Source organism: Antennarius striatus, chromosome 13, assembly GCF_040054535.1.
Source record: "Antennarius striatus isolate MH-2024 chromosome 13, ASM4005453v1, whole genome shotgun sequence".
Classification (NCBI taxonomy): Eukaryota; Metazoa; Chordata; class Actinopteri; order Lophiiformes; family Antennariidae; genus Antennarius; species Antennarius striatus.
The window spans coordinates 10,539,043-10,767,755 of NC_090788.1; the positions used below are offsets into that span (position 1 = coordinate 10,539,043).

General features: G+C 41.2%; 4 protein-coding genes across 10 annotated transcripts; 2 read left to right on the forward strand and 2 right to left on the reverse strand.

Moving 5' to 3' along the window:
- Positions 1-21,459: 21,459 nt before the first annotated feature.
- On the reverse strand, positions 21,460-48,026 carry LOC137606222 (GDNF family receptor alpha-4-like). 2 transcript variants are annotated; one of them, XM_068331370.1, is made up of 8 exons: positions 47,558-48,026; positions 36,464-36,730; positions 36,154-36,246; positions 35,700-36,069; positions 34,723-34,832; positions 33,943-34,077; positions 29,132-29,268; positions 21,460-23,894 (listed from the first exon to the last, which is right to left on the reverse strand). In XM_068331370.1, exons 1-8 carry the CDS (start codon positions 47,610-47,612, stop codon positions 23,706-23,708), a joined length of 1,356 nt encoding a protein of 451 aa, XP_068187471.1. In that variant the 5' UTR covers positions 47,613-48,026; the 3' UTR covers positions 21,460-23,705. The 2 variants fall into 2 exon arrangements, with proteins under 2 accessions (XP_068187471.1, XP_068187472.1); XM_068331371.1 differs by lacking the exon at positions 36,154-36,246.
- Positions 48,027-78,694: 30,668 nt separating this feature from the next.
- On the forward strand, positions 78,695-81,027 carry si:dkey-251i10.1 (uncharacterized protein LOC100038774 homolog). Its single transcript, XM_068331192.1, has 4 exons — positions 78,695-78,910; positions 79,709-80,195; positions 80,272-80,412; positions 80,577-81,027. The coding sequence occupies exons 1-4, from the start codon at positions 78,797-78,799 to the stop codon at positions 80,732-80,734; spliced, it is 900 nt and encodes a 299-aa protein (XP_068187293.1). The 5' UTR covers positions 78,695-78,796; the 3' UTR covers positions 80,735-81,027.
- Positions 81,028-86,561: 5,534 nt separating this feature from the next.
- zbtb20 (zinc finger and BTB domain containing 20) lies at positions 86,562-119,082 on the reverse strand. Its single transcript, XM_068330527.1, has 4 exons — positions 118,901-119,082; positions 103,631-103,775; positions 100,908-102,443; positions 86,562-98,568 (listed from the first exon to the last, which is right to left on the reverse strand). The coding sequence occupies exons 3-4, from the start codon at positions 102,421-102,423 to the stop codon at positions 98,033-98,035; spliced, it is 2,052 nt and encodes a 683-aa protein (XP_068186628.1). The 5' UTR covers positions 102,424-102,443; positions 103,631-103,775; positions 118,901-119,082; the 3' UTR covers positions 86,562-98,032.
- Positions 119,083-133,720: 14,638 nt separating this feature from the next.
- On the forward strand, positions 133,721-216,784 carry LOC137605967 (disks large homolog 4-like). 6 transcript variants are annotated; one of them, XM_068330951.1, is made up of 23 exons: positions 133,769-133,794; positions 176,803-176,856; positions 181,350-181,511; positions 190,178-190,234; positions 199,650-199,703; positions 200,281-200,331; positions 200,487-200,611; positions 202,488-202,657; positions 202,806-202,942; positions 203,824-203,968; positions 204,668-204,803; positions 204,979-205,135; positions 205,227-205,329; positions 206,497-206,611; positions 209,706-209,894; positions 210,009-210,051; positions 210,128-210,158; positions 210,817-210,864; positions 210,961-211,062; positions 211,587-211,759; positions 212,146-212,258; positions 212,385-212,476; positions 213,326-216,784. In XM_068330951.1, the coding sequence occupies exons 2-23, from the start codon at positions 176,809-176,811 to the stop codon at positions 213,430-213,432; spliced, it is 2,358 nt and encodes a 785-aa protein (XP_068187052.1). In that variant the 5' UTR covers positions 133,769-133,794; positions 176,803-176,808; the 3' UTR covers positions 213,433-216,784. The 6 variants fall into 6 exon arrangements, with proteins under 6 accessions (XP_068187055.1, XP_068187057.1, XP_068187052.1 ...); XM_068330953.1 differs by having other exon boundaries at positions 209,706-209,882; XM_068330954.1 differs by lacking the exon at positions 176,803-176,856 and having other exon boundaries at positions 133,721-133,794.
- Positions 216,785-228,713: the final 11,929 nt, after the last annotated feature.

A 228,713-nucleotide genomic window follows, 5' to 3' on the forward strand; every position in this document is an offset into this window, starting at 1 on the left:
CGATAAAAATGATATTAAGATATTAAGATGTGATAGTCAGTTTTTGCATGATTTGAATGAGGCAAAATAACATGCTTTTGCTCTCGAATATATTGTTATAATCATTTGTTTCAGATGTACTCTAATTATTTTCTGTATAAAAATTAATTTGGTGTTCAAAAAGTCTTTTTTCAAACTTAGTCTTGAAAAAGAGGGGGTCGTCTTATAATCAGGGTCGTCTTATATTCGGGCCAATACAGTATTCATTTCTCAGAGCTGTTGAAAATGGTATTTAGCACAACTGGATTAGCAGGAGAAATGAAGAGACATACTGTATTATCTCCCCACCTATATATAAGCTCACCTGAAAACCTCACACTGTCACTCTTCTGGCATCTACCCAGATTTTTGGGCCACTAGTCGAGTTAGCTCCGGTCTTCACATTTGTCCATGTCTCTCACTTGCGGAGCCGTTTTGGCTTTGTCAAACATAGCGCTTTATATTCTTTGTTTGTGATGGACCTCACATTGTCATGTGGAGAACCCAAATGATTTATTCACCAGGACTGAACTCACAAAGCTGGCGTCTACCCGGATGGTCTGGCCGTAAAGCCAAAGCAGCCTTCGTCCTTGCGTTTGTCCGTCCCACACACACGGAGGCGTTACGGCTTCGTCGGACACAGTGGTTTGCTTTCTTGTGACGGCGAAGAAAAAAAAGAAAACAAACGAAGTCTGATATTATTGTTTTTTCGTGGAATTTCCACAGGTTCCCGCTAGTTGTTATTATATTTTCCCTACATAGGCAATAGTTTAAACATGCATCTTCAGTTAGTCATCTTCAGATCACCATCGCTATATTCGCTGCAGCGGGTCACGGGGAGCCGGAGCCTATCTCGGCGGCATAGGGCGTGAGGCGGGGACTCGAACCCGGGTCCACCGTGTTGTGAGTCCTCTAAAATATATACATTTGCTCCCATTTTAATTCATTGAACAATGAAACATGGTTTCAAAAATGTTAAATTTAAAAGTGATATTAGTTTTAGCATTTTTAAATGAAATTTTCAACATACTGTCATCCTGAAACAATTTCACACTCTCGGTTTACTATCACTTTTTTCAACTTAGTTGTATAGACCATCATCTGGTCTCTGGTGCTGAAGACCTCATCATCAAAACACTGATGTCATTAGAGGATGGGTTAATTAGCATGAAATGACGTTAGTTTCTGTCTTCATTGTTAATTAAGCACCATTACCGGTGAAATTTTGCTTGAATGACTCATAAGTATGCACAGACATATAAAAGTTTAGCGCATTTTTAGGCTGACTTCCTTTGATAATCTCCTGTTATAGTAACAGCCAACCAAATAGTGCACACTTGGGTAATTATTTAGGTTTAAACATTTTTGGAAACATTTAGTATAAGTGCACAAATAAAAGCACTACGTCACAAAGTTGTTGTTGTTGAGGTTTGTTTAATAAAGAAACGTCACATGTTCAATTGTCAAATCACTTGCTGGTCTGATTTGTATTATACAGAGCCCCTTAGTGTCACGGTTTGGCGTGGCAGTTCTGGTGTGTGGCAGGGAGAGGCCAGGCTGGTGGGTGGAGCCATGGCTCCACACCTGAGACTCATCCACACCCCCCTTTGACTGTTCACACCTGAACTTCACTGGGTAATCAAGAGGTGGCTTTTTAAGCCTAGCTCAATGAGCACTACGTGCTGGTTCGTTTCTCTTGTTTAGTTCCTGGAAGTCTGTTATGTTTCTTGCCTGTCTGGAGAATTCTTTCAGTTTTGAATAAACCATGGATGGAAGATTTGCTTTTGGTGTCCTGCACTTGGGTCCATATTCCGCCTCTCGTGACACTTAGGGGACATGGAGAGAATAAAAAATAAAGGTCCATCCTTGTGAGAAAAAGTTTCCTGCAAAAACTTTTGCGAGATCTCGCAATAACTTTTGAGGGATCTCGCAAAGCTACAGGTATATATACAGTACTTCCAGGCATTTTTGCTTTATTGAGAAAAAACAATGGAGGACACCCATCCCCTTGCAGTGAGAATTCTTTTCAAATGTCTCTGGCTGACTCAAATTGTGCCACCCACTAAGTATTGAATGTCTTATACTTGAATGTCATGAATGTACTTGAATGTCCTTATATTTTAGACTGATTTAAAAATAAAACATAATAAAACGCTCATATGGGTGGGTGTCCTCCATTGTTTTTCTCCATAAAGCCAAAACAACCCGGAAGTGTATATATCTGTAGCTTTGCGAGATTCCGCAAAAAGTTATTGTGAAATCTCGCAAAACTTTAGCAACATTTTGCATAGACCTTTTTTTTTCTCTGTCACCTGAGGGGCTCTGTACCTAAGGGGCTCCGTAGTATGACAATTTGTAGCCTGTTGGTTAAGTTGATTTTTTTAATTCCCAGGAAGACTAACAAAAAGCTAATTGGAATACAACTCAAGAATGAACGATAAAATCACAATATGAACAAAGGGGAAAGAAATGATGGGTTATCCTGATGAAGTGGAAACTTTCTGTTCAAAATTGGATCAGCGGTATTTGATATATTATGATGACAGAAAATTGAACATTTAGTCTGAATCTCATTACAGTACATTTTTTTCAGTACTATGGGCTATGGCTTAAAATGTGCTACTATTGATAAGGTAATCAATATTATTGTACTGGATAGCAGTGGTAATGTATGATGTGCCTCTATAGCATAAAAATAACCATGAGGCTATTCTACTCTGTTTAAATAATTCTGCATTGCTATAATTGTGCATGTGTATGTATATTATGTCCCTTGGGATCAAGATAATATGCACATGGAGATAACTTCTAATTCAAAGTCAATTAATGCAATTGAATGTGAGGTTGATGACAGGCTCACTCAGTATAAAAATATTTCTTTCTTAGTAAACCTAAACATACAGTATTCAGCTTCATAATATTTGGCTTTTTTTTTATACAGAAGCCCTGCAAGTTTTTAAGAAGAAAATAAAATGCAACATAAAATAAAGTGGATTTCTTTCTTTTTCTTCTTCTTTCTTTCTTTCTTTCTTTCTTTCCTCATCCACCTGGCTAGCAGAACAGCCACGTTCAGATTACAGTTCATCCAGCGGTTTCTGACTGGACCAGCAGATCTGACGTGGAGAGAGGTGGCCAGCTGCGTATTCAAACGTGTGAGCAACTTGGACCTGGGTGCTGCACTGTTCTTAATGGACTCCAAGTTTCTAAGATTAAATGGTTTGCCTCCGTTTTATCATGGTGTTTTTAAGTCATGGGCCCTATTTAAAAGCAGCCCAGGAAAAAGCTCTGACTCTCTGTTCTGGTTACTGAAGGAACCACTAGTGCATGGAGCCAGGCTGGATGTCTGCAGTGGAGCCACACCTGGGCTGTCTGCAGCGCTTTGCAGAACCAGGACCATGACCCTCCAGCAGCTGGTGGACAATGCCAGGCCTGCGCTGGCTGATGCCCAGGCTGTGAGCTCCCTGCTGAACATCCAGTCCACCAGGGTGGCTCAGAGGGTGCTACAACTGTGGAGGCAAAGACTTTCCGGGAAGGAGAGAAACTTCCTCCTGGACTATAGTACAGGGACTGTGCCAGACAGCAAAGATCCTTTCCCTGAGGTCCACATCAGTGCCCTGTTTGGAGAACTGGAGGGTCCTCTCCTCGGAGATGAACGACAGATCAGCCTGCACAAGGCCAACAAAAAAATACTGTACAAACAATGTGTAAAAGTGATCAACAAGAAAAACCTGTGTAACAGAGCATCTACTACCTGGGCCAACAGGATGACGGGAAACGGACCTGACCCACAGTGGAGACTTCTGTACAAACCTCCCCTCAAGAAAAAAACAGCCGACCTCCAGTGGAGGATTTTACATGGTGCCATCGGTTCCAATGCTTTTATCTCTGTTTTTAACCCTGCGGTGTCCAGCCAGTGTCCCTTCTGTCCCCTTCGTGAAACAGTCTTTCATGCTTTCAGTGAGTGTGGGAGACTTGCAGTGCTCTTCACTCTTCTAACTAATGTTTTTAATTTGTTCAGTGAAAATTTTACTATCAGGAAATTCATCTACGGTGCTGGGTACAACAGATCGAATCAGAGAAAGTGGCAGATTTTAAATTTTATTTCTGGGGAGGCAAAACTTGCAATTTATGTGACCAGGAAGAGGAGAATTGAAAACAATACTGTTCAAGAAGCAGCCACTGTTTTTTGCTGTAACATCAGATGTCGCTTAAAACTAGAATTTGGTTTCTATAAATTGACAAAAGACCTGAATAACTTTAGGAACATCTGGTGTTACAGAAATGTCCTATGCACTTTAGTTGATGACCACCTCACTTTTGCAAACTTCCTGTTATAATGCACTAATTTTTATATTGTATTTCCCTTTGTTTCTTGGTGTTTAATGTTTTTGAGTGTTTAGTGTTTTTGAAATTTCATCTAATGAAAAATTGTAAAATGTTCTAAATGTTCTAAATGTTCTAAATGTTAAATGTGATTGAAGTTTTTTTTTTGTGCAAAAGATCTTCTTCTGAGGCACTTTAGTGCTTTCATCTAATGTAAAATTGCAAAATGTTTGAATGAGATTAAAGTGTTTTTTTGCAAATCTTAAAAAAATTTTTAAAAAAAAATCTTCTTCTGTTGTTAAGTCCTCTACTTTGAATATGAATGGAGCATATTCAATATGGAGACAAGAACCTCTGTTTTTAGTTTGATAAATATTAGTTTTCTTCATTCAGAAATGTTTTTGATGTGAATTTCTTTTTGTGTGAATCTCTTTTGGATTTTGTGTCAACATGATTATCTTGTAATTTGGCTTTTATGAATAAATGTACTTTAAAAAAAAAAATCTTTCTTTCTTTCTAACAGTTGTATGAAGATCTAAATGTATAATAAAACTACCTACACTAGAGTCTGAAGATTTCTTGCTGGAGCTGCAACCTTTTTCCCCAGGATGTGCATTAAATTCAGAAATGATGGGATTTTTCGGGGCAGGTGCAACATGGGCCATAGCAACACCAGGGAAAAGAAATAGTTATGGAACAAATACAAGAGGAGGAATCGAGACTGGCTTTCCAAAGCAAGGCAGGGTCAAGGACTGAACTGTGAGGACAAGACTTTAACTCTGGAAGGAGTTCAACACTTAATTGAACGCATCTGTTTATAATCGGCTCACATGTAAAGACTTTTGATTGAATTTTTTTCCTGTATAGATTTATATAAACATCCTTGAACCATTGAAAAGATCTTCCTCGCACAGCTTCCAACTTGATGCTATCGTCACTAGAAACTATCCAGTACACCACACATTCAATGACCCATGTCATTGTGCCTACACCCTATGTGGTCAATAAAATCTGATTGGCCCTTAGCTTATGGATATACTTTCATCACAAACTCCAATTTATGGTATCATAAGATAATTTTCCATGGCGGATGAACACAATGTTCGTGTAAATTTGTCTCCACAAAATAAAATTTGCATTTCAGAGTCCTCAGGAAAACTCATTTCACAAAATGTGTTTTTTTTAAGAGCAGTTGAAGCCTTGCAGCAATGTCATATTGGGTGTGTAGCATTGGCTGTGTATTACTATAGGGCAATGAATATATGCAGTGTCAATACAATAAGGGTTACAACTTTCCATATGGACAAAACTGTAAATTGTCACTTTTTTCAAGTATTAAGGCTATCAGTAGAAGTGTTTCCATATGTTTTTGATAGCAGAGAACCACTAGATTTTATGATTGCAAATGAGATCATTTACTTTCAAATTAAAAAATCTCAGTCTCACACAAATTAAAAGTTTGAGCATTCAGATAATGCATCGGCATTCATTTTCAAATAAACACGTGGATTAAATGTTGTATGTTTGCAAAGTAAACAAAATAATCTGCAAGTAGAATGTTGTGGTTTCACCGAAGCAAAGACCCTTGGCCGGCCCAAGAAATAATCCACTCCATAAACATCCACAAAATCCTTCACACTTAAGAGTTTCTATAGATTAAACAAAGAAGATAAAAAATATTAATTACTGACCTTAAATTCTCACCAATCAGGTTTCTGTTACACAACACTTCTCATGCCTGACCCTTCACTCATGTTTCTGCCTATTTCCCAACAGGTGTGTCTGATCAGCACTGAGTGTACAGTAATACGTCGACTTACGAATGTCTCTACTTACAAAATTTTCTACTTACGAAATTTCTCAGGAGGAAAATATTACCTCTACTTAGGAAAGAAATTTCGACTTACGTAATGTAAAAGCACAGTATCAACTGATACTTGAATAAAAACACAGTATCGGCTGATCCTTGAATCTCCCACAGGTTCCTGAATGCAACATTCTCATAGTTGCTCTGCCATTGGCTATTACCTATTATGTGTCTTCCTGGCATCCCATTGGCTAAGAGGGATGCCACTCCACCTCTGTGTGGAGCTAGAACGGTGCTTATGAAGTGTCTCGGCATTCAGCACTCGACCCATGAGGTGTTCTGATAGTTTTGCGTAAATACAATAACTTTTTGAGTACGTATTCGCTACGGACCCCAGGAAAGTGATGGAGAAAAGAGGAAAAGAAAAGACGAAGAAAAGAGTTTTTTTGTCCATACAACAAAGCCAGAGATCATAGAGAAGCATGAAAAAGGAATGCGTTTGGTTGATCTCGCCAAAGAATATGGCCGTAATGCATCTACAATCGCCACATTATGAAAACAGAAGGAGGTCTAAGGAGTTTAAGGCATCGCGTGGGTGGTTGGGGAAGTTCAAAAGGAGGACTGGAATTCACTCTGTTGTTCGGCATGGTGAGATAGGAGGGCATGAACCAAAGAGGGCAAAAAACAATGAGGACAGCAGTTAAAAGGTAAATGACCGTCATTATTATTCTTTACTCTATTCTTTGTTTGCACAACTCTCATTTATTGTGTCATAATGTAATCGTAACATGTATTTGTTACATGTTTTGATACATTTTTAATTTTATACTGTTTATATTTTAATTTTATACTGTTTATATTTTAATTCAATACTGTTATATATATTTTTTATTTCATACAGTTTACATTTTAATTTTATAGTGTTTATATTTGAGTTATAGTTTAGTATAAAAGTCCTGTTAGTGCTGCATGTGTCTGTTAGTGTAGTGTATGTCTTTCAGTATGTCCTGTGATGTCAGTGTTTCTTTTTCTCCTGGTGTTTATCCAGTATTTATTCGTTATGTAATGCCTGAGCGGTGGATATGTAAACTTTCCTCCGGGATTAATAAAGTATCTATCTATCTATCTATCTATCTATCTATCTATCTATCTATCTATCTATCTATCTATCTATCTATCTATCTATCTATCTATCTATCTATCTATCTATCTATCTATCTATCTATCTATCTATATGCTTGAATTTTTGGGGGCTTGGAACGGATTAGGGCATTTGCATGAAAAACGCGTCTCTATTTACGTAATTTTCTACTTACGTAATTTCTTCTGGAACCAATTAATTTCGAAAGTAGAGGTACCACTGTACAGTCAACCCTCGGTTTTCAAACATAATCCGTTCCAGAAGGCTGTTCGAAATCCGAAACTATTTTTCCCATTATAATTCTTTTTCTTCTTTTCCTTTCGGCTTTTCCCTTCAGGGGTTGCCACAGCGAATCAATTGCCTCCATCTAGCCCTGTCCTTTGAATCCTCTTCTCTCACACCAACTACCTTCATGTCTTCCCTCATTACATCCATAAAGCTCCTCTTTGGTCTTCCTCTAGGCCTCCTGCCTGGCAGTTCAAAACTCAGCATCCTTCTACCAATATATTCACTATCTCTCCTGTGGACATGTCCAAACCATCTCAGTCTGGCCTCTCTGACTTTATCTCCAAAACCTCTAATATGTGCTGTCCCTCTGATGTACTCATTCCTGATCCTATCCTTCCTGGTCACTCCCAGAGAGAACCTCAGCATCTTCATCTCTGCTACCTCCAGCTCTGTCTCCTGTCTTTTCCTCAGTGACACTGTCTCTAGACCAAACAACATCGCTGGTCTCACCACAATTTTGTACACCTTTCCTTTCATTTTAGCTGAAACTCTTCTATCACACATCACACCTGACACTTTCCTCCACCCGTTCCATCCTGCCTGTACACGCTTCTTCACCTCTTTTCCGCAATCTCCATTGCTCTGGACTGTTGACCCTAAGTACTTAAAATCCTCCACCTTCTTGATCTCTTCTCCCTGTAACTTCACTCTTCCACTTGGGTCCCTCTCATTCACACACATGTACTCTGTCTTACTGCGGCTAACCTTCATTCCTCTCCTTTCCAGGACAAACCTCCACCTCTCTAGCTTCTCCTCCACCTGTTCCCTGCTCTCACTACAGATCACAATGTCATCTGCAAACATCATAGTCCATGGACATTCCTGTCTAACCTCGTCTGTCAGCCTGTCCATCACCATAGCGAACAAGAAGGGGCTCAGAGCTGATCCCTGATGCAGTCCCACCTCCACCTTGAACTCCTCTGTCACACCTACAGCACATCTCACCACTGTCTTACAGTCCTCATACATGTCCTGCACTGCTCTAACATACTTCTCTGCCACTCCAGACTTCCTCATACAATACCACAGTTCCTCTCTGGGCACCCTGTCATAAGCTTTCTCCAGATCTACAAAAACACAATGCAGCTCCCTCTGGCCTTCTCTGTACTTCTCTATCAACATCCTCAAAGCAAATACTGCATCTGTAGTACTCTTTTTTGGCATGAAACCATACTGCTGCTCACAAATGTTCACTTCTGCCCTTAGTCTAGCTTCCACTACTCTCTCCCATAACTTCATTGTATGGCTCATCAGCTTTATTCCTCTGCAGTTGCCACAACTCTGCACATCTCCCTTGTTCTTAAAAATGGGCACCAGCACACTTCTCCTCCATTCTTCAGGCATCTTCTCACTATCTAAGATCCTGTTGAACAGCCCAGTCAGAAACTCTACTGCCACCTCTCCTAGACACTTCCATACCTCTACAGGTATATCATCAGGGCCGACTGCCTTTCCACTCTTCATCCTCTTCAATGCCCTCCTCACTTCATCCTGACTAATCTTTGCTACATCCTGGTTCTAGTCTTTGTTCTCTCTCATTTTCCACATTCATCAACTCTTCAAAGTACTCTGTCCATCTTCCCATCACACTACTGGCACCTGTCAATAGACTTCCATCCCTATCCTTAATCACCCTAACCTGCTGCACGTCCTTCCCATCTGTCTCTCTGTCTTGCCAACCGGTATAGATCAGTCTCTCCCTCCTTACTGTCCAACCTAGCATACAAGTCATCATAAGCTTCTTGTTTGGCCTTTGCTACCTCTACCTTCACCTTATGCTGCATCTCCCTGTACTCCTGTCTACTCTCCTCAGTCCTCTCAGTGTCCCACTTCCTCTTGGCTAACCTCTTTCTCTGTATACACTCCTGTACCTCCTCATTCCACCACCAAGTCTCCTTATCTACTTTCCTTCCAGATGACACACCAAGTAGTCTCTTACCTGTCTCCTTGATCACATTAGCTGTAGTTGTCCAGTCATCTGGAAGCACCTCCTGACCACCCAGAGCCTGTCTTAACTCCTTCCTAAAAGTCATGCAACACTCTTCCTTTTTCAGCTTCCACCATTTCGTCTTCTGCTCTTCCTTGGCCCTCTTGATCTTCCTCACCACCAGAGTAATCCTACACACCAACATCCTATGCTGTTTGGCTACACTCTCACCTACCACTACTTTGCAGTCACTGATCTCTTTCAGGTTACACCGTCTACACAAGATGTAGTCTACCTGTGTGCTCCTACCGCCACTCTTATAGGTCACTCTATGTTCCTGCCTCTTCTGGAAGAAAGTATTCACTACAGCCATTTCCATCCTTTTTGCAAAGTCAACTACCATCTGTCCTTCTGCGTTCCTCTCCTGGATACCAAACCTGCCCATCACCTCCTCATCACCTCTGTTTCCTGCACCAACATGTCCATTGAAGTCTGCTCCAATGACAACTCTCTCACTTCTAGGCATGCTCTGCATCACTTCATCAAAGTCCGACCAGAATTTCTCCTTCTCCTCCAGCTCACATCCTACCTGTGGAGCATACCCACTAACAACATTGAACATCACACCTTCTATTTCTAGCTTCAGACTCATCACTCTATCCAACACTCTTTTTACCTCCAGGACATTCCTAACAAACTCCTCCTTCAAGATAACTCCTACTCCATTTCTCTTCCCATCTATACCATGATAGAACAACTTGAACCCTGCTCCTAAACTTCTAGCCTTGCTACCTTTGCACCTGGTCTCCTGTACACACAGTATGTCTACCTTCCTCCTCTGCATCATGTCAACCAACTCTCTACCTTTTCCTGTCATAGTTCCAACATTCAACGTCCCTACTCTTAGTCCTGTACTCTTGGTGTTCCTCTTCTCTTTCTTCGAGCGAACGCACTTTCCTCCTCTCCTTCTTCGACCAACAGTAATCCAATTTCCACCGGCGCCCTGTAGGTCAACAGCACCGATGGCGGTCGTTGTTAACCCGGGCCTCGACCGATCTGGTATGGAAGTCATAGGTTTGATTCGCATCTTTGATTTGGCAAAAGTTTTACGCCGGATGCCCTTCCTGACACAACCCTCTGTATTTATCCGGGCTTGGGACCGGCACAATAAGACACTGGCTTGTGTCCTCTTGCGGCTACATTTTTCTCATTATAATAAATGTAAATAATTTTAATCGGTTCAAAGTCTAAAAAAACAAATTTTTCTAAGTTTTGTTTCTACTATTTTACACCATAAATTGCACTGTATACTGTTTACCATAAATAAAAAAGGGTAGAAATAGACACTGTGTTTTATTTTAATAAAAGATTTCCTATCAAACTTTGAACACAAATGCGTTACGGAGGACGCATCCTGGGCATTCGAGTTCGCTCGGCTCCCAAGTGAGTCGCGTTCAGGTACGCTCGGCTTCTTTCGGTTTACACCATAAACTGCACTGTATACTGTTTACCATAAATAAAAAAGGGTAGAAATAGACGCTGTGTTTCATTTTAATAAAAGATATCCTATCGAACTTTGAACATGAGTGCGCTACGGCAGAAGCATCCTGGGCAGTTCGCTCGGCTCCTGAGTGAGTCGCGTTCAGGTACGCTCGGCTTCTTTCGGTTTACACCATAAACTGCACTGTATACTGTTTACCATGAATAATAAAGGGTAGAAATAAACACTGTGTTTTATTTTAATAAAAGATATCCTATCGAACTTTGAACACGAATGTGCTACGGAGGAAGCATCCTGGGCATTCAAGTTCCCTCGGCTCCCGAGTGAGTCGCATTCAGGTACGCTTGGCTTCTTTCGGTTTGGTCGAGAGCCGAATTTTGGTCAAGTTCAGAGACGTGAAATTCTCTGATTTTCTGGTCGAAAACCAATTTGGTCGAGAACAGAAGCGTTCAAAAACTGAGGTTTGACTGTACCTGTAAAGAGGGGGAGGGACGGCTGATTGCTCTCACCTCTCCTCTGGTCTGCAGTCATGTAGACCTTGATGACAGTCATGTAGCACCTCATGGGTTTTTTTTGTTTCCTGTTCCTTTTTTAGTCTGGTGGGTTCAGTGGTCCAGTTTTAATTACTTTTCTTCAGTTGTTTAGAGCTAAATTGGTTAGAGTAGCGGGAAGAACCCCATTCCAACAGACTATGTGGGCTGGATAGTGGTGCCTCCCTTGTTCATTTTTGGCTGGGTCACTGTCATTTAATTAGGTCTGGAGGAGGTATGCCTAGCAGGATATTCTTAGACTCTCTAGACTTCAAGTTGGTTCCTTATGTGATTCAATAAATGAGTGTGTCTTTTGGCTATTTTAGTTTGTCTTGATTATGTTTGATCTCGGGTGTCCCGTGGGTGGGTAGCGATGTCGCCGCACAGCAAGGCAGTTCCAGGTTTGCGTCCCGCTCTGCTTGGAGTTTGCATGTTCTCCTTGTGTCTGTGTGGGTTCTCTCTGGCTTCTCCGGCTTCTTCCTACATCCAAAAACATGTGCTTCAGGTTAATTGGACGGTCCCAAATTGGCCATTGGTATGAGTGTGTGTTTGCGTGTTTGTGTGTCTGTGTGTAGCTCTGCAGTGCACTGGCATTGTGCCCGGAGTTCTCCCGCCTCACGCCCTAAGACAAGCTGGGATAGGCTCCAGCTCCCCTTGACTTGCGCAAGCGGATGAAGCGGGTTGAGAAAATGAATGAATGAATGTTTTATCTCTCTGGTCCACAAAAAAGTCACAGTGTCCTCAGCCTCAGCAGGAGTCTCTTTTGAATATTCCTGGGTTTGAAACAGTTTATGTTCAGTTGATATAATCCCTACTTCTCAGAGACAGACAATTAAATGATTGGTTCTAAATCAAACAATTGAATATACTGACATGGACCAGGTCCAGAGTCCTTCCGATAGGTTTGTATTCTGATGCCTGAAAGAGCAAAATATATTAGAGATACATTTGAAATACTGCAAACAGGTCCTGGGTGACAGGCCAGACGAAGGGCAGCACAAAAACCCCTACGATGAGTACAAAATCAAGGACCGTGACGTCGCCCGGTATGGTGCAACCGGGGCCCCACCCTGAAGCCAGGCCCGAGGTTGGGGCTCGTATGCGAATGCCTGGTGGCCGGGCCTCTGCCCACGGGACCTGGCCAGGCTCAGCCCGAAAGGAGGACGTAGGCCCAACTTCTGGTGGATTCGCACCCGCCGAGGAAGCCGTAGGGGACGGGTGCAGTGTGGATTGGGTGGCAGTCGTCAGCATGGGGCTCGATGACCCAATCCCCAGAGTCTAGCTCTAGGGACATGGAATATCACCTCGCTGGGGGGATAGGAGCCAGAGCTTGTCAGGGAGGTTGAGAGGTACCGACTAGATACAGTCTGGCTCACCTCCACTCAAAGCTTGGGCTCTGGAACCCAAATCCTTGAGAGGGGCTGGACTCTCTGCTTTTCGGGTGTTGTCCAAGCTGGGGGCGGCGGGCTGGTGTGGGCTAGCTTGTGGCCCCACAGCTCAGCCGTCATATGTTGGAGTTCACCCCGGTGAACGAGAGGGTCGCGTCCCTGCGCCTTCGAGTTGGGGACAGGTGTCTCACTGTCGTTTCTGCCTGCCAAATGGCAGTGCGGAATACCCGGCCTTCTTGGAGTCCCTGGGAGAAGTACTGAATAATGCTCCGACTGGGGACTCCATTGCTCTCCTTGGGGACTTCAACGCTCACATGGGCAATGTTATTCGACTTTTGTGCTAGTCGCAGTTTGTCCTTAACGAACACCTTGTTCAGCCACAGGGATGTCCATAAGTGCACATGGCATCAGGACACCCTAGGCCGGAGGTCGATGATTGACTTTGTTGTTGTATCATCAGACCTCCGTGTTGGACACTCGGGTGAAGAGAGGGGCAGAGCTGTCAACCGTTCACCACCTGGTGGTGAGTTGAATCCGCTGGCCGAGCAGGAGGTCAGACAGATTGGCAGGCCCAAACGTGTTTTGAGAGTCTGCTGGGAATGTCTGGCAGAACCCTCTGTCAGTGAGGTCTTCAACTCCCACCTCCGGGAGAGCTTCTCCAAGATCCCGCAGGAGGCTGAGGACAGAGTGGACCATGTTCTCTGCCTCCATTGTCGAAGCGGCTGCTCGGAGCTGTGGTTGCAAGGTCTCTGATGCCTGTCGCAGCGGTATCCCCCAAACCTGGTGGTGGACACTGGAAGTAAGGGATGCCGTCAAGCTGAAGAAGGAGTCCTATCAAGTCTTGTTGAATTGTAGGACTCCGGAGGCAGCTGACAGGTACAGGCAGGCCAGGCGTACTGCTGCTTGAGTAGTCGCGAAGGCAAAAACTCAGGTCTGGAAGGAGTTCGGAGAGGCCATGGAGGAAGACTATCAGTTAGCCTCGAAGAAATTCTGACAAACCAATTTGGCGCCTCAGGAGGGGAAAGCGGTGCACAGCCAACACTGTTTACAGTAGAGGCAGAGAGCTCCTGACCTCGACTGAGGATATTGTTGGGCGGTGGAATGAATACTTCGAGGATCTCCTCAATCCCGCTGCCATGTCTTACACAGAGGAAACAGAGGCTAAGGTCTTAGAGGTGGACTCGTCCATCACCCAAGCGGAAGTCACCGAGGTGGTTGCCAAACTCCTCGGTGGCAAAGCACCGGGGGTGGATGAGATTCGCCCTGAGTACCTCAAGTCTCTGGATGTGCAGGGACTGTCATGGTTGACACGTCTTTGTAACATTGCATGGCAGTCAGGGACAGTACCTCTGGATTGGCAGACCGGGGCGGTGGTTGCTCTTTTCAAAAAGGGTGTGTACCAACTATAGGGGAATCACACTTCTCAGCCTCCCGGAGAAAGTCTATTCCAGGGTACTGGAGAGGAGGATTAGACCGATAGTCGAACCGCGGATTCAGGAGGAACAATGTGGTTTTCGTCCTGGTCGTGGAACACTGGACTAGCTCTACACTCTCCATCAAGTGCTCGAGGGTTCATGGGAGTTTGCCCAACCAGTCCACATGTGTTTTGTGGACCTGGAGAAGGCAATTGATCGTGTCACTCCTGGTATTTTGTGGGGAGTGCTTTGGGAGTATGGGATCCGGGGCCCTTTACTAAGGGCTGTCTGGTCCCTGTATGACCGAAGCCAGAGGTTGGTTCGCATTGCCAGCAGTAAGTCAGACCTGTTCCAGGTGCATGTTGGACTCCATCAGGGCTGCCCTCTATCACCGGTTCTGTTCATAATCTTTCTATGGACAGAATTTCCCGTGCCTTTGGAGAAGAAATAATCCATTGATGGAATAACCTGGTCATTCAGTATATTCAGGTAATAAGCTGATCTCATTCTTTGAACACACACTGTTGCTGAACCTAGACCTGACCTGAATGGGCATATTCCAAGATGACAATATCAGGATTTATTGGGCTAAAATTGTGAGGGAGGGGTTCAGGGAGGATGAGACATCATTTTCATACATGGATTGGCCACCACAGAGTCCAGACCTTAAACTCGTTGAGATTCTTTGAAAGAAGAATCTCAATGAGTGCTGGAGATGGCTTTACATAGCGGTCAGACCCCATCATCATAAATGCAAGATCTTGATGAAAAATATAGAAAAATATCACATCACTGGATGGAAATAACTCTTGTGATATTGCATTAACTTATCAAATCAATAACCCAGTTAATGCATGCTGTAATCAAAGCTAAATGCAGTCCCACAAAATATGAGAGGGTGTGACTTTTTTGGTTGGCGACTTTTTTTGGCCAGTTATTGTATTTCATCATCATAGTTTCTTGGTACTGACTCTTCCATCCTGTTGACAGATGATAAATTATTTACTTCTCAGCTAACACTGTCACACCACATCCATATTTAAATCAGGAGATCATTTAAAAGTGTGTGTTGTTATCACCTTTGTTAGTGTGACAGAAATCAGCTATTAGAAGGTAACATACAGTTGAAGTGATTCTTTTCATTTATGTCTGCAGATTGATAGCAAACACAATATTTTAAAGGAATATGCATGAAACAATCTATGAAAAAATGGCTAATGGAAGACATGGAAGGTTAGTAATGGACAGGTGAAACCAACAGGGACAATCACACAGGCTGAGGACAGAAACAGGAGGTATAAAGCAAAACATGACAAGAAAGATGTAGGAACATCCCCTTTTGCTTCTTGTAATGTTATTTTATTTACAGTATTTATTTGTTTTCATTTATTTTTTGGTTAGAATGGTTAAACTTACCTGGTTTGCTGGGTTCTCCAGGACCATGTTTGTGTTTTTGTTTACTCTTTCCACACTCAGCTCTTGCTTTCAGTTATTTCACTTAGCCTAATACTGTGTTGTACCTCTGGGCTTGCAATAGCAGCTAGTATGACTAAGCCACTGTGGCTCAGTGTAAAAGAATTGAGTAAGCCACAAAAAGCCACACTCTGTGTCCAGGACAGTGGCGCAGCGTGGACAACCAACGCTCGTCGCAGGGCGGCGTGGGGGGGTCTGGGGGGCCTCCCCCGGGAAATGTTTTAGAAAACGGGTTGTTTTCCTGCATTCTGAGGGCAAAATCTTCTGTTCAGCTTACCTACAAAAATACACTAAAGTCAACAGTTCAAGCTGAACTATCTTAATTTCTGTCCTACTTTATGCAGGTATGAATGTGAGATTCAACCATTGAAAACTTCCATTCACTATGTGAAGATACAGTCATACAAAATATTACTCAACTTTGACCACCACCAACACCATTGGTATGCCATAGTTTTTTGTTTTTTTTAAATTCAATAACATGATTGTTCATTTCAATTTAAAAAGGCATAAAAAATAGCAAGCGAGGTGAGTACATATTTACATGCATCGCTGGTTATTCCTGCTGGTCATAGGGAACAAAAGTTTAAAAAAAAATAAAAAAATAAAAAAAGTCTAAGACTAAAAACAAGTATTGATAATATCTTTCATTTACCTTCTGATCGGTCAGTCTCCACTTCTACCCCCTCTCAGCATTCACCATTTGTTTATTAATGAGGACTTTAACACAAACTCTTATCATAAAACACTGGATTCTTTTGATCGATCGTCCTCACCTTGTCTTACACCAATTCGCAGGTTCAGCTTGTAAAAAACAATATTTTTGTTCTTCATTGGACGAGAGGAGGTCATGACCTGAGTGCATATTTAATGATTGGGAGCGTTCGGGTCACTTTGGCTATGTCGGCATGCTTCGGCTAAATTCCGTCGGCATGCGGAAATAACGGCGCTATTTTCACTAGCACCACTCACTAGCGGAAGTAGCGAGCGCCGCCAACGAGCGAAAAAGTTGTAAGTTTTAGCCTTTTTTTCCGTAAAAATAAGAACACCACTGTGGCTACACAGTCTAAAAACCTTGTAGCCAATCTGGAATTGACTTCGCCTATGGCGAAGTGGTGAATGGCTAGCGCAAGCCCAGTACCTTTTTCATCTTTTGTTAACTAAACTTGTGTTTGCCTGTCAGCATTAGCATTTATTGATCATTCCCTTCTCCCCTACCAGCTCAGGTTGAAACAAATTCTTCTCCAATTTCTTGTTTGGACTTGAGTGTGTGTCAATTTTGCCAGGCTGGTACTAAATTTTCCCATTCCACTGAATATACTTATAATGATAATTATTTTTTCACCTATCTCTCAAAAAAACAGTTCCCAGAATGTTTGACCTTTTCCTGTAAACAACCTACGTATGCAAGAAAAAACATGAAACAAACAATTACCATCACAGCATGCATCTCAGTGAAAACGAATGCAGTGGCCCTTCGTTCTCAGTCTGAAGTCTGTTTACAGCACATGATGACAGAAAGCATCCGACATGTACACAAAGGAACATCCAAAACTTCAGAATAAACTTCACAAAACATCCCAGAAATATTAATTTGATTTATTCAAGCTTTGCATAATGAGCAAAGTCTTTCAGCAGCCAATCCAGAACTACCTTTATGGGTTATTTATTACTCTTTTTATTTGGTGTTGTACTACTTTCTATGTGCTGGTGCTTTCTGTGTGCTTTTTCTGTGTTTTGTGTACTTACTGTGCTGTGTGTGACGGAGAAATAAATTTTCCTGATGGAACCTCCTTAAGGGATAAATAAAGTTATACTCTACTCTTTCGCTGAATGATTATCCTCTCAGGTTCAAGGTGTACTTGTCAGTGAAGTTATGCACAGTCGAAATCCAGATGGAGTTCAATATTTGTTTTTCTTGATGAAAAAATGTCTGAGGGTATTATCATGTATTTAATTTCGTCTTCACGTTTTTCAAACAATTTTTTCTATGTGGTTGGAAGCTGAAAGGAAGAATCTCTTGTTACTTTGCAGTAATACTCTCCAAACCAGGTGAGATGAACAATATTTTATAAGAACCCTGCAGCAGAAGTGATATTTTCAGCATCAGAGTTTTCAGTAAATCCATACAGTATACTGTATCAGTACAGCATCTCCAAGTGTTCAAGTTGTTTGCAATAGCATCAAACTCAAAATTAATCAATGTAAAAAGTTGCTGGACCCTTCTGGTTTGCTGACACTATTACTATGTCAATAGGAGTAGCCTGGTGAAGGCAGAGTGCTCCCATTAAGGTCATGGTTAGAGTAAAAAGTGATTGAGTATTTGCAACTGTTTATATTTTTGTCAGCAGGAAGTTGTCTTTGAAATTTGTGCCACTGTTGGTGTGGATAAGCCTCACAGGAGGATGGCTTGGTAATGGCAGTAAGCATTTACGAAGCTTGAAGTTTTCAAGCGATCAACAAGCTCTATATCCTAACTGCATCACCAGTTCACCGCCTCACCTTACATGACCCAGTCTCTGGTTGGTAGCTGCACTCCACAGGTCCTGGTAGAGGAGATCTAGTCCTCTTGCTATATCCTAATCTTTAAGTCCTTTCAATACAATCATAGCAAAGAAATTAAAATTATTAGGTTGAAGCAGAAAATTTATCATTCCTGTTTTTATTAGCTTTTAAAAGAAATTCTGTTTACAGTCACTCATTGTTGAAAAACTGCATGTCTCCGTGTAGTCAGAAAAACAAGGAAGGTGCAGAATCTGAAAAAACTGGAGGGAAACTTATTGGCTCATCTGATTAGACTGCAGAGCTCCTTGTTGCAAAAATTATCATAAGAAATCCTAATTTCCTCAGTGCATTAATATTCTGAGTTCATTCCTGAGTTAATTGTAATACATTCAGTGCAATATGTCAAAATTTCTATATGTTGACATAGGATTATCTGCAAATGAATGCACTGATTTACTTAATTAATAACCACATTAACATAATTGCTTATCTCATGTATACTACGAATATGGTGCTGGGGTATTAGGCAGCTTAAATGCCTCCAGGGGCAGCACAGTGACTCAGTTAAGATTACTGTCACCTCACAAAATGAGGATCGTGTTTGAACCCAAATGGAGCTGTATTCTGAGTGGGGGTGTTCTCTCCTGTGCTTCTTGGTCCTCACACAACAAGACAAAAAGGTTGGTCCAGAAACATGCTACTGCAGACAAATTTCCAACTGTGTGCAGTTTCCAGTTGTTTCTTTTCGCTGTTCCAAGCAGCTGTTGGTTTCCGTTTCTTTCAACGGTGCTAAATTCCCTTGAGACACTCATGAAAAGGCATCAATTGACTCATTATAGTGAAAAATTGCCAGAAATAATGAGTGTCGTAGTGTTGATGGAGAGATTTGTTTTTAACTGTCCAGCTGTATTTTGGTCTAAAGTTTGAAAGTGACAAGCTGAGTTTAGCATACTGGCTAATAATATAAATGAATAAACTTAATACTAAATAAGTTAATATAAATACAGAGAAACTGCATTTCCTGCTCCAGTATACACTTTTGCCAGAGGGAAGATGTTTAGATGTAGGGTCAGACTTCATTTCCTGCTTATTAAGATGAAATGCCCAGCAGTCATTTTCCTCTGAGGACAGACTGTTTTCCACAAAGCAATGTTAAGCCAGTAAATTTTTCATGTGCTGCATCAGCCTGCCCTTCCTTCCAGAAGGTGTCATCAAGAACTCAGCAAATCAGACAGTAACATCAACCCCAGGCTGCACCCCATACACCCTATACCTATCACTTTAACCATTTCAGTGCATGTGCATGTTTCTAATTGATGTCCTACTCTGACACAAAGAGAATTATGTAAATAAAAGCTGTAAACGTGAGCAGTGTGATCACAAATGGGTTACTATTTTAATGTGCAGATGTTAAACACGCAGGTTAATGTCCATTTATCCCATTTATATATGCAATTGTAGTACTGACGTTAATTGTTGTTCTCCATAAATTATACCATGCGCTGGACTTGCTTTGACCTGCAGAAGAACTGCGCTATTGATGATTGTTTTATCTACACTGAGTGAACAAAAACAATCAATAAATGTTATATGTACTGTTTTAGTTTTGTTTTAGTTACTGTTAGTACTGCTCTCGGTGAGTACACTGATCATTATTATGTTGTAGGAATGGAAATCGTGTGATAACATTGTACACAGTTTATGTACATAATAACATACAAATGTATTTGATTATATTTGTTTTGCTTTTGCAGCCACACAGGTTTTGGGTTCATTTGAAACTTAATTTCAACTTAAACCCCTGCTGATGTGAAGCCAATGGTTCACCATCTAAAATATAGCATCATGCATCTCATTCATAAATCCTGTTTTTTTCTTATTATGACAAGTCAACATGTCTGCTGTGAAAAGAATCTGTTTTTTTCGGTGTTATACTACTTTACTTCAATACTGTAACTTCAGCAAAATTGACTATATTTTCATTGTGTTGGACTGTACATGTCAAGAATGTTTTATGTTTAAGTTTTGTTCAGAGTAAAAAAAGTATGATTTAACGTAAATCAGTCTAAAAATCTACAATACTCCTTTTGGTCCTCAGACCTTGGACGTTTGGCGTTTGTGCACTGCTCCTGCTTCCATTTATGATGAAGATAATTTATACTCAGGGGGTTTAATGAAGCGTAACATAACTCTGTAGACATATGGCTGAATTTTGACGTAGAAAAACAAAGGGCTATGCCCTTGTTCTCTACTTTTTATAATTAAAGTGCAGGCAGAGCCAGTTTACAGCATTTTTTGTCACAAAGTCATTCCCCAGTAGCTTTCTTCTACCACAGTGGTGTCATATTGGATGTAGAAGCCTCAAGACCATGTAATCGCCTCCATCAATCAGACGTTAAATTATAAAAACATGAGTCTCAGCTCAGCGGGTCCAACGTTGCTGTGAGCTAGAGAAAAAAAGTACTTATCATTTATTTACATTTTTGAAACATTCTATTCTTAATTAAAACAGTTACAGTATTAAAACTGTATATATCAGCATTTATCAAAAAAATTAACTAATGTGATTAACTACACAATCAGATCATTAACGTAACACAGGGGCGTCAGTTGCTCAGCAGTAGAGCAAACGTCTTGAAGATCAGACATCGCCCAGCCATCGGCAGTTTGATTCCCGCTCCCGCCAAGACACCCTTCGGAGTGTGAGCTGACAGTGGGAGGTGTTGGCTACCTCCCAGCCATTGCCGAGGCGCCCTTGAGCTAGGTGCCGTCCCCCCAACAAGCTGCTCATTTGGGGCGCAATTCCTCACGCGACCCGTCACTACGACTCCCCTGTACCTCTATATTAATTGCATGCCTACAGGCCCCTACTGTGTTGCGCCTGCTTCAAAGGCCTGTATATAACCTTGTGCTGTGATTAACATATACACTGTATATGTACGTACATGTGTGAGTGAAAGAGAATTTCCGCATTTGAGTGATCAATAAAGTGAATTTAATCTTTAAACTTTAAACTCGTCAAAACCACTCAGAATGAGTTTATATTTTAATGGAGCTCTTCTAAAAGCGATCGGAAGAACAATAATGGTAAGAGATCATATTTTTCAGGTCATTCAGTAAGTATGCTACCTCTGCTAGATGTACACATTTCCAAACCTTTATTTTTCTTTTAACAAATGGGTACACTGTTTCGCTATGTGACAAAATTACACTTTTATTACACGTTACAGTCAGAATTATCTGGCAAGTTTGTCATGTCTTTGAAAGAAGATTCACATGTGAAACATAGTAATGTGCATCATCCTTTGACAAAATTCTGAAGATATGATCTATTAACTAATTTAGGGAAATACTAACATTTTCTTTTTTGATTTATGAATGAAGAATAGTTGTTTTTTTCATTGATATGCCTTAACACATCAAAAATTCAGGCTATGTTAAATGTAAATGTTAGATTTACATATTTTAGAAATATAAACAAACCCACTGAAAAGTGAAAATGAAATGTAAACTCACAAAATCATTAAGGCCAGAACCCACTGAACAAAGTAATTGACACATTACTAGATGCTGTTCATTTAACGGTTGATGAATAATAATTTCATCAATCTACATCACCGGTTCTCCACTTTCGTATCTTCTGAGCTTGTTAACGTAACACACTTTAGAGATTTATTAACTGGTCTTTTCCTAGCCCAATTCTTAGCTTTCCATAACCAAACTCTTGACAAGAAAATGGCCAACACCTGCATGATGTCATTTTGCCTTAAGGAGAGTAACCGTCTCTGCAAGTCTACTAACGTTTCAAAGTCCATTCTAACTTTGACTTCTAAAAATCAAACCCAAGTTTGAAGTGCTGATGGATTTTTTTTTTGCTGAAGGATAGCTCATATGCACCAGTGAAAAAGACGAGGGACTACACTGCCTCTTCAAATGTTCTTAAAATGTAAAGTATAGTTGTTTTGTGATATTTCATCTAGAAATTTTCAGTTCTGATCTGTCTGTCTGCAAACTGCTGTCTGAAGTCATCCAGCATTGTATCACAGCAATTAATACATCACATACATTTTTAGCATAAAGGGAACTCACTGTATAATAATAATAATAATAATGATAATAATAATAACAACACAATATCCTTGCAGAGCCTTAACAAGTATTTTTTGCAAACTACCTCATCACATACCGAAAAGTCAACTCATTTACTGTTTTTACCTACATTCCTTCCACTGTGTAATTTACCAAAACATGTGTGAAAGAGAAATAATCATCAACACCAGCAAAAGCTATTTGAGGCGGAGAGAATGGCTCAATGTGTTGCTCAATGATCAGAGCAGCTCCTGTCTGTCCTTATATCCACATCTCTCCCATCAGCACATGATGGGGAAGGAGTAATAAAAACACGCCTCTTAAGGGTAAAAAAGTGAGAGGGTATGGCAGCAGTAAATTGGCTATTTCCTCCCCCGAGGCTTACTCCAGGCTTTCCCTAAATGTTGAGCGGTTTGATTTGTGTTATAATTGCTTGTGTTTCTTTTTTCTGCTTGTCATACCAACAATGAATTTGATCTCATTACTTTTGCTCATGGTTGAATTCTCACCCATTCACCCTGTAATATAACTAGAGAGAGTATTACTAAGAGTTGTGTTGACAAAAGAAGTGGAGCAGAGTGACTTGTGCTCTGCTTTACGGTGCTCAATCTGAGAAGAAACAAAGATTGAAAAAGCTCAAGATCTCTCACACATTATACAACAACTTATTGGTTTCGGTCTTATCACTTCTTCAATGAGGCAGTTTCAAAATGTTTTTTTTTTCTCAATGTGATAAGGCAGTTTAGTGTGGTTAAGTTTCTTTTTAGCCTGCTGTAAAGTGGATTATTTTACTCAACCATGGTATGAAGAACGAAGAGGAAGAGCCAAAGGGGCAACACAGAAACGGATGAGACATGAGTCATGAAATAGAAATCAAAAGCTGTGCTTAGGCCAGGTTGCAGTGGAGGAGACTAGTTATGGTTTTGCGAGTGTGTATAGTAGATGTGGCCTTGGGCAATGTGCTTCTTGTTAAAAGAGGGGATGTACTTTGACTGTGTAGCAGGCTCTAGATAGAGTATTTGCCCAGACAGCATTTCTAAATTCACCCATGCACTCATATATCTGCTCATGGTGTTCACTGTTTTATGGGATAGGACTCCTGCAAAGACACGGCAGACCTTGAAAAACTACTGATATTGTTTAACTCTTGAGGAGGCAGCAATAGCAAAAAGTGTCTCATGAAATAAATCTGTATTACATATGTATAGAAAAAGAAATTAAAAAAAAGGTCTTCCTCATGTGCTGTAAAGAATTTGACAGCGGCGGTGTACAATGGGATGGAGCTTCATTAACTCCATCGCTACCAGTTCAAGAGGAGCAGAGGGAGCATCAGCAGCGATAACATGGGTACTGCTTGGCTAGTCACACCCCTGTTACTCCCTCTAGCCCTCGATTCAATGTCAGAGTCCTTCTCAGAATACGGTGGGATCATGTTGAATTCTTTGCTTTCTTCCTCCTCCTGCTCCTCCTCTTGCTCACTGTCCTCCATCTGTAAAAGCAGGGAAAGAGCGATTCCTCCAATTAACAGAAGTGGTGAAGTGTGGAGTGAAGTTAAGGATGTAAACTTGAAGAAGTGCAGAATTTAAAACCACCCATGAATATATTCAGATTTTGCATCTGCATCACGCTAATTATGGGCAGTAGTGCACATTTGACATTTCCTCAGAAGTCCTTTTTGGACAAAACTAGTTCTCCTGAAGCGTGAAACTGTTCATAATGGTAATAAAATGATACTATCAGTGAAAGTTCCGCGAGATGATGCCTTATGCTTTTCCTATACATATCATTACAGAGTCAGCTGGACTCTGAGGGGTGAGAAAATGAGAAAATAGGAAAATAATAACCATATAATACTAATTTTACGGGCCGAAATGACAAGTTCACATCTATTTTATAAGTTCTCGGCTCAGATGCAATTTGTCCACAAAGGGCTTGAAGTTTGCTGCTGACAAAAATATCAAGAATATATAAAGACATTTCCAGTGTGCGTCATCACTGGAAAAGCTTTGGTGGGAAGACTAAACCCACTAACTCAACTTCTTCCCTGTAGTCTCTGTGCTCTATGTCCTCACAGGTTTTTCCCAGGTTCACCCCTCATCCACCCATCCACTATGGACCTGCTCTTCTCATCCCACCAATATCACCCCTAACCTAATCATCGGCTGGGGTCCGGCTTCCTTTTTTTCCTCCGCGCCACCATACTGATCCACCCCTCATCCACCCATCCGCTGTGGACCATCTGCTGTGGACCGTCACCTCCCATCCACCACTATCACCTCTCACCTAACCATCGGCTGGGGTCCTGCCGCCTCTCTTCCTTGGTGTCATCATACTGTTCCACCCCTCATCCGCCCATCCGCTGTGGACCTGCACCTCCAAGCCCACCAGTATCACCCCCATCTATCCATGTGCTGTGGACCTTCTCTTTCAAGCCCACCAGTAACACCCGTTATCTATCCATCAGCTGGGGTCCTGCTTCCTTTCTTCCTCCATGCTGCCATACAGTCATCCACGCAGCTGTAATTGTGACTTGACTTTAGCAATGGGAAACATAACCTTAACCACATTGACACTGACTATCTGGTCTATCTGCCACTCTCTCTCTGTCTCTCTTTCTCTTTCCCTGTTCTTATCTTCCTTTGATTTCTTTTCCACCCAACCGGTCAAGGCTAATGGCCACCCAAAAGAGTCTGGGTCCTGCCCGGAGTTTCTTCCTCATCGAGGGAGTTTTTCCCCGCCACTGTCACTTATGCTTGCTCTGGAGGGTTCAGTTGGGTTTCTCTGTTAAAGTGGTTTGAAATGTCTGTTGCCATGATTAAGCACTATATAAATAAAGTTTGATTGATTGATTGATAAACCATCTACGAAGAAGTAAAAACACTTTCTGCACTTGATGATGCAAACATTTTTAGATGATAAAATGATGACAGTGAGAAATGAACTACAAACACGTGTGACAATCTAACTCCCCATGTAGTTTTAGCCATTATGACCAAAACATCTAGCACAGGGGTCCGGGAGCCGCAAAAAATTAAAAGCTTTATATGAAGGCAACACAAGTTCTAAGTGTCTATATTAGCTATATTAGCCTACTATCAAATTGATTAACTAGTCTTAGTTAATGCATAATGAGATTCATTATTTTCCATGCAGTGCATCCTGGAATTACGCACCATGTGACTACTCTGTTGTACCATATTTGGTGCTTTACCTTCCATTACTATATTACTGTATTATGTTTTGTTGCATTGATGAACTTGTTAAATCTGCTCCCAAATGCAGCTCACATATCAACAATCGCTCCTAAATACAGTAATCCTTGTTCAGTGTGTGATGGTGATGAACGTCTCTGGACTCTTTCAGCGAGGGGGGGCGGAAGCCTCGCTGTTCATCCCTGATGAATAGTCAGCTGGAGCTCCAATGACAAACAGTGTTTCCGCTCCTGGAGACTTTTATTGAGCATGTTTAGGTACATGTTCTAAACAAGCAGTGCTATTAGCTATCATTTCTTTTTGCGGCTCGTTGGAGTTTACATACCTACCAACAGCGCTGTCTGTTTAATATCGATCATATCACACGACTCATCACGTTTAATTAATAATGCTGGAGTTGAATTAATGTCCTAGATTTGCTGACTGGTGATTTTGCGTCTTCTTTCCTTCACTGTCTTTGCAGAGAGAGGCATGTATAACTTTCTGTATTGTTTTGTTTTCATTATTTTAATAAGTCCTTCATGTAATCACCACCTATTGGACATATCATCGGGGGGACTGTTTGTGTTTTGGAACAACCTTATCCACAGTGGTAACTCCGGTCAGAGAGCAGGCACCACACAGGGAACAATTGATTTCTGGCAACTGGCTAGCACAATTAGCGTGGCTAGCGTGACTTTCAATTCCCGTCTAATCTGTATTAACTCATATATATGCACATGTATCTGTACCGAAAAGCAGCGGACCTCCTCCACCCACCACTGAATGGCCGAAGCGCTGCTGTCCTTTATTAAATAGAATGTGGAATCCTTGTAACTCTCTCTCTCTCAACCTGACGCGGTCCAGCAGTCCTCCAGGACAGAGGGGTAGTGCCGCAGCTGACGGCAAGGAGTAGGCCCGGGTAGACCCACCCTCAGGTGGCCAGAGATACCGGGAATCTCACCGGACTGGTCAGGACTCCTGTCACATCACTCACCGCCCACTGTGCTCCTAACCAATCACCACTGCTTTCTAAAGCCAGGGCAACAACTGCCTAGGACCCCAGAGTGCATCTGAGCTGTCCTAAAAGGAGCCTGAATAAATTTTTAAACAACACGATAACGATGATAACGTAATAAAGCAAAGGAAATTTATAACAATAAGTTTTGTTTTTTAAATATTTTTAGCTATAAGTAGAATATCTTTCTGTTTTTTCCTGATCCACCCCTCATCCACCCATCCGTCTTATTTTTTATTTTGTGATTAATCTCCAGGGAGCCCCAAGGGAGGCACTAAAGAGCATGCGGCTCCGGAGCCGCAGGTTGCAGACCCCTGGAGATATGCTAGATTCTAGCATATCCATACAAAGATATCAGTGAGCGGTAGCTCAGTGGTAGAGCGGGTAGTCCAATGTTTTAAGATCGGCGGTTCAATTCCCTCCCCCACCCAAAAAATACCTGGAGATGAGCTGACAGTGGGAGATGTCAGCTCACCTCCGGAGCACTGCCAAGGCGCCCTTGAGCGAGGCGCCCCCTTACAAGCTGCTCATTTGGGCGCACCACAAAGGAGCTGCCCACCACTCTACCTCCCCTGCATGCGTACTGGCCCCCTGTGTGTGTGTGTTTGTGTGTTCAAGGCCTGTATGTACACACATATATATGCATGATTTCTAATAACTAGAGTGTGCCACTAATTTTCCTGCGAGGATTTAAATCAGTATATAAAATGAAAAAAAACAACAACTTACAAATATCAAGAATTTAGTTATATTTTCACATAACTTGTCCGATAAATCTCTTTAATATCTATACATACACTTACTTACACTGACTTTTCATGTCTGGCTGCATTTACATGTAAAGGCAACACAATTCCTGATATTAAAAAAAAATATTTTGCAAATATAACCAACACAATCCAAACACTCACTCAGGTCTATGGTATAACATTATAATAATTCACCAAGCAAGTCAGAATCAGGTGGGATTAATGATTCCATCAGATTAGTTTACTGGCAGAAGAGCTATGTATACAGTATGCTGACTGCCCTTGTCTTTGACTTACAGCAAATCTTGCCTCTCAGGTTGCTGTGGTTTTTGGACGGATGCAGAATACTAAAGATTGTGATTGTTGCTGTGTCGAAATAGCGTCTGTATTATTTGTTAAATACAATAATTAGAATTCTGACAACTAAACCTACCCCTCAATAAAGATGTTGCCTGACCAGTAGTCAGTCAGGAGACCATTATTGAGCGCACCATCCAAAAACAGCAACCACAACCACACAAATTGATCCATATCCTGCTACGCCTGAAGATGAAAGGCAATTCCTTGTACATTTTGTCACATCCTGCATGGTTCACAACAACTAAATGACAGGAACTGCCTTTCACCTTTAGATATAGCAGGATATTGATTCCTTCCTTGTGTGTGAGTGTGCATATATATGTAAAATAAGAATGTATTAAGGAGTAAGGTATGAACACAGGGTTACCCTCTGACACATTAAGTAAAAAGTCAAACCATTCCTGCTCTAAATCAAAGCTGAGAGTTCACACACAGCAGCAACGTACACCTGCAAGTTGGCTGACCGCCAGCTTAGTTTTCCACTAATTTGAAACAGGAATAGTTTTAATTGTGTGGCTCTTCAGTGTTTTCCAAATGTTATGGGACCAAATGTGTCAAAGTCAAGACAATTTTTCCGGGTAAAAATATTTTCTGATTGGCAAATAATTCTCCCAAAATGCAAGCCAACTGGACCTTACAATTAATTCAGATCAGGTAACAATACGTTGTATGACAGTACTGTGTCCTCCAATTACAAAAAACAATTTCCAACTGTGGTAAAATAATTTTCCACATATGTTTTACTCACACACTCTCACAAGTAGTGTGTATCTGCTCTGTGTGAAGGTGATGAGGTGCAAAACTTTTCATTGGATATGTGCAAATAATTAGTACAGATCTGTAGGGTCTCAGCAAGTATCTGTATATATTTAATAATTTCACAATTATGAATGAGGAAACTTGACTTTTTGAATTTTTTTCTTTGAATAAAAGCTTGGGGTGTGAAAGAGGAAAAGAAATAGTTCATTGGAGATGTTGCTGGTATAAAAATATACCTGTTTTTCCAAGAAGGTAAAAAGCATTTTCTTTACATTAACTCTACATTTAGAAGCCCAATATGCCCCATGCCAGTGGGTTTTAGTCAATATGGAATTATGAACCTGGTTGGGAGGAAATGCAGAATATGAGGATTAAAAGGGTGAGAAAATGTGAAATGCAGAGCAGATGGACGTGCATACATGAATATTAACAGAAAGGGTTGAATCTATTGCTGCGAACACTTACAGCTAATCCTCAGCCACAATGAGATTTAGAGGTAAGAGATGGAGCTGCTAGGACAAACTCACTGCTACAGTCCCTGGTGACACCCAAGAGTTATCACTCGATACACAGTCGATCCCCGCTTTAATTTAGACTGTAGCCACTGCTTAGCACTACTATATGGTGAGACAGTAAGTAGACTACTTACACTGTTGAACTGAGGAAGAGTGTTAATGCTGACGTGGACTCTCTCCTGGTGTGTGTATGGGGAAGGATGAGAGGCTGGCAAGGGAGTGTTTTCCACCAGAGGAGGTGCTGAGTTTCCCATGGAGCTGATGGCATTGCCTGAAAAGAAGCAGCAGGAGACGTCTTCATTAAATCTACAGCGTTATTCAACCTTGAAGTATTTGCAAATTAGATTTACAGTCATTTGCTATATTACATATTTCACTTTAAGAGCTGTGCACACTTGTTTCTTGTACAAAAAACTTGGTTCTTTTGTTAAATTTTTTGCATGCAGTACATCCATATCCTGTATCACAGTAGTATTAACAGTGTTGATATGGTGACTTTTACTTTTTATGTTGTGCCTAGTCTGGCATGGTAAAACTAATTTGCACATAGGTTTTGAATCATAACATAATGATTTTTCATTTCAAAGTGATTATCAATGGATGTAGACCAAAACTCTCATGATGCAACTGAAATTACAAACACAAACAACAACATTACAAAGATGTAAAGTAATGCATCCAGAAATATGATGGGTCTACTCATCATGGCTTTTTAGTTTTACGGGGAAATACGAAACTGACAAAAAAGGTCATTTTGTTTTACAGGCAGTCTTTTTCTAATGGATGTGAATGGAATAAATGTTTTTAGGTCAGTCTGAATCATGTGACGATCCCAGAAGATGATGTATGCCGTGTGGCCATGATCATGTCACAGACCAGCGCAGCTCGTAGTGACTTGTTATGACTGTTTTAGCATGCTGATGTGGGCATAAAGTACTGCGGCAGCCTTTAACTCTTTGATTTGAGATACCCAAACATAACATAACTGCACTGCCATACAGTGTATCTGCATGAAAATAAATAAAGATTTGAAACTCATTCAAACTTGATCCATTGTAGTTGTTGCTCATGTAACATTAGGCAAATTAGCAAGGCCAGTTTATGATCCGTCTCTCTTAAGTTCAATTTGAATTGCAGTTTTAAATTAATTTCAGTCCATTACATTTGACCCTATGTTTGGACAACAAGAAGTGTAATGCATTAGTGAGGCACATGAAAAGATAAGTTATATTAAACAACATAATTGGCCTCTGAGCCTTGTTGTTGTCCTTGAAGTATCACAGAGTATAGAGTGTACCATAAGTACACTTTAAGATACATTTTTAGAATTAAACGCTGCTGCCTGAGTAGTTTCCTTTGGTGGTTTTTCGAACCCCGATGTGTCACATTCACATTTGGCCGCCAACCGGATGCAAGAGAAAACATCTGCTGACATTTGTTTATTTATAAGAAATTATTACATTTCAATCGTTTGCCCTCTAAATCATCAATTCTGACCAAGCTCATCTGAATTCTGTTTGATGCACTTTATAGAAAGGCCAGCTAGATGATAAATCTGAGATTTGACAGCTAAAAAGCTAATACCGTATTGGCCCGAATATAAGACAACCCTGATTATAAGATGACCCCCTCTTTTTCAAGACTCGAGTTTGAAAAAAGACTTTTTGAACACCAAATTAAATTTTTATACAGAAAATGATTCCAGTACATCTGAAACAAATGATTATAACAATATATTCAAGAGAAAAAGCATGTTATTTTGCCTCATTCAAATCATGCAAAACCTGTCTATCACATCTTAATATTCATTCATTCATTCATTTTCCAACCCGCTTAATCCGCTAACGCGGGTCGCGGGGTAGCCAGTGCCTATCCTGGCAGTCTCAGGGCGTGAGGCGGGGGACACTCCGGGCACGACGCCAGTGTACCGCGGAGCCACATAGAAACAAACAAGCATTCTCACACACACTCACTCCTATGGTCAATTTGGGACCGGCCAATCAACCTGAAGTGCATGCTTTTGGAGGTGGGAGGAAGCCGGAGAACCCGGAGAGAACCCACGCAGACAAGGGGAGAGCATGCGAACGCCGCACAGAGCGGGACTCGAACCCGGGTCCGCCGTGTTGTGAGGCAGCAGCGCTAACCACTGCGCCACCGTGCCGCCTCACATCTTAATATCTGTACATTTAAATATGTAATCACAGTGCAATCACATTTGTAAATGAGTGGCTTCTGGTTTTTGAACTGTAAATAACATTTTGTTGCTACGTTTCTCCATTTTCTGTTATCACACCTTTTATTTTCTTCTCTTTTCTTTCTTACCGCTATTTTTTATTTTTCTTCTTCGTGCTACCATTTTTATTTTTCTTCTTCGTGACAGGGGTTTGCTTTGGCCTTGGGGGTTAAGTTCAGCATTCGCTTTAAAGATATCTGGCGTTATCTAGCGTTGTGAATGGGTATAACGTCTAGACCCCGAATGTAAGACGACCCCCACTTTTTCAGTCTTATTTCAATGCAAAAAACACCGTCTTATATTCGGGCCAATACGGTATTTCTACTGTTATTATCTTGACACAGGGAGAAGTGACAGCTATTATAAATGAGTGACTTAAAGGGGTTCTATTATGAAAATCACAGTTTTTCAGGTCTCTACAAATACATAGTGGTCCTCCCTAACCCGACCAACTCCTAAAGTCTAGTAAACAAACGCCTCCTGCATCAATAGATATTTGGAGTTTTGGGAGTTCATGGCCCGGATGGAATCAAAACGATCGGATTTTGCTAGAATGGCCATTTGTGACGTAAATTACATCACAAATGGTGCTCTGTAACTGGACAGAGTGATTGACAATATTGATTGGTTGACATGCCCAAGGGCGTGGTCATCCCCGAGGGGGAGTTCGTTCAGGCTACGGTAGTATCGTGCGGTAATGTCCTAGCTCAGAGCTACACACTGAAAGTTCCTCGCAGGCTGTTGAACTCTGTTAGCATTTGGCTAACTAGTAGGTTCACTTCAGTAGTGTGTGCGTGTGTGTGTGTTTGTGTACGTGCATGTGTGTGTGTGGTTCGTGATCAGGCTACGGTTCCAGTGTGAAGTAACGACCTGGATCAGAGCTACACGCTGAAAGTTCCTCACAAGCTGTTGAATTCAACTAGCATTTGGCTAATTGGTGTCCGCTTCACTAGTTAGCAGTCAGGTGTATATGTGTGTGTGTGTGTGTGTGTGTCTGTGTGCGTGTGTGTGTGTCTGTGTGCGTGTGTGTGTGTGTGTGCGTGCGTCCGCCCAAGGCTATCCCCAGCATCACAGCGAACACATAACCAGTTGCACATTAATCACTAATTCAGAACAATTGTCTGTTTTTTGGTGAATGAAAGCAGCTTTTCTAAGTGATCGGAGAGCTTTGTGTATCCACAAACACACACACACACACACACACACACACACACACACACACACACACACACGCCCACGCGAGAAAACAACAGAAAAACTTGGTCTTATCGGTAAAATCCCATGTTTCATTAATTTGCGTTAGCTTAGTTCCCGTGTTATCCGCAATCCTTCGTTTTCAATGACGATGCTCAGAAAAAACAGCTTTATCACAGCGGACTGATTATGTTTACACAATGAGCCATGAGTCTTTGTTTAGCAAAGACTCGTATTCCCTTGTCTTTGTTTAGCAAAGACTGGGGAACATGAGGAAGCAGGTCTACGCTTAGCGCCGAAAAATCAACCATTATATCATGAAAAACAAGAGTGGAAAACATGAGAATTAGAGCGAAATACGTACCAGCGAAGTTACTGAAAGTTAAAAAAGTTTCTGTCGATAGATCGACGTGTAGGCGTTCAAGTGGCACAAGTAAACAAACGCACGTGAACACACAGGGGAGGGAGGGGTTGATCAAGGCAGCTCAGAGGGGGGAGGAGAAGGGGAGCTGAGAGCTACGCCCCATCAAACAGAGCTTTTGAGAGCGGAGGAGAATTTATCGATATTCAATCAAAGATATTGTGGACCACGGATTACTTTGGGGCAAGATATTTCAAATACAGTGTATTTGGACATCTGGCAGCTGAATGACATGAATTTAAAAAAGCATAATACGGGACCTCTAAGAACAGAATGAACAGTGTCTGAAGTTTGGAAACATTTGTCATGTAAATTACTGGACTGAGTTGTAAGATTACTTTTTATGTTTATGAAGCTGTTAAGAACTTTAAGAACCTATAAATTAAGTATTAATATCCTCTGTTATTTATTATTGTGTGTGGAATAATAGACAACCAGACAGTGCCTGTCAATAGGGAAAAACTAGATGAAAAACCTTTAAGCAAGGAGAATTTTAAATAATCTTTCATTTTAAAAATTACATTAACTTATGTGTGCTGCATGGTGGTGCAGTGGGTAGCGCTGTTGCTGCACAGGAAAGGTGGTTCGCGGTTCGAGTCCCTGTGAGAAACGTATTCTTCCCGTGTCTGCGTGGGTTCTGTCCGGGTTGTCCAGCTTCTTCCTACCTCCAAAAACATTCACTTTGGGTGAATTGGCCGTTTCAAATTGCCCGTAGGTATGAGTGTGTGGTGAGTGATTGTTTGTCTACATGTGACTCGACAGTGTACTGGCATCACGCCCAGAGTGTACCCTGCTTCACGCTGGGATAGGCTCCAGCAACTCTGCGACGGTGGACAACACAGGTATAGAAAATAAATGAATGAATATATGATGTGTTATTATTTTTGTTATCTATTGATGTTGATCAGGTTTGCCAGGCTAAACAAGTGGGTATAAACAGATTTTCTATCTGACATCTTTTCTTCTTAATTACAATCATTTGTGTTTGAGTTCATTTGACTGTAAATCAAAAATTAATGATCAACATCATGTTGTTAAAACACAACAGTAACTTACTGTTCTTGTTGTAGTTGTGTTATTATTAGCATTTTACTTACGCAGACATATGTTGCTGCTGAACATATGGAGGATGCGCTGACAGCCCTGCCATTCATTCCCACTGCCGTCACATGTGCACCACTGGGAAACTTCTGTGCTGCTGTTGCTCACATAGTTGGGAGTCATGATTGTGCCTGATTATTGAAAGACGATAAAAATAGTTAAACTGCACATATATTTACGTCTGGTAGAGCTGTCCGTCATCTGGGTCATGGAAGATCTGTGTGCTGATTACAGTCAACTGGACTTGAATGGAAAGCTTTGCATACAGAGCACATACCGGCATTGAAGAAGAGGTGAAACGTCTTAAAACTTCTCCTACAAGTCCAGTTTACTTTTGTTTATTCAACACAGATATTGACTTCTACAGAATATAAGACCATCCATCCATAAAAAAGTCCCCAGAGGCTCCAGCATCACCAGTCTTCCATCTATTGATCCTTGATAATTGCAGTTCTAGAAAATTACATTTTGAAAAATACATCAAGCGAAAGAAAAACAAATACTATTATCTGGATCATTTGTATAGCTGATTGAAATAGCATTTCTAAATCAAGTTTCTTTTTTAACATGATGCTCACTAAATGCCCAGAGCGCCAGCTTTGATAGCCGACAATTTATGAACCCTAAACTGTCTGGTGCAACAAGATTAAACTAATATAAATTATATATCACTAAACATTCTATTATTAAGTCCACTTCAGCTCCCTCTGTTTCTTTCTGAACTACCCCCTCTTTCAACCTTCTCTGCCTCTTTAATTTTCTTCCTTCCATCTCACCTATGAGTCCAGCATAGGCCTTCAGGCACATGGCTCTGCTCTCTCGTATACAGCCGGAGCCAGACAGAGGGGAGGGCTGGCAGTTGTGCTGGAAATCAGCAAGCCTTGATCTGAAAAGACACACAAATACATACACACACACGCACACACACAGAGACACACACAGAAATACACTTACATTTATGTATTAATGTTGGGAAATCAATTTCTATTACAGCAGAGGGGGATATTGCATTAACGTCTCAGTTTCAAATAACTATTTTCTTTTATCGCTAATATCCTCTGTAACATTTACTTGTAGATGAGACCGGCATTAATGCAGGGAATTTCTCTACATTTATGAACAATACGCAGAGAATACAGACTAAGATGAGTCCCACAAATCCATCATCGTCATGGTGATGAGCAGGGATGAGGCTATGAATAATGGACCACTAGACATAAACTCCTCTAAGACTCCCATTTCTGTTTCCTTCTGAAAACCAGTAATCCTGAGCTGACGCTGTTCCAGAAAACATGTCACCTGTTTATTTTACTCTATTGTCAGTAAGCGCAGGATACATTAACAACAAAACATGCCTTTTAGGACCAACTAAATACAAGTTGTAAACTAATGCATGACCAGATGTCCTCCACTGAGCCTGCTATTTTCAGGTTGCCCTGGATTGTGTCACTCGCTAATCTTTATCTTAAAGAACATTCTGGCACCTCTGATTTATTGATATTCTCCTGCTTACATTCTTTATAACTTCTGGTATTCTGTTTCACAGATATTATCATTTGCTGCTGCCCGAACATGATCAGTGTAATAGTATGTGTTATTCAGTTTGCAGCTTGTACTAATGTACATTCATAGTAAGCTGGAGTGCTACTAACAGTCCTTGCATGCTAACACTAACTTGTGTATGCATTAGTTGATTAATCATTGATTCATTGTATAACAGAAAACATTTCATATCATTCTCAAACTGTCTTACCGACAGAGCTCATCTCTGGAGCAGTAGTTCTGCAGGCTGACGCAGTTGGGTTTGCCAACGCGTTCCTCTCCTCTCCCATTCTCCTCATAGGAACACGACGGGACAATGGTTTTCCTTCGGCGCTCCCCACATAGAGTGTCAGAGCAGGGACAGAAGAGGAGAGCAAAGCTGTACTCCTCTGGCACGCGCTCCAGGAAGCGCCGCAGGGCTTTGTGGCACTTTTGACGGTTACAGCTGTTGTCAGAGACTGTGGCTCTCTTGGTGCACGCCACGACATACTCTGATCGCAGGGAGCCACATTTCTCATACAGGCCACAGTCCTGGGCCGCCTTCAGACATTGGTTTTGGCCATCGACAGACAGAGATGATGCTGGAAAAGGGGCAATCAGCAATTGGGTGACAAAAATCATGACAACGTGATTCAGGTGTCAAACTTTTGAATATTGAGCAGTACCTGCCATAATGGAGGCCATTCGCGACATCTCAATGTTTCTCACCAAATTCAACTTCAGCTCTTCATATGGAGACACTTTGTATTCATCATACGCTAAAATGACAATGAAAGGTTTCTTCCCACTGATCATAAAAGTGAAAATGTAAGCAGTGCTCCCCTCCCTTCCCCTCATGGGAACTCACAAACACACACCCACACAAACCCACGCACGTACGCACACACACACACACACACACACACACACACACACACACACACACACACACACACACACATCTGTACACTTACAAATGCCAGTGCTTACACCTACCTGCGAATCTCACAGTCCAGTAGACCCTTAGGCAGTGTTCCTCCTTTCGAGAGCCACGCTGACATTTGCAAACTTGAAGGGGCCGGTAGTGCTGCAAGGAGTTCTGGGCCTCCAGGCACTCCAAGCGTGCATCTGGGCCAAGAGGTGACACAGCTTCTTCGGCTGCACAGTATTCCAGCAATCGATAGAGCACCGTGCAGGACTGCTCCTGGATGCAGCCCTGCTCTGCCACCAGACAGTCTAAGGATGCAGATACTGACACACCACCTGGAGGAAAGGTTGATACTGTCAGTGCCAGAATTAGCCCTGAAGCTACATAAGCCAACATTACAGGAATAGAGGAAGGTGAGTGCACCCCGGAGGATTTCCACTGTAATACTTTAAGTTCCAAATTGGGAGATTAAACTGATAACGCAATAGAAAGGCAACTTGTAGGTAAGTTTTAGGTTCAACGTGGGAACACAGGGCTGTCTTGGACAATTTAACAGTAATGTAGGGTTATTTTATGGCTGTATCTGATTTGGTTTTGTTTCTTCATTTTCTCATGGGGACTCAGTGGTTGACTTCAGTCCTTCATGTGTACTTTCTCCCATAATGCATTAAATGAAGATACATATTTAGCTTCATGGAATGTTCCGGCTGTCAATCTGGTACCATAAGTTAACACATGATACTATGCATTCAGACACTGTGTCAGTCAGTGGTGCCATCCTGTTAATTTTTAAAGCAGGTTGTCAACCAGGCTTCAACTCCTCCTTACTGCTTCTATTTCTTCCTGCATTCTGTCATATGAGGTGACAAAAATGGAAGGATTTCCTTCAAGAAATTCTAAGAAATATAGGCATCCAATATTTGAAGGTTAGATGCCAAACTGCAATGCATTTCAAAATTGGCCTGAAAGTAAAAAGATGACCAAACTGGTAAACAGAATTTGTCAATTCACTGCATCAAACAGGATGCTGTATGCCAGCTGGCTCTGAAACCTCGGATGTCTCTTGGATATTCCTGCAAGTACCTGAACCACTAACAAGGGGGCATTTCAGAACCTGTACCTTATGTGTCAATAACAGCATCTGGCTGAAAAATTAAAGAGTGCAAGATGTTCACTGCGAGGAGTAACCCAACTGAATAGTCTTTAAGTTGCAAACACGCATCCACTATTCTTCAACACGACAAATATTTTGACATTTTTTTAGAGAAATTAAACATGCAGTATAAAATATACTTAAAGACATAAGAACACCAGTGCAGGGCTTGATCACCTTTTATACTCTGTGATATATTTAGAATCTTCAGACACTTGTCAGTTTGTACAAAAACACTGCTGTTGTTTTTTTGAAGTGCATTGTGAACAGCTGGGGGAAAAAGCTTCAGCAGCAGGAGCCATTCCATTTGTAAGAAACTTTTCACCAATGTCAGATGCTGTCGCCATGTATAATGCCAGAGACAAAACCAATTTATTCTGCATAGTTCATTTCCCACCAATGCAATACACTTTCACTTTCAATGTTACTTTCAGACAGAAACTCAACTGGGGTATCATGTTGAGACAAAAGCTCATATCAAATGTCCGCTATGAGGATGTTTTCCTGTGTGAAGCAAACACATTTCTTCTGACAGATGCTTCAGCACATCTCACACCTACGGAATAGGCTTGGTGGAAGATATTACTGTTGAACTAGATCAGACAGACAGGTAATAATGCATCCCATTATATAACCAGGTAGGTACAAATGCACTTCTTCAAAGACAGCACTGGTAGTAGTAGTGGAAGTGTTATTAGTTGTATTAAATCATGTTGGTACACATGATTTATTATATTATACACACTCTGCTGCTTTACCAGCAGATACAGATTTAAAAAGCTTTGGGGATTACATGATATCACCCACAAGTCTATTACCTCTTTTCAATGTACTGTTGTCTTCCTGTCAGGATTATTTGAATAGTTACACACTGGTTTTGATTTATTTTTTGGAGAGGTATTGTACAGCCATAAGAGTCTAACACATTTTAGTGGGGATCCGGATCAACATCTGCGTCCATTAATTCTTTTAAACAGAGGCCAGAGACAGGACAAACTTTTCATGGATGATGCCTACATCACACACACAAAAAATTGTAGGATGACATCCCCATAAATTCAACCTCATATTCTGATCTACATGTATTCCACATTATAGGTCCCACAGAAAATTAATTACTGTGAAATGATATCTAATAATGGTACAGACTGTGCATTAATGAAATTGTGCTGATTCAGTTAGACATCAAACTTGTTGTAACCGCAAACTCACTAACCTGGATCCTGATGATCATAAAAAATGATGTGAAATACTTTTTTTTCTATCAAACTAATAACAGTACCAATGTGACTCTAAATTCTAGTGGTGACTTGTCATGGTCAATAAGTCATATTATAAGGGACATAAAATCATGTGACTCGTGCTTATTGAAGCAATGACATAATGGGCAAACTGAGCTGCTTCTGTCAAGGTCTACACCGCTGTTAATGTCTTGTTTCCATTGTGAGATTGACTCATAGCTCTTTGACCGTTCATTGTCGAGAATGACTAAGTAAAAAGCTACTAAACAATCCACAATAATAAAAAGCACAATGCAGAAGGCCTGAGGGATGTGAGAAGAAAAGAAAAGACCTCTTCATAAAATTGCATTCTGATGGAGCATTTCAGGCATTAATTTTCTCAAATGTGACACATAATTGTCTCCATAAATTACATTTTATACACAGCGAGTCCCAAGGAGAAACTAACTTGGGTCGGCATTATTCTTACCCTATTTATGCTTCATTTTGTTAATTTGCTGGTTACTTTACAACTGCAGAAAAAAGTTGACTGGACAATAGTTAAAAATACATGAAATAAAAGTTCACAGCTGCTAACAAATTTCTTTGCTTAATGTCATGCATTAATTTCAGCACACAATCATATACATCATACATGCTCATACGCAACGACACACAGCATTGTGATGCACTGGTCACACTTCGATTAAGCTCCTGCTGACTGCCAGCACAAAGCATGGCTGCAATTCAATTCTGCTGCTGCATGTTTTGCAATCTCAGGCACCACATGAGGTCCACGTTTTACTTTGGCATAAGACAAATCATAAACACAGGCTCCGCTTCAGCACCACTGCTACAAGCTGCCAAGGCTACTGCAGTGAATCCACAGGGAGAGGTGGGGGGAAAAAACATAGTAACACACAAGGGCAAGGCAATGAGTCATACTCACAGTCACAGCTCCCTGTGGTACGATAAGGTTATGATTTCCTGCTTATCTACATATCATTATACCTTGATGCTTATAATAAAGAGTATTCTGCTATGTTTAGCTGCAATTTAAATAGTCTACATGCAATCTCCTATTTGGGGAGTGAACAGTTTCTTCATTATTCCTCTGCAGTGTTTGCTCCCTCAAGCTTACCATTGATAAAGAGACTATCAGCAATTTCCAAGAACTACACACACACACACACACACACACACACATACACACACACACACACACACACACACACACACCTACACACACACGCACATGCACGCACACACGCACACTCACACAGACACGCAAAGGTAGATAAGGAGATCCTATATAAAGTACAGAGGAGTTCTCTTTAATCTTGACCAGTAGACAGGTCATAATTAGTTTAATAACTTGAACATTATTTAACTTCATGATGATAAAGAAGCTCTGTTCTCACATTATGCCGTTCGAAATGCAACAAACCAAAGTTCAGGGAGTTGCTGGACTGAGCATGCTGTATGTGTTGAATGAAATAGGGAGAAAAATGAATTGGAGATGAATTACTGTGACATGCAAGCCGTCATACACCCTATCGATTTCTCACTGAGGTAATTAGTCAAATTTGTGAGGCAAAGCTGAGGAAGGTTTGGCCACAGCAGATGAAAAACCACAAACCACATACAGACATTCATGGGGAGTGAGTGGCTTTGCCAAAATTCATCTTCCAATACTTTCACACATGTAGGAGATCATCCACATTGGTGGGTTGTAATTCAACTTGAGAGGAAAGCATGACAAGATAGTGTCACTCTCATGTGAAATTTCTTGTGGAATCGTGACAGAAGGCGCTTCATGGAAGGAACTCACAAGCTCAAGGAGGATATGGCAGCTGGGTGACAAAATGGAGCAAAAACCAGGCTGCATGGAGATAAACGTGCCCGACTCCCACATGTTGTTTTTCGTCGTTTATCTCACTTGGAATCAAGCAAACAGAACTTGAATAGCCTGTGTTTACATGCATAGTAATGTTCCACTTAAATATGCATGTAAATTATTTAAAATTATTAGAAACTTTTCAAGAAATTAATGATAATAACAGTAAGAATAATTTGATTAAGATTAATATTCTACTATTAGTAGTTACTCATGCCATTTTATTTAAATGACTCGTCAACACAACTAACTGCTAACCATTAGCATTATGGAGTTTATATGTTTAACTTTTACCCTGATAAATGTAAATATAATATTGTACACACCATGCTCACTAAACACATAAACATCACCAGTAAAATGAGAAGGTTAATTGAATATTATCATGAGAATAAATTCTGTGATGACTGGACTAGTAAATGGGAGCAAGCAAGCTGCAGGACAATAGAGAAACTGCTTGTATGTCAAAATGATGTTTTTCCTGCCAAATCGCTTTTTTAAATTTGATTCAAGCGAACACTTTCAAAATACATTTATCATTAGTAATTGGACACAGCAGATGGCATATGCAAGGGACGTCTTCATTAGTATTAGTAATTTAGAGATTAGGGCCAAGCCTAAAAATAAACAAAAGTAGTTGACCCCATCTCATTCCAAAAAATATGATGCTATTACTTCACAAAGTAAAGTTTGATTAAAAATGTGTGCCGTTGTTAAGGATCCCAGAATTGATTGACTGAGAAAAACTTTTCAATTCCTGCCTATTTTTTCCAAATAATTCTGATTGTTATTAAATCATAAAACGTATTTGAACAAACTTCCTACTTAATAGTCTTTTCTCTCTTGCCAGTGGTGGGAGGTTTCTTCAGGAAGAACACCGCTTGTTAATTAGCACTGCTTAATGCGTGTTTAAGGCTCTTATCTGCTGAGCTCTAATTTTCCACATTCCACCCATCGGCTCACCGCTCACAGCTTTCTATTAACATCAAAAATATGTTCAAAACTTTGTATAGGTTGTCTTTGTTAGGTGAAAAATTGGAAGGAGCATCTTGAACATTTTCAATCATGGAGTTAATTTTAAAGAAGAAGAAGAAGATATACTTTATTGATCCCCTCGGGGAAATTACATTTGTCACTCAGGTGTACATTTCGTTACATTTTTGTGTTAGTTTTTCACAGTATGTACAGGCCCCTGAAACAACCACAGCACACGAGGGGGCCTGTAAGCATGCAGTTAGTACACACAATACACAACATCAAGCTGTACATCAGTAGGCAGAGTGACGGGCAGCAGCTTCCTGGAGTGCGCCCCAATAAAGCAGCTCGTAGGGGGGACGGTGCCTTGCTCAAGGGCGCCTCACTCAAGGGCGCCTCGGCAGTGGCTGGGAGGTGAGCTGACGCCTCCTACCGTCAGCTCACACTCCGGAGATGTTCTGGCGGGAGCGGGAATCCTGGGCTTGCGCCAGCCATTCGCCACTTCGCCATAGGCGAAGTAAATTCCAGATTGGCTACAAGGTTTTTAGACTGTGTAGCCACAGTGGCGTTCTTATTTTTACGGATAAAAGGCTAAAACTTATTACTTTTTCACTCGCTAGCGGCGCTCGCTATTTCTGCTAGGCTATTTCCGCTAGCGAGTGGGCTAGCGCCGCTATTTCCTTTAGCGAGTGGCGCTAGCGCCGTTCGCTAGCGAAAATAGCGGTGCTATTTCCGCATGCCGACGGAATTTAGCCGAAGCACGCCGACGGAAATAGCCGAAGTGACCCGACGCTCCCGATCATTAAATATGCACTCGGGTCATGACTCCCCTCGTTCAATGAAAAACAAAAATATTGTTTTTTACAAACTGAACCCACGAATTTGTGTACGACAAGGTGAGGACGATCGATTAAAAGAATCCAGTGTTTTATAGTACAGTTTGTGTTAAAGTCCTCATTAATAAACAAATGGTAAATGCTGAGAGGGGGTAGGAGTGGTGACAGACCGATCAGAAGGTAAATGAAAGATATTATCAATACTTGTTTGTAGTCTTAGACTTTTGTTCTCTATGACCGGCAGGAATAACCAGCGATGCATATAAATGTGTATTCACCTCGCTTGCTATTGTTCATCCCTTTTTAAATTGAAATGAAAAATCATGCTATTGAATTAAAATTAATAAAATACACTATGGCATACCAATGGTGTTGGTGGTGGTCAAAGTTAAAATGTCTTCTAGTCTAAGTAAAATTTACAAGTAAACATTGAGTAATATTTTGTATGACTGTATCTTCACATAGTGAATGGAAGCTTTCAATGGTTGAATCTCACACTCATACCTGCATAAAGTAGGACAGAAATAAAGATAGTTCAGCTTGAACTGTTGACTTTAGTGTATTTTTGTAGGTAAACTGAACAGAAGATTTTGCCGTCAGAATGGAGGAAAATAATCCCATTTTCTAAAAAAATTCCCTCCCCCGGACCCCCCACATCCCCCACGACGAGCGTTGGTCATCCGCGCGCTGCGCCACTGTCTTGGACACAGAGTGTGGCTTTTTATGGCTTACTCAATTCTTTTACACTGAGCCACAGTGGCTTCGTCATACTAGCTCCTAGTGCAAGCCCAGGAATCGATCCACCGATGGCTGGGCGATCTGTCTTCAAGACATCTGCTCTACCGCTGAGCCACTGCCGCCTCAATTGGGACAAGTTACATTTAATTTATTAAACAGGACAAATTTGTGAAATTATTGTCACAGCATGATGTACCACCGAGTTTTCCCATCTTTACATACTATTTAAAGGCACGTAATATTTTCGTATGTTCTTTTTTTTCTGTGTCAGGCACTGTCGATCTCGAAATCCCCACATTAACAGAAAACCTAGGCACAGCTTTTGAATGGCTCAGCTTGAAGAGCAGTACACGCTTCAACTGTCTATTCCTTTCTTCAGTTGTCCTCTCTTGGTCCATCAAGACCTCTCTGAAATCACATCTAAACAACACATAATGACATATAATTCAAAAGTTGGAACATTGACATTTCAATTTCTTTGCAAAGTCCACTCCAAACACCTTATTTTGCTCTTTGAACAAACCATGCTGGCTGGTATTTAATTTCATCATACAGTACCTACTGAGACACAGTTTCACATTGAAACCAAGGCCTGAAACTTTTTGTGCGCACACATGGCAAAATTACACCTTCATTTGCTGCTCACTTTGTGGTAGCATGACTGACTCTCTGTGAGACTGGAGCACTGAACGGTGACAAACGCTTAAATCATTTTTTATGAGCACAAACCACAGAGATGAGTCCAGCACCAGTTATGTGAATTTCTCTACAAGATGCCCACTTGAGGTGTAGAGTATATGCCTTAAGGTCTGATCATGTTTACGATGACAGAAAGTAGAGGGTGTTTGTGACAAGGTCTGCAGACGCTAAAAACAGTGATAAAATTACATAATTAATGATATTCAGCATGAGTTACACGATATGGCACCCTGTTCTGAGTATCCAGAGGTTACAGCTCTACTCTCCACTTACATCTATTCATTTTCTGAATGAACTGTTGCCCATTGTATCCAACACTAGATTAATGATCCATGCTTCTGGATTGTACAGCCACATAATGCAGGCAAAGTCCTCCAAGATCTCCAGGTTTAATACAGACCTGCAGAAGGTGCTGCACCAGGCAGTCAGGATGTGTGTGTGTCTGTGTGATATTTCAAGCTTCTGCTTTGTGCTGCCCCGTGCAGTCTTGAAAAATTATTTCTTGGCCTGACTGTGACACATGGATTGTTTCCATCGTCATGACGGCTTTTGTTGGTGACATCAAATGTATGTGACAATCAAGACTCAGAGCACATACGTACACACAAAATAAGTGGGTAATAACAAGACAATGACACAATGATACTAATTAGCACTTAAAGAATTTTCTCTTGTAGAAATCAGGTGTCACTCAGGAGCCCACACTCTGATGTTAAAGTTAGAGCGTTTTAATTAAAATGATTTCTTTAAAGTACAACATGAAATACATGAAATTATTGCATATTCAGAAATTGTTTTTTATGCGTTTATCTACACGTCCAATTGGCAGCTTGCCAAGTTAATCTTTGTGTGCTGTCGTCCTAAACGATACTGAATTACATAAAGACAATGCCTCAGCAGAAAGGAGAAAAGTCTGCAGCACAGTGGGGAAGATAAAGGAGCCAAGGATTGACTCACTTCTTGCACAAAAGGTGAAAGAACTCTAACCCCAGAACAAAGCGTCGATCAAATAATCAAACCATTACTGAAGCAGCTTGAGCAAGACCTGTGAGGCTTTAGACAGGCTAAAAATGAACTCTAATAAATGTACGATGACAGAGTTATGGCTTAATCACTTCCGCAAAATGACACACAGAAATAGTAACGCTCAATCCCAGTTGCTGTCTGTTTGACAGCAAAGGTTCAGAGTCAGGTCTAAAGTCAGGTAATGATGTCAGTCAGTCAGTCATCTTCAGATTACCACCGCTATATCCGCCGCAGCGGCATAGGCGTGAGGCGGGGGACACTCCGGGCATGACGGCACACACAAAGACATGCAACCATGCACACACACACACTCATTCCTACGGGCAATTTGGAATGGCCAATCAACCTGAAGCGCATGCTTTTGGAGATGGGAGGAAGCCGGAGAACCCGGAGAGAACCCACGCAACCCACGAGAGCATGCGAACTCCGCACAGAGCAGGACTCGAACCCCCGGTCCGCCGTGTTGTGAGGCAGCAGCGCTAACCACTGCGCCACCGTGCCGCCCCAGGTAATGATGTCATCTATTAAAAGAAAACGTGAATACATTTGAAAAGGAAATAGATGAATGCAACAAACAAAAACATGAAGGTTCAATGGTTAGGGGGCATGCTCTTTCACTTGGTTCAGGCTAAAGAAAACACATTAAAAATGGTTGTGGTTGCTCCTGAGGTACATTAGAGGTGAATGACATTTTTGGAAGATAGTTATGTGCCTCTAAATTTGCCATCATTATTTCAGTCCCACGATTGTATTAAGCACGACACGTTAAAGGGTAAAAATAAATCCCATGACACACATGTAGCACATTTCAGAGGGTATATTTATATAATAGCCATAAATGTCCGTCAGGCTGATGCATGACAGTTTACAATAAGGCTGGAAGCTTTACAAGAGTTTCCAGGAGAATTTACATTCCTCTAATAATACCATTTAACCACTTAATAAAAATTCAAATCAATTTTCTTATTTAGCAATTAGCAATAATGCAATAGTTTGTCTAATTTGCATCTAATGCTCTGTCTATTAAATAGCACTTGAAAATAACTGCTTTTCTTGAAGTGATTCCACCTAAGTGCCTGGCAGGTGGGCTTGACACGTTGGATAATACACTGAGTCCCTTAAAGGTTTGACATTCACTGGAAACCTTCATCAATTTAGAAACTAATCTGTCAAGAAACTGTCTCCTCTGATATTATCCAAATACATCGGATACAGCGAAACCTGCTTCCCCGTAAAATCGAAATTCTGTCAACAAAGTATTTGAGATGACATATGCATTAAAAGAGCAGGGAGGGAATCGGGAGGGGGCATATGAGGATTATTTTATGTGGTCTGTGGTAGACCAGGATGCGAAGCCTGGAGACCCCCCCCCACACACACACACACACACAATGACAAAGAACTTGAAAGAATCCTATTTTAAAAGCTCTGCAAGCTACCAGATGAATCATATTACATTTCCAGCAAAGCTTCCTTATGAAGAAATCTATTCTGATTTACTATAATTTTTTCATTAGCATTTCCTAAAAACATTTCTCTCCTTTTATGACCAAATATAGTTTGATTATTGCGAATAGAAAAAGTAAAAAATAAAAAAAGAGCAAGTAAAACAATTGGTATCTACAAATATCAATGTAGTAAAACCAGCAAAATCTCTGAAGTACCTCTCATCCTAAAGCTTGAGGGCTGATGAACATTAGAATCAAAAATTTCATGATATATATAAGAAGTCTAAGATCAGCAATAAGGTATAAGGATCACGAAATTGGAGAAGTGTGAGTGGAGAAGTGTGAGTGGAGAAGTGTGAGTGAAAACAGGAATCCAATTTAACAGCACAGGCAGATATTTCTTGGAATGATGATGACAGAAAAGAACTGGTCCATTAGTAAAGTTATAAATTTTGATGTCATGTTAAATCTTATATCAATTTCTAATGCACAACATTCAATGTCGATGGATTACTAAAGTTGATGCCAGAAGTCAAAGAAGAAAATTATTTAGTTTGATGATTCTGGTGTGATTTTCCACAATCAGTCAGGGTGTAATCAATATTTAGGAGATGAGCCGCTCTCTTACGAATGATCCCAAGACACGGATGACAGACATGAATCCATGATGTCATCCCGATGTAAAATGCAAAAGACCTGTTCTAATGAGACAGAAACCGGTTTTATGGACGTCTTAATTTCATTTTTTTTTTTTTTAGAATGGTCTCAAAAGTTACATTCAACCGAGGTAGTGGGAACAATAGTGTAACAGAACATTATTATATTAAACCCTCTCCCTTTGATCCATTTTTCTTTATAAATGATAAGCCGGCTGTGGTTTAGAACACTGGTTACACTGGTGGACAACACTATGCTCACATGGATCATTTACTAGAACTTGTCACTTTATCATTTAGTTAAGCAGATTCTGATTATCCGGGACATTATTGTCAGCAAGGTCAACTGAGTATCTTCTCATGCGTAAGAGGAATGAAGGCTGCGTTTCAGTCTGTAGTTGTTGGACATTACGTGAATTCATGTTTGAGTTTTCGGTACACGAGGAAAATACACATTTTAAAAAAACAAACAGAACATCAACAACATATTAGAAAAGAGGACCCCGCCTCTTACCATAAGAGAAGACGTTGAACAGAAGTGCGACGATCATCATCCTATCCGATGCCATCAGAGTTGTTGACTGGGAAACTCGTACCCGGCTCGCTTCAGGTCAGGGACCCGTCTCCGGCTACATCCAGGCTCCACTCCGCTGCTGCTGCCGCCGCACGGTCCGATGCAGGTCGTATGGGCTAGCGTGCAAAGTTGGGAAAACTGAACTGTGCACACAACAGAACCGATTCAAGTTCTCGCGATTTCTGTTGTGCCATCTATTTTCGGACTTAGTTGTACTAATGTCAAATATCAGTCGGTAGATTTCCAAAACATTGATCCAAAAAGTTTCTGCGCAAATGATCACCCGACAGTTCTATTCAGCGCAGCCTCGACTTGTGTCGCATTTGGACCCTCGTGTCGCAGCTCCACAATTGTCCAGCCGGAGTTGAGATCGCAAGGCGCATCTTTGTTCAAGGCGCACTGTGATTGGCCCCTCAAACGTTTGGCTGCGTCCGTCAGATGTCGAAGCATGTCCTAAATGAGACGAGCTGCCCTGTTACAACGGAGTTCACCTTGTTGATGGATAATTCCAGGTATATTAGTGACAGCATTAAACATGTATTAAACGTTTAGCATACTCACTAATCCACCGAAGAAGCGTCTGGGATGACGTCTTCAAACTTTTCCTCCAAGGCCAGCTAACTTCATTCAATACCAATCCCCTGCATTATTTAATTCGCTGTATTTTGTGGGGTTTAAACGCTTTTAAAAGCAAATCTCAACTGAATGAACATTTATGGCTTTGACACTGTATTCATTGTAGTGGATTTTGTGGGCGTAGCATAATGTCCTTTGAAAATGAAGGAACAGAGAGGGGAACATTTGTCTGTTTTATTTTGTGTGACTAAACCCTTTTTTACTAATAAATGTGTTGCTCCTTATAAAAGCCAGATGATGTGAGTCTATCTTGACATCAGACCACAGCCCATGCTCTTCTCTATTCCTGTCATCTTACAGCAGGACTGGGACAGAAAAATCTATTCTTCCCCATGGATAGAAAGAACTTGATACATGTAGGGAAAATTAACAAAGGCGTTCACCTTCAACTCGTTTTTTTTTGTCTATCTAAGCCACCAGTTTCGCAGTTTGTGTGCAGTTTGTGTCTATGCGTGTTCACATAGTGGCTAAAACAGCAAATTATCAGAAGTTATTTGATTACCTCTTTATGTTATTTTTTCACTTGATTGATATTTGTTTGAAACATTTCCCAGAGGTGCATTTAATTACTCACTTCACTCTAAAAATATAGCAATATAAATCTGATTCACTCAATCTGCTATTGCATCTCACTAGAACCAGACAAATAGAATTTAAATTTGTCAAGGCATGAGTGTTGACCTGTTATCATTGGAGTAATTAACAGAAAGCAGAGGGATTAAAGGATTAATTCACACCTTCATCTTCAATTTGATCCCCAAGTGGCAGCATTAAACATGAGTGGATTGCCCCTGTCATTAAAATGCACATACAGTGCGCAAATCACCGCAATAACACCGCAGTAACCATGGCTGCACAGGCAGACCTTTCACTGCACTCAACAGTCTTCTGTTGTATTTACTGTAAAAAAAAAAAAAACAACTCAAAAAATTTCTGAATGAATGAGTGTCCACCATTGTGTTCACATGTGAGTCAGGTTCTAGTCCTGTTATGTTCGCGTCTCCCTGCTGCAGCCTGTTTAAATTGTTATGTGACATCACAGCAGCTTCTCCCTTTGGTAAAGTTGAGCAGACAGGCTCAGGTTAAGGTTCTTCATGCGCCTATGATGACAGTGATCACCGTGACATAGAGGTGTTTACCGCACAGCAGTGTTTTAAAGCCGATCATCAGTGTTTTGTGTTGCCAAACTAAATATAGTTTTGCATAATAATCATTCAGCTGCGCCCTGGAGATGTTAAACAGATGTCATTATCCTAATGATATATTTTGCCTCTAGTTCTATTGTTTGATGAGCCTTGAAATAAAACATTAAGTAGATTCATAAACTGTCAAAGGAACATGTGATGGACTAGAACATATTGTCCCAACGTTGGAGTGTTGATGACGACAAGAAATCAACAGTGTGTCACATACGCCACTTGGAACATGGACGTAAAGTCAAGCGCGACACATACAGCAATGAACAGAAAAACCTCTAGTGATTGTACAAATATAGACAGGCCAGGCATGGCAGGCAGTTAATATAAGAAATGGATGATATTTATTAATCTGGAACATGCAAAAACAAACAAACAAGAATATAAAATGAAAGCAATACTCACAAATAACAGAATTCAATTATATATTGGAAAAGCGGGTGGAAGAGGTGTTTACCCGTTTATCAATTTTACATTGTGCTCAAATCAATTCATGTAATGTAGCCGTAATGTAGCACAGGCCAGTGTCTTATTCTGCCGGTCCCAAGCACAGATAAATACAGAGGGTTGTGTCAGGAAGGGCATCGGACGTAAAACTTTTGCCAAATTAAACATGCAAATCAAATCTATGACTTCCATACAGGATCGGTCGAGGTTAACAATGACCACCATTGGTACTGTTCACCTACAGGGTGCTGGTGAACTACTGTTAGTCGAATTAGGAGAGGAGGAAAGTGTGTTCATAGGAAGAAAGAGAAGAGGAACACCAAGACTATAGGTCTGAGAGTGGGGACGTTGAATGTTGGAACTATGACAGGAAAAGGTAGAGAGTTGGTTGACATGATGCAGAGGTAAGGAGACTTGGTGGTGGAATGAGGAGGTACAGGAGTGTACACAGAGAAAGAGGTTAGCTAAGAAGAAGTGGGACACTGAGAGGACTGAGGAGAGTAGACAGGAGTACAGGGAGATGCAGTGTAAGGTGAAAGTAGAGGTAGCAAAGGCCAAACAAGGGGCTTATGACTTGTATGCTAGGTTGGACAGGAAGGAGGGAAACACTGATCTATACAGGTTGTTAAGACAGAGAAACAGATGGGAAGGACAGGCAGCAGGTTAGGGTGATTAAGGATAGGGATGGAAGTGTATTAACAGGTGCCAGTGGTATGATGGGAAGAAAGAAGGAGTACTTTGAAGAGTTGATGAATGAGGAAAATGAGAGAGAGCAAAGGCTAGAAGAGGTGGCTGTTGTGGACCAAGAAGAAGCAAAGATTAGTCAGGATGAAGTGAGGAGGGCAGTGAAGAGGATGAAGAGTGGAAAGGCATGCGGTCCTGATGATATACCTATGGAGTTATGGAAGTGTCTAGGAGAGGTGGCAGCAGAGTTTCTGACTGGGTTGTTCAACAGGATCTTATATAGTGCGAAGATGCCTGAGGAATGGAGAAGTGTGCTGGTGTCCATTTTTAAGAACAAGGGAGATGTGCAGAGTTGTGGCAACTACAGAGGAATAAAGCTGATGAGCCATGCAACGAAATTATGGGAAAGAGTAGTTGAAGCTAGACTAAAAGCAGAAGTTATCATTTGTGAGCAGCAGTATGGTTTCGTGCCAAAAAGGGGTTTCATGTCACTACAGATGAAGTATGGCTACCTCTGGCCTTCTAACTCAGAGAAGGCCAGATAGAGCTGCATGGTGTTTTTGTAGATCTGGAGAAAGCTTACAACATAGTGCCCAGAGAGGAACTGTGGTATTGTATGAGGAAGTCTGGAGTGGCAAAGGAGGTGGGACTGCATCAGGGATCAGCTCTGAGCCCCTTCTTGTTCGCTATGATGATGACAAACAAGAATAGACAGGAATCTCCATGGATTATGATGTTTGCAGATGACATTGTGATCTGTATTGAGAGCAGGAGACAGGTGCAGGAGGAGCTAGAGAGGTGGAGGTTTGTCATGGAAAGGAGAGGAATGAAGGTTAGCCACAGTAAGACAGAGTACATGTGTGTGAATGAGAGGGACCCAAGTGGAAGAGTGAGGTAACAGAGAGAAGAGATTAAGAAGGTGAAGGATTTTAATTGCATAGGGTCAACAGCCCAGAGCAATGGAGAGTGTGGAAAAGAGGTGAAGAAGCGTGTACAGGTAGGATGGAACGGGTGGAGAAAAGTGTCAGGTGTGATGTGTGATAGAAGAGTTTCAGCTAAAATGAAAGGAAAGGTGTACAAAACTGTGGTGAGACCAGCGATGTTGTTTGGTCTAGAGACAGTGTCACTGAGGAAAAGACAGGAGACAGAGCTGGAGGTAACAGAGATGAAAATGCTGAGGTTCTCTTTGGGAATGACCAGGATGGATAGGATCAGGAATGAGTACATCAGAGGGACCGCACATGTTAGAGGTTTTGGAGATAAAGTCAGAGAGGCCAGACTGAGATGGTTTGGGCATGTCCAGAGGAGAGATAGAGAATATATTGGTAGAAGGATGCTGAATTTTGAACTGCCAGGCAGGAGGCCTACAGGAAGTCCAAAGAGGAGGATGTAGTGAAAGAGGACATGAAGGTAGTTGGTGTGAGAGAAGAGGATGCAGAAGACAGGGTTAGATGGAGTCCACTGATTCGCTGTGGCGACCCCTGAAGGGAAAAGCCGAAAGTAAAAGAAGACTCAAATCAATTCATGTACAGTAATTATTTGGTATCAGTGTGATACCAAATGGGATATTTCAAAATAAACAAATTTACTGTTAGTCATGTAAGTACTTTATTTCATCTGTGGCTGAAATGGTCCCACAAAACATGTAGATACAATTCTTAGTAAATTCATGTCTTGTATTTACAGGTCGATGTACTTCGTGTTCAGTTTGTCACCCACGTAAAGGCTCTTGTGGCCCTCTAGTGGTCACCTGTGATCAAGGCCAGTCCCTGGGTTGAATGAAATCTTCAAGGTTTTGGCTTTGATCAGCTGCCTCGTCTCAATATAAAATACGCAGCAGGACAATACCAGCGTTTTCCACAATCCTGCGTGTCGTTGCTGTAGGTGGCCTCATTAACATTCTCTGATCTAGTGTGGTCCTGCAGGGGCTTCAGTATCTGGTGCCATGGCGTCTTGTCCTGTCACTTTATTCATTTATTTATTTTTGTTTGTTTGCTTGTTTGTGTGTCTGTTGTTTCTTTCTTCTTATTTTTGGTGTCACTCCAAATTGGTCTTGTAACTAGAGTGATGCTGTATTTGCATTATGGGAAGGATTGTTTTTAACTTTTGATGCAACTTGGATGCCAATGAGAATCTAATATTTGGCATATTTGATGTGTTATGATCGCAGCAGTGGTGGGATCCCTCCAAATTTCATGTGTGTGCATATGTGTGTGTGTGTGTGTGTGTGTGTGTGTGTGTGTGTGTGTGTGTGTGTGTGTGTGTGTGTGTGTGTGTGTGTGTGTGTGTGTGTGTGTGTGTGTGTGTGTGCTGTGGAAACCACATCCCAACCGGAACCAGAAACAACATTCCAGCACCCACGGAGAAGGAGGGGCAGCTGAACACTCGTCACAATCTATTTGGACCAGAATTCATCATATCATCTCATGCAAATTTCTTATCTGAATTGTATAAAAAACACTGGGCAGAAAGAGATAGTGCTCTTCTCAGCTGCGCTGTTGCAAGACCCGTATACTGCAGGCATTCAGGGAACTGGTTGGAGCCCGGATATCTGTATTACACTTGTCAGGAATGAACTTTTTAAACTTTTGACGATCGGCTTAGTCTCTTGCTTTACCTCAATAACAAGAACCCACGGAATAATGAAGTTTTAAGACTACTCGGCTTCAGTTTTTGGTGCCCAATGTGGTGAGAGGGGGAGACGAAGGATTCAATCAAGTTCAATCAAGTTATATTTATATAGCGCTTAATCATGGCAGCAGACATTTCAAAGCGCTTTAACAGACAGAGAAACCCAACTGAACCCTCCAGAGCAAGCATAAGCAACAGTGGCAGGGAAAAGCTCCCTCGATGAGGAAGAAACTCCGGGCAGGACCCAGACTCTTTTGGGCGGCCATCCGCCTCGACCGGTTGGGTGGGAAAGAAATCATAGGAAGATAAGAACAGCATCAGAGAGAGAGACAGAGAGAGAGTGACAGATAGGCCAGATAGAGACAGTATCAATATGGTTAAGGTTGCTAAAGTCAAGGCACAATTACAGCTGCGTGGATGACTGTATGGCGGCACGGAGGAAGAAAGGAAGCAGGACCCCAGCCGATGGATAGTTGGGGGGTGGTACTGGTGGGCTTGGAGGAGAAGGTCCACAGCACATGGAGAGATGGGGGTGATACTGGTGGGCTCGCAGGTCCACAGAGGAAGGTCCACGGCGGTGGTGGATGGAAGGATTGTCAACTCCGTGACGGCATCGGCCATAAACAGCAACGACGACCTAGGACGATCCAGTCAGAAACATTGTTCTTCATCTCCCAGTGGCCACAATTAACAAAGGTAAGCAGAAAAACTGTTGTAATAACCAGATTTCTGCAATTGAGCTGACTAAATTAAGGGAGATGAGTGATAATGTTATAAGATCAGTTCAGTAAGATAGAAAAAATTGTACGTTGGAGTCCTTCCAGAAATATTCCGGTAAAGTACCATTGTAGGTTGGAGGCCTTCCGGAAATATTCCGGTAAAGTACCATTCTAGGTTGGAGGCCTTCCGTAAATATTCCATTAAAGTACCATGTAGGTTGGAGTCCTTCTCGTAAAATACCATTGTCAGTTTGGAGTCTCTCCGACGGTCGAGTCGGTAAAGAACCATTGTAGGTGGGGGATGGGGCCTCCCACGGACTCATGAATAAGGATAATAGTTTTACTAAAGATAGGGAGGCATTTTATTTTGAAAACAATGGTACATTCCATTCAAGGACAGGCTAATTCAAAGTAGGGAGGAACAGCACGATCAAGATCGAGTCCACGATCGAGAAATATTAAAGCAGACACAAAATAAGCTATCAACCACAAATGTCGCAGCTAGTCCAGCTAATCAAGAAGCTCTGTGGCATATAAAAGGAGTGTTAAAAACTGAAGAGGACGGACAAACAGACGATGCACGTCAAACTCTATTTGAATTAAAAACGGCAATAATAGCGAGAGAGAGGGAAAGACAGAGAAGAGATAGAGAGAGTGGAGCATGAGATGTAGAGACTGAGAAAGGAACTAGAAGAAGTAAGACAATGAAGGAAGTGGAAGTTGTAAGTGAGAGGGAGGGAATATCAGCAATCCCTGTTAGAAGGTCACAAAGGCATTTGAAAGTTGATAAGGAAGATAGTGGAGGATGTTGAAGAAAGAGCAAAGTCAAGTAGGGAAAGAGAGAGAGAGAGACGTTGCCACTTCTATGACAAATACCAAAAGAAATTTAGTGATTTAGAAACTGACTTATTAAAAATACAGCTGCAATTCGCTCAAGCTCAACTGCAAACTAACAAGACTAAAACCAAGACACAAATGATTCCTTGTCCCAAATTGGGCAGGAAGATGTGCACTTGTGTGACTCATTTCTCCCATACAGATTTACAATGTGTCTGAGACTGAGGTGAGGACATGGTCACACCTTGGCCCATAGACCACGATGCTGGAGGACAGTCCAGTCTACACAGATACTATTGGCATCTCACATGGAGTTCCAGATGAGTATTGAAGAGGAGTCCGACCTACCAGCTCCGCAGCGCGTTCGTTAAGGTGATCAGGGCATACAGATGACTCTTGAGACGATGGTTGGAAGTTCACGGTACTTTACGTACAGACTTCCGGGTCGTTCTCCAATACTACAGAACACTGGTGAATGCGGTACGAGAAGGACAAATTCTTATCTCAAGAGAGTGGCATTTATACTGTTGAAAACAGGCATGATGTCACATAACTCTTTTACAGGGATACAATTAAATTCAAAAGGGACAGTCTGAGGCCCCGTCCACACGATGTCGGAACTTTTTGAAAACGCAACGTTTTTGTTGCGTTTTCGCCTTCCGTCCACACGACAACTCAGATATCCGGAACTAAAACGCAACTTTTTGAAAACGCTGGCCTTTAAAACGCTGGGTCTGCATTGTCGTGTGAACGGTGTATCTGCAGCTTATTAAAAACGCTGATGTCTTGCCTGCGACGAAAACCGCTGTGACGTCATATTTATGGGCCCGTGTGTACAAACATGATGGATTTATGAACTTTGTTGATGGCAGCATTCTTGCAGGCGTTTTGTGACAACAAAACTCGGAGGATTCCTATTGGATCAGTGTTTCCGATGCAATTAAACTGAGCAATAAACCGGAACAACAACCTTGGAGAACAAACCTAAGGGTGAGAAGATGATCAAAGGATTTAAATGCTTTTCCCATGTAAAGACCGGAACAATGAAATTAAAATTTCCTTCAGTATAAATTGCCAAATCACATTGCAGGTGAGAATGAACAGCATAACCGGCAAAGTTTTCAAACAAATCTCAAACTTTTTGATGTTACAAAGGAGCTAACAAAGAGACTGTAAACTAATTACAGATTTAATCCAAATGCTGGGCAAACATTAGACAAACTGTTCACTGGTGTTGTTATCTGTGCCGCCATATATCTGCTTTTATATGTAGTTATATAATATGTGGTTGACATATGTTTTGAATAATTTAGTCTAGTAAGACTACATTCAATTATTTAATTATTTATTTATTTTATTCAGTTCATTTTTCTTCTTTCCAGACATGTTATTACAACATATTTCACTTTCATCAGTGTTGAAACATCATCAGCAACATCCGAAAAGAAAAAAAAGGGTTAACGGGTAGAAGCCATTGGCTTGTAAAATTCCCGTCCCCTAAATTATCAACAAAACATCTCTCTCATTAAAATATGTAATTAACAAACTCAGACATTAAAAGTCTTCAACCGGCTCATACATTGAATTTTGACAGATGTTCATACCCATATCCACTTCCAGATATTAACCTTTTACCTTGGAGTATAACCATGTTTACATTCTTCCTAGGAACACAAGGTTTGTTAACATCATGGATAGTCAAAACAAGAAGTTGACCTTGCCAGTGTTCTCCACAAGAATATAATGATCATATTCACCTCTTTCAGCAATGTAGCCGCAAGAGGACACAAGCCAGTGTCTTATTGTGCCGGTCCCAAGCCCGGATAAATACAGAGGGTTGCGTCAGGAAGGGCATCCGGCGTAAAACTTTTGCCAAATCAAAGATGCGAATCAAACCTATGACTTCCATACCGGATCGGTCGAGGCCCGGGTTAACAACGACCGCCATCGGCGCTGTTGACCTACAGGGCGCCGGTGGAAATTGGATTACTGTTGGTCGAAGAAGGAGAGGAGGAAAGTGCGTTCGCACGAAGAAAGAGAAGAGGAACACCAAGAGTATAGGACTGAGAGTAGGGACGTTGAATGTTGGAACTATGACAGGAAAAGGTAGAGAGTTGGTTGACATGATGCAGAGGAGGAAGGTAGACATACTGTGTGTCCAGGAGACCAGGTGGAAAGGTAGCAAGGCTAGAAGTTTAGGAGCAGGGTTCAAGTTGTTCTATCATGGTGTAGATGGGAAGAGAAATGGAGTAGGAGTTATCTTGAAGGAGGAGTTTGTTAGGAATGTCCTGGAGGTAAAAAGAGTGTCAGATAGAGTGATGAGTCTGAAGCTAGAAATCGAAGGTGTGATGTTCAATGTTGTTAGCGGGTATGCTCCACAGGTAGGATGTGAGCTGGAGGAGAAGGAGAAATTCTGGTCGGACCTTGATGAAGTGATGCAGAGCATGCCTAGAAGTGAGAGAGTTGTCATTGGAGCAGACTTCAATGGACATGTTGGTGCAGGAAACAGAGGTGATGAGGAGGTGATGGGCAGGTTTGGTATCCAGGAGAGGAACGCAGAAGGACAGATGGTAGTTGACTTTGCAAAAAGGATGGAAATGGCTGTAGTGAATACTTTCTTCCAGAAGAGGCAGGAACATAGAGTGACCTATAAGAGTGGCGGTAGGAGCACACAGGTAGACTACATCTTGTGTAGACGGTGTAACCTGAAAGAGATCAGTGACTGCAAAGTAGTGGTAGGTGAGAGTGTAGCCAAACAGCATAGGATGGTGGTGTGTAGGATGACTCTGGTGGTGAGGAAGATGAAGAGGGCAAAGGCAGAGCAGAAGACAAAATGGTGGAAGCTGAAAAAGGAAGAGTGTTGCATGACTTTTAGGAAGGAGTTAAGACAGGCTCTGGGTGGTCAGGAGGTGCTTCCAGATGACTGGACAACTACAGCTAATGTGATCAGGGAGACAGGTAGGAGAGTACTTGGTGTGTCATCTGGAAGGAAAGTAGATAAAGAGACTTGGTGGTGGAATGAGGAGGTACAGGAGTGTATACAGAGAAAGAGGTTAGCTAAGAGGAAGTGGGACACTGAGAGGACTGAGGAGAGTAGACAGGAGTACAGGGAGATGCAGCGTAAGGTGAAGGTAGAGGTAGCAAAGGCCAAACAAGAAGCTTATGATGACTTGTATGCTAGGTTGGACAGTAAGGAGGGAGAGACTGATCTATACCGGTTGGCAAGACAGAGAGATAGAGATGGGAAGGACGTGCAGCAGGTTAGGGTGATTAAGGATAGGGATGGACATCTATTGACAGGTGCCAGTAGTGTGATGGGAAGATGGAAAGAGTACTTTGAAGAGTTGATGAACGTGGAAAATGAGAGGGAACAAAGACTAGAACAGGTGACTGTTGTGGACCAGGATGTAGCAAAGATTAGTCAGGATGAAGTGAGGAGGGCATTGAAGAGGATGAAGAGTGGAAAGGCAGTCGGTCCTGATGATATACCTGTAGAGGTATGGAAGTGTCTAGGAGAGGTGGCGGTAGAGTTTCTGACTGGGTTGTTCAACAGGATCTTAGATAGTGAGAAGATGCCTGAGGAATGGAGGAGAAGTGTGCTGGTGCCCATTTTTAAGAACAAGGGAGATGTGCAGAGTTGTGGCAACTACAGAGGAATAAAGCTGATGAGCCATACAATGAAGTTATGGGAGAGAGTAGTGGAAGCTAGACTAAGGGCAGAAGTGAACATTTGTGAGCAGCAGTATGGTTTCATGCCAAAAAAGAGTACCACAGATGCAGTATTTGCTTTGAGGATGTTGATAGAGAAGTACAGAGAAGGCCAGAGGGAGCTGCATTGTGTTTTTGTAGATCTGGAGAAAGCTTATGACAGGGTGCCCAGAGAGGAACTGTGGTATTGTATGAGGAAGTCTGGAGTGGCAGAGAAGTATGTTAGAACGGTGCAGGACATGTATGAAGACTGTAAGACAGTGGTGAGGTGTGCTGTAGGTGTGACAGAGGAGTTCAAGGTGGAGGTGGGACTGCATCAGGGATCAGCTCTGAGCCCCTTCTTGTTTGCCATGGTGATGGACAGGCTGACAGACGAGGTTAGACAGGAATCTCCATGGACTATGATGTTTGCAGATGACATTGTGATCTGTAGTGAGAGCAGGGTACAGGTGGAGGAGAAGCTAGAGAGGTGGAGGTTTGTCCTGGAAATGAGAGGAATGAAGGTTAGCCGCAGTAAGACAGAGTACATGTGTGTGAATGAGAGGGAGCCAAGTGGAATAGTGAGGTTAGAGGGAGAAGAGATCAAGAAGGTGGAGGATTTTAAGTACTTAGGCTCAACAGTCCAGAGCAATGGAGAGTGTGGAAAAGAGGTGAAGAAGCGTGTCCAGGCAGGATGGAACGGGTGGAGGAAAGTGTCAGGTGTGATGTGTGATAGAAGAGTTTCAGCTAAAATGAAGGGAAAGGTGTACAAAACTGTGGTGAGACCAGCGATGTTGTTTGGTCTAGAGACAGTGTCACTGAAGAAAAGACAGGAGACAGAGCTAGAGGTAGCAGAGATGAAGATGCTGAGGTTCTCTCTGGGAGTGACCAGGAAGGATAGGATCAGGAATGAGTACATCAGAGGGACAGCACATGTTAGAGGTCTTGGAGATAAAGTCAGAGAGGCCAGACTGAGATGGTTTGGACATGTCCAGAGGAGAGATAGTGAATATATTGGTAGAAGGATGCTGAGTTTTGAACTGCCAGGCAGGAGGCCTAGAGGAAGACCAAAGAGGAGGTTTATGGATGTAATGAGGGAAGACATGAAGGTAGTTGGTGTGAGAGAAGAGGATTCAAAGGACAGGGCTAGATGGAGGAAATTGATTCGCTGTGGCGACCCCTGAAGGGAAAAGCCGAAAGGAAAAGAAGAAGAAGATTCACCTCTTTCAGCAGACAGTGTTTCTACAAGAATTAACCAGTTTGTTGCAGATACTTTAACAGTTTCACATGGTATTATATTTCAAAAGATATCAGCATGCATTTAAAGTCTCAAAGTTAATGTTATCCCATGTTATCACAAATACATGTTTGTTTGTTTGTTTGTTTGTTTTTTGTTTATTAGTCCATGTTTCTGACATCAATGATGTTGATTTTTTTCAACTGTTCCATGAAATACTTGACGTGTCCAAAATTGTAGAGCTCCCAATATTGAAGTGACTCTGTTGTACTGATCTTTGGTGTAGTAACAATTCTTGTCCGTCTTTATTGCTCATATTTAACCAACTCCTCTGCACTCCTGATAACCGTTATTTTCATCTGGTCTGGAGAAAACCCCTTTGTTTTGATGACGATCCTGCAGTTGTTCGTCCAGGTGTTGTCGATCAGCCCATTCTTCTTCAGTTGTTGAGTTTTTTTAGCGATATCAGCATTCTTTTTAGTGAGATTCTCATTAATGTAGACATTTTTTCCTTTCAATTTGAAGCCTTGTTTCAGAAGAGCTATCTTGTGTTTAGATTGTTGAATTTTATCAGCACTGCAGGTGGTCTCCTACCTCCAGATGGTAATGGGTAACATGTCTCAATCTGGGCCAGATCTATAGTTATCTCCAGATCCCTCAGTTGAGAACTCACTTGTTGCTCCAGAGATTCGATGTCAGTGCTAGCCATAGCATTTCTGTAATTCCTCAGCTTGATTTTGATTCCAGTGATGATCACATAATTTATAGGAATGCTTTGTTCCAAATCATCCATTTTTTGTTGTCCCTGTTCCAAGACAACAATTTTTTGGTCTTTTTCATCCATGTCTTTCTGCATTTTCTTCATTTTGTCCTTCATTTCTTCCAAGGTGTCTAGCACCGGTTTTAGCTTTTCTTCCAACTTTTTATCAAAGTCACTCCCTAACTTATCAAAGTTGCTCTTTAACTCACTCATTAATTCTTTCATAGAGACCATCTGATTTTTAGTATCCTCCGATTTTCCTTTTGATTTTGTCATTTTTCAGATAATAAGTGAGAGTCAGTCTGGGTAGAGAGATAGCGACAACAGGAGACAGAAGAAAGACGTCTGCTCCTGTTGAGAGCCGGAAGTAACATTGACATCTTGTTAAGAATTAGGAAGCCAGTAGAGCCAGATGGAGACAAAACAGTTAAAATATGTACAATGCGCCCTCGTTCCTCATGGTTAATACCACACGCAATTAACGAATTCTGCGATAGAGCAACAAACTATTTATCTAATTTTTTACAGTAATTTAAAAATGTATAAACCCTCCCCATACTGATAGTAAACCACCTTTGATCTGTATTACCTTTTTTCTTATCGACTGTTTATAGCACTTTTGTGTCTCACTTATGTCCCAGAGTCATGGAACGTAAGCACACTTCTGGATGCCATCAGCCAATAGAATGTACATATGGTATCACTTGCCTGCCGACAAAAAATCTGCGATGATGTGAAGTCACGAGCGGTGATGTACGAATGTGTGAGGGGCGCACTGTATTGCGAAATACAAGTTTTGATATACAACTTTTCAAGTATGATGACACTTTTGATGACAGAATAGAAGGAATTTCAGCTCATAGCTGAAAGCTGTGATGGGATTTTAATCAAATCTAGAGGGCCTGAGAGACTCTTAAAGGATGGAGTGAATGTGACATAGTGGGGACATTGAGGCTCAACCAGAGGACGACACACAGGATGGCAATCAGGAGCAGAGGAGGAAGAAGATCAAAGAAAACAACTCAGATACAGAATCAAGCAAAGGAAGAAAACAAAGAAACACAAGAAAAGTAGAACAAACTTATCAGTAGCCTGGTGAACACTTTATCAGCGTGAAGGGAAACTTGAAGATGAAAGTGACTTTCTCCATGCTGTTAATACATGTTCAACATGTACTGTATAAAATTATGTCTTTCAGCCAAAACATGGCAGCTAAATGAAAGTCCAAGAGAGACACACAGTGGAAATGTTTAGTCGGTGCAAGAGGAATCTCTGTCATGATCCAACTTGGGTTTCGCTTCGTTACAATAAAATATCAATGCTGAGTGTCAGAGATTTGCTCTGAACATCTGTGGCGGATGATACCTGGACAGGACAGACCCAAAGCATTGATGATATGTTCTGTTGATATTGATATGAGTTACAATGAGACACTGCAGGTTTTGTGTGAACAACGTAGTACTTTTTTGTCTTTAAAATAATAGACTTATTTTTATAGGTCTATTGTCAACTTCACTCATACATATTTTGCAACAGGTAATCCTGTACAGAGTCATGATAGGGCTGGAGCCTATCACTGCTAGTGTCACGGTTCAGTGTGGCAGTGCTGGTGTGTGGCAGGGGGATGGGCCAGGCTTGTGGGTGGAGTCACGGCTCCACACCTGATACTCATTCCACACACCAGTGACTGAGTTTCACATCTGACCATCGTTGGTGTTAAGTTTGGTACCTGTAAGTGTGTTCTGTTTTTCTGCCTTGGTCTGCGTGAGTTTTGGTTTGCAATCTTGCCCATGTAGTTTTTAGTTTTTGATTAAAGCTATGGACAAAAGTGGTGTCTTCAGTGTTCTGCATTTGGGTCCAAACCCTACCTCCGTGACAGCTAGTTCTAAAAGTGGGATACACAAGTGACCAAGTTCATTGTAGAAATACAAAGACCCATTAAAATCTATGGCAGAGTTGCGACCCTGGGGGTGACCCACACAGATAGTAGGGGCTGTCAGGGACATAATTCAGAATAAATGCTTTCACAAACACTACTGAAATGTTATACTCTCACAAACACAACTGAAAAGCTCTCACACAACTGAAATGCTTTCATACACACTTCTTAACATTTCAGTAGTGTGTGTGCGGACATTTCAGTAGTGTGTGTGTACTGACATTTCAGTAGTGTGCGGACTTTTCAGTAGCACGTGTGCAGACTTTTCAGTAGTGTATGTGTGGGCATTGCAGTAGTTTGTGTCTGTACATTTCAGTAGTGTTTGCACACACTACTGAAATGTCCGCACACTACTGAAATTGAAATGTTCGCACACACGCTACTGAAATGTGCTCACACACACTATTCAAATGTTCAGTAGTGTGTATGAGAGCATTTCAGTTGTGTGTGTGAGAGCTTTTCAGTTGTGTTTGTGAGAGTATAACATTTCGGTAGTGTTTGTGAAAGCATTTATTCTGAGTTATGTCCCTGACGGCCCCTCATACACAGACATGGGGAGAACATTCAAACTCCACACAGAAAGGTTCCTGGTGGATTGCATGTGTGTGAGGCAATAATTTACTGTGTGCACTGTTCATGTACTACTATGCCAGGGAAAAATGTGTCTACATCAAGGCATATTACACAAGCACACTAGAATTAACAATGTTGCATACTTGTGGGACTACCCTGAGAGAGACCAAATGCAGATAGGGGGAAATGTAATTTGCAATTATTTTTTATTTTGTTGTTGTTATGAATAATAAGCATATCAATTAAGTTCAACAGTTGTCAGCTTTATTTAAAAAAATCAAGTTAATTCATAGTACCGGTGATACACTTCACTGATAAACAGCCTTAAAGTTTGATTGTACATCATAACCCTGCTGACCCTCCCCAGGCAGATCTGAACAAGAACTGATTCTGTTTACACCTTAGTATGTCTCCCTTGTTCAGCAGTAACCTGCTTCCCTAACATGCTCTGGATCACCAGGGACCAGAAGGAACTGCTGAATAAAAAAGGAACCATCAGATCTGAGGGCAGAGACCAGTTGAGTAGCATTCAGAACCTGAAGGCCACAACCCAGCAGAACAAGATGAGGGACATGTGGATTGGAATGAAGAAAGAAAGAAGAAATCGCAGGGCTAACGGTGAAAGACAGGAAATCAGTAGGGAGCCTAGGGAGACAATGAGCTAAACTGTTTATTCAGCAGCCTTAGTCCTCAAGACGATGCTGTTTCTCTCCTCATCGTCACACCTCCCTTTTACCCCCATCTTCTCCACCTCTGACTTCTAATATAACAGATCGGGATTCAAAAGTTTTTTTTGATGACTGTGATGGTTCATTGCATTAGAGATGGATGGGAGGAGCACAGAGGAGAGGTTGACACCTACTGCTGAATGTGGTTAAAGGAATCCTATTATGAAAATTACACTTTTTCAGGTCTCTACATATACATAGTGGTCCTCCCTAACCCGACCAACTCCTATAATCTGGTAAACAAACGCTTCCTGCATCAATAGATATTTAGAGTTTTAGGAATTCATTGACCTGACCAAATCAAAACGTTCGGACCTCTGTTAAAATGGCCATTTGTGATGTAATTTACGTCACAAATGGCCATTCTAGCGATTGGACAGGGTCTTCCTCTTCCTTTCGGCTTTTCCCTTCAGGGGTTGCCACAGTGAATCAGTTGACTCCATCTAACCCTGTCTTCTGCATCCTTTTCTCTCACACCAACTACCTTCATGTCTTCTTTCATTACATCCATAAACCTCCTCTTTGGTCTTCCTCTAGGCCTTCTGCCTGGCAGTTCAAAACTCAGCATCCTTCTACCAGTATATTCACTATTTCTCCTCTGGACGTGTCCAAACCATCTCAGTCTGGCCTCTCTGACTTTATCTCCAAAACCTCTAACATGTGCTGTCCCTCTGATGTACTCATTCCTGATCCTATCCTTCCTGGTCGCTCCCAAAGAGAACCTCAGCATCTTCATCTCTGTTACCTCCAGCTCTGTCTCCTGTCTTTTCCTCAGTGACACTGTCTCTAGACCAAACAACATCGCTGGTCTCACCACAGTTTTGTACACCTTTCCTTTCATTTTAGCTGAAACTCTTCTATCACACATCACACCTGACACTTTCCTCCACCTCTACCATCCTACCTGTACACGCTTCTTCACCTCTTTTCCACACTCTCCATTGCTCTGGACTGTTGACCCTAAGTACTTAAAATCCTCCACCTTCTTGATCTCTTCTCCCTGTAACCTCACTCTTCCACTTGGGTCCCTCTCATTCACACACATGTACTCTGTCTTACTGCGGCTAACCTTCATTCCTCTCCTTTCAAGGACAAACCTCCACCTCTCTAGCTTCTCCGCCACCTGTTCGCTGCTTTCACCACAGATCACAATGTCATCTGCAGACATCATAGTCCATGGAGATTCCTGTCTAACCTCGTCTGTCAGCCTGTCCATCGCCATAGCAAACAAGAAGGGGCTCAAGGCTGATCCCTGATGCAGTCCCACTTCCACCTTGAACTCCTCTGTCACACCCAGGTTGGACAGGGTGATTGACAATATTGATTGGTTGACATGCCCAAGGGCTTGGCCATCCCCAAAGGGGAGTTTGTTTAGACTACAGTAGCATTGCGCGGTAATGTCCTAGCTCAGAGGTACACACTGAAAGTTCCTCACAAACTGCTGAACTCGGTTAGCATTTGGCTTCAGTCAGGTGTGTGTGTGTGTGTGTGTGTGTGTGTGTGTGTGTGTGTGTGTGTGTGTGTGTGTGTGTGTGTGTGTGTGTGTGTGTGTGTGTGAGTGTGTGTGAGTGTGTGTGTGTGTGTGTGTGTGTGTGTGTGTGTGTGTGTGTGTGTGTGTGTGTGTGTGTGTGTGTGTGTGTGTGTGTGTGTGTGTGTGTGTGTGTGTGTCCGCCTGAGGCTGTCTCCAGCATCACAGCGAACACATAACCAGTTGCACATTAATTACTAATTCAGAGCCATTTTCTTTTTTTTGGTGAATGAAGCCATCTTTAGCTCTTCTAAGTGATCGGAGAGCTGTGTGTATCCACACATGCACGCACGCACACACACACACACACACACACACACACACACACACACACACACACAAGAATATCGTGTTATCCACGATCTGTCATTGTCCACGATTTTCGGAAAAACTAGCTTTAACTATCAAAATAAATCGCTTTGAAGCTGGATGTAATTATCTCACCGGTCGGTCTGATATGTGTTTACACAATGAGCCACGAGTCTTTGTTCAGCAAAGACTGAGGAAGCGGGTCCACGCTTAGCGCCGAAAAATCAACCGTTATATTATGAAAAACAAGAGTGGAAAACACAAGAAGAATCAGAGCGAAATACGTAGCAGCAAAGTTACAGAAAGTTACTTGATTGGTCAACTGAGAGGGGAGGTGGAGATGGGGAAGACTCAGAGGGGGGAGGGATTGAGAGAGGAGCTAAGAGCTGCGCCCCATTTAAACAGAGCATTAGAGAGCGGAAATGGATTTATCAATATTCAGTCAAAGATATTGAGGACCAGGGATCACTTTGGGGCAAGAAATTTCAAATACAGTAAAGTTGGACATCTGGCAGCTGGCAGAATGACATGAATTTAAAAAAAGCATAATATGGGACCTTTAAGACCAGCGAGACAGTGACTGTTTTTTACATTTCTACCTCTGCCGAATGAATTTTGTCCTTGGGGATGTAGAGGTTATGCCATCTTTAAGCCACTGAGGTATTCCACCATACATGAATGATGCGCTGATGTACTTCCTGGTAATCAAGTTTGACACGCCACTTTTTGCTTGATTCATTTAAAAAAAAATTTTTTTACTCTGCTTTATTTCCATTAAGTGTCTTGGTTAACTCAATCTGCTTTATTTCCATTAAGTGTCTTGGTTAACTCAATCACAAATATTTTGCAAAACATTTTATCAGAGGTAAAAAAAAACTTTCAATGCTTCCAGCTAACACTGCTCCCTACTTATACCTGAGCACCAATTATGCCCAAGGACAGCGGTCCCCAACCTTTTTTGCGCCACGGACCGGTTTCATCTAAGACAATATTTTCACGGACCGGTCTTCATTTGCTCGATAATCGTTAATGACACCAGGACAGCTGTAGTCTAATAATAAATCATCCGCAGTGGTTTTATGTAAAATGAAGACATCAACAGACAATAAAAAACTTTTTTTTATAAATTGATAATCAACATCTCTATTTCGTCTCTGTAAATGAAATAATTATAAGAAATAATTACATTAAAAACTCGATTCAAGTGACTGCACTGATGAGGTTTATTTTGAAATTTCGCGACTTACAATCAGTGCATTCAACACAGGAGAAATATTGATCATTTCCAATAGAAAGGTGAACAAGTCTATCAAATAATAGTAATTACAATAACGAGAATTAGTGGATGGGAACCGCTTATCTAGGGGTAACGGGAGACAATGACACCTGAAGTGTGTACCATATGTCTGGTCTACTCCGCAGTTTGGTTTGGTTTTCGGTCACAGCAGAAAATCGCTTCACAAAGACAGGAGGTTGGAAATGGAAGCAGGGTTTTCGATACTCTTTGGGCGATCTCAGGATAATCTGCTTTGATTTTAATCCAGAGCACTGGTGCGTTTATGGGCGCTTCATTGTGTGTGTGTTGATAACCTGTCACGTGACCGAGACCCGTCAAGCGGGACAGATGCATGAATTTGTCAGTGCGTCATTCCATACAGACGTCACTTTTCAAATTTAACGTCTTTCAGACTCCGAAATAAATAAAACGGAAGTAATGTAAATAAGTTCTTCTTTCTGAGCGGCCCGGTACCAAATGACCCACGGACCGGTACCGGTCCGCGGCCCGGGGGTTGGGGACCACTGCCCAAGGAAACCCACTAAATAATTTGACCCCAACAGGGGGCCAACCGAATCAGTACTCAAAAAATATGAAATAATAGGTAGGTTGTGCCAGTTTTCTTACTGGAAGCCTATAGTCTACAGTGCTACCATTAACTTTCAACCTGACCCAAATTGTCTGCAGTCTTGTCGCATGCAAACGTCCTTATGCACATTGAAGAGGTTTAAACATTATATACATACTATTTGCTATTTTGCTAGCTTCACAGTATTCAATTTTAATCACACACTCAGTACTTTTCCATCACCCTGTATCAGTAAATTTACACACACACACACACACACACACACACACACACACACACACACACACACACACACACACACACACACACACAGAGTTACAATAACAATTCCATTTATAGGACATAGGCGGCGGTCTCAGTTACTTATTCACAGGATGAACCGGAACCGGAAACCACATTCCAACGCCCACGGAGGAGGGGCAGTCAAACACTCGTCACAATCTAATTGGACCAGAAGACATCATATCATCTCATGCAAATTTCTTATCTCTATTGTATAAAAAACACTGGGCAGAGAAAGATAGTACTTTTCTTCAGCTACACCGTTGCAAGACCTGTTTACTACAGGCATCCAGAGACACTGAGAAAAGCCAGGATATCCGTATTCGACTTGTTGTCAGGAATACACTTTTTAAACTTATAACGATTGAGGTAAAGTCTCCTATTTTACCTCAATAACAAGAACCCACAGAATAACGAAGTTTTAAGACTACTCTGCTTCAACATAAATAGATTGAAATTCACAGAGATGTGGATGAAAGAAAGACTGAACACTGCAGATGAGGCACTAACAGGAATGCGGAAAAGGCCACATGAAGTATGACATCAGAGAAAACTGTTCACTTAGGCCCCGTCCACACGATGACGGATTTTTTTCAAAACGCAACTTTTTAAAAACTCATCGAAAACGATTTGCGTCCACACAACAGCGTTTTCAAAAAAATCTCCGTCCACACGTAAGCCAGGGCTTTGAACCGGTTCATGGAACGAAAACGAAAACTGGAAACTTTTGGTAGTTTGGCAGGAACGAAAACGAATCCAAAAACTTTATATTTTTTAATGTTCCGGAACAGAATCGGAACAGAAAATAATTGTAAACCGGGTAATACCGCTTTTTTTTCGTTCTTGAAAAAAACATTTGACCTCCTGTTTCACTTCCTGTCATTCAATGGACACGGGATGAGAACAGAGAGAAGTAGCGGCTATCAGCAGCAGTTAGGAAAAGGGCAGTCTCCCAGTCACAATTTAATCATAACAGGTAAACACTGCAGTATGTCAATCTTAAAAATGTATAATTTAGACATTAACTCATTGGCTGCAGCCATTTTCATAGCAGTGTGTTCCCGTACTGCCAACGCTTTGTAGCAATACTGAGCTATGGGAGAAGCACAATGAAGATCTGTTGTTCAGCAATAAATGACATGGCGGAAGTTATTCTTGTCTAATTTCATGTGGTGTCTAAGTAGGAGGCATAAGCCTTAACTACAGTGATATAACTTTCATAAAGCAGTGGTGTAGTGCTGTGGTACTGTTTACTGTGGGGTTAGGGATATATCTATAATTATAGTATATAAACTAATTGCTTTAGTTGCCAATTTAAAAGCCCTTAAGTTATTGTATTTTGCGCACTATTAGGCTCATTGTATAAAGAGGTGCAGTCTAAATTACGGAGTTTATTTCTGTACATGAACCGGACACACGGTACACCTTATTGTCCGGTTCATGCTTGCTAATGGAAGCAAAAAGCTGGCTGTGGTTGAAATGTGTTGTACTACGTATTTAAATTTCAAAAAATACACCGACATTATTTTTTAAATATGTTTTTATTTCTTTATTTTTTGATAAATCTGTGCTAAATCCTTTGTAGTCCTCATCTTCGGTCTGCATTGAATAGCTCGGTAATTTCACTATCGCTGACCGTCTGGTTTCCGGGTGTCTGTCCAGTAATGATGCCGGCTTTAGCAAAACATCGGACAAAAGTCGAAGCTGATACGTTAGTCCAGGATCCATAATCCACCACATATTGTGGGGGTGTAACTCGCTCGGCACTGCCTCCAGTCCTGGTAAACGTGTGTTCACGTCTCTCATCCATCGCTCCACGACGCACGCAGCTTAACTTTAAAGGCTCTGTTTACACCGATGTCCAGCGGTTGGAGTTCTTTCGTTAATGCTGGCAAGCTCCGAATTCAGCCGCTTGACGTGGTTTTTGACAGAAACGGTGGTGTGGGCATGCATGGAGTGACAGATCAAGAGAGATGGCGAAGCGTGAAAATAGCCCCCCGGTCTCTTTACGTGAACTGGAACAACCGGAACTGATAGCCTGGAGTTTACACGTTGCGTCGTAAGCGTGTCTCTTCACTGACGTCATTGTCGGGGGTCTTTAGCCAAACAAATGTGGTAAACAGCATACCTGCGGTACAGTACCGGCATATCCCCTATACCGGTACCTACTGGAGGTGTGCCGGACGTAGCCTCGCGTCATGTTCTGTAATTGGTCTATCGCTTCCGGCGTATGTAGTGACATAATAATACGTCCTATGTCAGCGGACAATGGTCGATCTGGCGGATCGCTGACTTAAGTCACATAAAAATATTTTTACAGATTTTGGAACTCAGTGTACACATAAGACGCTTAATGTTAAAAGGCGCAGCGTTGATTTTTGAGAAATTTTAAGGCTTTTATGTGCGTCTTATGGTGCGCAAAATACGGCACCTACATATTTATATTTACAAGGAACGTTATTAACCGGTTCAGGAACTTTATTTTTTCATTCTTACCGGTTCAGGAACGTCAGTTTATGGGTGGAACTCAAAACTGGAAACGTTATAATTCTGTTTCTGTTCGGAACGAACCGATCGGCAAAAAATTCCGGTTCAAAGCCCTGACGTAAATGCATCAGTGCATTTTCGAAGACGGCTATAAGCATGCCAAACCATGTGGTGGCAGTATTGAGTCAAGTTTCATCCAATAGGAATCCTCCGTGTTTTGTTGTCACAACACACAGGCCCATAAATATGACGTCACAGAGGTTTTCGTCGCAGGCAAGACGTCAACGTTTTTAAAAAGTTGCGGATACACCATCCACACGACAAGGCAGACCCAGTGTTTTAAAAAAAATCCACCTAGGCCAGCGTTTTCAAAAAGTTGCGTTTTCGTTTCGGATATCTGCGTTGTCGTGTGAACGGAAGGCGTAAACGCAACAAAAAAGTTGAGTTTTCAAAAAGTTCCAGCATTGTGTGGACAGGGCCTTAGTCTGACATTTGCTGAGTTATTTTACAAGAAAGTCTTAACCTATGGGGTGTTAATGTTACATTTTACAGAATGTTCATTCACATTCATTGTGACCAACAGATGTCTTTTTAAGTTTGTATTAAAGTTTGTATTAAATACAAATGTCAAACTGGTCATAATTTAGGCTCATAGGGCTTATTGATTGCTTACTGATTGCTTGTTTTTTGACAAATTGCACCTGATTACAGGTATACTTAAGCGTACACGTTGTTGAATATAGTACTTTTCAATATGTATCGCCAGTGGTGTCGCTGTTGCACTGATGCTCTCTGTGCCACCTGTGTTTTCTAATGCTGTAGCACTTCTGGTTCGGGTGTGTGTGAGATTGTTGTTATTGATGCTGTGTGTAGCTCCTGCTACAAGCTAATAAAAGCTCTGCTAAATAACAATAGGTTATGGGCCCAGATTGTCGCTAAAAAAGCTGTTGTACACGGTTGTGTGGGATAAACAGTGTTGTGGAAATTCACAATGGAGGATAAGCTGTTTATTGACCGGCTGAACGGACCAGAGAACTGGGCAACATGGAAGTTTCAAATGGAACACTTGCTAAAGGCTAAAGGACTATGGGGTATGTTAATGGAGACAGAAACGCTAGCTCAAGATGCTAACGCAGCAGCACAAGCTGAGTTCGCTAGACGGAGAGAGAAAGCATTCTCTATGTTGGTGCTGAACATAAGTACACCCCAGTTGTACCTGATAACAAGCTGCCAGACTCCCAAAGAGGCGTGGACCACGCTGAAAGCCCATTTTGAGAGAGACACCTTGGCAAATAAACTGTTTCTAAAGAAAAGATATTTCCGATGTGAAATGATGGAAGGAGATGCCTTAACTGATCATTTGAAACAGATGAAGGAGCTAACTGATCAGCTAGCAGCAATTGGATCTGTAATTGAAGAGGAAGATCAAATTGTAACACTGTTGGGCAGTTTACCACCAAGCTATGCTACAATTGTCACTGCACTAGAAACAAAGATTGACAACCTGACACTGAAGTTTGTTCAGCAAGCATTAAAAAATGAAGAGCAAAAGCGGGTGAATGCTAATGGTTCAAGTGGTGCTATGCCAGGTGCATGTCATGTCATCACAATTTCAAGGAAATGTGCGGGATAGCTCCAAGTCAGTGGGAGCGGTAGACAAAAGCACGTGGAGATGCTATAAATGTGGGAAAGAAGGCCACATAAAGCGTGACTGTCCAAGCTTAAAAAATAAGAGAAAAAGGAAAATTCACAAGGCTAAAAACATGACATGTGAAGATGAGGAAGATTCCTCTGAAAGTACTTTTGTAGTCAGAGAGGCTAGCACTGACAGACCACGACAGGTTGAATGGATAATTGATTCTGGAGCATCAAAACACATGACCTGTGATAAAGACATTCACCAAGGATACCAGCAATTCTCAAAAGCACAGTCTGTGAAACTAGGTGACGGCAGGGTTGTTGATGGCCTAGGAATTGGAAATGTCAACATGAAAATGACTTTCAAATTAAGTCATGTAAAAAATGCCACAATGCACGATGTACTGTATGTTCCAAAGCTGTCTGGGAATTTATTTTCAGTGGGAGCAGCTACCAAAAAAGGGAATATAGTGCAGTTCAGAAAGTCTCGCTGCTACATACGTGGAAAAGATAGAAAATTAAAAGCAAAGAGTTGATGGATTGTACCAGCTAGACATTGAAGGAAGCGAATCTGTCTGTCACAGTGCATCAGTGGCTGCCAGCCTGTGGCATCAGCGCCTAGGTCACACCACAAAACTGAAGGAGTTAAAAGATCTGGTAAATGGAGTAGACTTCTCCACAGAGAAAGAAATTCCCTTCTGTGAAGGATGCGTGGAAGGCAAATTAGCTAAAAAGCCATTCAAGTCGATTGGAGGAATCCGTTCCAAACGCAAAATGCAACTGATTCATAGTGATGTCTGTGGTCCCATGCAGACTGAGTCAATGAGTGGAGCAAAATACTTTGTTACTTTCATTGATGACTATTCAAGATGCTGCAAGGTATACTTCATGAAACAGAAGAATGAGGTGCTAAACAAGTTCAAGGAATTTGAGAGAACATTTTCAAATGAGTGTGGCTTGAACGTTGCAAGGCTAAGAACTGACAATGGCGGGGAGTACACCTCAAAGGAGTTTCAAGAATATTTGAAGACTCAAGGTATCCACCATGAAATGACTGTACCTCACTCACCACAGCAAAATGGTGTTGCGGAAAGAAAAAATAGGACATTAGTTGAAGCAGCTAGAAGCATGCTGTCACATGCAAAGTTGTCGAAGATGTTCTGGGCTGAGGCCGTAGCCACCGCAGCGTACATACAGAACAGGCTGCCGACAGCTGTTCTAAAGGAAGAGACGCCATATGAGAGATGGTTTGGAAAGAAACCTAACATGAGTCACATTAAGGTTTTTGGCTGTATTGCTTATGCACATGTCCCAGATGAGGAGAGAAGGAAACTGGACAAAAAGGCTGTAAAGCTTCGTTTTGTAGGTTATGCAAACAATGCCAAAGGCTATCGCCTGTATGATGAAAAGAAGAGAAGGTTTCTAATTCGTCATGATGTCATCTTTGATGAATCAAACTTCGACTGGAAACAGGAAGTGAAAGTACCCTTTTCAGAGAACGAGATAAGCATGAAAACAGATGAGAGTGAAACACAAGATGATGAAGTCACTGCTGATACCAGCCCTGTTAAAGGAAGCAGTAGAATCAGAAATGCGCCAAAGAGATATGGATATGATGAGTTTGGTGATTTAATGACTGTTGATCATCATGCCAATATGTGTCGTGTGACAGAGCCAATCACACTAAAAGAAGCATTGGAGAGTCCTAATGCAAAAGAATGGCAGGAGGCGGCTGACCTGGAATATGAGTCTCTGCTGGAAAATGAGACTTGGGACTTGGTGAATTTACCAGAGAAAGAAAAACAATAGGATCGAGATGGGTGTTCAGAGTCAAGCATCACAGTGATGGAAGAGTGGAACGATACAAGTGTAGGCTCGTTGCCAAGGGCTACTCACAGTTGTATGGTGCTGACTATTATGAAACCTTTTCACCAGTTGTACGTTTCAGCTCTATTCGTACATTACTGTCCTTTGCTATTCAAAACAATCTACATGTACACCAGATGGATGTTGTAACTGCATTCCTTAATGGATACTTGGAAGAGGAAATCTACATGCAGCAACCAGAGGGCTACATAAAACCAGGGCAGGAACACCTGGTGTGTAAGCTAAAAAAATCAATCTATGGACTGAAGCAGTCTCCTCGCTGCTGGAGCAAGGCTTTCACAGAGTTCATGATGGAAATTGGATTCAAACAAAGCACATCAGACCCCTGATATGCTCAAGAGCTTGAGATACTAGCAGTCTACGTGGATGATCTCATTCTGATAACAGAGTCAATTGAAAGCATGAACAAGCTCAAAGTGGATCTCAAGGAGCGCTACAAGATGAAGGACATGGGTGAGCTGTCCTATATACTGGGCATCTCTGTGATTCAAGATAAAGAAAAGAACTGTGTCATTCTTCATCAGAAGCATTACATTGAAGCCATACTTCAGAAATATGGAATGGATAATGCAAATCCTGTAGCAACTCCTGCTGATGCCAACGTCAAGTTGAAGAAGAATGATGGTGTTAGTAAGCCAGTGGACCAACATACTTATCAGTCAATGGTAGGAAGTCTGCTGTATGCTGCAATGGCAACAAGACCAGACATAGCTCAAGCAGTGAGTGCTGTGTCAAAGTTCAACGCAAATCCAAATGCTTCACATCTGACTGCTGTGAAGAGGATACTACGTTACTTGAAAGGGACAGTGAATCTTGCTCTCAAGTATGAGCAGTCAGCCTCTGGAGCTTTGACTGGATTCTCTGACGCAGACTGGGCTGGAGATCAGGATGATCGTCGCTCAACTACAGGCAACATTTTTCTACTGAATGGAGGAGCAATGAGCTGGCTCAGCAAGAAACAACCAACAGTTGCACTTTCAACAGCAGAAGCCGAGTACATCGCACTCAGTCAAGCCGCTCAAGAAGGAATCTGGCTGAGACGATTACTGAGTGATCTCAAAGTGGAGTCTATGTCCACAGTGATCCTGGAAGACAACCAAGGAGCCATCGCAATCGCGAAGAATCCTTTGAACCACTCTAGGACCAAGCACATACACATTCGCTATCACTACATTCGTGAATGTGTGCAGAATGGACAAATAGAACTGCAATATTGTACAACAAATGACATGAAAGCAGATATATTGACCAAGCCACTGACCAAACAAAGGTTTGAATATCTCAGGGGAGAGATTGGACTTTTCCCTGTTCAATTAGAATAGTTGTTTGTGCTTGACAGGTGTACGCCGAACGCTGCCTGATCAATACAGGTTTGAGAAATGTGAAAAAGAGTTCCAGAACATAAATTTTTTTTAAAAAAAGGGGAAAACAAAGAGCATTGTGAAAAAGAGTTCCAGATAAAAGCAATGTAAACAACAGTATTTGAGAAAGGAAAAATGAAAGTTTTTGTTGTTGTTTAGAATGTTGTTTATTGACAGTTTTGTGAAGGAGAGCACACTCTGTGATATTATTTAAAGGAGCTTAAGACTAATTGAAAAGGTAAGTGGGAGTGTTGAATATAGTACTTTTCAATATGTATCGCCAGTGGTGTCGCTGTTGCACTGATGCTCTCTGTGCCACCTGTGTTTTCTAATGCCGTAGCACTTCCGGTTCGGGTGTGTGTGAGATAGTTGTTATTGATGCTGTGTGTGTAGCTCCTGCTACAAGCTAATAAAAGCTCTGCTAAATAACAATACACGTCCACAACAGGCTCAACTGAAAGATCAACACTGTTTTCAGGAAGGAGATGAGTCGATTTGATTTCCTGGGAGGCAGATATCCTTCAGTGCGCGCAGCAACATTTTCAGTTGTGTTTGTAGAACATGTTGGGGGGGGGGGCGGCTCAGTGGTAGAGAGGGCGGTAGAACGGGTCGTCCAATGTTTCAAGATCGTTGATTTGATTCCCGCTCCCGCCCAGAAACACCTGGAGTGTGAGCTAACAGTGGGAGGTGTCAGCTCATCTCCGGAGCACTGCCAAGGTGCCCTTGAGCAAGGTCCACCTCATACAAGCTGCTCATTGGGTGCTCCACAAAAGGGCCTCCCCTTGCATGCGTACACACTAATATATTTGCATGTGTACTAACTACAGTGTGCCACTAATTTCCCTGCAGAGATTAATACAGTATATGATATTTGGCCAGTGCACGCTTATTTGCTGGTGGAGCACCATCAAAGCTAGTGATATCAAAAGATTTAATAATGAACTGCAGGCTGGCTCAGTTATAGGCTGCCAATTGGACACCTTAGAGGGTGTGGTGGAGGGGAGGACTTTATGTAAACTGTTGTCCATGGACAATCCGAGTAGAGCTCCATTTCCAAAAGATTCAAATCATTCATACATTGCCAATATTGAGCATTGAGCAAAATACATTTTGCTCAATGGAAGTCAAGGCTGTCCTGAACATGAAGAAGCGGACGTTCAGGAGCAGGAACGAGGAGGAGATGAAGAAGGCCCAGCAGGAAGTGAGACTCTGCCTGAGGGAGGCCAAGGAGGTGTACAGGAGGAAGCTGGAGAAGCAGCTTGGGTGCAACCTGGCCCGGGAGGTCTGGAATGGGATGAGAACCATCACCAGACCCGGGAAAGGGCACAACACTGTGAAGGAGAATAGTGAACGAGCAAATGAACAGCTTTTTCAATCAGTTCAGCTCCCTCACCACGGTTGGGGTCAAGGTTGGGGTTGACAATGCTGTCTTGTACCTCCTCCACTGTGTGCTCTCCTACCTGGATGCCGGGGGCTGTGCCGTCAGGGTGCTCTTCTTTGACTTTTCGAGCGCCTTCAACATCATCCAGTCGCGGCTCCTGCTGGATAAGCTGACCTCCATAGCTGTGGACTCCTACCTCGTGAGCTGGATCACGGTCTACCTAACGGACAGACCTCAGTATGTCCGTATGGGGGACTTTTTGTCTTCTATGGTGACCAACAGCGCGGAGGGCGCCACAGGGGACCGTGCTGTCCCCCATTCTCTTCACCCTCTACACATCGGACTTCAAGCACAACTCGGATACATGCCACATACAGAAGTACTCAGGTGACACTGCGATTGTGGCATGTATCCTGGAGGGTGATGAAGGAGAGTACAGGGCATTGGTGGCTGACTTTATGGAGTGGTGCCAACAGAACCAGCTCCAGCTCAACGTCTCCAAGACGAAGGAGATGGTGGTAGATTTCTGGCGGGAACCCCCCTCTCCACAGCCAGTTATCATCAAAGGCAGTGAGGTTGAGGTGGTAGGTAACTATAAGTACCTAGGACTGCAGCTAGACAGCAGACTGGACTGGTCACTCAACTCGGACTGCGTGTACAAACAGGGGCAGAGCAGGATGTACTTTCTTAGGAGGCTGGCCACCTTCAACATCTGTCCTAAGCTCCTTCTCATGTTCTATCAGTCCGTAGGCTCCAGTGTGCTGTCATACGCCATTGTGTGTTGGGGTGGCGGGACCAGGAAAAGAAATATGGACCGTCTGAACAGACTCACCCGCAGAGCGGGTTCAGTGGTCGAGCTGAGCCTGGACTCTGTGGAGAAGCTTTTGGAGAGCAGGACCATGTCCAAAGTCAGGGCTATCATGAACAACACCAGCCACCCCCTGCACACCACCTTCTCCCAACAGAGAAGCACCTTCAGCGGCAGACTGCTGTCACACAGCGCCTCCACAGAGAGGCTGAGGTCCTCCTTCTTGTGCCGTGCCATCAGGGGGTACAATGACTCTCTCAGGAGGAGCGGGGGGAAGGTGGCGAGGTCAGCACATGGTTGAATGAAGGGGAGGAGATGGGGTATCAGCCTGTGTGCAGTGTAGTGTGGCCAAGGTGTTTTGAAAATGTTGTGATATTAGATAGTAACACGCCTTACATGTTGTTATATTAGATAGTGACATGCCTTACATTGTATGAAGGGTGTACATTACCCACCATTTGGGCCTCCTGCTATTTTCACTTTCACTTTTTTAATGTTATTTTATATAATTTTATACTGTTTATTTTTTAGTTTTAGTTTAGTATATGTCCTGTTAGTGCTGCATGTGTCTGTTAGTGTGTTGTATGTCTTGTGGTATGCCCTTTAGTGTCAGTGTTTGTTTTTCTCCTGGTTTTTCTCCAGTATTTATTCATTATGTGATGCTTGCGCAGTGGATATGTGCAATTTCCTCTATCTATCTATCTATCTATCTATCTATCTATCTATCTATCTATCTATCTATCTATCTATCTATCTATCTATCTATCTATCTATCTAATAAGACCTTTTAAATAGCTCACTCTAATTAAAAAATTATCCAGATATTTGCACGTAACTTTTTTATCAAACTACTTTAATCTACCTCAGGCACATTGCACGTGGTCTGACACTCCAGTCTGTTGCTGACAATTAAATTTGTAAAAAAAAAAAAAAAAGTCTTGTTGTAAAAACGTCTGCTGCTGTCAGTTTAGTCTCTATTTGTTCACTTTTTTTGTCTGTGTATAATTGATTTCATATTCAATATTTCACTCGTGTGTGTTAATTCCAAATGAGTCTAGTCCAGTGTTAAAGCGTTACTATGTTCACTAATAATAATTGTATTTGCCAAAGACTGATTAATATTGGTTAAAGGTGGTGACCACATGGCCCCTGTGAAGGCTATTTGCAAAACGAGACGACCCCGTGACATTCCACGAGTGTCACGTGTGACCACGCACAACCGTGATTTGTCTTCAGTTGTCTTCGTAGTCCATGAACATGTGTCCACCCACCAACTTTATTACTGTCCTGTATAGTAGGTCTGATTACTATGGGTACAGAGAGGACGCAATGACGTCACCAAGCATTGAATTAAATTGACGGAGTGTCGTGTGACGTTGAGGGATTGGCTAGGACCCTGAAACCGTAGTTCCCGTGTTGTATCGCGATCGATTGTTTTCTATATATGCCCGGCTCAGCCTTACAATCGGCCATTTCGTCGGTGCAGGCCAGCAGACGTAGAGGGGAAGTAGGAAGTATCGCTTGTACTGGTTATTTGAAAGGCACACTAAGAACATTTAATGATGAATGAGACAGCCATTTCATTCGCCAAGGATTTCCTGGCCGGAGGTATTTCAGCTGCTATCTCCAAAACAGCCGTCGCTCCAATCGAGAGAGTGAAGCTTCTCCTTCAGGTAAAACTCTTCTTCCGGATAATTCAGTTAGCCGGCTAAGTGATGCTAGCGGCTATTTGACTAAGTTAAGCAGTTATCTTCACTGGTTGTCGTCACTTAACCACAGGTTCCAGTCACAGTTGCAATATTTAATGTACAATTGACAAAAGCCTTAATAAATGCTGTTCTCGAGTAAGGTCACCACGTGAAGGGATATGACCTACACGGGCCGGTAGCTAACGCTAGCTTCCCACGTTAACCTTAGCCGGCCTAGCTAACAAAGGACAAACGCTGGTAACGATATTAGGATATTGTGTACCGATTCATGGTAGCTCCCCCATTTAAGTGTGGCCTCAATAAATTTGTTTGCTTTCAAAGGAGAAGAACACGTAGACCGTTTCAACCAAATTCGTAGATTACACCGTAACGCCGGCAAAGTTAGCTCACCGTAAACTGTAAGGTTGTTCAAAGCCCGGGAGATTCATTCATTGTCGGGTCAACAGTTTTTATGTCCGCTTGTGTCTTTCCCCATCAAACGGTACTGTTAAAATATGCTTCTTTACCAACCTTATACCCCTCTTAATATTTTCTTTAAAAATTTTTAAAATGTGATATGATGATGACTAGTCACTCATAGTTCAAAGCTCAAAATGGCAGCTATGATTACTGTATTGGCTATGTTAGTAAACACACTTTATAGTAAAATTCTCTTGGATCAACTTGTACCAAGGTCACTACAAGGCCTTGTGATCGGTATGTTGGTCAAGAGTTTTCTTCCCTATTTTTAGACTGATTTCTTCTTTCTTTTCTTTATTATAGGTCCAGCATGCCAGCAAGCAGATTACAGCAGATAAGCAGTACAAAGGTATTATAGACTGTGTCGTCCGTATCCCCAAGGAGCAGGGATTCCTTTCCTTCTGGAGAGGCAACCTTGCCAATGTCATCAGATATTTCCCCACCCAAGCCCTCAACTTTGCCTTCAAAGACAAGTACAAGAAGGTCTTCCTTGATGGTGTTGACAAGCGCACCCAGTTCTGGAGGTACTTCGCTGGTAACTTGGCCTCTGGTGGTGCCGCTGGAGCCACATCTCTCTGCTTTGTGTACCCCCTTGACTTTGCCCGTACCCGTCTTGCCGCTGATGTGGGAAAGGCTGGAGCTGAAAGGGAGTTCTCTGGTCTCGGAAACTGCCTAGTAAAAATCTTCAGGTCTGATGGTCTGCGAGGCCTCTACCAGGGCTTCAATGTGTCTGTACAGGGCATCATCATCTACAGGGCAGCTTATTTTGGCGTCTATGATACAGCAAAGGGTATGTTGATTTTTACACTGATTACATTTAGTCCTTTGAGATGAGCACATACTGGATGTTTTTTTTTTCTCTACAGGTATGCTTCCAGACCCCAAGAACACACACATATTGGTGAGCTGGATGATTGCTCAGACCGTCACAGCTGTTGCTGGCCTGACTTCATACCCCTTCGACACTGTCCGTAGACGCATGATGATGCAGTCCGGACGCAAAGGAGGTGAGTTTTTTGTAATGGAAGCATTTGGAGTGAGTCTATACTGCTAAATAGACAGATATTGTAGTTTGATGCGTTGGTGGTTGACTAAATGCAGATTAGTAATTTATTTGATTTCTATGCATTTTGTTTTTGCCTTTATGATGTGATTGGGACTCTTTCCTCAGCTGACATCATGTACAGTGGGACCCTTGACTGCTGGCGTAAAATTGCACGCGATGAGGGTGGCAAGGCTTTCTTCAAGGGAGCCTGGTCCAATGTGCTCAGAGGAATGGGCGGCGCCTTCGTGTTGGTGTTGTATGATGAGCTGAAGAAGGTCATGTAATTCTTAACGTCACATCACTGCCCAATTTGGCTAAATGTTATAACTTTCCATTTTTATGGACTCAGCGTTCTGCCTTATTTATGGGAACAAAATTGTCTCACCCATAGTTGTGGGTGATGGCTGTACGTTGTGCATCGTTATTGATTTTAAGCGTTCCACACCCTCTTTACCAATGTCTGTGAAGGTTCAGTTCACCAATGTCATTCCTGTTAAAAATAATCCGAGACCTCCTATTCACTAGGTTTGTATGGTCCCAAACTGAAGAAATAAATCTATTCTGGGGAACAAACATACCACTGATGTCAACTGTCTTCTGTACTGTCAGTGTGTTAGATGAGTACTCACTGGATAATGAAATGCGTGAAGTGGATTACACCCAACTGCTATATTTACTCATGCTTATCTCTTCCTGAGCCCTTCTGGTTTGAACATACTCACTGTATGGATTGTAGAGTAGAACACCTGAGTATTGGCTCCTTTGAAAAAGATATGGTAGGAAATTGATATAGTTGGTAAAGAAAGATGGTAAGTCATGAAGTTACTCAGGCCATTACACAAGGTTTATGTCAATTTGTTTATAAATGACTGAATGACACTTTGCAAAATATTTTTGGATTAATAATCCTATGCAATGTTCCTAAAAATGTAGGAAAACTTAATATAGTTAGTATGAGATTTTATTGCACCAGGCATTACAATGCAGAAATAAAAAGTCAATGTAAGTCACTACTACTGCAGTGACTGAGTATTTCCTGAGTCAACTTCTAGTGGCACAAATTTCAAGGTGTGGTTGGATAAATAATCCGCTCCATTCACAGCCAGGAAGCCAACCATTCAGATCAAAACAGGTTCTGAATCTTTGCTGCCAGTCAACAATTATCATAAACGTGTAAATACAGTTATTCAATGGTACACTTATCAATGTACTAGTTTTCTAGAAATGTGCGGTTCTGTTCGAAGGAGATCTTCAGACGATTACTTCTGTAGAGCAGAAAATTAGCCAATCGTAATTGACCTACTTGACGTCACGTGACCATTCTTAGCCAATCAAAGACGCTTCCATTCAGACTTGAAAGATGGCAGTGCCCGGTGTGAAGGATGGTTTTCGGCTAATAAAATTTCGGCCTCATTAAAATCTGTAATGAGTTCTGTGACTGGAGTCATTAGATCAATTTAACTTAAATTTGAGGATGAACGTTTTACCAGAGCGCTTTGTCGAGGTGGGGACGACTATAAAAGTACACTCATTTCATTTCTGCCCTCGCCATAGCAACAGAAATGTAGATGTTCGACATATGTCAGCTTAAAAACTACGTGTGCGTGTCTTTTCACAGCATTCACGTTATAAACCTTTTTAAATTCTGTTTTGTATGTAATTTCCTCTTGCGGGGATCAATAAAGTATACTTCTTGTAGGTGTACAGTCAACGTAAAAAATACTCCAGATAAAAGACAGTTGATTAAATTGATCAAATCACATTATTGTAGCAAAATTTTGACGTCCAGTGATCCAGTTGAATATAATTTACAGATCTAAAACAAGGCAGTCACAGACTGCAACCTCCTGTGACACTCCTGAATTAAAAATTTTACTCTGACCTACTTCCATAGGTCAAAAGCTAGTGTTCTGACCTACTGTCACTGACCAAAGTATTAGCTTTGATCTACAGTCTTACTCACACTGGCCCTCTCCCTCATCTTTCTATCTTATCTGGTTCCTGACAGGACTAAAGTTTAAATTTGATCTTGACCTAGCTTTCTCAAGGTTATCTCATTTTCATCCCCTTTGCTTCCCGAGTAATATGCTTTTTGTTTCGTCTTTCTATCTGCGACGGTTGCGAAAATATTTGGTGGACTAACAAACGGACGGACGAACACTGAAAATTACAATACATCACCGCTTTGAAGCAGGATGTAAAAAATAAGAATACAGCAATCCCTCAATCGCAATTAAGTGTTCCAGGACCACCAGCAAAAAACAAAATTCCGTGATATAACGACAAACTATTTTTTATTATTTACAGTATTTTAACTTTATGAACCCTACCCATAATGATATTATACCAACTTATATATGTATTATCTTTTCTCACACTCTAGACTGTTTAAAGCACTTTGTATTAAAAGCTCTGCATTCTGTGAGTCTTGAAATACAGCGCACACACGGATTATGTCAGCCAATAGCATGCGCGTAAAGTATCACATGACTACCTACTAAAAATCTGATGTAGTGAAGCCGCGTGCCTTGAAGCGCGAATAAACGGTTTAAAGGTTCAGGTTTCCCTAAATCTTTAAATCATCAAAAAGTTCAATATTTTTGACACTCATTTCAGAAAGTGAAAACCATACATTTATATCACTATGAAATATGTCAAGCCTTGACTTAAAAAAATGGTGATTTGGGCTTACAAATAATAAAAACCCAAAATTCAGCATCTCAGAAAATTAGAATATGTGAAAAACTTCAATATTGGAAAATCATGGTCAGTCAGTAGGGCTCTTGCGATGGGGGGGGCCCTGTGTGTTGAGCCAACCAGATGAGTCCGTTTTTTCCAACGCTGGCAGTCTTGTGCCATCTGCATCCACAGCGACTCCCTGTTGTCGTAGGTCACCCGCATTGACGTCAAGCCATCAGGTGCGGGGCTTGCCTCGAGGTTGTTTCCAGCCTGAGGTTTTAGGGTCAAACTGGAGAATTAAAATCATGGTGTCACACCCTAATCAGCTAAATAACTCAAAACCTCCAAAAGGTTTCCTGACCCTTTAAAATTCAGTTTTGGTCAGTGGACTACACAATCATGGTGAAGACCGCTGACTTGACAGATGTCCAGAAGTCACTGACTCCCTCTACAAGGAGAGGAAGCCACGAAAGGTCATCGCTAAGAAGCAGTTTGTCCAGAGTGCTGTATCATTAAAGAGGACTTAAGGAGATAGTGTTGCAGGAAAAGATTCACCAGCAAAAGGGATAACAGCAACCTTGAGAAGAGCAAAATCCATCCAAGACTTTGGGGGAGCTTCACAATGAGTGCCTGAGGCTGGAGTCAGAACATGACGAACCACAAGGCACAGACTGATCCTGCATGGACTCCAATTGTCGCATTCCTCGTGTCAAGCCTTTCCTGAACCACAGACAGCTTTGGAAGTGTATCACCTGGGCTGTAGAGAAAAAGAACTTGACTATGGTTCAGCGGTTCAAAGTCCTGTTTTCACATGACCATACATTATTCTTTTAGAAATGAAGGTCCAGTCTGGAGGAGAGAAGCACAGAATCCATGTGGCTTGAAGTCCACTGTTTCCTCAGTCAGTGATGATTTGCGTTTCCATGTCATGACAAAAATACTGAACTTTTTCACGATATTCTACTCTTTGTAAACCATAATCTGCAATATTTCAAAAAATAAAGGCTTGGAATATTTCACTCTATGTAATGCATATATATAATGTATGGGTTTCACTTTCTGAAACCAGTGACAACAAATATTGTGTTTTTTTTAATCTTCAACTGTTTGAGATGTGCTCTACATAAGTCAGACTACGCTTGCGCCGTTTTTTGTTTGTTTGTTTTAGTAGAAAGTAATGTTTAGAAGTGATTGCTTATTAGATTTAGTTACAAAAACATAATAGGTCCAACATTATATCTTGGATCATTTTAACCGGTCATTGGAGATAAGTAATCCTCTCAGTGAAGAGAATGCGTTCACTGAACGAAATGCGTCCCTGGAGATTCCCCTGTGACACGGAGGTTGTTTATTCACACTAGTACTGTGTGTTTTTGGATGGATGACGCCTAATATAATAAAGTCAACGGGGTGTCATTGGGGTGACCCTTCAAAGACGCGGAGGTTTCCTTCCTTGATGTTTCCTTCCTTTCCTTCCTTCCTGGTCTAAACATGACGTACTGCAATCCGACAGCAGGGGGCACCCACGCCAAACAAATTTTACGCTACATGCCGTAACTTCTGCGCATGCTCGAGTTTCTGAACGAATCGCCTCAACCTGTTATTTGACACTATCAGGATATTGTTTGCAAAATGAACAAAGGTAGACGAAGTATATCATCATAAATAATTAAGTACGCAAAATATTAATGACTATCTCAATCATAATTTTTGATAATGTTTGAGTGTACAGTATGGTATAATCTTGTATTGTAATATAATTTTATTGTAATGTGATCTATCAGCATAACATAATCAATGATTATATGTGGAAATAAATAAATACATAAATTATGTGATATTATCTTATGTGCATTTACCTTGAACATGTCTGAATTGTTTCTTGCATTAGTCAAAGAGCATATGGATATCCTCTATTTATGTTCAGGTGTAAAATCATGTTTAACATACAAGGAAAAATAACTTTGGATAATGAGACTATCCCTAAACGTTTTGAATATAATTCAACTGTGTTTCTTCCAGTACATGAACCTGAAATTAAAGAACCATGTAACAAACAGGCTATAGTGACATTATAACCAAAACGCCAAGGCAACTTGAAGCAAACATTTTTTTTCAAACACTTATTAGGATTTTTTCTACCAAATGTGTTTTTGAACAAAGTATTTCAATAAGGTGATTCAGAGTTTGAATACAATTTATTCCCTTTTGTTCGTTAGTGTGTTTACGGCATTACAACCACAGAATGTGAAGCTACTTAATAAAAAAATCTAATTAAAATTGAGTGATAAATGCTCGGCCTCGCTCAAAGATGGATATTAATTTATCTGGCAATATTAAAGGTGATTGTAAATCAGAAATTACATTTGCTTCGGCTCATTTACATTCAGTATTTCTACGGACATGTATTCAAATTCTGTGTAATTTTTTTAGGGTGATGATGAAGTTTTATTTGTATGATTGAACTCAAAAAATTCACATTTATAATTGGTTAAAATTGCTGCACTCAATCTCAACATTCATTCATTCATTGTCATATACCGCCGCTGTATCCACCATAGCGGGTCACGGGGAAATAGAGCCTATCCCAGCTGGCATAGGGTGCGAGGTGGGGGACACTCCGGGTACGACACCAGTGCACCGCGGAGCCACATACAAAGACACACAAACACGCACACACACACTCACTCACTCCTACGGGCAATTTGGGACCGGCCAATCAACCTGAAGCACATGCTTTTGGAGGTGGGAGGAAGCCGGAGAACCCGGAGAGAACCCACGTGAACACGAGGAGAGCATGCGAACTCCGCACAGAGCGGGACTCGAACCCGGACCCGCCGTGTTGTGAGGCGAAAGCGCCAACCACCGCGCCACCGTGCCGCCCCAATCTCAACATGTGTATCAAAAAAAGCTTACACTTACGCCAGCCTGGTAGATTTGACAAATGTAGCAGGCGATCAGGGTGAGAATAAATTAGGAACGTTAAATTAAGGCTGAGAAGCTCTGCAGCTCAGAGTGTAATAGAAACAGCTCACAGATGGAATAACCCAGGATTAAGTTCCTACAGTTTACCTGATGGCTGCACCAGCTTCTTGACTTCAGGGTTGGGCTCTTTGCAATTGTGTGTGACCTTTAGACCTTAAATGAGCAGCTTGTTTAGGGTGTTAATTGCCTTTTCCAATAAAACACAGTCTGATTAGGATTTAGTCATTTCCAATTCAGCTTAATTTTATCCATAGACTTGATTCTAACTAATACTGCTCATGTAATTCATTATTTTTACTTCAGGAAATATTAGTTTATAATTATTGGCAGTGAACAGTAAAGCGCAGAAGGTTTTTTGCACAAACATTGCTATTTTTAAGACCTTGCATGTATATTAAAAGAAAAATCAAAAAGCGAAAGTGGAGGAAAATAAAACTGCAACAAGACTTTCTGTGAAGTACAGGAAAGTACTAGTTTTTATTCCTTCATAATCAAACTTCACAAACAGCTTGAACTTGTACAATACCTCAGAGAGTGAAAATTACAAAAAAAGTGCTGGTAACATTTACAAAAATCATCCTTACTTAGCAACAATCAGTTTATTCTTCCACACTTTTTTTAGTCTTTTGTATTAAGGCTTAATACTTCTGTATAAAGTATATGCAAGATAAGTCTTCACAGTTTTTCGAAAAAAGTCACAATATTATGTAACATAATGAAGCTTTTACGGCTATTTTCTTTATAATAACAAATACACATCACTGGTAAATATATGTGAAATACAGGGCTTATTGTAAAATGGCAAGTAATGATACTGTTTGCTGAGATAAATTGATTCCACACACTTATAGGAAAATTTTGACATACCATTGCTATAACTGAAGGAAGAGGAAAAGAAAATGATAAGTATAAACACTTGGGAGATCGCCTCCAAACTTTGGCACATCCCATGAAACAATTTCACAAAGTATGACATTTATTTTTGAAATCATACAAATGGAAGAATAGCTAAACTGACATAAAGTGAAAACATGCTGTGTAGTAAGGTGCTAAATCAGAGATAATACATTGCCAGCCTCTTTTTTTCCCCCATGTGGACTGACTTGAATAAGGTGCATTATAAGACTCAACGCATGTAGGTCTTTCTTGGATGTTAACGAAATATGTAGCAACTACATTTTCAAAATAACCTAAATTAATTTGACCAATAGTCTTGAGGCGACCTCATATACTCATGCATTCCCATGGATTCAGAGACTTCAATATCTCTCCTGCAGGTGTGTAACTCTAACTGTGGCATGTGAAAGTCAAAGCTGTGTTGTATTCATGGTATGTGTTATTTGCATTTTTCCTATTTTTATTTTTTTTAAAAATCTTTTTGAACTTGTGACAAACTTGATGAGTAAGGAGATGGAATAGAGAACTGAATGTGAAACTAAGCCAAGATATATTCACAAGATCCTCTAAGCTGCACTGGTTTACTGGTCAACAGATGAGAGCTCTAGCCCTAGACTTACCAATTTCACCCTCATGCATACTGTACGATTAAAGTGACGCAACAAGCTTGCTTAAATAGTCTACATCACAAAAGCAATTTGGTTTTAGTGCAAACACAATTGGCTGGCTTCAGCTTCTCAATAATAACAAGCTCACCAAGGAGATTACAAGAAGGCACATACTTATGCTTCCTCTAACACGCAACATATTTAGACAAACCGCAACATCTTTCAATAACACCACAAAGCGGTGAAAACAGGAAAGCTACTACATCCAGATAAAATGAAGTGTTGTTGTTTGTGAATTATTTAAAAAATTACACTTATCCATCAACAAAATAACATTAAGATCAATAATTACGACTTCTGTGAATGACTTCATTGAAAAAGGATGAAGTACAATTTTGGTGGACACGGATTAAACAAGTGGCCAATGATGCTGTGTTTGTACAAAAAAGGTGCATTTGGAATTTTTTTCTTTCTCTATTTTGTTACTATTTCACTTTAAAGCATTTTTTGTGTGGTCCCAGTGAAAAGGACTCAAAGTGACCAACGATGCAGAGAAGACAAGTGTTTTTAAGGGGAGGGGTGTGTACGACGGCAGACGGTCGGGTTGTCTTTTGGTATCTGTGTTTATCTTTAATAATAATGTTGGCTGTGTGATGAAGACAAACGGTACTTTTACTTATGTGAAATGATTTCATCTCTTGTACATCCTGTCTCCTTCTTCCAATCTGTGTAAGAACTGTTTGATTTGTCTGAAAACAACAGGAGGAAGCAGCAGGATTAATGCCCCTCTGAGCTGGACACTAATCATCGGGGTACTCGGATAAAACAAACAAAAACAAATAGAAAAAAAAAACATGCGGGTAAAAAGTGATCAATTCTGTACCATTACATCAAAACGTGTCAGATATCACCATTTACTCAGCATTGCCTCTGCAGGCGACAATTGTCATGCACTGTGGTTTGAGAAGTGAATTATATTGCTTTTGATAGAAGAAGACCAAAATAAGTCTAGTGCAAATCTCTTTTCTGGTATTGGGTGGTTGGTGCGATGAGACTCAAATGTGGTGTCTGCTCTTCCATAGCAAGAACATGTCAGATGATGGTGAAGATGATGATTTAGATAACTGCTAGCTTCGTGTGGTATATCTGTGATTTTTCTGAACATTTCTGAGAGCCTTCTTGCTTTGTCACGAAAAAATAAGTTGATGTTTTGTAAGAATTTATGAGGAAAATCCTTGTAAATATTTCCTATAATGTATAACCCACCACCATATTCAATAACCCAACACAAAGGAAACACCTTAACTTCTTACGTCTACATTACTCCTATTTTGAGCAGGAGGATGACGGCCTTGTCAGTCACCCTCCTCTGTACAGCTTGGAGGATGTGCTTTGTCTGTGCTAATGGGTGTTGTCTGTGCAGTTATGTCTGTCAAATACATCTCTTAAGTTGGAAATGTTGGAAATTCACTCCAGTCCAGTGTTTGACAAATCATATTAGAGAAATGTCCTCGCACATACAATAAAAAAAAGAAAATGTATCCCCTATTTCATAACAGCAGTCAAAACATCTCAAACAAGCTTGTTTCATAACAATAATAATAATAAAATACAAACCAACTTGGAGCATAAATTATCCAAAACAATCTGAAAACACATTACTGCAGCATATATTTCAGGGTTGCTTAGTTGTGATGTTAACTACCTTTACTACAACAGCTCCACTTCTGCCATGTTCATAACTATAGAGGAGAAGTATTTTTAGGGAAATAATAAAATATCAAGCTAACATAGGCCAAAAAAAGCCTAACAAAATATACACATATTTATACGCACATCTCATATTTCGCCTCAAGTGCATGTTTACAAAAGCATCTTACAAGATATGACAGCAAAAAGCCTGAAAGCCAAAACAAAAATTAAAACAAACAACCTCCCAAAAACAAACAAACAAACAAACAAACAAACAAAAAAACCCATCTAACTTGCTTTGATAAGGACAAGTATTTTCAGATTTTTCTCTTTAAATATTTGAGATATTCTGTTTTTACATCAGTTACAAAACATTGTTCCAATTACAGTAATTCATGTTGCTTTTTGAACACACTGGAGGAGAAATGTACAGCAGATTCACCTAGTTAACCTTACAGTAATAAAATATTGTCAAATGTTTGCCAAATGGTTTACATTCTGCTACCAAATGATGTGTGTTGTTTTTTGTTTTCTTTTTTTACAAAAATATATCCTATAGTAATCACTTTAATAAATATTTGGACCACGTAGTGATATTTTGAAATTCATGTAACATTTTGGTTTGGATGAATCTTCATCATGTAGTGATGGTTGGCTTTTATTTCTTAACATGAATGAGTGACATATTTGCTAAATGTCAGCTAGGTATTGACTTGCTGAGACTGCGAGTTGTGTATCATTCTTCCATTCCTTTTCCTTTTTTCCTCTTTTTTGGTTTCATATACAACCAACAATATGTGCAAACTTAACATCTTGGTCCATCTCAAGTATAAATGGCTAAATGTTCTCTAAGTCACCACACCAGATTAGTATTTCAGGGACAGCCTTAAGATATTAGATGTGCCAATAGTTGAGAATTGCTATTGCCAAAATATTTCCATGTAATCAAATCTGAAGGTGAACAGATCTAAGCTGATTTGCTAAATGTGTGTGTAGAAGACATAACTGATGATTATCGAGCATTACATTTTGCCAAAGGAACAATGCAACAATACCTTGTTTTAACATGCGACTGTTTACATCACAGCTACGGAGTCAGATTCATTTCTATTTTTGTTGCATTTCTTCTAAAAAAATCTATTTTGGTCTACGACAGGCAAATAAACACAACTACAAAACTATATAAACAACTGATCAAGGTGACACACATGGACGCCTGTTCACAGGCGCTCCGTAATGAGAAGAAAGACAAAGAGAAATAAATTGTAGCAATCAAGCCCAAAAGTAGGAACCCCAGTCACATAGAAAAGAAGTATTATTTTCTCCATAAAACTTAAATTATCTCAAACCTTCTTTGGTTCGTGAAAACAAACATTGTCTAGTACAGTTTACGCCCCCGTTTGATCTCTTATGATAAGCATGGGCCCATTTTGCATGTTGCCTCCAGCAGCCCCTTCAGGAACATTACAGTGTCAAACTTTTTCATGAAAGTCTACATGTCCCCCCATGGCAGACTACTGAGTCGGTGACTGGCATCATGGCTAAAACGAGTTTCTCTTTCTACTGTTTTTCTTTTATTTATCATCTCTGTACTATAAAAAAGAGAGACCTGTGTAGATGAACAGAGCGGCAGCATAGTGCATGTTGTCTACAGAGCTGGTCCAGGCATAAGCTGAGCTCAAAAGCTTATGAGGTTCGAGATCTTGCAGTGAAATTTCTAATACATAGCAGGATGACATTAAATAACTGATCTACTCGAGGGAAAGATGCATTTTTGCTCAACTTTAAAGTCATGGGAAATGTTTGCAACTATATAATCAAATATCTAACAGATTTGTAAAACAATTAAGAGCTGGAAAATGGGTGCCAGACTAGGAGTTGGAATGTTCTGGACTTGAACAGGAATGCATGTTTCCAGTTAGGCCGCTGAAACGCTTTTAATCCAATCGTCTCATCAAGCTGGACGAAGCCAAAAAAGACTACAGTGAGTGTGAACACAAAGACGCTCAGTGTTTAGTCCTCCGAGGCTAAATCAGGCCCAGATTTCCTCACCATTGTAAAAAAAAAAAGAAAACAAGATACGGAAAGCCTTTTATCGAGGGGCACCAAAAATATTGTCTGTGCTCCATCAAAAACAAAATACCCACTGTTGTGAAAGTCTGTATAGAGACTGCATGCTTCAGCTGGACTGATCGATGGGTATCACCTGATAATGAGGTTTCATTAAAACCTCATCAGAATAGTGTGATGACTGCATGTTCGGAGAAAGTAAAATATAATCTAGATGTTGTTATAGCTTAGTTTAGCTGTGTGATACTTATAAATCTGAACAGCTTCTTCTGTGCGTAAGGCTCAAAACTCAAAAACAGAATCTGAATGTTTGACTGAAATCTGAACAGACGCTCTGTTTGTGTCATAGTGAGACAGTTGGATTACAGGGACTAGATTTATCACATTGCCTATATAATTAATGCTTTATTTGAACATTAAATGTATATGAAACTAAGCCTTCAAAATGTATTTGGTAATCATAGCTGTTTTCTCCTATTTACTTGAACACCATATGTATCATGGAGGATTTAAAGATTTAAATAAAAGCAATCACTTGTGTCTGTTTGATCTGTAATGTTCAAGCCATAAGTTTTTCTGCTTGGTTCTCACAACTAATTTAATAGTAGCATAATTAAAGAGTCATTTTCTCCCAAATTTGGCACACTACCTCGACTGCAGAGGGCTAGAGAGAAAACGGTGGTAATTAGTCCACAGGGGACTGAATAATAAGCCATGCCCAAAAACCTTTAATCTCACAGCAACTCTATCCTCAAACTTGATTTAGGGTTTTTTTTTAAAAAATTCGTTGTTGTTAAAGCTCTTAAAGACTTTGAATGCTGTGAGTTCTCATTGTTGTTGTTTTTTCATCTGAGTGTAAAGGAGAGAGGTCTGTACACTGTTAGGTTCTAAGAAATATATATTTAAAAAAAATACCTTTGTCTAATAGATAAAACCTTGTTTTTGTCTTAAGAGAGATTAAAAATTATTTCCGGGAGCCTAACTGTGCAGACCTGTTTTATTGTTGGATTTGATCTCACCAGCCTCCACTTCAAAACTTTCAGATCTGGAATGAAATTTTGCCTTCAAGAAATTGTTATAAATATTGAAGTATATCTATTAAGGATAGGCTTTCCTTACTATTTGCCACTTTTCATTTCAAGCTGTACGTACACAATAAATGTTCCAGATAAGACAGTAACATAAACTCTTCCAATCGTTATGGGGAAAATAGGCAGTAGCTCTCACAAGGGAGGATGTGTCATCAAGGTCAAAGGACACGTGGTGGACTCAAAATATTATTAGAGCTGCTGCCACTTTCTTTTCCCTGCCAAAACATTTCTTAATGATTCTAGATGGTTTTATAATTTGAAGAATAGCAATGTTTAGCAAAAACAAGATAAAAACAATACACACTAATGTTGATTTTCAATCTTGGTGGCAGGCCGTGTGTTCACTAGAACTGCTGCAGCTGACGTGTGTTTCCCTCTGCTGTTCACAAAGCGCAACTGCATATCCCTCAAACGGAACGGCGAATGTACAGCTTGTAGGAAAATGACAAAATTTGAAAAATCAAAATAAAATAAAGCGACAAGAGAGAGCTCGAGCAACCTGACAAAAATAGTAATTAAATTTATAGATTTTACTTTTTTTCCAGTGCTTTCTGGAAAGAATACAATTACTTCATTTAGACACTGATATGTCAAGAATGTGATTGCATTTTTATATCTTTGAATCCTTCAAACTGTATAAATGTATGATAAAAATAAAACTAGCAGATGTAGTCTTTACTGTATCTGTATAGAACATTTCAGCTATTTTAAAGGGTTCTCTTTGGATGCACTGACATCCACCAGGTCTTAGCAGAAGTAGTATAAATAGTATATTTTAATAGACCAATGTGTAAATACTGTATCTGTGCAATATAGGAGAGAAAAACTATGAATATTCTGTATAGCTGCTGTATGTACTGATAGGCACTTGATAGGCATATTCCCTATATCCCACAAAGTACTGTATACTCTAGCTGCAATTATGTCTTTACAAAAAAAATCTGGAAAAGAAAAATGGAAATACTTATTTATATATAGTATATTTGTAAGAAGTTTTTTTCACTCTTATGTGTATTGTAGAAGGCCAGAAATGTGGTTATGCATTATCTGAATGGTTTTATGTTTTCTGTATTCTACTCTTTGTGACTTTATTCAAGCTTAAATGAAAAAAGAAATCTGACTTAAAATGTGTGGGGACAGACTGAAGACAAACAGGAAGACGGAGACATGCTTACTAGACTAAAATGAACCTGTTCCTTACTTAGCACGACCCTCACAATCACTATCTTCAGTTTTCTTGTTTTCATCTCAACGCAAAGCATATAAGGATATAGTATATTACAATGTGAAATATGACTCAATAACTGACTACCCCTTATCCAGCTGTGTGAAACTATGTATAAACAACACCACTATGATCACCATAAAAAGCGGAGGAAGATTGAAATAAAGAAGTCTAACAATGAAATAAACATACTGCAAGAGGACAACAATGTACTGTAGACCTTGTGTCTCTACACTAAGATAAACAAAACATGAACAGTAATATATCTGAAACACAATACAAACAGCTGCGGGCTCAAGGCTATTACGTACTTTTCATATGTTTTGTTCTGGAAAATATGCATACACTTTGCGAACATAAAGTTTAGATTCTTTTTTTTTAACTAACAACTAGAAAAAGCACAATTGAGATAAGTATTCATTTTATGGAAAACGCTGCAGCTTCTCAACAATTTTCAGCCAACCTTTTGCAACACTGAGAAAGAGAATTAAGCATCACCACGAGTAGCTAAAGCAATATACGGAATATATAACTATGGACAGTGAAGAGCATGTGATGCTGATGCAACCAGGGCAGGGCGGTTTAAAAGCCCGGGGTTATGCTAAAGCATGTTATGACACACCGGAGAGAAGCTTGTTCTCCTTCTCCAAACCTGGTCTGCAATCAAACACTTTATGATACAGAGAGTCAGCTGACGACAGGATGAGTTATTAGCCCTCATCCTGATTAGGTTGTGATTGGCTACTTTTGTTATTTCCAGAAAGAGATAAAGAATCGACAGACTAATTATGAAATGAAATATTTTATAAAACCAACATCGAGCTACTTAACCTACTATTTAGACCAATGATACCACAAAGCTGGTTGTACTCATCTAGCTACAGTCAATAGTGCATTTGATATACTGTATGTGTTTACACAAAATATGTAAAATTTGGGTGGCATGAAGGAATGCTAGATCACTGAATACACATATCACACAGAAACAATTTGATTCATGTCTGCCTTTGATTTCAAAAAAGTGATGATGTTAGTTTGGCAGTGTTTAACTTGGTACTGAACGGACAACAGATAGCAACATCATGAGCTGTGTGCTATACATGTGGCAGTACTGAAAGAGATCTCGGCAGTTGCTTACATATCTATTTAGTGCATTGTCTGTTAAGGCATGAGATTACCCTCCACGTGCTGTGTAGAGACAAATATAGCACTAGCATGCAGCAATATTGCCATTCTGGCAATGACAGCTACAAACAGGAACCACAGTTTAGGCTTATATGAACACCATAGGAGACAGGCCCAATCAAATGTTAAATAACGTGCTACTTTTACTGTGGACTAGCCTCAGGGGTTTTCAGCATTTCTCACGTAGGTCTGTATATTCTTTTTTTTTTTTTAAATAGAGCTGATGAGACATCAGGATGCAGGTCTCGCATGTTTGACTTCACTTCAGCTGACTCCACAGGAAATCTAGTAGCAACTGGAAAGAGCCCATCCGAACGAGCACAAGAATGCCAACGGACTCCACTATCAGAACCAACATCATGGGTGCCATATTTGACCAAAAAAAGGTTTAGGGAGCTGCTTCTCATAGTACCTGTGTTGCATATTGCTAAGGAAGCCCTACAGTTCAGATATTCCACTTATCAACAGTTTGATTAGGCTAGATACCACAGACACTCACAGACATACAAACACTAAGGAAGGGACACAACTGTGTACAGCTGACACACAGATATCACAGAAGCTGCATTCCATCACCTCCCTACACCTTTAAACCCACAAAAAGTTGATCTAGGACACATATATCATTATGTTACACACATTATAAAGGTATTATTATTAATAACGTAATAATAGTAATTATTAACTCCACCAATGGAGCTGTGTTTATTATTACTGTTACTGTCTCAGTGTTACTGCTGTTTGGCTTGGATATTCTTAGTTTATAAAGAAATACAATTGAATAACTGTTATATGGAGCTAACTCCATAAAATAATTCAAGGGTCCAAACACAGATGAGCACACATAATGGTACATATTTAAGTCAAAAGAAATGCTTGCGTTAACACGATTATATACTGTAGGTAACCACAAGCAATAAAATTTTTTTAAAAAAAGCCAAGAACTGCTGAATTACTTAATGAAGGAACTTTAACAAAACTATTCCATTACATGTGAACTTTACAACCAAATGTTAGATTTTTAAAAAAAATCCTCTTTTCTAAAACTATAATATCTCTGTTAACAGTAGTGCACTTATTGGTTTAGCAGTGCAACATATATGCAAGAAAATAATGCAGTCCACTTATCAAGATTTTAAAAAATGTTGTTTTTTTTCCTTTGAAATTGAATAAAAGAAAACTCATAGAAATTCATTGAAGGAAAATGATTAAATATTAAGCACAGGCGTTTTAAGAAAAATGTGCAAAGTAGCACTTTGTTTTCTTGAATCTACATGTGGCCTTTTCAAGACCACCGTATGCAGTTATTCTCTTAACAACTACGAAAGTGTTTGCTCATATCAACAAGCAAATCCTTCAGATTGCAGTTGCAGGCAGTTTTGTGTGTGTGTGTGTGTGTGTGTGTGTGTTTGTGTGTGTGTGTGTTTGTGTGTGTGTGTGTGTGTGTGTGTGTGTGTGCCGTGTGTCCTATATTGAATTTTAAAAAATTACACAATGATTCAAATATCAGAAATGAATGTAAGTGATGTGGTGCATGGATGACAATGTGTGCACACTAGCTTCCAAATCTATTCTGTACATGCTGTGTCTAGATGTTTAGAAAAATCCGGAATGTATGCTATTGTCTAGAACGTCCATCAAACTTGTGGCTTATCATGAAAAGATGTGATGTTTTGATGGCGCTACTTGCTTAGCTTCAAGACCTTATTTCCTTTCAAAACGTTTTGTGCAATTTTGAGCCTTTGGGGAGAGCCAATATATAAAGAGTAATGAATTTAGCCCACTCTTGCTAAAATAGCTTAGCAGTGGCTTTGAAGTGGTTATAGAGGGGGGTTATAGGATGAGGATTGTATTTATCTCCAAATTCATATACACTTCAAATTAAATCTCTCCCTCCCTCTACACTGTTCCAATCAACAAGTAGCCTAGCCCCCTATAATTTCCTCATCAAATGAAAATGGTGTAGGCTGCTTAATAACAACAATAGTTCAAGTGACAAATAATCTTTTAATCTACATCCCATAACAGTCAGATGCAAGTTGGGGAGCAGCAATTGTGAAGGAGAGCGTTAAGTTGAATATGCCAGCCTGCCATTACTGTGATTGTGATCGGCTGAGAGGATTCATCAGCAGACGGATTTTTCTTCTTTCTTGCGTTTTGAAATGGAAGAGGTCTACAAGCCTTAACAGTCTTTTAAGATATTAGTGGCAGTATATGCAAAACTTAACGTCCAAACATCAGAAACAAAGAAAAATATTTTTATCTGAAACACACTCCTAATTTAGTAAACGTAAGGTTAACCATCAAAATGCATGGACAGCAATTACAAAACTTAAAAAAAGAATATCTGTCACTGTCGCCACTGACAGGACGTTACATTTCAGCAAAATGACTGAAACTGGTACCTTGACAACAGCTGCAATATAATCCTTTAGTATTATAGGAATAAATAAAACCCACTGTCAAATTAATTAACGCTCGTTTTTTTTTAATTTACAGAAGAAGGCAATCTTGTGACCATCAGTATTTTTAGAGGGAATATGTTGCCCCACCCCAGATGATTTGTTGTTATTGTTGTAAATTATACCACAGTAAGCTTGGACATCTATAGTTTCCAAACTGGTCAATATGGGTTCACAACTGCCATGAATAATGTTTCATGGCAATGCACACACACACACACACACACACACACACACACACACACAAACACACACAAACACACACACACACACTCCCACACACACACACACACACACACACACACACAGACTAACGTACAGACATGAACAAGAAAACACATATGGACAAGTATATTCATCCAGAATGTCTACGCTAAAGGTGTGTTTATGTGTATGTGTTTCTTTCGTAGGCCTTTCGGTAGTGTTCAACACATAAATCAGTATTTTAGGAAAGCATACATTTAGAGGCCTGTAGTTAGGATCCATCCAGTAGATCAGTATCAAACTACTAAGCCTTAAGGCCACCATCTTTTTTTTTCTTTTAGAATAACAAAAAAAAATTTTTTTTTGGGAAACTTAATGTGCCAGTGTCTACACTCATTACTCTTCATACCTCAAAACAAAGAAAAGGAAAATCTAGTGCCATTTTATTTGTCATTCTTTTTGAAAGAAGTTTATCTATTAGTACTTATCCATCGGGGACATGCATTCGCATGTGGTCATTGAAGTGCTCCATTTGGTCGAACTTGGCAGGGCAGACAGAGCACACGTAGGTGGTCCCTTCTTGGCAGCTCGCCTCTGCGGCTACACCCACTCCTGTTCCAACCCCAGCCCCTACTCCTGCACCGCCACTCACTGGCATGGCGAGAGCCACCACTCCAGCTCCAGGCTCGGGTACAGTCATGGGGATGGGGATAGAGACAGGGCCAGGGGTGCCAGCGCCCCCCGACAGGCCCGTGATGCCGCTGCCTGTGCTGTGCAGGGCCATGTGTCTCTCCAGCAAGGTCTTGTGTGAGAACTTCTTCTTACAGATGTAGCATTCGTAGGACTTCTCTCCACGGTGCAGCCGCATATGGACGTTGAGAGAGCTCTTCTGGGTGAAGCGCTTGTTGCAGATGCTGCACTGGTAGGCTCGCACACCTGTGTGTGTCACCATGTGTTTGATTAAGTAATCCTTCAGGGAGAAAGAGCGCCAGCAGATGCTGCACTGGTGAGGCTTCTCACCTGGATATACATGCAAGACAAAAGAGTCGACAGGAGAGAAGACCAATTTTGAGCATGGTGGAGCACATCGAAGTCAGAGCTGTCTTCTTCTAGCACAAGAAAAATACTCTCCATTATTCAAGCCACATTAATTTCAACAGGTATTATTTCAATAGGCTACAGGTCTATGAAGAAAGTATTTCCGATAGTGAGCTGTAAATGCAGAACTGTGACTTAGGGAACCTAATAAAAATCCATAATTGCTGTGATGAATATAAAGACTCATTTAAGTGGAGCTTCAAGGGAAAATATATATAAAAAACAAAACTAAAGTATGAATTCATGTACGAATACAAACAGAACAAGTGGATGCATTTTTGTACTTTTCATTTGGAGACGTAAACAAAGCTCATTTCCTAATGTCTCTGCTAACATCGCAGGCTGTAGAATTGATAATCATGTTCATCTCGTTTTAACGAACAGAGAGACTGACAACAACAATTAATGCAGCTCGGTGAACCTTCTGCGCTGAATGAATTAATGTGCAGCTACCTGTGAATGATTTAATAAAGTCAATATACACACACACACACATATGAATATATATATATATATATATACAGTATACACACACACACACACACACACACACACACACACACACACACACACACACACACACACATATATATGCTTTTTTAACTGTTTTCTGTCATCCCCAGGGCATTGGGTTTGCATTTGATGTTGGACGGGACGGCAGCCATGGACCCATTAACTTTGCTGAACAATTGTGTTGTGGTTCATGTCTGTGTGTTGGTTAGCTTTAGTTATGTTGGCTGTATATTGTGTGTACTTTTCTAATGACTGTTAAGGGTGGAGTTCTTCTCACCCTCATCCCACATTAAAATGCGACATATCTCATCTTCCAAATTATCTCTGTATTACTTTTATAACAGAACAAAAACAATTAATGTCACATATGCATCTTCTTGCAGGGACAGCGAGGCAACGTCACTCTAAATCATAGTGACACACTGTTCGTTTTTGAGTAATATTTTTACAAGGTTGGGTAAATATAATCTGTCAATAGCTGCCGTGGGATGCTCAAACTCCCTCCATCTGACTGATCAATCGGTGACGTTCCTTTTCCCTCTCAATATGTCATCTCCCTGGTCCATGAAATTCGCCTTGAAACCCCATCCACTGGTGGTCGTAGCAGAGAAATGGGATGTAATGAATAATAATGGCTCTGTGAGTTGGCAGTTTTTATGAGATCATCTAATTAAGACGTATCTAATTATTTCTTTCTGTAATGATGATTTTTATGGGTGATGATTGATAAGGCTGTCAGTGGAAGAACAAAGCAGAGCACAGAGTAATAAGTCAGACTCGAATGATAAAAAGTTGCTAGGCAACAGTGACCTATAACGTGTGTGTGCTATACATGACGGTATACGTTCGATCCAAAGCGATCATTGTGTAAAGTTTCAGGCTTTGATCACCAATTCATGACGTGGGCACTTGTCCTCTACATCTAAACTACTGATAATTACAATTTACAAAGACTAAAATGTTGTTTGTTTTCAAGGTCAGCCCTGAATTCATCCATTCACCTCTATGTCACCAACACCATACACTAACTCCACCATCTGCGTGACGCGGTTCCTTACTATAATGGTAGGACTGCTGTTCTAACTAGGCAGTCAGAGACTGCAACATCCTGCGACAAACCTAAATTTAAAATTTTACCCTGACCTACTTGCATAGGTCAAAGATCAAAGCTGGTGCTCTGACCTACTAGCTTTGATCTACGGTCTTACTCACACTGACCCTCTCCCTCGTCTTTCTATCTTATCCAGTTCCTGAGTTTACAAAGTTTGAAATTTGACCTTGACATAGTTTTCTCAAGGTAAAGGTCATCATCTCATTTTCATCCTCTTTGCCGCCCAAGTAATGTGCTTTTTGTTTCATCTTTCTATCTGCAACAGTTGCAAAGATTTTTGGTGGACTAACGAATGGACGAAGGGACAGACACAGACAAACACACGAACACTGACAATTGCCATACATCACCGCTTAATATTAATGAAACTCATTTGTCTCACAATGCTTTTGCATCATGAAGAAGAATCAACTATTTATTCATAAGTTGCATGTATTAATATTAAAACTTTGCAAAGTTTTTCATACCATAAAAGGAGAAAAGACATTTATTTTTAACTAACAACTGTTTCTAAAGGGATGTGTTCTAACGCCAACATGGCAACCGCCGCCGTACTTTAACTGCAGACCCTGTGATAATGTAAGTGATGGTATTACATGTTAACAGTACATACAGTGAAGGAGATGTTGTGACTTACCAGTGTGGACAAACATGTGTTTGACGTAGTTTTGTTTAGCAGTAAAGGTTTTACAGCAGAGAGTGCATGCATAGGGCTTCTTCTCTGCCGAACCAACCCCGCCTACAGCCTGTTGCTGCTGAGCTGGCGCTTGCTGTACCGATATGGGGTTTGGAAACGATGGCATCGTAGGGGGTGGCACTGCCACAAACTGTGGCTGCTGTGGGCCAGAAAGGTAAAGTAAATGCTTGTTGTCTCTAGCCGGCTGTGTGGGAAATAGTGTGGGCAGGAAGGTGCTTCCAGCAGTGCCCATCACTTGAGAATTGCTGGTCACGGTGAGTGGCATCCTTAGATGATTGCTGGTGTATGATTCTGCCTGGCGCATGTAGTGCGGGGCACTTGGCAAGGACTGGGACATGACTGAGTTTGATTGGGGTTGCATCATGCTACCATCACTAGTGCTGTGGGACGTGTCCCCATCTTCTGTCTCCTGCATTTGCTCTGGAGACGAATCATTGACCTCTATATGCACTGGACCGCCTTCGCTCTGCTGGCTGTCCCCACCCATGTCTCGTCCGAAGCCCAGGTACGGCTGCTGCTCCCCAGCATCTGGCTCGGTGCTGATGGAGGAGCTCACCCCTGAGTCAAAACTTTCAATCTTTGATTCGCTTTCGACGCCCTCGGTGTGGTCGTTGTCATCTTGGCAGTCGGCTAGATTATCGTAGCAGGTGAACTCGTCTTCGGCTTCCTGCTTTATGTGCATTCCTTCTGTTTGTATGCGTACCGGTCGGGGTTGCTTGCGGCAGTGGGTGGACTCTGCTGTGGAGATGAAGCGATCCACCTGCTGCGATCTCTCCTGGATGCGATTCATCCAGGGCGGATCTTGAGACTGTTGGTCCTTCTGAGTGTTGAGAGCGGTGTCGTACTTTGATGGCATAGGGTTGATGAACAGGGGGTGCTCACGGGTGCCATTCTGCAGAGAGAGGCCAGGGTAGGAGTACAGTGGCGTGAACGCGCGGTCCATGTTCTGCTGTGATGTCGCTTGCATATAACCCGACTCTGCATCGCTGCTTGGCCCGGAGGTTCCTGACTCTGGTGTTCCACGAGGTGTTTCCTGACCAGAGTCTCCTGGTATAACGGGGAACCCCCCCGGCCCAGCCAGGCCCACATTCTGGGACACGATGCGGGTACACTCATCGATTACGGTCTTGATCTGAAGGATGCTGGCGGCAGTGAGGATCTGCAGGGCCTCTGACTGAGACACCCGCAGGATCCCACTGTACATAAAGTCAATCAGCTTTTGGATGGATTGCACCGAGACCACAGAAGGTATCTCAATGTCGCTGTAGCCCAAGAGCAGCTTGTCCTGAAAGAAGGGGCTTCCAGCGGCCAGCACGCACCGGTGAGCTCGCAGCATACTTCCATGGATCCGAACAGTCACGTCACAGAAGTGCCCACGGTTGCGCTGCTCATTGAGGGTCTCAAGTACAGAATTGCTGAAGTTGTGGAGGTTGATGTTATGAATGCGCTCGGTCATCCCCTTGCAACTGATGTCACCTGCAAAGCAGGGAGCAACACACCTGATTTGGTTACAAACACATTAACAGGCACACAACACAACCGGATTAATCACACCAGTAAGCACAAAATGAAGAATCCTTCATTATCCTCACGTATAGCAACGTTATATATTTGTAATATCTGCTTAAAAAATAAAAAATCAGTTAGGAGTAATAAAACAGCGTAAATGAATGATTAAATTTAACATAATTGTTATCGCTAAATGCACCATGAAAAAAGCTCACAAGAAAAAAGATTTCACTTTATGTTACACAACCCAACTCTCTCTCCCTGCCACAATAAATACACATATAGGATGAGTTACATCGATTATAATCAGACAAACGGTTGACTGGGGGACTCCAAATATTTCTTTTTTTGGGTAGCCTGTTCGTTCATGGTGTATGCCTGAAGTTTCTACAACCACCATTAGGTGGTGCAATGGGCTCAGAGGACAAGAGGCCTCTTTTGTTAGCCATGTGTTCACTTTGATGGCGCTTCCTAACTATCCTTGGAATACTGTACACCAAATGTGACCCAGCCGAACAGTCTGTGAGATAACTTCAGATGCAATTCCTTACAAAATTGGCGTTAAAAGAAAGAAAATTCCTCACCACCATGACACAGGTGGGAAGAGTGGGAATTATGCAAATTGTTGGGTTTCACTATTTTCTGAAAAATTCATTTATTTTGCTTAGAAACTTGCTTGAATATAATTCGAGCAAAGCACTTGACCTCACTTGCATAATTTTTGAATAAAATACTCTCAAGTGTAACAGTGCTAATTTTGATTGTGAGAACTGCAAAAAATGTTGCTGAAAATTTGACAAATAATTCCTTTACACTTCTCTGACAAGGGAATACAAATATGTATATGACCCACATGAAATTATTGAATCACACATAACTACTTTAAATGTGAAAAACCTTGAATGAGTGGAGAAATGCTTTATGATTTGAAAAGCGGTTATATTCTGAAAAGAAATTAAAATTTACAGTGTTAGCAGCAATAAAACGTCTGACAGCAAACAGACTCAAACAGATCCAAATGAGGAAGAATTCAGCTAGAATGTTTCACATCAGCAGCACAACGGTGTTACTACTAAAGATTATTATTCATTTCCAGCTAAGTTATTTCCAACATGCAACATTAGCAACAAGAAAGAATAAAAACTAGCACTCACAGTTAGATGACGTTTTGTTCAGAAGAAGCTTGTGTGGCTGGTGATGAAATGCGGGTCAAGCTTCAGTTTGCTGGTGGAGATGGCTGATCAGAGGCCGGGTGCTAGGCAAGCCTGTCACTCCTCTCTATCTAACTCATGTGTTGCTCTGCCACAGTGTTTGGAGAGGGAGAGAAAAGACAAAGACAAATCTTAATGCCTCATAGTGCCTCCTCAATACTGCCACTCCCTTAATGAACCCGGAGACACAGTAACACAATTATCAACCACCAACAAGCTGCAACAGATGTGTGAAGAGTTTCAAAAGAAAAGACTACAACGACGGGACGAAAAGACACTCCTGTGTGCGTGAGGCAATCAATGACAAAACAATGCTGAAAATAATTTTGTTATAAGAGCCTGCTCTTATCTCACTTATCTGTGCCGATGGGGGACAAAACCACACCCTTAAATTCCTCATAAATACATGCAGATTAAATATTTTACAAAATGTCTCAGTCACGCTTGTACAAAGTGCATGTTTTTTGAAGGGAATGTGTGTGTAGACATAATATATTTTCAAATCAACAAATTGAATAATACAGTACCCATCTAGAAGGAGCGCCAGCCGTTTCAATAATAGTAAAGGGAAATATTAGACACACAACGCATTCATTGAAAACACAAGGCAGTCAAAAACATTAAAACATGTGATGAGTGCAGCTCGGAAATCTTTACACAATTGCTTTCATACTGCAGACACTTATTCACAAGTTTTACCTCAAAGCTTGACAGAAAATTGCATAAAACAAACTACACTCATGGGATCATTTAAGGTCAGGCAGGCATGAAAAAAAAAGTAAAAATGTCTCCCTTACTAGTCCCACACTGGTCACAGCACCGTCATGCATTTCAACCAATGACGCTTTGAAAGAATTTGGAAATGAGTTTTGTGTTCGGATGTGCATATTCATCATTAACCGGAGTTTTACCAGTCTTCTCGCATACTATTTCTTTTTTTTTGTTTTCTTTTTTTTTTTGGAAACACAATAAAACAAATGTTTAATGGCTGTCATGCTGGATGCAACACGAACATCAAGTGCTCTCTGCAACATGCCAACAGCTCCAGTCTGCTGCTGAACAAATAGGACAGTCCCTTGAATCTGACCAGACCTGCACGCTTCTGTTGACATATTCTTTTACAAACGTCAGGTACTTTTAATGAACATATCTCCTGCTTTGGAAGACTGACGTAAAGTTTACAAAAACCAAACAAAACCAAACAAAAAAAAAAAAAAAGAAAACACCCTGACAAAGAATTTGCCTCCTAAAGGGTCAAGTTATGTTATATTAAGTGGTGAAACTGAATCTCTGGGAGAAAACCAGAGTCAAGGGGTTAAAGTCTACAAACCACAAGAGGTTCCTCTCCACAAGACCCGACTTGATAAACAAGAAACGTGCTTCTTTTCTTATTTCCATTTCAAATAATATATTTGATAATTAAATACAGACATGAAGAGTGATCACTACATACTAAAAACTGTCACTCTCTGGCACAAAAAAAAAACCACATTTGTGTTGGTCAAGGCATAAAACATAATTTACAGCTAAATCTTCGACCTTAATCTGAAAGAAATTTCTTTTCTGTCTTCCTTTACTCAAACATTAGCAATAAATGCTACTAAAACAGTACCCTACAGTGGATTGGGGCCAAAATAACGCTTTAAAAATAGGAGACAAAAGAATATTGAATAAAATTGAAACCCAATACATTAAACCTACTGCAGGTGCAACTTTGGCCCTCACCAAACCAAGATCATAGATCAGAGTTGACTTATTCAAAGTAAAAACCAATAAAACCATCAACGTTTTTATAGTTATCTCAATGCACACGTGCCAAATTCCTTGAAACCATTTACAGTGGCAAATATAATATCGCTTCTTTTCTTTTCCTTGCAGGAATTAGCTTGAGATCTAACCGTATTCTGATGCCACGGGCTGTTTCTTTCGTGGCTACTGTTAGACAATGCAAACACAAATATGTTCTGCCTCTGGCTTCCGTGGGCTACCCATGCACGTAAATCCACCTGCCAAAGGGGGTAAAGTGAGGTGAATGCTGGCAACAAAGGAACAGGCCAAGGGAAGCAGTTTTCAGCTGCCCAGACAGCCACTCACAACAGTGATTCCATTTTAGCCGTGACACAGTGGGTGAGCAGCAGCCAGTGCCTACCTGCAGTGAATTCTAATCAGCCCAGGGGTCTGTCTCCCTCCCTCCCTCCTGTACCCTGCCTTGGACTAAAGGGGCTGATGATCCTTCAAAATTAATTAGATCCTTGTAGGAGGCGGCCATTTTATTTCATTTCCTAGCACTCCACTAAAAAAAATAATTTTTGAACAAACTATAATTTGGGGCGTGTATTTTTCCCACCTCACATTAATCTCTTTCTCCCCGCATCTCTACCTGTTTCCTGTTTAATCACGCTTAAACTCTCTCCGTCCTTCCTTACATATCCGTCTCCCTCTCTCTGTCTGTAGACCCCTCCTCTTCCTCCCTCCCCACAAACCTTCCCCTGCACCCTCCGCCCCCCTCCGACTGCCTCCATACTCGCAGCTCTGCGTCTGCCTCTGTGGAGTTTGCTGTCAATAAATCCCCAGAGGTCAGTTTGTCTGCTGGAAATCAGACACAATGCTTCAGACCGTCAATGCAATGCATGCTCTGCTGCTGCCGCCACAACAAAGACTGGGGAGGGAGGGGAGGAAGAGGCGTGTGTGTGTGTGTGTGTGTGTGTGTGTGTGTGTGTGTGTGTGTGTGTGTGTGTGTGTGTGTGTGTGTGTGTGTGTGTGTGTGTGCGTATGTGTGTGTGTGTGTGTGTGTGTGCGTGCGTGTGTGTGTGTGTGTGCGTATGTGTGTGTGTGTGCATGTGCGTGTGTGTCTGCTAGTGGGGTGGGGGGGGTGTGAATAAAAAAATTAAAACAGGGAAATGAGGTTTGCAACATCACCAGCCAGTCTCCAGGTTCTTCAGCTGTCTGTATTCGTTGAAAAACTGATGAAATATTCTGCATCAAATTGAACATTAGTTAATCAAGGGTGGGGGTGGGGTAGGTGGGGATTCAGACATAAGAGGCCTGCTTATGAAAAGAACAGCATCAGCCATGTGAATAATATACATCTTGAATATGCAAATACTGCGTACAACACACACAATACAAGCATATATTGAAGGCCCTTGGTACATTTAAATCTGGAGACAAAGGGGCTACAGGACACTGAGAAAAGCTCATGTCTGTGCATGTGCACAGCGAGGTTTCACCAATCTGATGCAAAATTTTGTGTTAATTCATGTTAATTTAGATTAGTAGTTAAAAACCTACTGTCCAATCTTGTAATTATTAATTTCGATCACCCTTACGGCCCCAGCTGCATTAGCAGGAAAGCTCTGAGACGCCCTGTTTTAACAGTCTTGTTCAGAGATGTGATCTAATGTAATTCACAACACAACATGATGTTGGGGCTTGCAAAATCCAGTGACAAAGTGTCAATCTGTTGTGTGATAATTGAGGAACGTGTTCATTTCCACCCAGGTGACAAAACAGCACCCAGTTGTAATTGGACAACGCTTAAAACTTTTCCAGCAAAGAAAGGGAAAATTAAATTTAAGCCACCGTTAATGCGGAGGTGCCACAGCTCCCTGAGATGAGCGCAATTAAAACCGGATATTCACCTCTGCTCAACAACACTGCGTCGGCTGATAGAGTAATTTGGAGCGCCGTGCATCCTTTTACATTGGAGTGTTCGTCTTTGACACTGTGAAGCATTAACAGGTGAGGTAACTAACACGCTGAAATCACAAGCACTTCAGGCGAGTCAGCAGAAAATGCCTCAATATCTCGAGATTTAATTGATTTGTGTTAATGGCAGTCACTGAAAATAGTCGACAGGCAGATGTAAGCTGTCGTCAAGTTGGGCAAATATTTTTTTTTAAATTTCCCTCCTCGGAATGAAGTGGAATATTGCAATAGATCCGGTTAAATATTTCTAAAAAACTGATAATCGTTGCTTTACAACATGACATGTTTAAAGCAAGCTTCTTCTCAACAGTCACCAAAATGGAACACCCCCTTCAAATTTCAACTTCACAGACATAGAAGGGCAATTCTTCCTCTCACAACAGTTCCCATTTCAAAGTCCCCATCAGGGATGGTTTAAAAATGTGCAAAGAGTGTAAAACATCATTTGCTTAATTCACAACAGTATTGGGTTTTTTATTTCCCCTTCTTGTGAATGCTTTCTTCTTCGGTCGTAGCATCGTGAAGTAATTACAGAATACCACTGTAATGTTATGGCCACTGCTCAATTTAAATTGCTTGCGTAACCGTACGACGTTGCGTGTCTTTGTACACATCACAAACTGGTTGAAACTGCTGCTAACTTTATGGTTGTCTAAATTTAATTTCACTACTCATCTTTAGTTCTGCTGCCACTAAAACGTCTCAAATAGCTCAGCAGATCAATGCAATTTGACGCGAAGTATGACAGAATGTTTTAAAATAAATCCCAAAAGCAAATAACAATTAACAAAAACACACTACAATGCCATCACACAAGTCGAGGAGTATTAAAGTATTTTTGGACAGGACAGCTTGTTCAACTTTTTTATTTTTTTTATTTTTTTTAAAAGCACACCCACCACCACCCGTTACCCATAGCAGATCCATTGTCCTTCTACAGATGGGATGATAATCTATTTCTAACGTGATTTGTTTCAGTCAGCACAGACATTCATGAATGAGTGTTATCAGTAAACATTCCACACTGCATTTTATGAAGCATCTTAAAAGAGCATAGCGGACAAAAAAAAAAGCCACTGCTGGCTTACTGCCCTCAGAAAAATGAAGACAATATCTGCCTGTGGTGACGGAGGGAGGGGAGCCTTTAAAGAGAAATTTCTCAGAAATAAATGGCAAATAAATGGTCTTTTTACTAATGAACATTTGACCAAAAATAACCATGTGACTACTCATATGATCTCTCCAAAACACCTCCAACCCCTTAGGCAGATAATGCTAAATTCAAGAGTTATCATGCAGGCACAAGTGTCCAATGCTGTTGCCTCTCTATAGCTACTAGACACATCAAGGACATTCTGACTCTCCGGTAAAAAAAGGCCAATAATAGATCTGCATATACGTGCAGAGGTGCTCACATGGGGGTTCTGTCTGTTCCTGATGTAGCAGGACAAGGAGGGGTTAAGATTCTGAAAGATGGAGTGGACTGTGGAGAAGGGAGGGAGGCTTTGGCACCTTTTGTACCTCCTGAGTTTACGTCTTTGGAAGGTACAATCGGAATAAAGATTCTTTGTGCCAACTTACGAGAAGTTCTTGCAGTGTGGGGAACGCCGCAGCCTCCAGTCATGTTTAAAGTGAATGTACAGTCTGTTGGTGATAACAGGGACTCAAATGTACAGTATTTAGATAGAGAACTGGAAATATCATCAAACACAAGACAAAGATTTTTTTCTTCTAATCCAAGAGGCCGACTTTTTGTTACCCATATTTGTGATGCAAGTAAACGCATCACAGATCTCTTTTACACCAAAGTAAACACTTTTTAGTTTTTCCCAGAATGTCTACCCCCAATAACCTCTGCAGATTTCTTTTGTTTGTCAGAGGCAATTCAAAATACAACAGTCCTTTTCTTTTCTTTAATTTACATCCAACTGCCGGTAATAACCTTTAGCTTAACACAATACAATTACGCTTCATCTGCGTTAGAAACAAATTCAAATTTAATCAAACCATTCCAAAACTTGCTCAATTTTCTCTTTTCTACAGCAAATCAGTCGTATCAATTCTGCCTGACGGTTTAGACGCTACCTTTGTCCTGAGGAACGCCCCGAGAGAAATCAGGCTGAAGTCGGCTAAGCTTCCATAACAGGTGATGGCGATGTTCGAGTTTTTTTTACAAACCTTATGTGTTCACAACCAGAACCCAGAAAATACACAGTTTCTTTCAGGATCCCGTTGAACACAGGTTAAAAAAAAAAAGAGAGAGAGTTTTTTTTTTTTTAATTATTTTTTCTGCTTCTCTCGCTGTTAGGGATTCTGTTTAGTGATGCCAATTTGTGCCAAAAATCTTGTGAGCTGGAGCTGAGAGTCCTCGGGAGATGAATCATGTCTTAAGCAAAAGTATTTACTTCAGCTTTGTGCATCAAGCGGAATTAAAGTTGAGCAATACATGTGTCAACAAGTAAACACTGTAATACCATTCTCAAATTTAAAACACACTTTCTACCCCTCCAGAAAAAGCATATAGGACATCTACTGTATGTAACTGCATAAAGGACAAAACCTACACGTATGCTTGAATACACAACTTACCTGCCTCATGTTGTTGATCTCAGTAAATTCTTAAAACAGGCGTCTTCTCCATTTCATAGTCTTTACGGTGCTACAGTTCTCTACTCTGTATCAATTTTGGACCAATCAGGGGCCTTGATGTGAGCTGGACACACTTGAGATAACATGAACACAATAGCAGCCTGAGAATGAGCTGACATGTAGTCATTTCTACAAAACACACAATAACTAAATGAGAACAGACATTATGAAGCTAAACTTAATCAAAGGGAATTCCTTCAAGGTTACAGTGAGGATGTTCTTACACACATAGATGTAGGTACACACACACACACACACACACACACACACACACACACACACACACACACACTTAGTCTACGAAGCAAACTTCTAATCTCTGAGCCTCTGATTCGACCACCAGCAGCACATTAAGTTAATTATTTTATCATTTGAATGTGACCTCCGAAGTTCTGCACCACGTGTTCCGACAGCAGCTGCCGGAGAACAGCGCTGATGTGATCCGCACAGCCGCGCTCTTCACGCTAGCTGTTCAGTTTCTTTTTTGAGGGTTTTGCCAACATGCCGCCTGTTACCAACACAAACAAAATGGAAATGGTAAAAATGAACTTGGGAAAAAAGGTCTCATGACGTAACTCGTTCCTTTAACGTCACCTACACACGTCAGGATGAGTCGTTTCTCAGGTAGACAAATGATATCTACAGTATTCTGACCTTTACAGATATTCTGTGTTTATTTTAAGCCTTATATGGTGGCTCTTTTTTTTGCGTATTTATAGTTTGGCAAACTGTTGTGTTGTAGAAACAGATTAAACATGTCCCATCAGCCCATTTGACACATGACCCATCTAAAAATGTCATGCTGACACATTGAAACACAGTCAACCACGTATACACACTTTCGCCAAGTGCCAGCAACACTGGTCCACAGGTCAGCAGCCTAGTCGAGCAACACCAGTTAAATATAATGACTTAAACATACACCAGTTTTAAATTAGCCAAAGTTGGCACAAAGGAAGGATTTCTGTTAATCCAACAGGGAGGAGGTGCAATCGAGCCACACAAGGAAACTTTATCCACACAACACTGTGGAGCAAGATAGGCTTCTTATGAAAGGCAACTAAAAGATTTCACAAGAAACGACAGGAATCTCACCAGTTCTCCCCTTCTTGTATCAATTATATTCTTGGAGAGAGGAATTTTTAGATGCCTGGAAACAAACATAAGGCTAGGAATAGAAAGTATCAGGTAACATAAGGGAAAGTAAAGTTACATAGTGAACGTACCGATGGCCAAAGTTTACAGACCGACACAAACAGAAAACTATCAGCTTTGCCATCTCATCGACACCAGCCTAAAAGACTGGATCATGGTGTTAATGTGCACAACAATACCGTCACAAGGTTCATGCTGTACCAAAAAGAGGAAAATAGTACAGCAAGTATGCCTAAACTCTACAAAAAATTTAAATATACTCCAGTATTAGTATATTTTATTATTATTATTATTATTATTATTATTATTATAAGTATTATCATCAGTATTAGTATTAATCCTGTCAAAAGCTGCTTTGTGTTTCCCTGTATATAAAACTTACTCTGAATTAATTTTGTGGCTGTTTGCTCAGTCTTATTTTATGACCCACCAAACTCAGGAGTGACTTTTTCCAGAAACTGTTCCTGCCATCAGTTAGAGTGGTTCTACTGGTTCTATAGCATATTACAAATTGCCAACACATAACTTACCGTACCGGACTTTTAAAGTCTAAGGGAAAGTGTATTCAGCATTATTTTGAATACACTTTATTTTATGGTTTTATCACAAAGTGTTGCTGAACACTGCTTTACTTTCTCCTGTGTTCTCTGATCTGAGCCATGTGCAGAGAGCAGAGTCCATTCTGCACGGTCACCCATCAGCTCTGTTTATGGCGTTCGTCCGTCTTCATGGCGTTACTAGTGCACATGACGTATTGGTCAATGTGACGTGTTATAATGTGATACGATTATTACCTTTGTTGAAACAATCCATAGCTTGCAGGCCCGTCAGCTCTTTCTGGTGACATTACCAGAAGAACCCACTTCACCTGGCTATTTTCAGCAGCTCCTTTCATAAATGTGCTTCTTCTAAATCATTTGTAGTGCCGTGATACAAGGAATAAAGAACTGGAGGTGGTTTGCATGTTATTATTTTTCAATTATCTTTATGCATCAGTGTTTTATTAGTGTACCGTCAACGTCTTTGGTTACCTCTGTGAGCATGTTTCTCTGTTTATCTGTTTGTTAGCTCAGGAACCTGCCCAGGGTGTTGGCCTACCTTACTCTAAATGCATGTTGGGATACACTGAACTGACCCTGAGCAGACGTAAGAATAAAGACCGTTTGGGTGAATGAACCAATGTTGTGATACCAGCCAGCAGCATTCTGCAACGGTCAAAATCCATGAAAGACACTTAGTCTGAAATCTATTCACATCAGTTCACCTATTCATATAAATCATAAAAGAAAACTAAGGTACATGTTAGCTAACATAGCAGCTGCTGGAAGGCACTTTCTTAAAATTGAAAAACAAGCCCAGCAACTTTGATAAAAGAGAATTTTTTTTTACCACATTTGTTTGCCGTTGAACAGGTTCAGTGTCGTTTACCTTTCTCATGTGGACAAACCGTCATAAATCAGTCAAAGAAATTAATTTAAAAATTCATTTCTTTCTTTAAAACAATAGGATGTGAAGCAGAAATAGGAACAATTTGCAGCATCTTGAAAAATCTATTTTGACGTCAGCCTTTATCAAGTTGTTTTCAGGGACCTACATTGTAGAGAATGTTGGAACAGACCTTGCTTTCATTTTCATAAAAATATTAAAATTCTTTTTAGAAAGAGTTCTTTCCAAAGAAGCATTGTCTGAAGGTTATTTCCTGCAATTGTATTTCAATAACCTAATGACTGATGAAATACACGTTTCAGATTCATTGGACATTATTAAAGGTTCCAAAGATCTTCATTTTCTTAATAAAAATCAATAAAAATACGACTGGGTAGATAATTCCCCCTAAGTCGAATCCTTTGCGATCGCATGCCAATGTACCTCGAGTAAGACTGTACACAGCCTTAACATTTGGTAGCTGCGAGTGCTGTTTACTGGCATGAGGCTTCTTAAAAAGTCTTTCCGAAGCCAAAAAAGAAGCAGAGACACAGCTCCCATTCTCTCTAAAATAGTTTCAAAAGTTGCTGAAGACCCTGCTGCATTTCTTATTTCCTTAAATTCTCCTTGGATACGATTCTGTTCGACTAGGCCGTGATCTAACCATGACTTGTAGAAAACCATATGGGTAGCAGGGTGAACTGAGGACACACACACGCACACACACACACACACCTTGGCAAACATACAACTTCGCTATTAGAATCCAGGATACATTTTTCTCATCAGTTGAATGTCTGGGCCTGCTGTGCGAGTTAAAGAAGACAGAATACATATTAATTTTAGGAACTTGCTTTTGTCATGAGAAAATAAAAGTGTGTATACAATTCCAGAATGCTTTCTTGAAGCAAACAATGACTATGATTAATTTTTGTGCTCTTTCAGAGCGATGTCGGTTGTACAGTATTTACTTCATTAGATGATGTGTGTGTGTTTTACAGCTGTTGGCTTTTAATGTGAAGTATTAAAAGAGCAGTGCAAATATAAAGAAGCAAGGATCGAGTCTGTTAGCAATTTGAGCAAGGATAATGGAAACACATGATGGCACACACAACTGGATTGTGTTTGCACTGTCTTTATGTGTACTAAAAATTATAGTATGAGCACATAGATTATAAACTAAGTTAAGGTTTAAAGCAATCTTTACTTTATAAGATGAAATGGCATCTTATAATATATAATTAAGTATAATTAAAGCATTTAAAATTTTTAAATAACAAAAGTCAAGATTCTATTAATTCCGCAGATATAAAGCATTAACAAGAGTATGAAAGTGTCTTGTGTGAGAAACTTACATTTATATGAAAAATATTCAATACCCAAATCTAAAACAATGTTAAATATAGCAATATGAGCATTGAGGATAGCTGTGCCTCATTAACATTTACAGGTTTGTCACCAAACAAAAGCTTCCTGACAAAAGTACATTCGCAAATACTTAATCTGTCTGCTTCTAGTACACATTCCTGTGATACTTGCAGGGGGGCAGACTCCTAACCAAAAGTAGTTTTTTAAAAAGAAAATCATGCCTTAAAGTTTTCAGTTTGTCAGTTTTCAAAATGCTGTTAGCTTCAAATGTCTTTGGCTTTATGGCGGAGTTGTGCAAAAATCCTTTTTATGACCAACTTTCAGATTCTGACTGCCAGTTCTCTGTTTAAGGGGGATTGTTTTCAAAATTCCTGCTGTTTAAACTGTCAAATTGAGTCGGGTTGCACGAATATCAAAAAAATAATACTTATGTAATACTATGTTATTTCCCATTGTTTCCTTGGAGATGAAAGGAAATCACCACTTCTTACAGTAAGAGAGCTATCTGTGCTGTTTGAGGGAGTTGTAGGGAAAATTTTCTCATTAATTACCATAAAAACAAAAAAACCTGTGAGATTTCTCAATTGGTCTTGCATTTGTGTGGTATTTTCAAGAATAAAAAAAAAATCAAGGAAAGAGGAGCACGTTATGTGTGAAAAAGGTGCTTTGTGGGAAGAAGATCCAAGCCAGCTAGTCAAGGAGCAGCTCATCTGCCAACATATTCCTGTATGCAAGTTCCAGGCACCACCAAAGGTAGAGTTAGTGTGAAGGTATTCATCGGGACCACCAGAAAGAGATATATATATATATATATATATATATAAAATCAAATACCACAAGAGTGACGTTTTGGGGATATCGGAGTTTTCTATGGTAACTAACTAGGTGCTAAAGCTAAAAATGCTGCAAAACACTTGCAATGAACATCAGCTGAGAAACTTTATACTTCATTCACAGTCAAAATCAAATATTTAATCTGAAAGTATAATAAAAGCTGAAAGGCACATCTGTGTTTAATTATAGGACCAAGTATTAACTTTAAGGTGTGCACCTGAATTCAGTCTCAGTTGGCAATAACATCAAAGACGAGCCCTAGTCCATGAGGGAATATTTTTCTAATGACTATCATTCAGAAACAAAAAAGAGAAAAGAAAAAATATGTCTGAGGCCAATGAAAGCCAAGTGATTCACAAGCAGTGTGACTTTCTGCATACAATCCACAAAGTGGCTCCTAATTTCAATGGAACTCTACTGTATTCCCAAAATGGCTGCCAAAGATGCTTAACTGGGGTAGACAAAGTACCAGAAGAAGCAGGTACATATTTTCTAAAGCTTTTGTCAAAATGAAGACAAAAAAACCCAAAACCCTCCTTGGAATGTTAAAATTCTAAACTATTTTAGTTTATCTTTAAAATAATACTGTATTATTTCCCTTGCTTAGATTTTCAACCACAATGATACCCTCTAAATTGAAGTTATATATTAAAATAACACCAATAACAATGATAACACACAAGATGAGAATAAACAACCCTGCATGAACCAGCGGACCAAAGTGAATTCTGCTCAATATTACATGTTATCTCCAACCTCTTCCATTCTATTTTCAGTCCTGTCCAATAAACCAACAAAAGATCTTTTCAAGAGGGTTGCACTGAAACAAAAGAATGAATGCGTACACATTTAATTATGTGGGTTATGGGTCACTAGGATTACCTGATCAAATGGTGCAGATGGCTGGAGAATGTGGGAATAAAAGCAACCGAAATTGTGGCATTGTAAAACCTTCAAAGAGATATCTGATTTATTTGGGCAGCAGTGTCTTTGCTGCACTTAAATTTTTTTTTTTGAATACTGACCTGCCATCTGTGTGCATGTAGAGTACAAGATGATTGTTTTTTTTAACTTCCCTTCCAAAGAAGCACTAATTACATTAGTGCAACATGCTATGCTTACACGTTTACACTTGAATAAATTGGAATAATCAGAAGGGAAGAACCCCCCCAAGTGACTGAATAACAAAATGGTCCTGAACTTGTTTCAAAATAGAATTCTGTGGACACCTGATGTCAGTCTGTTGGTCAGTAGTGGATTGGATGTGGAAGGAGGGTGACAAACGTGGCAAGGATGATGGTAAAGGATGATGAAGCAAAACTAAAAATTGGATTGATTGTTGAGTGTGGATTAACTGAAACCCAACCACCAGCACCAGCACCACCTCTCATCTGGGAAGGTCTGCTGTTTATCTGCTGTGTCTCCTTCATATAATAATGAGTTTCCTTGGTCGGCAGACATGCTCTTAAATATTCATCAGTCATGGGTGGGTTTAAGCCGTGACACAGAAAGCAGGACGGACATGGCTGAAACACAGTGAATATTAATGTACATGTGGAATATATACATCTAAATACTTATTACTGTCCTCACTGATGAAACTGGGCACCACATAGTCTGTATTACAAACACTTCCAATGCACATAATAGCTGCCTCTCTTCCAGCAGCTATTGTATACCTCTGCTCTGATGAAACGAGTTTTTAACGTGAAGCCTTGGTGAGAGCTCACTTCCAAAGACGAGTACCCTCCAATTCATCAAACAATAAAATGTCCGAATGTACAGTTATTAGCTTTAAGTGGAGTTTCTTTTCAGATGAAGGGTATCCCATGCAGTACCCTCTTTGTGACAACACAATTCTCACTTTACTCACCCACATGCAGCCTGTCAATCAGTATGCTCCAATTCATGGGACTGATCTACTGTCTAACTGTGTCCAGCTGAAATCTTCCATCAAAGTCAAATACTGCTTCACGTTCAGCTCACTGTTTTCCAAATGTGTCCATTCAGAAAACAAATCATGGGCAGCCAGCAATTACATAACCGAGCCTATAGGATTGCAGCCGTATTTACACTGTGGAAACATTGTGAATGAAGGCAGAAGAGATTAAGCGATCACAGCAAGATTGGAAAGGAACGAGCGCACAATTATGTGTTTAGAAAGACTACACACACACACACACACACACACACACACACACACACACACACACACACACACACACACACACACACACACACACACACAGGTGCCCATCGACAGATCACGTCTGCGCTAGAGAAACCTGGACCCAGCGACGCGCTCTCCTGCCCCCCACCCCCACCCCCACCCGGGAACCGGCCTTCTTGTTTTGTGTGGACTTGGCGTCTTCTGTAAAAACGTGTTAACACGCTTTACACCTGCACACAACTTACCGGCGACTCTTTGGCCGTTAATGTAACAGAACGAGCGCTTGAGCAGAAACCGTGTGTGTGTGTGTGTGTGTGTGTGTGTACGTGTACAAGTACGTGATGCGTTATTACTGCCTTCATCTGACAAAGCCAAGCGATTTGGGACAGCGTTCATTCGCGACACATACACTCACGCGTACACACACACACACACACACACAGAAGCGCGCACGCACGCACTCACACACACACACACACGCTTGCACGCGCTCTCTGCCCTCTTTCCTAGTCTCCCTCATGGACGCGCTCGACAGCGCTGGGATAGATGGAGCCGTAAAGGAAGAGACTGACATATTGCTACTGCCCGTTGCCCTTTGGGTGAATTTAGGGGGAGGGGAAAGAGGGGAGGGGGGATTTCTCGTTTTATTTTATTATTACGTCAACGCAGAATATATCCACGTATTTTTAAGTTTATTCAAGAGGTGAGATACCATCTCTAGCTGCCATATATGAGCAATACGAAATATATCATGAGTTGCTCATGAATATTTTGCAATAAAATGTCTCAAACGGCGCGCAGGAAGCGTCTCTTGCAACTTTAATTACACCACAGCGTGAACTCATATCTAGGCCATCCTTTACCTAAAACATCCTCACGCTTTACCATACTGAGGGCTGTCAGTTCAAGCGGAATGCGACAATTAAAGTGTCCTTTCATTTTAAAGAAATATGGCATCAAAGTCCAATCCAGAGTCCCGCTGGATTTAGTTCTAATTTATCAGAAACCGAACCTTCAGAATTGTTTTACCTTCAGACGCAATGTGAAGCAGCCTTTCTGCGCCTGTTTAGCATATCTTAATGTTACCCCGTCTCATATGTGCCACGCCGGGTAGATATTAATTCATAAAATATAGGCTAGACATCTGTCTGAGTACGAGTGCGGTGAGCTGCTGATGTTTGGCCCATCGAACCCATTTTTCCGGCAAGTTCAACAAAACTGAAACATATATAAGAAACGGGTTTCTGGTGAGGCGACGATTTCGTAATATCACTATAAAACGATGAAGGAAGCGTGTTTCCTCCGATTCAAACATTTGACCTAAAAGCCAAGATGCGCACGTCGGATGCCACAGTTGTTCCGGGCTCACAGTGTGGAAAAACGTGAACAAAACAGCCCGCGAGCATCGCTGAAGCTGTAGCTTCAGGAACCGGACCCGTGGACGCAGTTTGGCCAGTATTGTTCTCAAGTGTCTACCCGGGTCAAATCCGAAAGTAAAGCGCCAAAGGTAAAGGGGGCATGTTTGAGAATAATGACAGATGGGTAACTTGCGTCATGCCCGGGCAGCCGATTTGAAATGGACAACAAAACCTCTGGCAGCTAAAACGGAGCGCCCCTAACATGAGGGACTCGTTTCACTTCATCTCGTAAGCTGCCGTCATTTGTATTGAATGTCTGAGATCCGCTACAGAATGAAGTTTCCGTTTATGTAAAGCTTCATATTTGGTTGGTAAAGGCAGCTCCAACTACATGGAAGTCAGAGGCATTTTACGCGCATCACCACAGAGTCAACGAGTATGTTTAAACATCTTATTTGATAAATTCCTCTTATTTCTCACCTGTGACAATATGGTTACAGATATTACACTGACCCATCCCTTTTCCTACTTTTCTCTATTTCTTACCTGCACTTCGAAGCTCGTTCAAAAAGTGGCAACAGCGTTTCCACGGATCCCTTGATTCCCCCCGACGAAGCGCGTTCTTTAATATGTTCCTTTACTTTGTTTCATTTCTCACTTCCATCTTCTTTTCATCTCATCAATAAACACACGCTGCAGCCTACCTTCATAGAGCAGCTCGGTTCAAGTGTGCCCTCCCATTTTTTAACTATACATCGAGTACTTTGAGGGGTGGTGGTGGTGGTGGTGGTGATGGGGGGTTGGAGAGGGGGGGGTGGGAGCAAGCAGGCACGCCTTTTTACTTAAAGCTGCCATTGGAAGAACAGTACACTGTCTTGGTTTGGATCAGAAACCAGTCCACATTATGGCGCCCTATTCGCAGGGAGCTGTGTGGGACGGGGAAACCGGCTCCATTATGGTTCCGTGGAAGTAGTGGGTTATAGTAGCCTAATAGTAGTTGTAGTAGCAGCGTTCCTCCTTCTCGATGTGTCTAAGTTTCCTCCTGTCTCATCAGTAAACGCAGCTATTTCATAAATGGAAGTTATGGCGTGTCACAAAACCTGTTAAGCACAGGGATCCAAGCCGTCTCGAGGCGGTCACACCTTAACATTAACTATACAGAGAGAAATTTATTCAGAACTACGCGTTATATTGTGTGGGCATCACGATCCGGTGTTCAAATACCAGCATTCACAATTGTGAATGAAACGTATCCCCAGTCTGGATGAAAAGAACAGGGGAATTGCCAGTTAAACGTCCATCAGCCGTCTGAACTTTACATTGGACGCCGCCTCTGCCAGTACCGTCATCCAGCTGCTCCGCGGCTTCTGATTGGACATCGGAGGTGTCAGTCACCCCCGGTACCAACAAGCTAGATTGTCTGCCCTGTCTTCTACTTTCTACGCATTTCTATTTTCTCATTTATTTATTTTTTAACGTCCCGAGCTGACCTCGAGGTAACGAGCAGGGAAAAAAACCGTGTTGGTCCAGCCGGCCAATCAGATTTAGTAGAGCGATTGCTTTTTGTTCATATTGTTGTTGATTTTTTTGTCATTATTTAGCGCCTTGAGACATATCCTGGCTGGCATAGAATAGAGCAGTAGTGGGTCATGCGAGACCCCCACCCACCCACAGCCTTAATGCCCCCTCCCTGTCTAGACAGTGACAGGTGTGCGTGTGTACGCACACGCGTGTGTGTAGTTTAGATCAGAATAATGAACCAGGCTGAAGTTTGTGTCTCGCGTTTTTCCGTGTGTAGTTTACTGGTGAGACTGCTCAGCCCAACCCTTACTAAAATACGCTTTTACTGACAAAAGAGGTCAACTGAGGTTACACTCATGCAGCCCGTTTGATACTAATCCACCGAGCCGGCTTCCGAGTTGCCGCGCACAGGTGTGAAAGACTATTTTTTCTTTAAGCTTAACTCTTGAACTTTGATTTCTCGGCCCTCCAGCAGCTGTATAAGAGAGGCAGATGTGTTCCTTCAGATAATCGCCATCTCTTTGAAGGACTCATGTGTCTAGTTGTGCGCGTACCGTGGTGAATACCCAGGACACTCGGTTGGCTGTGCGCGCCATCTGCAGGACTGCGACGTGGATTAATACCGCGGGTTCAACGGAGGACACCCTTCCGTCACTGCTTTGACCTACATTAACCAGGAACACCGTAGGAACTGCATAATCGGCATTAACACGTTGCTTTTGCCCGACAGTGCAATGCTGCAAGTTTCCAAAATGATTTGATAAAAGTTGGAATTGTAATATTTTATAAACAGAACGTTCAGACGCGTTATAACAATGTGGCGCATGCCTTCCGGGAACTGTACTTTAGATTCGCTTCATTATCGTGGCCCAAGCAGCAGCACGTGTGGGGAGGATTGAACGGAGAGAACATTTTGTTTTACCGCAGGAACGAGAGCTTAGCGTATTTGACCGGACGCATTGTCTCCACCATAAGACGCAAATCTAAAATATGCTATTTTATTTGAACATATACTTTTTTTCCCCAGAGCTTGTTGGTTACTATGTGCTTCCAATTTAGCAATTCAGCGCAATGAAATGAAGCATTTAAAATTTAAAACAATTTACGCTGCAATACATCCTTTTTCTTACTTGTGCCACATCTATATCAAATTAAATCAAACATGGAAAAATACAGCAGGGAAAGCAGAGCAGAAATATAAAGTCTCCATAAATATAGCTGACATGTTTATTACTAAAATTTTTGAGGTTTTAAGCTGCGAATAGAAAATGAGGGATTATAATAAATAAAAATTAGGGTTGTATAATAAGAGGGAAATCGTCACTGGGGATTGTGAACATCCTGGAGCTGTGTCACGATATAAAACAGTTAAAATATGATTAAAACACAATTAAAATAAATGAATAATTTAACTTAAAATATTTAGTGGCAAAATTGGTACGCGTTTGCTCGTAGTGTTAGTGGAAGCATTTCAGATCACGAGAATACTGTCTTGAAAAAGAGGTAAAGGACCAACAAAACAATGCAACAATTAGTATAGTATTTTTTTTATCTAATGTTTAATCGTATTAAAGAAAAACAAATTATCTTTCACAAAAAATGATGTTGGAGCTGTGAAGGATATTAGAAGATTGATTATTTTTAAATCCAGCAAGAGTTTTTGTGGACATCGATTTGGAACAAGATGTTCCCACTCAAACTGAGAACACAGGCTGGGTGATTGTTGGATTTGAACACCTTTGACTGACAGGCTGAAATAAGTTCAAGTGCAGCGCTCCTATTCATTACTGATAAATCCCTCATTAATTTTCCTGCTGATAAATACAAAAGTAAAACTTCTTATAACAAAGAACAGTTTAGTTTAAAAACATTTAAACAAAAAATAACAATCAAATTTGAATTTAATTTGTTTAGACATGACTGTTGCATTTGGAACTAACATTGCTTGTAAAAGAGAAGCACTTCTGTAATTAATATTTTATGATAAAACTCACTTCCTGCCACAATTAAAATATTCTCATGGGTGCCTTTCAGGAATAAACTATAATTTCACACTGGCAGGCCTAGTCTTGTCACACACAGCCTAAAATGTAACCAACAGAGGGCAGCAATTTGACTTGTCCTAACACATTTATTTGTTTAATCTCATTTATTGTGTTTCTGTACTGTTTACATGCAGGGCTTTTTTATTTCCAATGACCTCTAAAAGTCTGCAGGGGTGAAGGATTTCATCACTTCTATAAGAATTTTAGAGTAAACATTGTTTTTTTGGTGAAATCTAACAATGTACTGTGTTGGAATGAACAATCTGTATGTTATCGTACAGTTACATTTACCAAAATATATCAGTATAGTTTCTGTTCTAGCTAACATTTTAATATTCAAATCCATTCATTTGTGTTTTTTCTAAACTGCAGTGTTCTAATTCATGCAAAGTGACTTCCCTACAGGCTATTTGTTACAGACAGTCTAGACAAGTCATTGCAGGTCAGATAGTAACTTGTGCAAACTGATTTAGGACAGGTAGAAATAGTTCTCGTTTAATTTGCTGTGTAATTAAAATGTTATATCATTACAAAATGTGCTGTCTCATGCCAGTTTTTTTAATCTTGTTTTAATATATATGAAGAAACAAGTCTTGTCACTGCACTGCTCTGTTTATTATTTCTCATTGTTTAAATTTTCATCTTTTCTCTCAGTGTTTCAGTTGGAAACGTTTAAAAGTTTCATTTAAAGTTTCTGCCCCAGGTAGCAGTTTGACATCATATTTAGTTCCTCTTAGCTATAGATATTAGCTTAAGGCATTCAGAAACATTGTCTTAGAATTAGAGTCAATGTACAAAAAGTAGAAGGAAATTTTAAAAAATGATAGAACACTTTGGCATCCTGGGAATACTACAGCCATATACAGTGTGTCGCCTGCTGTATGCAACGCAGGAGTTCACTGGAGTGAATCTATATTTGGTCCCATGTTGGAGTGTCGAATATTTACCGTGACCATATTTGTGTATGGAAAACTCTTTTACAAGACTAATAAAAATGTCAGCCTTCCACACATGCAGCAGTGTGGTGTGGTTTTGTGTTCCTGTTCGTTGTCACACACAGTCTGCATAAACAGGCTTGTAAACCTGCTGAACCTACCAGCTTGGAAACACCACATTTCATTGTCACCATCGAATATTAATTTAGTTCATCTCAAGGATGTTTGGGATTAGAGTTGTTTTTGTTCTTGCTTGACAACATTGTGTTGCATCTTAACTGGTTGTATAGTCCATGAAAATTTCATTTTGGTGTTCATAGATGCCAAAAAGTAAGATACTGTACTCATTGCTGCTCTATCAGACTCAACCACAAAAATTTCAATAGAACTTAAGTTGTGTCACACCTTAAAACTAAAGTATGTTCCATAGCATTTGTTTTCATTATAACCTGATTGAAGCTTCCTGGCATCCTTTTACAGGTGTGTTCAGTGACCTCAGTCACATTCTGTAAAAGTTGCACACATAATGGTTTGGAGCATATAACAAGGAAAATTACTGTGTGTGTGTGTGTGTGTGTGTGTGTGTGTGTGTGCGTGCGTGCGTGCGTGCGTGTGTGTGTGTGTGTGTGATGTTTTGGATGCCGCCCAGCACCAACAACCACGCCGTTTTCTACTTCATCATACTTCACATAGTTTCAGTTATAAAGAAACAACAGGAAAGAAAACAGCTTTGTCTTGTCCTTTTGATTTCTCATGTTCTGGGAAGATAACATGAATGGTCATTCAAAGAAAAATCATGAACAAACCACTAACAGCCTTTTGTAATGCATAGTAAGTTTGCAGCAAAGCTCGCTTCTCAGTTTCAAAACTGGCTGCAGGTAGACACTTGACAGTACAGACAAAATCACTGCTTTCTTAGATATGCTTCTTTTTTTCAGTCATTTGCTCTTTGGTCTTAATTTGTCAATTATTGAGCTTAAAATAACTTTTTTTGTTGCTGTGCAGTATGTCAGTGACAACATTAGTACTACATGTTTCACTGAAACTCCCATGAAGTGATCACAGACAAATCAGATGTGAAAGAAAACTTTTTTTTTTACTTCTGTCTAGGTGTTATTAGACTGTAAAGAAACTACAGACTTGTACTTATTCAGGAGACCTTACATATTTCAGATGTGGGACATACTAATATGAACTAATAAATACACAGGTACATGTATTGATGGCTACATTTATGTACAAATATCAGATTATTATGTGCAGTATATAGTAAATGACTTGAACTCACAGTATTCTGTCACAGGGATGACAACAGGAGTAAGACCAAAGCCCTGCCTTGTACTTACCTTTTTTAGGAACACTAGGTGAGATAAATGAGTTATGATAATTCTGTCTTATCATGAACACAGTCCAAGGGGTATAAGTGATTAAAGGGCTTCTTTCAGCTCACCAGGGGCCCCGTCTGTCAGCCTCGTCGCTGCAATACAACTGTAACGAGATTTCCCAAAAAAATTCTTCCTCAACTCTATATTATGAGACTTCAACCTTACCTTTATTTTGCCAAAAGCATCAAAATACTGCATGGTAATTATGACTGGGTGGTGATGGCAAGTGTTATGCAGATGTCAGCTGTTAATGCTGTGTTATGTAAATCAGAGTTTTAATGGACAGCTTGCCACGGGGTTAAAAATCAAAAGAGCTCAAATTAAAGGTAAAAAAAATGTTACTTTATGTAAAGGATTTTCACAGTGAGCTCCAGGTGTTTGTATGCTGCACCCAGGGAGTTACTGGCATTTACCACCCATTGATTGCCTTACCTGAAACTTTGCCAAGACGTTCATTGTTGATTGTCTGAATAGGTGACTGAAACTCGGTGACTGAGTTTGGGCATTAACAGTTGGTACGAGGCATGTGAACAATGTCACATCAATGCAAGGCATGGAGTATGGCATCCTCCCTTTTGTCGTGCTGTTGACTAATAGTCACCTTATTCATCTTCCTCCCACCACCAAGGTTTATCACCAAACTCTACTGTAACTGATTCTTATGGCTGGGAATAGAAGCTGAACCTCTGTTGAGTGTCATTGTGATGGTACTTGGATGAAGTAAGAAGTATAAACTTTTGTACTCTACAACACATTGCCACATCCTCCATCTGCAGAGTATTTTTGACTTGGTATTTACATAATTATCATCAGTGGCAGTTATGCTTTTGCCTTGAAGCCTTTGAGGCTTGTGGTTTTGGCTAGTTAATATTATGGTATGGTATGTGAAGAGTGGAACCACTTATTAATGTTAAACAAGTATTTGACAAGTCATAAATTATCAGCACAAATAAAAACCTTAAAAACCCTAAATGTTCCTTTTAATGAACAAATGATGAATAACAACAACATTTTTGGGTGTGGCTTGTTATATTTAGCCTTTTATTTATATGCCTATTTGCACGATTGGCATTCCCCATTGGAACATTAAATATTCCTTAATTTGGAAAAAGAATTCAAATACTCGTCTGTATGAATTTGCTTCAAGGGGTGGATAATTTATTTAGATTCTGAGGAATGCAGTTAGGTGCTCTTTTTTCATCTTGATTCTCACGTCAACTTCGATTAGAAAATCTTCCCAGCATTTACACAAAGTTTTCTCTCTCATGAATGAAAATGTTTGCCATATCATCACTTAAGAAAAGGATGACTTAGGCCATTGCAGCCAGCAGACTCAAATCAGGAGAAGCATCTATCCTGACTTGTTGAATTAGTTTTCTTGTTTTATGTCCTATTGTGACAGAAAAGGATATAAAGTACTGTAGGTTAAGATCCATTAAATATGAATAATGCCAATATTATCATTCCCTCCAGGAAAAACACTTCCCTGCAATGCCCTGGTATCGCTCTACTGAAAGACATCTGGAAAACATTGCTTGGATTTTTGTTTTGTCTTTAATCTACTTTCCAAAAGTGTCTAATCTTGTTACCAAGTAGAATATTGTCTGACAGGCTGATTATGACAAAGGTTTATATCCTTCCTGTTGTCCTTACCAGACCACTTCTGCTTCCTTGAAATGCTGGTTAGCAGAATTTCAGCTGCATCACATTCAGACATGTTGTGGTAGTTGTTGCTCTACAATATTTACATGTTATTAACAAACACAAACTCTAAAATTGACGTTATTGTGCTATAGGTAGCTCATAAACACATTATTTTACAGCTTCCCATGTTGGTTAAAGGTTTCCAGAGTCAGCCAAACAAGCAATACAGTGACATGAGCTTTACCTGAAGCAGCTCCTGGAATTACAGTCATCAATCATTCTAATGTTTCTACCTGTGCCCAACTGTGACGTGTCAATATGTTTTCTGTGTGGACTGCCCTTATTTGATCAGATTAACCACAACATGACCACAGGGGAATGCACAGTGAGTACTGCTTTCCATTTAATAATATTGTTTTGTCACCATGAACAACATTAAAAGCCCATGTTATAAAGTAAAGTCAGACATTGAGTTTACAGTATGTTAAATATAAACCGATGTAATGTACTACTGAATATGACCAGGAGGTGGCGCTCAGGTCCATATAAATGACGACTCGTTCAAATCAACCAGACACAATGACCGCACTTGTCTGTCTGTCTATCTGTCAATCCGTCCGTCAATCCATCCATCTATCCATCCATACACCCATCCATTGATTAATCGATTGAATATATTTACACTTCTGGACTCCCGGCTGCTTAGTAATTGCAGACGTTGGGGGGGGTGGGGGGCGTTCATCACCATGAGGACAGGTCAGTGTGAGCGAGTCAGCTCTACTGGTGCTTGTCAGCATAACAAACAGCATTCAGGGACAACTGTAAACGAGGTGAGGTGGACGATCACACTCGTGTTCAGTGGTGATTGGACTGAAATGTGTGATTCCAGAGTCGGTGAAGCATTGTCCAACTTTTTGTCTGTTTTCTTGTTTGTACTAGATGCTTTTCACATTTAGACGGATTAGCAAGAATATTGGTGATGGGCCTTTAAGTGGACTTCAGCATTAGTTACTGCTGGAATGTGTGCACGGTACTGCCCACATCACATCACTGCAGCTTGGTGTACGTCAACCATCCTATCATATCAACAGATAGAAGGAAAGGATTAGGATTTTTTTCCTTTGCCTGTAATTATCAAAATCTGAGACTGTCAAGCACCTTTCGATGGTCATAAGAATGTAGTTAGGTTGGTCAATGCTATGTTGATCTAGATCCACAGCAGCAATGAAACAAAGGAAAAAACTATCTCTGGTTGTCAGTTATAGGCACACCTGCCAGCGGGAACGGAGCCAGATTGGTGAAGGTCTGTTCTTTTGAATGACTTGTCAAAATCTAACTAGTTTGACGAGACGTTGGGCAATGTTAAACAGCCCTTTAGGTTATTATAAACAAAATGTAATTCAAAAGAATGGGATGACTCAACATGACTGTGTGAAACATGCTGGTACATGTGGGAAGTGTGAGACAGGCTCTCTGAGCTGGAGAATTTTATCTGTGATCATGGGAGTCAGCTATATTATGCCCTTAAAAGACTGCAAACACCAGCGGTGCCGTGTGCACTGTTCACATGATTAACAGCAATATGTTGATTCAATCACCAACCCTCAAGGCCTCAAAAACGTATTTTACCATTGTGCTGTCAGTGGAGTGGTATTGACTATTAAACATTCAACATTTTAAGTGGAGTTTTTATCTGATTTGCGCCACCACAAATCCCAGGTGATCCCCACATGTCCATAGATTGATGAATGGACTAGCTGAGTTTTTAGATATTATAAGTCTAATAAATAGCATTATTTTTCCAGACTGCACAACAAATAGTCCCTTATCGAAATCTCAGTACAAATGCAATCACATGACAGGATGTGCAGTTTCAAGTAAACTCAGGACAAATTAAAGAAAAAAATCATTTTGCATGGCTGATTTGAGTTAGATTTAATTCATAGCTTGATAACACCCCAAAATCCTGCTGGCATGCACTGACAATAGCTGCTGAAGAGATTTTCCTGATATCACTGAGAGGCAAATGTTACGTACGTCAGCGGTTACAAAAGACCCAGTGGACGTCACAAATGGAACATCACCTCATCAACTGCAGTATAGCTGTAACTTTTAGGGCCACATTTAAATCTATGAACATGCGACCCAGTGAACAGCTGCCAAGAGTTTTACAATATTCTTCAACAAAACCAAAAAAGTGGCATTCCTCATGCAATTGTGCAGAAACCTGTGGGTGTCTCTTGGCCTTGACAACTCAGAAATAGTCTCTCAGTTTTTATGCCAGTGAATAGTATTGGACCAGGGAAAGGGGGATTCTGGTAAGTAGATGCCAACCAAACTAATAAATCTTGAGTATGTATGAAAAATTAACACATTGCAACTAAAACCAGCATTATAAAGAATATCTTTCATTCTGCTTACAAAAAGAAAAACACTTATTGCTGTTTTTATAAGTGACTGAAACATTACAAAGAGCATTTAAGGAAATCATGAAAGAGGAGATGAATTTCATGCAGCAGGTCCAGATCTGAATGTTTGTCTGTTTAAATGACCAGTACTTGTCCTTGGCCTACTTTTTGGTCAGAGGCACCACCATACATCTAAAAGACTACAGTTCTTTAAGGAAAGGGACACAGGAGGATGACGACAATGGATTTCTGGGTAAGTCCTCTTCACATCTAAGGTGGATTTATAATAACAGATATGTATAAATGTGCATCAGTGGAAATGCTTTCAGTATCTGGTCTGCAGGGAGAGGTTTTTCTCTTTGCTGCTTCTAGCATGATGCATTCATTTTCAGCAGCATCAGAATGCGTAAGTGTGTGGAAGGATTGTGTTTAAGACATGGTCCCTCTCCCAGGTAATTATCATCAATAATTGCCTGTTTTCTTTTAGCTCATGTTTGTGATGGTCGAAGCCCATTATCATTTCTAAAATTGGTAACATGTGCAAGCAGCACTGTAACATTTTTCAGTCAAATCAGCCATATTGGGGTGATCATGCAAGAGGAAACAGGTGCTACGTGCAGCATGTGGCTCTCAACTCCAACAATCACACAATTAACATACACAAACTCTCAGATTTGCCACTTCCAGTCTATGTACATAAAGGACTGTCATAGTAGCTAGCTTCATGTATAAATGGGAACACATACATAAGCATCCATATAACACGATTTACATTAAAATATTTATTAATATAACATGTTAACAAATGTAACACATTACCTTCTCATCAGGACAGCTTTCACATTTACAATTTTCTAACTTCAACGGTGGAAGAGGAAGAACACTTTCTAGTTTTGAATGTTGGCACATAAAGAACTTCTGTGCAAAACACCACAGATGTGAGAAGTTGCTTTAATTTATTATCTGTGACATTTACCAATAATTTTATAAACCCATTTTCTGTTGGCACTTATCAAGACTAGAGTAATCCAACAGCAGAGGAGCCAGACACACAGGCACAGTGACATTAAATTGCGGTGTGAAGCATTGATTACCGAAGTGTTTATAGATTTTGTTAGATTTCACAAAAAATGTAAGCGATTTGTTAAGTGATAAATTATTTTGCACTTTTTAATTTTTAAACATTATTCACATGATAATTTTTACATTGTACAGTTTATCTGTAATGCCTCACAAGCATACTGGCTAGGGAGTTCCTGGTGCTGGTGAGATGTAAGAAATAGGAGGAGAAAATAATTTTTCCATATACACATACATTCTGAATTTTAGGAGAGTTTAAAATAATGCTTCAGTTGTCTGACCCCTGAATCACTTTGTTCTTTTTATTCATTGTTAATTTTAAAGTGTCTCTTTGTGTTTCCTTAACTCCCCAGCTCAAAAATCAAGCAATTTCCGAAGAATGACCTGGTTTATTGATTGTGCATAATTTTTCAGCCATCATTGTTTTATGTCACAATCACTGCTGGCAATTTGTGACAGAGGCTACATGTAGCGGGATGTCAGTGTTCAGTGTGACATCACACATGTTGGGCAGCACTTCCTGACATTTTGAGGGTAAAAGGATTTCATAAAGCATTAACCCCTCATCTATATGATGCAGCTCTTATAGTTAGCTGCTAACTGCTGCTAAATGCCCTTCACTCCACTGTCTCGCTCCCTTAAATTGCATGTTGTACAGGCCCTTGGTATGTGTGTGTGTATATGTGTGTGCTCCAGCCTGTATGTGTGTGAAATACATTGAGTGAAAAAAGAATTTCCACACTGAGGGGCTAATGAAGTACCTTTAAAAAAAAAACGATACCAGATGTGGGTTGCACCACTAACTCATTCTTAGGAAGTTACACCTCTGTCCTATCTTTGCCTGCTCATATCTCCGTGTCTTGTAACTAAACAAAGAAGCAAAGTGAAGGTGCACGGGTTCTGCTTTGAATAGGTTGTGTAAGAGGGTCTGAAGTGCCTTGATTTTCAGAAGATACAGGTAGATTTTCTGCACCAAGGGCATTGAATTTTATCCTCCATCACTTCCACTAAAATCATATTAAAAAGAAGAGGCCAGTGAAATGGAAGATTAAAGCTTTCAAAAGCCTGTTTCAATGCACAAATCGGGTTGTAACTGCAGACGAACTAGCAAAAATGTGGATCCTTTCATAATAGATTCATCATTTTACATAACATTTCAGGAAATATTGGAAAGTTTTGTTTTAAACCCCTCAGAGACAACTTGGAAAACCAGGTTTGACCATTAGAGCTTGTAATTATAACCAGACTGATACTGGACATTTCAGTACATCAATGATATCGATATTTAAGTATTTGAAAATGTGTCAATTTACACAATGTCTGTGTAGGTTCTCAGTTATTCAGGTCATGGTTATCCAAAGCTGTTTAAATCAATCCACTGGACGTTAAGAGTTTCTCGAACATGTTTCACTTCTCATCTGAGAGGCTTCTCCAGAACTGACTTCTTCAAAACTGGATATTTGGACAGCTTCGGTGTCAATTTAGGGCGGCACGGTGGCGCAGTGGTTAGCGCTCTCGCCTCACAACACGGCGGTTCCGGGTTAGAGTCCCGCTCTGTGCGGGAGTTTGCATGCTCTCCCCGTGTCTGCGTGGGTTCTCTCCAGGTTCTCCGGCTTCCTCCCACCTCCAAAAGCATGCGCTTCAGGTTGATTGGCCGGTCCCAAATCGCCCGTAGGAGTAATTTGGGACCTTCTGCTTTCCATCTCCATCCTCCCCGTGTCTGTCTTTGTGTGTGGCTCTGTGGTGTACTGGCGTTGTGGCCCAAGTGTCCCCCACCTCACACCCTATGCCAGCAGGGATAGGCTCCAGCTCCCTGTGACCTGCTACAGCAGATACAGCGACATATGAAAAACCCATCAGCACACCCTGGTGGACAAACTATATCGTGGTTGTTCTTCAGCGTGGCCAGTTTCTGGAAATTACTGGCCACCATATGCTGACCTTGACTGAAACTATCAGTCTCTATCTTCTTCAGGTGAACATTTGTTTTTATCTGGTAGAAAATAACCAAGCGGTAGTGCAGGAGGTAAGAGTGCTCATCCTCTAATCAGAAGGCTGGTGGTTTGATCCAGTTGAAGCATCCTTGAGCAAGATGCTGTACACCATTGTGCTCCCTGGAGGCTGTAAAAGCTGTAAGGATTTCACAACAGAGAATAAAGTACCACTTATCTTATTGAATTATTTGCAAACAAATGCTTAAGCAGGATTACAATATGGCATAGTTTTTCTTTGGAGTGTTGCACTGTTAACATCATCTCTTGATTAAACATAAAAATATAGATTCAAGGCTCAAAAGAGTCACAGTAATAAAAGTCATTGCAGTCAAAAACAACCACATCATCCAGGACTTGCTTGCTAAGTATTCCATTTTTTGTGTTTATTTGTTCCCATTGTGAGCAGTGACATAACTAATTTACACCACAAAAACTTGTCATCACATTGCCTCCCTCCATTCATAATTTGAAATAGGCGTGTCTCTTATAAGAACAATCTTTAGTGGAAAAAACTTACATTCCTCAGTCATGACACATTAAACTGATGTTGAACACTTCCAAGTTATGTTTGGGATTGACTGAGTCAAAAATGGAAATCAGGTTTTAGAAAATTACATCAAATCATCAGAGTTTGAACAAGCTGTCATGTAATTTAGTGGAAGTGGATTATTTAAGGTAGCCCATTCTTGCATGTAATTACAGCACTTGCTACTTGTGAAAAACATGACTGCGGGTGTATTTATATCAGTGGCCATCTGTAGGATGTTGCCATCTGTGGAAATTTCGTGTCTCTGTTTGCTGTACTTCTCTTGTGTTTCGATCACCGCCTGAAGTCTTCACCCTAGGGGATTTATTTTTGTTCATCATTTCAAATTGTTTTATTGCTGCACCATCGCTCCGGCATTGTGTGGAACAGGAAAGTGGGGTAAGGGGTGGATTTGAACAATTATAGGGCCGATGATGCAAAGAAACCGATGCACACGTCCCCCTTACATGACCCTGAGTGGTACGCTCCACAGTCTTAAAGGCAGAGTGCACAGCTGTGCATACATTTTTACACCGTTGAATTGTAAGTTAAAATAATGATAGAGGAAGGTAGATGTTTCAGTCATTTATAATGAATGATTTCTTGGAGTTTCACAAGCAGATGGGCTGATAACAGATAATAATTACATTATAGCCAGAATCTCTCATTTTTATTTAGATATGATTAGTTCTCATCATTCTGTCCTTATTTAATAGAAAAACACACACAGGAGGTGGGTAATATATTCTGACAGCATCACAATAGCTGAAGGTATTTCCTTGATAATGATTTTTGTCAAAATGTGACAAAATAGTGAAAAAGATTTTTTTTAAAACTCTTAACAGCATTTATTTCTCTTCTTATGTGGCTGAATTCCTGAATTGCCTACTCAGTCCTCAGCACTACAACGGTAACCATATGACAACAACAGGCGCCACCTATTGCCATGGCAACAACTGCACCATTGCTAAGGCAACAGCTGCAGAATGCTACAACAAGCAAATCTTCATGCATTTAAAATCTCATCCCATCTAGTTTATGCAAACTCCCTTCTTTTTTGTGTGCATGTGATTTGATCTTTTCTCGCGGTGATGTCTTTTTCTGTGATGCATATGTAATTCACACTCTCCTCCTCAACACATTTCCTCTCGGTCTAATTCCTTCTGTCTTCACGCTCGCACGCGCGTGCTCTCTCACTCATACTCACGCACACAAACACACACACACACAGACACACACACGCACGCACGCACACACACACAGGCACACTCACCAGCTCTCCCTCTCCGTTTCTTTCTCCTTCACTGTCCCCTCCCTCAGTTCTTCCTCTCCACCCTCTGCTGTCTCAGTCTTATTCTCCGTTTCTCTTTTTCCCTTTCTCTCCAGTTTCAACCTCCCTCTCCCTTTTTTTTTAATCTACACCACTTCTGCTTTCCATCTCCATCCTCCCCTTCCTCCATCTCTTTTTATATCCACCGCATCTTTTCATTCTTTTCTTTTCATCTCTCTTTCGACTCGGAACAAAAAGAACGGATATACTCTCACCTTCCTTTTTCACCACTCTTTCTATCTCATACTAAATTTCCGAGACCACCCTCTAGCCTCTCCACTCTCTTTCTTTGCTCACTTTCTCAATTTCCCTGTGGCCCTCCCCCTCCCTTTTCATGTTTCCCCCTCCCTCTATCCTCTCTTTCCCTCGCTGGTTCAGTTAGTCAAAGAACAGATTCACGGAAGGAGAGAAAAGGGGGAAAGGCAGGAAGAGAGTGAGAGAGTAGGAGTGGGGCAGGCTGGGGAGAGGGGTGTGGGGTCTCAGCCCTCTATTGTGGGGGGTTGGGGGGGTTGAGATACACCCCAATATTTTTTCTAAGTAACATGGACTGCCTCTGCATTGTGACTACAAAGGTAAGCCAATTTGTTGTTCCTTTACTTTAGCGTGTTTGTGTGTGTGTGTGTGTGTGTGTGTGTGTGTGTGTGTGTGTGTGTGTGTGTGCGTGCGTGCCTGCATGCGTGCGTGCGTGCGTGCGTGCGTGTGTGTGTGTGTGTGTGTGTGTGTGTGTATGAGAGAGAAAAAGAGACAGAGAGAGGGAGAGAGAGAATGAGAGCGTTTGTGCCACAACTCTATGTGGAAGCAGAGAAAACGCTCTCATCCCTCTGGGATGTTTCAGTCATTCATTCTTCTTCATCTTCTCTTATTTGTCATTTGTGAGCTCCGTAGATTTCAGAACCACCTCAGGTTGAGTTTGGCTGTCCGACTGGCGTGCAGACAGGATACTTTGATATTCCGCTCTCTAATTGATCCTCGCCCACCCTCTGCACCTCATTATGTCAAGCCATGTCATGGTTTGACATCATACAAACGGGGGCCAGGTGACCTGCGTGGATGTAGTAGGAGAAGGAGACAGTTGGCATTCAGGTTGCTCGTGTTGGCTTTTGTGTCACACAAGAGATGCAGGTTTTGTTTTGGAGAGGACGTGTTGATCTCCTCGTGCTTTCATCTACTCCATTGTTGGCACACATATTGGTGCCCACTGTACATTTGTATGCATCTGCTGCACATAGAACGCAGGACATGATTGATGCAGGATATCATCCACATGTGCTCCACGTCAGAGCTTCCGGAACCTTGCAGATGCAGCCCCAAAAAGATGCCCCCGTAGACGAACTGACAGATGAGCAGTGCACTGAAGCATCTGCATCTGAATGCAGTTTCTGGTGGGAAGTGGTGAAATAATGTGGGAAACAGAAATACACACAGAATAACTATTACAGGTGTGTTAAGTTGCAGATCTTTTCAAAATTATACTTGGAATCAGTGTGTGGGAGTAGCTGAGTGCAGTTGACCACTTCAGACGTATTACATAAATAAACGTGTGCTTAATTGTTGCACATTATATTCATTTACTTATAAAACTCAGTTTCCTTGGCAACAGAGCTTTATGGTAAGTTAGACATAGATAGGGGGACAAATGAAGTCAGCATGGAGACGGGATTCTACACTTTTGTGGTTTAAATGAGAGAACATCAAATCCATTTTACTTTATCTGATGTGAAAAATTAAAGGTTTATTGTGAGTCTCATTCCATGGAGTTAACATCCGAGCTGATGAGTGCCTGTTGTATCCTGATAGGATGCAGTGAGAAATTCTTCACAATGACAACGTGGAGGTATCTCTGCTCCTCCAGCATCTCATTTGTCTTCATAAGTCACTGAATTTGCTGGAAGAAGAGAATAAATGCACTAAAATACCACATTTGGAAACAGTGGATATTTCAACTTGTAAATTTGGCAAAGGAAACAAGAAATTAAGAGACAGATGGTCGGTTTATCGATGCTAAGCTAGCACATAAAGGAATATACTAACTGACAGAGTAAGTACTTGATTAACCTCTTCCTCTTATGCTTCCTTCTTCCTTCCAATGCCTACATGTAACTTCAAAACACTATATGACACACCTTGGCAAAACTAATGTTTGGTGTATATAAGCTAAATATTCTCCAATTTCACTTGATGTCCCCCAAAAACTGTGCATTTCTTTAAATGTGGTATTAATTACGTTTCATGGCTGGCTGCATTACAGGTGAGGAGTCTGTGTTGCCGTCATGAAGCAGATGATGGGTGAGCGGCTCCTCGGGTGAGCTGTTCCCTGACACCCACGTGCTGTAGGTTATGAGAACAATGCTGCTGGTTGTGTGCTCAAGGATTTGCAGTGTGGGCGAAGCCATAGTAGTCCAGTGAGTGACGAATATGTGATCTCGCTCTGTGTGACGCGTCAAGATGAACTGAGATGCCACTGTGCCCATCAGTATAACCAATGCCACACAAGTTAGGGAAGGGTCTTCTTTAATAACTGAAATAGCATCTCTACTGTACCATTGTGTTGGAAACATTGATGGAAAGTTGGTTGAAACCTAAAATCTCATAAAAAGAGGTCTCTTTTGATGGAAACTGAACTTAAATTAATTCGATTCCTGATGCTCAGCACACATCATGAATCGCATGCTTGCTTAGCGGTGTCCTAAAGATGATATTGATTATTATCATTTAATGTGTGTTATTGTGTTCTCTGTTCTGTCAAAATGTTTTTCATCACACACTGTCAGCCCTGGTCATTAAAATAGTTGTGAAGGATTGATAATACTGGTGTATAAGCTGCTTCGATGCTACCTTGAAGTGAATTTAGTGTAAAGCAGAGGTGACCCAGCAATACTAAAACTTTCCCTTTCTACTAGGTAATAATTTTATTTTCTGTTGTTGTTTCTCAACATCCTATGTTTCTATAATGAAAAAACATATGATGGCAATGCATCAACCAGGAGTGTAATTACATAACATGTAGAATATTAGGGCATATCAGCTTGAGAAGACGTCACAGGATTTATATTTGGTTCAGAGTCTGACAATACTTTTCACTCTGCCTCCCTGCATGACACTGAGTCACAGAGGGATGGTTTGAAGTTTTGGAGAGAAGAACAAAGACGGTGCACCCAGAATAAGGGGATTTCATCTCCAAGATTGTGCTGTAGAATCGTTCCACACACCTGATTTTATATCATGTATGTGGAAAAGAGGACATTCATGGTTTTCAGCGAGCTATTACTGCCTGGCTCAGGCTCTGCTTGTCTTCCGCTCCTTTGATTGTCACTTCTCTCTCCATTTTCACCCATGTTCCACTTCTCTGCTTTCACATTTCCAATTTCATGTTTTTTTCTGTCCCCCTTCACCTCTGTAATCCCTCACTCATTCCTTTCTCAGCCTCCCTTGCCTTTTATCTCCTTTTACCTCTTTCTCCCATGTGCTTACTCCAACCTTTCCTGCTCTCTTTTCACTAGCTTACCTTCTGCCCTCCTCTTCAGCACTTTCTAGGCTTCCTTACTTAGTGCTTCTTCAAATGAATTATACATGTGACAAGATGTAGTCAAAGCCAGTTGCTCCATGTACACAACGTTGACTTCATCTACAGCTTTATGCTCCATCATGGACGTCTTCTTCCACCGAATGGTTTTGAGCACTCACATTTGTAATTATTTTGCACTGTGAGCTGTTCTTATGGCTCAATATATATGAATATTTATGTGTGTGCATATGAGGATGAGTGCTCATGGCTGCTGCACCCTGTTCTACTTCCAAGAGTCTTCAAAATGGAGTTAAGCTTAACCCTCTGCTCACAAATCAAACAGAGCATCCTCAGTATTCAGTCAAGCTAGTCTGTATTGCATTCACCATACCGTGTGATGTGTGTTTCTGTGAGTGTGTGTCATACAGTACAGTGTGCTGTGGGTTAGGATTAGTGATCCAGTGGAGAACTAATATGATCTCCGCTCAAGGGCACGTGCTTCCATGAGGCCTTTGTATGCGACCACAGAGACACTGATCCAGCCAAGTTGCTCCTTGGGCACAGCAAACAAAGAATGAGAGTTTGCCCCATTGCAAGTATGATGTCATGACTGCACAGCGCAGAGGCCTTCTATTGTTCAATAAAAAAAGGCACAGCGGAATTGAGGGGATAACAGGGATGTAACTCCGCACAGACAATAATCTTTTCAGCTCAAATAATGGCTGGAGAAGAAATACTGCAAATGTCTGGTCATCAGCTATGCTTTCATTTCATCTTACATATTGCACTACTCACCCACACATTAAACCAGATAAGATCAGATAGGACTCATGCAAACTGTGAAGCATCTAGCTCCAGCACGAGAGGCTTCTGCACTCTTAATCCAGGCTGCAGCGTCCTCTTAAGCTCGAGTTCACGTCTTAGAAAACTTGTCAGGTTTAATTAGACAGGAGGAGGCAGCTGGCTGTATTGCTGCTGTAAATTCAAGCGGCTGCACTTGTTAATTAATGGTGTTACTGCAGAAAACAGCTTTGGATAATTTTAACTTCCATCAAAGTGACCTTACCTTAGAGCCTCCCTGCAAATCACCTTTTTATTTCAACAAATACACACAACAGTCCCCTTATTTCATCCGTGCTAATTAGTCCCTCACTTTGGTAATACCTTACTATTGCAATACTCACCTCCAGTCTCCAACTTTTTCATAATACCCAACACCCCCACCAGACACCTGAGCCAACGCTGTTGAGATCTTTGTCAAAGGCACACAACACAATCTGTGCTCCTCTCTTTTTTCTCTGACTATCACTTCCCTCGGCTTTAGAGATTCATCTCTAGAGAGGATGAGCAATAGCCCATCAAGCCTTTTCAATCCTCCTTTAATGTTTAGAAGCCACAGATTCAGTGTTTTTTTTATTATTACATTTTAGTATTTTTGTGTACTTTTATATAATATGAACTGAAAAAGGTATTTTCTTCTGTGACCTTGACCCATGAGGGCAGGCAGGCTTTCATTTTTGCAGGTGATTGAACTGATCAGACCTTCTTTGAACGTTGAGTGAGTGTAATCATTTATTTTGGTCTTCTTGGTCTCAGTTCCATAAACAAAACCCCAGTCTACTTCCTGTTCACTGGCCTGCTTACAGGCTCTGCTGCTTAATTTCAGTGTTCTGGCTGTCCCTATCGCTGTTTGTCTTGAACTTGTCCACATGACAGATGACAGATTTGATACATCGCAGGTTGTTTGAGCTGGAGCCTTTGTCATCTCCAATTGAGCAGGAGGGCTAATGGTGAAAAATCAGCCTGCTGCTGTGGGGGAGGACTGTGACTGCTCTACTTTGCTTTGCTCTAACTCTGTAGGATGCAACCGACTGGATGCAAAATACAATGAAGTAGGACTAAACAGATTAAAGATCAATGGTGATGATGATGTATAGATTCAATAGAAGAGGTCCTGTGGGGCATGCTGGCTAAGTCAAGGAATGAGGAGGTCTCACCAGACAGCTCTAATAATACCAAAGTATTGTCATTTTAGTTAAAACGGTAAACTCATTAGGATATATTTTATTATTAAAGTGTTTGTCAGTGTGGAGCGCTGATATAAAGTGAAGTGTGACTGAGAGGCAGAGGGAGAACCAAGGAGGTAGAAGAAAATAACCAGAATGACAAGGAGGTACACTGTAATTTTTTTAAATCATCAATATGAAAATAGGATCAGATTTTCTTAATTGATGCGGTCATACTTTTCACTATAGCACACAATGACACCTTGTGGGATGTTGTTAAACTACAGCTCAGGAGTACGTGACAATGTGGCTCAGGGATGTTGTCAGATTTGAACTGCTTGTGCCGGAAACCGGATTGTATTGTTATGTAACCTACACCCGAGACTACAGAGGCAGTTTGCATTCACTGAGGGTGGCGTCCCTATGTTTTTCTTTATGATTAAAATGAGGCTCTGTATCAGTTATTCATGAGCAGCCCCCTCATCTCATCTGAAATTCAGGTCATGATTCAGAGGTTTTTAACCTTCCGTTCAGAGAAGAGCAGAAGACTGGCCAGAATACCGGTCACATGTGAATTACACGCTTTCTAACTGAAGGTACACCTCACTGCAGACATGTGTGACTTTCACACTAAAGAAAATTGAGTGATAAACATGACATGACAGAGGGAGAATTCAAACACATGAGCTAACACTCCGCACAACCCAACATATTTTGCGTGTTTTGTTTGTCTCCAGCTCTGTATCTTCATGTTCCTCTTATAGGTGATGTCAGTTGCCTAGTAACCAAGCAATCAGGACCCGATTGTTGCCATGACAGCATAGCAGGGGTATCATCATGGAGAGAATAGAGATGAAAGGAGGAGGAAGAGGAGGGGGGGGGTGCCCTGCCATTGGAGGCTGTTGAAATTGTGAAGCCCACAGTGTTCAGGTAGGAGGATGACCTCTGTGTAGGCAGCAGCAGAGAATGCTCATGAATTCAGAGAATAGAAAATTAATGTTAGGTTTTATGCAGCAGCGTTTGACACTGTTCTAACAGAACAGGCGTGATTCCAGATGGAAATGTCAGGATGTGCTTCAGTTGCCTTTAGTTGTAGACAGCAAGGCTGATGCAGGACCCACAGCTCAGTGTGTCATCGAAGTCCAAAGGTCTTCAGGCTGAACCTCCTCAGGTGTCAGAACCCATCAATCACTTGACACAGGTCCAATCTTAAACTGGCCAATGGGTACATGGTGTGTCTCCTCACATTTCACAACATTATTTTCTGTGCAACACAGTGTGTCAGATAGAAACCTGGACCCATGACAGCAGGAGCAGGAACAAGTACTCCCGATTTGATATAAATTAAAATATTGTGTGGTTCAAAACAGGCAAGAATCGTGTTCAGTGTGAAACTATTGACCACATTGATTACACAAGTGTGTAATGGGTGTCTTGAAGAGAACAGCATGGCCCTTTAGTGAAAGAGGACAACAGTAAAAAGTGCACTCCAAGAGAAGCTTTGGTTTCTGGAGAGTTCTATGAAAATTCAACCAATTGCAAAGAATTCTGACATTTGCTTCGTTTATTCATCTATGACAGTTTTTAAAGCACAGCATTCTGATGTGACATGATATATTTAACTTCTTGGAAAGGAAATGTGAAATTAGACATCAAAAGAAAGACATCACTGCTAGAGTTATGCCGGATAGATTTACTTCAACAGCCATGGATAGTTAACAAAGAGACAATGATTCGCACGATCCATCATTACATCACTATGTCAAAATACTTCTTTTGTTTATATTGTTTGACTGAGAAACAATGAGCATCAAAAATTAAATATTGTGACTGCATGCAGAGCTGAACACTGTCTACCATTGTCAGGCAGGAACAACTTTTGTGACACCTGTTGCTTTAATCTCTTCATTGATGTGCTGACGTGAAGAGAGGAGGTAAAGTGGACTATATTTAGAGCCTGTTTGTACCAAAGGCAGTCAAAGATGACTGTTTCGAAGTTTTTAGTCTTTCATAATAAAAAGACGTCTGAGTATCCCACAAACATTACTGACATCTGACATGTTATGAAAATGTACGTTAAAAAAATGACACTGGCTAGATGAATTATCTGTAAAAACACAATAAAATAAATGTCCTTTATGGAAATTTCTGTTCTAATTCATCATTGTATTATTAAACATTTTATGGGGCATTAAAGCTGTATATAGATAGATAGATAGATAGATAGATAGATAGATAGATAGATAGATAGATAGATACTTTATTAATCCCGGAGGAAATTGCATAGCAAAATAGTTTAAAAAACATGAGGGATGCATTGAGTCTAACTAAACACATTACGCATTCTAACAAATATAAAAGCACACTGTCAGTTTTTCCACATAAAAGTTTTAGATATGTCCTAATGGCATGTTATACACTTCGAAGTTATTTCGTTGACGGTGAGGGACATCTAATAGTGATGGTGTAAATGTACAGGTACACTGATTCAGGATTCGCATATAAAACCAACAAATGCAGAAAAGAACGTGAAGCTGCGGAAATGATTGTGTGGTAGCATAAAATTATCAGAAATCTCTTCTTGTCTACCCTCAAGTTAAAACTTTCTTTGGCAGTTAAATCTCTCAGTCTACCTGCAGCTGTTTGGGCTTTTTTAAATTAACAGTCACAAAATGTTCTTCAGGGAGTTGTTGTTATGATACACATATATCAAAAATATAAGTTCTAGGAGCAAGAGGCATTCTTTAATTACCTGTTTCATTGATTGATATTCAACTGAGAATGTAACTTAGGACGTTTTCAAATGTGATATTTGATATTGACTTATCACCAAAGTTGTAGCTAGTCAACAAGTTAACTGTCATTTTGTTTGATGGGCACCTGAGTTTCTAGAACTCTCGTTCCTCAGTGGGGTCATCATGGAACAGCCCTGAGGGGCCAACATCAAGACAGATGTGACAGAAATGGTGCAGAAATGAATCCAAAGGCACTTCTTGAAAAGGAATAAATCACAAGAGAACAAACAGCAGCATGGATGGAAATACAATGTCCTTTAATTAATATCTATCTATCTCTATATATTTAAAAGTGTGGTTTACTCTCTCTTTGTCTCCTTCCCTCCCCTTCCTCCCACTCCACTAGCGACAAACATATTTCATGAGTCACAGCTAGAGCAGGCTGCTAGTCCTCTCTGTTCAGACCCTTACCCTTAACATCAAAATTTATCCAAAACCAGCAACTCACGCTTCCAGGAAAACACCTCTCTCCCCCTTTTCTACAACAGCCCCCCCCTCCCTCTTTTTAATATCTCCTTCCCCTTCCCCAGTCTCCAATCTCTCACTCTCTCTTTCTCCTCATCCCTCCCCTCCTCTACTGCGGGTGTCTGGGAGGCTGTTTTTCCACTGTCTCTTGCTCATGAAGGGCCGCAATAAGCTCCCTTCTCTCTGCCCGTGTGTGGTAGGTAAATTCACCTCTTCGTCTGTGTCGTTCTTTTCTTCCCATTTCTCTGTTGCTGCCTTTGTTTTGCATGTCAGCTCAAAGTCTGCTAGTCATTCTGGCAGGCTTAGGGGAGGTCTGCATCTACAGCTGTGTATTTTGCATCGAACATCATTGCAATGTCCTCCACTGTCATGGATTCATCAAAAATATGTGTATGAGGATTTATTTGCTCACCATGTAGGCTCTGGGTAGGTTAATGCATGCACTTTGGTTATTATGATTGAACGCGGCCTGGCACAAGTGGGAGGATGTATGCCAGGGAGCATATTTAGACATGCAGAGGGAAACTCTAGCAGACTTGTTGATTAAAGCATCATATATTCACGTATGCAATGCTTTGATTGTATGTTGGATTGTTTTTGACTCATGGGACACAATAGTCTCCCAATTAGCGACTAAGAAAATCCTTCTGTTGTTAGAAAAATTACAGTCGTCACTTTGAAAGAGGTCATTTTATTTTTAAGGTTAACGCTTTAGGATCAGGATCAGACAGGAATGGAGATTAGGGTTCAAGGTGAGAGAATGGGGTTTCATCACACAGCCAGTTCCATTGCATTAAATACAGCATATACAACCACTTATGTGTGTTTGAGTTAATGAAAACATTGTGATGCCAAGAAAAGTCCAGGGCTCCTCCAGACTTAATTAGATAAGAAGCCATGATGAGTTTGTTCGGGGCTGGTTGAATGTTATGGCACCAAGATGCCACTTAAAGCACTTCCACATCCAGAATCCTCTGCATTTGTGTGTTTGCCTGTGAACATGCTCTAACTACACTCTGAACCTGTTATTATCTTTGCTAGGGTTTTAAATGTGAACGCAAATGTAAGCTGTCACTTTCAGCGAATCATACCACAACAACATATCATCACCCTGCAACAAATCTCAATTGTAAGTGACTCCAACGGAGGAAAGAGTTATTATCTTTTATCAACTACATAATTTCTACTGAGGGTGAAGTCAATGATTTATCTGATATATACATATTTATTTTGTTATGTGCACCATTATGTTGAGTTTTAGACTCTCAAGTTTGATTTAAGGGTATTGCATACATGTCAGATGACAAACATGTTTCAACAGTTTTAAAAGGCTAAAAGATCTGCAGGCTTCTATTTAATATCTATTGTCGTCTCTCAGTAAACAAAAAATTTCAGTCAATAAATTTGGTCAACATATCTGATAACTCATCATATACTAGAAGCTAACAAAAGTTTAGTTAAAGGTACTTTTTTAAAATTCATGTCATTCAGCTGTCAGATGTCCAACTACACTGTATTTGAAATGCCTTGCCCCAAAGTGATCTGTGGTCCTCAATATCTTTGATTGAATATTGATAAATTCTCATCCGCCCCCAAAAGCTCTGTTTGAATGGGGCGTAGCTCCACCCCATCCCCCTCTGAACCTTCCCTATCTCAACTCCCATCCCCCCTCTGAGCTGCCTCGATCAACACTGCCCTCCCCCGCACATTCACATGTGTTTGTTTACTTGCGCCACTTGAACGCGCCTGCATTACAGATCGATCAATCAACATAGTTTGGAACTATTTTAATTTTGAATAACTTCGCTGCTACGTATTTTGCTCTAATTCTTCTTGTGTTTACCACTCTTGTTTTTCATGATATGATCGTTGATTTTTTGGCGTTAAGCCTGAACCTGCTTCCTCACGTTCCCTAGTCTTTGCTGAACAACGAATCGTGGCTCATTTTGTAAACATGATCAGACCAGCAGCTGAGATAATTAACGTTTTTTTACAGAAAATCGTCATGGACAATGACAAATTGTGAATAACACGGGAGCTAAGCTAAAGCAAACTAATGAAACATGGGATTTTACCGGTAAGACAAGGTTTCTCTCTTGTATTCTCGCACGAGGTTCTGTGTGTGTGTGTGTGTGTGTGTGTGTGTGTGTGTGTGTGTGCGTGTGTAGATCAGTGGTTCTTAACCTGGGTTCGATCAAACCCTAGGGGTTTGGTGAGTCGGTCTCAGGGGTTCAGCGGAGACGGAGGTCAAGACAAAACACCTGACACAATGTTTTGTCTTGACACGATACGTCAAAACATCCGACTCAATGTGTCGGGTGTTTTGCCGACAAAACACCCGATGTGTCGGCAAAAATACCCGACACATCGTGTCGGATGTTTTGACACATCGTGTTGGGTGTTTTTGCCGAACATGCACAAATCACTGTGTATGTTTGACACATCGTGTCAATCCGTGAAGACACGCCCCTTTACCTATGACTGGCTGCAGGCGATCATGTGACGCTACATCACTTAGCCTACCTGTTCTACATGGGATTTTGCACACTCAGTAGTCGATTTATGCCTGTCATGATGGTACGTCATCTAATTGCTTTCTTAATATTTTAATTCATTGTAACTAGTTTAGCAAAATAAGAAAGTGGTTGGACGAATATGTGCAACGTGAATTTACATGTACTGTATAACGGAACGTGATGGGAGTCAGCGTTCTGCATGATTTGCAATGTCAAGTTGATCAACTCTAGTCTCGCACTGGCAAAAATAAAGGAACACTTCCTTAAGCTGCATGGAAAACAGAAGAAACTGACTTTGCTGTGAAAATGACATCAGAGTAGCACTTGCCAAGGTGAAGCCACGCATATCTAAACTGGTCTCTCAATAACAACAGCAGAAGTCACATTGATTTGCAGGTAGGTCATTTCATTGAGTTCATGCACTGTCTTGGTTTTGTTCTTTGAAAAAGATGACATTAGTGCACAACTCATTAAATACACCAGTAAAACATATAGTATTTTCCGCACCCAAAAGACTTTAATTTTCTCAATGTGCCTTATAAATGAAATACGTTTTAAAATAGACCATTCATTAAAGATGAGTTCTCAGATGCCTTTTATAATCCAGTGCGCTTTATAATCCAGTGCGCCTGTATGAATTTTTTTTATATAAATAGACCATTCATTGAAGGTGCGCCTTATAATCCAGTGTGCCTTATAGTGCGGAAAATACTGTACTTATGTCTTAAATTTGAAAAAATTTTTTTTTACAAAAGAAGGGTTCGGTGAGTGAGCATTTGAAACCGGCAGGGTTCGGTACCTTCAACAAGGTTAAGAACGCCTGGTATAGATTCACGCAGTTCTCCGATCACTTAGAAGAGCTAAAGCTGCTTTCATTCCCCAAAAAACAGCCAATTGTTCTGAATTAATGTGCAACTGGTTATGTGTTCGCTGTGATAGGGGATAGCCACGGGTGGACGCACAAACACACACACACACACACACTGACACACACACTGACACACACACACAAACACACACACACACACACATACACACACACACACACACACACACACACACACACACACACACACACACACACACACACACACACACACACACGACTGAAGTGGACCTAACTAGTTAGCCAAATGCTAGCTGAGTTCAACAGTTTGTGAGGAACTTTCAGTGTTTAGCTCTGAGCTAGGACGTTACCGCACAATGCTACAATGCTACCGTAGCCTGAACATGGGCATGTCAACCAATCAATATTGTCAATCACTCTATCCAATCACAGAGCGCCCTTTGTGACATCACAAATACCACTCTAGCAAAATCCGATCGTTTTGATTCGATCCAGGCTATGAATTCCTAAAACTCCAAATATCCTTTGATGCAGTAAGCGTGTGTTTACCAGATTGTCGGAGTTGGTCGGGTTAGTGAGGACCAATATGTATATGTAGACCTGAAACAGTGTGATTTTCATACTATAGGACCCCTTTAATATGCCATATTAATGGAAAACATTATTTCCCCATTGTGTGGACGAATAAAGGTGGATTATTAATCACAAAAATATACTCTGAGGTGTAGCTGAATTTTAAAAGATGTTAACCCTTGCTGATGCTTCAAAACCATTTGATTAACAGTGGAACATTGTTATAAAGTTGGAGAATTGCATAAGTCTGATTAAGATATTTTTTTTCTGAAAGTATTAACTTGCTAGATGGGGAATGACCACTGAAAGGAAAAAAATACGAAGTGTGAAGAAAAAACTTGTTGCAGTAGCCAAACAGACCAAAAGACCCTGCAGGATGTGGGTGACAACCATCAAGGCAGTATACAGTACAGAATAATACAGTACAGTACAGTACAGTATAATAGAGCACAAGTTCTCCAGGAAACCTGGAAACAAGCTGTATGAACAGATGAGACACAAAAATCCACGGGTGCTGAAGTGAGCAAAAATAGAAAAAGTTCTGAATCTGAGCATATTTTAGCAGAAATATTTCCTAGATTGGTGCAGGATATAGCTTGTCTTTAGTAAACTCGGACTCCTTATTGTTTTGCCACCAGTCAATCCTGACCTCAATTGAGAAGATTTATAAAATGCAAAGACCTGTACTGGAGACCAAAATCCAGAGGCTGGAACAGGGCTCGAAATTGAGACCATTTTGGTCACATATGCGCCCAAATATTTATCAGTGCGACTATTAAATATATTTGGGAGCACCGGTGCGATTAGGGAAAAAAATCTGGTGTGCCTTTTTTTTCCTCTTCTCTCTCGCTCTTTCTCTCTCCAAAGAGCAGGGATCACCAAATGGCGGACCATGGTTCTGTCTGGACCCATGACCACTCCATGATAAATTCACGAGAGTAGATTTTCTTGGCGTATTTTTACTTGCAGTTTGCGGCTACAGACGGCGGGCGCTGCTCCTCCAGTTAATACGGTAATAGCGCCACTCAGTTCAGCCAATCAGATCGTTTTTCACCCTGCGCTGTCAGTGCACCAGGAAATGAGACAGCTCGCTACCGCTGTGAGTTTACTGCTGCAGCGGAGCACAGAAGAAGGGACACAGCATAGCTCCAAACGAAGGGAGGTTAACGAAGAAAACCGCTGGTTAACAATGAGTGGACGAAATTTATGTTTGTTCCTCCGTCGGGCAGTTCAAAACCATTTTACCTCATGTGGTCTGAACACGTAGCATGAATTAAAAGTGGTAACATGAAGCGCCACTATGAAACAAAACACTTTTGCGCAGAATTATTCCCTGAAGTCCGAGCTGAGGGCAAAATGACCGAGAAAAATGCAAAAGAATGTTCACTAAAGGCATGGTGGAGTTTGGGGCAACATAAAACATCTTTTATTGATGTTTTAAAATACAAAACAATCCAGTAATAACCAAAATGGTTCAGTCCAGGTACCCGGCTGGCCTGACAGCGCGCCACAATGCGCTATTTAAGCCACACCCAGGTAGTGCCTCGTTTGGCCCCTGACCCGGAGGCGGACCATCCAGCATCCTGAGGTGAGCGTCTCTCATACAGTATTGTGTGGATGTGGGGAAAACGCGTAGGCGCCGAGTGTGCACCCTCGAACGCACTACCGCGATAGTTAGTTTGATGCGGACACATGAGTGTGGACCTGCCAGAGAATGTGTGTGAAATAGTCTGAGCAGGACCACGGTCCTGCCAGGAAACAATGAGAGCTTTGCTGCGGCTGCTCTCCTGGGCGAGGGAGAGAGGCGCGAGGAATGGAGATGGACGGATCGGTCTCTATCGCTCCGTCACTGCCTTACTTTTGGGTAGGTGCTCCTAAAGTCTTTGCTGGTGCTGCTAACTTCTAAATTTGGGAGTACCAGTGCTACCAAGAAAAAAAGTTAATTTTGAGCCCTGGGCTGCAAGTAAATAGGTGGATTAATCATCTATACCAATGATAGATGGTGCCATCCGGGACATGTGACGGTGAAATCAACACTGTGTAACCGTGATCTGGAGCTAACAGCTGTTAGCATCAGACCCTACTACCTGGCGCGTGAATTTTCACACGTTATTGTCCTCGCGGTCTACATCCCTCCACGTGCGGACCCTGAGACTGCACGAGAGACCATCTGTGGCACCACCTCCGCTCTTCGGACCCGGCACCAGGAGGCGCTCTTCATTATCACTTGTGACTTTATCACGTCACCTTGGACTCATCTCTCCCCACAATGGTCCAGTGTGTAGACTGTCCCACACGGAAGAACAGAACCATCGATCTGTTCTACACTAATGGTAAGGAGGCATACACCACCACCCCCCTCCCTCCACTAGGTAAATCAGATCACAACCTAGTGTACCTACAGCCCACCTACATTCCGCTCATGAAACGGCTGCCAGCAACAACACGACAGGTCAGGAGGTGGTCCCCGGAAGCAGAGGAAACTCTGAGGGACTGCTTGCAGACCATCAACTGGGATGTCATCGTGGGCTCACATGTGGAGGACTTTGAGGGGGCTGCTCAGTGTTTTACAGATTACATGAACTTCTGTGTGGACACCGTGGCCCCTGTCAGGACAGCCAGGTGTTACAACAACAAACCCTGGGTGACAAAAGAAGTCAAGGTTGTCCTGAACATAAAGTAACGGGCGTTCAGGAGCAAGAACAAGGAGGAGATGAAGAAGGCCCATCAGGAAGTGAGACTCTGCCTGAGGAAGGTCAAGGAGGCGTATGGGAGGAAGCTGGAGAAGCAGCTGGGGCGCAACCAGGTGCGGGAGGTCTGCAATGGGATGAGAACCATCACCGGACACGGGAAAGGGCGCAGCACTGTGGAGGGGAACAGTGAACGAGTGAATGAACTAAACAGCTTTTTCAATCGGTTCAGCTCCCCCACCACTCCCGGCTCCTCGTCCCAGGCCTCTTCTGCAGACTGCTCCACTGATGCTCCCTCCTCCTGTGCTTCCCCTCCTTCCACCCCTGCCACTTCTCCTTCCACCCCTGCCCCTGCCACTTCTCCCGAGCCCACTCTAAGAGCTGCGAAGCTCAACGGCCCCACCTCAACCACTGGACTTCCAACCTCACCACGACTTCCTGCTCCCACCACGACCGAGACCGTCATCACTGCAGACCTGGTGACGACAATGCTGCGGAGGCTCCGTCCCTATAAGGTGGCTGGACCGGATAAGATCTCCCCAAGACTCCTCCGAGCCTGTGCTTCGGAACTAGGGGACCCCCTTCAGCGATTGTTCAACCTCAGTCTGCGGCTGGAGAGGGTCCCATCACTGTGGAAGACCTCCTGCATCGTCCCGGTACCCAAGAAAAGACGCCCTACTGAGCTCAACGACCACCGACCAGTCGCTCTTACCTCCCACGTAATGAAGACCCTAGAGCGACAGGTCCTGGAGCTCATGTGTCCACAGGTACAGGGTGCTATGGACCCTCTCCAGTTCGCCTATCAGGCCAAGGTTGGGGTTGACAACGCTGTCTTGTACCTCCTCCACCATGTGCTCTCCTACCTGGACACCGGGGGCTGTGCCGTCTGGGTGCTCTTCTTTGACTTTTCGAGCGCCTTCAACACCATCCCGCCCCAGCTCCTACAGGACAAACTGACCTCCATGACTGTGGACCCCTACCTCGTGAGCTGGATCACGGACTACGTAACGGACAGACCCCAGTACGTCCATATGGGGGACTGTTTGTCTTCTATGGTGACCAGCAGCACGGGGGCGCCACAGGGGACCGTGGTCTCCCCCATTCTCTTCACCTTCTACACATCTGACTTCAAGCACATGCCACATACAGAAGTACTCCGATGACACTGAGATTGTGGCATGTATCCGGGAGGGTGATGAGGGGGAGTACAGGGCATTGGTGGCTGACTTCGTGGAGTGGTGCCAACAGAACCAGCTCCAGCTCAACGTCTCCAAGACGAAGGAGATGGTGCTCGATTTCCGGCGGGCACCTCCCTCTCCACAACCAGTGATCATCGAGGGCAGAGAGGTGGAGGTGGTAGGAAACTATAAGTACCTGGACTGCAGCTAGACAGCAGACTGGACTGGTCACTCAACTCGAACTGTGTGTACAAGAAGGGGCAGAGCAGGATGTACTTCCTGAGGAGGCTGGCCTCCTTCAACATCTGTCCTAAGCTCCTTCTCATGTTCTATCAGTCCGTAGTCTCCAGTGTGCTGTCATACGCCATTGTGTGTTGGGGTGGTGGGGCCAGGAAAAGAGATATGGAACGTCTTAACAGACTCATCCGCAGAGGGTCTCAGTGGTCGGGCTGAGCCTGGACTCTGTGGAGACAGTTCTGGGGAGCAGGACCATGTCTAAATTCAGGGCCATCATGAACAACACCAGCCACCCCCTGCACACCACCTTCTCCCAGCAGAGGAGCACCTTCAGCGACAGACTGCTGTCACACAGCGCCTCCACAGAGAGGCTGAGGTCCTCCTTCGTGCCCCTTGCCATCAGGAGATACAATGACTCTCTCAGGAGGAGCGGGGTGGAGGTGGCGAGGTCAGCACGCCGTTAAATGGATTTAATTTATTTTAATTTTATACTGTTAATATTTTTATTTTTATTTTTTTTAGTATATGTACTGTTAATGCCACATGTGTCTGTTAGTGTAGTGTATGTCTTGTGGTATGTTCGGTTTTGTTTTTGTTTTTTCTTGGTGTTTGGCTGAGCAGTGGATATGTGCAATTTCCTCCGGGATTATTGAAGTAAGTATCTATCTATCTATCTATCTATCTATCTATCTATCTATCTATCTATCTATCTATCTATCTATCTATCTATCTATCTATCTATCTATCTATCTATCTATCTATCTATCTATCTATCTATCTATCTATCTACCTACCTACCTACCTACCTACCTACCTACCTACCTACCTACCTACCTACCTACCTACCTACCTACCTATCTATCTATCTATCTATCTATCTATCTATCTATCTATCTATCTATCTATCTATCTATCTATCTATCTATCTATCTATCTATCTATCTATCTATCTACCTATCTATCTATCTAAATATGTGGACAATAAAGGACAGCCAGATGATATAAGGAGCTCCAATCCCCTTTTTATAAGTCAGTTTCTATATATATATAATTTATAATTTATAATATATATATATAATTTCTATATATAATATAATTAAAATCCAAAAAGCTCCTCATGTTCATAAAAAATTCATATTAAATCAATTGGTGAATCAACATGATTCATTAATAATATTACTGTCATATCATCATCACTACTACTTGGATGCACTTGCAGCCATATCTAACCCATTCTTTCAGTGACTCATAGTGTGATTTTTAATTTGTGTTTTGTTTATGCAGCCATTGCCTTCCTCTGATTATATCGCATCAGGATGTAAAAAATGTAAAAATGTAATTTTAGCATCTCTCTATTTAACTGCAGAGAGCGGCTTTATAATGATTTTCTGCCCTAACTGAGGAGCCAATAAGATTGGAGGTCTTGTCACCTGTACATGCAGTTTTGCACATTAGCTGGATAAACACTGATGTGAAGCCATATTTATCAGATGTGATGGTGTTCCCATGTGTCATGGATCATAATGCCATTAGGGGTGTTATATTCTTGAACAATAATATTGATAAAAGGCAGATAATTCCAGTTATTTAGTGACTTAAGAGTTTAGAATTAGCCTTTGCTCTTATTTGCGATTGTGGTAACACCCTACATTCAGCCGCACGTTACTTTCTAGTCAGCACAAGGGTAATTATAGTAAGCAGTTAATTAGTGCTCTGACGTTAGTACTAGCTAGGCAGCTTGCTAGTGTCATTTGGAGACCGTTTTCAATCTTATGTAAAGGTCTTTGTTGTCTATTCATACATTACTGCCGTTCGTGTTGTAATAAACATTAGTTTGCTGTCCAAATAGCCTGTATTGTATGTGAACTTCTCAAAGCTGAGAAGTCCAACAACGAATGACCACAGTGTTGAGTTGCAGAAGCATTTGCTCAGTCCAGTCCCTAAATTCTGCCTGCTAGCTCTACAAGTTGGCACTTAGAGGCTCTGTGTTTATCATCTTGGCTAGAGGCAATGCAATGGCTGACCAAACAGGCAGCATGCTGTGCTCTCCACATGCCGAGCCAAACCTATCAGTCAGTGGTCTGAGCCTCTTTGTGGAATTTCATCTGAGGGGTTTCCAAAAAATAACTATTACCCATGTGAAGCAATTTCTAAAATTTCAAAAAGCACATAAGTGTGGCGAGTCCCTTATGATTAAAATACTTTTCACCACCTTCAGCTTAGTTTGCCAACATTTTTTTGGCTATCTCTATTTTATTAATTTTTTTATGACCGCTTAATTCGCTTGCGCGGGTCAGGGGGAACTGGAGCCTATCCCAGCTGTCATAAGGTGTGAGGCGGGGCAAACTGCGCGCGCAACACCAGTATACTGTGGAGCCACTCAGAGACATACAACCACGCACGCACACACACACACACACACACACACACACACACACACACACACACACACACTGCTACGGGCGATTTGGAAAGGCCAACTATCCTGAAGCGCATGTTTTTGGAGGTGGGTGGAAGCGGGAAAACTCGGAGAGAACCAATGCAAACATGGGGAGAACATGCAAACTCCGCACAGAGCGGGACTCGAACCCGGACCCACCTTTCTGTGTTGCGACAGCGCAACCCACTGCGCCACCGTGCCTTTCACTCTACAAATAAAAAAAAGTCTTTAAGTCCATGTTTCTATTTAGTTATATTTAATTAAAGTAATCTAAAAATTTTGCTTATATCTCATTGCATTTAATTTTTTTTTTTTTTGCAGTCAGGGTTTTTCCACATCGTACAAAGAGTATTTCAAGGTGTGTCCGAACTACGTGGAAGAATCTATTCTTTAAATGACATGTAGCTATAACTACCACCTGCTCATATGCTCATGAAATTGTTTAATGGTAACACGTATCAGGTTTTTTAAAGTAAAGCAGTGCAGAATTTTACACAGACAGTTAGGACACACTGGCAGCATCCTCTAAATACAGTAAAATAGCATTATTAACAGCAATATGCATCAAATTGTCTTCTTTACAGTGAATATGTGTAATTTTCTCTCATTATGGTTGTTATCAAAGATGAAGGCATTTTCTTTCTATTTATTACATCGCACAGCCTTGCTATCTGTTCAAAGCATCACATTTAAGTATAGGATCCATCAAGAGTCTATTTGACTGCTTTTCATTCAAACTATTTCATTTTACTGTTGAAATTCATTGAATATGATTGAAATGACTTAAATAATTGACGCCATGTCATGTGTTACACAGCGAACATACAGAGCATTCTGGTATCGGAGCTACCCATTGTGACAGCATGGTTTAAGGTTAGTCATGATGGGGAGGCACATGGTAGCTGCTTTATCTGAGAGAAAGCTTTTTAGCACGTGGGTGGTTCTGGTTTACAAAAGAGAGGCTTTGGAACAGGTTGGAGATTTTTTTTCCCATTGAGCATGTTTGAGTCTCAGATGGACGACAGCTGGCAGAGCACTGTCTCAGCTCTGTGGACGGCACACAGTCGTTTTTGGTGTGGGAGACGACACAGCAGAATCACACTACGACAGAGGAAGTGAGGAGATGGCTGTATGGAAATAGAACAGTAGTTACTGCGAGATATTCCTAACTTGCCACAGGAAGACAATCATCTGCTTTCATGATTATGGCACTGATATTTTCACCCCATGTGAAAGTGGTACAGATAATTATCCCCTAGATTTTAATTTCACAATTTACATAGTGCCTGTAAACGTGTCTTTAGCTACCAACAGCAGGAAAACAAGTGCATTCCCCTGCTTGACCATTTTGGGTTTTCTTTTTTGTAAGTGTGTTGCAGGTGTATCATGCACCCAGTGGTGTACAGCTCCAGATAACATTGGATGGAGATGGTTCCATTCTGGCATGTTAAATTTACACTTTTCAAGGTTTGCTTGAAAACCAGCTCAGGTGGAGTCGACTCACCACAGGGACCAGGCAGCTCTTACATCTTTGACACATGTGTAACTTTTATTCACAGGATAAAAAAAGAATGTGCAAAGAGTAAGGATTATAATGATGACGACATGACAAGGACGTGAGAGTAAAATGCCAATAGCAATACATGGTTTCTTTATGTCGTTTAGGTATTCATAGTTTTTGCTATTAAATCTGCCTCCCTTTTACAAATCTTTGCATTAAATCCTTAATTCTAAAGCATTTTTTAGTATTTTCTGCTAACCTTAGCTCTAGAGATCCTTTTTCATGATAGGGTTGTTGTGCATTGGTGCACAGGTACATATATGTTGAATTATTGGTACCAGAACTGTAAATACTCCGATGAACAGAATGTATACGAATATGGCAGAGGTTTGTGCAACTTCATGAATTTTTTTTGTGCTTTTGTGACTTTTTGGAGAATGAGAAAGACTTTAAAAAAAAAAAAAGATCAAAAAGTCTAACCTAACTTTTTCTGAAATTTCAAAGTGCAAACTAACTTGTTGCAAGCAGTATTGAAAATACTTTCCAGCAATGTCCAGTTTCCATATCTTCTAATGGGATAAGGGGAATCTGAATGTCAAACTGTCAGGAGACAGATACAGTAGGTTCTATGTAGGTGTGAACACTAACTCTCACCTTGGGTGTTTTCCTAGTCAATAGAACTACAGCAGCCTGTGAGACACAGAAAATTTCTCGCAGTCTTTGTACTTTGACTTAAACTATTTCAGTGGCAAAACTTCTGAATTCTGGAGTAGAAAAGGCTGATGAATGGAGGCTTGTTGTGTAACAGTGACTCACATGTGATCCTCAAGCTGCTTTGGTGAATTTAGTGTAGATACGCTGCTTTTTAATGTGACTACAGGTATGAAATGACAATAAATACAAGTACCGTGAAATGTCAGTCTCAACCAGGTTACATTGTGCTTACCTGTAGTTAAAGAATGCAGGGATAAAAACAAGAAAGTGACTAAATTTTAACGCCTTCGTAACAGATTAAATGATGGCAGGAGTCCAGACAGAACACAGAATTGTCTTCAGATGACTAGAGCGTTCTAGTTTTGCAAAGATACTTGAAAATATGGAAACGCTTGCAATCAATAAACTGTGGGGGTTGCAACAAACCATTAGGAAATCTTAAGTATGTTTAAGTCTGTTTTCAATAGAAATTGCCAAAAGCTAATCTTTAGTTTTTCACAGCAACATGCTAATCTCCATTGATGATGCTATTCCACTTGATCATTTTGCATGGTTTGAGGATGTTTGACATCATAGTTGTTCTGATGTGGTCAGAGTTGTTGCTAATTAAGAATAGCTCATTTCACAGATACAGTGCTGTCCGTATAATAAAGAATACAGTCTACAATGGGCATAATGGATCAAGATGGAAAGTGCATATTTTAAAAACTATCATTCCAACTTTACTGCATTTGTGATGAATATATCTAATAATGGGTAATGATTCTAAATTCTAAATAAATCATTAATGTTAAATACAGTTTAGCTCATTCATTTTAAGTTAAGCTTTTTATGCATCTAAATAATTAACAGCTCTTTTAAAATCCTACAGTTCGTTCAAACTGTATGCTGAGGCATATAAAAGGCATCACTTGATTTCTCCGACTCTGGGTCATGGACTGCAGTTTCAGTCAGGTGTCAATATTTATGTTGTAGCACATTTTTAATTATTTCTTTGCCTCTTGTAAACGTATAATGCTGGAATGTGTTTCCAACCACAAGAAGAGTAAATGGTGATAAAAAAATGCACATCTGCCTCAGCCCACAAGTTTAGCAAATTTCTGGTACTCACAGCTTGAGTGAGAAGCTACAACAGCCAGTGGTGAGCAAAACCCACGCTAGCATTTGCCTAAGGAGTCACGGCGCATCGGTGTATTCTCTCCTCGAGAAAACATTGGCATGTTTCTCGTTGGTGTTGCATTTAAGACCTGCGCTTTTTTATTCAATCCTCCATGAAAAAGTCATTTTATAGATGCGTTGACCAAAAAGTTGTTAGGAATCTACCATCCCTTGCAGATGTTGTCATGGAAACACTGTGGCTCATTTGGGTGTCTCTCTCTCTCTCTGTGTGTCTCTCTCTCCCTCTCTCTCTCTCTCTCTCTCTCTCTCTCTCTCTCTCTCACAAACACACGCACACACCGCACGTGTACACACTCACACACGATGCAGCATTAGGATCTTAATCCGATACTCAACACCGCAGTTCAGGTTTCCATGTGACTCCTACGTTTACGTAATGCTATAGTAGAAGGGGGAAGCCAATATAAGATTGCCATAGAAATGATTCTGTATCTCTGATGCTTACAGAAGACATTGTAGTAATATCTATGTTGCTGAGCTGATAGTGCTCCTTGATTTAGTGAAGATCTGCTAAATGTATAATCATGTACTGTATATATGTTAAACTTCAGTAGTTGTTTTATACAGTGATCAAAAAAAGGAGCTTCACACACACACCTGTGGAAGGCGTTTCCTGAGTTACATCCATGCCTGGTCAAACATGGCTGCCCTCTTGCTTTTTGTATTAATGTCAGGGCCTGTTGGACGGAGAGATGAAAAGGTTTCTGAGTTAAAGCAGAACCAATGACGATAGCTTGTTAAGACAGATTCATCTGGTAATTACTGAAGAAAAACAAAAATGTAGCCACAAGAGGGCACAAGCCAGTGTCTTATTGTGCCGGTCCCAAGCCTGGACAAATACAGAGGGTTGTGTCAGGAAGGGCATCACATGTAAAACTTTTGCCAAATCAAACATGCGAATCAAATCTATGACTCCATACCGGATTGGTCAAGGCCCGGGTTAACAAAGACCGCCATCTGTGCTGTTAACCTACAGGGTGCCAGTGGAAATTGGACTACTGTTGGTCAAAGAAGGATTTGAGGAAAGTGTGTTCATAGGAAGAGAGAAGAGAGATGCCAAGAGTATAGGACTGAGAGTATGGACGTTGAATGTTGGAACTATGACAGGAAAAGTTAGAGAGTTGGTTGACATGATGCAGAGGAGGAAGGTAGACATACTGTGTGTCCAGGAGACCAGGTGCATAGGTAGCAAGGCTAGAAGTTTAGGAGCAGGGTTCAAGTTGTTCTATCATGGTGTAGATAGGAAGATAAATGGAGTAGGAGTTATCTTGAAGGAGGAGTTTCTCAAGAATGTATTGGAGGTAAAAAGAGTGTCAGTGTGTCAAAGGCGTGATGTTCAATGTTGTTAGTGGGAATGCTCCACAAATGAGCTGGAAGAGAAGGAGAAATTGTAGTTGGACTTGGATGAAGTGATGCAGAGCATACCTACAAGTCAGAGAGTTGTCATTGGTGTAGACTTCAATGGACATGTTGGTGCAGGAAACAGAGGTGATGAGCAGGTGATGAGCAGGTTTGGTATCCAGGAGAGGAATGCAGAAGGACGGATGGTGGTTGACTTTGCAGAAAGGATGGAAATGGCTTTAGTGAATGCTTCCAGAAAAGGCAGGAACATAGGGTGACCTATAAGAGTGGAAGTAGGCGCACACAGGTAGACTACACCTTGTGTAGATGATGTAATCTGAAGGAGATCAGTGACTGCAAAGTAGTGGTAGGCAAGAATGTAGCCAAACAGCATAGGATGGTGGTGTGTAGGATGATTCTGGTGGTGAGGAAGATGAAGAGGACAAGGGCAGAGCAGAGGAAGAAATGGTTGAAGCTGAAAAAGGAAAAGTGTTGCATGACTTCTAGGAAGACAGGCTCAGGGTGGTCAGGAGGTGCTTCCACATGACTGGAGCTAATGTGATCAGGGAGACAAGTAGGAGAGTACTTGGTGTGTCATCTGGAAGGAAAGTAGATAAGGAGACTTGATGGTGGAATGAGGAGGTACAGGAGTGTATACAGAGAAAGAGGTTAGCTAAGAATAAGTGGGACACCGAGAGGACTGACGAGAGTAGAAGGAGTACAGGGAGATGCAGCGTAAGGTAAAAGTAGAGGTAGTAAAGACCAAACAAGGCGCTTATGATGACTTGTATGCTAGGTTGGACAGTAAGGAGGGAGAGACTTATGTATACAGGTTGGCAAGATAGCGAGACAGATGGGAGGGACTTGCAGCAGGCTAGGGTGATTAATGATAGGGATTGAAGTGTATTGACAGGTGCCAGTAGTGTGATGGGAAGATGGAAAGAGTACTTCGAAGAGTTGATGAACGAGGAAAATGAGGGAGAACAAAGACTAGAAGAGGTGACTGTTGTAGACCAGGAAATAGCAAAGATTAGTCAGGATGAAGTGAGGAGGGCATTGAAGAGGATGAAGAGTGAAAAGGCAGTCAGTCCTGATGATATACCTATGGAGGTTTGGAAGTGTCTAGGAGAGGTGGCAGCAGAGTTTCTGACTGGGTTGTTCAATCTTAGATAGTGAGAAGATGCCTGAGGAATGGAGGAGAAGTGTGCTGGTGCCCATTTTTAAGAACAAGGGAGATGTGCAGAGTTGTGGCAGCTACAGAGGAATAAAGCTGATGAGCCGTACAATGAAGTTATGGGAAAGAGTAGTGGAAGCTAGACTAAGGGCAGAAGTGAGCATTTGTGAGCAGCAGTATGGTTTCGTGCCAAAAAAGAGTACTACAGATGCAGTATTTGCTTTGATGATGTTGATAGAGAATAACAGAGAAGGCCAGATGGAGCTGCATTGTGTTTTTGTAGATCTGGAGAAAGCTTACGACAGGGTGGTCAGAGAGGAACTGTGTTATTGTATGAGGAGGTCTGGAGTGGCAGAGAAGTATGTTAGAGCTTGTAGGCAGGACTGTAAGACAGTGGTGAGGTGTGCTGTAGGTGTGACAGAGGAATTCAAGGTAGAGGTGGGACTACATTACGGATCAGCTCTGAGCCCCTTCTTGTTCGCTATGGTGATGGACAGGCTGACAGACGAGGTTAGACAGGAATCTCCATGGACTATGATGTTTACAGATGATACTGTGATCCTCCACCTGATCTGTAGAGAACAGGTGGAGGAGAAGCTAGAGAGGTGGAGGTTTGTCCTGGAAAGGAGAGGAATGAAGGTTAGCCGCAGTAAGACAGAGTACATGTGTGTGAATGAAAGGGTCCAAAGTGGAAGAGTGAGGTTACAGGGAGAAGAGATCAAGAAGTTGGAGGATTTTAAGTACTTAGGATCAACAGTCTAGACCAATGGAGAGTGTGGAAAAGAGGTGAAGAAGCGTGTCCAGGCAGGATGGAACGGATGGAGAAAAGTGTCAGGTGTGATGTGTGATTGAAGAGTTTCAGCTAAAATGAAAGGAAAGGTGTACAAAACTGTGATGAGAGCAGCAATGTTGTTTGGTCTAGAGACAGTGTCACTGAGGAAAAGACAGGAGACAGAGCTGGAGGTAGCAGAGATGAAGATACTGAGGTTCTCTGTGGGAGTGACCAGGATGGATGGAATCAGGAATGAGTACATCAGAGGGACAGCACATGTTAGAGGCTTTGGAGATAAAGTCAGAGAGGCCAGACTGAGATGGTTTGGACATGTCCAGAGGAGTGATAGTGAATAAATTGGTAGAAAGATGCTGAGTTTTGAACTGCCAGGTAGGAGGCCTCGAGGAAAACCAAAGAGGAGGTTTATGGATGTAGTGAAAGAGGACATGAAGGTAGTTGGTGTGAGAGAAGAGGATGCAGAAGACAGGGTATGATGGAGGCGACTGATTTGCTGTGGCGACCATTGAAGGGAAAAGCCAAAAAGAGAAGAAGACTGAAAAAAAACAAAGATGAAATATTATTTTTCATAAAACACCATTCTCCACATTCAAATGATTGCTAACTATTAATTACATTAAAATACTCATAACACATTGTTGTCTTTATTTCTTTGTTTTTATGGATATTGTTGTGAATATACAGGTAATGTTTCTAATATATGTAACTCTTTACACAGTGATTGCTTCTAATGGGGCTCATTTGTAAAGAAACAACATTTGAATGAACTGAAATGATGATGAAGACATGCGAGGTTAAAGTGTTATATCGGTTAGTTATTACTACTACAACTACAACTACTACTACTACTACTACTATTTATACTACTACAACTGTTTTAGATTTAACTAGTTCTACTATGTGTTATTGACTGTACCACTAATACTTTATTGTAGACTAGTACTGCTGTATTCTAGACTGAAAGGTACTACTGTGTGTTATAGATTGTGTTAGCACTGCAGATGTTGGACATGGAAGTGCGTGATTATCAGTTGATGATGAGGAGGTGCATCCTTCTACGTTTAGAGTTGTTTGAAAAAACTTGTTCTGATGAGGAACCTTCTGTTGACTGTTGTCGTCACACCGATGGCTATAACTCCAGAAAAAAATAGATTTTATACGAGGTGAAGTTTTTGAAAACGCACAACTGTAAAAACAAATCAGGAACTCTCAGAAAATTCAAACTTTCCCCAAGGCCATAAAAATTGGAAAGTTTGATTAAGGAAGTTTATCCTAAATTTTTATAGACATAAAAAGATGTATTCACCTCTGGGATATGGCATTGTCCATCTGTGGTGAAAACTGTATGCAAACCCATCTGATGGTCTGCTGGATTCAAGTCAGGGCCCTAAGGATGTTTTGGAGATGTTAACAAGACCAGATCTGACAACATCAGCAAGTGGTGCTATGGAGCCGTTTTACTACACCTTAACCTGAGACCAAAGTAACTGTGTCACTTTTTATGAATGAACTAACTTTTATTTTTAACTTCAACTGTTTTTCTAGTGGTATGTAGAAAGTACACATACATTTTATAATTAATTGCCTTTTTAAAATATTTTTAAAAATGTATATGACTTTGACACATTGGCCTTTACAGATAATGCACAACATCTTGCTTGTTCAAGTGTGAGCAATTCTTAGAAAAATTGTTTCCAAACCATGTCCAACAACATAAAGATTTTTCTCTCAGGAACTGTTTTTGAAATTATCTAAGATAGAAAGTAATTATACACAAAATACCACCTCTCAAAGTTTAACCCAAGAAAAGTTAGCCCCCATTAATGAGTGACAGATGAAAGCAGACACAGTTGGGAAAAGTCGATTGTAGTATCACCTTGACTACTTCATATCACCTGATAAAAAGGCTTCTGAAATGATGCAAACTTCTGATGAAAGTCTCATATATTAGCACAATGTTCACAAATAAGGAAAACAGGATCAAGAGGTCTGTCAGTTAAGGACAAAGAGGAGATAGATGTAAAGGTAACACACAGAGAAATTACGTGCATGTCATTTAAAGATTTGTTGAGAACATTTTTGAAGCTACCCTTGTGTATTGCTGCTCTGTTACTTATCTTCGCAGTCCATTTCAGTGCGGTCAAAGTCCATGATTAAAACTCCCTCATTCAAGGAGAGCTTTCTTTTTAGAACGCAATATTCATCCAACATTCATCTGTTATGAGCTTGAAAGGTCTCCTAAGTGTTCTTATGTGACCAGAGACAAGAGTCAAAGTATAAGATATGACAAAGGAAAAACACACCATAACTAGAAGGATAAACTAAGAATTTGCATCTTACATCTTACATTTTGTATTTAGTATAGTTATTTATAATATTTAAAGTATTTAGAATAGTTAAGTTATGAATGCACAGTTTGAGACACCACCTGCCGGAAACAAATTCCTCGTCTGCTTTCTACAAACGATGGCCAATAAAGCTGATTGTGATTGTGATTGTGATTGAGCCAGGCTATACCCACACAACACACTAACACACACATTCACAAAATATCTACAATACTATGTGAGCAAGATTGACAACTTTTCCCCTGTAAGCCATAGATTTTTGTTCTGGAAATTACAACATTGTGCAAGGTGCTTTCTTACACATTTTTGTATTGATTCTGTACTGATCTTTTGATTTGTGCACTGCCCTCTTTGGTATTTGAGTTAACTGTAAAGACTATTTTTTCTAGAAAGTGAAACCAGTCTTCTTCACTTTTAGTTTAAATTCAAAACCACCCACTGTAGGCCTATGATAATCCTCCTGTTGTCTTTTGCACATTGCAGATTTACCAGGACATCCCTGCTCTCCGGGAGCGCGACAATTTTTCTATGAGGAAGAGAATAAACTCCAAGCAGTACAATGGTGTTTGGACGGTTGTAAGAGTGTAATCCCAACGTCATTCGAGAGCATTGAGTCCAGCACTGCAGTCAGTCCTGAGATGAATGCACAATATTTAAATATAGCTTACCTGGTTCTCTCACTCCACCCTGTGGGCTTACCGAGTCAGCACATAACCCATCAGTAGAAAGGAGTGCAAATAAAAACTAAATAAGGCCAAGTAAAAAATTAATAAATAAGGCTTCTATCTTAGATGTTATAAATTCAACATACTGCTTTATTACAGAAGATAAAATTATTAAGTGTTAAATCCATTAACACTTAGTGATTAACTCATAATTTTCAACAGAGTGCATCACAGGTCTCAAGACAATTTTTTTCCATTTGACACCTGTCTGAACTGTACATTTTAAATATGCATCATTTTTTTATTTAGCTAAGTTTCAAACAGTCTGTTTTAATTGTGCACTTATTTTTTTCTGAATTGTCCTTTGTTAAATTATATTGCCTATATAGAGCTGTTAGGGGCCAATTAATTGGTTAAAGAGTTTTCAAGGTCATCAAAAAATAATGGTCCTCATAAAATGAGATAGTATGACTGATCAAAGTTGATTAAATGTTGTACAAATAAAAACATGGGTTGATGTAAATTATTTATTTTGGTGAAACATTAAAGATATTATTCATTATGCACAAATATACTCCCCAACACTGAGAGAGGGATGTTAAGGTGTATTATTCTCACTTTGGTGTTCACTTTACTTCATTTTGTAGTTTAATTTGCTACTCGTTACACATCATCATTTCATTGCTATAAATGAGTTACTGGTTCGTTTGAACATCACTTCTTTTCACCTATTAATGGATGAATTAATGGATGAGGGGCAGCAGTGACTCAGTGGTAAAGCGGCAATTCGGTAGAGCGGGTCATCCAATGTTCCAAAGATTGACTTTTCGATTCCCGCTCCCGCCCAGCCACCTGGAGTATGAGCTGCCAGTGGGAGGTGTCAGCTCACCTCTGGAGCACTGCTGAGATGCCCTTGAGCAAGGCACTGTCCCCCTTAACAAAGTTGCTCATTTGCGGCGCCCCAAGCAGGAGCTGCCAGCCACTCTGCCTCCCCCTGCATGCCTACAAGCCCCCTTGTGTGTCTTTGGGTGCGTTACAGGGGCCTGAACATACTAACATATATATTCATGTGTTTGTACAAAATAGAGTGTGCTCTTAATTAAATGATTTGAACCATCATCACCATTTGTTTCAGCACTTTGGACAGCTCCCTCAGCAGTTCTCTTAGAAGCCCAAAAGGAGGCGCAGTAAACACACCGCAGGCGTTGACAGAGCAGCTTCCCACTGCAATTTGTGTGTGTGTGTGTGTGTGTGTGTGTGTGTGTGTGTGTGTGTGTGTGTGTGTGTGTGTGTGTGTGTGTGTGTGTGTCTTAATTTTAATAGTACTGTAAAATAGATTTGTACCCAAAACCTTCCGCCCACCCCCTTTTTTTCTAACTGCGCATTGTGTACAAACTTTACGGTTAATTAGACAGAGAGAGAGAGAGAGAGAGAGAGAGAGAGAGAGAGAGAGAGAGAGAGAGAGAGAGAGAGAGAGAGAGAGAGAGAGAGAGAGAGAGAGAGAGAGAGGGAGAGAGAGAGAGAGTACTGACTGTAACTCGTGTGGTGTTAAATCTTGTGACGCTCCTGTTTTAGTAGCAGATGTGAGCATAAAACGTGACAAACATGCGTGACCTGATGTTACATATAAACGATCACGGTTCCAATACGCAGCCCGTCTGTTAATCGGCATCACCGACCGATCGACCCCCCCCCCCGACTACCCCCCTCCCCATCACCACCACTACCACCCCATTCTGACTTCCCCACGTTGCGTCCGTGTCGTGGTTCGGAGTGAGTGGCGGCGGACAGATGCGCTCTGGTCGGTGCTGTTTGTGGATGGACTGATGTCTCTACCTGTCAGGAATCTAAAGTGTCTGTCGCCAGTCATGTGCCAGTGTAAGGTCATCTGCAGCAACCGGACCCTGTCTCTCATGTTCGGGTGTAAGGTAAGCGTGGGGACGTTTCGTGGGAGTGTTTAGTTCGGACGCGAATAAAGGAAACCATTAGATCTGGAGAAAACCTGCGGTTGTCACGGTGCCAATTTCAATTCTTAGCATCACGTTCGGTAATCACACTCACCTACGGCGTGCTCTTTTGCTTTCAGGTGCCAACTCTCAGCATATTACCTTTTGACCACAAAGGGGGGGGGGGGTGTCCACGCTCATAAATGGCCGATCTCCATCACACAGACCGGGAGGCGGCTTCGATGGCTGTGTTGGTTTCAGCTCCTCTTGTATCCTGTATGTTTACAGGGATTTAATGAATGACATCTCTAATCGCATCAGATGCCCCCCCCCCACACACACACACACACGTCACTGTGAGGGTTAGCCATATGGTGATTCCACGCTCATTGATTCATTAATTTGCGCTCAGTTTTGCGTCCTAGTGCACAAAACTGGCCGGCATGTTTGTGACGTTAGAGAACGCACCTTATCGCTCAGTTTACAATACATGAATATCGTCCATCATCAGAGAAACTGCTCTCTACATGAGAGACTTAACCCTTAACGCAAACCGTGGCCCTGTTGTTTTCTGTAGTCTTCTGGTTATTTAAGCCATCCATTATGTGAGCCGTTGTGTCTGCAGTGTGTTTTTTGTGGTGCTGTTAAGTTGAAGATGCTGAGAGGACATGGTCAATCTTTCACTCACACATTGTCCATCACTCCGATACCTTCAGGTGTTTCAAGGATGGCGGCCAGCTCATTGTTTCCTTCTGTCTTTCCCATTTTGTCAGCTTTTCCAAGTCCATTTTGATTACACTGGCCTGTACAGGCCAGGCATTGTCCCTGTGCTTCCCAAAATAATTAATATGTGTGCACAGATTACTTGTGTGCTGATTCACAGCTAAAATTTCCTGCTCTCTCTCTTGACTCCCTGCATTTTGAAGACTTATTCTATGAAACAAGTAAATAGTTCTGTTATGTCTCATTATCCGTGGTTATTTTTATCTTTTGTTGAGTTGTCAAAACAGCTGGCTAATTTAATGTGGATATTTTTATCCTGGGTTTCTGAGGGGAGGTCCCACTGTGTTTAACGTCGAGTTTTATCATCTAATCCCATATTTCCCAGCATCTCACTCTGGATTTAAAACCTGTTCTATTTCTGTAATAAGAGTAGATTATCAAATGGGGATTAACTACTCAATTAAAAAATATGACTAGTTTGGTGTGCTTGGTTCACTGGAACTTAATCATCAGGAATTGGATCTCAAGCACTAATTTCAAGCTGACATTTTGTATTGGGGGGCTTAAAACTTTATTCTTTGTCACACTAAGTTTTTATATTCCTCTGTTTTGTCTCATTTATGTTCTTCTGTCACACCAAACCAAGTGATTTTCCTCTGAAATACATAAACTGTGTTAAAGTGTTTCTTTCATCAGCATGTTGACATGGAGAATTTCTCTAATCATGCTACATACATGTCAACGGTCACAGAACTCTTACAGATTTTGTTTAATTTATTCAACAGACTTGTTGCAGGAAAACGTAGGGATCACCCACTAAAAGACAATCCAGTGTGGTAACCGTGTCACACAAGCTGGTGTAGTCCATATGATGGTCGACTCCCACGCAAATGGCCCAAGTTCAGTTTTTATACTTTTTTTATGTAATTAATTTTTGCTGCCTTTAGGTTTTAGTTCAAACTTTTGTGCTTGTACTCTTTAAGTGCTTTCAATACTGGCCTGCAAGTGAACATCTGCTTGATATGGATTCATAGAATGATGTATCTTGTTAACATGTTCATGTACCTGCTCTGCACACACTGAACACAGTTCTAGCAGTAGCCCACAAACAGCTGCTGCAGGGCTGTAGAGGATTGTTATCAGAGGATTTCATTGATCTCGATCATGTAGGATGTTGCAGAGTTATGCTTTACAGTTCTCCTATATCGTGTTCATATTTTTCTATATATGTATCTAGCCTTACATTGTGATTTTATTCCATTCATTCATCCAGGAGCATCATACTGTAAGCTTAAGGAACCTCTGTGTAACAACAGCTACCACATGACTGGTCACCTCCCTCGTTGGTCTTCCAAGGTTGTTTAATTTCATAACCTTTATTCCCAAACAAAGCACAGTGCAGCATCTCTCAGTCATGTTTAATTCAGGAACTTAATTAAATGGATCTTTATGTGGTTGGAAGTGTTCAGCAGTGTTTTATTATGCTCTTTGACGCTTAATGTTCATCGATGGCCTCACATCATTTAATCAAGATAGACTACCTTGTGGATATTTGCCTTTAAGCAGCTATTCACTATGCGGCGTTTGCACTGAAGGCCATACAATGTAAACTACCATCATGAGAGAGATTTAATGACAGCATACTAGTACTTCAATGAATGATTTACAACTCAAGAATAAGTGTGCCTTCATCTCAGTATCGAGATCGATGATCGCCACACCCTGGAAATCAATACCCAGATGTTCTTACTGGAAAGTGGATAGGCTGCCGACCTGCTGTCGCTCATTACCATATCAACCAATCAGACAGTAACTGATATGCCCTGAGCCTTGCTTCCACCTATGGATTTGACCTGTTTTATCCTGCTGTTTGTCATTTCGCTTTGTAAGGCGTGGTGAGACACTGACAGTAGCCTCAGAGTGTTGCAGACTTTCATTAACGCTCTGCTCAGGTTTAGGCTTGAACCATTTGCAGTCACCTTTACCATGCCAACCTGCTCTTCCCTCCTTATCGACCCTCCAACAGTGCGCTCTTGCTGTTATGTTGAGACTGTAGGATTTAGTTTCACACTCACAGTGAAAGAACCATAGCACTGAACAAAAGTGGGCCTGTAGAAAGATTCTCTTTCTATGTAAAATAAAATGAAAACAGTAATAAATGAGATGGTTTTCATTGCAGCAAACAGTGTCTGACCAATGAGACGACTTTGAGGAGTGTATGGCTTTCCTGTAAGAGACTCTGGCTTATTTGAAAGAACTCAAATATTCAAGCATGCCCAGCATAATCCATTGCAAATGTCAAAATCACAAGAACTGAATCTGCATATCATTTCAATTTGGGTTACATGGTTTGTCGGTATAAATCTGAAGCTGAGCATATTAGAACTGCAGAAATGGTGGTGGGGCAATGAGAATAAATAATACAGACCATTTTCACATGTAGTTGACATGACATTATTCATCTTGATCTTTGAAATCAAATTTGTGTGGTGCACAGGAAGAATCAGCCACAACGTCAACATTCTTTGTGCAAAATATAAATACACCCAAGGACATGAGAAGAATTTTAGATGTGGAGTCTTGCTGTCACGGTTCGGCCTGGCAGTGCTGGTGTGTGGCAGGGAGAGGGGCCAGGCTTGTGGGCAGAGCCACTGCTCCACACCTGTGGGTACTCTCCACACCTGAGACTTATCCATACACCCGTAACTGATTTTCACACCTGAAGTTCAGTAGACTAATTACCATGAGGCTTTTTAAGTCAGGTGCTGTCTAAACTCTCTGCTGGTTAGTTTCTCAAGTATGGTTTGTCCTGATGTTCTGATTCTTGCCTGTCTGAAAATTTTTTGAGTTTGGATTAAATTATGGAGAAAAGAATTGCCTTTGGTGTCCTGCATTTGGGTCCACCCCCTGACCCTCTTGACACTTGCAGTTAAAAGGAACAAAAGATTAAAAAAATTGGAATGTCAAGGAAAATGTTTAAAACATTAATCTTGTGAATTTGCTTTAATAATATCAGACATTTTCCTGTATGCATTTCCAGCACATGGTTATATAGTTTGCTAGCGGCGGCAAAGATATCAGAGAAAAATCAGCCAGTGTTCATAATGAAAAGGAAATGACACTACAGTATATACTGTATATCTGGGCTTGCGCTAGCCATTCGTCATGTCGCAATAAGTGAAGTAAATTCCAGATTGGCTACAAGGTTTTTAACCTGTGTAGCCACAGTGGCGTTCTTATTTTTAGGAAAAAATGGCTAAAACAACTTTTTTGGACTCGCAAAAATCCCCAAGCGATAACAAACTTTTTCTCTCACAAGCGCCGCTATTTCCATGCGCCGACGGAAATAGCCGACGGAAATAGCCGAAGGGACCCGAACGCTCCTGATCATTAAATATGCACTCCTCTCATGACCTCCTCTTGTCCAATGAAAAACAAAGATTTTATTTTTACAAGTTAAACCCGCAAATTGGTGTACGACAAGGTGAGGACGATCAATCGAAAGAAATTAAGAATCCAGTATTATATAGTAGAGTTTGTGTTAAAATTCTAATTGAACAACAAATGGTGAATGCTGAGAGGGGGTAGGAGTGGTGACAAACCGATCAGAAGGTAAATGAAAGATACACTGCCCGGCCAAAACAAAAGTCACCGTTTGGGTTTCAATAAGCAAATTGCAGTGTTATGATCAGGGGTTGCTTCGGTTGGTCAAGTCTAGGCTCAGCAATATTAATCAGCAAAAAAATTAAGTCAGCTGAGTATCTGAATTATACTGAGTGACCAGGCAATCCCAGATGTGAATTTTTTTCTCCCAGATGGCACGATCATATTCCAGGACAACATTGCCAAAATTTATCGGACTTTAATTGTGAAAGAGTGGTCCAGGGAGCGTGAGGAATCATTTTGACACATCAATTGGCCCCCACAGTCCTGAGCTTAACCCCATTCAAAGTCTATGGGATGTGCTGGAGAAGACCTTGCAGAGTGGTATGACTCCTATGGTCAATACAAGAACTCCGCCAAAAATTAATGCAATAAATAAATGCTGTGACATTGTACGAGGTTGTCGAAACAATAAGCACTGCAATCAAAGCTACAGGCAGTCCCACGAAATATTAGAGTGTGTGACTTCTTTTTTGGCCGAGCAGTGTATTATCAATACTTTTTTGTAGTCTTGGACTTGTTTTATCCCTATGACCGGCAGGAATAACCAGTGACGCATGTAAATGTGTATTCACCTCGCTTGCTATTTTTCATGCCTTTTTAAATTGAAATGAAAAATCATGTTATCGAATTCAAAACCAAACCAAAACTAAACTATGGCATACCAATGGTGTTGGTGGTGGTCAAAGTTAAAATGTCTTCTAGTCCAAGTAAAACTTACAAGTAAACATTGACTAATATTTTGTATGACTGTATCTTCACATAGTGAATGCGAGTTTTTAATTGTTGAATCTCACATTCATACCTGCATAAAGTATGATAGAAATAAAGATAGTGAAGCTTGAACTGTTGACTTTATTGTATTTTTGTAGGTAAACTGAACAGAAGATTTTGCCCTCAGAATGCACCGAAATGCAGGAAAACAACCCCATTTTCTAAGAAAAATTCCCGGGGGAGGTCCCCCCACGCCCCCTCGCAATGGGCATTGGACGTCCGCGTTCTGTGCCACTGTCTTGGAAAAAGTGTGGCTTTTTGTGGCTTGCTCAATTCTTTTACAATGAGCCACAGTGGCTCCTAGCTTCTAGTGCAAGCCCAGTATACATTGTGTGTGTGTATATATATATATATATATATATATATATATATATATATATATATATATATATATATATAGAGAGAGAGAGAGAGAGAGAGAGAGAGAGAGAGAGAGAGAGAGAGAGAGACACTTTTTTTTCTGTACCTAAATGAATCAAATTTATTCATTTAGACATATTTCTGTGAGTCAAACACTTATAATTCCTTGGAAAAGGAACCATTAGTTCAAAGTTCTGTTGACTAATAGTGGTTAACAGAGCACTCAGTGCTCTCCACCAGAGAGCTGTTTCAGACGTGATTTTACAGTGTCGATTGAAGAAAAAGCCCAGTAGTTACTCGTTTTTGTAGTGGAACCATTAACTATTCCTGCGACACCACAGCCTTTGAACTGAGATGCTGAGAGAGAGTTAGAGAGACAATTCACTGCTACACGTGCAACATACATGAAAATATATGGACTCAGCATAAAATGGTGTGTGCATGCATCTTTGAGCAGGGGGGGAAGGGATGCAAGACCAAGGCTACTGAGCTGCTTGTTAGGAACAGCCTGCATCTAACCTGTAAACCATTACATAACATTTGAGGGTTGTTGTTTTTTTTAAATTAAGTGTAGGTTCATGTTAGACTGAAAAATTGATTGATTGATTTTTTTTACAGAAGATTTCTTTCTTTTACAAAATGCAAACAAAAGAACTTGTTATATTTTTGCTGTTTTTGTCATTTTTTGTCAACATACATGGTTTTGCAAGGTTGGAGATATATTCATCATGGACCTGAGATTGGTTCAAATATTCCTTTCACACATGAACCTTTTTTCTCTCTTGTTCTGTCTTATAAATAAATATTATGTTCCTGTGAAAACACATTTAGTCAAAATAGGGTTGAAACCTTCCCCCTTCATTACCCTCAACAGACGCTCTGCAGCCCACTGTGGCATCATTCACTGTATCTATGACTCCAGTATTTGCAGATGATGCAGTTGTGTGGGCCTTATCGATGGTGAATCACAGAAATTACATCCAGAATCTCATTAATGTGGGTTGTGTGAACATAAATCAACAAGTGATTAAAAATATTTAAGACTCTAATGAAACCATGACAAGAGATATTGACTTTCTGAAACAGTGTGTAAACTGGGAGCATTTAGAATTTATGATATTCCTTTTTTCATTATAGTAATCTCACTCAGTTGGTGGTGAACAAACTCCAAAAGATATTTTTATCTTTGAGAATGTTTTAAGCTTGTTGGAACATAATAAGCTCCAAAGCCTGCGCCAGTGAAAATATTTTTACATGCTTGATCACAGCTTCAGTGGAGCGATTTAACTGGTACTTCTGGGTAAACGGACACCTGGACTGTCTCCCCGTGGAGATGCTTGTGATGGCACAATCTAGTTGATGTTCAATATAAAACATCTTCATTTTGTAGCCAAGAAGCAGCCATCATTCTGCGTTGGAGATTGAGATACAAACTTAATACAGTAAGTACATAACAAATCACAGATAAATACATGCATTTCCATGGTTCCGTCTTTATATTACTGTATTTAGCATGTATTAACAAATTGCACACTAAACATTATACTGTGGTTCACATGTTGTTCGGGTACAATAGAGGCTATTAGTCAAATTTGGATGAACCTGGGGCATTTGCATGCGTAGATAAAGTCTTCTTTGCTGCAGCCCTGCTTTTTGATTCAGGCCGGCTGGATTTACACATTCAAATCCCTATCATTTGCAGCTTTAAGCATTCTGCCCCCTGGTAAATGTGAAGTCTGTTGTTGTTGTAGCACTCATAGCTACAGGACACTCAACCTCATCAAAGTGTTGTGTTGAAACACCTTGGTGTGCAAAATGAAGTTAGAGTTGGCAGAAGATGACCAAGTTTTCTGTCTTTAGAGGATTAAACAGACATGAAAAAACAGTCGTTCTGGTGGGTGTTGGCTGGCAACACCAGTTGTGAGTTTGTGATGATAAAATCAGATGAAAACTGTTTGGAGTTTGCCGCTTGACAGTGAGAATCAACTGAGAACACAAAATTGACTGTAGTCTAATGCTCTGTGGTGGAAAAGCTAACTTATAATTCTGGTGTACATGTGGTTTGAAATGCATTAAAGGGGTCATATTATAAAAAACACATTTTTCTGGTACACTAACAACTCCTAGAATCTGGAAAACAAATGGGTTGGGTATTGACTGCAGCCCACAAACTCATCAAACGGCGCTCAAACAAGCTGATCAGGCTCAGCTCCTTTGTGATGTAAAGGGTGATTTGCATAGCTATGCCCCACCAGTAAGAGACCACACCCCTCTCCCCCAGTTAAGGGAGCGTTCATTCCCAAAGTGAAGTTCAATGTGTCCAGTGGGGCGTTTAACAGGCGAGGCAAGCGTTGGGAAACAGAGCTCATTAGCATTTAAAGGTGTAGGCACAGAAACAGCATGTTCTAAGTCAGTGGTTCTTAACATTGTTGGACGTACTGAACCCTGCCAGTTTCATATGCTCACTCACCGAACCCTTCTTTACTAAAAATTTATAATAATAATTTAAGGCATAAGTATATGTTTTACTGGTGCATTTAATGAATTGTGCATTAATGTCATCTTTTTCAAAGAACAAAACCAAGACAGTGCATGAACTCACATGTAATTACCTACTTGCAAATCAGTGTGACTTCTGCTGTTTTTATTGAGAGAGCAGTTCAGATATGCGTGGTTTAACCTTGGCAAGTGCTACTCTTATGTCATTTTCACAGCAAAGCCTGTTTCTTTTGTTTTCCATGCAGCATAAGAAAGTGTTCCTATATTTTTGCCAGTGTGAGACTAGACTTTCTCAACTTGACATTGCAAATCATGCAGAACGCTGACTCCCATCACGTTCTCTTATACAGTACATGTAAATTCATGTTAATAAAAATTATAATAACGGATTAGATTTATATAGCACTTTTCTGGACACTCAAAGATGCTTTACTTTGGATCCATTATTCATTCACTCCTCATTCATACTTGGTGATGGTAGACTACGTGTGTAGCCACAGCTGCCTTGGGGCAGACTGACAGAGGCATGACTGCCAATCTGCGCCTACGGCCCCTCCGACCACCACCAGACCACCACCGGAACAATCACACACATTCAAACACCAGCGAGTGCCCCACCGGAGGCAAGGAGGGTAAAGTGTCTTGCCCAAGGATACAACGACAAATGACTCGGCAGGAGCGGGAATCGATACGCCGGTCTTGAATCATTGAACCGCGATACCACGGAGCCACAGCTGCCCATTACACATATTCGTCCGACCACTTTCTTTTTTTGCTCAACATAGTTACTATGAATTAAATTAAGAAATTAATCAGATGCCGTACCCTCATGACAGGCATAAATCGACTACTGAGTGCGCAAAATCCCATGTTGCACTAGTAGGCTAATAGATGTAGCGTGATCACCTGCAGCCAGTGATGGCTAAGGGGGGCGTGTCTTCACGAATTGACACGATGTGTCAAACGTACACAGTGATTCATGTATGTTCAGCACAAACACCCGACACATCGTGTCGAGTGTTTTGTCTTGACCTCTGTCTCCGCCGAACCCCTGAGAGCGACTCACCTAACCCCTAGGGTTCGATCGAACCTAGGTTAAGAACCACTGTTCTAAGTAGAGCTCATTTAAGCGGCTTTTAGACAGCTGAAATTCAGGACCTAGGATCAGTTTGGGGCAAAACATCTCAAATACAGTGTTGCTTGACAATGACAGCTGTGTAAATTGATCAACAAGAGTATAATATGGGATCTCAATTATTAAATGATAAGTTGTTGTCTTTTATGGAAAATTCTGCAATAATTATCTACAGAATACAGGCTTGATGAGAAGTAGCTTCAAATTCAAAATATTCAGGATCACCAGCTCTGTAATTTTACTTAATGTGTAGTAGATCGTGGGAGGTGGTTTATTATTTTTTAATGTTGTTGTAATGTTGGTCTGAGCATTACGGACAGGAAATATGTTGGACCCAATGATGAGCAGACTACCACTACAATCTTGGATTGTTCAGTAGACCAAACGTGTCTACAAAATATTTGATTAAAATCTGCTCATAACTCTTTTAACACTCCTTCTGACAAACAGTAAACAAACTCTAAGAAACCAGTTCATTCATTACTGTTGTCTATAATGTTCCTTTAGCAGTTGTTTGAAAAGGAGAAGTGTTTGCAGCCATGATTTGTGTCTATTTATGAAACTAATTAAAATTTGGTTTGATTCAAGAACAGCGTGCTGTGCAGATTCACTGAATTGAAATACATTTCACATAGCATGGCTACATTTTATCATGTTAATTTTGGCAGAACTGAGAAGCGCCACACAGATTTAATGCCTCACAAAAAAATATTAATTTAAAATGCAAATTTCTGAACTTATAAAAGATCCTGTGAAGATGCAGATGAAATTTTTGATCTGCGATTTTTATCTGAAAACCTTCTCAGTTTCTCTGACACTGTAAACGTGATATGCTTTTGCAATGTGCATCTCTTGGAAATGACTTACCTCAGAGGTGAGGTTAGTTTTTAGTCCATTACCTAATGCAGAGTAATTTAAAAAGATTGGTCCTTGAATTACAAACTCAGATCATGAAAGATAGAATTTGACATTTGCTCTACATTAAATTGACTCATTTAACCAATAAAGGAAAAGCTCATTCAGCTCATTCAGTATACATTTCTGATTATAGCACACAAGGAACAACAACTGTGGTCACAAATTGTGGGGACTCTCCTTAGGTTCACCTTATAACAGTGTATTTCTTTAAAAATGTTCTGTAATCCATCCATGGTGATATACTACCTCAATAAAGTCTGAGAAGGGATTTTATTGTACTAGTTTTTTGTGTTTTCTTGGAGAGGTGATTTAGTCAACTGTGTGTACTGGTAGAAGCAGATTTTAATTGTTGGAAGCTATTATAAAGCACCAGTGTGTGTAATTAACACATATACTGTATATGTACATGTGTAAAGTGTGAGTGTAAAAATAATTTCTTCAAGAGGGATGATTAAAGTATAGATTATTATTATTATTATTATTATTATTATTATTATTATTATTATTATTAGGCCCCAAGACAACCAACTTTATTGTCATGTTTCCCAATCAGGTTCATTAAAGCTGGCCATACCATATGCTTGTTATAATAAATTCAGATTTGTTGTGTTAATTCTATAGTGGATGTGAGAATTCTTGGTATTTATTGCAAGAACAGCGACTGAAAATAGGTAGACAATTAGTAAATTAATATCCTTTAAGAGTCCATTTAAAAATAGTGCCAACAATGCACAGTTCATTCAAATGATACATTAATGTATTTAAACAGCAAATACTAATTTAAGGCTTTTGATGATCTTATCTCAGACAGATGTTTTTTTATTCCATAAAGAGTCTTGTTTGACTTGTATTTGTATTATCTGTACACCCAGAACTACGAGCTTCAAGTATTAACAGGACAGCTGTGGGAGATTTGAAAGCCAGTCCCTGCAAATATTATGACAGTCAATGATTCAATTCCCAATTTTCCAGATGTGAACACAGAAACACAGTAGATGATAATCCACGTTTTACGACTAAAAGTTACGTGCTAAGAAGACAACATAGAGAATAGATGCTGAATCTCATCCACCTGCCAGTCAGATTTACGTAATCACACGACTAATTGCTCATCTTTGGGTCTGACTGGTCTCAAATGTGACCTTATGGCTGAGTCTGTCTGAAGTTTCCTGTAACACTAGCTGTGATGATCACATGGCTGTCTACGACCTATAGCAGCAATGACAGGTTCTGTGACATATAATGCATTGTTATTACATCTTTGTCTCATTTCCCTCACTTTCAACTTTAACTCCACCCAAGACCTTCCCATACATGTTGTCATCCAATAAACTTAAATAGTTTGTAAATGTGCTGAAAAAAAGACACCTGTGTCCACCTACAGGGAACAGTATACATTTCTTGAGGGTAATTTTAATTGCAACGCTCCATGAAAATGATGTTTAGTGCCGTACCCAGATGTCTCCTCTGGTGTCCCTGCATGAACACAAGTCTTTAGAGACCTATGGATTCCATGGATCCTCTTGGTATGTCATCAAGTATGACATGGGTGAAGTCTGTCTGTATCAGCCAGAAAAGAATGAGATGTTGGAACTCAATCTTATGTGGTCAACTGACCTATAACAACTGGGAGCTGCTGAAACTGGCCATACCTGAAATTCTTTGGCAAGTTTGTCCTCACCCTTTTGCAGTAACCTTAACAGGAATTACATCCTGGTTTAAAGCAAACACTCAATTAAGGACTCTGAGTACAGATTAACCACATCCCCACCACTCTCTTATTGTCATATCAAATCCTGGACGAAGGACAGAGAATAGTCATCACCAAATACTTGAGATGTCAGTCAGGCACATAAGTGACTAGCCATGATGTAGGGATGCAATCAGGCACCAAGACTACCACCAATAATTTCACGCCAGCAACCCAATGGTTGCTTTGTTTTCAGAATAGTTAATCATGAGGCCTTCACAGGAAGATGAAACCCATTACCTCTTAGCTTTCACCACTACAATGTAGAGACTTAACCCTGTGCCAGGACGGCAGGCAGGAGCCGGATAAAGTTTTCCTACGTCAAGTTAATCAGGGGGTTTCCGTCAGAGATTTTACAACATGTTCATTACCACAAGAAGGCACCTGAAAGATTTACCCTTGAGCACCAACAGAGAGCAATTTCAATGGGGATACCTGCTGTTTGGGTTTAATTACACTCCCACAGTGGACAGGGATGCATTGTCCCGGATTTCCAGTGTATGTTTAAGGTTGGAAATAAAATTTATTCCCTGTCCCCAACTCCATCACTGTCAACATCCACGCTTGTTATGAATCTATTCTGGAAACTGATTCTAAGTGCCAAGTATTGGGGCTATAACTGATTTTCCCCCCAAAAAAGAAAGAATAATCATGTCTGCACTGGCTATTGGGAGACATGTTTGTGGCATATGGGCCTCTGACCTGCTACCTTTATTGACTCCCTCATTTATTTATTGCCCTCCTACTTTATCATCAAAACAAAGTACATCACCTCTGGAACAAATGGCTGCCTTTGACGTTTTAAGAAGATCCTTCATTTTTTTTTACTCTTTTGAAATTTCTCTCAGGGCAGCATGGTGGCCCAGTGGGAACGCCGTCACCTCACAACAAGAAGGTTTCAGGTTTGATTCCTTTCTGTGCAGAGTTTGTATGTTCTCCTCGTGTCTGTATGTGTTCCCCCACAGGTTCTCTAGCTTCCTCCCACCTAGATAACATACATCTTAGATGGACTGATCACTACAAATTGTCTATAGGTGTGAATGTGAGCATGTGTGTTTGTCTTTCATCTGGCCCAGCAATGAGCTGGTGTCTCTTCCGTGGTGTGCTTCACCTTTCGCCCGAAGCCAGTCGGGATAGGCTCCAGCAGACCTGCATGTCTTTTAGAGCTTTTGAATTTTTTGTCTGTTTTTGTTGAGACTTTGCATTTTGTATACCTTTCAGACCAGGGGTGTTCAAACTTTTTTTCCACTGAGGGCCAAATACAGGAAAATATGCAAAAGGCTCGGCCACAATTGGAGTGAACATTAACAAAATCGGTCAAATGTAGATACAATATGCCTGATGAGTCCATATTTTAAGATACAACTCTCCATAAAGAATTTTCATATATTTTGTTTCTAAACGGTTAATAGTACATTTTCAAAATAGCAGTGTCTGATTGGTTTGTAGACAGAAAGGAGAGCCCCTTCACAGCCCTGTATAAAGAAGGAACAAAAATTCCTTCTTTGTTGACGTGCTATTAACACGTTTACAAAGATTAAGAAGAAAATCAACTTTGACTAAAATTAATAAATATTTGGATTTGTCAACATATGAATGAGTAATTCATTTTTGAATGGGAACAGCGTTGTGCTTAGTGGGAGCTGTGATGCTGCCCTGTGGACTGAAGGATGTCTGGTTCTAAGATTTGAAGGACGTCACAGACATGGCTCTAACATTGACCCACTGCCGCCCCCTTATGGCTGTCAGTCATTTTGGTTCTCAATCTGCTTTTGTTCAGTGTTAAGAGAGAAAATGTTTGCTCACATATGTACACTGAGCCAAACAGAGGTTTTACTCTTTGCTTGACATTTTATAAGAGGAAACTGGTCCTTTTCAAGCAATTCCTCCTTAATGCAAAAGTTTTGGTCAGTTCTCCACAAAAAATGAACAGCTGTGTGGTCTCTGTGGCATCGGTGCTCTCATCACATGCAGTTGAGTAAAAAGTAATTGTTTCTGGACTTCCCCTTGACTTTGATAAAGAAATATTATTTTTCTCACCATGTCTGGTATTTTCTTTACTCACTTTCAGTCTTGAGTTTTTTTTAGTCCTCTCTTGCCTAATTTTTTTGGGACTAATTTTGAGGGAGTGGCTGCTGTATTGATGAGTCTTCAGTCAATACAGGTGGCTCCACAAGTGGTGACACTAACAACTCAGTCAAGGGCAGTTGGCTCGCGGGCCTTAATTTTCCCTGTTTTAGATGATGAACACAGTGGTGGAAAATACATGCTGTAGACTTGGCATTTGATTCATAAACAATTCACTAAGAAATCACAATTTTTTCTTTTTTTTACACGAGGGGCATCCATTGTGGAGATTTAGCGTGGGAACAGTTTTTTTTTCTTTACCATTTGTACTGTATCTCCCAGCAGGGGGCAAAAAATCAACCGCCTCCTCCTTTTCCTTCTCTTCTGATCCTTGGTCTTCCTCCTCCTATTTTAGGTGACGATATTGATTGTGGGCACAGGTGATGTGGATGGCGGACAAGGGAATATTCAAATCTGAGTATTTAAAAAACTTTTCTAACTTGACTTTTTTTTTATCGATGCACAAGATTTAAATTAATTCATCTTATGTCATCTTTTCATAGTTGCATCTTTATAAACAAAGTCCCCGTCCCCAAATTCTCATTCTTCTATCGTTTATTCACATTGTACTTTTGGAGAAATGCTTTCTAGCATCTGTCTCATTACGTCCTTCATGTACGCTCATGTTGTTTCCTCACTCCGTTCTGCTCCAGAGAGATCTTGGGTCACTATGCAAAATCTCCATCATCTTTTCTCATATTTTTGACATGGCTGATCAAAGTAAGGATTTTTTTTTTTTTTAATTTTTTTCATGTGGGTTCAGATCTGACTCATCCATAGGTGCAACGGTCAAGAGCAGAGGTAAAAGGAAACCAACTGACCGTTGCACCAAAGTCTGGTAGTTGCACTTTGAACCAGCCCTTTCAAGGACCGGTGTCTGAGGACCCTGGGCCTTTAACACAGGGACACGGAGCATAGTGTTTTTCTCTTTCCTTGTTTGGTATGTGTAACTCTTTGCACCTGAAAATGCAAATTCTTGCTGTCTTCCCCAAATTCATTCTTCAACTGATCTCAATTGGCCTCCAGCTCCAGATAATACTCCTTCTCCTTCACCACATCAAGCAGGCTGTCCATGTCAATGTAAGGAACTCTTTCATGCAACCTGTCTGTATATTTTTTAACAGGCATAAGTGTTGGTAAACTCTGCTGTAAATGCATTATTTACTTGGCTGGGGGCATCACACATCCCTTGCTGTAATTCTTCTACACCATAGTGATTTTTTCACTGAGAAAAGTGTCTGACTTTGACTTTTCTGAAAACAAAAGGTCAAAAAATATTTCTCATTCCTTACCAGGGTGATATGAGTCAAGTTTCTGTTAGAGAGCGCCGAGTTACTGTGTTCAGTAGGTCTTTTTTCCTGCTATTGCAGTGCAACTTGAAGCTTCTGTTGGTAGAGTTTTGACCAGTTTGCTGATAATTTGGAGCCCCTTGCCTCGAGAAAAAATGTTACTGATAATGGCAAGTACAATTTTAAAACACTGAACACTGAAATATCAAAAGCAGCAGTTTCATGTGTACCTTCTGTTCCCCCAGCTCAGAAGTATTTTTATGATATACAGTATGTCCTGCGCTCGAGTATCCCTATGAGAGCAGTTGCATTACATGATCACCCAGTAGCACTAAAATAAACAGAAGGAAAGAAGAAAAGTTTTGAAGAACTTCATACCAATCATACCAAGTGAATCTAGTGATGAATGCAGTTAATCATCCCTGTATTGAATAACTGCATTCATAATTAAAAAGTGATGGGCGACATTCCCAAAGCATCTTTGTAGTGAAGACACCTCCTTTACTTCAGACTTTTGGTCATGTTTTTGTGCCGTTTCGATATTCTGAGCATTGCAACCAGCAGTAATACAATCCATACCTTAACTCCCCCCCCCCCCCGAAGGACACTACATCATTGAAACCATCACATCCCCCACCAGTGGAATAGCAGGCAACATGGCAGCATGATTCTTGGTCATGCGGAAAGGGGGAAGCAGTTGAAAACCAAGTGCTGAGGGCTACCTCTAAGTGACTCATGTTATTTGTGAATCTCTGACATTTATTTTAATATTTTTACAGTTCCTTGTTTTTTTTACTTTTGAGTTCATTCATATAGAAAGATTAAGATGAGTCACTTGCTAACAATTTTGTTATTTCGTAGATACATAATATTTAATTTATGTTTACGCAAAGCCGTTCACAAACTCACACCTCTGCAGCACTTTACAAACAAAAATAAATTGTTCCTGCCTGTCAACCTGTAATTATGGGATGAGCCTGTCAGCGATTAATTTTCTTTCAGCTCTACCTCCATACTTTTGTTTTCTGCTTCCCTTTGTAGTGACCCACTGTTTAATTTTTTTTTTTCATTTTTACCCTTCCCCCTCACTTTCTCCTTTATCTTCATCTCTGTTTCACTCCCTACCTATCTTGCTGTCTTAGTGTAATGTGATCCAGGACCAGTGCTGGCAGCTCCAACTGTAGCACCGCAATCTCTGCTGTGGTTGCTAGGCAGCCTGTCTGAGACAGCGTTGGGTGATGCACCCTTCCTGTCCGTCTGCCTAAAAAAAAAATTGAGGTGGCAGAGGGTGGATCTGGGCCTTCAGCCAAAATTCATATGATATCTCCAAAATGTTTCTATTTGCAGAATACTTCACATCTGCAGTGTAGCAGAGCACATTTTAAGCCTGAGGGTCTTCAGGGATTTTAGATAGCAGAAACACAACAGATAACCGACAGGACTGTGCCGTAGATCAGCACAGTGGTCCAGCCCACCTTCTGATGTGTTGGTCATGGAAAATGTCATGCAGATTTTGGACCTTCCCACCTAGAATGAAATCTACCATGTGTGGCTAACACTGTGGGCTGCTAGCAGGCTGCCCAAGTGTGGGATATTGGTAGGAGAAGAAGGTTACTCAGAAGTAGCTGCATGATCTCCGACCAGAGCCATTATGAGTCACAGCTCTGGTTGCACTGATTGTGGAGGACGAGGACTTTTTTTTGGAGCTTGTTGTGCTTGTGTTTGCAATATTTACATGTAAATATGTATGGTCCATAGTTTGATATTTGGTATTTGTCACTGTCGAAAGGAGTTCATCATAGTTTTGAGGAGAGACGATGCGTTAATGAAATAAAATTAAAATTAGACTGGCAACTGTTAAAACACACTCCTCATACAGTCCTCTTGGAACTAATCTAGTCATCCATGTGTGTGTGTGTGTGTGTGTGTGTGTGTGTGTGTGTGTGTGTGTGCGCGCGCGCGTGTGTGTGCTTCTACAGAAGTACAGGTATCAGGATGAGGAGACGCCCCCCTTGGAGCACAGTCCAGCACATCTGGCTCCAGGGAAAAGTGCCGAGATGCTACATATGAGTGACAAGAACCTTGCTGCCATGGAGGCAATACATGGCTACACACCACACACACACATCTCTCCTGTTAAGGTAGGACAGGCATGCACACAGTTTACAACAATAGCATAAAATACTGAGCTGTCAGTGCTCAGGGACTGAACTATTATTTTGTAATTATGGACACAACTTCTGAAACCACATCATGATTATCAGTATTACATTCAGGTGTATTTAGTGTGAGAGAAATGTAACCACTTTAATACATTCTGAGATAATCTATGATACTGGTGCTAATTAGTTTGTCATTGATGTTTCACATTTTCTGCTGTAGAGCAAAAACTAATTAGAAATTAATTAATATCTAATTATAAGTCTGTCAAGCTGTTAACCAATTGAACAAGACCAGAGGCCTGTACCATAAAGCTGGATTACGGTTTAGTGAGATAACTTCAGGCTTAACCCTGGCTTTTCGGTACCATAAAGGTGGCTGACTTTCTATTGGGCTACTTTGTCACGGTAACCTATGCTGAACACCGAACCTGCTCCGGAGCAGGATAAGTTCAGGATAAGAGCTCAGCAGATATAACAGCCCCACCTACTGACCAATCAGAGCTCAGCGGGTATAACAGCCCCACCTATTGACCAATCAATTCTTTTGGAAATGGGCCGTCCGATTTATGAGAACCCGGTCGATCTTGGTGCACAGCTTGTGCGAAGAGCGCTCAGGCGCGAGAGAATATTTAGAGTTTGCTGTAATCCGTTGGAATTTCCTGAACAATCACTGTACGAAAGGTACAGGTTTTGGGGAGAGGGGTTACATTACATCTGTCAGCTGCTGGAGCCTTACAGATGTAATGTAACACACCGCAACCACATGCTGACAGTCCCTCAGACAGTGTGCATTGCACTGAGGTTTTTTGCCACAGTTAATATATTTCTTAGTGATGTTCATAATTATTATGATGTCCTTAAATCCCATGTCTGATGGGTTACAAGCAAGCCGCAGATAAAATGTCATTAATCAATTATTTGTTTAAGTAAATCATGGATTGATTGATTCATTCATAGGTACTTTTATGTATTCTGTTGGCGATGCCGAAAACCTCGGGAAGAACACAGTATGTAGAGCTATTCATAAAGTCGCGGGGGCTACAATCACATGCCATAACGAAAAATGTCGTACACACGTACATTTATGGAACACACAAATGTTACTGTAGTCAGATATACAAGTGCAGTCATAGTGGGGAAGTAATATAATGGCACTAACTTCCGCACTGACACAGTCGGCAATTTTGTGCTAGCGATCCTTGCGCCGTTTGGTAGCTGCAACTGTGTTGCTTTTTGCCTGGATTATTGATTTGTATTGCTCGTATTTATCAATTATTATTGTTTGCTCCTCCGTTGTGAAATATGCGGCTCGGGCCGGTTTGTTGCATGTTTGCAATTGGTCGCAAGCAGCAACCTCTGCCCTTTTTACGTGAGCGCGCACAGATCTAGAGCGAACATGCCTGAATTGAATTAGTGAGTTGATAGCCGGCGGGCGGATGTCTCAGTAAGTGAAGCCAGATAAGTAAGAGGAAGCCCGGCTAGGTTAACCAAGCTTTATGTTACAGGCCTCAGGATGGTTCTAAACAAGATAATGTAGCCTTAATTGTCATAAATTATGTTATTGAGAAAACAGTAAAAAACAGTAAAAATATCAGTAACAGTAAAAATATCAATGTAATCCCAATAAATAAGGTCTGGTTATAAGAAAGGGAATGATAACTTAAAAATTGTGTTAAAAAGATCATCGCATGCCCTAAAACTGCTTTGATATTATGCAGTTCCATGGCCTGTTATTGTTTACTGGTCAGCAATAACATCTTGTATATGTGACACAAATCACGACTTAGGATGAGGTCTCTGCAAATTATCTCAGCTTCCAGGAAAACGCAAGAAGACCCAGAATGCTCCTCAAATATTTTGTACCATTCCCACCCTGGGTTAATTCACTCTGTACCCATCTGTGTTGTCATCACAATCAAGATTTTTCTTCATAAAATACCCTCGCAGAAGTTCAAAAACGTAATTAATTAATGGATTAATTAATGGATTCTTCTATCCCACTCAGGGTCATGAAAAATTTATGAAGTCTTTGCACGATCCTGCTTAAAGCCAAAAACAACAAGCAAACAGATGCTGGGGAGAACATAACCTCCATGACAGACATAATTACATAGAAGTAGCTACTGTTGAAGTGAATGATGGTATAGTGTTTCAAATTAACTGAATTGAAACACCAACTTAATTCCCTTAATTAAGCAATTACCATCTTACTTTAATGCAAATACTAGGCCTGAAATTCTGAGCTCAGTCACCAGACAGGTTTCTGGAGATGCTGTATTATTGGTTCTTTTCAACACTTCAATTATAACTGTATTCACTATGATAAATAATCTATTTTCTAATCGTAACTCTTCTGCAAACACTTTGGTGGCAATACAGTATATTCATGAACAAATCTAGCCCTCTGCATCTTTGTGTCAGACCAGCTTGATGCTTGCTTGAACACAGATGTGGGGTAATTTGACACCAGAATTTAACAGCATGAAGACCGAACTGCAAATGGACTTTAGACAGACCGGGTAATGTGATCTCATGAGTCATCTCAGGATTTAGAGATCAATTTATCTCAATACATTATAACGTGTAAGAACTGCAGTGTTTCCCATTTGCACATTGAAATACAAACCCTCATTGTGAGATTTGGAGAAGGAAAACCACAAATTACCTGATTCGCAGAGAAAAGAAGCTCATTAGAAATGATAAATGTCAGCCAGATGAGATGGGTAAACTTCCACATACTGTGAGACATTGGTAAACTATATAATTTCTGTCTGAAAAGTTTGTTAGTACTCCACACATGTATGGATGTTGATGCAGGGTGGCACTGAGCTGATTCCTAACAGTACTTCAGACACTGAGCTTATGGATGTGAAATGGAAAGCCGAAACACAATCTTCCATTAGAGTCCCATGGAAGAGAAGAAATTACATCAGAGCCACTGGTCTGACAGTTAAAGGAGACAGCTGACATCAGCAGGAATATGAGCACAGTCACATTGGCTGAGGTGCACTGACTGTAGCTACAAATGGAAGCAGGTGTAAACTATCATGCTTACTCAATAATCTGTCTCGCATGTCCACATCTGTTATTAAACAGCCTCAGTGGCTGTTAAGAGATCCCATATGTCACTGCTTTTAGGAGGGAGTGTCTCTATGCTCACATGGAAGTTAGCTGAAGGAGCAAATACTGAGATGCTCTATTCAAACGAGCGGAGAGGAGAGGATTGTTCCTTTCCTTATCACTCTTTTTGCTCAGTTGCATTTTAAACAGAACAAAATGCAATCCAGAACATGAATGAGTAAGAATTTTAAAAAAGGCAATAACAGCAGACAGAAACAACTGTAAACTGACCATAACTTGGTGATGGTGGATTTATCTGTCAGTTTCCGTATTTTTCTGGCTCATAGCTGCTTTGTCATATCAAAGCCTGGAACCAGACTGCACCAGCTGTAAAGGGCTATTAGCAGAAATGTGCTTTATTAGGAAATGGTCCTCAAAGTGACAAAATACCATTCACTTCTTTCACAGACAACATGCTGCAATACTGTGAAGTGAAATAAAAGAATGAAACTGCTGTTAGAAAAAGCAAATGTGCAACGTTTTTTCCCGGACCTCTCTATAATATGACTAATTCCCTTTGTTCCAGTGGAGTCTGTCATCCACCGGCACATACCATGGGATCAGTAATCTGGCCTTGCACTAGGAAGTAGTAAGACCAAGCCACTGTGGCTCAGTGTAAAAGAATTGAATAAGCCACAAAAAGCCACATTCTGTGTCCAAGACAGTGGCGCAGCGCGATGACGACCACTGCTTGTCGCAGGGGCGGGAGGGGGGGCGTAGGGGGGATACCCCCCCACAGGGCGGGTACGGGGGGCCTCCCCCGGGAAATTTTTTAGAAAATGGGGTTGTTTTCCTGCATTCTGAGGGCAAAATCTTCTGTTCAGTTTACCTACAAAAATACACTAAAGTCAACAGTTCAAGCTTAACTTTATTTCTATCCTACTTTATACAGGTATAAATGTGAGATTCAACAATTGAAAACTTGCATTCACTATTTGAAGATACAGACATACAAAATATTACTCAATGTTTACTGTAAGTTTTACTTATACTAGAAGACATTTTAACTTTGACTTAGACACTTTGATTTTAATAAATTTGATTCTTGGTATTACTCAATGTTTATTTGTAAGTTTTACATGGACTAGAAGACATTTTAACTTTGACCACCACCAAAACCATTGGTATGCCATAGTTTGGTTTAGTTTTGTTTTTTTTAATTCGATAATATGATTTTTCATTTCAATTTAAAAAGGCATGAAAAATAGCAAATGAGGTGAATACACATTTACATACATCATTGGTTATTCCTGCCAGGCATAGGAATTAAAAGTCTAAGACTACAAAAAAGTATTGATAATATCTTTCATTTACCTTCTGATTGGTCTGTCACCACTCCTACCCCCTCTCAGCATTCACCATTTGTTGTTCAATTAGAATTTTACGCAAAATCTACTATAAAACACTGGATTCTTAATTTCTTTTGATCGATCGTCCTCGCCTTGTTGTACACCAATTTGCAGGTTTAGCTTGTCATTTTATTTTTCATTGGACGAAAGGAGGCCATGACTCAAGTGTATATTTAATGATTGGGAGCGTTCGGGTCACTTCAGCTATTTCCATCGGCATGCGGAAATAGTGGCGCTAGCGGAAATAGTGGCGCTAGCGGAAATAGCGGCGCTAGCGAGCGAAAAAGTTGTAAGTTTTAGCCTTTTTCCCGTAAAAATAAGAACGCCACTGAGGCTACAGTCTAAAAACCTTGTAGCCAATCTGGAATTTACTTCACCTATGGCGAAGTGGCGAATGTCTAGCGCAAGCCCAGATAATTATCCACAGCTGATGAGTTCACAATTTATTATAAGGTATCTATGCCAAGTGATAATTACATTTTAAGTAAGATGTTCTGGTCTAATGCAAGAATACAGCTGAATGATCATGCCACAAATTAAAATTAACTTGCTAAGCCGTTAACTACTTTTGAGTTTATGTCAGGTGTTTTTTTTGATAGATTTTGTATTTCTTGGGAGTTTTGGTTTTTTCATAGGATTTGTTGTGTATTAAAACATAATAAACCGGTGCTTATTGTTACCAGGCTGTTATATTTAGACTGTCTTGCAATATCAATGATAAAATTACTCACGTCTTCAATTTCCCATCAAGGATCAAAAGTTTTGTCAAAAGTACATCAAAAGAAAATGTGTGCAACTCTAAAATCAAAGTACCTTTAATTCTAAATATTTTTTTTTTCACTATGTACTTATATTCTCACCTCAAACCAAATGCTTCATTGTAATTGCAATTAGCTTTGTTATCTTTTAGCTTCTTTATCCTAACACATCACAGGTCTTTGTTAGTAACTGAATGCTAACTGCCAACTAGTTCAAAATTAACTGGAACACAATCAAAAATATATCATTTATGTGCATCAGTTATGCATTTTAGTATTAAATTAGTGTTAAAATACACATGCGACATGTGAAAATATGAAAATACTTCAATGAATTTGCATCATTAGCATAGCAGTGGGGCGGCAGTGGCTCAGTGGTAAAGCGGGCGGTAGAGCGGTTCGTCCTATGATTTCAAGATTGGCGATTCGATTCCCGCTCCTGCCCAAAAAAATACCCGGAGGTGAGCTGACAGTGGGAGGTGTCAGCTCACCTCCGGAGCACTGCCGAGGCGCCCCTTGAGCAAGGTGCCGTTCCCTTTACAAATTGCTCATTTAAGGCGCACCAAGATGGAGCTGCCTGCCACTCTACCTCCATGCCGACAGGGACCCTTGGGTGTATGTTTGTGTGTGCTACTGGGGCCTGTACACACTAATATACTGTATATATATGCATGCGTCTGAATCATTAGCTAGAGTGTGCATTCTTAATTTCCCTTCGGGGATCAAAACAGTATATTAAATAAATAAATTTTTTAAAAATAGCAGCTCGGGATGAAACATGTGTGTTCACAGATATTATTGCCTGTTTTTAAAGTGTTTAACATTTAAACCCTCTGCAGCTTGTAGCAGACAATTATGATTTACATTTAACTTTTATTTATTTTTTTTGTATACTGATTCCATCCCTGGCGGCACGGTGGCGCAGTGGGTAGCGCTGTTGCCTCACAACACGGCGGGTCCGGGTTTCGAGTACTGCTCTGTGCGAGTTTTGCGTGCTCTCCCCGTGTCTGCGTGGATTCTGTCTGGGTTCTCCGGCTTCCTCCGACCACCAAAAGCATGCGCTTCAGGTTCATTGGCCTGTCCCAAATTGTCCGTAGGAGTGAGTGTGTGTGTGCATGGTTGTCTGTCCTCGTGTGTGGCTCCGCGGTGCACCCGCTTCACGTCCTATGCCGGCTGAGATGGGCTCCAGCTCCCTGTGACCTGTTACGGCGGATGAAGCGGGAGAAAATGAATGAACGAATGAATGGATGATTTGATCCCTGAAGGGAAATTAACAAAGCACACTCTAGTTAGTGGTTCAAATGCATGCATACATATTAGTGAGTACAGGCCCCTGTAGCACACGCACACATACACACAGGTTCCTGTAGGCATGCAAGGGAAGATAGAGTGGCGGGCAGAGTGAGGGGCACACCATGAAGATGGTGTATAAGCAATTTGTAAAGGGGGCGGCGCCTTGCTCAAGGGCGCCTCGGCAATGTTCCAAAGGTGATCTGACACCTCCCACTGTCAGCTCACACTCTGGGTGTTTTTGGGCGGGAGTGGGAATCGAACCGCTGATCTTGAATCATAGGACAACCCGTTTTACACTGAGCCACTGCAGCCCCATATTAATGAAAATGTTATGGTAGTGTTTCAGTTGTAGCCCCTGTCCCTGAGTGCACTGATTTTTGTTGGACCTTTGAGCAACAGCAAATGTAGGAACCCGTCAGAGACTTTAAAAAATAAATTATCGTTGATCACAACTATAGAAGATAGTTTTGATAGTTTTGAAGATACAACTTGTTAATTAACAGGCAGTGACTGTCAAGATTTAGTCAAGATTACGACTAAATCAGGAACAGTGACACCTTTACCAACACAAAATTCTATCTTGAGGATATCTTTCTCATCACATGAAAGGGAGCATGTTGATGTTGTTCAGTGTTCTGGGAACAAGGATTGGCCCGATTTCTATTTCTGGAATATTGCCATTGTGTTTCACGGCGTGGAGAACTGAGTGCCATATGAAATGTAAAGGTTGTGGCTTCACTTAGTTCAAAGTAAATTACTTGCATTATTTTATGTCAGTGCTCCTCATCTTTTAACTTTTCAGGCTGACGGATCATCTAACAATCGTTTTATTGTTCACTCAGGCAGCTTCAGCAACTATGATCATTCATTGATTACAAATGAAAAAATATGTTAGGAGGGACAAGTTAATCATATACAATCAATAAATTATCAAATTTTAGTTAATGTTAATCATGCTGTTAATGATTATGCAGGGAGTTGATTGTAGCTCCCCGGAGACCATGACGTAAAGAATAAGTGTTGACACGGATGGTGATGGCGATGACACTGGTGGTTGTTTACCTGCCCTTCCTGTCAACCCTTGCACTAGTGTTACCTCTTCACATAGTGGCAGTCTTGCCTTTTGTGCTTTTGTGACTGTTCCTTACACTGTGGCATGGTGAGTAGTAGGTACCTAAGACTGCATTAATCCTATTTTCCCATATATTACTTTTTCACTCCTTACAGTATTTATTATTTATTTATATGCTTCGGCTTCTTAACTGCATTTCCCTTCCTGCACTCCTCTTCCTGCTTCACTGACAGCAGTCAAACTGAGGAGTTTGCTTGATTTACTCTATTTATCTGCAAGAGAACTCTTGGTGGGGTTTATGTGGTTAAATATTAGTCAAGCACATTCTGCTGCCAAACTCTGACAATACTACACATTATTATTTAGCTTTCTATGTCCACATCACAGCACTCCACAAAATTTCATTGAAATCAGATCTGTAGTTCATTTATGTAATTTTAAATTATTTTATACATCCTATCTTGCAACGTGAACGAACATAAAAAATCCTGAATCCTCCCCCATATCCATATTCTCACCTGTGTGTATAGTGGCTTCAGCACACTTCTGATCCTTCCTACAAGTTTTATAGAAATCTGTCCAATGATTTTTGCAAATTCAAGTTGAGAGATTAGAACCTTGGTGAAGCCATTAAAAGGAGAAATAGGAGTGGGAGTTGCAGCACTTTGATACATCTGTATCTGTAAATTAATATACAGGTACCCTCCTTAAGGCCTAATATAAGTTTTTCAATTGCAGATACATGGATTCCAGTTTTCCATTATGTACATTTTATGGAATGCTGCACTATATGCTTCCTATATCCTATATTCTGGGGTACACTGCTAAAGTTAATAAATATTTTATTGGTTTTTGACATGTCATTTTTAGTTTCATATTTGCCATTCGTGGGCCTGGAATGAATGGCTTTATCTCCTTCTGTGAACCCAGATGTGAATATCTGTCAGACATGAATCTCCTCTCTGACAAACATATTCAAAGATACATCTTAAAGCTGTAACCGCTGTTCCCCTGCATGGCCTGCACAATTACCCTGTCCTTTCTGTTTTGCAGCCTGTGTTGATGTCCACAGGACACACTCCGATGTACACGTCTGCTGTTTCCACACTGGTAAGATCACAGCAATCCATGCCAATCCTTCACTCTAACATTAACGGTGTCATCATCCATCATCATCATCATCAGCAGCATCAGCATCAGCATCATCAGCATCATTGTCAGTCTGATTCTGTGTCTTCATTTCCAGTCTGCACTGGATTTGGCGTCTCTTAAAGTGCAGCTGTCTGATTGCAGACAGGTGGATGCCAGTTCAGGGCTGTTTTATGTGCAGAGCGTGAGGTCAGCAGTCTTTTGGTGATGAGTGTTAATACTCATCGTCATTCAAACTCCTTGGTCTGACAGGTTTGATGCATTTGGCTCGTTGATGGCTGTTGGGCCTGAAATCACATGCTTGGAAATAAAAAACCATGACAAACCATGACATTGAATTATTCTGTTCTATTTTCATATGTTCCTGCACCTCAGCTAAGTTAATGTATGAAAGTATTTGCATTGTGAATTCTGTTTTTGAGTGAAGAAATTGTTTTGCCAACATATCTCTCCAGAATCAGTTCAAATTATATATGCAGACAGAAACGTATCCTGAAATATGTAATTCAATTGTAATCTAACCTTGACGGTGATTCCTCTGACATTAATAAACCTTTAAGCCTCAATGGGTGTCAAGGGCAGTAGATTGATTGATGTGATTATCTTGCAAAACAGGCTGAGACCTGTAGGTGTCAGTGCTGGACTGAGTGCTCACAGTGACTTCCATAACCTTGAAAAATGGCTGCGCTGTTTATTTTTTAAAAACATTTTCATGATTAGACAGGTTGAATTAGCCTGATGCACCATGAATAGCTCAAAGGATTCTGTCTGCCTATCAATGTGAAAAAAAAATATAAATAGGCAGAATGTATAATTAACTGCCACAAGCAATTCTTATTACAGCATCAAACTAAATGTAATTTATAAACATCTGTTAGTCTCAAAGCAAAAGCTTGTTAAAAGCATACTGAAATAGAATTATTTTTAAATGACAAACAGGAACGATGGAAGGACTGGACTGTTCTTGTAGCTACAGTGTTTTTCATCTTTATCTGTTTGCCCTGACCTTGAACACAGTGCACCAAATGCAGCCAGCCTATAATTCGCAAAGATTTACATGTGAAATACTGAACACATTAGCAGCATGGCATCAGTAAAAGAGATGTGCTTGTATATATGACCTCAAACACAGAAGTCCTTCACTCTGCATATGTATGAAGTAAATTCTGTACTCTAGCTGGTTCATGTATGCCCAGTCTCCAAGTGCACTGTAGTACGTATGTGTTGCAATTGAGTGGTGGTGTTTGTTATTGATGTGGAGGTGGTGTCGTCAGCCAATCTCTTCATTGCTTTTAATGGTGTGCGGTTTTGCTGGTACTCCTCTAAGCCACGTTGATTATGGGTAGGATTGTCTCTTGAGGCGCTGCAATGGTTTGGCAAAGTAACAGGAGGTCTTTGGGTTATGTGCATGATTTAGCAATGTAGTGCTTCAGCTTTAAATGCCTTTTTATTTTTACTTAGGGAAATTATGTAATTATGAATGACTTTTTCAGGCCGCAGAGAACTTTTGATATTGATCTGTGCTTACATTAATGAACCCGCCAACTCTTCCACTCTATATGACTCTTATGTAGTCCCATATACTATGGGACTACATAATGTGCCTTGACATCATTTGGTCGAGTCTGTTCTTGCATTGAGTGTTCTTGTATAATGCAAGATCTAGTTTACAGGGATTTCTATATAAGGAGTCAAATATGATTGCATCTCTGAGAATAAAAGAGAAAAGCATTCGTTAAAAGTGTTGTTTAAAAAAACTAAGCTAATGAGCATAAAGTCTTATAGCCTTAGTTTTGCATTACGGGTATTTCTCTCTGCAGTGAATCCCACAGTCTTCTAGTCATTACCACGAGCTTTACTACATCCAGTAAATCATTCAAGCCTCACATAAAAACTTGAAAGAGGGCGTCTCTGAATGTAGGTGACGCTGAAGAAGAACCGATGAATAGTCCTCAGAAACATCCTCCTTTAATTCCACTTCTTGATAATTTGGATTAGATACACTCATCCATCCTCATACTATGGGCTTCAGGATGTTATCAGTAAGCTGCATATGATGGCCATGTTAGAGAACATACCTCTCAGTCACACTCTATTTTTATTCCTTTTAAACTCTAGACAGTGATATTTTTGTTTTCCCATCGCATGTTCAACTTAAAAGATCAAATAACTTGAGCTGGAAATGTTTTTTTTTTCTTTTCTCTACCTGCTGATGTGAAAACCAGAAAAACCATCCAATGAAATGGATACCTGTCACTTTCTCCCCTTCTCTTACCACGCTATTGTTTTTTATATACAGTATACTGTAATTGAATTCCGCCAAGACAAAACACCCAACATTTCCAAGATGTGTTTGACAAACATGAGTGTTTTTAATGTAAGGATTCAATTACTGTTTTCTGTCCTGTTTCGCCCAGAGCTCTGCATAATGGTCTCCTCTCTGTTCTCGCCCATATCTGGTTTCTATCTTCATTTTCTCCTTCTTTTCTTTAATAAATGTTTAAATATGTCCCTGCAGCTTTGGTGTAATTACAGTGCAGCAGCAGCTTACATTCTTTGGGAGGCAGAGGGGAGAAAGGAAGATGAGAGAAAGAACATGTATAAAGGGAGAGGAGGAAAGAGCTCTTAATGGCGAACAGTAGTGTGATGAATAGAGAGGGCTTCGCAATTGGAAAAGAGAGAAATTCAAAACTGCAGTTCTGATTTTTGAAAAATTGCTTTAAAATTTGGCAACAAGACCTCAAGACCTCAAAACATTTTAAATAGAAGACGTTGCTTCTAAAATTGAGTTCAAGTTTCACTAGTCTGGTTGACTGACTGTTTTTCCTGCAACCTCCAGGCCTCAAATTCCAACTGAAAAATTCTGGTCACTTTGAGCTGCTTGTCCTTTAATTTCAGCCAAAGAATAGCCCTCACATCGCACGCATCGACATTATACAGAAAGACAGCCAAGTAATTGGCATGAAACTTTTCCTGCTCGCCCCTCTTTCCCTGAGTAGCGGGGATGGGAGGGGTACACTGCAACAGCAGCACAAAATATGAAGTGCATTCTCACTGAGCACAGACCAGCAGCAAGGAGGCGTTGCCATCGCACTCCACTGCCACAGATGAAGAAGGATTGGAAGAGTTTTATTTTTCTCTGGATGATTTCTGATGACAAGGCATTGGCAAGGAGTAATTTTGTCATTCAAGCTTTTGTAGAGGATTATATTAGTCCTCCTCAGGTGAAGTCTTCAGTGTTGACACTGACTGGGCTGAGCTCTTTTTTTTATTTTAAATTGTTCAGAAGTGTATCCTGTGTCTAAAGCCTGATGTCTTTGATGCTGTGCTTTATTTAAATTGGGTGAGAAGCAAAAATATATTTTAACTGAGGTTCTCAGGAAGTTCCGTGGGCTCTGATCACCTGTTAAGAGACGGCCTAAATCTGATGGCCCATATTTCAATAATCCTGTTGGGGAATTGTTGAAAAAAGAAACTTCTAGATCCTGCTTTAACTCTTGGGGAGAGGCACTTGCTGTGGATGTAAGTTTGGTGGGGATGTGAAGAGGGCGTGCTCCCAGCCGCAGTTGTGATTTGGAGTTTGGCGCTGAAGGAGAATGCTCACGTCGGTGTGGTATGCCAAAAAAATGGGCTGCTGGCTCCTCAATAGTGTTCAGAAAGCCAAGAAACATCAACATCATAAGATGGTAGGCACCTTTCAAATGATTTTACCTCAGAAATATCAGTCTGCTTTAATTGTCAGTGGTTGGCTTTTAGTTGTTTGATTATATATTATTATATGGTTCCAAGATTTCTTTTGTCTCCATACAGTATATGAAAACAAATCTCAGGTAGCTACAGTTACACTCAAGTCAATGATACATGATTCATACACAGTGAAAGTAAGTAATCGAATCTGGTATCAAAACCTACACAAGCAGTGTGTGCATGTATTGTCTAAGTATAAAACTGCCATCAGCAATTATTTTTATTTCACATGAAACTGCCAGGGCCCTGCAATAAACTGGTGAATTATCCAGGATCTATACCTGACCTCTACCCGTAGTCATCTGGAGCTGAAGATGAGACGATTACTAATTGTCTCGTCTTCAAGTACTGTGAATGAATGAACAAATAAATGAAACTGCCATTTATTTTTATCATATTCCTAAAATAAAACCTGGAAAATTCTCATACTAATTTCACAGAATCCAAAGTGACAGCTTTGAATCTCTTCTACGGTGAAACTGACAACCTAAAACTTAGATTTGTCATTGACCCTCTGACACGATATAGAGAAGAGGTAAATGTTTTACTTGTAGAAGCTGGAGCCTTGAAAAATGACCAAAACCATTAATTGATTGTCAAAATAGTTGGAAGCTAATTATTGCTTAATTTGTTAAATGATAGATTGCATAAATACAGTAGCTCTGGGGTGTGAAGGTGACCACTAACCCCCCACCCAATATCACACATGCAGATGCACACCCAGACTCCACAGACTTATGTGTGGGATTTAATAAAAAGGATATAAATGAACAATTTGCACAATTCGACACCAAATTCTATCCTGCATTACCCCCCCAGCCAACCCCCCCCCCATGCATACTCAGAGGCAGCTGCATCGCCAGCCGCTGAAACTGACGTACAAAAAGCTGAACTAAACATTACAAAACACTTCCCACAGGGCTGGTCCTTCATTTTACCCTTCTTTAAAACTACTATTGTAGAGGTCAGTCTGGTGTGTTTGTTGTCTGTCTGCAGACAACAGTTTAGATTCCTGCTAAAATTGTGCAAAAAAGATCATCTTAACTGGTGGTGACATTAACACTTGTGCATCCTCAAACACACCAATTTACCATGATATTGCATGTTTAGTAAACGTGATTGTTTTGCTTGTTGAGTGGATTTCTTATATGTGTTAAAAGTTCAGCTTTTCTGCGTGGTATAAGGGATATTCAGTGCTAAAGCATTTCTGATGCAACTTTTGGTTTGTATCTGGAGCCGTTTCACATGAGCCATCATCCTCTCTGATGTATTTGCACATTTAATGTCAACAGGAAAGGTCAAGGCAGCGGTATTATTGGGGTTACTTTATTTCCTTTGTCCGAATGAGTCATGACAGTCACACAAACATGTGCATCCACAGTGGGAGTCCGTACAGCTCATGTGCGGCTGCAGCTTTAACACAGGGTGAACATTTTCAGGACTAAACTCCGTCACTTTGTTTGCCATAGTGTCTGTCTCCTCAGTACATGCTAGAATGTCGATATTTATTCTTTTATTCCAGGAACAATATTATCGCAGTCCACAACAATGTTAGATCTGGCAGCGTGTCTCCGGAAATGTCTACAGTAAATAAATCTGTTCCTGCTGCTTTGTTTGTCTTAGAATATGTATGTGTCACATACCATTCTGCACATAGATTTATCAAGAGGCAAATGATCAGAGATGTAGATGTATGGTACTGCTGCCTTCAGAGACGTGGCAAAAGACAAGCTAGCTGAATATATACTGCTGAAATATAGGTGGGCAAGTGCAGCCACATATTATAAATCCTAACAACCTGGCCATCGAGTGACTTGACAGAACAGAGAAACGAAGAGAGAAGGTTCTGTTGGAACCTCTGCAGGGAAATTGCCTGCACAGGGCTTACATTTCTGCTGGCTATACTCATTATATCTGTCTCTGGATGAGGAAGAATTTGACATAATGTTCAGCAACATGGCCCATTGGAAAAAGCCACACAGCTCGAGAACAGGTCAGGAACTGTTATAATTGAACCTTGTGTATCTAAGGTGATGGACAGGCTGACAGACGAGGTTAGACAGGAATCTCCATGGACTAGGATGTTTGCATATGACATTGTTATCTGTAGTGAGAGCAGGGAACAGGTGGAGGAGAAGCTAGAGAGGTGGAGGTTTTTCCTGGAAAGGAGAGGAATGAAGGTTAGCTACAGTAAGACAGAGTACATGTGTGTGAATGAGAGGGACCCAAGTGGAAGAGTGAGGTTACAGGGAGAAGAGATCAAGAAGGTGGAGGATTTTAAGTACTTAGGGTCAACAGTCCAGAGCAATGAAGAGTGTGGAAAAGAGGTGAGGAAGCGTGTACAGGCAGGATGGAACGGGTGGAGGACAGTGTCAGCTGTGATGTGTGACAGAAGAGTTTCAGCTAAAATGAAAGGAAAAGTGTACAAAACTGTGGTGAGAGCAGCGATGTTGTTTGGTCTAGAGACAGTGTCACTGAGGAAAAGACAGGAGGCAGAGCTGAAGGTAGCAGAGATGAAGATGCTGAGGTTCTCTTTGGAAGTGACCAGGAAGGATAGGATCAGGAATGAGTACATCAGAGGGACAGCACATGTTAGAGGTTTTGGAGATAAAGTCAGAGAGGCCAGACTGAGATGGTTTGGACATGTCCAGAGGAGAGATAGTGAATATATTGGTAGAAGGATGCTGAGTTTTGAACTACCAGGCAGGAGGCCTCGAGGAAGACGAAAGAGGAGGTTTATGGATGTAATGAAAGAGGACATGAAGGTAGTTGGTGTGAGAGAAGAGGATGCAGAAGACAGGGTATGATGGAGGCAACTGATTGGCTGTGGCGACCCCTGAAGGGAAAAGATAAAAGGAGAAGAAGAACCACTAAAGCTAGTTATGACATGTTGTGGGGGAGCTGGGAGAGAGTTGTGTCGCCTTCACCTAATGTGGATGAAAACTTCTCATGAATAGCAGAATTTCACTGGAATCATCCTGCTTTTGGCATGTTAAAAATAACTGGAAAATATTTACCCTGTCCTTTGTTATTTAAATTGGAGGTACAAAATAATACTACAATATAAGAAAATTCAGAGAACATCTCTAAAACATTGGAACCCTCACGAAGGGGAAATATTTTACAAGATGGCTTTGTTGTTGTTTTATTTGTAGCCAGTTGCACCCAATAAACCATAACAAGCGTTTTATGTATTATTTTAGGGATGTGCATTCCAAGTTTACCATATTATTTTTTTACACAAAACAAAAGAAATCTAAGGAAGGTATAGGGTCCAAAATAAAAAACACACTGAATAGAAATGCAGGTTAGAGTGATTGTTAGTGGTAGTTACGGACCTTATTAGCACTGACAGCAGTGTGGATCAGGTCTTGCGCTTCCGGCCCATCCTTATTTTATTCCAAAAAGGTATTTGGTAACCAAATGGTATTCTGAGAAACCCTAGGTGCTTTTTCCCTCACATTTTGAGCCATTTCTTCAAATTCAACTAGAAGGCAACTGTCAAAATGACGCGAGGAACCATATGACACATTTGCAGATATTCATATGTGCAAGTCATTTCACTGTATTCAGTCAAAAATAAAGTAGCATAAATTAATTAGCTTTAATTTTTATTCTATTAAGATAAATGGATGCTGATGTCTGAATGAGAACAATGAACAGCATGAATGAGTGAAAATGGATCACAAAGAAATGGATGAGACAGAAAAGAAAAATCCCGACGGGTAAACACAGTGTCATTGACAAATATCTCATCTGCTTTCTGATTGGCCATCTTTTTTGTCTTGTATGTATCACTTTCTTCCTGATGCTTATTTACTATTGAACGTTAATTAATGTCGTTTGACTAAACTGATGGGACTGTGTGAGGTGACACTACTCTCCTTGATGTTCGCTGGGCTAACTGTCCTGTCTGTCACTGGCTTGTCACTAAGTTACTATTTCCTCCTCATCATTGTAATTGTGCTGGGAAATCATCATCACCATGTGTTGTCATGGTGCCGCACTAGTCTGAGAGGCTTGTTTTGAAGAAGCTGATGGACAGGAAGTCACTACAGAGCCAGTGAGCTTCTGTAATACATGCTATGCTATGCTGGAGGCAGCTGGAGGCTACACCAATGTAAACTGTGACTTCTGAGATGAATTTTCGGCCATCATGAGTGGGTAATAACAGCTCTCCTGCAGTGCCCTGAAGTCCTTTTTTTAAGCAAGGTGACGACCACAGCAGAATGAAAGTAGTGGTGTCATAGCTGAGAGCTCATCAGTCTCTACTTCTGTGTTGGAGAGATACTGAGGCAGGGCTCGAAATTGTGACCATTTTGGTCGCATATGTGCCCAAATTTTTATCAGTGCGACTGTTAAATATATTTGGGAGCACCTGTGCAACTAGGGGAAAAAAATCTGGTTCGCCTTTTTTTTCCTCTTCTCTCTCGCTCTCTCTCCATAGAGCAGGGGTCACCAAATGGTGGTCCGCGGTTCTGTCCGGACCCGTGACCACTCCATGATAAATTCATGAGAGTAGATTTTCTTGGCGCATTTTTACTTGCAGTTCGCGGCTACAGACATCGGGCGCTGCTCCTCCAGTTATACGGTAATAGTACCACTCAGTTCAGCCAATCAGATCGTTTGTCTACCCTGCGCTGTCAGTGCACCAGGAAATGAGACAGCTCGCTGCCGCTGTGAGTTTACCACTACAGCAGAGCACAGAAGAAGGGAGACAGCATAGCTCCAAACGAAGGGAGGTTAACGAGGAAAACCGCTGGTTAACATTGAGTGGAGGAAATTTATGTTTATTCCTCCGTCGGGCAGTTCAAAACCATTTTACCACATAAGGTCTGAACACGTAGCATGAATTAAAAGTGGAAACAAAGCACATGAAACAAAGCACAGATCTTTTGCGCAGAATTATCCGCTGAAGTCCGAGCTGAGGGCAAAATGACCGAGAAAAATGCAAACGAATGTTCACTAAAAGCATGGTGGAGTTTGGGGCAACATAAAACATCTTTTAGTGATGTTTTAAAACACAAAACAATCCAATTATAACCAAAATGGTTCAGTCCAGGTACCGGGCTGGCCTGACAGCACGCCACAATGCGCTATTTAAGCCACACCCAGGTAGCGCCTAGGTTTGGCCCTTGACCCGGAGGTGGACCAAAGCAGCATCCTGAGGTGAGAGTCTATCATACAGTTTTGTGTGAATGTGGGGAAAACGCGTAGGCTCCGAGTGTGCACCCTCGAACGCACTACCGCGAAAGTTTGTTTGATGTGGACACGTGGGTGTGGACCTGCCGGAGAATGCGCGTGAAACAGTCTGAGCAGGACCACGGTCCTGCCAGGAAACAATGAGAGTGCAGCTGGGGCTGCACTCCTGGGTGGGAGGGAGGCGCGCAAAATAGAGATGGACGGAGCGGTCTCTATCATTCCATCACTGCCTTACTTTTGGGTAGGTGCTCCTAAAGTCTTTGCTGGTGCTACTAACTTCTAAATTTGGGAGCACCAGTGCTACCAAGAAAAAAAGTTAATTTCGAGCCCTGTACTGAGGGCTCATCCAGGAACTGCTTCATCATTTAATGTATGAATTTCTACCATTACTGTATATCCTCATAATGTTTCTCCTCTCTGTCTCCAGGGAAATACTCCTCCAGTGGTGGTGAACACTGATACTCTTGATGGATCCCCATACGTAAGCATTATTTTTAATCTCCCTGTTTTTGTATGGCATCAGGCTCAAGCACACAACTGCCTTTTTATATAGTTTGAATCATCAGTAATCATTTTGCCAGCATTCTGTTAGACCTTTGCTCATTGCTTTAATCTGAAGGATAACAGTGATAGATGTGACTTATTTTTATGTAAAATTAGGTTTGTCTGTCAGATGTAAAGAACAGAAAATAACTCAAATGAAAGAAGAGAGATGCCTTGAAGATATTCTCAGAAACTGTGAGGCATTAGAATAAGACGCCCCCCCATCATAGGCTGGTATTTTTCACTGAAGCGCCACAGACAACAACAAAGAAAAGTTTTTTTCTAGGTCAGTACTAAAACAGTGAAGTCTGAAGTGCTTTAAATTCCCTCTTCCTCAGGGACCTCCTTAATTGCAGAGGTAAAGCTTATGTACTAGAACTCCGCTGTTCTGCCAGAAGGCAAATTAGACACGAGGAGCAGCATTGGTGTTTTACGCCATGTATGCCAGATGTTGAGTAAGTCAACTAGAAGCAACAGTAAAACTAAATAAAACAGCTAACATCCCTCTCCAACAGGTGAATGGGACAGAGGGGGAAATCGAGTATGAGGAGATCACACTGGAGAGAGTGAGTCTGAGAAAAACAATGAAAAAATTATTCATTTACATATTTATTCTCCTGCGGTTCCGCCATATTTGTTATGAGTCATTCAGTTGTCGCCACTGTCTATAGCCAATCAAATTAGAATGATGTCAATCAATATATCTCAATCGCTCCTGCAGGGTAACTCAGGCCTTGGCTTTAGTATAGCAGGAGGAACAGACAACCCTCATGTGGGCGATGATCCCAGCATCTTCATCACCAAAATCATACCAGGAGGAGCAGCAGCTCAGGATGGACGGCTGAGGTGAAAACACACACACACACATACACACACACACACACACACACACACACACACACACACACACACACACACACACACACACACTAAGTTCATTTTGTTCAATTTAGCGATTCAGGTGTCGAGCAATTTTTCTAATAAAAAAATTTGTTTGGAGAACAAAAATGGACAGAGTCCCTTTTATGGGTTTTAAAAAGATTTCATTTACTTTTACTAGTCGGATTTGATTTTCATGGGGTTCAAAGGTTTCCTGCACAGTGTTTCTTTTTAAAGAGGTCCTATTTTCAAGTCAATCCATGCCCCTTACTGTTTATATTTAACTGTTGAAATAAAAAAACCTGCAACAGCAACACTGCATTTTTAAAAAAAATCAATGGTAACAAATGATAAATGCCAACCTGAGGAGGATCAGATACTAAAGGAGCAACAATACAGAACTGCTCTTTATGAGGCTTTTTTTCACTTCCCACTACAATAAATAAACCAAGCACCGAGACTTAATCTTTACAGATGACCTATAAATGTCCATCTGCACTTACTTGAGAGTTTAAGACAGGCCTGGGGAGAACACTTATAATTTTTTTCTTTGCTTTTACTCTCTGCTATGAGCAACAGATCATCATTATAGGTATATGGAAAATTAATGTTACGCGTCTTAATTGAAGGGAGTTTAAAGCTTAATGGAACAGAGTTATGTTCTATGAAAGCCTGTAGTTTGTGGGTGTTAATTCATGTTGCTTCAAGGTGGTTCTGAGTCTGTTTGATGATACTAAGACACAGATTTTTAACAGGAGTTTATCTTCCACTTACACATCTATTGCCATATTATGTACTTAAAATTTTTTGAAAATCAATATTAAATATCGCTGATTTGTAATAATAAGTATGTTTATTTGTATTTGATAGGATCACGCTACAATACTACATGTCAAATAAAATAAATGGCTCCTCTGTGGTGTTAAAAGACTTGTAAAAACAGAGATGTACCTCCTACATTTTTATTTAACAAAGTGTTAAAAATGTGTAAAAGCTGTGACTGTAATAAAAATAAAAAAATAAGAAGAAACACGTAAGAAACAGCCTATGAAGATGTCTTCAAAGATGCCTCCTTAAGCGTGTATAGGTTTGTCATGAACCTCATGTGTATTTCTGTTCATTAGCATGTGACAGAGCGATAGACAGAGAAGTGGATGGATGTGATGTGGAGTAGGAACTGCAGTGTGCTCAGGTGTTTCTGATTAAAGCTGAAAGTGAGTGAGGTGGAGGAGGTTTACATCAATCTGATGCTGAAATGACAACTGGCATTAGGAGGGAAAGGACTGTCTCACGCAGGTCACGGCGGACTCTGATTGGTTTAACAGAAAGACAGACCGACTGAGTCGGAGGCATGAAAAGGATGAGAGATGCAGTTTAAATGTAGAGTAAGCACAGAGATAGACTTGCAGATAAACCCTTGTTAACCTAAATGATTATTTCAGATTTACAAATATATGATGGCCCTAACAATATATTTTTTTTATAAATGAAAGAGATATTGATTTGATATTATGGGCCATCAGAGAAGGACTTAAATAGTTATTTCTCTTCTGGAAACAGGCTTTAATTGTACTGACATTCTCAGCATGGGCAAACGAAGAGTGCTAGCTGCAACTTATGCTAGATCAATAGCTGAAGGATTCTGCTCTCATTAATATGGATACTGAGATGCTTGGGGGAAAGGCCAGGTGTCTGTGGTGAAAATAAATCTCTGGTATAGCATAGCTGTAGCTGGAGATTAACTTCTTCTGGCCTCCTCTGGTGAAGGATTATGGAGGTTTTGTCAAGTGTGAACCCAAACATGATAAATAATCTCCTGGTTTTTTACCTCTCTGTTTCCTAGTGTGAATGACTGCATCTTGTTTGTGAATGATGTTGACGTGAGGGAGGTGACACATAGCCAGGCTGTGGAGGCTCTAAAGGAGGCAGGTGCTATAGTTCGCCTCTATGTTCTCCGCAGAAAACCAGCAGCAGAAAAAGTCACAGAAATCAAACTCATCAAAGGGCCTAAAGGTATGTAGGAGACGAGATGGGTCTACAGCCTCTAATACTTTGGTGCTAAATTTGTGTGGGGTTAAGGATCCATTAGACTTAGACATATCAAATCTTGTGTCTGTTGACTAGTACTTCCTTTGCTCATTTGCTGCCTCCCTGTTCTCAGGTTTAGGTTTCAGCATTGCAGGAGGGGTTGGAAACCAGCACATACCTGGAGATAACAGCATCTATGTCACCAAGATCATTGAAGGAGGTGCAGCTCATAAAGATGGGCGCCTGCAGATTGGGGACAAGATATTAGCGGTTGGTCACCTGTGATAAATATCAGTGTGCTGAGTTATACACCCAAATACACATCACTGACAGCCTCACACTCTCACATTTTATGTGAACAAACACACAAATGTGTTTATACAAATAGCATGGAGATATTACCATGATAAATTACAACTGTGCTTTTCAAAGTCTGATTTTTTTTTTCATGAATTTGTTAATTAACGGTGTTTCAAGTGTTTGTTCTTAGAAAAATATAGAAAAAGATAGTTGATTAAATTTTCAGTCCAAGGCTGCACAGATATTGAAATGATTACCAATGTGTTACTATACTGTACGTTCACTGACTTTTTCTCTTCTGAAACTGCAAGCAGGTCATTAATTAAAAAGTTTTGAAAAATAATCACGGAACTTAATGTTCATACATTCTTTTTATTTTTATTGTGTTATCAGAAGAGGTATCTTTTCATGGAAGTATTCATTAAATTTGTACTAATTAAACTCGTAGTATCACAACAGCCTTGAAGTTCATTCATGCAGGATGAGACAGTCTGAACTGAGTCTCAAGTAGCTTAACTGCCATCTACTGGAGGATAGGGTGATAGCAGCTCATGGCAGCATCCTCAAAATGGAGTGTCTGAGCTAATGCTCAAGTCAAGTCTAAAACCTGCTCACAGTGTAGGTATATGCTGTCACTGAAAGCATACAATCACTTTTGTTGTTTGTTTGTGCAGAGTCAGGTTGAAAATCTGGTTGTTTTGACTGTTGATTGATTGTTTGACAGATTTTTTAAAATAACTTCTGTACTTTAGATTGTCAGTTCATTATAATGAATCTTTGGAGTGTGCAGTATTTTTCAAGCTTTTGCAGTAATTATGATTATTTTTCCCTGGTTATTATGAAAAAAAAAGGTGAACAATGTGTGTCTGGAAGATGTGATGCATGAGGATGCGGTGGGGGCTCTGAAGAACACAGCCGAAGTGGTGTACCTCAGGGTGGCCAAGCCAAACAACCTGTTCCTGACCAACTCTTATAACCCCCCAGACCTCACCAGCAGTAAGACCCTCTGTGTGAAAATCTGCACTGTGTGGTGATTGGCTTGCTGGTCTTTGCTGATTTTGTGTTTAAGAACATAAACCCCTGGAGATGAAATATTGAGGCAGTGGTCGAAATTTAAGTATGGGGGGAGTAGTTTCTCTTTATGAAGTAAAAAAAAAAAGCTGAGGTGTACAGGTTCAGGGCTTTATTTTTTCCTCACAAAATATAATTTTTATTGGACTATCATCCTCTTGATGAACGTCTGACCTTCTGGTAATAATCTTGCCGAACGGGGGTTTCATAAGACGATAATAGAGAGTCTGTGAAGAAAAAACCCATTCCAGAGGTGGAAAAGCCAATATTTAGAAAATATTAGATGTCTGTTTAATATTGTTCAACCAATGTACTTCTTCAGGGTCAGTCCTGATACTGATTATGAAGTCCAACAGGAGATATTGAACATTGTTTGAATATTTATATGAACATATGTACATTTTTAAAGAAAACAGAAAAGTACACTTTTGTGTTGACAGGCACTTTCTTTACTTGAGTATTTACATTTTCTGATAGCTATCAGTTCTACCCCACTTCTGCATGTTAGTTGATGATGTTTTATCAACACTTGGACAAAAATATTCTGCATTGGATCCATAACCAGTCATCACTGCTGTGTACAGTACCTAGCCAGTGTGTAAGACCTCTTGTGTGTGTTTCCAGCGTACTCTCATATGGATACTGAACTCAGCCACACCAACTATCTGGGATCTGATTATCCTCAAGCTCTCACTCCCACTTCACCCAGTCGCTTTTCTCCTGTCCTGCACGGCATGATGGGAGACGATGACATCCCTAGGTGAGCAGCCTTAGTTCAGTTAAATATCTGTCCTGTATTGTCAGAACCAGTAGTGGTGATGGTAGTAGTAGTAGTAGCAGTAGCAGTAGCAGTAGTAGTAGTTTGTTGGTGGTGTTATGATGGTGATACTGTTTTTGATGCCTGGACTACGTCACCCCCTCTGTTTCTTGTCCAGGGAGCCTCGTAGAGTTCTGATTCACAGAGGCTCCACAGGTCTGGGGTTCAACATTGTTGGAGGAGAAGATGGAGAGGGGATCTTCATCTCTTTCATCCTGGCAGGGGGGCCAGCTGACCTGAGCGGAGAGCTGCACAAAGGCGACCAGATCCTCAGCGTAAACACATATTGAAAACCACACACATTGATGCATTTAGACATAGATTCTGATTAGGTTAAGGAAGCGTGTCCTCCTCCTTGTGCGTCAGGTGAATGGAGTGGACCTACGCATGGCCACACATGAACAGGCTGCTGCAGCGCTGAAGAACGCCGGCCAGACGGTGACCATCATCGCTCAGTACAGACCTGACGGTAAAGCCAGCAGCTGTCACACAAGACATGCCTTCAGTCACAGATCCCTCATTTCTAATACAGTAATCAATCTTGAGAATATATTACATCTGCTCAGGTATTTTAATTTTGTTAAATTTCAAAATTGAAATTGCCATTTCAAATCACATGTCAACCTTAGCGTCATTTGACAAATAGTTTTACTTTGCAACCTCTGCTCATTTTGATCATGATAGCAAAATATTTTAATAAAATCAGGAGGATTTTTTTGTCCATAGGCAGAGGAACATTTTTTAAGTTACTGAATCGATTGGAAATATCCCAGAATTAATTTTTTTTTTCCACTGGCTGAGCTGCTTGCTTATTTTCTTGTGCCCTGGCAATCCTTGACATCATTTAACCTTGCATAAAATCATTCAAGTTAATTATGTGTAATGAGGCTTTACAGATTTTAAATTTGGGGAAACAGCAGCATTCATTATAGATTGGCACTCCAGGCCGATCTTGACAATGGATGTATTTTCAGTGTGGTGTGAATATCTCAGCCGTAAGCCACATTAGGTAGCATTAAAAGATGAGCCTGCTAGGAAGTCATTTTGATACAGAAGGAGTCGTGGCTAGAAGATGAGCCCTTCAATGTAGTACATTCATCCAATTTGACCAACCCCCTGCATCTTATTCTGATTTAAAAATGCATTTTGTTTTTACCAAAAAGGTGCTACTTAAATTTTCAGAAAATGTGCACACTGCCAACCCTCGCTTCTGATTCTCTGTTGCAGGAAGAAGAAATTTGTGCAGCTTTGCTAATGAAACAAATATAAATCCCTTGATGCTGACATTGTGCTTAACTGTAATAAGTGGAATGGCTGTAAAATTGATGTGTTTGCTGTTATTTACAAAGCTTAAATGTGTTTTTCATCCCTGAAAATTTCATGAGGTTGTTTTTTCTTATGACGTGAGTGCTAAAAAATGCTTAAGATAAATAAATAATGCAGATCAGCAAGAAATTTGTACCCACCTCTATTTTTCACCAAATCTATCTCTCACAAGAAAAGCAAACCACTGTTTCGAGCGTGAGAAATGATTTTTCATGGAATAGCTTCATTCCAGAACCTGGACTGGTTTGGAAAGAGAACAAGTTGAATTGGATTGAAGTGTGAACCAAAGATCTTTATCTCTTTGTTTCAGAATACAGTCGTTTTGAGGCCAAGATCCATGACTTGAGGGAACAGCTGATGAACAGCAGCATGGGATCTGGAACCACAACGTTGAGGAGCAACCCAAAGAGAGGCTTCTACATCAGGTCTCATGCAAAGAATAGAAATACCACCTCTGGGACAGATATAACAGGGGCTGAGAGAAAGAATTGGGTTATGCAACCTTTGACCTCCTTATTGCAGAGATACCCTGGACCAGCGGTTCCCAAACTTTTCAGACTTTTCACCCACTTCTACCTCCCGACTTAGCTGACGCACCCCCAATGCCCAAAACATGAAAAAAAAAGAAAGAAAGAAAAGGCGTAGTCTTTATAGCCATATAGGTATCAAGTTTAATAATATAGGCTCCTGTTAACACAGAATAGATTGTGCAATAATGGACCTAATGGTCTCTCACTTTAGAAACGTAATTAACTTTTTTTCTTGGTAGCACTGGTGCTCCCAAATGTAGAAGTTAGTAGCACAAGCAAAGACTTCAGGAGCACCTACCCGAAAGCAAGGCAGTGATGGAGCGATAGAGACGCTCCGTCCATCTCCATTCCTCCTCTCTCCCCCAGGAGAGCAGCCGCAGCTGCGCTCTCACTGTTTCCTGGAAGGACCGCAGGAGCGCGGTCTCACAAAAAAAGGCTCACCAGATTTTTTTCCCTAGTCGCACCGGTGCTCCCAAATATATTTAATAGTCGCACTGACAAAAATTTGAGCGCATATGCGACCAAAATGGGCACAATTTCCAGTACTGCTATGTAACGAATAGGCCTATTTAACAAACTGTAACAGTTATTAAATGGTAACAAATATGCTACTCCGCCACAAAGAATCAAAATAACATAGGCCCGAGTTCAACATCATGTTTTCTCTTTCGAGTACGAGTCTCATTGTGGTCTTTACCCCCTTCTCCCGATGAAGTGTCCGGGTGAGTTTTCTGTGTTCTGTGCTCCTCATTTTCAGTTTCCCCTGTCTCGTCATCATCACTCTCTTTTTCCTGCTGGATTTCTTCAGCCTGGTAGACTGCACAGCTCTCAGTTGTGGCCAATGTATCCTGTCCTATTTCATTTCTCCCAGATTTAATACCGGACAGACTGCCCGTTTTTAACCCGTTCTGCATTTCAGCATATTATTGTTGTTGCTATCACAACCAGCTAGCACGTAGCTAGGAGAAAGCCGAGTGCATTTTGGGTATTTTTTTTTAATTTAAATTTTTTCCCAAAACGTTTTTTAATTGAAAATTACAAATGATATCCATGAATTAATTTAAATATTTAAACTGTTAATCCTCCATTAAAAAGTGTTTACATTATTTATTTAATTATTTATGTATTTCAAGGGGGGCGGCACGATGGCGCAGTGGTTAGCGCTGCTGCCTCACATCACGGCGGACCCGGGTTCGAGTCCCGCTCTGTGCGGAGTTCGCATGCTCTCCCCGTGTCTGCGTGGGTTCTCTCCGGGTTCTCCGGCTTCTTCCCACCTCCAAAAGCATGCACTTCAGGTTGATTGGCCGGTCCCAAATTGACCAGTGTGTGAGTGTGTGAGTGAATGATTTGTTTGTTTCTATGTGGCTCCGCGGTGCACTGGCGTCGTGCCCGGAGTGTCCCCCGCCTCACTCCCTGAGACTGCCAGGATAGGCACTGGCTACCCCGCGACCTGCGTTAGCGGATTAAGCGGGTTGGAAAATGACTGAATGAATGTATTTCAAGGTGCTCAGCTGCCATTTCACTCGCGCACCCCCTAGCGGCAGCTCATGCTCCACACTTTGGGAATCCCTGCCCTGGCCAACAGTGATTATGATGCATTTCCGTTGTCTGTTTTAAATCATTTAGATGATACTTTTTTTTTTTTACTTAACGTGGATTTTGATAAGGGAATAAAATTTTTTTTTCACTGTGTTTGTAGAGAATTGTTCAAAATCTTTAGTACGTCAGTAAATTGGCTAATGCTTCAAAATTGCACACTAGGCAACAATTTGAAAATATTTAGCCACAGTCAGACAATGCGCTCTGTTAAATCTAGCATTTTTCAGCATCTGTTTTAGGGAAAGGTATCTTTGTAGGAGCCATTATAGCTGGATTTTTCTGTACTTATTGATCTTTTTTAGCAATGCTGTCATACATTCAGTCATTTAGTGAAGTCAGTCATCCACTAAAGTGCTGCCATGGTGCCAACAGTTGTTTTTAAATTCATGAGTTGGTGCAAAGCCTGATGAAGTGTTGAAAGTGAGAATAAGATTCATTGAAGAAATTTTATTATGAGAGAAAAAATGCTGAGGAGAATAACTTTGCACCACAATATTATCAAAACGATCTAACCAAAATAAGACTATGGCCAGAGAGGAAGCAGTAAGAACAGGGCAGGATCTCCATGGAGATGATGGGAGCAAGGAGGGAGGCAGAATTACAATCACTCTGTATCTTGACAGCTTAAGTGTTACTGAGGCCACACGATGACGACTTTTTTTGAAAACGCATCGAAAACGATTCGTGTCTACACGACAGCGTTTTCAAAAAAATCTCCGTCCACACGTAAATGCATCAGTGCGTTTTCGAAGACTGCTATAAGCATGCTAAACCATGTGGTGGGAGTATTGAGTCAAATTTTATCCAATAGGAATCCTCCGTGTTTTTTTTGTCACAATACACGGGCCCATAAATATGACGTCATAGAGGTTTTCGTCGCAGGCAAGACGTCAGCGTTTTTAAAATGTTGCGGATACACCGTCCACACCACAACGCAGACCCAGCGTTTTTTAAAAATCCATCTAGTAGGCCAGCGTTTTCAAAAAGTAGCGTTTTTGTTCCGGATATCTGCGTGGTGGACTGAAGGCGTAAACGCAATAAAAACGTTGCATTTTCAAAAAGTTCCGGCATTGTGTGGACGGAGCCGATTGTACTTTATGCTAAAATCTGGAAATGATACTCATCTCCTCTGACACAAAGAACACAGAAGTATGGTTACACTTTTGGAATTTTCTAATCTGCATTAAGTCTTTGCATTCATTCATCATTTACCATTTAGAAAACAAAATGCATCTTCCTTTTGGACTATCTCCATAAATAACCATCACTAATTAAGCACCGTTTGAAAGCAGTCATGACACAGTGATTATATCATGTGATATTTTCACATAGTGAAAGTTTAATTTTAGAGTTTGACTTAGAGATTGATTTGAATTCTTTCATTATTTAGGGCTCTTTTTGACTATGACAAGACTGCAGACTGTGGCTTCCTCAGTCAGGCACTGGGCTTCAGGTTTGGTGATGTGCTGCATGTGTTGGACTGCGGGGATGAGGAGTGGTGGCAGGCCCGTAAGGTCAGCCCCCAGAATGAAGCTGAGGAGGTCGGCTTCATCCCTAGCAAGCACAGGTCAGACACACTGTGAGTGAGAGTTTGTGGTACATTATTTATCTTGTGTTTCCAACATTGAATGAACACCATGATTTAAGTTTTCAACAGATTTATAAGTGTTGTTTTTCTTTCTTAAATCTGCAGAGTGGAAAGAAAAGAGTGGTCTCGCATTAACACCAAGGAGAGGGTATGTTCACTAACCACAGCTGTTTGAAAGATGCTGGTGCCTAGCATGTAAATCTCTGCTGTTCTGTCTTTTGCAGGACCATGGTCGAGACAGCTTGACCACTCAAGGTAATTACAGTAAATGTACCATTAACCGTGCAAGCTACTTTTACATATTACTGATTTTAGCTGACTATGATTTAACCCTAAATCTACTAATTTGCAGGACATAATAATATTGGTGCCCAATTTTCAGTTTCTTTATTTGCATAAACCTAATCTACATGTTTAGCTATGGAAATGGTAATCAGACACAGAATCTGGTTTTGCATATCCATGACAAGATGAATAACTCCATTGCCCGTGGACGTAGTATCCTGAAAACATACTAAATGCCACTATAAGAGAAGCCCATATCCCATTCTCATTGCTGTCATCTCCAAATACCTCACCGCCAATTTGTGGACATTACATGGACAACTGCACAATCTCTTCCAGTCTGCAATCCATAGCTCATCTCACCTGTGACATGGTTACTGTGAGTAATGCCAGTAACATCTTATGTATTAGCTGCGACATTTGAAAATAAATCACTTTCTATACACACAAAAGCAAGGAGATTCACACGCAAACACACACACACACACACACACACACACACACACACACACACACACACACACACACATTGACACACACACTGACACACATGCAGCGACATAAATCTAAATGTCATTTATAATTGTAAAACGGAATTTGTCTGAATGCCACTGCGTTCTGTCACCAGGGAGGGATAAAACCTCACACAGTTATGAGACAGTCACCCAAGTGGAAGGTAAGGGTAAAAGAAATATATTATTTAAGACTTTTATATTAAGTTTAATTTTTTTTCCACTTTTCTTAATGCTTTCTTCTTCCTCTCCTTCTGTAGTTCATTATGCGAGACCCATCATCATTCTGGGACCCGTAAAAGACAGGATAAATGATGACCTGTTGTCTGAGTTCCCTGATAAGTTTGGATCTTGTGTCCCACGTACGTAATTATGCTGTCAGTCATAGAGACTGATCCAATCTCTTTATTCTATTTGGTGTCACTACTGCCACCAGCAACCATTTTAGGGTGATGTCTGCACAATGCATCCCTTCCAGTGAAGCTATTCATTAAAATGAAAGCGATAAAGCAGGGCTCGAAATTAACTTTTTTTTGGTAGCACTGGTGCTCCCAAATTTAAAAGTTAGCAGCACCAGCAAAGACTTGAGGAGCACCTACCCAAAAGCAAGACAGTGACGGAGCAATAGAGACTGCTCAGGAGAGCAGCCACAGCTGCGCTCTCATTGTTTCCTGGCAGGATCGCAGGAGCAGGTCTCACAAAAAAAGGCGCACCAGATTTTTTTCCCTAGTCGCACCGGTGCTCCCAAATAAATAGTCGCACTGATAAAAATTTGGGCACATATGCGACCAAAATGGGTGCAATTTCGAGCCCTGGATTAATGGCATTTAGAGTGGTGTGAGTGTATGTGTTGCTCTCATTTTTTTCCCCATCCTTCGATTGACAGACACCACGCGGCCCAAGAGGGAGTATGAGGTGGATGGACGGGACTATCACTTTGTGTCATCCAGGGAGCAAATGGAAAAGGACATTCAGAGCCATCGGTTCATCGAGGCGGGTCAGTACAACAGCCACCTGTATGGCACCAGTGTCCAGAGTGTCCGTGAGGTGGCTGAGCAGGTGAGCAGCAGAAATAACAGTTTGTAGATGTGATAAAAATAATTTTAACAGTTCTTTATAGTAAAGGACTTAATTTGTTTTCTTGATTACTAATTGTTTGTACTAAAATTATCATCTTACATACAGAAATATTATTCAGATGTGTCTCTATTAGAGACGTCTGTGTAGGTTCTCATTCATCCAGGTCATGTTATCCAAAGTTGTTGAAATCAATCCACTGCACATAAAGAAAGTTCAATGTCTCCATTCGAGACAACTTCAAACAATGGGTTCCACCCTGTCATGGATTGTTACCTAATTAACTTTCAGTTTAATAGAATCCATGACTAACAGGATGTACCTATTAATCTTCAGAATTATTTTTTTTTCTTGGTATGCTTGAGTAGCAAGGGAAGCACTGCATCCTGGATGTATCAGCCAATGCGGTGCGTAGACTACAAGCAGCTCAGCTTCACCCTATAGCCATCTTTGTCCGGCCCAAGTCGCTGGAGAATGTCTTGTACGTACCGCAAATGTTCTTACGTTGTATATATCAATATTGAATATGCTCCATGTCATGAAAAAAATTAATTATAACAGAATTAAATGTGCTCTAATGACGGTTTGGTTTACTTGTTTTCTTCAGAGAGATCAACACGCGTCTCACGGAAGAGCAGGCCAGGAAAGGGATGGACCGAGCCCTGAAACTTGAACAAGACTTCCTAGAGTGTTTCTCAGGTGAGAGAGAGAGCGAGGCGGCGGTTTCTTTTTAACTACAAAACACAGAAATGATGCACCAACACTGAGCTCACATGCAAACTGTTGCTGTGTACACACTGTATATTTGCTTCTGGATTTGTCTTTGGATTGTTACAGCACCAGATGGTATGTTTGCAAATGAGTCATTTGCTATCTATAATCTATATGATGTGCAGTAGCGGTCATAATGATCTTAACAAAGTGTATATAAACAACAGATAATTCATATTTTAACTTTCTTTCTGAAACCCATATGCATACCTCAGAGAATGATGCGCATTTGAATCAGGGTTTTTTGCCTCTCATTGATTAATTACAATGAATTCTTTTGAAGAAACTGGCCTTCCCAACAAAAATGAGCTTTGCTCCTGACAGATGGATAAGTCAGATGAGAAGTTGAATGTCTCCTAGAAGGATTTTTGGAATTTTAACATGCAGGAGACACATTTGGGGCACATTACAGCAGTCAACACAATATGAATGTGAGATTTCTCCACAAATCCAATGACGTCTACACTTTGTAACAAATCTGGAACAGCTGTCATATGTGACATCTTATGATCTACCGAGAGAGTGTGTGTGAGAGTGAATAAATATGTGTGAGACTTTGTAGAAATGCATACATTTTAGAAACTAGCATTGTGATTTCACACGATATTAAGGATGCACATGGATGATGAAATTCACATTGTTCACATAACATTATTTCTCACGATGACTAACATTCTCCTTTCCACAATCGTTCTTTCTTCTCCCTTAACGATTCTATTTTTCCTCCTTCTCTTTCCCCTGCCCTACTTTCTCTTCTCACCCTCCTTCTTGCTGCAGCTGTTGTGGAAGGAGACAGCTTTGAAGAGGTCTACCACAAAGTAAAGACAGTGATCGAGGAGCAATCGGGGCCTTACATCTGGATCCCCACCCGGGAGAGGCTGTGATGCTGCACGCACCCGAACTCCCCTTCCTCACAATTGCCAATCGACACCACCCTTCACCCCCACAGCCAAGCTAGCCTTGCCTTCCTGTCTGCCCTCCAGCAAAGTCAGCGCTTAGGCAATCACAGAGAATGACATCGAGAGACAAACACTTATGAAGACAGGCACAGAACGTGACAGAGCGAGGCTGAGAACGATACCAAAAGAGAGACTCTGAGACAGATATAAACACAGCGATGTGTAATTCGACTGGAAAAGACTGAGAGAAAAGACTTAATCTGTATTCCACTTTAATGAGGGAGAGTATTGAGCCCCTGTTCACACTTAGCATTAAAATGCATCATGGTCACAAGTGGACAGCTCTAAATACAGCTGTGGCTGCATCCAAAAGTAGGGACATAGATGTCCTGAACATAACTGATTAAGCGCTGCCAAACTACTTAGTGTGTAATGGGTCATTTTTCTGTTAAAAGCAGTTTTAGCCACACAACAGCTAGGAGTAAATAGGAATCCAATTACTTGATCTTCTTGACAGATTTCCGTCACATTCTGGTGCCATGTGTGAAACAATGTCCATGTCATCTGGATGTCAACTCAGTCTGGACTAGTGGCAACAACAGGCACGAGGTAGCATTCAAACCACCTCAGACCTCTCCTGTTATCAAGTCTTAATCATCCATTGAACCCCTCCACACACCTGTGTCTGAGACTGAGGTGCCCAAAAAGACATTTTCCCCTGTTTTTATATCACCTTTTATTTCTCTCCTCTTCCTCCTCCTCTTCCTTCTCCTGTCAGCTCTGCCTTGTTTCTTGACAGGAAAAGGGAAAGACTGAGATCGGGGCACCCAGCTGTCACTGAGTCCGTCTTGATCAGGATTCTTTTCTCAGCAAAAAGTTGTTATTTTTTTTCTTTTGGCGAAATTCCTCTTGGTCCTGAGTGTTTATTCATCTCATCGACCAAGACGGATATTAAATTAATCCCGTGTTGAATATTACGAGGCATTATTTAATGGCAGTTCAATTATAATAATAATAAGAGCTCATATGCTGAATTTGTGCATGCATCACCTAAGACAATGGAGACAAAAACCTGATTCGAAAAAAGAAAGGCGAGGATGGGGTGTGTTTTCCTTTTGCACCTCCTTATTGAGGAGGGGATTTTTAGCATGTCTCATGAGGGAAGATGAGAAGAGAACAAACTGTCATGAGATGTGGTCCCATGGAGATGCCAGTCCTGATAGTCATAGACACTGTTTATCCTCTCTTATGTACACACACTCTTGCACCTATCCACTGGCAAACATACTCACACACAGGTACAAACACACACACACACACACACACACATACACACACACACACACACACACACACACACACACACACACACACACACACACAAATTTAGAGTTGTAACCTCAGCTGTAACCTAGCACACTCTGCTACAGGGGGACTGGCTGTTCTGACCTCCTAGTCAGAATCCAGGATGAATGAAATCGCACAAACAGCAGAGCTGTTAGCTTCATCTCACCATGGCCTATTCACCAATCACTCTTCCAGAAGAATCCCTCAGCCGTAGGCGTACACAGTGATTCCGATGGCTGCATTTAAAGCCGTGTGTGTGTGTGTGTGTGTGTGTGTGTGTGTGTGTGTGTGTGTGTGTGTGTGTGTGTGTGTGTGTGTGTGTGTGTGTGTGTGTGTGTGTGTGTGTGTGTGTGTGTGTGTGTGTGTGTGTAGGCATGGATCTCAGTGAGTATACATCTAGTGTGTCCACATTCTTGTTGGGGGACAAATTGGTCTTCTTTAATTCTCTCTCTTCCACTTCTTCTCTACTACTTTCTCCCTCTTGTGTCCACACGAATTAAAGCTACGTCATCAAATAAATGGCCTATATAAATAAATATAAATATGAATATAAATATATAAATATATATATCTTTTTTATGACAATTTCTAACGGAATTAAGTCTGTAAAAATCAACACCTCCAAATAATATTCCATTGACTTATTTTGGTAATATTACAGATGGGTAGTTGAATTTACCCACGTTCCCATATTTTTGTTGTGAGATGCAACAAGAAGCCACACAGACGTAACCTAACCGTTCCACTCGTTGTAAAGCAGATCTCACACTAGAGTTTTGAGATGACATGTTTTAGGCAAAAAATATTAAACAAGTGTGCAATGCAGTCGCGTACATCTGTGCGATTGTGTGTGCGCTATTCTGCGCGTCTGGTGCTGGTGCGTGCGCGGGTGATAGGAAAACGTACGTTATGTATGATACTATGTAATATCTATCCTTTATAACATCCACAGGTGGTTATTATGTATAATATACATAGATGGTGTGTGCGTGTGTTTGTGTGCCAGAGAGAGAGAGTGAGACACGCACATGAAGAAATAGTGCAATACTTCTACGATGTTATGCAATGGGGATGGTTTTACGTGTGTCTAGATAAAATAAGTTTGCACTGAACGTATCATATGCTACAGGTATCAACAGGAAACAAAGTAGGAACTAAAGGACTCTGAGAAATTAGGAGCATGTATTTATATTTATAATTTGTTCTGAATTATAGGAGTAAAGGTGGAAGTATTGATGGAAGTGATCGTTTATATTTATTGTTTATTTGTTTTCACGATATCGGATGTTTTTATGATTTATTATTTCTTTAGGGTTGTCACCAATTCCATTTCAAATCTGTACATTTTGGGTTAGTTTTTGTTTTTTATTTTCTTGGGGTTTTTTTTTAAATCGAGAGAACTTTTGGATCTCAGCCAGAAATGCTGTAAATATAATCCAGGTGTTGATGCGCTGTGTGGTTTACAGTTTAGCCGTTCATGCTGTTGACAGACGAAATCTATCAGAACCGCAGCCTCAGAAAACACCTGAGCAACGCGTGCGCGTGTGCACACATACACACACACACACACACACACACACACCTACACACACACACACACACACACACACACACACACACACACACACACACACACACACACACACACACACACACACACACACACACACACACACAGGAAGATACCAGCGCATCCACGCACCATCTATATTCATACGTCGAGAGAATCACAGATAAAACCACACATGACAACACATCCATGAATGAAATGATGTTTTCGACTTATTTATTTGAGAGTTCAATGTATTTCTTAGTATCTCTCTCAGCCATCCGTATCATAGTGTGATATTCCTTATAAAATATATGAATTTTTACAGAAAAGACTGATTACAAAGTTACAGCAGAGTGAAATGATGCAGAAAAATATATTTAACAATGACAATATGAAGCAAAATAAAAATGTTCGAGTTCAGTGAAGCGCTTGTTGTAAATTAGCTATAAAATAATAAAATGAATTTAAAATTGATTTCTGAAAATGGACTCAGCCGACTTGTATTTTTTATTTGTTCATTTGTCGTATTTCTGTGTTTTATTTTAATTTTTGTTTGTTTGTCCATCGTGTCCACTTGATGACTCAACGTTCCACAAGTGGAGGCTGTAAAAACGCGGCCAGCGGGGGCCACCCTGCCCCCCCTCTCAGCTCTTCATCTAGGCTCCTATGAGGTGCATACATTCAGTGGTCGATCCCCCTCCTCCCTATCAAAACCTGAACTGCGCATGCGCGAGCTAGCCGCAGGTTTTCGTCTGCTCCGTTGTATGTCTTCTTTTTCTATTGTTTTTCTTTGTCTTATCTAAGTCTTTTCCTTATTCACTTAACCACGATGGATAGCAGTGTTTTCATGTACTCCAGAGAACAAATGCTGTCCATGAAAGTTAGAGGAGAACCCGGGATACGCGATCTCATCCCCACTGAGATCCAGCAGCGGTACAGAGGGAGCCGGGGAGGTAAACAAAAGCGGGATAGGCTAGCGGCTAGAGCTAACAGCCGCCGGTGGGTCAGACCTTCCGTCCCCTCCGTCATCATGGAGAACGTGAACTCGCTGCCCAACAAGGTGGACGAACTGACGGCGCTGTGCAGGACTGAGCAGCGCTACAGGGAGACCAGCTTGTTGGTGTTCTCTGAGACGTGGCTGACGGACTTCGTTCCCGATGCTAACGTCGGACTGACCGGCTTTTCCTCCGTACGAGCGGACCGGGACACGAACACCGCTGGCAAGAAGAAGGGAGGTGGTCTGATCATCTACACCAACAACAGTTGGTGTCACCCAGGACATGTGACCGTGAAAACCACGCTGTGCAACAGGGATCTGGAGCTAACAGCTGTTAGCATCAGGCCCTACTACCTGGCACATGAATTTTCACACGTCATCCCCCCACATGCAGACCCAGAGACGGCACATGAGACCATCTGTACGACCACCTCTGATCTTCGGACCTGGCACCCGGAGGCGCTTGTCATCATCACGGGAGACTTTAATCACGTCACCTTGGACTCATGTCTCCCCACCATGTCCCAGTGTGTAGACTGTCCCACACGGAAGAACAGAATCACTGATCTGTTTTACACGAATGCCAAGGAGGCATACACCGCCACTGGTCCCTGTCAGGACAGTCAAGTGTTACCCAAACAACAAACCCTGGGTAACCAAAGAGGTGAAGGCTGTCCTGAACAGGAAGAAGCGGGCGTCCAGGAGTGGGAACGAGGATGCAATGAGAGAGGCCCAGCAGGCAGTGAGACTCTGCCTGAGGGATGCCAAGGACAGCTACAGAAGGAAGCTGGAGAACCACCTTGGGCGCAACCAAGTGCGGGAGGTCTGAAGTGGGATGAGTGCCATCACCAGCTATGGAGAGGGCCGTGGTACAGTGGAGGGGAACGTGGAGAGAGCTGATGAACTTAACAGCTTTTTTAATTGGTTCAGCTCCCCCACCACTCCAGGCGCCTGTCCCCAGAGTTCCCCCGGCCCAACTGATCCGACTCCACCTACCTCCTTCTCCCTCTCTCTGTCCGGCTCATCTGCCTCCCCCTCTCCCTCTCCGTCCACCTCGCCCACTTACCTCAGTCCAAACCCAGACCCTTCCCCCACCTCAACTGCTGGACCCCCCGGCTGGAGGGATCAACGTGCCACGCCCCCACACACGGCCATCACCGTGGAACAGGTGACGTCTGCGTTGAGGAGGCTTCGCCCAAGGAAGGCGGCCGGACCAGACCAGGTCCCCCCTAGACTCCTCCAGGCCTGTGCTGCCGAACTGGGCGGACCCCTACACCAGGTCTTCGACCTCAGTCTCCGACTGGGGAGGGTCCCGTCCTTGTGGAAGACATCCTGCATCGTCCCTGTACCCAAGGGGAGACGCCCCACTGAGCTCAACGACTATCGACCAGTCGCTCTCACCTCGCACGTGATGAAGACCCTAGAGCGACTGGTCCTGGAGCTTATGCGTCCCCAGGTGCAGGGCGTGATGGACCCTCTCCAGTTCGCCTACCAGCCACAAGTTGGGGCTGACGATGCAGTCCTGTACCTCCTCCACCGGGCCCTCTCCTACTTGGATGTCGGGAGTTGTGCAGTGAGGGTGCTCTTTTTCGACTTCTCGAGCGCCTTCAACACCATCCAGCCCCGGCTCCTGCAGGAGAAACTGTCATTCATGGCTGTGGATCCCTATCTCGTGAGCTGGATCACGGACTATCTAACAGACAGACCCCAGTACGTCCGTATGGGGAACGGTCTGTCATCAGTGGTGACCAGCAGCACCACGGCCCCGCAGGGAACGGTACTCTCCCCCCTACTCTTCACCCTCTACACAAAAGACTTCCAACATAACTCGGGTATGTGCCACATACAGAAGTTCTCTGATGACACTGCAATTGTGGCATGTATCAGGGAGGGTGATGAGAGGGAGTACAGGAGAGTGGTGACGGACTTTGTGGGGTGGTGTCAGCGGAACAAGCTTCAGCTAAACATCTCCAAAACCAAGGAGATGGTGCTGGATTTCCGGCGGGCACCACCCTCCCCACAGCCAGTAGTCATCGGGGGTAAGGAGGTGGAGGTAGTGGGGACTTATAAGTACCTGGGGCTGCAGCTGGACAGTAGACTGGACTGGTCGCACAACCTGGACTGTGTATACAAGAAGGGTCAGAGTAGGTTGTACTCTTGAGGAGGCTGGCCTCCTTCAACATCAACTCTAATCTGCTCAGACTGTTCTACCAGTCCATTATGTCCAGTGTGCTGTCCTACGCCATTGTGTGTTGGGGTGGTGGTGCCAGGAAACGGGACACAGAGAGACTCGATAGGCTCACCCGGAGGGGTAGCTCTGTGATCGGTCAGGATCTGGACTCAATACAGACTATTCTAGAGAGGAGGACTATGTCCAGGTTTAGATCGATCCTGGGTAACACCACCAACCCCCTGCACACCACCTTCACCCAGCAGAGGAGCTCCTTCAGTGTCAGACTGCTGTCACCAAGCTCCTCCACTGAGAGACTCAGGACCTCCTTTGTGCCTCGTGCCATCAGAGGGCACAACCACTCTCTCAGAAGGAGGGGGTCTGAAGCCGCAGGGTCATCAAGGTCGGGTGAGAAGGGATAGACGAGGGGGGCCTGGGACGCACTGTTAATGCACTGTGGGACACTTTGTGGGGGTCCTTAGTGTCCGTTTACAACTTGGTTCATCCACGTGTTACTGATCATACATCATCTACACCCAATGCTCTTTCTTCTCTTCTTCTCTCATGTCCCTATGCTTCCTTCCTTTTAATCTAGGTTCTTCTGTTTCCTGTTGTTGTAATAATGTAACAGCATGTAAATAATGTAACTTATACAACGTCTTTTGGCTGTGCCATTACTCTCTGTCATTTTTATGTGTATTTATTGTATATCTTGCGAGCAAATGTCACCTGAATTTCCCTTGGGATCATTAAAGTATATCTATCTATCTATCTATCTATCTATCTATCTATCTATCTATCTATCTATCTATCTATCTATCTATCTATCTATCTATCTATCTATCTATCTATCTATCTATCTATCTATCTATCTATCTATCTATCCTTCTCTTCATCCCCATCTTCTTCTTCTTTTTGTTCTTCTTCTTCTTCGTTGTCCCAACCAGCGACTACGATCACACTGTCGAACGTCCCCTGTTTCATCAGTGATGACTTCCTGGTTAGAGAACTCTCTCGACACGGAAAAGTTGTGTCGCCAATTACCAGAATCACGACGGGGTTTAAGTCCCCACATCTGAGGCATCTCATTTGTTACCGCCGACAGGTATCCATGATCCTGAACAACAGGACGGAAGAATTTAACTACCGTTTTGTTGTTAGAGTAGACAACTATGACTACCCGTGGTAGGCCACCTCCTCTCGGATGAAATGCTTTGGCTGTGGAGAGGAGGGACACATTGTTAGCGTCTGTCCGAAACGCGTCAGCGATGCTCCGGGTCCCGGTGACACGGCGGCTCCCACCGCCGCTCCGTGGCGTCCCGTTCCGACTCCCCGGCGCCGAAGCATCGGTGACGCGGATCGGAGGGATGCTCCGAGGGACGAGACTGAGAGTCAGATGCAGGTAGGAGCAGTGATAACCAGTAATATCGTGAGGGGGCAGAGTGAAAGTGGGACAAGTGAGGATGGTGGCAGTGTGGCTGAGAGAGCAGGTGGAGAGATGGGTGAGAGTGGGGCGGCGCCCAGCGAGATGGGTGACGCGACAGTTGCGGTGGGTGACAATGGGGGGCTGACAGGTGAACAGGGGGATACTGGAGAGGTAGTGAGAGAAATAGGTGAGAGGATGGAGGTAGCAGGTGTACTGGGTGAGGACAGTACACTGGGTGAGACCAAGATGGAGACAAGTGCAGTAGGTAACAAGAGACAGGGGACTGGTGATAAAAATGAGAATGTTGACAAGGAAGCCAGACAGGTCCTGAAGATATCACAGACGAGCGTGAGTCTGAATGGATTCCTGCTTCTGCCAGGCGCCGCGGTAAGCGGAAGAATGTTTTAACTGTCCCCGACGGACGTAAAGCTGGTCGACTAGAGAGCACACCGAGTGTTCCAGACAGTAGTGACAGTGATGAATGTATGTCTGACTGCAGTGACCTATCTCACACTCCAGTCACTGCCAGTCAAAACCACGATTTGTACCCTGAAAAAATGTTTAAATTGTTTTTACAACAAACTAAAGGCATGAAAGTTCTGAACCTGGAACAGTTTTTTCCTGATAAATTAATTTTTTATAATTCGGCAAAACAACTTATTCAAAACAGAGCAACATCAGAACTCAGTGACCAAGAGATATACCGACTCAAAAAGAAAATGAGTAAAGTCTGCAAACAACTGAGGTTTGATAGGGCTGTCTGTGTGTAGTTACTTTAAGGTACTTTTAACTTTTTCCCTTATCATGGATTATTTTAGAGTGGGGGCATTAAACGTAAATGGAGCCAGAGAGGAAAGGAAAAGAGCACTAATTTTTGACACAGCAAGGAGGAAAACTATTTATGTTCTGTTTTTACAAGAAACACACAGTGATGACAACAATGCGGTGGACTGGATGAAGGAGTGGGAGGGACAGGTGATCCTGGACCACAACACCACGCTGAGTGGTGGAGTGGGCTTCCTGTTCTCTAGAACTTTTAACCCAACATCTCTAGAAATCGAGCATGTTGTAAAGGGGAGGTGTCTTTTAGTAAAGGCACATTTTGAACACCGCACCCTGTTTTTTTTAAAATATTTATGCTCCAACAAACGGTGAAGAGAGGAAGGGCTTTCTAGAAATAATACAAGCTAAGCTAGATAGCTGTGGTTCGGAAGACTTTTTAATTTTGTTTGGGGATTTTAACTGTACTGAGGATGGGATGTTAGACCGTAGCCACGCGGAGCCTTACCCAGCATCCCAACACACTCTAAAACGGCTGGTCTCTTCTCATGGCCTAGTGGATGTGTGGAGGAGGATGCATCCAGACTGCCGACAGTACACTTGGTCCCACCTGACAGAAGGCAGGGTGTCTTTAGCCAGGCTGGATCGCTTTTACTGTTTTAAACACCATTTCAATGCTTTCAAAGACTGTAATATAATGCCAGCTGCTTATACTGATCATTCTCTGGTTTTATGTCGCGTTGTGATGGGAAATATTTTACCTAGGAGTGCATACTGGCATTTTAATTCAACTTTAGCTTTGGACAGAGGCTTTAGAGAGATCTTCAGTTATTTTTGGAGCACTTTTAGACTTAGAAAAGCTGATTTTACCTCTCTTAGCCAGTGGTGGGACTATGGCAAAACAGAGATAAAAGTCCTGTGCCAACAGTATACTCTGAACGTCACACGAGACACCTGCCGGTCTATGAATACCTGGAGGCTGAGATTGTGGAGTTGGAGACAAGCGCTTCCACAGGAAATCAGAGGTGTACTGAAATCCTCAAGTCCAAAAGAATGGCTTTAGCCGACCTGTTGGATACTAAAGTACAGGGTGCCCTAGTCTGATCCAGGGTACAAAACATCACCGACATGGATGCTCCCTCTAGCTTCTTCTTCGGCCTGGAAAAAAAGCATAGACAGACCAACGTGATCCACTCCCTGCTGTCTGACACAGGACAGGAGCTGACAGAGCCTGGACAGATCAGAAGGCGAGCTGTGAGTTTTTATTCATCTTTGTATGACAGTGAATACCGAGAAAACCAGCCACTGTTAGAGGAGTTCTGTGCAGAGCTACCTCAGGTCTCCACGGAGACAAATTCACAACTTGACCAGCCGCTGGAGTTAGAGGAACTCCACACTGCCCTGCAGAACATGCAGGGACGACGTTCTCTGGGTATCGATGGTCTAACGGTTGAGTTCTATACAGCCTTCTGGGACATTCTAACATGTGATATGCTGGAAGTGTTCACCGAAAGTCTATCCTCAGGCTCTTTGCCACTGTCCTCCCGGAGGGCGGTCGTTGCCCTCCTGCCTAAAAAAGGCAATCTGCAGGACATCAAGAACTGGCGCCCTGTGTCACTGCTCTGCACCGATTACAAGATTCTGTCCAAGGCTTTGGCTACCAGGCTGAGGGAAGCTATGGAGCAGGTCATCCACCGGGATCAAACCTACTGTGTGCCCGGCAGGTCCATGGCAGACAATGTCTACCTAATTCCTAATGTTTTGGAGGTGTCCAGATCATTGGGTATAAACGCTGGTCTCATTTCGTTAGATCAGGAAAAGGCATTTGACCGTGTTGAGCTCAGCTTCCTCTGGACAACTATGGAGAGGTTTGGGTTCAGCACCGAGTTCATTGCCAAGATCAAGGTGTTGTACAGTGACGTTGAGAGTATTCTGAGGTTTAACGGCAGTTTGTGTGCCCCCTTTGGGGTGCATCGGGGCATCCGGCAGGGTTGTGCCCTGTCTGGGATGCTCTATGCACTCTCTCTGGAGCCCCTCCTCTGTAAAATTCGCAAAAGCATCGATGGTTTGATTTTACCTGGTGTTAGAGAGAACATTCTTTTATCTGCCTATGCTGATGATGTTGTTGTTCTTATCAAAAACCAAAGGGATGTTAATGTTCTGGTGGGTTTGACAAACTCATTCAATGTTTTAACTGCTGCAAAAGTAAACTGGAACAAAAGTGAAGCCCTTGCTGTTGGCGAGTGGCATGGTAACCTCCCGGTTCTTCCTCAAAACTTGTGTTGGAAGACTGATGGTCTCAAATATCTCGGTGTGTACCTGGGAAATGAGACAACAACCAGGAAGAACTGGGACGGCGTCATTGACAAAATAGAAGAGAAACTTAAAAAATGGAAATGGTTGCTCCCCAGAATGTCGTACAGAGGTCGAGTTTTAGTGATAAACAATCTGGTAGCCTCGCAGCTGTGGCACCGCTTGGCCTGTATGGAACCCCCATCAGGGTTTCTAGCCCAAATCCAGACCAAACTTGTTAACTTTTTCTGGGATGGGCTGCATTGGGTGCCTCAAGGAGTGTTGTTTTTATCAAGAGAGGAGGGGGGACAGGGCCTCATCCACCTGGCTAGCAGAACAGCCACGTTCAGATTACAGTTCATCCAGCGGTTTCTGACCGGACCAGCGGATCTGACATGGAGAGAGGTGGCCAGCTGCATATTCAGACGAGTGAGCCACTTGGACCTGGATGCTGCACTGTTTTTAATGGACTCTAAGCTTCTAAAGTTAAATGGTTTGCCTCCGTTTTATCATGGTGTTTTTAAGTCGTGGGCCCTTTTTAAAAGCAGCCCAGGAAAAAGCTCTGACTCTTTGTTCTGGTTACTGAGGGAACCACTAGTGCATGGGGCCAGGCTGGACGTCTGCAGTCGAGCCACACCTGGTCTGTCTGCAGCGCTTTGCAGAACCAGGACCGTGACCCTCCAGCAACTGGTAGACAACGCCGGGCCTGCGCTGGCGGATGCCCAGGCTGTGAGCTCCCTGCTGAACATCCAGTCCACCAGGGTGGCTCAGAGGGTGCTACAACTGTGGAGGCAAAGACTTTCCGGGAAGGAGAGAAGCCTCCTCCTGGACTATAGTACAGGGACTGTACCAGACAGCAAAGATCCTTTCCAGGAGGTCCACATCAGTCCCCTGTTTGGAGAACTGGAGGGTCCTCTCCTCGGAGATGAACGACAGATCAGCCTGCACACGGCCAACAAAAAAATACAAATACAAACAATGCGTAAAAGTGATCAACAAGAAAAACCTGTGTAACAGAGCACCTACTACCTGGGCCAACAGGATGACGGGAAATGGACCTGACCCGCAGTGGAGACTTCTGTACAAACCTCCCCTCAAGAAAAAAACAGCCGACCTCCAGTGGAGGATTTTGCATGGTGCCGTCGGTTCCAATGCTTTTGTCTCTGTTTTCGCCCCTGCGGTGTCCAGCCAGTGTCCCTTCTGTCCCCTTCGTGAAACAGTCTTTCATGCTTTCGGTGAGTGTGGGAGACTTGCAGTGCTCTTCACTCTTCTAACGAATGTTTTTAACTTGTTCAATGAAAACTTTAGTATCAGGAAATTCATCTACGGTGCTGGGTACAATAGATCGAATCAGAGAAAGTGGCAGCTTTTAAATTTTATTTCTGGGGAGGCAAAACTTGCAATTTATGTGACCAGGAAGAGGAAAATTGAAAACAATACCGCTCAAGAAGCAGCTACTGTTTTTTGCTGTAACATCAGATGTCGCTTAAAACTAGAATTTGGTTTCTATAAATTGACAAAAGACCTGAATAGCTTAAGGAACATCTGGTGTTACAAAAATGTCCTATGCACTTTAGTTGATGACCACCTCACTTTTGCAAACTTCCTGTTATAATGCACTAATTTTTATATTGTATTTCCCTTTGTTTCTTGGTGTTTAATGTTTTTGAGTGTTTAGTGTTTTTGAAATTTCATCTAATGAAAAATTGTAAAATGTTCTAAATGTTCTAAATGTTCTAAATGTTAAATGTGATTGAAGTTTGTTTGGAAAAGATGTTCTGAGGCACTTAAATGCTTTCATCTAATGTAAAACTGCAAAATGTTTGAATGAGATTAAAGTGTTTTTGCAAAAATCAAAAAAATCTTCTTCTTCTTCTTCTTCTTCTTCTTCTTCTTCTTCTTCTTTGTCTGCTTGTACTGATTCGTGATGATGATGATGATGATGATGATGATGATGATGATGATGATGATGATGTGAATGATGATGATGATGATGATGATGATGAAGGTCTCTTCAGGCCTCCATCCGTCGCATATCGAGGTCAGACTCTTGTTTTCTTGCCTCCAGACGCTCCTTCTTCCACTTCAGCGCTCCTCGTCCTCCACTCAGTGTTCTTCGTACTGCATGTCTACTGTGTACTTGTTGTGTACTTAGTGTGTACTTACAGTATACTGTGTACTTGTTGTGTACTTACCCTGCCTTGTATACCTTCTTGAGTTTAGACATTAAAGACTTGGCGGACCTCTTCTTCTTCTTCTTCCTGGTCATCGTTCAGCCGCCTTGAGGGCCACGAAGCCTATCTCAGCTGGAGGAGTGGTCGCAACCCGTGGTCCTTTAACGTCTCCCTACTGGCTACATGGAGATAAATCACAAAATGAAGAAATAATACTAAAAAGACAAATGGTTTACAAAAAACAAAACTTATAAAATACTTAATGACATGACTGAATAAGGCCTACAATTTAACATTTATAACTCTTCTTCTTCTTCTTCTTCTTCTTCTTAAAATAGAAGGGAAACTTAAAAAATGGAAATGGTTGCTCCCCAGAATGTCGTACAGAGGTCGAGTTTTAGTGATAAACAATCTGGTAGCCTCGCAGCTGTGGCACCGCTTGGCCTGTATGGACCCTCCATCAGGGTTTCTAGCCCAAATCCAGACCAAACTTGTTAACTTTTTCTGCGATGGGCTGCATTGGGTGCCTCAAGGAGTGTTGTTTTTATCAAGAGAGGAGGGGGGACAGGGCCTCATCCACCTGGCAAGCAGAACAGCCACGTTCAGATTACAGTTCATCCAGCGGTTTCTGACCGGACCAGCGGATCTGACGTGGAGAGAGGTGCATATTCAGACGAGTGAGCCACTTGGACCTGGATGCTGCACTGTTTTTAATGGACTCTAAGCTTCTAAAGTTAAATGGTTTGCCTCCGTTTTATCATGGTGTTTTTAAGTCGTGGGCCCTTTTTAAAAGCAGCCCAGGAAAAAGCTCTGACTCTTTGTTCTGGTTACTGAGGGAACCACTAGTGCATGGGGCCAGGCTGGACGTCTGCAGTGGAGCCACACCTGGTCTGTCTACAGCGCTTTGCAGAACCAGGACCGTGACCCTCCAGCAACTGGTAGACAACGCCGGGCCTGCGCTGGCGGATGCCCAGGCTGTGAGCTCCCTGCTGAACATCCAGTCCACCAGGGTGGCTCAGAGGGTGCTACAACTGTGGAAGGAGAAAAGCCTCCTCCTGGACTATAGTACAGGGACTGTACCAGACAGCAAAGATCCTTTCCCAGAGGTCCACATCAGTCCCCTGTTTGGAGAACTGGAGGGTCCTCTCCTCGGAGATGAACGACCGATCAGCCTGCACACGGCCAACAAAAAAATACTGTACAAACAATGTGTAAAAGTGATCAACAAGAAAAACCTGTGTAACAGAGCACCTACTACCTGGGCCAACACGATGACGGGAAATGGACCTGACCCGCAGTGGAGACTTCTGTACAAACCTCCCCTCAAGAAAAAAACAGCCGACCTCCAGTGGAGGATTTTGCATGGTGCCGTCGGTTCCAATGCTTTTGTCTCTGTTTTCGCCCCTGCGGTGTCCAGCCAGTGTCCCTTCTGTCCTCTTCAGGAGACAATCTTTCACGCTTTCGGTGAGTGTGGGAGACTTGCAGTGCTCTTCACTCTTCTAACGAATGTTTTTAACTTGTTCAATGAAAACTTTAGTATCAGGAAATTAATCTACGGTGCTGGGTACAATAGATCGAATCAGAGAAAGTGGCAGCTTTTAAATTTTATTTCTGGGGAGGCAAAACTTGCAATTCATGTGACCAGGAAGAGGAAAATTGAAAACAATACCGCTCAAGAAGCAGCTACTGTTTTTTGCTGTAACATCAGATGTCGCTTAAAACTAGAATTTGGTTTCTATAAATTGACAAAAGACCTGAATAACTTTAGGAACATCTGGTGTTACAAAAATGTCCTATGCACTTTAGTTGATGACCACCTCACTTTTGCAAACTTCCTGTTATAATGCACTAATTCTTATATTGTATTTCCCTTTGTTTCTTGGTGTTTAATGTTTTTGAGTGTTTAGTGTTTTTGAAATTTCATCTAATGAAAATTTGTAAAATGTTCTAAATGTTCTAAATGTTCTAAATGTTCTAAATGTTAAATGTTATTGAAGTTTGTTTGGAAAAGATGTTCTGAGGCACTTAAATGCTTTCATCTAATGTAAAACTGCAAAATGTTTGAATGAGATTAAAGTGTTTTTGCAAAAATAAAAAAAAAATCTTCTTCTTCTTCTTCTTCCCCTTCCCCTTCTCTTGTCAGAGGAACCATTTTCTCTTAGGAAAGCACACAGTTAGGACATGTTGATTAAATGTATGCCATGCTGTGGAATGGATATGCAGATACTCTCTGGCACATGGGTATTGTGATCCTGTGTTCCTGTGTTTATAGGCCTTATTGCTTTAGAACTACAATTTGTGATTTTTTCGATTTTCATCTAGATTGAAGTCTTAATTTTCACAGATGACTTATCTTCTGCTACATGGTAGAAGTGTTGCCTCTCTCGCCCACTCTGTTGGCAGACTGATCCATAATTAAAAACATCAATTCTAGATCAAAATTATGATATAAAAGTGGATCCAAAGGCATATAATTGAATGCAATAAGTTGTCTATGCATTTGTGTATTCATTTTGACTGTTATGCTA

Coding starts and splice junctions, on each gene's coding strand:
- LOC137606222 (XM_068331370.1), bottom strand. CDS start 47,612: ATGGCATCGGATAGGATGATGATCGTCGCACTTCTGTTCAACGTCTTC. Junction 34,833..35,699: donor TCCAGAGATGAGCTCTGTCG/GTAAGACAGTTT, acceptor GTGTCTTTTCAG/ATCAAGGCTTGCTGATTTCC. Junction 23,895..29,131: donor CTCTTCCTCAGTTCAACAGT/GTAAGTAGTCTA, acceptor CTGCTTTTACAG/ATGGAGGACAGTGAGCAAGA.
- LOC137605967 (XM_068330951.1), top strand. CDS start 176,809: ATGGTGGCCCAGTGGGAACGCCGTCACCTCACAACAAGAAGGTTTCAG. Junction 181,512..190,177: donor CACACATCTCTCCTGTTAAG/GTAGGACAGGCA, acceptor TCTGTTTTGCAG/CCTGTGTTGATGTCCACAGG. Junction 200,332..200,486: donor AGGAGATCACACTGGAGAGA/GTGAGTCTGAGA, acceptor TCGCTCCTGCAG/GGTAACTCAGGCCTTGGCTT.
- zbtb20 (XM_068330527.1), bottom strand. CDS start 102,423: ATGACCGAGCGCATTCATAACATCAACCTCCACAACTTCAGCAATTCT. Junction 98,569..100,907: donor ACACATGTTTGTCCACACTG/GTAAGTCACAAC, acceptor ATGTATATCCAG/GTGAGAAGCCTCACCAGTGC.
- si:dkey-251i10.1 (XM_068331192.1), top strand. CDS start 78,797: ATGATGAATGAGACAGCCATTTCATTCGCCAAGGATTTCCTGGCCGGA. Junction 78,911..79,708: donor GAGTGAAGCTTCTCCTTCAG/GTAAAACTCTTC, acceptor TCTTTATTATAG/GTCCAGCATGCCAGCAAGCA. Junction 80,196..80,271: donor CGTCTATGATACAGCAAAGG/GTATGTTGATTT, acceptor TTTTCTCTACAG/GTATGCTTCCAGACCCCAAG.